The sequence below is a fragment of the Coloeus monedula genome (assembly GCF_965178545.1).
Source record: "Coloeus monedula genome assembly, chromosome: 3".
Classification (NCBI taxonomy): Eukaryota; Metazoa; Chordata; class Aves; order Passeriformes; family Corvidae; genus Coloeus; species Coloeus monedula.
The window spans coordinates 119,068,022-119,344,331 of NC_138783.1; the positions used below are offsets into that span (position 1 = coordinate 119,068,022).

Genomic DNA, 276,310 nt, shown 5'->3' on the forward strand with positions numbered 1-276,310 from the left:
TTTTGACAGGTTTGGGATCAGAACTCTCCCCCCACAGCTGCCCGTGTGGGACACATTGATTATTCCTGAAGATCCACCACTTGGAAGGGAATTTAGATCTAAAAGCACTGCTCCAGTCCCTGCTCTTTGCAGGAACAATTAAATTCTGTCGTGCTGTGCCGGGGCACTGCCAAGAAAAGCCTAAATCTGGTGGCAGAGCCGAGTTGTGGCTTTCAGAGTCCCTCTCCACCAGACCTGCCCTTTGCTGCTCTCCCTGGCTGTGCCCGTGGCCACCTTCCGAGTACATATTTGGAATTTAATGATTCAGGGCCCAAAAGAAGCCAAATTGCCACGTGCTTTGTTTGCAGATGAAAACACCGGGCTGGTGGCACTGCTGGTGTTTGGTGACACTGCTGGTGTTTGGTGACACAGGAAGTCAGGCCTGCTTTGAAACTCCATTTCTTGTCATTTTTTACTTTTGCTGTTTCTTTGAAGGAAACATTTCATTTTGTGGAAAGCATTTTGCCCATCTGGTTGAATATTTGATGCAATAAAATGTCTTTATTAGAAACTGGAGATCTTAAGATTTCTGGCCCTGGTAGTTATTTTGTTTTGGTCTCCAGATCTCCCAAAGTGATCATTCCCAATAAAAGTCACTCCAGCACTGGCCAGGCCAGATAATGCTGATTATCCCAGGGTTGTCCTGGGGTTCTTGGTTAAAAAGGAAAACCTCCAGCGTGTCCAGAATTCCATCCCTTGCTGAGCCAGCCTGGGAAGTGGCTCTGGTGCTGGAATTCTGGGCTCCACCAGAGGATAAAACCACCAAATCCAGGGATGCTGAGGGGAGCACAGGCACATCCAACTCTCCAGTTTGCAGCCATCCAGGCCACTCAGTTAAGGCCAGTGGTTGCCTCCAAGAGATCCTTTGCAGAGACTCCAGGTTATCTGGAGCCATTCCAGAGGGAGGGAGCACAGAGAGGTTTCCAGAGGCTGAAATCCAACCATGAACCGAGGGGAGAGGAAGGGAATCCAGGTTTCTCTGTGGCTGCTGTTCAGTGCCACAGCCAGGGGATTTATTGCCCCCAGAGCTCAGGTTTGGGACCCTGTTGCCCACCCCCTGCAGCCACCCTTTGGCCAACACCCCTTGCAGGGCCTAAAGGGGCTCCAGGAGAGCTGCAGAGGGACTGGGGCCAAGGCATGGAGGGCCAGGAGCCAGGGAATGGCTTCCCAGTGCCAGAGGGCAGGGCTGGATGGGAGATTGGGCAGGAATTGTTCCCTGGGAGGGTGGGCAGGCCCTGGCACAGGGTGCCCAGAGCAGCTGGGGCTGCCCCTGGATCCCTGGCAGTGCCCAAGGCCAGGCTGGACATTGGGGCTGGAGCAGCCTGGGACAGTGGGAGGTGTCCCTGCCATGGCAGGGGTGGCACTGGGTGGGCTTTGAGGTCCCTCCCAACCCAAACCAATCTGGGATTCCCTGATTTCATGGACAGCTCCGGGTAAGGATTTACCTCAGGCCGTTTTCTTCCTCCCTTCTCCGTTTCCTCTGCCCTCCCCAGGCACTTGCAGACAGGAAGAGTTTGTGGATGTTGTCCGATCTTCCCATGCGACTTTCCAGATCCATCACTGGGGAGGTGACCCAAAAATACCACGGGTGGTACCTCAGTGCTCTTCCTTCATCCCTGGGGATGGGGCCTGGCCATGGCAGTTCCAAGGGTGACAAAGCCCCCGTCCCAGCTGGTCTGGCCATGGGCAGCTCCAAAGGATCAATGTCAATTGCCTTCCCCTTCCCTGGGTGTTGGAGGGGCAGAGACACTGAAAAGCAGCACAGGAGGGCTTTTCCTCAGGGATCCCCTTGCTCCTGGGAGGGGGGTGAGGATGAGGTGGGGCCATTGCTGACTCAGGGATGGTGCTGGACCCTCAAACACCTCAGGCTGAAGGGTGAGCCCCCTGCACGTGAGACCAAAGCAGACATTAAATCCACCAGGATGTGAGGCTTCAACGCTGGCAGGGGCTGCCCAGGGAGGTTTGGAGTGCCCATGCCTGGAGGTGTCCCAGGAAGGGCTGGAGGTGGCACTCAGTGCTCTGGGCTGGGGACAAGGTGGGCATGGGGCACAGCTGGGCCTGGCTGGGCTGGGAGGGCTTTTCCAGCCTCAGGGATCCTGGGATTCTGTGCTCTAAACTCAGCTCCATGCATGCCCAGCTTGTGGAGAGAGGGGGGATCCTTCAGGGCAGTACTCAGGGCTGCCTGGGGGACTCAGAGGGGCACTTTGCAGGTAACCCAGGTGCCTGTGCCAGGCTCCTGCCAGGTGTCCCCGTGGAGACCGAGGTGCTGCTGCCCCGCAGCCCCTCCTGCCCCTTCCTCTGCAGTCCCTGCTGGGCTGCGGGGGCTCCCTGCGGGAACGGGGGGTGGAGAGCAGCCCTGGAGGGGGGCACGGCACGGGGGCTGCGGGTGACACTGGCCACAGGCTCCCAGAGAGCTTTTCCCGGTGGGATCAGCCTCCCCAGCAGCACAGCGGGGCCCAGCCCACCCGAAGGAGCCCTGCCGGCCCTGGGTGGCTGCCGAGCCCTCCCCGCTCCAGTTAGGAATCCCTTTCCGCAGACGGACCAGGAGGTGCCTGTCGGGTGGGAATGCCGCGAGCTGAGCACAAAACCCCCCGTGAGGCTCTTCTGGGGCTCCGAGGGCAGCCTGGAGGCAAGCTGGGCTCCCTGGGCATCCCCCGGGCGGTCCCCGTGGCCGCCCGTGCCCGGCTGGATCCCGGCTGGATCCCGGCCGGAGCCCAGGGGAGCACAGCCCCCATCCAGCCCTGAGAGGGGAGAGCCACAGCTCCGGCTCGGCTGCCGGGAGCCCCTGGGCCCGCAGAGGAACGAGGGGGATGCAGGAACACGGGGTCCCTCCCCACTCCCCTCCCCGAGGCGGGCAGGAGTCCCAAACCTGCCCCGGGCATCCCAGCGGCGTCCCACCCCAAAGCACCGCTCCGGGACCATCATCTCCCAACTCCCCCGCTCTGACAATTAGTCCCTATCATTCACACTGTGCAATCAGCTGTTAAATCCTCATTTATGCTAATTGGAATGGGAATGTGCTGCTCAGCAAAATGTTAGATTGCCATGTTTACAAATATACTCCAGGTATTTGGAAATTCAGATGATCCAAACCATACTGCTTAAGCTACTCGTGCTGCCAGTTTAAAGAACTTAAGCCTATTTATCAGTTATTTAACAATTCCTTGCACATTCCGCTGTTTATTTCGTGCAGCCCCTTGTCACACGAGCAGAACCAAGCTCGCTGCTTTAAAAAATCCATATATAATCTAATAATTGGTAATCTCAATGGCAGGATTTAATTGCCTGCAGCCTCGACGTGGGTAGCACGATTTACCCAAAACATGTTTTCCTAATCCGTGAAAGCGTCCTTTAAAGCTGCTGCATTTGGAAATAAAGAGGAAAATCACCTCTTTGGCTTAGCCGTACCTCAGAGCCTGCAATATGTCCGTGGAAAGTGATTTTCCCAAAGCTATTACAGCATAATAAGCTCAAGAATTAGTTTCAAGTGAAAGTTTATCTCATTACGAGCTCTGACCTGTGTGCAGCTCACACTCCCCATCAAAGCCTGGGCTCTTCTAATGGTTCTGCGTCAGTGCAGTGGGAAAGGTGAGGCCACTCAGAGACACAGACCTGCTCTGAGGCAGGGGCTCCTCCCCTGGGCCCTGCTGGCACTTCAGAGGAGCTCCTGAGCCGGGGAGGCAGGACAGCTCTGCTCCTGCTGAGGGGTCAAGGCCCCCTGAGCTCCTGGCCAAGGGGATGTGGGGGATGCAAAGTACATCCCTGATTGTATTGCACCAAAACAGGAATCCCAGGATCCCTGAGGCTGGAAAAGCCCTCCCAGCCCAGCCAGGCCCAGCTGTGCCCCATGCCCACCTTGTCCCCAGCCCAGAGCACTGAGTGCCACCTCCAGCCCTTCCTGGGACACCTCCAGGCATGGGCACTCCAAACCTCCCTGGGCAGCCCCTGCCAGCGTTGAAGCCTCACATCCTGGTGGATTTAATGTCTGCTTTGGTCTCACGTGCAGGGGGCTCACCCTTCAGCCTGAGGTGTTTGAGGGTCCAGCACCATCCCTGAGTCAGCAATGGCCCCACCTCATCCTCACCCCCCTCCCAGGAGCAAGGGGATCCCTGAGGAAAAGCCCTCCTGTGCTGCTTTTCAGTGTCTCTGCCCCTCCAACACCCAGGGAAGGGGAAGGCAATTGACATTGATCCTTTGGAGCTGCCCATGGCCAGACCAGCTGGGACAGGGGCTTTGTCACCCTTGGAACTGCCATGGCCAGGCCCCATCCCCAGGGATGAAGGAAGAGCACTGAGGTACCACCCGTGGTATTTTTGGGTCACCTCCCCAGTGATGGATCTGGAAAGTCGCATGGGAAGATCGGACAACATCCACAAACTCTTCCTGTCTGCAAGTGCCTGGGGAGGGCAGAGGAAACGGAGAAGGGAGGAAGAAAACGGCCTGAGGTAAATCCTTACCCGGAGCTGTCCATGAAATCAGGGAATCCCAGATTGGTTTGGGTTGGGAGGGACCTCAAAGCCCACCCAGTGCCACCCCTGCCATGGCAGGGACACCTCCCACTGTCCCAGGCTGCTCCAAGCCCCAATGTCCAGCCTGGCCTTGGGCACTGCCAGGGATCCAGGGGCAGCCCCAGCTGCTCTGGGCACCCTGTGCCAGGGCCTGCCCACCCTCCCAGGGAAGGATTTCTTCCTGATCTCCAATCTGAGCCCAGCCATAAATTCCTTCCTGTTGTGTGAAGCACAGGTGTTTTTGGGATCAGGGGAAGCAGTTTTGGGGCTGGCTCTAGCACTGCTTGTGTCAACACACACATGGGGACAGCAGGACACTGCCTGCAGCACAGGGGAGTTAATTGGCAAACACAGCACGTGGAGCTGTCCTACATCCCTTCTACCCAAACTGCTCCTCACCTGGAAGAAAAGGAAGCATTCCCGGTGGAGACAGGCTGAGGAATCAGGGCTGGAGACCCCAGCACCTGCCTGGAGGGGCTCCAGGAGAGCTGCAGAGGGACTGGGGACAAGGCATGGAGGGCCAGGAGCCAGAGAATGGCTTCCCAGTGCTAGAGGGCAGGGCTGGATGGGAGATTGGGCAGGAATTGTTCCCTGGCAGGGTGGGCAGGCCCTGGCACAGGGTGCCCAGAGCAGCTGGGGCTGCCCCTGGATCCCTGGCAGTGCCCAAGGCCAGGCTGGACATTGGGGCTTGGAGCAGCCTGGCACAGTGGGAGGTGTCCCTGCCATGGCAGGGGTGGCACTGGGTGGGCTTTGAGGTCCCTCCCCACCCAAACCCTTCTGGGATTTCATAATCTTAAAAGGAAGATGCTGAGCAGGAGAAGCACACACAGGGAGCTGGATCTGGGAACACATTCCATGGCCCAAGACCGAGATCCTGAGGCAAAGGAACTCTGCAGGAGCTGCAGGGAGCACAGGGGAGGTGCTGGGGCAGTTCCAGGGGAGCAGATCACGGCATCCACAGCTCTGGCACAACAGGATCCCCAGTGGATGTGGGGCAACAGCAGAGCACATTCACAGAATCCCAGGATCCCTGAGGCTGGAAAAGCCCTCCCAGCCCAGCGAGGCCCAGCTGTGCCCAATGCCCACCTTGTCCCCAGCCCAGAGCACTGAGTGCCACGTCCCCTCACACAGGGACAGTTTGCTCTGCCAGTCTCTGCCCCCATTTGGAGGTGGCTGTGTCTCTTTTTTCATCTGCAAACAGAGAAAATCCAAAGTCAGGTCATTCTTGAGGGGTGTAACTGAGCAGTGTAGGGAGGTTTGGGCTTCCCTGGAGCTTCCCACAGGATCCCATCTCCATTCACACCCCCGGGGTCTCTGCAGACACCAGCACTGCAGGAAGGACCCGGGCCCAGCAGAGGAGGGGAATGGGATGGAAGAGCTGCCATCCCCAGGAACGAGGAGGATGAAGATAAAAACCACCTCAGGACTTCAGGCCGGAGCCCCTGGGAGCAGAGCAGGGAGGTGGGATCCCTGTGGGTGGTCTGGGACTGTGCTTTCCGTCGGGAGTTTTCCCCACAACCAACTTCTTTTTGCCTTTCCCACCTGTCCCACAGCGGGACTGTCACCTAAAACCGAGAGTGACCACTGCTTATTCCCAGAGCCTGGGATCATCCCGTGCCTGGGCCTTTGGGAGGGCACAGAGGTTGAAGGTCCAGCGGAGCAGGGTGGAGGCTGCTGTCACCTGCTGCTGTCACCTGCTGCTGTCACCTGCTGTCCCAGCCCTCTGACCCCCAGGTGAGTAACCATGGAACCACAGAACGGCCTGGCTTGGAGAGGCTTAAAGATCATCACATTCCAGCAATATTCCAGAGGCTCCAGTGCCCAGCAGAGCAGGAAAGCTGCACATTTCCTGCTGTCCCAGCACCCCCAAACCCCTGGGCTGCAGAGACCTTCCTGTAATGCACATTGGCTTTGATTTTTGATATTTCGGATCCATTTCATGCCCTTCCATTTGTCCTCAGTGAGAGCCGGCATCATCAGCTCAACTCAGCAGCTGAAGTTACTCTCTGTCAGTGAATCCTCCACCAGATTCCCAGCCCAGCAATTGGCACTTCTGGTGAAAGTACTGGAAAAGAATACATTTATTATATGTATTTGAAAGTGGAACCAAGGGAAAAAAACCCAACAACTTTTTTTTTTTTTTTTAAAACACCTTTTTTTTAAGGATGAAAAGTCAGTCATTCAGAAAACCTTCAAAGTGCTCGACTTAATCCGCGGGGGGACTCGATCTCGCTTTTCTCAGCCCAGATTTTTCCCCCTTGTTCACACACCTTGAGACAAAGGCTGCAGGAAAGAGGCGGAGGGGGAGGGCAGGGGGGTGTTTTTTGTGCGGGATGCGGAGCAAATTTATTCCGGAGAGCGCCTGAAACGGCCTTCAGAAAATGGAGAGAGTGTCTTCTGCGAGAAAAGGCCCCTAAGTAAACTCCAGCGCCATTCAGGAGATTTGCTCTGGCACTTAACAAGTGGGGCAGGAAGAAAGGAAAAGCTGTTGTCAGGTTTGGGGTGTTTATCAGCTCCCCTCGAGACACTTGACCCGGAGTGGGACCCCCTAATCCCTGCTCTGCATGCGCGGCCGGGCTGGGCCCGGGGCACTTGTCCCGGTGCCCATTGTGTGCCACTCACCTCCTGCCGCCCCCCCAGTGGCATTCTGCTCACAAACGCTCAAATAAGTTGTTTGGGCTGGATTTGGCGAGGGAATTGTGCTCCTAATGAAACAGTCTGGTCATTATACAGCGCCGGGAGGAGCTCCCAGCGGCCGGGCCGGGCCGGCCGCGCTGGGGACGGGGACAAAGGGCTGAATGGTCCCGGGGCCAGGCTGGCACGCAAACAGGCACCGCAGTTTGCCGGCCAGGGGCTCTCCCCACAGCCACACTCGGAAGGACCAATGGCCCCGGCGCTCAGCTGTTTGCCGAGGGGGGAAACCACCCCCAATTAGTTTGTTTTAGGAGTTGCTTCCTTCCGAAATAAAAGGTGGAGGGGGGAAGCGCATCCACTGGCGAAGGCTGCCCCAAAGGTTTGGCCAGAACCCCCGAGGTGCTTCTCCCCGCTCTCTTGCCAGAGCACTGGAATACGGTGACTGAGTTAATTCCCGGATCTCGGGGATTTGCAGCATTCGTTTCAATGATTTTTAATACCTGCTGATTAAAACTGTTCGCAATATTTTTTACATTTTTAATTGCATTAATCATTAACTGTAATTATTTAGATTTAGGAACTCCTTTGTTCAGCAGCTAAGCGCGAACTCGATGGAAACAGCTTGATTTTCATAAGGCAGAGTGACTTATTTCACTTAATGAGTTGAACTAAGCAGAAATCCCAGAGCAAGAGTGGGCTGGGAAATTTTTACCAGGTGATTTATCACCAGAGGGACACTTTAAATCTGGATCAGTTTTATTAAATCTGCCAGGCATTTATTAAAGCTGGAGCAGGAATAATAGCTGGCTGCAATATCACATAATGACCATCATTCCACAAAGCCCCAGAATAGCAGCTGAATATGGTTTGGAAGTAACAAACAAGGATAATCCCGGGACGTGTTTGAAATAACTTGTGAGCTCCGGCCCCACCCGAGTCGGGTTGGACTCCCAAGGACAGGGGCTGAAAAGCCCCTTCCCCACACAAGGGCAGGGACAAGGCTGGACCTTGTGCTCAGCCTCCCCAGCACGGCTCCTCATTCCATGGAAATCCCCACCACACCTCCTCATTCCCTCAAAACTGGGAGAGCTCCATGTGTGGAGAGAGCAGTGCCTGGGCTCTTCCCCATCAGCGCCCACGGGAGCTGGGAAAGGGCTGGAGCCCCAGGAGAGGCTGAGGGAGCTGGGAAAGGGGCTCAGGCTGGAGCAAAGGAGGCTCAGGGGGGACCTTGTGGCTCTGCACAAGTCCCTGACAGGAGGGGGCAGCCGGGGGGGTCGGGCTCTGCTGCCAGGGAACAGGGCCAGGAGGAGAGGGAACGGCCCCTGTGTCTGAGGAGGGAATTCACACCCCTCACGAATAAACCCCTTGTCAAGGTGCGAATCCTGCCAGTGGCCCTGGCATCCCAACCCAGTTTGGGCATTGTGGGAGTGGGGCAGAGTCCCCAGGGGTCGGGGATGGGGAGATGTTTGGTACCAACCCCGCCAGGATTTCACAGCAATTCCCAGGGCTGCTGGAAAAAGCCGTCCCTGTTCTCCCTGCTGTCCCAGAATGTGAGGGGACCACACTGCACAGAATCCCAGGATCCCTGAGGCTGGAAAAGCCCTCCCAGCCCAGCCAGGCCCAGCTGTGCCCCATGCCCACCTTGTCCCCAGCCCAGAGCACTGAGTGCCACCTCCAGCCCTTCCTGGGACACCTCCAGGCATGGGCACTCCAAACCTCCCTGGGCAGCCCCTGCCAAGGCCTGAGCTCCCTTTCCATGGGGAAATTCCTGCTGCTGTCCACCCTGAGCCTGCCCTGGCCCAGCCTGAGGCCGTTCCCTCTCCTCCTGTCCCTGTTCCCTGGCAGCAGAGCCCGACCCCCCCGGCTGCCCCCTCCTGTCAGGGACTTGTGCAGAGCCACAAGGTCCCCCCTGAGCCTCCTTTGCTCCAGCCTGAGCCCCTTTCCCAGCTCCCTCAGCCGCTCCTGGGGCTCCAGCCCCTTCCCAGCTCCCTTCCCTGTCCTGGACACGCTCCAGCCCCTCCAGGGCTCTCCTGCAGGAGCCAGAACTGGGCACAGCCCTGGAGGGGTCTCAGCACAGGGGGACCCCCAGCCTTGGTCACCACAACATTTTGGGATCATTTTCCATGCCAGTGCTGTTGAGCTTTTCACCTTTTAATTTAAGGCATTCAGCCCCTCTCGATATAAATTTACCTTCTTGTTTGTAGCTCTCCAGGACCCCCAGGCAGCACCACCCAGGCCTGGAATGTTTCTGTGGTGCTCAACCAGTCTGGAACCCTGTCCCCATTAAAAATGGAAAGACAACACAGCCCAGGGATGTTTATTAGTGTGAGGAAGAAGTGAAATAGGGATTTTTATTCAGCTGCAGCTAAAGGTCCCTGCACAGGAGTTCAACAGTAAGATTTTTAAAATTCAAAACATAAGAATGAGCAGCACTTCATTGCAGAGTTGAAAGATAATTGTGCAATTAACGGTATGAGGTCAATAATGCCAGAGCTGGATGCTTCTGACAGATAGGGATAATCAATCCAGCCTCCAAATGAAAGGCTCAGAGGTAGCAGCGGAAAAATAACACAGTGCCAGTGTTTCCGTGCCCTAATGAACACCAGACAAGTCATTATTGACTGGTTTTTACTTATTTTAAGTGCCAGAGCACAAGTATCTGCTTTGATTAAATGGAACTTTAGAATTTTGCCTGAACTTAAGTTAAGTTCAGATTCTGCCCTGATCTAAGCAAGGACATTAATTTGGGAATGCAGCAAAGTCTCCTCGTGGCAGCTGCAGTGTCTGCTCAGGGAACTGCCAGGAAAATCCCCAGGAAAACGTCCTGTCCTGGCTTGTTGTGAAGGGAAAAGGGATCATCCGAGCTCTCCTCGTGTTGGGCAACACCCAGACTTGGCTGCATCAAAATTCCCTTAAACTGTGGCTCCGTGACTGGGATCAGCTGTGGCACCAGAGGGAGAATGAATCCAGAGCAGGGATCAGCAACCACAGATCCAGGGAGAGAAACGTGGAGCCCTGAGGTGCTGAATGTTGGCTGAGACATCCCTTCCCTGCTCTGTTTGTCCTGTGGAATCAGGAAAAGCCTCATGCCAGCATTTCAGCTGGAGTGTTCAGCTGGGGAAGTGAAGGATCCAGGGAGAGCTCCGAGCCCCTTGCAGGGCCTAAAGGGGCTCCAGGAGAGCTGCAGAGGGACTGGGGACAAGGCATGGAGGGCCAGGAGCCAGGGAATGGCTTCCCAGTGCCAGAGGGCAGGGCTGGATGGGATCTTGGGCAGGAATTGTTCCCTGGGAGGGTGGGCAGGCCCTGGCACAGGGTGCCCAGAGCAGCTGGGGCTGCCCCTGGATCCCTGGCAGTGCCCAAGGCCAGGCTGGACATTGGGGCTTGGAGCAGCCTGGCACAGTGGGAGGTGTCCCTGCCATGGCAGGGCTGGCACTGGATGGGCTCTAAGGTCCCTCCAACCCAAACCATTCCATGGTTCCATGATGAGCACGGACAGTGATCACAGTGATGAGCTGACACCGGGGGAGAAGGAATCCCTTTCCACCGCCGCAGCTAAAGGCCGATCCCGAAGGCCTTGCTGAGCCTCTTCCACGCGTTTCCCGTGGCCAGGAAAAGCGGAGCAGCCGCTCCACCTGCGGCGCCGGGACTCGGCCGCTGCACCCGAGCGGGCAGCGCCGAGCGATTAACGGGATTAATGCGGGGATGCCGCAATCAGCGCGAGCACGTGACTCATTAGTCATCAATTAGGGGGCTCATCCGCACACGGCTGATTAGGGACCATCAGTGCCTCAAATTAAGCACGGAAAAGATGTTTTAACGCAACCATATGGTTGTGCTTCAGAAGCAGTTAGAGCACAAATGGAGCGCATTGACGGCTCCTAACTGGCGATGAATGAGGGGAGAGTGGCCCAAATTTGTTTAGAGAGTTCCCCCTCCACTTTTGCTGCGGTTTTTAATGTGATCTAATGAATAAGCAGAGTCAGCTTTAATTGCCGACTCGCTCTCCGATGAAAAAGAGCTTCCAAAAGACCCTTTTCCTCCTCCTTCCTTGCTGGAAAAAAAGACCAGGGGAGATGATTTTTCCCCTGGACTGAAGGTAGGGCTTTGGTTTTCCCTTTCCTTTACTCCGTGGTGCAATTCCGAGTTGCCCCATCCAAGTAGGAGCGAGGCTTTGCACGCTTGTCCAGGAAAGAGGTGGGCATTTGGCTGTGCTGGGGGGATTTTGGAGACGGGAGGGGTGGCAGGAGGGGATGTGTGGGGTGGGCACCTGCAGTGGGCCCATGGCTATGGGAGGAGATGGAAAAGCTTCCTGGAGGAGGGGGTGGGACCGCTGTGGTGGGACGGTCACAGTGTCCTCCAGTTACCACAGAATCCCAGGATTTAGGCTGGAAAAGCCCTCCCAGCCCAGCCAGGCCCAGCTGTGCCCCATGCCCACCTTGTCCCCAGCCCAGAGCACTGAGTGCCACCTCCAGCCCTTCCTGGGACACCTCCAGGCATGGGCACTCCAAACCTCCCTGGGCAGCTCTTGCCAAGGCCTGAGCTCCCTTTCCATGGGGAAATTCCTGCTGCTGTCCACCCTGAATGCCGAGAGAGAGAGAATTGTACTGGCCCAGGAGAGCCCAGAGCGTCCCCACTGTGGGAATGTTTGTGAGCTGGGGCAACCACTCACAGCCAGCTCAAGTCAAAGGGGAGATCCTGGCTCTGCTCTCCAGGTGCTGCTGGCACTGAGGGGGAATGACAAAAAAAGAGATGAGGCTCCTACCCAGCTTTATTGTCAGCCTGTGGAGCAGAGGGGGTTTGCAAATTATAAATACAGACACTGCCTTCTTTGGGGGGTGGTTCGTTGTTTTCAGTGAAATCACAGAAACAGGGAAAGGTTTGGGGTGGGAGGGACCTTAGAGCCCATCCAGTGCCACCCCTGCCATGGGCAGGGACACCTCCCACTGTCCCAGGCTGCTCCAAACCTGGCCTTGGACACTGCCAGGGATGGGACAATCTTTCCTTCTGTCCTGGAGTGAGGAGGGGACAATCACTGAGTGCCGGGTTTGACCCCCTGGGGATGAGTGAGGAGGAGGAACCAGAGAGATTTGGGGGAACCCTCTGGGATTCGCTGGGGCTGATCCCTGGCTGGGAAATGATCCCACTCCCAGCAGAAGGAAGGGAACCAACTGCTGATGTTCAGTTCCACCTGACAAATACCCCAGTGCCACCCCCGGGCTGAGGGAATTGGTGACACTGGGGACTCTGCTCTTCCTGCCATGGTGGCCTTTGGGAAGTGTCACTGCTGGATCCTTTCCATTACCTGATTTTAATTAACCCCTGGAGCCCTTTGTGTGGCCGGTGGTGTCAGTGAGGCCCTCAATAGAAGCCCCCTTGTCACAAAATTTGGGAACAAGCTCCTCTTGAATGGGCCCAATGAGCAGGGGGGCTGCTCCCTCCCTAATCCCACGTTTCAGAGCACGAGCGGGGGACAAAAGGCAGCTCCTGCAGCTTTCTGTGCCTTGATTCCGTGTGACACGTCCAGCCCGCCTTTGTCCCGCCGGGAGGACGCTCCAGCTCCGCGCGGGACACGCTCCTGGAATGTCATGGAGCTGAACCGGCCCTGGAGCCCCAGGAGAGGCTGGGGCCATCCCACTGGAAAACCCGGATGCACCGAGTTTGGTTGGTCTCTTTTTCCTCCTTGTACTCCTGTAAGGATGTGATTCCACCCAAGAAGTCCAGGATTATCAGGTTTTGCCATGGCAACGCATTATTATAAATGCAAATGGAAAAGGGGGAAGCCTTTGGTGCTCCTAATGAGATGACAAACGGGAATAACACTGAAATATTCCATGTACTTTGAAACTGGAAAAATCCTCCTCTCCTCTGCCATCTTTTTTTCTGGAGAGCTGCTCAAGAGGTTTTGGCTGGAGCCCGGGGACAAATTAATGTAGTTTAATTTCATTTTTATTTAGAGAGTGGTGGGGTTGACACTTCACCTGCACCACTGGAAGGGCGGAGTGGCTGCTGCTGGTTTGGGAATCTGCTCTCCAGAAGGGCAAGGAAAAGACCAGTGGGAACATCACTCCTTTTAAACGAGGATTTCATAAGCAGAAGCTGTTCTCCCCTGACCTTGCATTTGTATTTACAGCACCTGAGCCAATCGCACTTTCATTATTTTCTGTGTGTGGAATAAGGAACTAATTGGGTTTAATTCTGACAAAGAGAAGCCTCAGCCTGTGTGGAGTTGATTAAGAGTAAAATGCTCTGCAGGACCTTGTACAGAGAGCACCTGCAGCATCTTTTTCTAAAATTATCCATCAGTATTTCCCTTCTTTGCTTGTGCAGAAAACTTTAGAGAGTACCATGAAAAGCAGCACTGAGCAGCCCCAGTGCCAGCTCACTCCCACCTCAGGGGAAGAGGAGAAGTTTGAATTGCTGCACGTGCCAATCCCAGCTACTTTTCATGCAAAAGAAAGAAAAAGCCCCAAAACCACTCTGAGGGCACCGGTCTGGTGCCATCCCGGATTTCCACATGTAAACAGCAGCGTGTGGGGACACCTCCCCTTTTGGGACTCTCCAGCAGATCCTGTTTGCACAGTAAGGAGCCTTTCCAGGGATTCCCAGTGGTTTCGGGCTGGTTACCAAAGCTGAAAGCAGCTGCTCCTCACTCCCCTGGTTTGTCTGCAAACCCCAGTCAGGCGTCCCCTCCATTCACGGAGCCTCTTTCAAGGTCCTTTAAAAATCCATTTCTTTAATGCTCCTACAAACTCCCCCCTGCCCGCCCAGCATTTTTTTTTTTGCTAATTTGATGAAGACCACACACATAAAATCAAATGCTTTTGTCATTTGCTTCTCATTGTCCCCTTTTGGTGAAAGGAAGCATCGCCTGCGTCGTGTGATCATAAACATCGGAGTTCAGAGCTGGCACCTCTCCAAATGTTCATTTTTCAGGGCAGCATTTGGGATAATTGTGGGGCTTCATGGTAACTATCAATTATGGGACTGGCTGGAAGCATCAGGACAGTTCTTGAGTGCTGAGAGTGTCCAGGGCAGGGAAGGGAGCTGGGAAGGGGCTGGAGCCCCAGGAGCGGCTGAGGGAGCTGGGAAAGGGGCTCAGGCTGGAGCAAAGGAGGCTCAGGGGGGACCTTGTGGCTCTGCACAAGTCCCTGACAGGAGGGGGCAGCCGGGGGGGTCGGGCTCTGCTGCCAGGGAACAGGGACAGGAGGAGAGGGAACGGCCTCAGGCTGGGCCAGGGCAGGCTCAGGGTGGACAGCAGCAGGAATTTCCCCATGGAAAGGGAGCTCAGGCCTTGGAAAGAGCTGCCCAGGGAGGTTTGGAGTGCCCATGCCTGGAGGTGTCCCAGGAAGGGCTGGAGGTGGCACTCAGTGCTCTGGGCTGGGGACAAGGTGGGCTTGGGGCACAGCTGGGCTGGGTGTAACTCCCAGGGAATGATTTGAACGAATAACAAATGTGAAAACCATCCTGACTGAAATCTCACACACTTCTTCCCAAATCCTCGCAATTCACTGGCCCTGAGACAATCCCTACTACTGGACTGGGATCTATCCAGGCAAATAGGGGATAGATGGGATTTCATCTTAGAAAGAAAAAAGTCTTCAAAAAACCACCAAATGAATCTGATGGAATGAAAAGGAGATGTTGTGTCCAAATGAGCAGCTGAGCTGATAAAGGCTGGATGAGGTCCAAAGAGCTGATAAGAGATTGCAGTGGTGACAGCACCAGGACCCACGTGTGTCTCACCACTGCAGGAGTTGTAGCAAAGTCGGGATCATGGTCAGTCCTGAGGTTTTTTCCCAGGGCTTTTGAGTGATGTTACTCCTGCCAGACTCTGTGAATAACCCCCCATGTCTGTACAGTGTTTGTATTCATTTACTCTGTTTATTCATTCTGCAGAAGGAATTGTCTCCAGAACTGTTCCCTCTAACTTCCAGGAATGACACACACAGGTGAGGCCCTTCCAGCTGGGAACATTCCTGCTCTCTGAAGATCCACCTGCTCCATGAAACATGGAGATTTTCCCATTCTCAATCTGTGTTTCAGCTCCTCCCTTTTGTGCCAGGTGAACTGGTACCAGAAGCCTGGTGGGTGGGTTTGCTCTTTGGTTGGGAATGCTGCTGGAAGCACATTTGGGATCCAATAAACTGTAACAAACCTGAGTCTGCTCCTCTAAGTGCTTAAAAATGGTCACATCCAAAAAAAAATTGCACTTAAACTAAGAACTTCAAGCCTTTCCCTCCAGTGTTTGCTGCTGGATATGTCATAGGAACAGAGAGAGATCCCAGGATCCCTGAGGCTGGAAAAGCCCTCCCAGCCCAGCCAGGCCCAGCTGTGCCCCATGCCCACCTTGTCCCCAGCCCAGAGCACTGAGTGCCACCTCCAGCCCTTCCTGGGACACCTCCAGGGATGGGCACTCCAAACCTCCCTGGGCAGCTCTTGCCAAGGCCTGAGCTCCCTTTCCATGGGGAAATTCCTGCTGCTGTCCACCCTGAGCCTCCCCTGGCCCAGCCTGAGGCCGTTCCCTCTCCTCCTGTCCCTGTTCCCTGGCAGCAGAGCCCGACCCCCCCGGCTGCCCCCGCCTGTCAGGGACTTGTGCAGAGCCACAAGGTCCCCCCTGAGCCTCCTTTGCTCCAGCCTGAGCCCCTTTCCCAGCTCCCTCAGCCGCTCCTGGGGCTCCAGCCCCTTTCCCAGCTCCCTTCCCTGCCCTGGACATGCTCCAGCCCCTCCAGGTTTCTCCTGAAGACACTGAAGAAACGTCTTCATTAAATCCTACCTTTATTTTAAATTTATTTTCCTTCCCTGTTGCTTCTGAGCACAGAAACCCAAGCCAGCATCTTCCCCGAGCCAGTAATTCCAAAGGCTCAGCCAGGGAGACAGGTAACAGGATTCCCTCCCTTTGTGCTCCCCCGCTAAAAACTCCCCTTGCCCTGGCTGTGGGCTCTTCCCAGCTTCCCAAACCTCGTCGCATGGGGAGAAAAAGCAAGCGGAGAGAAGGAGAGGATTCGTGAGCAGCAGTGCAGCCTAACGGCCACCACGGCGCACACCCTGGGAAGCTGGAGACAGCCGGCTGCGGGAATGACCGCTGGGCACCTGGACAGTGGGCCCTGGGGGGCACCTGGGGAGTTCCTGGGGGGCACCTGCAAGACGCTCCTGGCTCAGGAATTCCTCAGCATTTAGCCCAAGCCAGGCACAGCGAATCCCGGGCCAGGAAGCCCTGCCCGAGCCAGGACAGACCCAGCGGCTCCAGAGCCTGGGCACAAAGCTGCCAGGAATGCACCACAAAGACCCCAGTGCCCTGTCCCGTCCCCCAGTGCCTTGTCCTGCCCCCCAGTGCCCATCCTCCCTGGCCTGAGCGGTCCCCGCAGTGCCCTGTCCCATTCCCACATCCCGCTGTTCCCATGCCAGGCAGCTCCGATGAGGATCTGCCATGCTTGCCCAGCAGCTGTTCCGGGTCCGTCCCCTCCAGTGCCTCACAATTTGCGGTGACAGAGCCGTGCCCCAGTGGCAACCGGAGCTGCCCGGGGACGCCAGCGGGGGCTTAAGAGAAATTCCAAGCACGAAGAAAACTCGAGCCATCTCCGTGTTCCGCCGGCTGTGTCCCGGCCTGGCCAGGGAAGCCGAACTGGAGAAGGGCAGCGCTGCCGGAGCTTCCCCTGGGAAGCAGCGGGAGATTTGGGGCGGTGGCTCGGGACTGGCACGACCCGAATTGCAGAGCCCTCGAGAGGAAACCTGGGACTGAGCCACAGCGAGCCCTGGGAGGTTTGGGGAGGTCTGAGAAGGTCGGAGAGGTTTGGGAAGGGCTGGGGAGCTCAGGGGAGCTCAGGGCAGGGCTGGGACAGGACCAAACCGGGACACCCGGCAGGGCCGGGCCGCGCTCCCCACGGCCCCGGTCCCGCTGCGCTGCGGCCGCGCCACCAGCGCCCCCCGGCGGCCACGCGCGGAGCTGCAGGAGCCGCGCCACCCCCGGGACCGGACCGGGACAGAACCGGGACCAAACCGGGCCAGGATCGGGACCGGGGTTCATGTGCTCGGGCCAGAACCGGGACCAAACCGGGCCAGGATCGGGACCGGGGTTCGTGTGCTCGGGACAGAACCGGGACCAAACCGGGCCAGGATCGGGACTGGGGTTCGTGTGCTCAGGACAGAACCGGGACCAAACCGGGCCAGGATCGGGACCGGGGTTCGTGTGCTCGGGACAGAACCGGGACCAAACCGGGCCAGGATCGGGACCGGGGTTCGTGTGCTCGGGACAGAACCAGGACAGGATCGGGGTTTGTATGCTCGGGACAGAACCGGGACCAAACCGGCACTGGGGCTGGTGTGGCTTGAGGCCGTTTCCTCTCCTCCTGTCCCTGGTCCCAGGGAGCAGAGCCCAATGCCGCCCAGCTGCCCTCTCCTGTCAGGGAGCTGTGCAGAAGGACAGTGTCTCAATGTCCCTGTGGAAAGCAGCACAGGAGCAAAAACACAAACCTGTTACCACAGATGCTCATTTTTCATCAAAAAAAAAAGTGTTCCCAAGATAGCACCACCCCTTCCTTCAACATTCCACGTTTTATTGAGTTTGGCTGGATTCAGGGTTGGTTGTGGTTCATGAGTTCAATAAATATTGCAGAACTGCCTGAAGCCCTGTTGAGCTCGAGCATGGAGTGGGTACAGGAGCAGTAAATTGATAAGAGGTGTAAAAGATCTAAGATCTACCTGGGGTGGAGAAATGGAGCTCCCTGAAAAGAGATAGCATGGCAGGTGACCTTCACCGATGGCATGTGCCCCTCACAAGATGGCACACAAGGACAGCACTGGCCCCCCTGCCAGGAAACTGCCTGAGCAGTTAGACTGAATCAGTGACTTTAATGCAGAATAAAATGCAGGGCAGCAGCTCTGCCTTTCCTGGCCCCACTGCAGAGGGATGTTCAGCCAGTGCCACGCTCTGCCCTGGCAGCTGAGGGAAGAGGAGCAACGGCCCAGGAAGAAACACCCCTTCCACCTGTCAGCTCCTCCCAAAGGCTTTCTGGGAAGACCAGAGGAGGGGACAAGGAGAGGGAGCAGCAGTGGGAGGAGGCTCTGGCAGGGTGGGAACACTCCAGGTGTGTCAGCTGGACACAGGTGCTCCTGTGCCCTGGCAGACACTGAACACACCTACCCCGGGGGGGTTCCCAGCCAAGGAAAAGGGACCAGCCAGGGGTGCTGCCTCCTCTGGGCCACGAGGAACAGTCTTTGGTGACTGCAAGGCACAGTCTGGAGTGCCCAGCACAGAGCTGTAAGTGGCACCAGCACCTCCCTGTCGTGGTTCTGCAGGGTTCCATGGAAGGCCACGCCAGAGCACGGAAATCCCTGGGAAGCCCAGCTACTGAAGCGATGCTCACCCTATCCCTGTGCCCCATCCCTGCGGATGGGGAAGCTACACTACCCCCCTCCCAGCCCCAGCCCTCTGCATCCTCACGTGACTCCGGACGCTCCCATCCCAGCAGCTCCGGCCAGACGGAATGGCTCTGCCGGAGCCGTGGGCGATCCCTTAGGAGCCACACATCAGGCACTCCTCCCTGTTCTCCAGGGAGCACACCATGGCTGCCTTGTTCCTCTCCTTCTCCTCCTCCTCCCTGGAGGCCTTCTCCCGCTCCCGCAGCTTCTCCTTGTTGAGGGTGAACTGGATGGGGTTGGCAGCCGGCTTTGTCCGGAGATAGTACATCCCGGTCTTGAGGCCCTGGGCACACAGCGGGAGCCTCAGGGCTGGGAGCAGCAGTGCAGGCACCCCCAGCTCTGCTGCTCTGGAGATACTCCAGGGGAAAACCGCATTCTTGGAAGGAAACAGCCATTTGCCTTTCCCAGAATCAGTGAGACCAACTTGCTGTGCCACAACTTACCAGTCCCTGTGTGCCAAATTTACCGGCCCCAGTTGTTGGGAACGAGCCCCCCCCGTCCCAGGTAGTGCCCCATTTGTCAGGAACAAGCCCCCAGCCCAGCTAATGCCCCGTTTGTGGGGAGGAAGCCCCCTGCTGTACCTGCTTCCAGCCATAGAAGTGCATGCTGGTGAGCTTCCCGTAGTTGGGCTCGGCGATGTGGATGTTCAGGGACTGGCTCTGGTCAATGAAGGCCCCTCTGTCTGCAGCCATCTTCAGGATGGTTTTTTGGGAGATCTCCCACACGGTCTTGTAGAGCTGCTTCAGGTCATTGGGAATCTCAGGGATGTTCTGGAAGGAACAGGAGGAGTTTCCCAGTGTGGAAAGCACTGACTGCACAAATATCCCTATTTATAACATGGAATTCTTCAGTGATTGCTGGGGCTCCAGCAGTCCTGACTGGAACTGAGGCTTGCACAGCTGAGCTCTATCCCTGAATCCAAACACAGAATCCCAGAATGGTTTGGGTCTAGAGGGAGCCTAAAGCTCACCTCATTCCACCCCTGCCATGGCAGGGACACCTCCCACTGTCCCAGGCTGCTCCAAGCCCCAATGTCCAGCCTGGCCTTGGGCACTGCCAGGGATCCAGGGGCAGCCCCAGCTGCTCTGGGCACCCTGTGCCAGGGCCTGCCCACCCTGCCAGGGAACAATTCCTGCCCAATCTCCCATCCAGCCCTGCCCTTTGGCACTGGGAAGCCATTCCCTGGCTCCTGGCCCTCCAGCCCTTGGAAATAGTCTCTCTCCATGTTTCCTGTTGGCTCCTTTAGGTCCTGGAAGGCCACAGTTAGGTCACCCTGGAGCCTTCTCTTCTCCAGACTGAACAATCCCAATTCTCTCAGCCCTTCCTTGCATGAGAGGTGCTCCATTCCTCTGATAACCTGGTGGCCTCCTCGTGACATCCTCTGTCTGCAAGCACCAAGCACACATGCAAACACCCTCAGCTCCCCCTCAGCAGTTCCATGTGGATAGGCTGGAGAGCAGGGAAAGGTTCTTCCCCCAGAGGCTGCTGGGCACTGCCCAGGCTCCCCAGGGATGCCCAGGCTGGGATTGTTGGGGTGTCCGTGCAGGGCCAGGGGTGGGACTGGCTGATCCCTGTGGGTCCCTTCCAGCACAGCAGATTCCATGACACCCCCTGCTACGAAATCACCCCTTTATCATCTTTCTGGTAGAGTGGGAATCCAGAATGAGCAGCACCTGCCTGGCAGGAATCCCTGCCCTGCTCCCCCTATACCTGGATGGAGCCATTGTGGGCGATGATCTGGTTCTTCATCTCCTCGTTCCACAGGCCCCTCTCCGTGAGATCCTTCAGCAAGTGGGGATTCACAACCTGGGAGGGGCAGAAGGCAAAAGTTTTTAAATGGTTGAACAAGATCCTGCACATTCCTGACAGACTCTCACCCCTGGAAGTGCTCCAGGCCAGGCTGGACAGGGCTTGGAGCAACCTGGTGTAGTGGAAGGTGTCCGTGCCCATGGCAGGGGCTGGAACTACATGATCTTTAAGGTCCCTCCAAACCAGTTTGGGATTCTACTGGACATGGCAAATTAGAAAGGGGAGTGTATGGAACTGCCCTGCATGAGGAACTCCAAAAGATGGGAAAAGGAGAGATCTTGCTGTGCCAGGGCCACTGGGCACAACCTGAGTTCCTAAAGAAGGGTGTAAACAAGAAGACTGATGTCAGGAGGGGAAAGAACAGAATAGGGGCAGGCTGAGTATTGGGAAGAAAACACAGCCACCTTTTCCTGCTGGGACTGGGGTCCCTGTCCCACAGCCCCTCCCTGCCCTACACAGGGAGGCAGGGCAACAATCCTGCTGTTCCACCTCCCCACTCCTGTCTGGGGTGATCCTGCAGCCAGGAGAAATGGAGAACACTGAGGGGATGGACACATCTCCCAACAGGGACAGACTCCCCTTGTCACCAGAGGGGTCTTTGCTAACTCCAGTCTCCTGAACTCAACTTGAACTCAACTCCCTTCCCTAACCAACAGACCCCTCTGGGCCTGTGGAGCTCTGCCATGGCCCCTTCAGACTTTTGAGTGCTTCACAGCTCGGTCTCAGCTGCTCTTCCCATGTCCCTTCCGTCACATCACCAGCTCCCCCCGAGCAGTTACTCCTGCAGCCCATCTTGAGGCCCCACAAAGGTTTTTCCCAGACAAAAGCAGCACTTGCTTATAATTTCACCTATTCCACGGTGACTGTGGAACACACAAAGCTGGACTCATGCAGCACCCAGTGCTCCAGGTCCCCTTGGTGCTTGGACACAAACATCCAGCTGAACTGAGCCCCCATGTGTGAGGCCTCCCCTTGTCTTCCTTTGTCATAACAAATAAAGAAACAGCAAAGCTCTTCCCAGAGCTTACCTGGAACTCCCCCGAGAGGACCCTGCGTGTGTAGATGTTGCTGGTGTAGGGCTCGATGGACTCATTGTTGCCCAGGATCTGGGCAGTGGAAGCCGTTGGCATGGGGGAAATGAGGAGGCTGTTCCTGACACCGTACCTGGGGGCAACGGGCAAAGTTAGGGAGCTGCAGCCAAGGGAGACAGGACAGAGCCAGGAACAGCACGGACTGGGAAATCCAGGATAACCTGCAAAGCCTTACATCACTCACAGGGAAAAGGGAAGCACCACTGAACTGGCACTGTGGGTCAAGTGGAAGTGGAATTAAGGGCTTTGCTATTTTCATAAATGACTCAGTCACAGGATGGGGTGCAGGGAAGACAATCTGCCAGGCACTGCTCAACCCACAGCCCTGAGGCAGAACTGAACCAGCAGCCCATGAAGAGGCTGAAACCTCTCCACACACAGGACAGGGGACAGATTTACCACATTTAAAAATAAGAGCCAAACAGAATTAGTCCATGACAGGCACTTCACACTTCAGTGATTCCTGTCTTCAGGATGTTCAAGGCTCAGCTTTTCCCTGGCAGCAGCAGGGGAGAGCCCCTAAGCCCAGCTCATGGCTCACTCCTCACTATGCTTGTTTGCTGATCCACTTGAGATGGAATTAGAGCTCAGCTAAAGCAGAGCAGTGAGGGTGGGCTCCTCTGCCTTGGAAGGACAAAAGTGAAAGAAAGCCACCCAAAAAACAGCTCTGAGGAAAGATCTGCTGGGGTGGAGGGAACACATGGGGCTGTTTTTACACTTGGACCCTACCTTTAGTTCTCAGTAGACAGAACATACCAAATTCATAACCAAGGCCAGGCTGGACATTGGGGCTTGGAGCAGCCTGGCACAGTGGGAGGTGTCCCTGCCCATGGCAGGGGTGGCACTGGATGGGCTTTGAGGTCCCTTCCAACCCAAACCATTCTGGATTTTATCTCACATCTACTACAAACCGTGCAGGGTTACTCACTTGGCAATCTTCTCCTTCAAAGCCTTCCAGTCCCAAAGGTCAGAGGGGGTGACGTTCCACATGTCATACTGAAGGATCTGAGGAACACAGTTTGGTCCAAATTAGAGAAGGCACTCTTTTCTCCATGTTTTATAAACCCCATTGGAAATGGATCTGCTATTCCTATTAACTCTTCTCTCCAACTAGATCTCAGTGAAGCTCCTGTGTGACCCAACAAATGCTTGATCTTGTGACTGCTCCAGGGCTTGTCTTTTCAAATCAGAGAATCACAGAAAGTATTCTGAGTGGGAAAGGACCCCCAGGATCACCCAGTCCCATCCCTGGCCCTGCCCGGACCCCCCACCAATCCCAGCCTGGGCATCCCTGGCAGCGCTGTCCAAACGCTCCTGGAGCTCTGGCAGCCTCGGGGCCGTGCCCATTCCCTGGGGAGCCTGGGCAGTGCCCAGCAGCCTCTGGGGGAAGAACCTTTCCCTGCTCTCAGCCTGAGCCTGCCCTGGCCCAGCTCCAGCCGCTCCCTGGCTGCTGTCCTTGGCCCAGGAGCAGAGATCGGAGCTGTCCCTGCGCTGCCCCTCGGGAGGAGCTGCAGCCCCGGGGAGCTCTGCCCTCAGGCTCCTCCAGGCTGAGTTGACCTCGGGTGGCCCCTGCAGACCCTTCCCCATCCTCCTGTCCCTCCTTTGGACACTCTCTTGGATCTTTCTTACACTGAGACACCCAGAGCTGTCCCCAGCACTGGAGGTGAGGCTGCCCCAGCCCAGAGCAGAGTGGGACAATCCCCTCCCTAGCCAGGCTGGTGATGCCGGCCCTGGTGTTCCCCAGGACAGGGATGGCCCTCCTGGCTGCAGGGCACTGCTGACTCAGATCCCACTTGCCATCAGCCAGATCCCTGCAGCAGCCCAGGCACAGGATCAGCCTTCCAGAGCTTTTCCCTGCCCCAGTCCCTAGCACTCACCCCCTTGCTGACCGGAGAGCCCTCGTAGGTGTCGTAGGGGCCCTGCTCCCTGGCCAGCTCACAGCTGGCCTCCAGGGCCCCGTAGTAAATGGTCTCGAAGATGTGCTGGTTGAGGCGCTGCGCCTCGGCGCTCTCGAAGGGGAACCTCATGAGGATGAAGGCGTCGGCCAGGCCCTGCACGCCGATGCCGATGGGGCGGTGCCGGCGGTTGGAGCGCTCGGCCTGCAAGGACAGCACAGACAGGGTTAACTCCAGCACAGCTGTGGGGGAAACCAGGCTGGGATGGGCCTCTGGGAGCAGAACCTCCTGCTGCAACGTGCCATGAGCTCTGCATCAGCACACCTTCCATCCTGCCCAGGGCCCCCCTGTCTGCTGTTTGCTGAGACCCAGACTGAGTTTCTTAGAACTCAGCATACATTGTGATTGTTTAACCCAGCCAGGATTTAGCAGTAAACACTCAGCACATTCTGATAAATGAAGACATTTAACAGAGCAGAATCGCAGAGTCACAGAACCACTGAGGTTGGGAAATCCCTCTGAGCCCACCAAGTCCAACTGTTCCCCAGCGGTGCCAAGGCCACCACTGACCACGTCCCCAGGTGCCACATCCACATGGATATTAAACCCCTCCTAGGGATGAGGACTTCACACTGCCCTGAGCAGCCTGTGCCATTTTCCATTATGAAATTTTTTCTAATGTTCAACTTAAACCTCCCCTGGCACAGGTTGAGGCCATTTTTTCTTGTCCTGTCCCTTGTTCTCTGGGAGCAGAGCTTGACCCCCACTTGGCTGCCCCCTCCTGCCAGGGAGCTGTAAAACCAACCAAAATGAGTTACACCCTCTCAGGATCTTTCCAGGATCCTTCTCTCTGTTCCACTTCCCACTCTGTTCCTAGTGCTGGTCTGTGCTTTATGGAAATTCTCACACATGAAAAAATTCCAATGGCAGAACCAGAGTGGGAGGCTTTTCCTACAACTGCTTCACTATGGAACTGCTCTGGGTTGAAGCTCAGGCAGGCACTGACAGGTCCCACCTGGGAACAGGTGGCTAACAGAGCTCCCAACAGATCTGTGGAGTTCCCCTGTGATTCCTTGTGTCCCACACTGCTCTGGGATTGCTCTGGGCAGGATTCAGCCTGCCCCAGCCCAGCACTCACCTCTGGCACAGGGTAGTAGTTGATATCAATGATTTTGTTGAGGTTTCGGACTATGACCTTGGTGACCTCAGCCAGCTTCTTGAAGTCGTAGGTGTGCTCAGGGGTCACGTACATGTTTAGGGCGATGGAGGCCAGGTTACACACAGCCACCTGCAGGCACAGACAGGGAACCATTGGGAATGGGCCAAGAACACACAGCTCAGCTCCACAGCAGCTCCCTGTCCAGACTACACAGAAACAACCCACCAGGGAACCTGCCAGGCTGGGAAAGTGCACCCTTTGATCCTCTGGCACCTCAGAAGTTGTGCAAAAGGTAACAACAATTCAGGAAAGTTCAGTAGAAATTGGTATGACTAGAAAAATCCTGCCCTGATCAGTTCTACTGCCTGGAAACCAGCCTTACACAGAATCCCAGAAGGGTCTGGGTTGGAAGGAACTTTCAAGCCCATCTTGTTCCTTGTCACTTTCCCTTTGAAGGGTGTCTTGTGTCATCCCAAATCCTCCACAGGAGCGGGAAGGGAACCCACAGTCAGTGGAAGAGCTGTGAGTACTCAGGTCAGAACTTTCTCAGCTGCCTGCTCCCTTCCCCAAGCAACAGTCAGCCACATCCCAGAGAGCTGTCACAGGAGCAGCCCCAGCTTTCCCCAACGCTCCCAGCTCCCGTTCTGCACCCACCTCCTCCTTGCTGGTGTATTCCACGATCTCGGTGCACAGGTTGCTGCACTTGATGGTGCCCAGGTTCTGCTGGTTGCTCTTCCTGTTGCAGGAGTCCTTGTAGAGCATGTAGGGGGTGCCAGTCTCAGTCTGGGACTCGATGATGGCGTACCAGAGCTGCTGGGCCTTCACCACCCTGCGCACGCGGCCCTGCCGCTCGTAACTGCAACACACACGGAGCCCTGTCAGCCCCAGAGCCCCCCCAAACCAGGGAAAGAGTCCTTTTAACTCCTCGGGGTCTGGGGCAGCCAAGGGCCTCCTCACTGCTGGGCTCTGAACTAGCACGGGGAGCCCTCACAGCAGGGCAGCAGCACTATCCTTGTTGAAGGGAAACAAATCTGTCACTACAGCAGTCACACAGCAATTCCACACAAAGCCACGGAGTGCTTTGAGTGGGGATCGCTCCAGGATGTCCCTCTAACAGGCTGAAATGGTCACTCACACACAGCTCCACCCTGACAGGTCACAGTGTGAAGGACACATCCCCATCCTCACATATTTATCAATCTGACAATGAGCCCAGTGGCCACTTCTGAGCCCCCTCCAAACCTGTGCCACAGCCCCAGATCCTGCGGGCAGCTCTGGGAGAGGATGGCACCACTTACAGGTCTGCTCACTCTTCCTACCTCTCATAGAGCTTCTCAAATTCCTCTCCCCAGACATCATCGAGGCCAGGACACTCATTTGGGCACATTAAGGACCAGTCCTGTAAGGAGGAAAAATATTCAGAGGAAATCTTCAGGCACTCTGTTAATTAAAGCTGTGGCTGCCCCTGGATCCCTGGCAGTGCCCAAAGCCAGGCTGGACATTGGGGCTTGGAGCAGCCTGGGACAGTGGGAGGTGTCCCTGCCCATGGCAGGGGTGGCACTGGATGGGCTTTAAGGTCCCTCCCAAGCCAAACCAGTCTGGGATCCTGTGAAATACAAGCAGGCATAGGAAGAACAGTGTACTGAAGAAATGCTGATGCTTTAAGGAAACCCCAGAGTCAAAACAGCCCAACAGTCCAAGAACATGTCATTGGCTGTAAGATTAAGCAAAGTATCCCACTGGAGTTGTCCAGCTCCATTCTCTGCCTGCACAGCCAAGTTCCCAAACAAGGTGCAGAAGCTCTTCCAGGAAGGTCCTGGAAGGAACAAGGGGCAAAGCAGCTCTGCAGCCCTTCCTGAGGTCCTTCCAGGGCTGCTCACCTGCTCCTCCACTACCAGACCTTTTCTGTGCCGGCCAAGTTCTCACCTGGTTGGTTTCCACTCGCTTCATGAAGAGATCAGGGATCCAGAGGGCAAAGAACAGGTCCCTGGCTCGCTGCTCTTCTTTCCCAGTGTTCTTCTTCAAGTCCAGGAACTCAAAGATGTCCAGGTGCCATGGCTCCAGGTAGATGGCAAAAGCCCCAGGTCTCTGGGACATGGAACACAACCTGGATCAGAACAAACCGTCCTTGGAAAGAAACCTCCTGCCCTGCTCCTGAGCGCACACAACACCCCAAACTAGCTGGGAACTGGGGGGCAACACCAGGGGAACACCAGACACCAACACAAGGGGAAAAATGCCCTTTTCTGATTATGTGTCACCCACAACCACTCCATCAGCTCCCTGATGTTCATGGGACAACCCTTCCCAGTGTGGAAGCTCTCCCATTACCCGAGGCTCCCTTCTGGACCCTCCTGAGAGGTACCTTGTTTCCACCTTGATCCACGTAACGGGCGGTGTTGTTGTAGACCCTCAGCATGGGAACGAGCCCGTTGGAATTCCCGTTTGTCTGCAGAGGCACAGGACAACCATCAGCACTGAAAAGCAACTCCCTGCAGGGGCTGGCCTGCATTTCCTGTGGGTCTTTCCTTGCTCTGCAGAGCTCTTATACTGATCAATGTCAATTATTTCCACTCCCATCCCCACGCTTTTTCTGACAAAAATGTATTTATCAGCTACGTGTCACAGAGCTAATAAAATGTCCCTTCTAACTTCTTGCCCCTACATTATGTCACCTAAAGGCTTGCAGGGTCTGCACACACTGTGACAAGAAACCCCAAACACACATCCACAGACAGTCTGGGGCAGCTAGAGACACAGACAGGCAAAGGGCTAGTGCACGAGTCTCTGGGCATATTGCTAGGGTGCCAATAGATAAACATTGGAATTGCCTGACCAAACAGTGGAGTAAGATGCTCTTTCTGGAAGGATTTCTATCAGGAAGCCAAACACCGAGGAAAACCAACCTTCCTGCCTTTGGCCAAGGGACTACTGAGGGAGGCTCACTGCTGTGTGAGCTGAGTGAGGAGCAGCACTGCTTTGGCAGCCAGAGGGAAGGCATTTCCTGGGAGCAGCAGGAGCGGCCCTGTGCTGGACACTCACCCCAGCAATGTAGCTGCCCGTGGCGCGGATGCAGCTCACAGCAAGGCCAATGCCCCCAGCAGACTTGGAGATGAGGGCACACTGCTTCAGGGTGTCGTAGATGCCCTCGATGCTGTCGTCCTTCATGCACAGCAGGAAGCAGCTGAAGGAAACAAATGGTGTCAGTGGACAAAGATGGGAAGGAAAAGTCACAAGTGTTTCACCAGGCTGCAACAACCAGGGCAAACATGGGACCTTTAATGTGCTCCACAAAGCAACCCCACAGGTGTGGAATAAAGGACAGCTTCAGAAAACAGCACGAGCAATACTCGTACTGCTGATACCTCTGCTACCAAACATGTTTAATCATAGGATCATGGAATACTTTGAGTTGGAAGGGACCTACAAGGATCAGAGTCCAATTTCTGGTCCTGCACAATCCCAGCCTGGGCATCCCTGGCAGCGCTGTCCAAACGCTCCTGGAGCTCTGGCAGCCTCGGGGCCGTGCCCATTCCCTGGGGAGCCTGGGCAGTGCCCAGCACCCTCTGGGGGAAGAACCTTTCCCAATACATTGATACAAACCTTTCTAAAAGATAATCCTCCCTCTGATATATATGATCTCAGAAGTCTGTTATGCTTGCTGCTTTTAGAAAAGAATTACCAGGATTTATTTGGTAACCTGCAGCAGACCATGCACATCAGGAACTTTCCAATATAATACAGCCATGGAAAGGTTTCCATTACCTCTAGAGTTTACAGAAACATGGGTATTTTTCCCCAAAGACAGCTAAAACTTGACAGCAGCTGCTCAGAACTTCATAAAAACACGCACAGAAATTCAGCTGCTCATTTCAGAGGCTGTGCAAGTGTCTCACTCGAGCAGATGTGATTCCTAAGCCTTTCCCCGTGCCCAGGAATGCATTAAGGAGAGGGAGAGCACCTGGAGAGCTGGGGGCGGTTGGTGCCCGCGTTGAAGAGCGTGGGCGAGGCGTGGGTGAACCAGCGCTCCGAGAGCAGGTTGTAGGTCTCAATGGCGGCGTCGATGTTGGCCTTGTGGATGCCCACAGACACCCTCATCAGCATGTGCTGGGGACGCTCGGCAACTGCAGTGGAACGGAATCAGGGAATTCCACAGGTTGGGGTGGGAAGGAGCCCAAAGCCCATCCAGTGCCATGGCAGGGACACCTCCCACTGTGCCAGGCTGCTCCAAGCCCCAATGTCCAGCCTGGCCTTGGCCACTGCCAGGGATCCAGGGGCAGCCCCAGCTGCTCTGGGCACCCTGTGCCAGGGCCTGCCCACCCTGCCAGGGAACAATTCCTGCCCAATCTCCCATCCAGCCCTGCCCTCTGGCACTGGGAAGCCATTCCCTGGCTCCTGGCCCTCCATGCCTTGGGAATTGTCTCTCTCCAGGTTTCCTGCAGCTCCTTCAGGCCCTGCAAGGCCACCCTGAGCTCAGCCCAAAGCTTCTCCTCTCCAGGCTGAACAATCCCAGCTCTTGCAGCCTTTCCTCCCAGCAGAGCTGCTCCATCCCTCTGCTCATCCTGGTGCCTCCTCTGGCCTCTCTCCAGCAGCTCCACGGCCTCCCTGTGCTGGGCCCAGGGCTGGGGCAGCTCTGCAGGTGGGCTCTCACCTGAGTGGGGCAGAATCCCCCTTTTCCTGCTATCCACACTGGGGATCAGCACAGGGATTTTGGGATGCCATGGCATGTGGCTGGGGCATGTCCAGCTTCTCACCCACCAACTCAACCCAGAGAGCCAGGGAGAAAGAAGACTCCATGTGACAGTCACAGACAGACACAGAGGTCACAGCAACAAGCTCCAAACACTGTGCAGTGGGACACTGGAGAGCCAGAGTTTTCAGGGAATCACACAGTGATTCTGGTTGGAAGGAACTTGAGCTCTCCAGCCCAGCTCCTGCTTGAAGAGCACCAGGCCTGTTTATTCAGGACTTTATCCCATCAGGCATTGAAAAATGCAAGGAACAACCTGCTCCAATGCTCAACGGCTCTCACGGAGGAGGGAAAAAACCCCACCTGTACTAACAGTTAAATCCAATCAAATGTCCAGTCAAGAATCCAATCATGTTTCAGCTTTATGATATTATAATTAATCTCTGACTCTTCTGGTGTCACAGGATTTCCAAGCCAAGGGCCTGCAGTGACAGCACAGTACCTAAACTTAGCTTCAATTTAATTTAAATTAACTCAAATTTCTTAAGAAGTGCTCAGCACTAGGAACAGCTCTTACCTTTGGAGTTGATTTTCAGCAAGTAGGAGCGTTCCAGAGTCTTTAAAAGAGAGGATGGATTTAGCAGACAGGCAGATATGGATTTTCTAAAAAACCCTGTTAACTCCAAACTCAACCATCTTCACACCCCTCATCCCAGGCTTCACCACCCCTGCACTCTGCTCCTCCTCTCTTTATTAGCTTAATTAGGTGATTAACGACTGAAAATACACAAGTCCACTGGAAGATTCCAACAGTGCTTTGGATTATACAGTGTGGAGCATGGGCAGGAGGTTCCACACCGCCCTGAACCCACAAGAGCTCTCTGGAGTCCCTGGAGCTATGGAATAGTGGAGCCCTCCCGAGAGCCCTAAACTCGAGTCAGGCCCAAAACATAGCAGCACAGATGAGCTGGTGTGAGGGCAGCACAGCAGCCCCTGGGGTGGTGTGGGGAGAGGCTCCAGCAGCAGGGGAGAGGATAAATGTGTGGCATGACACACTGAGAGAACTGCTCCACTAAACAGTGGGAAAAGCAGAAATCCCTTCTTTGCCTTATTAAGGATTAGATTATTTCCTTTAGGAAGGCATTTGACAACATTCAGTGTGATCTGCTGTGACTGCCCAACAGCTAAAATATTCCAACTGCAAGAAAACTCCACGATTTATGCCACTGGGCAGCTGCTCTGTGCCGGTCCCCCTCACCTTCACAGCCCCACTGATGTCCCACCTCCTCCTGTGCCCCCCTTTGCCCCAATCCAGACGATTCCACGAGCATTCCCACCCTTCCCACAGACCCAGGACAATGTGCTCTTTACCTTGAAGCCAAAGTAGTTGTAGGAGAAGTCTCTGTCATAGATGATGGCAGAGTTGAGGCGCTGGCAGGAAATAACAAAACTGACCTTTACAAGGTGTAACTGTTATCCCTGCCGGCACTCCTGGCCCCAAAGCTCTGGTGTGTAAGGGGCACAGAGCACAGGAATGAAGCACCAACAGCACTTCCCTCAAAACAACAAAAGCACAGCTTCAACAACCTTTTTTCACTCAGTTTTTGGCTGAATGTTCTGAAATCTAATTGGACAATGAGAAACGAAACACAGAACCAAAGGACAACTGGAACTTCCCAGCAGGAATGCAGACCTGGAATGAACCCAAATCTCTTCTGTCCCTCCTTGTGCTGCCTCACTTTGCTACAGCACAAGGTACTTTTTCTCAAGTAAATTACTTGTGCTGATTGTGGCAATGGGAACGTCCAAGAAAACAAATTCTACTAGAAAAACATCCTCACAGGAAGAAAATGCCTCCATCCCCTCTTACACGTTCCACTCATACCCTGCACTGGTTTCTGTGTTGGCTTTTTGCCCTAAAACAAACATGGCTTGCTTAAAAAATATGAAAAGTGAATTATTTAAGTATTTAAAATTGAGTGCGATCATTCAGAAGTGAAACAAACCCACTACTTACATCTTTGTTGGCCAAAACTATGTCGAGAGTTTCTTTGGAGATCATTGGGGAGTGCTTCCCGTTGTGAGGGTTGATGTAGGTGTAGAGATCCTCCATCACATCTGCAAGGGAAAGGGACATGAACAGGGCATGTCCAGGCCTGTACCTGCAGCACCTGGCACTGGGATTCAGGGATAGAAGAGGCAGGAATGCCTGTCCTCAGACACAACCCCCTCCAGCCCCTCAAACACACAACTGCTCTTCTACTGCTCAGCACTGTGAACGTTAACGATGCACTTCTCTTATAAATTCTGTTAAACCCCAGTGTAAGAAGCAACAAATGGGGAGTTAAGTGGGTACAACCTGATCTCAATCCATGACATTTTTCACCATTCCATTTCTACGGCTGCTTTTCACAAACCAGGCAATTCCATTTGCCTTGGGAAACTCGTGGGTTTCATCTCCATGGCATTTTCAGCCAGTCTGGGTCCTCAGGAACTCCCACTCGGGAGATTTCCATATTTCTGTGCTCCAAGCCTCCCACTCTGTCTCTCCCCCAGCCGCTGGAGACGTTCACCCACCACTGAAGACTTTCTTGGTCTCCTTGTGCAGGTTGGACACGGCGATGCGGGCGGCCAGGATGGCATAGTCAGGGTGCTTGGTGGTCAGTGTGGCCGCGGTCTCTGCGGCCAGAGTGTCCAGCTCCACCGTGGTGACCCCGCTGTACAGCCCCTGAATCACCTTCATGGTGATCTGTGCCTGCAAGAGGGAAATGCCCCAGCTCAGGGACCGCCAAGCCCCCTGGTTCAGATGGATCTCAGCGCCTGCAGCACGGCCTGCCGCGTGGGAAGCGGAAAGCAAACTGGGAGAGCTGGGAATGCTCACCTAGAGAGGGACTGGGGACAAGGGATGGGGGGCAGGAGCCAGGGAATGGCTTCCCAGTGCCAGAGGGCAGGGCTGGATGGGAGCTTGGGCAGGAATTGTTCCCTGGCAGGGTGGGCAGGCCCTGGCACAGGGTGCCCAGAGCAGCTGGGGCTGCCCCTGGATCCCTGGCAGTGCCCAAGGCCAGGCTGGACATTGGGGCTTGGAGGTGTCCCTGCCATGGCAGGGGTGGGGCTGGACGGGCTTGAAAGCTTCTTCTATCCCAAATCCTTCGAGGATTCTTTGTAAGGACGGTTTCCAGGCAATAGGATTGACCAGGCCAGAATTTTTCTGGCCACACCGATCTCTACTGAACCTTTGTGAACTGTTGTTACTTTTGCACAACTCATGAGATTTACAGCCTCACTGGGAACATTATCACAAAGTTTAGGAGGGTTACTGTTGGCCTGGGAAGCCTCTGGCACCAGCAGATCCAAGTCCCAAAGGAGAAACTGAGCCCCAGGAAGAGAGGTCACACACGACTGCAGAATAAATAAGAATTCAGAGGCATGAGGAGGCAGGAGGACTCAGAATTTCATTTCTGTCCTCAGCATCAACTTCCAGTCACTGAGGGCAAGTCAGGACACTTTGTGCTGTGGCCACCAAGTCACCAGTGTCCTCCTCCTGCTCTCCATCCCAGAGACTTTTGGGTACAGGACCAATGGCAGCTGTTTGATGGGTGGAATTTCAGAGAGGAGAATGGATCATGAGAACTTGGGAGATGGGAAGAGCCTCAACTGGTGACTCCACATGGCCAGACTGGGTCTGAGACATGCATAAAAATCTCACAGACATCAGTGGATCCAAGGGGGAGTCATCCTGGGCACAGGCTTTGGAAGGAGAAGCTTCCATGAGTTGGAGCAATGCCCACCCCAAATCCTGCACAGGGCAGAAAACCAAGCAGGGGTGTTGCAATGACAGGGAGTTCTGTCCTGGTGTTTGACCAGGAGGGGATCCAGAGCTACTTCCATATGGCATTGCTAACCTGCCAAATCCAAAATATGGGAACTGGAGCAACAAACCCCCTTTTTTTAAGTACCAGGGGCTCAACAGCTTCCCCAAGGTTTGAGGGGAAAGGGGATTTTCTCCTCCGCAGTCTCTGCACCTGGGAAGAAAACCCCTCAGAACACAAACACCTGGAACAAACACATTCTGGATGCGTTTGCCAAGAGTTCATGGAACTACAGAATATCCCGAGCGGGAAGGGACCCACAGGGATCCTCGAATCCAACACAGGGCACCCCAGGAATGCCTGCCCAGGCTTCCACCTGGCTTTTGCCCAGGAGAAGCTGGGGTCAGGATGGGAAGGCAGAGGAGTGGCACTCACGGGATCCACGAAGTCGGCGTTGAGGCCGTAGCAGAGCTTCTGGATGCGCGACGTGATCTTGTCAAACATGACCCGCTCCTGGCGCCCATCTGGGGACAGAGCCCACGGCACACCAGTGCCACACCAGTAAGGACCAGTTCAGCACAGAATGCTCCGGCCCAGCCCATCCCATGGGGGAATTTGGCGTGGGAATCACCAGGGACAGCCTGCTCGGGTGGGGTACAAGGAAAGGGGAGGCTCTCCCTCACCCCAAGAACTCCCACCTAAAACTGCACAAACCCAATTCCCCGGGGTGGGGACCCAGCTGAGGGTCACCCCCCACCTCAGCCTGGGGACCCCTCCCCTGGCCCAGCACCCCTGGGACCAAAGGGGTGGGGACCAAGCCCAAAGCTCCTGCCATGGGACCCAAAACAAACTGAGGGGTCTCATCCCTCACTCTTGGTGTCCTGGGGGGAGCTCTCTCACTCTGGGCTCCCCCCAAAGCCGAGGGGAGCCCATCTCCTTGCACCAGATACCATGAGGGACCTTCAGAGCTGAGGGGATCCCATCCATCCTCCCACTCTGCTAAAAAGAGGGGGGGGGGACCCTATCTGCTCTCTATGGGTGCCATGAGGGGAACCCCCAAAGCAAAAGGGCGTCTCATCCCCTCACACCATGTGCCATAAGGGAACCCCAAAGCTGAAGAGGTCCCATCCCTCACGTGCCATGAGGGACCCTTCCAAAATGGGGCGATTCCCATCTGCTTACCTTGGGTGCCATGCAAGGGACCCCCAAAGCAGAGGCAACCCCATCCTTCCATGTGCCACGAGGAAACCCCAGAATGGGGGAGGGATTCCCCTCCAGGTGCCACGAGGGACCCCCAAAGCCGAGGGGTCCCATGCCCACACACTGGGTGCCCTGGACAGGACAGTGCCCCCCATCCCCGACACTCGGTACCGTGAGGGACACCCCGAGGAGCAGGGGGACCCCCCCCCAGAGCAGCGGGGCGCCCCCGGGGCGGGGGGAGCGCTCACCCCGCTTCACGACGTGCATGGCGGCGGCGGCGGCGGGTCCCTCTCGGCGCCTCCCGCTCCCTCCGGGCAGCTCCGCGCCCGCCGCTTCCCGCGCCCGCCGCGCGCGCCCCGCCCCTCTGAGGCCGCCGCCGCCGCCATCTTGCCTCCGGGCACGGCCCCCTGCTTCGCCCCCTCCCCGCACCGCCACGCTCCCGGCGCTGTCTGTCGCCGCTGGCGGACACTAATCCCGTCCCTCATCCCGGTATTTCCCCCGCTTTCTCCCCGGGAATCGCCGCCCCGCCGGGGAACACGGCGAATCCTGCCCGCTTCAAAGATGGCGGCGCCAGCGCTGCTCCCCCCCATAGGGGAGGAGACGGAGGGACAGGACAGGGCCGAGGGCGCCAAAGACAGAGCCCGCGAAGGGACAAAATACCCCCGTCCTAAAACGCCAAAACAATAACTATGTTAATTCTAATTACCCTAAATCAAGGGTCAGGCGTGGAATGTGCGATTAAACTTTGGATCCCACTGCCCAGGGAGGTGGTGGAGTCCCCGTCCCTAGAGGTGTCCAAGGAACAACTGGACAGGAACAATCTGAGGCTCCGCTGTGGAACGGCCGCGGTGCCGTCGGTCTCTGGCCCAGGGTGAGAGGAGCAGCAGGGAAAGAGCTGAAATGACACAAAGTTCTCTCCCAAGGTCAAAAGCAGCAAAGCTGCAGCTGCAGAGCCTCCAGCCCTGAGACACCAACATCAGGAGGATGTGGAGCTGCTGGAGAGAGCCCAGAGGAGGCCCCGGAGCTGCTCCAGGGCTGGAGCCCCTCTGCTCTGGAGCCAGGCTGGGAGAGCTGGGGGTGCTCACCTGGAGAGAAGGATCCAGGGAGAGCTCAGAGCCCCTTGCAGGGCCTAAAGGGGCTCCAGGAGAGCTGCAGAGGGACTGGGGACAAGGCATGGAGGGCCAGGAGCCAGGGAATGGCTTCCCAGTGCCAGAGGGCAGGGCTGGATGGGAGATTGGGCAGGAATTGTTCCCTGGCAGGGTGGGCAGGCCCTGGCACAGGGTGCCCAGAGCAGCTGGGGCTGCCCCTGGATCCCTGGTAGTGCCCAAGGCCAGGCTGGACATTGGGGCTTGGAGCAGCCTGGCACAGTGGGAGGTGTCCCTGCCATGGCAGGGGTGGAACAAGATAATCCTTAAGGTCTCCAACCCAAACCATTCCATGGTTCTGCAAGTCCTGTGAGGGCTCAGAGGCAGCAGCACCAAAGCACTGCTGAGGTTCCTGTGCACAGTCCAACCCTGAACACCGTCAGTTCCTCTCCAATCCCAGTCTGAATGGCTCAGGAACCAGGAGCTGTGGCACTTGGGAGCCCAAACTGGCTGGAGAACATCTCCTGTTTATGGTTTGCAGCCTGTGAGGTGCCTCTTTCCCCGGATCTTGCCTGCCCGCAGGGTCGGGCTGAGCTGCTCCCACTTTGGGGGGAACAGGAAGCGGAGCCAAAAGCAGCACCACACCGGAACTGCTGGGGTTTGCTCCACGAGAGAACAATTAACCAGCAACGTGCAAGTTACCCTTGGGCTGAGGCTGATCCTGAGAGGCTCAGAGAGAGAACCCAGGGCTCAAAGGGGCTGGAAATTCAGGTTCTTATTGCTTGTGGATGGGGCACTGTCCCTTCCCAGGTGAGGGCGCTGGTTCCGTTCAGATTCCAAGCCAAAATGCCACTGCGGGTTCCTCGGCCCCCAGGTTGGTTGGGAAGGTGCCCAAAGCACCGGGTGAGTCTGGTCCTGCTCAGAGAGAGCCCAGAGAGCCCTCCCCTCAAAGATGGTTCACGGGGAATGTTTGGGACTGATCAGGAAATGGGAATAAAGTTGGGGCGGTGTCTCTGTTTCATCGGAAAAGGTCCTGCAGAAGGAAAACAATCCCAAATAGCATTTTGGTCTGTCTGGAGCCTGAGCTGCACTCACAGATGTCTGCCCCTAAGTTCTTCTCCACTGACTTTTACTCACCCTTTTCTGAAACCAGGAGCAGGCAGAGCAGTGCTTTCATTTGTGAGGCCGAGGGTGCAGAGGAAAACCACGGTGCTGCCCCGGCACAGCTTCCACGGGGTCCGGCCCAAGCACGGCACCAGCGCTGCGGAGAGGGGCCCTGGGCAGGGAACGGAGCCATTTCACCAACTCCTGAGGCCCTGCAAGGTTTCACCTCCGCCCAGCGGTGCTGGAGAGCAGCCTCTGCACCCCCAGGGAAATGGAGATGTTATCCCTGTCCACAGCTGGCAGGAGGGCTGGGGACAGAGCAGGTGTCCTGAGCCCTGCCGCGCTGCCAGAGCCGCCTGGAGATTCCCTGGATGCACACGTGGAGGCAGCCGGCCCTAATGAGTGTTAATGAGCGCTAACGAGCGCCAGGCTAAGGAGGAGCCAGCCCCAGGGAATGTGGGGTTTGAAGGAACCGCGAGGGCTGGAGTTCCGCCGGAGAGGCCGGGCTTGGGAAGTGCCGATTTCTCCCCTGGAAAATGGGCTTTTCCAGAGCAAATGTGGCCAGGTTGAGGCTGCAGGGAGCAGATCTCCGAGAGGGCTGTTGGTGGGACAAGGTGTGTGAAGGTGGAGATGTCAGTGCTGGAGGGAAACACCGGGATCTGCTGGGGGCACGTCCCAGGGGATGGCTGCTGGCTCCCCTTGTGCCATCACCATCCCCCGTCCCGGCAGGTGCCGATCACCGACCCCAGTGCGTATTTCATTCTTATTCCTGGAAATGTCCTCCACCTCAGAGGTGTTTCTGGGGGGCTCTGTGAGCAGGACCCGCTGCCCATGGAGTTGTCACATCTCTTGAAGCAGTCTGGGGGTGGCTGTGTGTCCCTGTCCCAGCTGCCAGCAGTGTCCCCATGGCAATGGCAATGACAGGATGACCCCGGGGTGGATCCCACCAGTGCCTCCCAGATCAGCTTGAGGCCAGCTCCAGCTGCTGCCAGTAAGCTCCATTTTCTATTTTCCATGGCTGTGGGCTGGGCTGGTGCCCACTGTGCCTGTGGAACTGTGATCCAATTCCCATGGGAGAGGACTCTGCTCACGGCTCAGGAATCGCAGGGCCCTGGTGCAGGCGGGAGCTGGAGTGTCCCTCTGTCCCCACTGACCTGGCCGGGAGCACATCCCCAGCAGGCCCCCAGTGCCCTGATCCCACTGTGCTGGAAGCCTGGAAGGGCTGGAAGAAGAGAGCAGCAGCCAGCAGCTCGTAAAATAGACTACATGCTTTATTGGATTGAAAAGTTTTATGAAATGACAAAAAAAAAAAAAAAAAAACAACCTTAAATCAAGAGTTGGCAGATGCGTCAACAGTTGCCGTTTGGTGGATCCCCAACCCCTTCTCCAGAAACATCCACAGGTCTCTGCCACCACAAGCAGCTCCAGCCCCGGCCCCGCTGGCCCCGCTCCCGGGGGGCCCTGCCCGTGACAGCGGGGTGCCCAGGGAATCAGGGTGCCAAGCCAGCGGCCATGGGGCCAAGCGCATCCCCCCGTCCCCAGGGAAATGCAGGCACTTAAGTCATTGAGAGGAATTTTTCACTTATCCCAAAGCAACAGTGAAATTGTTTAACTCCCACCTACGGAACAAAAAACACCTTTGTAGCCCTTCCTGAATTGTCAAGACACAAATATATTACTCTGGCATAAAGCAAGGCCCCGGGGGCTCTCGGCATCCAGCCTGGCCTCCTCTTCCTCCCCCTGTGCATCCTCCTCTGCCTCGGCAGGAGCAGCCCCCTCCCCACGCTTGGGGACGTGTGGGACAGTGGTTTGGGGGCTGGGGATGGAGAGAGTGGTGAGGATAGGGACCCTGGGCTCGAGGGTCATGTGGTGCCAGGGAGCCGCCTCGAGTGGGGCAGGAGGAGGTCTGGGGGTTCCCCTGGCAGCCCCAGTGCTGGGGGATGCTCCTGGAGGGAGCTGGGAGAGGGGAGCAAGGGGATGGAGCAAGGCTCAGCCCTGGGGATGGAATGGTGCTCAGCCCTGGGGATGGGGCAGGGCTCATCCCTAGGGACAGCCTCAGCCCTCAGAGGGAGGAGGACTCAGCCACAGTTGCTGCCCTGAGTGGGGACCCCCTCAGAGGCCAGGGCTGTGATGGGGACACACCGAGCCGGGGGCTGTGAGCAGCAGGACGTGACCCACAATGTGCTGAGGGAGCACGGGAGAGCCCCTGTGAGCGGCTCAGGACGGACTGAGACCCGGGTCAGGCTGTGCTGGCACGGGCTGGCACAGCCAAGGATGCTGCGGCATGTGGCCTCAGGGCAAGGGGGACACTCCCTGTGTGAGCCTCCTGCGTCCCTCGGGAGGGCACAGAGCCCCCGGCACCCGGCCTGCTCCAGGGGGTGGAGCCAGGACAGCGGGAGGACACTGTCACGGTCCGGCCACCCAGGCACAGCCTGTCCCCTGCCCTGGAGAGCCCTGCTGTGTCCTGGTCCCTCCCTCTGGCCCTGCCCAGCCAGGACAGGGGACACGCGACGGGTCTGCTCCCGAGAGCCCCCCCTCTTCGTGTGGATGTGGTGGCTGGACCTCGCCCTGCACCAGCACCCCTCGGGATGGCCCTTCCCTCACTGTCCCTTGTCACCAGGGTCCTCGGCCGGGTCCCTGGGGCACGGCGGGTTCGGAGGAGTCCAGGGGACTGGGGAGGGTGCCCGGGGAAGTAAAGCCGGGGACAGGCGTGGGCTCCTCCCCCGCGGCATCCCAACCTTCCCCAGCCACCGGGCAGAGCAGTGCGGGGACAGCCCCGTCCCCGCGAGCCCCCAGGCGGGACGTGGGGACCGGGAGCACACAAGTACCGGCAAGGGCAGAGTCCTCCCCTGCTCCTGCGTAGCGAGAGCTGCTCAGGAGGGGATCCCCCTCCCAGGGGCGTAGCCATGGGGGCCGGGGTGGAAAAGTGACTCGGAGAAATGAGGGAGAACCGCTGCGACCTGAGTCACCCCGGGCGGGAGCGCGGAGCAGCCGGCGCCGCCCCGACCCTCCATCAGCCTGTGCAAAAGTTGGAGGAGGCAGGAAAACAAATTAATAACAACAACAATAAAAAATAAAATAAAAAAATAAAACCACATTGAAACCAAACCCAAAGGCCGCGTGGCTGAGCAGAGCAGGAGTAACTGGAAGCCATGCACAGCAAAGCCGGGACCGCAGCGGTCGGAGGGGAGGGCAGGGGCGGCTCTTCTCCCGGGGTAGCCGGCGGCGTCGCGGTTTTTCGTCTCGGAGATCAGGAAATAAATAAGTTTAAATAGCTCCTCCCGTGCCGGCGCTGGGGGTGACTCGGGGTGTGGAGGGTGCCGGGGCCGCGCTGCGATCCCGGTGCACGGCCGGCCCCGGGCCCGGCGGGACGCGTCCGGGGGTGTCCTCCCCCTACTTCTTGGGCTTCTTGAAGATCTTTAGGGGGAACTTTTTCTTGCTCTGGCCGAGGTCAACCTCGTCGCCCGTCAGGCTGCTGTCCTCGTCCCCCGGACTCTTCTTGGCGGCCAGCTGCGGGATGCGGGTGTTCCTGGCGCCGCTGGGCCGGCAGTCAGAGATGGGGGAGGGGGTGTCGGGGTCGGTGGAGCTGGGGCTGTGCGACCGGGACGAATCCGAGTGGCTGGGCTTGCCGGCCGTCGGGTGGCTGATCTCCCCCAGGCTGGAGGACTTCTCCATGCCGTGGTTCACCATCATCATCTTCTTCATCACCATGGGGCTCTCGGGCAGCCGCTCCTGCAAGGCCACCAGGGCGGAGGGCTCCCCGTGCCGGCTGCCGCCGTTGGGGGTGGGCGCGCCGGGGGCCGGGGGCCCGGGGACAGCCTCCTCCATGGACCTGGTCAGCAGCGTGGGCCGGGCAGCCAGCAGCTTGGGCGCCGAGCTGGGGATACGCTGGTGGTCGCTCAGGTGCGGGATGGAGGAGTCGGAGTCGCAGCGAGTTAAATCTCTGCGGTGAGAGGGCGGAGAGAGAGGGGCATCAGTGCCGGCCCCGCACACACGGATGGAAGCAGCGGCCGAGGGGGGCGTGGGGACCCCCCAGTGACCCCGGGGAGGGGGCTGGCAGTGAGCCCCTGCCCACCCCCGGCTGCCGCCCTGCCCCTGGCTCTGCCATCCCCGTGTGCCCCCAGGGGATCCCGGGACAGGGGCTCACCGCCAGCACCCCGAGCAGCTGGGAGGGAGCGGGGACGGGGGAAGCCGGATGGAGGCTCATTCCGCCCCGATGGATCCCAGCGGGACCCGAGAGTGCTCCCAGCTCGCCCCAACCCCGGTGTCCCGCAGGTTCCCGGGAGGGCCCCTCAGCCCTCGCCACATCCGTGTGTGGGCCCGCGCCCCCCGCCCCTGCCCCTTTCCCGGCTCAGCCGGTGCCAACCTCTAATCCCGGCGGGAGGAATTAGAGGTTGGGCGCTCCCACACGAAGCCATGCCCAGCCCCGCCGCTGCACGTGGTTTGTGCCCAGCCTGTGCCTACCGGTGACGGCCAACGGGGCGAGAGGAGCTCCCGGAGCCCCTCTGGAGACTGGGAGGCAGGAGGACGGGGGAAATGACAAGTCACAGCTCGCTCCTCCCGGCTGGATGGGTGCTGGCCCCGCATCCCCGGGGCCCCTGCCCAGGTGCCACCGTGCCCGGGCAGCCGGGCCGGGAGCTCCGGTGCTTCCCCCTGATGCCACGGCAACGCCGGAGGCTGCCCGGACAGAGGGATGGGGTGAGGGGCCCCGGCCCTGCCCCACGCACAGGAGGGTGGTGCAGAATGGGAGGCAAATGGAGAGGAAAGGAGCGAGGGGGAAGAGAAGCGAAAGGCGGTGAGAAGAGATGGGAGGTGCTGACCTGTCCCTCACCCCAGAGCCCCTTGATCTCTGCTCCTGGCACAGACCCCTGGACATGGGTCACCAAACCTTGCCTGGCACTGCACGAGGAGCCCCAGATCATCTCCTGTGGTACCACCATCAACATCAGCCTGGAGGCAGCTAAAGAGACTGGCGAGACAAGGGAAAACCTCCTCAACAGAGCTGGCACCTGTGGAGACGTCCAGGCACAACTGGGGAGATGCTCAGGAATCCCAGACTGGTTTGGGTTGGAAGAGACCTTAAAGCCCATCCAGTGCCACCCCTGCCATGGCAGGGACACCTCCCACTGTCCCAGGCTGCTCCAGCCCCAATGTCCAGCCTGGCCTTGGGCACTGCCAGGGATCCAGGGGCAGCCCCAGCTGCTCTGCTCTCACCTGAGCACAGGGACACAATCCCAATCCCTTCCCTGCTGCCCGCACTGGGGGATCAGCCCAGGGCACGGTGATTTAAGGTCCCAGTGCTTGTGGCCAGGGCCTGGGGAGCTTCTCCCCACCAATCCCCAGCTCCTTCTCCCCAGGGCTGCTCCCAATCCATCCTCCCCAGCCTCTGTTTGTGCTGGGATTGCCCTGAGCCAGGCACAGGACCTTGCCCTTGGCCCTGCTGAGCTTCATGAGGCTGGCACGGTGCCACCTCTCCAGCCTGTCCAGGTGCCTCTGGATGCCCCATCCCTTCCTCCAGCGTGTGACCACAGCACCCAGCTCCATGTCCATGGCAAATGTGTAGGGCTGCCCCGGATCCCGGTGTTCCTGCTGCTGCTGAAGACGTTTCCCAGCGCTGGTCCCAATCCTGGCCTCTGAGGAAGCCACTCCTCACTGCTCTCCACAAAAAGTGATGGCACACACCGGAGTCCTGGCTGTCCCAGCATGGGGAGGTTGGACAGGCCCGGAACACTCTCCTTGTACTGGAAAAAGTCTATTTCTTCTACAAAACCCATGGAATAAAGTTGGGCCCTCATTCAGCAGCTCCACAGGAATACACGGAGGAAAATGGCTGGGATTTGGCCATGGATCTACTGGGGGAGCCCAGCTGTGGAGAACACCTCAGCTCTTCTTTTCCCCAGCAGCAAAGAGCCCTGGGCACTGCTGGCATTGTCCTTGTCCTCGCTGAGCCCGGCCCATGTCCGAGCGCTGGAGCCGCATCCCAGGAGAGCAGCCGGGAGAACGGAACAATCCGGATGGTGTGAAATCCCTGGCTATTCTGAGGGAGCAGCTGGAGCCTCTCCAAGGGAGACAACTGCCACAGATCACACATGTGGAGCCACTGAGCTCCCAAGGCCACCAGCAGATACTGCGGAAGGTCACCGTGACGGCTGGTGGCCCATGGCTGCCATGGGGTAACTGGGATAACTGGGCCTTGGGAACAGCAGCAGCCATGGAATGTGGTGGGGCCGAACACGGGCTGCTGGAGCTGACTCCCAAAACACGGACACATCACACACCTGGGCTGGGAGGCCTCGGGATGCTGCCAGTGCCTGCACATGGAATGTCACTGCCATCACAACCTCCAACTCCTTTAAGGAATTCAGGAGTCTCCTGCTTTTACTGAATGTTTCTGGCTCATGGCTTACCACACCTGCAAAGGGGGAAAATTCACCTGGGAATTCCTGCTTGGACACTCCTCTCCCACCACCTGCACATGCTGAGCTGCTGCTGAGATGCCACCAGGGTTGAACCCCCACTTCCAGAGGTTTGTTTTCTCCACAAATCCCTGGAAAGTGCCCCCTTTCCAGGAAAACACAGCAGACTTTGGCTGCAGGGGTTGGCACCAGCCCGATGCCAGCGGCAGGTCTCAGCAGAGCGGGGAGAAGGAGCGAGGCTGTGGGGCAGAATCATGGCACAGGAATGGTGCTGGCTGGATCCAGGAGCAGGAGCAGGCGGGATCGTATCCTGGCAGGAACGCAGCGCTTCCTTGGGACTCAGGTCATGGAGGAGGTGGGAGAGCCCCACGGGACCCAGCGTGCTCTGGCTGGGGACAGAGGTACAGCAACACCCGCTCCCTTCACAGTCCACGTCCCAACTCCACTGAAGAATCTTCTTTTCCAGGAAATCCAACCCAACCCTTCAGGCTGCCACAATCCCACCGGGATCTGGGTGAGGGTCAGTGAAATAAATCCTTTAAAACAGCAAGAGAGCAGCAAATACAGCAAAAAAAGGATTCTTTTCAACTGAGTGGACTTCAAGGATGTGTGAAGAGGGTGAGCGTTCCTTGCTGGGCTCTGGGCAGCCGTTCCCTCTCCTCTAAGTCCTGCAGTTTTCAATCCAGAAGGGACCAAAGTGACCCAGCAGCGCTGGCAGCGTGTGGAGAAAATGACGACAGCAGATGGAGAGCCATGCTCTGCTCCGGGAGGATTTTCTTCCCGGAGCAGACGCTGGGAACCCGATCCCAGGACAGCTGGTCCCGCGCCGCGGGAGGTGGAACAGGGCCTTGGTGACACCACAGCCATGGTGTCACCTCCTGGGACTGCCCTCACTGCAGCACAGGGCCAGGGGGGCTGGGGGTCCCTGTCCCCATTCCTGGTGTGGCTGTTCCCTGGGATCCTCTGCCCTGGAGCGGATGCTGGCACCGCAGGGGTCCCACCTCGCTGGAGCCCCAGTTCATCCCCCGGGCTCATCCGGGGGAACTGAAGGAGCTGATGCCCAAGAGCACACAATTCCCAAATATTCCAACGGTCTAAGCTAACCCTCCTCAAACACAATCTCTCCAGCTGTAACTCAGGAATATATTCCTGAAGGATACAGGGAAGACCTGGTGACACCAGCACCCACCAGAGCAGCAGCAGTGCCCACCCTACTGTGCCAGGCTCCAGGGACATCCTGGCACACAGGACACCCCCACCACGCCAGGGACAATCCAAGGGACACCCGACAGACCAGGACACCTGGCACAGGGACCTCCTGCTTTCCTACTGTGGCACCCATGGGCTGATTTTGGGAGCTGAACACCAGTGGCTGGGAACTTCGGCTGGGATTTTCTTCAGCCCCAAATGAACCTTTCCCTGGTGGCTCCCACAAGGAAGTGCACGACAAGGGGGACAGGATTCCTGGGATCACGCTGGCTGGGTAGGAGACAGCAAGAGGAGTGGACACTCCTGAGTCCATGCCAGGACAAGAGGGAGGAAAGAGCATTCCCAGGATACTTCCAACATCCCAGATGAGGCTCAGCCAAGGCCTGGCCTATATCCCACTGATTTCCATGAGGATTATGCTCCTGAACTGCTGCAGCACATTTTCAAGAGGAAAAGCTATCCCAGGACACCACTGGCCTCGACGGGATCCCAGGAAGGGATCAGAGGAAGTGTTTCTACAGAGCACTGTAGGCTCAGCCCTCCTGGAAACCACGGAGCAGCAACTGGACAGGGAAATACCTGGGAGCCTGAGCCTTCCTCCAGCCCAGCAGTGCTCACTGCTCTTTTCCACGGATCCAGGCACTCCTAAGACCTCCAGAGACCAACCCTGCCAGCACTCACCTGCCTGAGGCAGGATGGATCTGCTTTCTCCTGTGCTTCCTCCCGCCCCACCAGGATCCACCCCAGCCCTGAGGGAGGGAGGGTGAGGAGATGGGGATGGCAAACAAAAGAAGCAGAGAGCAAAGCATGGAGTAAGGAAAGCCTGGGAGTGGAGGAGGAGCAGGGGAGGAGCAGGAGGAGGATGGAGAACAAACACCTATTTTTCCCCGGCCCTGCAGCCCATGAGGGACTTCTCCGGAGGTTCCCGCTCGGGTACAGCCTGGCATGGCCCAGGAGCTGCCCTGGAGTGCTCCAGCAGCCAGGGAGCCCTCGCTGCCTCATCCCTCCGTGCCCTGGGAGCACCCTCGTCTGCTGGGCTCTGTGCATATGGCACCAGGGACCAAGGCTTTTCTTATGGCAAATTCCCAAATTTGCTGTGGGGCTGAGCTTGGCTCTGCCTCAATGCAAACCCAACAGCAGCTTCCTCCCTTCCACCCTGCAAGAGCTGTGAATTACTCATTTCCCTGGATTCCTGACTCTCTCCCCTCCCTGTGCTTTGGCTGCCACCTCCCTTCCTGGTCGGAGAAGGGCCTGGGCGTGCGGATTTGGTCCTACACTCCCATCTCCATCAGTTTTATCCACCTGAGGCAGGCACTGGCAGCAGAAACCTCTGTGCACACACAGCCCCCTCCAGCCCCTCTCCCCCCGGGGACCCCCCGATCCCGCAGCCGCCTCCGGCCCGGAACCGCTCTGACCTTATTGGCGCCGGATCCTCTGAAGCCAATTGCAAAAGAGAAGCAAAGAGTGAGGAGTTGAGGGAAGCGGCTCCCTGCAGGGATAACCCCAGCAGGATTCCAGAGACAGCGATCCCCAGCCTTGCTCGGGGGGCAGCTCCTTGGAGATGGTTTCTCCTGTGAGCTCTCCCCAGCCTTGGCATCTGCTGGATGTGGCAGAGGCTAAAGAGCTCCAGCAGCCCCCACAATCAGGGTGGCACATTCTTTCTACCAAGGGAGCCAGGAAGCTTTGGGATTCTGCTCTGGTCCTTGCAGTGACTCCCTGGAAGGCCTTTCTGAGCCTCCCCAGCCGTCCTGCCTGCCTCCCCAGGAGGCTGTGGAGCTCGAGGGATGCATGGAAAAGCCTCCAGGACTGAGGATATCAAGGAGGAGCAGCAATCCATCAGCCTGGCAGCGGCGCTTTTGGGGATGCATCAAAGCAGGATCTGCTAATGATGCAGTTGGATAAAACAATTAACAGCGACAAACCCACATCTTTGGGCACCCAGCTCCTCATTTCCGCTGCCTGGGGTGAGCAGGGATGGATGGGGGGGGGAGTCGCCTGCTCTGCTGTAGCTGCAGCAAATCCCAGGTGGGTGGGAGGTTCTGACTCCATCGCTTCTGCTGCATCACCGGCTGGGTTTGGCCACAGGAGCAGGGTGAGGACAGTCCTGCTGTCACCCAGTGGTGACCAGCTGGGCTCTGACCAGGGGGAGCCCCCACTTATCCCCTCCTAACGACCTCTGGCACTGTCCCCTTTCCTTCCTGGGGGCCCCGTGCCAGATCCCGTTTCCCTCTGCTACTCTCGGGGAGTCTGCAGGGACTCAGGCTTTGTCCTGGGCAGGAATTCTGTGTGTCACGGGCCTCAGGTGGGAGTAAATCACATTTAAACAGCGGTTTTGCACACAGGACATGAGCCCCGGGCTGCCAGGATGAGCCCTCCCTCCTGCAGAGTCAGGGAGGCAATGGAAGCAGGGAGCAGCAGCATTCCCAGCTTTTACCAGTCCAACTGGGACAGCTGCAGTTGAGCTCCCACTGGGAGGAGTTAATTAATTACGCTGCTTCTCATCATCCCCAAACAACCATTACTGAATGAACTGAGATGCTACTCTTTAGTTCTCCATTGTGGAGCAGGTGCAGGAATTTCCCCCTCAATATTCCAGATTCCAGAAAGTGCCTGGGGCTGCTCAGCTTTGAGACACACGGGGCAGGGAGGGGGTGGAACATCCAAACCAGAGACATGAACAAGGCCAGGAGAGATCCCAGCACCTGAGGGCAGAGGGACCCACAGGTAAGGGAATAATGGGACAGCGTCCTGGGATGGGTGAAGATGTGGTGACTGGGAATGTTTCCCTGCCTGGAGAAATAATGGTGGAAGGACATTTCCCCTATCCTCTGCCTCACCCACAGACTTCCAGCCTTCTCCCAGGAGTCTGCTCCCCAATAGTGAGCATTAGGAGACTGTTTTTAATTTGGCATTGGAGAAAGCACGGAACAGAGATGGAATGACCTGTCTGGGGCCACAGGCAGCACCTGGCAGGGACAGGACTCCCTGCTCCATCACAGCCCTCCCACCACCCTGATCGCAGGGGGTCCCACACCCGCAGGGACACAACACCTTGGGACTGGCTGCACCCATGACCCCGTGGGACAGGGATGTCCGGGATCTCGCTCGGATGAAAGCCACCCGAGGAACCTGATCCTGTGCCTGGGACACACAACATTCCTGCCAGGGCCCCCTCGGAGCACCCCGGCAGGATTCCTGCTCCTCCCTATCACCAGCGCGCTGAACTGGGACAGCTCCGGGATTTAGGGGTGGAGGATAACCAGTCCCAGGGATGCGCCAGGTCTCCAAAGAGCCAACGGAAAGGGACCAAGCTAAAGCCAACAACAGAAGCTCCAACCCCCTCCTCAGACATTCCTTAGCCAGAACACCCCCATTCCTCATCGCTGCCAGATCAGTCACTCTGAAACACATTCCTGAACTGCCGCTCCAGCACCTCTGAAAACCATCCCAAAATTCTCCCACTGCTACCTCGTGGTCCCCACCCATCATGTTCCCTTTGCAATTCATTTGTGAGGAGCCCAAGGAAGCCCAGGCTTCAAATCAGGTCAGGTTTGGTGATCAGTTCTGTTACCTCCTCACATCCCCTTGTTCAGGGAATAACAAGCACCTGGGAATTCTCCTTTGCTCAGCTACAGTGAAACAACAGCACAGCACCTTGGGAATGCCCCACTGAGCTGGCGGGCATGGGGATGGCCATGGAATCCTCCTTAGAGGCTCCAGTGGCAGGGGAGAGCAGTGGAAGGAACAAACGTGGATAAATCATGGAATAAAGGCCCGAAAGAAAAGGGCAGGAGGAATGTGGGAGAACGAGCACCCGAGCAAGCGCCAGCTCTGAGGCACAGCAGGCAGGAGGCAGCTAGAAAAGAAACAGCAATATACCCAAAGCTCCCAGTGCGACAGCGAACTCCAGAGGTGACATCAGGAGGGGGCAGGTCGGGGATGGAATCCATCTGGAGGAAATAAGAGGTGGTGTGATGGTAATAGATAGGGTGGACATGGCAAGCAGGAGCAGGTGCAGTGGTGGTGGATGAGGAGCAGGAGGTGGAGGAGGTGGAGGCAGGCGATGGGCTGGAGCCGGGCAGGTCGGAGCTGAAGGACTGTCCGGAGGTGAGGCTGTGCATTCGGCGCAGGGACACTCGGCCCGCCCGGAACGGGGCCGCGGGGCCCGGCTCGGGCTGCCCCGGCACGTGACTCTCTACCAACCTCTGCGATCCGTGGCCGTGCTGCGGCTCCACCAGGCGCTGCCGGACTGTGCTGGGCAAGGCCGGAGCTGCAACGAGACACAGCAGAGCGCTGAGGCACGGCCCGGCCCACGGAGCGCTGGCACCGTCCCCATCCCACCGCTCCTGTCCCATGGGCATCATCCCACCAGCACCATCCCACCGCTCCTGTCCCATGGGCATCATCCCACCAGCACCATCCCACTGCTCCTGTCCAATGGGCATCATCCCACCAGCACCATCCCACCGCTCCTGTCCCACCAGCACCATCCCACCGCTCCTGTCCCACTGGCACCATCCCACCAGCACCATCCCACCGCTCCTGTCCCACTGGCACCATCCCACCGTCCCCATCCCACTGCTCCTGTCCCACCGGCACCATCCCACCAGCACCACCCCACTGCCCCTGTGCCACCAGCACTGTCCCACCTCGTGCCAGCAGTTAAGGGCTGTTTAATGCAGAAGCAGCTTTAAGCTGATGCTGAACATGCTGGATTAATGCCCAGCCCATGGAAAACTTCAACATTCCTGAGGTAGGTGCCTCTGAACACCTTATCTGAGCATCTTGCCTGATGCAGAGAGTGGCTGTGTGATTCATCCCACCTGGAGCCACCATCCGGCTCCTGGAGAGCCAAGGACTGGGCACTTCCAGGGCACGGGCCATTCCAGCCTCACAGACATCTCATGGCCACAGTGCTGCTGCCTGGGTGGGACCTTCACAGCCCAAAGCAGAGCCCCAGGTGAGCAGGTCAGTGATGACACCCAAAGCTCCACTCACAGAGCTCAGCTCTGCTCCGCTTCCGGCATCGCTGTGCCGGGGCAGCACTGGGAGCATGGAATCATACAGGGGATTGGGCTGGGAGGGACCCCAAAGGGCATCTCTTCCCACCCCTGCCATGGCAGGGACACCTTCCACTGTCCCAGGTGGCTCCGAGCCCCAATGTCCAACCTGGCCTGGGACACTGCCAGGGATCCAGGGGCAGTTCCCTGGTTGGTTGAAAATACTGGAGTCGAGGACATTGGGCAGGAATTGTTCCCTGGGAGGGTGGGCAGGCCCTGGCACAGGGTGCCCAGAGCAGCTGGGGCTGCCCCTGGATCCCTGGCAGTGCCCAAGGCCAGGCTGGACATTGGGGCTTGGAGCAGCCTGGACAGTGGAAGGTGTCCCTGCCATGGCAGGGCTGGAATGGGATGAGCTGTAAGGTCCTTCCAACCCAGACTTTCTGGGATTCATGCCTGATTCCTGCGTGTGTGAACTGGTGACTCTGGCCCCAGAGTGGCCTCACCTGCTCCCAGCCTGTTCCATGACCACTGTGACTGATCAGAGACCCTCCATCTGAAATATTCTCCTCTGGTTGCCAATTCCCCTTGGTTTGGGGAACCACATGGGAATGTCCTTTGGAGCCCCAGCACCAGCTCCTGAACTGCCTTTGAAGTTCCTTGGGATCTCTCCAGCCCCATGGTCACGCCTGGCTGGAACTGGAGCTCAACAATCCCTGAGCAGCTGCCTGTGCCCCACACCTGCCCCCGGGCTCACCCCCAGAGCCAGGGGAGGCCCCTTCACCTGCCCGGAGCCTTGGGAACGCTCCCCTCCATCATGGAAAACGGGATCCCAGGGCTGCAGCCCCATCCCGAGCCAACCAGGCTGGCTTTATCTCATCCCCTTGCTGCCATTCCGTACAAGATGTTCCTCCTTTGGCAGGAGATAAGGTGTTCAGGAGTGTTCAGGACTTCTTATGTGCATAAGAAATTAATGTACAAATGGGTTAAAAAGATGCAGACAGGAAAGCTCAGAAATGGAGGAGGAGGAGAGCTCCTTTGGGAATGGAAGAACCAGCAATCCCTGTTCTGGAAACTCCCAGCTGGGCACACAGGGCTCCTCTGGCAGAATGACTCAGGACTGAAGGATCCACAGGGACATACTTCCAGTGGAAGGAGGAGTAAGGAGTAATTCTGGCAACTTGGCTGCTTCCACACCCCCAAGGTGAATCCCAGTCCTTCCCACTGCTCAGGTTTGCTGCTCCTTGTTTCCTACACTGCCCATCCGTGAGCCTGGAATTTTACACCATCCACCTTCTATTGCAAGATTCTATTTTTCAGCTCCAGAGCTGCAATTTCAGTTTGGGAATCTCATTGTGGAGGGTTCACAGGGACCTGACTCCAGAGTAACTCACTGGGGTGATGGCTTTCTGCTCCAGGTTTCTCTTTCCCTTGGGCCATGCTTTTTTCCCTACAGATTCCCTGGATTTTCCTGGTGTTCCACCCCTCATTTACCAACTCAGGACTTCCCACTTCTCTCCTTCTCCAAGACTTATCCTGCAATGAGCTCTGGAGCACAGGCTGGGGCCTCGCTTCCCAGAGCCACCACGTCCCTCCAGACACACGTTTTACCAACACTCCCCAAATTATCTGCCCAGCATCCCAAGGAAAAGCCCTCCCTGCACTAGGCTGGACGCCCTCCTCCTCCCCCATCCCACGACAGCCAGGGCTCGGCTGTGCTGCCAAAGGGAAGGCTTCCAAAGGCAGCCAAGGCCAGCAGGCTGTGTGCCATCCCCGTGGCACTGGGGCACCAGGGGACAGGTGTCCCTAAGGGGTGGCACTGCTCGGTTTATTGAAGAAGTCTGAGGGAACCCAGCACCAGCAGCACCTGCGGGGAGGGACGGGGAAGGAGGTGGGATGGGACAGGGAATGCTGTCACCTCCTCCCGGCCTCACTGGGTCCTTCATCTCCACCTCAGGGGTAAAATGGAGAGAGTCCAAGTCTCCAGATTCCCTAAGTGCACCCGGGAGCACACAGGAGCTGCAGCTGAGATTCTTCTTCATCCCACCAGACTCTTCCTGGGTTAGTACAGGTGGTGATGGCTCAGAGAGGAGAGATACGCTCATTAGTTCCCGTGCCAGAAAGATGGAAAATTGGTGGATGTATTTTAGTCCAGAAAGAGGCCAGAGGGCAGAATAAAAAAATGAAAATATAACTGAAGAGAACCAAACCAGGGTATTTCCAGAGGGACTGATCCTCCGAGGACAGCGAGGAGCGGTCGCTGAACCTGCGCCCGAAAAGCCAGGCTGCATCTGGGGAGGGCAGCCAGGTGGGAACAGGAGAGAGAGAGATGGGATTTACTGGGAGAAGACACAGGTCCTTAGCAACACGTCTGGGCAGGAGAAACTCGGCACTGCTCTCCTGAGGCAGGGTTTGTACACAAAGGACAAAAATCCTACAGGGAAAGGCTCCCTTGCTTTGAGACCTTGAATGCCCAGTGCTTGTTGCAGGGTGCATCACCTGCAGGAGGTGGGTGGGCAGGAGGGTGGGCAGGCTCTCTGCCCAGCTCTGGGGTGATGGAACTGGAAGTGCTCCCTGGAAATGTCGCACTCAAGTGCAAAGAAGCCAAGGCTGAAATCGGGGCTGAAGGCTCACACCTGGCCCAGCTCAGGTTCTCAGGTGTCACCTGGGACTGTCCCAAGTGTCCCTGCCATCAGTGCCCAGCTGGGGCTGTGCCAGGGCTTTATCAGAGCTGTCCATCTTGATTCTGGTGGTGACTGGTAATGATAAAGAGCTGGAGGTCTCCATTCCTTGAGGCTTTAATGGCCCCAAGCACACCTGATCCCACAAACTCTGGCTCCAGCCCCCGTGTCTGCTGAGCCCCAGAACACACAGAACACCCGTTCCTCCTGCCCTACCCAAACCCTTCAACTCTGCCTCTCCCTGGCCCCTGGCCTGAGGCCCCCTCAGCACCTGCCCCCAGACCTTCCCAGCACCACAGCCAAGCCCCAGGCTGAGGGGACGTGGCCATGGCACACAGGGCGTCTCCTGCAGCACACGGAGCCAGCCCTGAGACCCTTCTGCTCCTCCCTCCTCCTCCTCCTCCTCCTGCTGCCCTGAACAGCCCTGGCTTGGATTAAATCGTGCAGAGTTGCCCAGAGCAGCTGTGGCTGCCCCATCCCTGGAAGTGTCAAAGGCCAGGGGCTTGGAGCAACGTGGGACAGTGGAAAGTGTCCCTGCCCATGGCAGGGGATAGAACTGGATGAGCTTTAAGGTCCTTCCAACCCAATCCACTCTGTGATTCCATGGAAGTGCCCAGGTCAGGGTGCTGTGCCCTGGCCAGGTGCTGCTCCTGTGCCCCCAGATCCCTGTCACTGCTCTTCAGCTCTCCCAGTCTCTGGTGCAATAGCCCGAGATGGGAAACTATCTGGAAAATGCCCTTTTGAGAGAAGCAAGGCAGGATCCGGGCCAGCTAAAGGCAGGAACAGCAGCCAGGGCTGACTCACAGCTGCTGCAGAGAAGGTGGCAGTGCCACCCAGCCTGGGAGCTCAGCAACTGGGGGGTCACAGGCACGGGGTGATCCATGCTCAGCCCTTCCTCCGTGCGATCTGGGCTCGGCGGAGCAGGGACAGCCACCCGGGGAGCTGATGCTCTCTGTCACCAACACAGAGGGACCGGAGCTCCCTGTGGGTGACCCCGAGCCCTGCACAGAGCTGGGGATTGGGGGTTCAGCCTCTGCTCCAGGAAATGTTTAACAGGGCCCTGAGGTTGGCACTGCTGCTCCCACCTGGAATGGTGCAGGAAGCAGGTCCAGCTGTGCCTCAAGAGGAGGCAGCTTTGAGTCCTTTAAATCCCAGAAAAGTGCTCAGGCCAAAGGGACATCAGGATGATCCCTTTTCCTGTCTCACTACCATGTCTACCCGTGCCTTTGGTTGGGGTTTTTTGGTAAATGCTTAAACAGTGAGTTGACCAGAACAGCACAGATAGAATGAAGCAATAATTAACAGTTTCTAAATTACCAGTTCTGCTGAAATTTACAGGCTCCAAGCAAGCCCAGCAGTGGGGCCTGGCCCGTAGGGATGTTCCTGACCCTGACAGATCAACTGTGGTCTCAGGGCACGGAAACCCCTACTTGGATCAATCAATCCCTCCTGATGCAGGTGAACTATGGATCCAGGTCTGCTCTGTGTCACAGCCCCCAACCCCAGCAGGCACAGCCCCCCTTCCCAGAGAGCCCCCAGAGCCCCATTCCCAGGGAGCCCCTGGAGCCCCATTCCCAGGGCTCACGTACATTGGATGGACATGGGCGACACGAGCTCCTCGTCCAGGTCGTCCACGTCGTCAGTCATGATGAAGTGCGAGGGGTTGGGCCGGGGGGTGCCCATCCAGCCGGGGTCGATGTTGAGGGCCGAGGCCAGGGAGTGGATGCCGGGGTTGTTGACGATCTGGAAGCCGCAGAGGAGCTCGATCTGCTGCCAGCGGTGCAGCCGCTCCCGCAGCGCCGCCGTCACCTCGCTCAGCGCTTGCCTGGGGACAGGGACAGACAGGGACAACGGAGGCAATGAAGGGAAAACACCCCCTGAATCACCTGGAATAGACTCCATGGGGTCAGCTGTGTGTCCTGAAATTTGAGACACTTTTCATTCTAATTCCAGGAATATGGGAATTAAAAAACGCAGCAGCAGCTGAAGTACCCAGGGATAATAACAAGGGGGAATGGCTTCCCAGAGCCAGAGGGCAGGGCTGGATGGGAGATTGAGCAGGAATTGTTCCCTGGGAGGGTGGGCAGGCCCTGGCACAGGGTGCCCAGAGCAGCTGGGGCTGCCCCTGGATCCCTGGCAGTGCCCAAGGCCAGGCTGGACATTGGGGCTTGGAGCAGCCTGGCACAGTGGGAGGTGTCCCTGCCATGGCAGGGGTAGCACTGGATGAGCTTTAAAATCCCTCCCAACCCAAACCATTCCATTACAATCCCTTAGCATCCTGCAGCCTCCTGAAACCTTGTTTTGACAGGACTTTTAACTGCTCCACATAACTGTGACCCCTTGTTTCTCACAGGTAAAACTAGAAGGTTATTGATGAAGAGGAGGGAGTCCAAGCCCAGGTCATGGAGGACAACAGAAGTTCAGCAAAGTGAGCCCCACAGCCCCTGTGCAGGTGAGGACACTCCTGCCTGGGACAGGAGAGGGGTGAGGAGGGAGGCAGGGACAAGGGAGCTGCTGAGCAGACACTCACTTTGCAGTTAAGATTTTATGGTCAACATCGTCCAGAGAGGAACTGTGAGCAACATGGAACGTCCCAAAAAGGGTGTTTCGCTTCTTTTTGATCTTTTCAGCCTGGAATATCAACAGAGAAAGTCACAGGAAGAAGACAACCTGATGTTTCCTCCAGGCCATGAACATCCAGGATGGGCTGAGACAGGAACAGTCCCTACAGCTGCCTGCGCACGTGGGAGTAGTGGGAATGGTGGTGTCACTGAGGAATGCTGCTCTCCCTGACACTGGGGTGAGGAATTCACCTGCAGCAAGTAGCAGGTTGGGGATTTCATGCTCCCTTCTCCCAGTTTCCCAAAAAGCAGAGGGAACTGAACTGAAGAGGCTGAACTTTCAGGGCAGAGTTGGAGTCCCCATTCCTGGAGGGATTTCACAGCCCTGTGGATGTGTCACCCGGGGACATGGGTCAGTGGTGGCCTTGAAGGTTTCCAAGGGTTCCTCCAATCCAAACCATTCCATGATTCCATGACCCAGGTACCTCACACAGTGAAGGGCTCTCACACATTGGCTTGTCTCTCCCATGAATGACCACCAAACACAGCCCAGGAGTGCCCAAGGGATCTTGGGTTGGGGAAGATTTTTGGTTTGAGGTTGGGTTTGTGTCACTGTATCTCAAATTAAAGTCTCTGCCCACAGCTCTGCCATTCCCAGCTCCACTGGCATGAACCTGGGACTGGGAAGGCCAAGGATGTGGGTGCAAGAACTGACACAGCCAAAGGAAAACTGCTGGACTGTTAAAATGTTCCCAATAAAAGCAGATTAAGGCAGACAGAGTTCTCCCTCCTGCCAGCTCTGCTGGCTCCATATGGCCACAGAGACAAGGATGTGTCACAACAGCTCCCCGGGCTCATCCCTCAGGGCTGGCACACAACATCCCATATTGGGAATGCGGCAATGATTCATCCAGATCTCGGGATTCCATTGCCTGGGCACGCTCATCACCTGGAGTGGGATTGTGCTGGAGAGGTGCAAAGCCTCTGCTCACTGAGCACCCAGGGCAGCAGTCCCTGTCCCTGATTCCCAGGGCTCCAGGCTCTGACAATGCCCAGGGCGGGACCTGCCTGCCCCAAGAGCCCATGGGAGCATCATCCTCATCCTCATGCTCATGCTCATGCTCATCCTCAGCCCCTGCTCACACCTCGCTTGTGGTGCACAAGACGCAAATTTAAGGCATGAAAAGAGAAACTGCCCTTGAGCTGAGGGAGGGCAGGGCTGGATGGGATACTGGGCAGGAATTGTTCCCTGGGAGGGTGGGCAGGCCCTGGCACAGGGTGCCCAGAGCAGCTGGGGCTGCCCCTGGATCCCTGGCAGTGTCCAAGGCCAGGCTGGACATTGGGGCTTGGAGCAGCCTGGGACAGTGGAAGGTGTCCCTGCCCATGGAATGAGATTAAGGTTCCTCCCAACCCAAACCATTCTGGGATTCCATGATTCCAGGAAACAAAGAAGGTGCAGAGAATCCAAACTCTCCAGGCTTCACTCCCCAAACCTCCCCACAGACCCAGCACGAGGCCGCTCCACCTCTCACCCCTTCCTTGGCCACCAGCAGCTGTTTCTCTGCGTTCTGCTTCTTGATGTTGTAGTACTGCACCTCCACCTCGTGGGTCAGCTGCAGCCACTTCTGCAGTGCCTCGGGGGCGGCCCAGCTGCAGTGGGACTCCAGCTCCTTCTCCGCGTTCTTCAGCGCCATCCGCACCTGGGGAGAACGCCCGGGACACCGTGGAGCGGCCGTGGGGACACAGCCCTCCCGCAGCTCATCCCCCCTCTGCTGCCAGCCCCGCTTCCTGGGCGCTGGGAAACGGGAAAACACTTCCCAGGCAGCTTCATCTTAGTCCTGGCAGCAGGAAAAGTCCTCTGGAGGAGCGGTGGCACCCTGGGCACTGCGGGAGAGGAGCCACCCACACGCCAGGCTGCTGCTCCGAGCACCAGAACCACCCACGGACGATTCCTGTCATCTTACAGCTGAGCTCCTTTCTCAGAAATTCCCACCAGCACCATGCTGTGCTCCCTCTCGACCCCTCCACATCAGGTCCTCTGCCACGAGCCACAGGAAAACCCTCTGGAGCCGATGGCAGGGTGCACGAGGTTGTTAAAAGGGAATTAGGTTTGCAGTGAGAACGCTCGGGGTTTTTTGCAGCCTCTAGAAACCTCTGCAGAGCTTCCTGCCTGTCTGTAAATCCCACAGATCCTCCTGCGGAGGCAGAATCCCTGACAGGACCATGCAGGCGATCCCTGTCTCACCACAGCTCCGAGCCAAGCCCAGGGAGCTTGTCAGGAGACAACTTCCACACTGGAGCGAGGGAGAAAAATATTTAGACACAAAACATGTGCTGCTGGTCAGGAAAAGAAACAGCCTGGCTGGATCAGCCATTCCTGGGGTCTCTCCTTCCACCCCAGCCCAGGCTCCTGCGCAGCCTGACATCCCAGAGATACAGGATTAGAAGGGAGTGGGTGAGAAGCCAGCTGAGGACACTCCGACCTCACAGAAAAGCCTTTAGTGGCAGAACCCATCAAGAATTAACTCCTCTCTGGCAGTGCCCACCCTGGGGAGAGGCTCTGACAGCGCTGGGGCCTGACAAGCCCTGCAGGAAGGGAACGTGTCCCGCCCGGAGCAGCAGAAGGATGGGCAGCGCAGTCCCGGGACTCGCCCCAGGGATGGGGCCCCTGTGCCAGCCCAGCAGCGCCGGGCGCGGGGGCTGCGGTTCCGCACGGCACAGCAGCTCTGCCTCCCACCCAGAGCAGCTCCCGCAGCCTTCCCTGCTCCTGCACAGCCCAGCCCACGGCCGCAGCCTTTCCCTCCCAGCGGTGGGCGGACGAGGAGCAGCGTTTCTGTGAAGGATTGCTCACACCCGGAGCTCTGCCCTGGGTGTGTTCTGTAACTCGGTCGTGTCTCACCGAGCCCAGCCTGGCGGGCTGCAGCAGAAACTCTGGAATTCCGTATTTTATCGGGAAGGACCATCCATCCAGGAGCAGCCCCGAGGCACCACGCACAAGAGGTCAAACAGTTCTACCACTTGTGTGTGATTTAGGGTTGTCCAGTGTAAAATTGCCTAAATCAGTCCCAGAGTGCCAAATTCAGAGTCACAGACCTCGGGTTTTTCCTGGCTTTTCCCGTCGGACACCAGCAGCATCCGGTGCTGCTCCCACCTCAGCAGAACTCTGACCATCACCCACAAGTATCTGGGATTTGGGAATATGGAGAAAGAGCGGGTAGGGAATCTGTCACTGGTTGGTTGGGGTAGAGGAGTGCTCACAACACTTACAGGAACAATGTTTTTAGGGAATAGTGGGAAAGGGAAGTGGTGGTGAACAGGCAGAGACCAGTGGCTAAAATGAGTGTCCACGACCCAAACCCTTGTGGTTCTGCAGGGAATCCGTGCAAACAGGAGTTATTTTGTGTCTCCATTCTCCTGGGAAGATCTTTAAGATCCCAGTTGCATCACTAAGAGCAACAATTTATAATGAAATTTATAAAAAAGTTATACTTTGCCCTGGGGTGAGACTCCCCCAGGGTGCCGGGTCCAGCCCTGGGACACCAACATCAGGAGGATGTGGAGCTGCTGGAGCCAGTCCAGAGGAGCCACAGAGCTGCTCCAGGGCTGGAGCCCCTCTGCTCTGGAGCCAGGCTGGGACAGCTGGGGGTGCTCACCTGGAGAAAGAAAGGCTCCAGGGAGAGCTCAGAGCCCCTTGCAGGACCTAAAGGGGCTCCAGGAGAGCTGCAGAGGGACTGGGGACAAGGCATGGAGGGCCAGGAGCCAGGGAATGGCTTCCCAGTGCCAGAGGGCAGGGCTGGATGGGAGATTGGGCAGGAATTGTTCCCTGGCAGGGTGGGCAGGCCCTGGCCCAGGGTGCCCAGAGCAGCTGGGGCTGCCCCTGGATCCCTGGCAGTGCCCAAGGCCAGGCTGGACACCGGGGCTTGGAGCAGCCTGGGAGAGTGGAAGGTGTGGAATGGGATGGGGTTTAAGGTCCCTCCCAACCCAAACCAGTCTGGGATTCTATTCCACAATTCTCTCAGTGTTCTCCAGGCCCGTGGCCCCACTGGGGTCATGGTCTGGGGAGGGTGACCCAGTGAGGAGAGAGGGATGGAAGAACAGCCTGAGAACAGGACCCTTCTCCATCCCATACACCCAACTCCAGCAGGATCATCCAAATCCCCCAGTGTGGCTTTAGTGATAAGAATCAACTGGTGCAGAAGGAGGTCTTGGTTAATATTCCCTGGGAGCAGGGAGTATGTTGAACTGGGAAGAGTTGTGGGGTCAGAGGGGGTGACTGGTTAATGTCACAAGTGTCCTCGAGCTGCTGGGACAGTGCTGGGGTTACAGTCACACAGTGTCAGGTGGGACACTCCAGTACTCACCTCCCGACAGACTGAGGAACCACAGAGGCCACGGCAGCTCCAGCTTCCCAGGCTCCTTACAGATGGGAATGCAGGGGAAGTGGAAGGGATGAGAGCTGGGCTGGCTGCCCCGGAGCCGGGAGGGCCGGGGACACCTGAGGCCACCCAGCCCGATCTGGTGGCCCAAAGCACACCAGCCCAAAGTCTGTGTCAGGATGGACATCCCAGGGCGTGTCCGTGGAGAGGCTGGGTGGCCCCAGGAGGGAGGCTGGAGAAGAGCACTCCTGGGAACAGGCACCATGGGGCTGGGGGCTGCTGCTGCTCCAGGCAGGAGGGGAATTTGCTGTTTGCACCCCTGCACTGCCCCGGGGCTCCCAGGACACTTGGTCCTGCCTTGCCAGGGGAAACCCTGGATTCCTGCCTTATTTTCCTCCCGGTCCTCCATGGTGGCAGCAAAGACTGGACACAGCTGGGAGGATACACCCATGGCCTTGGGATATCCAAGGAACGTGCCCAGCTCATGCAGTTCTGGCTCCCAGTTTGAGTTTAAATTGATCTGCAACGTAGAGTCAGGTGAGAATGGTCCCTCAGGTGAGACAGGAAGCAGCTACTGGAATTGAGGGTTTGGACTTTCTTGTAGGTGTGTGGAGGTTAAGGTTGGACAATGGGGAAATTTCTTTATGGAAAGGGTTGTCCAGCCCTGGCACAGGCTGCCCGGGGCAATGCTGGAGTTACATCCCTGGAGGGATTTAACAGGATGTGACAACTGGGGACACAGTCAGTGGTGGCCTTGGCAGTGCTGGGGATGGCTGGACTTGACAGTCTCAGAGGGCTTTCCCAGCCCAACCCTTACACACCCCTCTGATCCACGAGAAAACATGGGAAGCACAACTGAACTCATGCTAAAACTGTCCTAAAACCATGAATACAAACAAAGACAGACTGTATGGCTTGGAGAGGGAGTCAGAAATCCCAGAGCGTGCAGCTCCAGGGCAAGTCCAACCCCTCTGCTCCTGCTGGGACCTCACAAGGTGCCAGCACCTGCCCTGTCTGGCAACAGCGACCGGGACGTGTAATGGACACCTTGGAAAAGAGACTTGGGGCTTCTCCTCCACCAAGGGCAGTGGGAAAGCAAAGGCAGAAGAGCAGCAGCATCAGCGGGTTCAGGGGTGGTGAAGAGCAGTGAGGACTGGTGTTCCTCGGGAGCCAGGGCTGGCACTGGCGCTGGGAAATGTCTTTGTTGGTGACACAGACACCGGGATCCAGGGCAGCCCTACACATTTGCCATGGACATGGAGCTGGGTGCTGTGGTCACACGCTGGAGGAAGGGATGGGGCATCCAGAGGCACCTGGACAGGCTGGAGAGGTGGCACCGTGCCAGCCTCATGAAGCTCAGCAGGGCCAAGGGCAAGGTCCTGCGCCTGGCTCAGGGCAATCCCAGCACAAACAGAGGCTGGGGAGGATGGATTGGGAGCAGCCCTGGGGAGAAGGAGCTGGGGATTGGTGGGGAGAAGCTCCCCAGGCCCTGGCCACAAGCACTGGGACCTTAAATCGCCGTGCCCTGGGCTGATCCCCCAGTGCGGGCAGCAAGGAAGGGATTGGGATTGTGTCCCTGTGCTCAGGTGAGAGCAGAGCAGCTGGGGCTGCCCCTGGATCCCTGGCAGTGCCCAAGGCCAGGCTGGACATTGGGGCTGGGAGCAGCCTGGCACAGTGGGAGGTGTCCCTGCCATGGCAGGGGTGGCACTGGATGGGCTTTGAGGTCCCTCCCAACGCAGACATCCAGTGCTCCCGTGGGTTCCCAGAGGGATGGAGCAGCGCTGCCCTCAGTCTCTGTGGAGGTGCATCCCCCAGGCGAGCCCTTACCTGCTCCAGCTCCTGCTCTGCGTATTTCTGCCGGCTGAGCTCGTTCTCGGTGCCCTCGCGGAGCTCCCGCAGCCTGTGTGCCTCCTGCTTGGCAATGCTGATCTCGTCCTGCAGCTTCTTCTCCAGGTGCACCTTCTCCACCTCCACAGAGCGGTGCTCCTCCTGCGCCTTCTGCAGCCTGCAGCACACAGAGAGCCAGAGCCAGTGCCGGGCCGGCTCCCCAGACACCACAGGGAGCCCAGGCACCTGGGTGCCCACCACGGCCCAGCCCTGCTCCTGCCTGTCCGTGGGGACACCAGGGAGAAAGTTCACCTGGCCAGGAAGAAAGGAAATTGTCAACTGCTCGGGGTCAGCTCTATTCATTCACCGAATACTCAGGATGCATTTTCTTCATTTTCTGAAACACATCTGGATTTCCTCTAATGAGCCTCAAATTAAGCTGAATTTTTGGGGTTTTCACCAAAGTGAAGACTTTGATAAAACAAAGCAGGGGAAGATCTGCCAGAGCACATCAGACCACGCAGTCAGGATGGCTCCATGTTCCCTCCCCAAAATCATGCAAATTCAGACATGTCTTAATCTTGCCTGGATGTTCCTATTTTTCCTCATGACAGAATTAAATCAGTAGGAATATATGGCAACAACTGAGAAATGGTGGCAACAACGAAACCCTGGATCTCCATGGATCTGTGGGATCTTACATGAGGAGCTGACCTGCACTGAGGCTCCCAGCAAGGCCCCTGCTGCACGTGGGTTGGGGCAATGCCTGAGTCACCGACTCTTCCAGGTCAGAGGAGACCACTCCCAGCACCAGGAACCAGCAGGTGAGACCACCCCTGCCATGGCAGGGACACCTCCCACTGTCCCAGGCTGCTCCAAGCCCCAATGTCCAGCCTGGCCTTGGGCACTGCCAGGGATCCAGGGGCAGCCCCAGCTGCTCTGGGCAACCCAGGGGCTTCCACACAATCAGTTCTTCCATACAACCCATACATCTCCAAAACAGAGCTGCCCACTCCTTTCAGGCATCAGTAGGATGTGCCAAGACTTGATGATCTTGATGAGTCACTTAATGGACTGGAAAGTGTCACTGCTGAAGGATGTTCTCAAAGGTGCTTTGAAGATGAATAAAAGCTGGGGTTTTGTATGAACATTCCCAACTCCTCAGGAGCGTGTCTGAGCTGCTCAGCAAATTCCAGCAGCAGTGGCACTGGAGAGGCATCCCGTGCCTTCCAGAGGTCTGTTCAGCACTGAGCTTCACCCAGCCAGCACAGCAGGGTCCTTCAAGCTCTGGAAAAGAAGTCTCTGAGCAGAACTTCAGCACAGCTTCTCCACAAGTCCGGGAGCACTGGGGCTGTCCGGAGGTGGGGCTGAGGAGCCCAGCTGAACCCCGCTGGGGAAGCACGAGGAAGGGAAGGAGTATTTCCCCTCAAGAGGCCTCTCAAGGTCCCCAGTTCCCCTCACAGTCCTTGAGCTCCTGCTCGGTGCCCTGTGTGGAGGACGGGCCCTCCCGAGCTGCTCCGGCTTAAGGCTGCGCCGAGCACAAGCGGTTTTGTGTTTCTTCCTGAGGGGCTTTAGAGCATTAGTTGAACTTCCCAGGAACATCCACTTGTTTACGTGGCTCTGCCCTCGGCAGCAGGGCCAAGGTCACTCCCCACAGGCACATTCCCAGTTCAGAGCTCAGAGGTGAGCCCAGCTGAGCCCTCCTGCCCCAGACACTGCTGCTGCAGGGGATGGACACAGAGAAGGGATTCCTGCCTCCTCCAGATGCAGAAAAAATAAATCAAACTTTCATTGGGAGTATTTCCAAGCTGTAACAAAACTCCACGAGGCTATGTGGAGCCAGCTGTGGATTGCAGCTGGCAGAGGGGAGTGGACTTTGTGCCAGGGGAATGTGCCCAGTGCAGCTCCATCACCTGGGAGCTCCCTCGGGTGCTCGCTCTCCTCAGACCCCAACTGGTCCCATCCCACTGGGGAACAGGAGGAGCCTTTCCAGCACCACTCAGGGGCAGGATGAATCCCTGAAGGCTGTAACGAGCACGTAGGCAAGGAATGGGGCTGCAGACCTGCAGATACATCACACAGATCCCCAAAACCTGGCTGCCTGCAGGTCTCCTGACATCCCCGGGATCCTGGTGCTTGCACAGGGCACTCACTGCACCCCTGTGATCGGCCAGGACGAGCACCTGGGATTGAACCCTCTGTTCAGAGAAGTCACTGGGAATGCAGCCCCCAGCTCACAGGGCAGCCTAGCTGAGGTTTACCCTCCCAGACTCCACTGAAACCTCACAGAAAATCGTTCTAGCCCCAGACTATCCTGCTCTGTTATTTGCTAAATCTGCCCTTAAAATATTCCATTGCCAGAGCACCCCATGGGTTTGGCATCACCAGGGCTGAAGGCTCTTCCCTGTCCCAGAAGATCCCTGTGTCTAGAGGGTCTCTTGCAGCACGTTCTCCCATCAGTAGCTTTACTGGAACCATTGCAGTAATTCCTGGGAGCAGAGACCCCATTCCCGAGGCTGCAGGATTTGATCCATATGCCAAAAGCCCAGATATTCCTACTTAATACTTCAAAATGATGTATTTTTTTCACTTTCCAAGCAACACTCTTTGATTTAGGTATTGCTTCCCCACACAGTGGCAAGAACTCAAGTGGGGATGTGTAAATCCTCTGATTGCTCTGCTGTTCCAACATGCTTTTTCCCCATGAAAAGCCAAGGTGAAACAACCTTGGATGACAAATTCCACGTGAGCTGGATTGCACGGCAGGAGGTGGGACTGGATGAGTTCTGAGCGCCCTTTGAACCCAAAGCATTCCCTGGCTCTGTGACTGTGAAAGAACACACAGTTCTTTACACACGGCCACTCCACGCATCCCTGCAGGAGCCAGGCCCCCACACCAGCTCCAGAGTCCCTCAGGAAGGGGCTGACTCTGGTGTGAGGCACCAGGACAGCTAAAATAAAGTATTTCCTGAAATCTAAAGGAATAGGGACCGTGCAGGAAGAACTGAGTGCTCCAGCTGGATGGACAGTGGAAACCTACCTCTCCTGTAGGTCATGGAGAGACTGCTCAGCCCTGTGGAGACCCTCCAGGTCCTTCATCATCTTCTTCATGTGCTCCTTGGAGTAGCGGTTCTGGATGTAGGCGAACCAGCAGCCGCCCACGCCGATGACGATGGACACCACCAGCATGAAGTCCTTGAGGTGGTTGTGACGGGTCACTGCGAGAGACCAGAGACACTGCTGGATTCAGAGGATCACAATGATTAACCCCAAAGTGCTTTGCCTGCACCACAGTGGGACAGGAGAACTCAGGGGAGTCTTACAAGGAATTGTGGAACAGGATTCACCAAGGGAAAAGTTGAGCTATGCTGACAATTAAAGAGAAAACCAGAAGCTTGAAAACATTTATTCAATTTGGAGACAACAACAACAACAACAACAACAAGATGAAATTCCAAGTCTTCCAGCTCCAATTTGCCTGGCAGTAAGTGGTACAGGGGCAACTCCACATAGGAACCCCTCCAGAACAGCTGTGATCTCACAGGGCAGCACAGGAAACTAAGAACAAAATAATTACTTGAAAAAACCCTGCTGAGATCACAGAGCTGGGGCAGCTCAAGTGTCCAACTGTCAAGTTGCCAAACTTCCCATGAGAATCACAACTCCATGTGGAAACTCCCTTTTTCAACAGTTAGTTCAAAGAAAGGTGTTGATGCATGTGAGAGGATGAAGGTAATTAAGTGGGGGCTTAAGTGCAAAACAAAACCCAAGAAGATGAGTCAAGCAGAATTTTTTTCCTGTAACTCAACCAAGTGTGTGCTGAAAGAGCCACAAATGAAAGAGCAGCTCAGTCCAGAGAGCTGGGACTCAACGATCAGGATGCACTGGTTTTGAACCAAAAAACAGGTGATTCACACCAGATACAGGAAAAAAATACCTGTACTGAGAGGGGGAGGCCCTGGCACAGGGTGCCCAGAGCAGCTGGGGCTGCCCCTGGATCCCTGGCAGTGTCCAAGGCCAGGCTGGACATTGGGGCTTGGAGCAGCCTGGGACAGTGGAACAGGGTGGATTAGACAGGATTTAAGGTCCCTCCCAAGCCAAGCTGTTCTCTGATCACAGCTAAACCACGTCTGCCACACTGGCAGAGCTGGGGGCACACGGGAGAGGACCTGGGAGGTGGAAACTCGAATTGGAAAGGCAGAGCACAGCCCAGAAGGACCCGGCTCGAGGGCTGCCCAGCAGCCCCACACCAGCCGGACACGCGGGGACAGTGATGCTGCTCCTCTGCCCACCACGGAGGGGCTTTGCCGCAGAGGGAGAGGGCCAGGACCTCTCCCCAAAGGCCCAGGAGGCACCCAAGCACCACCTCCCCACCACATGTGATCCATCACTCCCTGGAAACGCCCAGTGTAAATTCAACACTTGGAATTAAACAAGGTGAGCGCTGGCGCCGCTTCCCCTCCCGGATGGATGATCACAACATCCTCTTCCGAGGGAGCAGATCCTGGCAAGTGGCTGCACATCTCTCAGTCTGAATCCTCTCAGCTCCCATCTGGAGAGCAGCGGGGCTGAGAGCTCAGGTGGTTTGTGTTCCACCCTCCCACAGCCACCACAGCTTTGTTCTCCTGCCCCAGCCAGAGCTCAGGCACGTCCAGGAGCTGCCTGGAGCAATCCCCACCAGCCCCACCCTGCCCTGACCCCTCTCCTGCTGCCAGTGCCAGCCGTGCTCAGCTCCAGCACAGCAGCACTTGGACACACCCTTCCTCTTCACCAGCACTTCCAAAGACACGTGGATCAGGAAACTGAAAACTCAGCTTGGATGTGAACGTAGAAGCACAGAATCCCAGACTGGTTTGGGTTGGAAGGGACCTTATGGCCCATCCAGTGCCACCCCTGCCATGGCAGGGACACCTCCCACTGTGCCAGGCTGCTCCAAGCCCCAATGTCCAGCCTGGCCTTGGGCACTGCCAGGGATCCAGGGGCAGCCCCAGCTGCTCTGGGCACCCTGTGCCAGGGCCTGCCCACCCTGCCAGGGAACAATTCCTGCCCAATCTCCCATCCAGCCCTGCCCTCTGGCACTGGGAAGCCATTCCCTGGCTCCTGGCACTCCAGAGCAGAGGAGCTCCAGCCCTGGGAGCATCTCCATTTTCCCACCTTCATTGTAAAAGCTTTTTTCTGGTATCTCATCCAAATCAGCTCTCCTGCAGTTCCTTCTCCCTTGTTGAATCATTTCATCTTCTTTCAAACACAAAGCCCAGGCAGAGCTGCAAACCCAACAGGACATCAAGTCCTGCAGTTGAGCAGAACAATCACTGATAAAACCGTGCCTGTTCTCCCTCCTTTCCCCAAAAAAAGGAAATAAGAAAGGGAGAGAAGTCAGTTTGCTGTGGTGTACGTGGCTTTTCCTGCAGTCTTTGCAGGTACAACGTGTGCTCAGGTCTGCCTGGTGCTGAGAGCAGCCAAGGCCACACGGGTGCAGGACAGGCTGTGCCAGCCCCACTGCAGGCCAGGGACAAATCCAGAGGGTTGAAATCCCAATAAACTGGACAGGAACAATCTGAGGCTCCGCTGTGGAACGGCCGCGGTGCCGTCGGTCTCTGGCCCAGGGCGAGAGGAGCAGCAGGGAAAGAGCTGAAATGACACAAAGTTCTCTCCCAAGGTCAAAAGCAGCAAAGCTGCAGCTGCAGAGCCTCCAGCCCTGAGACACCAACATCAGGAGGATGTGGAGCTGCTGGAGAGAGCCCAGAGGAGGCCCCGGAGCTGCTCCAGGGCTGGAGCCCCTCTGCTCTGGAGCCAGGCTGGGAGAGCTGGGGGTGCTCACCTGGAGAAAGAAAGGCTCCAGGGAGAGCTCCGAGCCCCTTGCAGGACCTAAAGGGGCTCCAGGAGAGCTGCAGAGGGACTGGGGACAAGGCATGGAGGGCCAGGAGCCAGGGAATGGCTTCCCAGTGCCAGAGGGCAGGGCTGGATGGGAGATTGGGCAGGAATTGTTCCCTGGCAGGGTGGGCAGGCCCTGGCACAGGGTGCCCAGAGCAGCTGGGGCTGCCCCTGGATCCCTGGCAGTGCCCAAGGCCAGGCTGGACATTGGGGCTGGAGCAGCCTGGGACAGTGGGAGGTGTCCCTGCCATGGCAGGGGTGGCACTGGATGGGCTTTAATGCCCTTTTCAACCCAAACCACTCTGGAATTCCATGTTTCACCTCAAGTTGTGCTATTTTGTGCCAGATAAATTCCTGAACCACAGGACAGGACCCCAAAGGGACAGACACAGAAGAAGGAATCACCTCACCTTGTTTAGATTACAATTGTATCACACTCCCTCGCACTTGGATAATTTCAGAGCTGAAGTGGTCAGACCTGTTTGCTGTAGGAAATGGCAGGGCTGGAGTCTGGCAGCAGGAACCAGACCTGGAGGGATGGCAGGAGCCTGCAGATCCACATAGCAACTGGCCATGGAAACTGGCTGAAACCTCTGCCACGAGAGCCCTGGAGCGGCGGGTTGGGAAAAGCTTCACGCAGCAGCAGGAACAGCACCATGCCCACCTGCTGTGATCCCCGCAGACAGCGGCATGGCTCTGGATTCAGGAGCCTGCAGGAGCACTGGGGCTCCAATCTAGGCTGCTTTGATTCAATGCTTTTATACCTGTGGTGAACAGAGCTTCAAGAGAGGAGACAAACCCTTGAAACTCTGTACCTGGGCACCACATCGCCCTGCCAGCAGCTCAGAGACCCCCAGAGCCCAGATCCCCCCCAGAGCCCACTTTACCCCCAGAGTCCACCTCCCCTGACCACAGGAAAGGAGCTGGAGCAGGAACACATCTGAGACCACCACAACACCACGGTGTAAAAGCAGCCTCTGCACCTTAGAAGGTCACCGAGCACTTCCCGAAGCTGCTGATTGCTGCTGGCTCCTGAAAGGTGTTTTGCAATCCACTCCCGAAGGAACTGGTTTAGATAAACAACCCCTCCCCATGACTGGAGACAAAGCCATGCAGATGACCAGAAACCAGCAAATTTTACCTTCTGAAAAGGGATAAATCTCTCCCGCAGGTGCAGATTTAAAGTGCATTTCCTCTCCTCACATAGCCTGTATACAGTCATAGAATCACAGAATGGTTTGGGTTGGGAGGGACCTTAAAGCTCATCCCATTCCACCTCCTGCTGCGGTCAGAACACCTTTCACTCGCCCAGGCTGCTCCAAGCCCTATCCAGCCTGGCCTGAAAAGCTTCCAGGCACAGAGATCAGAGGGGTGTGAGCAGCCCTTGACCCGGAGCAGCCTGACCGCCGCGGTTCCCTGCACTCTTTGATCTCCGTGACCCAGGGAGGCTCAGATTCCAGAGCCAAGGGAGCCGCAGGGCAGAACGGAACAGCTCCAGAACAGCCATTAATTCCAGCCAGTACAAGCCATTCACTTTGCCATTTACACAGCACTAAGAACTCCAGAGAAATTCCACCCCCAGCAAGGAGTCGCTGGGCTGGAGCCACTGTTGGAGGAACTCCCCCAGGACAGCTCCACCAGCCACCTCCACAGCCACCAACTCACCAAAAAACTTCACTTTTAACATGGCTAACAAATAGAAACCAAACTGTGCCTGCACAAAAAGAGGCTTTTCAATAACTGTGAGCAAAAATGGCTGATGGTACAACCCAGGCTTGTGATTCCTTTGCTATGGCTCTGCCAAGCCTCACACTGGGGTTCACACTGTGCAGGCAGTTTTCCCAGGATTGGGTGGGAATGGCTGGAGAGCAGCCCTGGGGAGAAGGACCTGGGGGTGCTGGAGTGGGAGAGGCCAGACATGCCCCAGCCACGAGCACTGGGACCCCGAAATTTCCGTGCTGATTCCCCGGGATGGGCAGCAGGAAAGGGGGAATTCTACCCCTCTGTACCCAAAACCCAGGAGAAAGCCATGGCAGAGAGGGAGAGAGCCAAAAGCACCTTTAATAGGGAGCAGACAGGAGCCAGAGGGAACAGATGCAAAGGGAGCACCTGGATCGTGGAGATAGGCATCAGAGAGCTTGAGATGCTGCTAAAGCATCAAAGGAGCCCACGCCTCCATATCAGCCATCCTAAACTCCTTCTGATCCAGCCTGCTGCTCCTTCCCTCCTCCAGAGGTGGGAAATTCACAGCCTGAGTCACCAGCAGAGCCTCAGGACATAAGAGTGGAGCCCCAGGAAAGCCCAGGACACAGTGACAGAGCTCCAGGACACGGTGACAGAGCTCCAGGACACAGTGACAGAGCTCCAGAACATGGTGACAGAGCTCCAGAGCTCCAGGACTCAGTGACAGAGCTCCAGGACACAGTGACAGAGCTCCAGGACACAGTGACAGAGCTCCAGAGCTCCAGGACTCAGTGACAGAGCTCCAGGACACAGTGACAGAGCTCCAGGACACAGTGACAGAGCTCCAGAGCTCCAGGACTCAGTGACAGAGCTCCAGGACACAGTGACAGAGCTCCAGAGCTCCAGGACACGGTGACAGAGCTCCAGGACACGGTGACAGAGCTCCAGGACACAGTGACAGAGCTCCAGAGCTCCAGGACACGGTGACAGAGCTCCAGGACACGGTGACAGAGCTCCAGGACACAGCAGCAGCTTCCCTGGGAGCAGGCAGGATCACTGCCCTCCAGCAGCTCACCCCCCACCCTCAGCAGCACAGAAGGCCAGCAGGCTTTACCCTGTGCACACAGGAGATCCCAGCAGGACAGGATGGTGGGTCTGCACCTCTAGGAGCAGCCCTGTGACATGGGAATGCCAGCCCAGCATGCCTCCAGCCTACAGAGCTGCTCCCATAAGCCCAGAGACAACCTGCTCCTGCTCCAGGGGAACTGTGCTGGGATGAGCTCCCTGGGTGAGGCTGCACTGGGCACTTTGGGTCCTCCAGGCCTGGCTCTGGTGTCCAGTGTGAGCAGACACAGATCCTCATGGCCAAGGCCTTGCTGGCCTTGGGGGTCTTTCCCAACGCTGGCAATGGGAACCTGGGTACTCACACAGGGGAGGCCCGAAGAGCACCGTGTCCAGGGCCTTGAGCTGCAGCTTCTGCCGGTGGCTGCGGTCGGTCATTTTCAGCACTGTCCCCATCATGGTGGCGTTGTTTACTGCCAGCCTGCACAACAGGGGAAAACAACGAGCTGTGGGCACGTCCACCAGGACCAGGAACACACCAGGGATTAGGGAGATATGGGAGCAGGGCCTGGCAGCTCCCTGCTACCAGAACAAAGCCCTCACTGTTGTTGTCTCTGAGCCAGGGTGTCTCTAGGACACTTTGCAGCAGCATTTTTAGGACTGGGAGAGAGCAGGAGAAACCAAGGCCAGGCCTAATTCATTAACCTGACAGCATGAGGGACTGCTTTCCCATCAAAACCCATCTTTTGGTGTCCTACCAATCACTTATAACTATTTTTAAACCAAATCTCCATTGCCTTTACATCCTGTGACACAGACCATGAACCACAGTTCTCCCTCGGAAGAAATCTGGGCACACATGGTGCTGCCTCAAAACCATCCTCATTTTATCTCCAGTAATCCCTCCTCCCCAGTCAGTTTAAAAGCCCCTTTTTCAGTGACAGGAACCTTTATCCAAAGAGCTGCACCGAGATTCTTCAAACCTGTTACAAGTTTAGGTCAACTCCCAGCCAGTGTTTCTCTTACACGGAATCCTGGAATGGTTTTGATGGGAGGGACCTTAAAGACCTCAAAGCCCACCCAGTGCCACCCCTGCCATGGCAGGGACACCTCCCACTGTCCCAGGCTGCTCCAAGCCCCAATGTCCAGCCTGGCCTTGGACACTGCCAGGGATCCAGGGGCAGCCCCAGCTGCTCTGGGCACCCTGTGGTGGCTCTGGGCACCAGGGCCACCTTCCCAAGGAGCAATTCTTTCCCTGTATCTAACCCAAATTTCCCCTCTTTTCACTCACAACTGGAGCAGAACAGGAATCAGGCTGGGCACTGCACATGCCAAGGAACTTAAGGTGATGAGAGAAGCTGACCCCTGCCAGGCCCTGGTTCTCTCCCTGAACATGTCCCATAGGAACACTGGGCACTGACCCGGGCACTGCACTGACCTGGGCACTGCACTGACCCAGGCATGGCACTGACCCTGGCTCTGCACTGACCCGGGCATGGCACTGACCCAGGCATGGCACTGACCCGGGCATGGCACTGACCCTGGCTCTGCACTGACCTGGGCATGGCACTGACCCTGGCTCTGCACTGACCTGGGCATGGCGTGGCCGCTCAGCTGCAGCTTCCGGAAGGTCTCCTCGTACTGGGGCAGCTCCACGTAGGAAATGAGCCACTGAACCACCTCATCGACCGTCCAGTTGTACACTGAGGAGAGCACAAACAGCTCGTTAGGGGTACTGAGCCACTGGAATCGTCATCAAACATCAGAGTCACAGGTTTGGGTTGGAAGGGCCCTTAGAGCCCACCCAGTGCCACCCCTGCCATGGCAGGGACACCTCCCACTGTCCCAGGCTGCTCCAAGCCCCAGTGTCCAGCCTGGTCTGGGACACAGCAGATGTTTTTACTGGACAGAGGGGGCTTTGTTACACCTTAATTTATCATCCTCTGTCCCTGCTCAGCTCCAGCCGCTCCTCCCCAGCTCCAGCAAGCCCTGGAGCTGCCCTGGGAATCAGCCAGTGGTGACAGTCCCCTCCCGACACCCCTGTGCCCACAGCCCTGGAGCCCCGCTCCCCGGGCAGCAGCTGGGTGAGGAAAAGGCCCCTTTTGGCCAGCTGTGGGCACGGCTGCAATGCCAGCACCGACTGGGCCCACGAGGATGAGAAACGAGGGCTCCAGGGAGCCCAACGCCTCCCACAGGGAGCTGAGGGATGAGGGATCTGGGAGAGATGAGGGATGTGAGAAAGATGAGGGAGCTGAGGGAGATGAGGGATCCAGGGGACATGAGGGAGCTCAGAGAGATGATTGAGCTGATGAAGCTGAGGGAGCTGATGAAGCTGAGAAAGATGAGGGAGTTCACAGAGCTGAGAGGGATGAGGGAGATGCAGCTCAGAGAAATGAGATGAAAGAGATGAGAGAGCTCAGAGATGGGTTACTTTCCACACGTGACCAGGAACAGCAGCAATGGAAGGGAGGAAAGGCAGCGGCTGGAAAATAAATGCAACAGGCCCAGCCACCCCATCCCTGTGGGATGTCAGTGCCCTTCACAGCTGCTTTTCACACCCAGAGCGAGGAGCAGACCTTTCCTACCAGCCTGGTTCCAGCTTCATTACTTCAGTTCAAGCTCCAAAATTAGGCTTCAAATATCCCTGGAAGTGTTCCAGGCCAGGTTGGACCGGGCTTGGAGCAACCTGGGACAGTGGAAGGTTCCCTGCCGGGCAGGGGATGTGACTGGATGGGCTTTAAGGTCCCTCTCATCCCAAACTCTCCATGATTCCATGACATCAGACCACCCTTTAGAAACCAGTAACTCATTCTATCAGCCAGATCTACAAGATGATGAAAGGGAAAACAAGAGCAGGAACTAAATCCAGCACTGGGACACCCACTGTGCCACGGCAGCTCTGCCAGAGACGTGGCAGGTCCTGCATGTGCCAGAGGCAGGGCCAGAGCCAAGGCAGCTCAGTAATTAAGGCGCCTGGGGAGTATCAAGAGATGTTCTCCTCCATCCCTTAACGATTTCTACCCTTTCCCAGCTGACATTAAGATACATGCCAGGCAAATCCATCTGTAAACAGCCCTGTAACGAGATAAATATTTCTTACACAAGGCGTTCCTTGGACACAGGACACACAGGGACTCGTTAAGAGTCATGGAATCACAGGATCCTGGAGGCTGGAAAAGCCCTCTGAGCCCAGCAAGTCCAACCATCCCCAGCACTGCCAGGGCCACCACTGACCATGTCACCAAGTGCCACATCCACAGGGCTGCGAAATCTCCCTGGGATGTGCTTCCATCCCTGTCCTGGGAAATTGTGCCACTCCTAAGTGACTTGGACAAGAATTTTCAACACATCCCTGTCCAACTCCATGGGGGAGAGAGTCTGGTCTGGGACACACAGCTCTGGAATCATCACAGAGAGTATCACAGACTGCTTGGGATTGGGAGGGACCTCAAAGCCCATCCAGTGCCACCCCTGCCATGGCAGGGACACCTCCCACTGTCCCAGGCTGCTCCAAGCCCCAATGTCCAGCCTGGCCTTGGGCACTGCCAGGCATCCAGGGGCAGCCCCAGCTGCTCTGGGCACCCTGTGCCAGGGCCTGCCCACCCTGCCAGGGAACAATTCCTGCCCAATCTCCCATCCAGCCCTGCCCTCTGGCACTGGGAAGCCATTCCCTGGCTCCTGGCCCTCCATGCCTTGTCCCCAGTCCCTCTGCAGCTCTCCTGGAGCCCCTTTAGGCCCTGCAAGGGGCTCTGAGCTCTCCCTGGAGCTCCTCCTCTTCTCATGCACAGCCCCGTTGTGTTTTCAATCCACCCTGCAAAGGCTGCACCTCAGTGTCCATTGAGTCACCCTGGGAATGGGAAGGATTGCTGCACTCCCTACAGCTGCATCCACAGAGCTCTGGAAACACAGAGCACATCCCACCCAGAGCAATTAAAGGGCTAAGACAGAAAAATCAAACACAAACAGGACACAAACAAGAAACTGAAACTGATGAACTGATTAGAAGACTAAAACCCAGTATTTCAAGGAATGGACATTGACAGAACTCTTTTAGAGATGAGAGCATTGAAAAAAAAAAGGATTAAATTCTGTGGAATTCTGTGTGACAGCACTGGGGAAGCACCTGCCAACCTTCAAAGTTTGTTCCAAGATTCCCAGGAAGTTTCTCACCAGAGGCTGAACTCCCACCACGTCCCTGGGTGCTGGGATGAGTAACAGCATTTTGGAACAGCCTAAAGTTATTTCTGCATGGACTGTAGTTACGACACTCCCTGGATTTTATCCTCCCTTCTTTTCACTGTGTGAAGGAGCTTTTCAGGTTCAGAGAGTTTCTCCTCAGGAAACACAATCTGCAGGAAAGCTCCTATGCAGCTCTACTGAATATTTAGGATGTTAGCATCCCATTAAAATTCCATCTGACACTGGGTGCTTGAAGGAGAACCTGGAACTGGGCAGATTTGGCTCTGTTGAACACACACGTCTAGGGCAGAGGAACAAAACAATCCCTGATACTTTGGTGGCCACGCTCAGGTGCAGCACTGACAGTTTGGAAGCACAACCCCGAGGAAATCCTGGAAACCCACACCTGACAAAGGGAGCTGGAAGAGTACAAGGACTGGTACAAGGCAGGAAAAGCAGCACATTCCTCCTGAGAGCTGCACACTCTGCCCAGGGCAGCAGAAATCCAAACTCTTTGGCACTCTTGGGAAAGGATTTCTTGGCTTTTTGCCCTTTTTTTTTACCTTCAGATGTTTTCCAGGCCTTCCAGAGATCCTCCACACTGATGAGTTTGTCTTCTCCATGGAACGTGCTGTGCTTGACTGCGGGGTCATGGTAATTCAAGTCTTCCCTCAAGAACTAGGAGAGGAATTAACAGAAGGATTAGGCTTTGGCTCATCTTCCAGGGACATGAGGAGCATTAAAAAAAATTCTGAATAGTAGTAATTTTGATGGGAAAGTCCTAATAAATCTGAATTTTAAAAAAAATGTATTAATTTATTATTATTTCTTAAAAAATAAATATAAAGGATATATTTGATATATAAGATACACACATCTGTATTTTATATAGATATAAGTATATTCCCTGCTGTACCTCTGAATATTTCTGTTCTTGGGAAGACCAGCCAGGAAATACCCAGTAAGTAAATATGTTAAATTAATTTCAATACAGAGAAGGGATAATTAATTAGAACCCTGGGACTTGGGATTCCAGACTTTTCTTTGAATTATAGTATCACCAAAAATTCACCTAAATGGCACAAAGGAGCCAGCTTTATGTCAATGGAGTAAGAACCCAAAAATTATTATTGGATTTGATCTGCACCTTCAAATCCAAGCTGGAACAAATGCCACAGGCAGGAGGGGAGGCAGTTCCACTGCAAAATATAGATAAATATCTGTATCATAGCTCAGTGGGTGCCCAGAGCAGCTGGGGCTGCCCCTGGATCCCTGGCAGTGCCCAAGGCCAGGCTGGACATTGGGGCTTGGAGCAGCCTGGGACAGTGGAAGGTGTCCCTGCCATGGCAGGAGTGGCACTGGATGGGCTTTGAGGTCCCTCCCATCCCAAACCAGTCTGTGAAATCCCCCAGCAGACTCACATTCCAGTGCCCAACAGGGGGAACCAAAGGGTGATTCCCCATTCCTGCCCCTCAGGACATGATCCCCATGCAGGCAGCTTCATCCCCGGGCTCCTCCACGTGCACCAGGATTATATCCACACCCAATGAACCTCTCTGGATCTGGACACGGTGCTTTAACATCAGACAGGGCAGGACAAAGATCTGGGCAGCTTTGAATTCCAGGCTCCCTGTAAATCCACCGCAGGTGCTGCCGAGGCCACCGAAGGTCCCGGCAGCTCCAGCTGGGGCTCTCTGCTCTGCTGCCCAAAAGCTGCCACGGCTCTTCCCGCCCGGGAAAAACAGGGAAGATGGGAGAATTTGGGAGACTTGTGGTTTCAGCAGGTGACTCAGGGCTCCAGCTGTGCCAGTCCCTGGCCGAGAGGCGATGTTGACCCCCGGTGGGTGACGCCGTGACCCAGCGGGAACGCGGCAATGTCACCGACGGCAGCGGCCCTGCTCCAGCTCCGGCCCGCAGCAGGATCAGCTGCTGCTCTGTATATTTAGCTCGGGGAGCACAGAAAGGAAAAGTGATCCCTCTGCTTTCCCTGGGCTCCCCATCGCCACAACAAACGCCAAGGACTCGGCAGAGGGGACGGAGCTGGGCTGGGGGGGCGTCCCAAAAAACGAGCAGGGAAAGGATGCGGGATAGGGCTGTGGGAGCTGGGCTGTGCCCACCAAAGCCCAAAGAGACCTTAAAGCAGATTATCCATCACTGCTTTCTGGGGAAAAGACAAAATCATGGAATCCCAGACTGGTCTGGGTTGGAAGGGACCTTACAGCCCACCCAGTGCCATCCCTGCCATGGCAGGGACACCTCCCACTGTCACCAGATACTCCAAACCCCAGGCAGAAGAACCACTGTGCAAAGTATTGACCTACTTGCAAACCACTAAGAAGCAGCACTTCCAAGTGTTAAAGATCCCACTGATCCCAGGCCTGGAGTCACCCAAAGCTCTGAGCCCTGGGCAGGGGCTGGACCGGACCATTTGCAAGGTCCCACATGGACCATCTCCAAGATCCCATCCAGATCACCCCAGCCTCAGCCAAGCTGTGAATCCATAAGGACAGAAGGAAACTGAGTCAATCCCAAGTCACCGCACCAAGTTCAGGGAGAGGCAAACCATGGTCAAACCAGCCAGAAGCAGCAGGACCAGAACCACTGCTTCCAACACCAGGATGAGCTGGGGTGGCAGTGGGAAGACTTGGCCTGGGAATGCTGATGCTGGTGCTCTGGGGCCTCCAACATCAGGAAAGACATGGAGCTGCTGGAGAGAGTCCAGAGGAGGGCCTGGAGCTGCTCCAGGGCTGGAGCCTCTCTGCTCTGGAGCCAGGCTGGGAGAGCTGGGGGTGCTCACCTGGAGAAGGGAAGGCTCCAGGGAGAGCTCAGAGCCCCTTGCAGGGCCTAAAGGGGCTCCAGGAGAGCTGCAGAGGGACTGGGGACAAACTCGTGAAGGCACACTCAGAAATGAGCAGATCCACAAAATGGGATTTTTGGGAGGGCTTTTTTCCACAGAATCACAGAATCTCCTGAGCTGGAGGGAACCCAAAAGGATCATCAAGCCCGAGCCCTGGCCCTGCACAGCCCCGACAATCCCACCCTGTGCCTGAGAGCATTGTCAAAACTCTCCTTGAACTCTGTTTTGTGGGCCTTTTTATCTGCAGAAATTCCAACTACTGAAGCGATTTTTCAGACCTTCCCATCCCTCCCACATCCCTGGATCTGTGCCACCCTCCCTCCCGAGCACCAGCTCCCGCTGTGCCGGAGCCAAGGGCCAGAGCCAGCCACGTGTCGGGAGCTCGCTGTGCTCCCCAGCCTCAGCAGCTTTTCTGCACTACCAACTCCATCAGAATTACAGACAGCTCCTGTGTCCAAGGCCTCTTCCCACTCAGTGACCCCAGGCAGCAGGACCAGGGCTTGGGAGGAGCCAGAGAAAGACTGAGCAGCAACACAAACCTTGTTTCCTGAGGAAACCAGGCTGGCAGCATCCGAGAGCCTTGGCACCGGGAGCCCACATCCCAAACAGCCGGAGCGGCCTTTGGTGTGAGCATGGAGACAGGAATAGATCCCTAATTAGAAGATTTCCCCATAAGGGACAGTTCTTTCACTGTAATCGAGGCCACTGATGTCATCTGAAACTTCATTGAAAATTAACTTCCCAACAGGAAAACTGCAAGGATGATTTATGGACAGCGTGAAATTGTGGGACAAAACTCCACCCACAATTTATTTTAAAAATACCATTGTCTGTCTGTCCCCTTCTGCCCAGGCAGGGGTTTCATTTCAAACAAAATATTCCCATGACTTACCCCCAAAGGGCAGGGGCCAAAACAGTAAATGAAAATACGAAGTTCTCAACCAACCAGAAAAATGCCCGTCCCTGGAAGTGTTCAAGGCCAGGCTGGACATTGGGGCTTGAAGCAGCCTGGCACAGTGGGAGGTGTCCCTGCCATGGCATGGGGTGGCACTGGATGGGCTTTAATGTCCCTCCCAACACAAACCATCCCGGGATTCCATGAACCCCGTAAAAGGTTTAAATTTGAGCCTCCTGCATTCTTCCCAATAATCCCCCAGCAGCTGTCCCACCGTGGCCCGGAGTTAAACCTGACTGCAGGGTCCATGTGGGGGGAGAGTGATAACCTTGACAGGGAGAACCCAGCAGGAGCCAGCTCAGAGAGGGAAATTCCTGGAATGCCTCATTCAGTGGCTCCAGAGCTTATTGAAAGGTGAACTTAATGCAACTTCAGTAAAAGCTGAGCAGAGGTAAAGCAGCAACTGCATGTACGGAATCCCAGGGACAGGAACCACTGAGGGTGGAAAAGACCTCCAAAATCACTGAGTCCAGCTGTAAATGCAACACCCCAAGTGCAGGTGCCTCTGGCTCTGGGCAATCCCAGCACAAACAGAGGCTGGGAAGGATGGATTGGGAGCAGCTCTGGGGAGAAGGAGCTTGGGATTGGTGGGGAGAAGCTCCACAAGCCCAGCCACAAGTGCTGGGACCCGAAATCCCAATGGATCCTAGGCTGATCCCCCAGTGCAGGCAGCAGGAAAGGACTGGGTTCTGCCTGTCTGCCCCGCTCAGGCTGGACAGTCCTTTCCATGGGGAAATTTTCCCAATATCCACCCTGAGCCTCCCCTGGCCCAGCCTGAGGCCGTTCCCTCTCCTCCTGTCCCTGTTCCCTGGCAGCACAGCCCGACCCCCCCGGCTGCCCCCTCCTGTCAGGGACTTGTGCAGAGCCACAAGGTCCCCCCTGAGCCTCCTTTGCTCCAGCCTGAGCCCCCTCAGCCTCTCCTGGTGCTCCAGCCCCTTTTTCCCAGCCCTGCTGCCCTCCTAAAAGCTGAGGAGAGGAGCTGGGAGCAGGAGCAGGAGCAGCCCTGCAAGGGCTCAGCACTGCTCAGATCCAGCTCGGAGGGGCTTGAGGAGCAGCTGTAACAGCACCAAGGCAGCGATTCTGGAGCCTCTTAGGAAACCCCATTGAATCCCTCCCACCCTGGCTGTGTCTCTGTGCCAAGGCTCTGAGCACACATTCCCAGTAGTGTTGTGTACCAGGAGCTCCCAACAACTCCGGTGGGAGTGAGGGCAAGACTTGCTCAGAGACATAAAACTGCCAGTTCTGCCCAACCCTAAGGACACGAGGCTTATTCGAATGTAATGCCAAGGAGCAGCACACATGGGCTGAACTGGGCTGCCCGAGGCTGCCCCAGTCCCTGGGAGAGGCTGAGTTGCAGCTCCAGCCACTCAGTGCAGGGAACTGCCTCCAGGGAAAACACCTCATGTGGTGGAGGAAATGCAACTGGAAGCTTTTCAACTGTTTTCATTACTCAGTCAAGTGGGATTGAGGCAGAGGGAACAGCCCTCCAAGCTGGGAACAGCCACCCAAAACCAGCAGCTCCTGGCACCAGGGGCCTGTGCCATGTCCCTGGGGACTGTCACCGCTCCAGAGAAACATTGTGATGGCTGGAGTTGCCCAGAGCAGCTGTGGCTGCCCCTGGATCCCTGGCAGTGCCCAAGGCCAGGCTGGACATTGGGGCTTGGAGCAGCCTGGGACAGTGGGAGGTGTCCCTGCCATGGCAGGGGTGGCACTGGATGGGCTTTAAGGTCCTTCCAGCTCAAACCAGTCTGGGATTCTGTGACCTGGGACTGCAGAATTACCTGTGAGTGCCAGCAGATCCCTGCACCTACGTGCTTCCTTTCAGCCTCCAACACTTTGATTTTCCTGTTTGGCTGCCAGCTCTCCCTGGAAGACAGAATTCCTCACCTCCAACGAGCACCCACCACAACTGAGGCAACACTACAAAGAGCTTTCCCTTTTCCAGCAGACTCTTATTTCCATCGGTGCTCATGTAAACAAAGAACAACAACTTCCTTTCTCTTCAATCCCCTATCAGCTAAAATGTCCAAGGCTGACACAACAAAAAGCTGCTCCTTTTTTCGCAGTGAGCACACACAGACTGGAACTGTTTTAGCTGGGTGCTGGAAGAATGTAGTAAACATAAAATCATGGAATGGTTTGGGTTGGGAGGGACATTTAAGCTTGTTTCATTCCACCCCTGCCATGGGCAGCGACACCTTCCACTATCCCAGGCTGCTCCAAGCACCAATGTCTAGCCTGGCCTTGAACACTTCCAGGGATGGGGCAGCCACAGCTTCTGTGGGCAACAATAAAGTGGCTACAAACCCCCAGCAGTGAGGAAAAGCCCCAGCCAGCACTGATGACAGTGTTGAGACCACTTGGATCATCTCGAGGTGACATGTGGCCTCTGTGATGAGGAGGAGGTACCAAGCCCAACTCCAGGCCCTGGCCACACCAGGCTGACCATGAGAGCTGCCTCCAGCACTGGCCTGGCCAGGGCACTGGGCCCAGCCCGGCCCCAGACTGACCTCGTCGCTCTCCTCCACGTCCACGTTGCCGTTGGCGTCATCGTCCATCTGTTTGTGGATGTTGCGCACGGCCTCGAAGCTGAGCTGCTCATCCTCGTCGTGGCACAGGGCCTTGTCAATGCGGCAGAACTCTGCTGGGAGCAAAGAGCAGCAGTCAGGCAGTGAGTGGGACAGAGCACAGACACCACGGGCACTTCCCAGGGAACGGGGCCGCTGCGGGAGCCACGGCGGGCTGGGGCAGCAGCACAGCCCACGGCCCGCAGGGGCAGGGCAGGGCAGGGCAGGGCAGGGCTGCTCCTCTCGCCCCAATCCCGCTGCCTTCCCACCCGGGACAGCTCCCCCAGCAGGGGCTGGCTCCTGCCCACGCCCCCAGCTCCACGTCTCCCTTGGAGGTTGTTGGTGTTGGCACTGCTGCAGCCGGGATGTGTGCGGAGGATGAGCTGTGTGTTTGTAAAACACGGCAATTAAAAACCCTTCCCTCCTTCCTGATTAGGGAACGGGCTTTTCTGGCTGCTTTTCACATTGTTTTCTACTTTCCAAGGCTAACACTTTAAGTTTTGCTGCGTGCCCGAGTCCATGCAAGCACCCACGGGGGCCGATCCAGCCCTCCCAGGGCACTGCCAGGTGGTGACCTAGGGATGGGGAATCCTGAGGGACCTGGCTGGGTTGGAGAGCCAGGACCATGCCAAGGCCATGGAGTTCACCAGGGCCAAGTGCAAGGTGCTGCACATGCTGGGAGAGCAGGGGGTGTTCACCTGGAGAAGAGAAGAGAGACCTCAGAGCCCCTTGCAGTGCCTCAAGAATCTCCAGGAGAGCTGGAGAGGGACTGGGACAAGGGAATGGCTTCCCACTGGACAATGATGAAGCCTCCTGCAGAGGCAGGGCTGGTGTCCTGCTGCTTCCCAAACCTCGGAAGTTTATTCCATGCTAATTCACAGCTGTCCATGTGGCCAGGGGAGTCCAGCAGCCCTGTGAACTGGTGGTCAAAACCAGTGAGTGAACTGGGAACCTTTCCCAGGGCTCTCCTCTCCCCCAGGCCACTCCTGGCCAGCTGCTGAAGGATGCTAGCAGCAATAAGGCACGCCGGGAATCACATGGACCTCAGAAGAACACTGGAGGCCCTGAGGTTGATGTGGAGAGATTTGGGTTCCTCTCCTACCCTGCAAGAGTTTTCTCCGCAGTCACTGCAAGAAGAGCTCAGAACTTTGGGCTGAGCCTTGCTGTGCTGGCTCCTCCTGTTATCTCCGAGGCAGTGAGCAGGGACACAAGTTGGTCTCTGTGTTTATGCTGCCCTTGGACCTGACTCCAGAAGGAAAAATGAAGCCAGGCTAAAAGATATCTCCCAAAATATTCCACGGTTATCTTGTTCCGAGCCTGTGCTTGTTGTTACAGGGAAGAGCGTGGCAACGCTGTAGCAAAGTTTGGATTCTAGGAAGGGAAGGTCGTGTTATTATAAGAAAGGGTTTATTCAGATTAACACCCTCCTGACCATGCAACTCCTGAGCCCTGGCTCACGTCTGTCCAAGGGGTTCAACGGGCAAGAGACCTGAAGGGATGAAGTATGGAAGGGATGAAGGACTGGGGGAGTCAAGGATTGAGGGGATCCTGCCCAGATTTCCTGCCACCCCAAGGACAGCCCTTGGGCATTTCCAGCAAAAATGCCAGCAGTGAAGATTGACTGAGAGCAGCAGCAAGAGCAATAAAACAAGGCCTAAGAGCTGCCAGGTGCTGATAACCAACTACACCATCAAAAGCAATCAAACCAAAACCAGGGAGGAATTTGGTGCTTTCATCAAGACTAGAAAGAGCCTGAATATGGGGCACAAGTGATTTAATCAGCAGATGACTCTGAACTGGTAACAGAATGGTCCCAAAATTGCAGCAGCCAGGATGGGCTATTCCCCTCCCTGTTATCTCCACAGGCTGCAGCTGCAGTAATACCCAAATGAAGGAACAAAGACCAGCACCAGCCACTTTGCCTAAGACTGACACAAGATTAAGCCTAAAGATCATAGCACAAAATCATCCTTGGGTGGGAAGGGACCTTAAAGCTCATCCACACCTTCCACTATCCCAGGCTGCTCCAAGCCCTGTCCAACCGGGCCTGGAATACTGCTATCAGGCTATTCCAGCACACCTTCAGCAAAAAACGCCTCAAAATTAGTGTGAAATTGGCTTTGTTTAAGTAAACCTCCCTCTCCAGCAGGCCCAGCCCTGATTTTTGCTCCTACAGCTTTTCCCCAAGAGACACTTGCTGCCTGGTCCTCTCCAGGGCTGGGACTCCAGGCGCCCTTAGGAACACCACCATCATCTTCACTGCCAGCCCGCCTCTCTGGGTCATCGGCAACCTTTTGTCTCGCTGTTTGGTGCCTCCAGGCCTGGTCTTTATCGCCCCACTATCAACTCAATGGCTGCATCTGCCCGGCCTTGCAGAACAAAGAGTCCCTTGTCCCTCCCAAGGGGTGTCCTTGATGGGCCATTAACCTGGGCACATCAACACCGGCCGGCCCCCCATCCCTCCTGCCGGCCCCCTGTTCCTCCTGCCAGCCCCACATCCCTCCTGCCGGCCCCCCATCCCTCCTGCCGGCCCCCTGTTCCTCCTGCCAGCCCCACATCCCTCCTGCCAGCCCCACATCCCTCCTGCCGGCCCCACATCCCTCCTGCCGGCCCCCTGTTCCTCCTGCCGGCCCCCCATCCCTCCTGCCGGCCCCCCATCCCTCCTGCCGGCCCCCCGTTCCTCCTGCCAGCCCCACATCCCTCCTGCCACCCTCCTGTCCCTCCTGCCGGCCCCCCATCCCTCCTGCTGGCCCCCCATCCCTCCTGCCGGCCCCACATCCCTCCTGCCGGCCCCCTGTCCCTCCTGCTGGCCCCCCATCCCTCCTGCCGGCCCCCTGTCCCTCCTGCTGGCCCCCCATCCCTCCTGCCGGCCCCACATCCCTCCTGCCGGCCCCACATCCCTCCTGCTGGCCCCCCATCCCTCCTGCCGGCCCCACATCCCTCCTGCTGGCCCCACATCCCTCTTTCCAGCCCCACATCCCTCTCACCAGCCTCACATCCCTCCTGCCGGCCCCCCATCCCTCCTGCCGGCCCCCTGTCCCTCCTGCCAACCCCACATCCCTCCTGCCGGCCCTCCTGTCCCTCCTGCCGGCTCCACATCCCTCCTGTCCCTCCTGCCAGCCCCACATCCCTCCTGCCGACCCCACATCCACCCTTCCCTCGGGGCTCGTTGTCCCCACCAAAGGCACTTTGCAAGGAGCAGCCTCAAAGGTGCCACTACCCAGATCTTCAAGGGACACTGAGGCCTAAGTGCTAAAGTAGAGCTGGAATTTCATGGAATCATCGAGGCTGGAAAAGCCCTTGGACACCACGGAGTCCAACTGTTCCCCTGTGCCCACGTCCCCAGGTGCCACATCCACAGGGCTGCGAAATCCATCCAAGGAGGTGACACTCCCACTGCCCTGGGCAGCTGTGCCAGGGCTGGACAACATTTTCCATTAAGGAATTCTCCCCAGTATCCAACCTGAACCTCCCCAGTGCAATTTGAAGCCATTTCCATCCAGCATGGAAGGCAGTTTGGGGTGGTTTTACAGCAGCTGACAAAGGTGTGTCTTATGGTGGTCCCGGCTGGCACAAGCTGCCCAGAGAAGCTGCAGAGGCTCCAGCCATGGAGACACCCAGAACTCAACGGGACACGGCCCTGGACCAGCAGCTCTGGGCAGCTCTGCCTGGGCAGGGCTGGAGAGGATGAACTCCAGAGCTGCCCTGTAACACCATTTCATTCCAGACCTTTCCTTTCTCATGGGAGATTCCCTCTGACGAGAATTTTGTTTGTTTAATTTCCCCTAATTTCCTTCTGCGAGGTCCCATTATCTTCAATAACGCCCCAAGCTCGTTAACTGCAGCAGCAGCAGCAGCAGCAGCCGCTGTGGGGACAGCACTAAACAGCAGCTTAATTATTACAGTTGTCATTTACATAACTGGCTTTTATAAACACCGGGAGGGCAGCCAAGGAAAAAAGCCCTAAATTTGGGGAAAAAGGACTGTTTACATATTTCACCCGTGTAAACAAGGGCTCGGATGAACTTCCGTGCTCAGGGTTCCTCCCCTGGAACTCCGGGTTTCAATTAAAAAATGCCAAGGACAACTTCAGGAATTTTAATGAAAGCATTACACTGGGAGGGATGTATCCAGAGATTTCCATTCCCTCTGGAGGGGTAAGGAATAGCAAGGGGAACCCTGGGAACCCTGACATCTTGCAAAGCTGCAGAGCAGCAGCACAGAGAACAAGGCTAAAAGGGCACAGTAATAATCCTGGGCTTCCAGCTCTAATTCCCAAACAGCAGAGCCTGATGGAGCTACGAGAGTATCCAGGCATTCCCACTGTCAGGAAAGTACTCAGAGTGTTTTTATACTTCAAGCTGACACCGTACAGCTGGAAATTGTTTACTACAGAGAGAACTGTCAGACTCCAGGTCTAACACACCACACTTGGCCACACGCACATGTAAAATTCACATATAAATCCTTGGGGGTTTTTTTAAAAAAATGGATTTATTGAACAGAATTGGGATTTTAGCACATGCTCATTTTCCTATTCCTTTTGACCTACTTTCTCTGGCAAACTCCTTCCCTGGGAGGTGCAGAGTCAGGGCACCAAGTCTTGCCCTGGAAGGCAGCAACCCAGAGGGCAGGGCTGGATGGGATCTTGGGCAGGAATTGTTCCCTGAGAGGGTGGGCAGGCCCTGGCACAGGGTGCCCAGAGCAGCTGGGGCTGCCCCTGGATCCCTGGCAGTGCCCAAGGCCAGGCTGGACATTGGGGCTTGGAGCAGCCTGGCACAGTGGGAGGTGTCCCTGCCATGGCAGGGGTGGCACTGGATGGGCTTTAAGGTCCCTCCCAACGCAAATCAACCTGGGATTCCAGACCAACATGGATCTCATCCATGTCCCCATCCCCCTTAGAGCCTGGGAAGTCCCACAGTGATTCTCCCAGCAGTTTTGAGATATAGAACCTGGCAGCTGAAGGGAGTTTGCTCACTGCAGACAAAGGAGAGCATTCAAGCATCTGCTCAACAAGGAACTACTCCTGTGCTCTTGCTCCTGTGTTCCCATCGCCCCCGGGACAGTGGGGTCTGGAGCAGTTCAACAGGAATTCACTGCACTCCATTTTTTCACTTCACGGAATCCCACATTGGTTTGGGTTGGGAGGGACCTTAAAGCCCATCCAGTGCCACCCCAGCCAGTCCCAGGTTGCTCCAACCTTCAGTGACTACGGAAGTTTTAGCAGGAGTTCAAAGAGGCTTTTTTCCTCTAAGGGAGCACCTTGCACGACACAAAAAACCAAACCCTTGTACCCAACTCAGATTAAACAGTCTGGAAAAAATGTAAATCCAAGCAGAGGTTGGACTGTTTGATCTCTGAGAGAGTTTTAAAGAAGTACCAACGCCCTCGGGTGTCTCTGCTGGAAGGTCCAACCCTAAACGTTCACAAACCATTTAATAACAGTGCCCAGGGAAACAGGCTGTACCCAGTTCCCGGGGCCAAATCTGTCTCCTTTGTTCTGGAAGTCCCCTGATGTCTCAGGATCAGCATGACAAAGCCACACAGGGTCACACAGATGCAGGAGGAAGCCCTGTGTGATCTGGGGAGCCTCCGGCACCACCGCAGCTGAACAGAGCCACAGGAAGGAATTAAGCAGCAAAGTGAGGTTATTGTACAGTCATGAACTTACACTCAATTAGAACCCTAAAATTCCTTCCCCAAATGGGCTCCTCTCCTTGGCACATGCTCAGCATTTACTTACTACCATCCATTCTCTCATCACCGAGTGCAATCAGCCTTTTTCATCCTCTCCACGCACCAATCTACTGATTTAATGCCAGCCCATTGCTTCCCAGCACCCTCCCCCCTTCCCCGCAGCAGCACAGCCCTTTGATCCCCGGCTTCCACCCAGTCCCCTCCACTGGAACTTTGTCACCCTCCTGTTCTTCAAGTGCTTCACTCCTTTCACCCCACTGAAACAACACACCCCCCCCAAATCAGACACAACTCCCAAAAAACAAGGCTGTTTTCTGTTGGAGTGGGAAGCACATGCCACCATCCCATGCCATCCCAACCCATCCCAGGATCTGCCTGTCCTGGCAGTGCCCACCCCTCCTCCCGCCCATGCTGTCCCAGAACACGATCCACTTTATCTGTGAACAACCACCCCATCTCCAGCAGAGGTTTTGGGAATGACTCCACCTTCCCCGTGGCTCCCAAACCTCCCCAGAGCAGATCTGGGCACCCTGGCTTGGGTGCTCTGGCCTCCAAGTGCCAACTTCACCCATTTCCTTCCGGAGGGATCTTTGTTTGCTTTCCTCAGGCCCAAGGACTGTGGGTATTTCTCCTGGGCTGAACAAATAAGATAGTAGAGGCTGTTTTGGTACCACCCTGTCAGGCACAGCGGCTCTGCCCACAAGCAGCTCCAAAATACGTCAGGGCCTCTCTGGAGAAGCAGCAGAAGCCAAAATATCCCGTGGGCAGGGAAGTTCTAAGGAGCTGAAATAACTGGAGATTGGGTTACTTCATAACCATAAACCAAGTAATCTGACTGCTGCTGACACATTCCTGCCCTGCTGTGCAGAACAAAACTGAATCACTCAAACTGCAGCCACAGCCAGGGCCATCCAAAACTGATGGGAGAGGGACTCCTCAGAGGGACAGACAGTGACAGGACACAGGGGAATGGTTTTAAACTAAGAGAGGAGAGAGTTAGATTGGAGACTGGGGGGAAGTTCTTCCCTGTGAGGGGGGGGAGGCCCTGGCCCAGAGAAGCTGTGGCTGCCCCATCCCTGGAAGTGTCCAAGGATGGGATCTGGAGCCACCTGGGACAGTGGAAGGTGTCCCTGCCCATGGCAGGTGATGGCACCAGAGGAGCTTTGTGGTTCCTCCCAACTCAAACCACTGCAGGATTCTGTGATTCTGTGAGTTGGGAATGCTCTGCAGAACCCTGGCAGTGCTGGGGGCAGGGGGGGGCACAGACAGAGCTGTGCACCAGAGGAATCCACGGGACTGGACAATCCTGAGGCACCTGCTCCAGTTCCCAGGGACCCAGGATCAACATTCCTGCCCTGCTAAGAGACACGATTATCCCATGGCCCACACCAGCTTTCCAGTGATTTTCACACAATCCCAAAATGGTTTGGGTTGGGAAGAACTTCAAAGATCATCGAGTCTCACCCCTGCCATGGGGAGGGACACTTCACACTGTCCCAGGCTGCTCCAAGCCCCAATGTCCAGCCTGGCCTTGGGCACTGCCAGGGATCCAGGGGCAGCCACAGCTTCTGTTCTATGTACTCTGAAAGATTCCCAGTGAGGGGTGGGAAGAAATCCAAGTGCCTCTGAGCCCCCGTCCCAGCCGTGAGTCACCGCTCCAGGCAGCCCCAGCCCACGGCACCGAGCGCCGGCTGCCACACACCGGGATCCAAGCTCATAATCACTGAGTGAAAGAGAAACTGCCAAAGTCAGGAAACCACAGAATGGACGAGTGAGTCATCCCTGCCTGAAAAATTGAAGGCACCAGAGAAAGCTTAGAAGAAGTCAAAGACAAACCCACAACATTCCTGCAGTTCCATCCCGCCACCCCTGAGCCAGGAGATCCATTGCTGTGGCACCGCCCGCCCAAAGCCAGGGATTCCCAGCGCCAGCTCTGGGCACGGGGTGTGTGATACCCACGGCAAAAAACACCCAGAGCAGGAAGAGCTTGAGATACAGAAGCAAAAATTTTGGTAGCTCTGACAAGGTGACAGAAATACAGAATTCCCCTCTTGCTGTCAGAATTTATTGAGAAATCATAGAATGGCTGAAAGGCTCATACTGGGAGGGACCTCAAAGCCCATCCAGTCCCACCCCCTGCCATGGTCAGGGACACCTTCCACTGTCCCAGGAAGCTCCAAGCCCCATCTAACCTGGCCTCTGGCACTGGGAAGCCATTCCCTGGCTCCTGGCCCTCCATGCCTTGTCCCCAGTCCCTCTGCAGCTCTCCTGGAGCCCCTTCAGGCCCTGCAAGGGGCTCGGAGCTCTCCCTGGAGCCCTCTCTTCTCCAGGTGAGCACCCCCAGCTCTCCCAGCCTGGCTCCAGCTCTCAGAGCATCTTTGCAGCCTCCTCTGGACTCTCTCCAGCAGCTCCATGTCCATTCCAAGCTGGAGGCCTGGGATGGAGAGCTCAGAGCTGATCCAAAATCCAGGCTCACAGCCCAGTTCTGTCTCACCTTCACAGCCTCACAGGATGGCTGATGGAGCCCAGTGCCACACAAGCAATGTGGACATCCAGGAGGGCTCTTCCCTGCATTTCCTGGCCTCTTCCTGCTCCTCCCCAGCAGCTCAGGCTCTGAGGACTCCCATGGTCCCTTCCCAGACACGCTGCTGCATAATTAACCCAAGGGAAGAGGCACCATTCCCACACTGCCATACAAGGACAGCTTCTCCCAGTTTTAGCCTTATTTATCCCTCGTGTCTCACCAAGAACTGATGATTTCCATGTTCACAGGAACCCTGGAGAGCAGGAAACAGGGTGACAACAGCCGCTGCCTTGAACATGGCACATGCTGCACAATCTGCCTTTCCTACAGCCAGAAGGAATGAGCTGCTCCCAAACCACCCACGCTGCGGGATAGGGCCCTGCTGCAGCCAGCTCGTGGCTTTCCCACCAAAGTCTTTCCCTTCCACTGAAGAACAGGACTCCAAGAGGGCAAGGCCCTGCCAAGGAGAGGTGCTGCCTGTTCCCAGATTCCTACAGCTGATCCCACAGGAAATCCCTAACTCTAACCTCAATTACCCAACCTCAACAACAGCCTGTGACCATCAGCTTGACTTCTTTGGGAATAAAAACACTTCCCAGCGATCCCGTTATCCTTTACTTCCCCAAACTCAAGCAAAGCCACTCTCCTGTAAAATTCCCTTCCCACAAGGATCAGGACAGCAGCAAAGGGGGACCCGAGGCAGATGTGGATCCTGGCACACGGTGGAGGAGAAAGCCAAAGGCATGGGAAGAAAGGGAAGGAAAGAAGCAGGAGGAGGAAGGAGCTTGTGAATAAGGAACACGAGTCTGCAGAAAAGCCAAGTTTTGTTATTCTTGGTGCTCAGAGACCTGCTCGGTTCCAGGCACAAAACGGCAACAGTCGGGAATCCCGGAACAAGAACGGGATCCTGGATGTGCCAGGCACTGCCTGGGCAGTGCCCTCAGCAATGGAATGCTACCAGCTCCCACCTGTGACAAGCTCCTGACATGGCAGGACAAGGAATTAGAGGTAAATGAGGAGGGAAGCGACATCTCTCAGCAGGACAGGCTGCAGGAGAGTGGTCCCACTGCTCCCGAGGGAGAATCCCAACCTCCACTTGTCCATGAGGAGGAAAAAGGCTCTTCCCAGAAAACCCCACTTTTTTCCACTGAGTGTCACTATAAAAGAGGACACCGAGCCCCAGGTACTTCCTTTCCCCACGACCAGTCCATGCCAGGGGACACCACAGAGTACAGAGCGTGACAAGCAGCAATTCAGGGGCAGCACCAGTGGCACAAATGAAAATAAATCCCTGTAGTAGCAGGCAAAGATCATCCACATTAGGAAAACAGCAGTTTTAAAATATTTTTCCTTCCCTGCCAACCAAACATGAGCACTTTGGGTTACATCAGGGCCAGGAGAATGAGAGAATCACAAAATATCCTGAGCTGGAAGGCACCCACAGGGATCACCCAGTCCCACCCCTGGCCCTGCCCAGACCCCCCAGCAATCCCAGCCTGGGCATCCCTGGCAGCGCTGTCCAAACGCTCCTGGAGCTCTGGCAGCCTCGGGGCCGTGCCCATTCCCTGGGGAGCCTGGGCAGTGCCCAGCAGCCTCTGGGGGAAGAACCTTTCCCTGCTCTCAGCCTGAGCCTGCCCTGGCCCAGCTCCAGCCACTCCCTCAGGTAGAAAAAAACATCTGTGGATAGGACGGGCAAACAGCAATGATCCCAAAGGTGCTGGCACAAGGCAGGTGTTCCTGAATTCTAATCCTTTCACCCCAAAGTGAGAGCTGCTGTTCTTTAATCCAGTGGAAAAATGAGAAGCCCCCCCCTCTGAGCAGCACCGTGCTGGCAGCGAACGAGCCCTGCCTGCCTGCCTGGAGCTGAGCTGGTGCCGCCTCACTGAAAAGGTTGTTACTAAAAAAACAATTGAAAAAGAAAGACTTGAAATGAGTCACTGTGGAACCACGGTTAAATTGGGAATTTTATGGTTTGCTACACTGGAAGATGGAAATGCTGCTTTTGGAGGAGAGAGCGGGGAGATTCACCCCTCAGATAAGAAACACCTCTCCTCAAGTGGCTGTTTCCTGAGGGTGACCAGGAAAGAGGAACTTGCTAGAACAGATACAGACCAAGAGCAGCACTGCAGCCCTGAGGCTCCTCATCCCAGCAGGGTCCCAGCAGTGCTGGGGCAGCAGAAGGTGACACAATACACGAGGTGTCAGCTCTAGGCCATGAAACCTGAGGGGTGGGAGAAGGAGCTGCCAAAACCAGAAGGGAATCCCAGGATCCCTGAGGCTGGAAAAGCCCTCCCAGCCCAGCCAGGCCCAGCTGTGCCCCATGCCCACCTTGTCCCCAGCCCAGAGCACTGAGTGCCACCTCCAGCCCTTCCTGGGACACCTCCAGGCATGGGCACTCCAAACCTCCCTGGGCAGCCCCTGCCAAGGCCTGAGCTCCCTTTCCATGGGGAAATTCCTGCTGCTGTCCACCCTGAGCCTGCCCTGGCCCAGCCTGAGGCCGTTCCCTCTTGTCTTGTCAAGGGGGAAGGAGAGAAGGAAGGGAAGAGGGAAGGAGGGAATGCTTTCCAGTGATGACAAATGTGATTCCATCAGCTCAGCAGCTCCTGAAACCTCACCCTTGGCCTGAAAAATCCACATTGAGAGGCAGCTCCCACAGCTGGCTTCCCTGAGGACCAGGAGACACACGGCCACTTGTGCTTTAGGAACAGTAGGGATTTCAGAGTGATCCCAAAACTCAGATGCTCCTTCCCTGAACACAGACTTTCCAAAATCCTCCAGGCTCTTTGCAGTAATAAAGAGGCTTTAAAAGACAAGCTGGGAACTCCTTGGACAACATACTCTTCACCCTCAGCACTCAGGGAAGAGCTCTGGCGTGATGCAATCCCTGCTGCAGTTCAGCACTTTAAACTGATGTTGTGTAAGCAAAAACCCAAGGAAGGAAACCCTCAAACCCTTCCTGAGCCCAGCTCCAGTGCCACCACAGCTGCTGCTCCACTGCCTGTGCTAAACCCAGCTTAACCCTCCCTGAGCCTGCCCAGAGTCACCTGGGAACATAGAGTGTAGAATGTGCAGAAAAGCCTCAATTTGAGCAGATTTGGGGTTCCCTTCCAGAAGGGCAGCTCACCTTTTCCCCATCATTCCTAAGCCATGATTTAGCTGTGGCTTCCCCCCGGCAGCTGGAGAGGCGCTGCAGGGTTTGGAACATGCCCTTGTCCCGAGCCCTGTGTGGAGAGGAGTCAGTTTTAGGGAAGCTGAGGCAGGAAAGGGGCAATTTTCCAAACCCCCTGTGGCTGGCAGTCAGACTATGACAGCCCAACCATGGAATTCCAGACTGGTTTGGGTTGGGAAGGACATTAAGGTCCATCCAGTGCCACCCCTGCCATGGCAGGGACACCTCCCACTGTCCCAGGCTGCTCCAAGCCCCAATGTCCAGCCTGGCCTTGGACACTGCCAGGGATCCAGGGGCAGCCCCAGCTGCTCTGGGCACCCTGTGCCAGGGCCTGCCCACCCTCCCAGGGAAGAACTTCTTCCCAAGAACTCCTAATCTATCCCTGCCCTCTGTCCCTTGTACCTGCACATGCACCTTTTACTGTCCCAAGTGCCCCCTGAGGCCCCAGGGCTGTGGGATGGGGGTTCCAGGTGCTATTTCCACCTGCCCCACGGCTCACTGCATGCCCAGACCCCACCCTCCCTGCTGCCTGCCCCACAGAGCTCCGTGATCCGTGTCCCCCCGTTATTCCCAAGCGCCGAGGAGCCATTTGGAGCACCCTGGGCACGGAGCCAGGTGAGCAGGGTTGGGCCTGACCCCGTCACCACTGGAGCTGAACAAACAGATCCTTCCCACAGCCAGTAAGTCGGTAAGAAAATGCCCCACAGAGGTTCAATGAGAGGATAAATCACTCGGGAAGGGGATGGCAGAGGCTGCTGTGAGGGGCCCGAGCCGCAGTCCCGAAGCCGGTGGCCCCGGCACGAATCCACGGCACAGCCAGTGCTTGGAGCAGAGCAAACAAATAAATTCCTCAGGCACCTTCCTCAGCACTCCATAAATCCTGCAGGCACACGGAGGCAGAAGGTGGGAGCTGTGTGCACGGCTGAGCCCCGAGCAGCTGCTGCTCACGGAGCCATTCCCAGCACAGCTTCAGGCCTGGTTTGGGATTACAATGGCTCTCCCCTCACACTCCTGGCAGAGCCTGGGATCACAAAGCACAAATGGAAGAGCTGTGAGTGCTCAGAGGGGGCTCAGGGCCATGGAGGGGGGCTCAGGGAACGGGATCCCACTCCTTGTTCCCATCCCATCCAGAGGGCTGGACATGCTGCACTGGGAATATTCCCTGTGGGAACAGTGCCCTTGGAGTAACAGCTCTCTCTCAAGGAGCTCTCTTGGAACTTGCAAGCCCCTCAGCAAAGCAGTCTGAGTGTGGAACACACAGACTGCAGGACAGAAAGCCCAAGTTGGATCAAACAGCAGCCTGGGAGAGTCTGGGACCAGGCCGGGAACCAAGCGCAGCGTCCGTGGCTGCCATGAACACAGAGCCCTTCATTTACTGGAGATTAATTAGAGACCAGCACAGCTTCCAGAGAGCTGAGGCTGCCTCGGAGATGTGCTGCAAATCAGAGAAAGCAGCCTTGACTTATTAAAAGAGATTCTTATCCTCAAACAAGTGGGAGGGACCAAGACTTTCTGCACGACATCAAACACCAAACTTGAGAAAACAGCAGCTTTCCATGTGCAAATTAAAAGTAAAATATTGTCATTACTGCACAAGAAAAAGAGACTTAACAGAATGTTATTAGTGACACGAACAGCTTAAAAGTTAAATTCTAAAAAATTCTGCACCTGGTCTCTTCTTGAAAGAGGCACAGAAATCCACCCAGTGCCACCCCTGCCATGGCAGGGACACCTCCCACTGTCCCAGGCTGCTCCAAGCCCCAATGTCCAGCCTGGCCTTGGGCACTGCCAGGGATCCAGGGGCAGCCCCAGCTGCTCTGGGCACCCTGTGCCAGGGCCTGCCCACCCTCCCAGGGAACAATTCCTGCTCAATCTCCCATCCAGCCCTGCCCTCTGGCACTGGGAAGCCATTCCCTGGCTCCTGGCCCTCCATGCCTTGGCCCCAGTCCCTCTGCAGCTCTCCTGGAGCCCCTTTAGGCCCTGCAAGGGGCTCTGAGCTCTCCCTGGATCCTTCCCTTCTCCAGCTGAACACCCCCAGCTCTCCCAGCCTGGCTGCAGCTCTGTGGCCTCTCTGGGCTCTCTCCAGCAGCTCCAGGTCCTTCCTGTCCTGAGAGCCCCAGTCTGGAGCAACTCTGCTGTTGGGTCAGCCCAGGGCAAGGGGACTCTGGGGCTGGAGCTGCTGTTCCTGCTGGAGGAGAGCAGAGCCCATCCCAGCCAATCCCACTCCCCAGATCACCTCACTGGAAGCTCTATTTGCAAGAGTTTTGGCAACTTCACTTGGAGGGAAAAAAGCATTTGTGGGGAAAAATGAATGTTACTTTTTCAGTCTTATATTTTCAGGCAACATCAGCTGATCAGCAGATCAGCTGATCTGAAAAAAATCCCCAAAACCCATAAAAGGAAGTTGAGTTTCTCTCTATCAGCTCTCCTGACCAGCACCAGCACAGGATACAGCCACTGGCTGTACTGGTGATACTTCTTTCCCAAGAGCAGAAGTGTCACTCACCTCTGCAGCATTTCCCCCCCAGCCAGAACACACAGGACTAAGCTTAGCCATCGTTAGGCCACTGATAAATCCCTCCTAACCCCTGTCCTTTCCCAGGGCCAAGGAGGCACCAGCAAACCAAACCTACAAAGAGCTCTGCATTCATCCAAATCTGACTCCTTTAAACTCATTATTCAGAGCTAATTCCTTGCAGCTCTTCCAAGACGGGAGGAGCAGCAGCCCTGGGATCTGAGGAGCAACACTTGAGTACGCTGGGCTGTAGAAATCCTGTCAGTGTGTGAAATTCTGGGTTATTTCTGTGCTGACTCAGTGTTCAGCACCAGCCACAGCCACGTTTAAGGACTGTGTTTACCAAAGGGATAACTCTGGCTACCAGGGAAGCTGCCTGCCAAATCCTAACACAAACACACAGGTGACTCAGGAAGACGAGCCCGAACTCCTCTGGATCTTTTTTAATACCTCATTAATCAGGAAAAAAACCACTCTATACCCTCCAGGCAGAAAATATTATTCCTTCCAGCAGCAGCATGAAGGGGAAAAGGAGCCACGAGCTTTCTTCCCTCCTCTGCTGCAAAAAAAGGCAACTTCCCTGCAGCTTCCCTGAAAATTCTTGTCCAAACCACTTACAAGCAGCACAGGCTGCCAGGGCAGGGATTGAAACACATCCCTGGACAGATTTAACAGCCCTGTGGATGTGGCACTTGGGGACATGGGTTAGCTGAACTCTGCAAGGGCTTTTCCAACCTAAATAATTCCATGATCCTCTCCACTAAACTCAGCCCTTTCTCACCTTGTGCACCAAAGCCTTCACGAGTATTTCTACCAACACTCACACAAAGACTCTGCTGAACAATAAAACCTTTTTCCTCCTTCTTTCCAACACAAATTCCCTTGTTTCTTTAGGACAGTTGTGTCCTGGTGCAATGTCTGAGAAACCCCAGCAGTGCAGGTGCAACCAACCTGGTCTGCCGTGAGCAGGCACAAGTGACTTTCCTTAAGGATTGGGTCATTTCAGAGGAATTCAGCCGCAGAATCATTTCGATTGCAAAGCCCTCCTAGATCATCAAGTCCAACCTCGCTCCAGCAGCTCCATGTCCTTCTGATGTTGGACCAGGCCTGGGGCAGCTCTGCAGGAGGGGTCTCACCCAAGCAGGGCAGAGGGGCAGAATCCCAATCCCTTTCCTGCTGCCCATGCTTGGGATCTGTGGACTACAGCACACAGGGCTGGGATGAGTTGAAGTATCACAGATCCCCCCTCTTGACTCTAAAGGATCAAACACTGAACTCCTGTTCTCTTCCCTCCCTGGCACACACACGGCAGGTCCGAGGTGCCTGATCCCACCAGTGGCAGATTCCAGGCAGATCCACGTGTCCCAGCCCCGCTGGGAGCCCAGAGTGAGCAGCAGAGCTTAGCCTGGGAAATGCTGATTCCCAACCCCTGCCTGCTGCTCCGTCTGGGCACATCTCCGGAGGGATGGGAGGACTCTGGCCCAGGGGAAGAGGGGACGCACACCAAGGTGCTCAATTAACTCCCAGAGCCAGGGCAGGTCTCAGCGAACCCCCAGCCCTCCTGGGAATGCTGGATGTGCCACAGGCTGGGCCACCATGCTGCCCTTGAGAGGGTCCCAAGTCCCTGCTCTGCCAGGTGACTTCCAGCACAGCAGTGACATCTCTGCACTTTAATCCTGCCTTGGGAACAGGAAGCCTGGTGCTCCCACATCCCACAGCACCGCGAGGTTAAACATCCCAGAGCCGTGAGGAACCCCGAGGAGCTGGATGTGACATTCCCACCGCGGGTGTTTGGCAGACGCTGGAGAAGCCACCTGAGTTTGAACCACGGAGCAAGACTTGGGTGTGGTTTAGCAATTCCTGTTCCCTGAGTGAACAGTAGCTGGAGTTTCCCCCAAAACCGAAGGGATCATGAGAATGAACCCATTTTCAGTGGGAATAAGGATGAGGTGGGGTGAAATGTCCCCCTTTTCCCACATCTCAGGCAACCTCCATCCCAGTTCCAATGCTCCTGGCAGGATCCAAGAGCAGCACATCCCACACCCCTGCGGGCACAGCAGGGCTGTGCTGATCCCTGCCTTTCCTGCTGCTTTTCCCATGTAGAGCTCGGCTGTGTCCTGGATCCTCCCCACGTTCCCAGTCTCAGCCCCTTGGGAGGGCACCAGGGCCATCACAATACTGGGATTTGGGGCTCCCTGTGCTCAGGGTGCCTGTGCAGAGCCCAAATTGCTCTTCCAAAACCCTGAGTGGTGCCAACACAGCAAAGAGCCAAAGGTACTGCACAGATCCCAGCTGGGATAAGGTGGGACAGCAGGATACCTACTCCCAGCAGAGTCCCAGGGAGCGGGAAAGCATCTCAGCCATTTCACCTTGTTAGGCTGAGCAGCTGAAAATAGCCCAGGGATGAAAAACAAACCAGCTGGACAAGTTCTCCAAAGCAGGAGGCTCTGGCCAGCAGCGACCTGAGCCTTGTCCTGCCCAGAGCTCTGTCCTGCCCTGAGCTCAAGGAGTCACTGCCGAAGGAGCATCCCCCCAGGCCAGCCTGCAGGAAGGGAGGGGTGGCAGGGAGAGCACTGCTCCATCCAACACCTCTGAAGATATCCATCTCGCAGGATGGCACAGGAATGCCAGACATTGCAGTTATGGGCTCTGACACGACAAACTCCAAGGGCTGAGCCTCACCCTTTGGAGCATGAAATATTTTTTCTCCTTTCCCAAGAGGAAAAATAAAAGATGGGAGAAAAAATAACCAGCAACTCCACTTGTCACACCAAGTGCTGTCAGGAAAACTTCTCTAGGAATCATCCTGCAGTGTGGGAGAACAGCACCAAGTGCCCCCCGTATCCCTTTCCACCCTTTTTTTTGTGTTAATTATACGGCAAATGAAATGAGGAACAGGAAAACCTGTTTATCTCCAAAACGCAGAGTGCAAATCTCCAGGAAACAGCGTGGTCCACGAGAAACCTCTGAGAGCAGCAGGAGCAGAGGCCAGGAGGACAGTGCTTGGGGTGGGACAGGGACAGCCCCCACGGTGAGATGAGAACAGCCTTGGGATGAGATGGGATGAGGACAGCCCCCTCTGCCAGGTGTGCTGCCATCACCACTCCCACAAAACCACCAGCATCTCCAAGTTAGTTTCCACACTTCCCGGTTTCAGAGTTTTGGAGCGTGTCCTCTTTCATCCAGAGGCCCTCCAGGACACAGCTTAATTAACTGACTGTCCCCTCAGCAGGCCAGGCTGCAGGAGTGCCACCTCCATCTGCCATCCCTGAGGGAAGCTGAGGAACCTCCTCATCTTGCCAGCACTGCAGCAGGGTGTCCCACTCACACCTCTCGGGACACCCACAGCCAGAGCCAGCCTGGGCCCCGGGAGGGAGCTGGGAAGCTAAAAAGTCTGAGACACTGGGCATGAGAACAGAGCAGAGATGGGGCTGCCCTGGCAGAGCCTGGCACAGTGCAACCCCCCAGATCCCCTGGGAGCATCACCGGCTGTGCTGGGTTTGTGCCCCAGTCCCGGCTGGGGACAAACTGACCTGAACCTCCAGGCAGAGTCACCTGGATCCACATATCCCACAGACAAGAGCACGGCATGGACAAGAACTTCCTTCCTGATGCTTTCCACAGGTTTGACAAGCAAACAAAACCTCCTCCTGATTCTGTGGTTTGCAGGCCAGACCCACCGTGAAACCCCGGGAACATGGAACCGCTCCGAGATGCTCAGACCCTTCATCAGCCCTTGCCCCACCAACACTCCATCCCTGGTTGCTTTCCTTTCACCTCCCACAAGCACTGCCACTGCTGAGGGGCCCGACTCGGATCCAGCTCCAGGAATGCCAGCCAGAGGAGGAGGCTGGGAGGCTCCAGGAGGATCTGCCCCGCTGGAGATGGGATCACTTCCCTCAGCAGCAACCCCTGAGTGCAGCCCCATCAGGTGGGAGAAGCCATCACACATGGGATTAAGAGGGAATAACCCTTCACAGCCTGCCTGGCCTGCAGGTCTCCTCACCTCACATGCAGTCCTGGAGCTGCTCTGTGACAAGCACGAGGCCTCCAGGCCAGCACAAGATGCCAAACCTGGATTTTTGCCTTCCAAGGGCCAAGCAGCCGGAACAAACCCACCCGGGCACCCTTAACAACAGCAGCTGCTTGGAGCAGAATACTTCCAGAATTATTTCTATCCCCCCAAAAAATTAGTTTCTATCCTCCATCCATCTCTATCTAGTTAAAAAATAACTTTTTTTCCCTTTGGCTTACTCACCCATTAATTATGTCCTGGCACTCTTACAGATCTAAACACAAGCATTGCTTAGCAGCTTTAATCCTGAATTATTCCTCCCTTCCCTGCAATCCAAAGTCTCCCTTGCCTGGGAAGGGGCAGGCTGTTCCAACCAGCAAGCTGTTCCTTTGTAACTCGGAGAGGAACATTCCTCAAGTTCTCCTGTTTATTGTGTTTTTATCCTCCCAGAACAGCCGAATTTACGGCACCAGAGCTCCAAACCTGCAGAGAAGAATTAAACTGACCTTAAAACTCTGTCCTTCAGGGAAAAACAAACGCTTGGCTATAAAAATAGTGTCTTGCCCTGCAAAACGTGTGTGTGTGTTACCAAACATCCCCGTTTCCAACTGCATTGCTGCTGCTTCCACTTTCTGAGAGCCGCTGGGATCAGCAGTTCCCAAATCCCAGAGGAGGTGAAGGGATGGTGGAACTGAGAGCATGCAGAGCTCCTCAGTGGGATAAAGTGCACTTCCAGGGAAGGGCTGTATTTGCCTCTGTGGGTCCTGCAAATGTTTCTTACAGCAAACCTCAGCAAGGTGTAGAGATAGATAGATAGATAGATAGATAGATAGATAGATAGATAGATACATAGATATAAGGTAGATAGATAGATACATAGATATAGATATCTACACCAGCCAGAGGCAACCACTCAGGCTGGTGAGAGACTTCCAAGGAGCACTTGGTGGTTCCCAAAGTCAGACTCCACAGATGTCTGTGACACACAGTGGGTTAATGCATTTTCCAAAGTGGAAAAAATAGGTTACTTAAAAATAGGTCCATAATCCAAACAAACAAGCACCCCGGTACTATTTCATGGAGGGAAAACAAGCAGGCAGGGACAATCCAGGGGCAGAACCACGTGTGGCTCCCTAATGACTTCCTTATGCTCCTCTGAAGGTTTTCCATCAATTGCAGGGCCAGGGACTTCGGCCAGGACTGCTAGGAAAAACTCCTGTGCCATCACTCCTTACCATTAGTTGTATTATTAGGATTATTGCAGAGACCTCAGAGCCCTTAAAGGGCCTAAAGGGGCTCCAGGAGAGCTGGAGAGGGGATTTCACAAGGGCTGGAGGGACAGGACACAGGGAATGGCTTCCCACTGCCAGAGGGCAGGGCTGGATGGGATATTGGGAAGGAATTGTTCCCTGGGAGGGTGGGCAGGCCCTGGCACAGGCACAGCATGAGGCAGGAGCTCCTCAAGGCCCCCATGTGCTGCAGGAGTGGCAGAGCAATGGCTTTAATTAAAGAGTCCTTCATCCCCACCAGCACCAGCTCCTAAAGCTGAACCGGAGCTCTGGAGGTGCCAGAAAATTAATCAGGCACGGCTGCAGGGGCTGAGGAAACGAAGGTGAGGGAAAATTAAAGTGTTCCAGAGAGCCCAGCTTGGATCAGCCATGGGAGCAGAGCAGACGACTCAGCACGACAGCACTGCCTCTGTGGGAAACATCCCCAGATTCCAGCAGCAAACAGAGTCTGGAGGGCGGCAGGGGGAAGCAGCAGGGTCCAGGGCTGCACCTGCTAACAGCAGAACGCAGAAAAGAGGCCAAAACCCCCCATTATTCACAGCACCCCACACTGGTTTGGGCTTGGAGGGATCTCAAAGCCCATCCAGTGCCACCCCTGCCATGGCAGGGACACCTCCCACTGTGCCAGGCTGCTCCGAGCCCCAGTGTCCAGCCTGGCCTTGGGCACTGCCAGGGATCCAGGGGCTGCTCTGGGCACCCTGTGCCAGGGCCTGCCCACCCTCCCAGGGAAGGATTTCTCCCCAGTAGCACTTGACTGACACAAGGAGGGGTGATGGAATCTCCTTCTCCAGCTGGGGGCAGGGGGCATTCCCAGACCTTCAGCCAAGAGCAGTTAAGGTCCCATCTCCCCTTTCCAGCACGTTCCTGCCCCTCCAGTTACCCACAGCAGGGCTCCACACAGCTGGACCACCGGGAAAAGGAACCCCCAGGTCCCAAAGGGCCTTTCCAGTGGGAACCCCAGAGCTGCCCCGTGAGAGCTGCAACTCTCCCGCTTGCTCTGCCTGCTCAGGAGTTTTTCTCTCTCTCTCTGGATTTAAAGGAAAGCTAATTAATGAAGGAAACAGCTTTCTTAACACTAATAAGTTTGTGCAATTAGGGCTCTGGGGAGCAGAATGCCAGGCTGGGCACAGTCCAGCACCAAAGGGTGCCCAGGCCTGGCACCGACCCTGGGCTTGGAACCACCAGGGACACGAGCCACTGCCAGCGTCTTTTCCATCGGCACAGCCTCCAAGTGGGACAAGCAGCAGGTGAGGGATAACCTCAGGGAAAAGTGCTGCTTTTCAACCACCTGCTCATAGAAAGGGATTTCCAACTAACAAACCACAGAACCCCAGAATCCCTGAGGCTGGAAAAGCCCTCCCAGCCCAGCCAGGCCCAGCTGTGCCCCATGCCCACCTTGTCCCCAGCCCAGAGCACTGAGTGCCACCTCCAGCCCTTCCTGGGACACCTCCAGGGATGGGCACTCCAAACCTCCCTGGGCAGCCCCTCCAATGCTAAATCCCTGTGGAATTATACCAGGATGGCCTTTTAGGTCCCTTCACTCCCCAAAGCCCAGGCAAATCATGAACTACCCCTCACTGGAGGGTGACTCAGCCCCCCTGGGCTGTCCCCAGACACTGACCCGTCCCTCCATCCCCTGCCCAGAGGAGGAGAGAGCTCTCACAGGGAACTGTGATGCACCAACACACGCAGGCAGCCACGAGCCAAAGGCCAACTGAGCAGGCCAGAGGAAAGCAAAGTGCTTTTCCTCCTTGCTCCCTTTGGGATAAGGCTCCGCTCCAGGACCACCAACGCACCCCAGACCCTGCAGCCACAGCGCAAGGGCTGTCAGGAGGCTCCTTCCTCACACATTTACTGCTCCATCCCCTCCTGAGAGCAAAGGACAGAAAGGAGAGAAGGATTGCTGCCCTGGACTTCCCACGTGGATATGTGCCTCCCTGCCCCACTGTGGGCAAGGCCAACCCCAAAAGGCCACTCTGGAGCAGGAGATCCAGCTCCCTCCAGGCCAGGCAGAGTCCCAGCAGCTCCCCTTGCACCGCTCCCCTGGGAAAGGACCACCCGAGGGGCACAGGAGACATGGAGAGAGCCGCTTTCCAAGGCAGTAAATAAATAAATCTAACAAGAAATTAAATTAAGATCCTCTCTCTGATCCAGCTGAGCATTACTCCAAGTTTCTGGGCCAAGCAGGGAAGGGAATGAGCTGGAGGGAGCCAGGAGCTCCCCAGCAGCCCCAGTGCTGCCCAGCTGGCCCTGCTGCTCCTCCTCCTCCTCCACATGAGGCCAGTCTGCTGCCAAAACACAATTTTTCCACCTCTCAGAATGGCAATTCCTCAAGATGAGTTTCATTCCCGAAGGAAGCCAAGGCTGTGCAATCCACTGGGGCTTCCAACCGAGCTGGGGAAGAACATGGACTATTTCCTGGCAGAGTCTTCCAAGTATTCTCACAACTGCCTTTGTCTCCCTTGCCCAACCCAAAGCTGCTACTCACAGGTGCAGCTTCTACTGAAATGAATTAACTGAACAGCAAAACCTCCTTAAAGGGCACCTTAGCAAAGCAAGGAGAGCACAGCAGGTTGCTGTGTCCCATGAGCTCTGCCAGGCCCGTGGAAGGACGGGCTGCAGGAGTTACTCCAGGGCAGGTGTGTTCAGACCAGGCAGGCACCTCCTGGGGGCTGGGGTCCAGGGCAGGGCCTGCAGGTTTTCAGCACAACAATATTGGGATGAAACCCTGCCCTGGTTCTGCTCCCACAGCCCTGGGAGGGTACCAAGTGTCAGAGAGCAGCTGGATCACAGAATGCTGGAAGAGATCTCCAAGATCACGGAGCGCACCCGTCTGCAGCACCTGGATCCCCATCACAGCTCCTGCCTGACCGCCTGCCTCCACGCACCCAGGCCTCTCCAGGGCAGCTCCCGTGGCACCCTGCTCGCTGCAGCCCTGGAATCAGTGGCTCTGGAAAGGGACAGAGCCCGGACGTGGCTCCCAGTGACGCAAACTCAGCAGTGCCAGGGAGCTGCACCGACCTCGCGTTTCGCTCCCTCAGCGACGGAAGGGTTTAACTGGGCAGATCAAGGAGAGCCATCCCTGTTCCCAGCCTGCAGGATGAGCCATCACTGAGCTTCTAAAAGCTCCACTGAGGCCATGTCCTGCTCAGATGCCAAAAGCTTTCACTGCAAGTTTCAAGTCCAAACCCATCAACTCCCAAGACAGAGGCTTTGCAGTGAACGATTCACTCCCAGTGAACTTCCAGTGATGGCAAGGACAGACAGGGCTTGGGCACAGCCCCTCACACTGAAATTTGTGCTCTCTCCCTCTGGAATTGGTAGTGACAGTTACAAGCCTGTGGCTGCAGCCCCCTTTCCTCACACTGACCTTTGTCCCACGGGACGTTCCCTGGGTTCAAGGTGTTCCAGGCAAACACAGAAATAGCCCTGGGCACAGCCCTCCAGCTTTGGACACGACACTATCAGGATATTTTTTTAACTTGTTTCTTAAACCAGTTAGACAAGAGCAAAGATGACTCGAAAGATGACTTGTGATCAAGGAACCACGACAGGGAAGCAGGAGACAGGGCAGGAGAAGGAGAAAGGAAGAGAAGGAGGAGCTGCTGACCTGTGCCAGCCCTGCACCAGAGTCCAGCCCTCGCCACCCCCTGACACACGAGCTCCACATCACCCAAAAACACCTCAATCCCAACAATCCAGAGCCCACCCCTGAACTGCTGCAGGGAAGAGAGCCAGGGACGATCCCTGACTTGCCTCAAGGATGCCAGAACGGGGACCCACACGAGGCCCCAGATATGGAGACACGGCCCCACATCCCTGTGGATGCCAGACCACAGGAAGGAATTCCAAATAAAATGAAACAAGGCTCAGGGCAATGCAGACTCACACCACTTCCATATTATTGCAGGGAGATGGGGCAGGTCTGGATCTGTAGGTGAAAGGGGGAACCATGAAGGGAACCAGGGATGAACCCCAGTCATCCAAATCCCTGCCTCTTCACGGTCAGTTTTCCTTGGATCTCCTACAAACACACCTGAAAGTGCCCACCTGTGCTGGGCTGTACAGAGGACAAACAATTAAAATAACAGTAATAATCCTGAATCCCATAGACTGGTTCCAGGTGATGTGATTTAAGGAGGAAGAGCCAACTGAGCAAGGTTAGTATTTTAAGTAAGATGAAATTTCAGATTTTTGACCCAAACAGTGGGTCACATTTTTGATGGCTCACATAAAACTTGTGTAAAATATTGGCCACAGCTCTGGAGGATGTTCTGATAAGGACCAGAAAAAGGACCAAAACCTGGCTGATGGGAACAACAGCCAGACTACAGCAAATGAGCAGAAAGAAGGGGGGGAAAAATCCCTGAAAGTCCAGTTTGTTCCTGAGGAGACTCGTTTGCCCCTTTTAGGGGGTGTGAAAAGGTCCTGGGGTCGGGCTGCAGCCTGACAAATTCGGGCTAAAAATAACCAGGGCGGGTGCAAACAATAACGTGGGGCCGGTCACACATCCTGTGACAGCGGCACCGGCAGGATCCCAAAGCTGGGCTCAGGGCACAGCCAGGGAGCTGCGAGGGGCCCCTTCTGCCTGGCCTGGGCTCCAAACCCCCCACACCTTGTGAAATGGCTCCTGTGCTGCCGAGAGGAACCAAGCTTCAATCTGAACCCGGCAGGAAAAGATTAGAGATCAAAGATTAAGGCCTCAATTCGCCTCTGAGTGAGTCAAAGCCAGGAGAAAATTTGTTTTTCCCCGGGGTTCAGTCACCAACTCTGATTTTCCTGCGGATGAACTCACCCGTTTCAAACTCCTGCTTAAAAAAAAAAAAATCCCAGGAATCGGGATCATTCACTAATCCTCTATAAAACCTGCTGATGCATCCCCTGAGTGTGCAGAGGAATCGCAGCAGCCCGAGAAGTGCTGCAGCTCAGGCTTCTGCTCTCTGCAAACACCTCCCTGCATCGCCTGAAAAACTTCCCCGTTGATGACATTTCATCATTAAAATTCTGCCATCCTAATTAAAGAATTAAAAAAAAGCACCTTTGCACCTCCGAAAATGTGTCAAAAACGAGCACTTTCACTTTCAAAACGGCGTCCAACACTCACCTCTGCCTCACACCGAGCAGCCAACACAGCCGGCACCTTCTGCTTCCAGGGAAAACATCAGGAAAAGTGTCTCCTGTGCCGGCTGAGGACATCCCTGCTGTGAACTGGGAGCAACAGCTCAAAGAGCTCAAAACCAAATGCCAAGAGACCTCGGAGGACGCCCTGAGCTGTGGTGGGAGAGGGCCAGGAGCGCTCCCGACCCGCCTGGCTGCCCCAGAGAGGGACAGGGATCCCTCCCTGACCACGCTCCCGCACGTTTGGGGCCCCAACCTGTAGCCAGTTATTAATCCCTTGCAGGTTTGGGAAGCCAGCAGTAACCCAAACAGGGCCCGGAGTGACCCAAAGCACTCGTCCTGCAGGAACAGCCGTGCCGGGGGGAATTGATGGGAGCCCACGGCTGGGGCTGCTCCCGGCCCGGTGCCGGCGCTGCCTCCGCTCGCCGCCGAGAGCAAAGCCAGCAGCTGAATCACCCAGGCTGCCACACTTCTGCAGGGCCTCCAAAAATAACTCCGCTGGAAATTCCTTGGAGGCACAAACCTTGCTTCACAAGGACTGCAGAGATCCAGTTTCCTCAGTGGAGCAGACTGGATGCGAACCGGCCCGAGGGCTTGGGAGCACAAGGGAAGGGGATGAGGAGCCGCTTCTCCCGGAGACAGAAAACAGCGAGCCACAGAACCCATCCCTGGCCAGGACGGAGCAACCCCCCTGCCCAGGGCTCACACACCGAGCTCCCGACGGTTCTGCCGATCCCACAGCTCTAGGGCCTGCTCCTTGCCCCGTTCCCACCAGCAAGCCCCGTGCACAAAGCCGATCCCTTCCCAGAACGCCGCTGCGGCGCCTTTCATCCAGATACCCACCATCCGAACACCCTCCGAACACCCTCCCGGCACCCAAACCCGCCGAGCTGCAGCCCGGCCCCGCTCCCACAGCCCCGCAGGGAAGCTTCTTCCCTGTCCTCAAGCAGGGCGCGGTGCAGGCGGGACCCCGGCGCGGCCCGGGGGAGGCTGCGGGGGCTCGGGGGTCCCAGGGGCGGAGCAGCAAGCGGGGCTCAGCACTGCCCTTCCCGGGAGCTGCTCCCGGCTCCGGGCACCCTGTGCCCCTCGGGGGCCAGACCCCAACACGGCCCCGCTGCGGGCTGGGGGTCCCGGCCCGCTCCTAAAGTTCCCAGCGGGATTTATGGACCGGCTCCAGCGCTGACCTCGGGCACTGTCACAAGGACACAGAGCCCACGGAGGCGGCACCGGCTCCCAGCGGCGGCCACAGCCGGGCTCGGGGGGCAGTCCGGGGGGCTCGGCTTCTCCTGCCTTCTCGGCTGGGGGTTGGATTTTGGGGTGGAGGGGATGGAAATGGAGGGAAGCAGAGTGGCTGGGCCTTAGGGCTTTGCTGCCTGTGCTCCTCAGGTGGGACGCGCTCGTCCCTGGAGCGGAGGGGAAGCAAGTCTGGGGGTCCCACAGCCGGGAATGTCCTTAAAAAGCAACTAAACACCGGAATTTTCGGCACGATCCCGAAGTTCCTGCCAGACTCTCATTACCAGAGGGCAAACAAGTAAAATAACACGAATAATCTTAAATCCCGCGAACTGGTCCCAGACGATGCGATTTAACGAAGAAGAGCGCAATATTCTAAATGAGCTGAAATTTAAAACTTTTGACCCAAACAGCCGGAGCCCGCTGCAATAATAAACACGGATTATTTCGGTCCTTGCGAGGCCCCGAACCAGGGCCGGGTCGGAGATCATTGCAGCTCTTGCCCGAAACCCGGAGGAATGGCCCCAAAACAGGGGGGGGGGGGGGGGGGGGGGGGCTGGCAGGGCCCTCCCCGGGCAGCGCCCGAGCCCGGCGGGGCGGGCAGGGGAACACCGGGGGTGTCGGGCGGGGGCTCACCTGCGATGGCCGAGTCGTCCAGGTGGGAGCCGGGGGCCCGCTCGGCGCGGCCGGGATGCTGCAGCAGCAGGAGAAGGAGGAGGAAGAGGCCGCACAGCGCCCGCACGGCCCGGCCCGGCCGCGGCTCCATTTCCGCGTCCCCGCCGCCGTCAGCTGCTCCTCGGCATCGGCACCGGCTGCGGGCCCGCGGGGTGTCCCGGTTGTCCCGGTTATCCCGGTTATCCCGGCTATCCCGGTACTGCCGCGAGCTGCGGCCGCGCACCGGCTACCGGAACCCTCTGCCCCCCCCTGCCCGCAGTGGTCTCTCCCAGGACAGCTTCCCCCCCCGCCGCAGTGGTCTCTCCCGGGACAGCCCCAGTCCCCCCGCCCTCAGTGGTCTCTTCCCGGGATCACCCCACCGGTCCCTCGCCTCTCTGCCGGGATAACCCTTCTCCCCGCCACCTCCGTTAGGGTCTCCCCGGCCCGCTCCGTCCCTCCGTCGCCTTCTCACAGCGGTGCTCCCCGCAAAACCCCGCTTTGTCTGTGCCGGGACAGCCCCGCACCCCCCCCCCTCCCCGCTGCGGTGGTCTCGCCCGCCGCCCTACGCACCGGGCCCTGGCGCCGCCGCGAGGGCGCTGACAGGGGGCGTGGCCTGATGCCGCGGGGCCACGCCCACGGGGGCGGGGCCCACGGGCGGGCACGTGCCCACGCCCCCACTACCGCCCGCGCGCGCGCGGCCCTGGCCCGCAGCGACCTCTGGCGGCGCAGCGGGGAACGGCGGGAGCTCAGCAGGGCCGGGACCCTGCCTGAGGGGGGACCCTGCCCGAGGGACCCTGCCCGGGACCCTGCCTGAGGGACCCTGCCCGAGGGACCCTGCCCGGGACCCTGCCTGAGGGGGGACCCTGCCCGAGGGACCCTGCCCGGGACCCTGCCTGAGGGACCCTGCCCGAGGGACCCTGCCCGGGACCCTGCCTGAGGGACCCTGCCCGAGGGACCCTGCCCGGGACCCTGCCTGAGGGGGGACCCTGCCCGAGGGACCCTGCCCGGGACCCTGCCTGAGGGGGGACCCTGCCCGGGGGACCCTGCCCGGGGGACCCTGCCCAAGGGACACCCACCGAGGGCACCCTGCCCGAGGGACCCTGCCCGAGGGACCCTGCCCGGGGGACCCTGCCCGGGACACCCTGCCCAGGGGACCCGCCTCTGGCCCCGGGGAGCGCGTGTCACACAGCCCGCCGCGTCAGAGAGAGCACCCCGACATGTCACAGCAGCACCCCCGCTCTGCGGGCAGAGACTTTCTGAGGTCCCAGCACGTGGTTCCTTGCTCGCAGTGCGGCCGAGGAAATTTCAACACCTCCTAGGGCTGTGACACCTCCAGGGCCACGTGCTCCCGGTGGCATCGCTGGACTTGGTGCCACCAATGGCCGGAGCCGCAGCCTACGGGGGGGACGGGAAGCTCATATCCTGTCCCACTCCGCACATCCTGTCCCACTCCGGCCGGGATGCTCCAAGGAGTGACACCCTTGTCCCTGGAGCAGGCTCCTCCCAGCCAGGTGCCCCACGCCCCCACTCTGGGATGTGTGTCCCAGGCTGGTCCCTCGGGGGTCCCGCCGAGGGGGTCGCGCCGGGCCAGTTTCTGTCCCCGCTCTGTCCCGGCAGTTGCCGGCCCTGCTCCCGCCCAAAACTCCGCTCCTCCGGGACCCCGTTATCCCCGCTGTCCCGTTATCCCCCGCTGGACCCCCGTTATCCCTGACGGTTCCGTTATCCCCGGCGGTCCCGTTATCCCCGGACCTGAGCTGATGTCCGGGCTGAGGGGTCTCTGTTGGGTGCCAGTTCTGGTCCCCGTGCTGGCATTGGGGAAGATGCCCGGTGTGTGCAGGGGGGTCCCACATCTGCAGAACCCAAGATGAGGATGGGGACAGGCCATTCGCTCCTGGGAATTGCCTCCCCTCCATCCCTGGGTGACCCCCACAAGCCCGTCCTGCCCCAGGGACGCTCATGGGCTGCAGGTGCTCTTGGGGGGGACCTGGCCCTTATGGGGACTCCCAGCTTGGGGGACCCGGCCCTTGGGGGAACTCTCCCAGCACCCGGGCTCCTCTGGCCCTGACCCAGCAGAACAACGCCATGCTCGGCGCGGGGGGGCGGCACTCCCGCAGTAGCCCCGGGACCCCCCTGTTCCCCCCTGGGATGCAGCAGGGTAGCCCCAGTTCCCCCAGGAGCAGCTGGTCCCCACTGTGCTGTCACCCCATCCCCACCTACACCCCGAGGGAGCCCGAGGGCAGGGGGTATCACCCCCCGCCATCACCCCCGAGTCCCCAGGGAGCCCCGAGTGGGGTGGGCTGCCCTCCCTCGTCACCCCCTGCACCCCTCAGAGCTCTGGACCCCCTGGGCTGGCAGTGGCCGTTCCAGCGCGTCCCTGTCCCCAGCGGTCGGGGTGAGTGGTGGGGGGCCGAGGGGGCTGTCAGGGGTGGGGCGTTGACAGGTGGGGGTCAGGGGCGAGTGCCAGGGCTGGGGGGCTCAGAGGTGGCGTCAAGGGTGGGGGGTGGGGGCGAAGGAGGAGGGTCCCTGCTCCCAACCCGGCCACGGGAGCTGCGGGTCCCCGCTCGGGGCCGTCCCAGGGGGCGCAGGGGGACGCGGGGGTCCTGCCCCGGGGTCCTGCCCCAAACCCGCCGCAGCCTCAGCCAGCAGCCCCGTCCCGGTGCCCGCAGCCCGGGGCGATGGCGGAGGGCGCAGGGGCTGCGCTGCCCCGGTCCCGGTCCCGGGACCGGCCCGGGCCGAGGAAGGAAGCGGCGGGCGCGGGGGGCCGGGCGCGGCGAGGGAAGTTTCTCCGCGGGACCGCCCGGGGCGGCGGAGGAGGCGGCCGCAGACTTCCTCCTCCTCCTCCTCCTCTTCGTCCTGCTCTTCGTCCTGCCGCTGCCGCTGCCGCCCCGGCCCCGCGCCCGCCGCCGCGCCATGCCCCGGGGTGAGTACGGGCCGGGGGCAGAGCAAGGGTCGGGGGTCCCCGCCCGCCCGGGGTCCGGGTCGGGGGGCGGGAGGAGCCGTCCGTCGGGGCCGGGGCGGGGCCGGCGGCAGCGGGACCCGCCCGGAACGGGACAACGGGGGATAACGGGACCGCCTGGGGTAACGGAGCCGCCGGGGAGAACGGGGCTGGGATAACGGAGGTCCGGGGATAACGGGACCGCCGGGGATAACGGAACCGTCAGGGATAACGGGGGTCCAGCGGGGGATAACGGGACAGCGGGGATAACGGGGTCCCGGAGGAGCGGAGTTTTGGGCGGGAGCGGGGCCGGCAACTGCCGGGACAGAGCGGGGACAGAAACTGGCCCGGCGCGACCCCCTCGGCGGGACCCCCGCTCTCACCGCCCCCGGCCCCGCACCCGCCGAATCGGCAGCCGCGCCCCCGCCCCGCTCCCGGGCCCGGCGCTGCAGGGGCTGCGCTGACACCGGGGGGCGCTGCACGGCCCGCGGGACCCCCGGCCCCCGCACGGACCCGCGGACCCCCTGCACTGACCCACGGACCCCCTGCACTGACCCCCCCTTGGCCCCCTGCACTGACCCACGGGACCCCCTGCACTGACCCCCCCCTTGGCCCCCTGCACTGACCCACGGGACCCCCTGTACTGACCCCCCCTTGGCCCCCCTGCACTGACCCACGGACCCCCTGCACTGCTCCCTACTGCTCTGACCCCCAATCCCCGTGCAATGACCCACTGAGCCCCCTGCACTGACCACCGCTGCACTGACCCCACTGACCTCCCCAGCACTGCTCACTGCACTGACCCTCACTGGCTCACTGGCCCCCCTAACCTGACCCCTGCACTGACCCCACTGACACCTCCAGCACTATTCCACTGCACTGACCCCACTGATCTCCTGCACTGCCTGCCCCATGCACTGTCCCCACTGCAAGGACCCACTGACCCCCTCTGTACTGACACCCCTGCTCTGGCACCACACTGCCCACTGCCCCCATTGCTCTCCCCCCCTCACCACTGCTCTTCCTCCGCCTGCACTGATCCCCCTGCAGTGACCCCGCACATCCCTTGCAGGTGCTGTCACAGGTGTGCAGCAGCCAGGACACACCAGGGCTGTCCCCGGGGGGGGTGCCTGCAGTGGGTGCTTGTCATGGGCCCCCCGGGGTCTCCTCCAGGGTCACTGGGTCACTCAGTCAGCGTGGGTCCCCTGGAGCCTGGGGGGGTGTGGATGGGTGCCAGGGATGGGGGCTGCTGGGCTTCCTCTGCTTGGCTTGGGGGAAGCAGAAGCCACTGAGGTACCATTGGTGGCCTGTGGGGACAAGCTGTGGTGGGACTGTGGTGGAGGGGGCCCACGGGGACGGGCTGTGGTGGGTGTGTGGTGGGAGGGGGCTGGCACTGGGACCGTGGGTGCCGGGAGCCTCTGTGGGCAGTTGAGGTGGTGCCAGGAGGTGCTGGCTGCAGGTGCAGGTGTGGCTGTGTGCTCGCACGTGGCAGCAGGTTTGGTTTGGTTTGGTTTGGCCATGACACAGAGAGGTGCTGGGGCAGCGCCGTGCTGCTGCCCAGCACTGGGACCTGGCGATTGGTGGCAGGGGGGTCAGGAGGCCATGGAGCCTGGCCTGGCTGGCTCCATCCATCCATCCATCCATCCCTCCATCCATCCCTCCATCCATCCCTCCATCCCTCCATCCATCCATCCATCCATCCATCCATCCATCCATCCATCCCTCCATCCATCCCTCCATCCCTCCATCCCTCCATCCCTCCATCCCTCCATCCATCCATGGATCCATCCATCCATCATCCATCCACCCATCCATCCATCCATCCATCCTTCCACCCACCCATCCATCCATCCATCCATCCATCCATCCATCCATCCATCCCTCCATCCATCCCTCCATCCATCCATGGATCCATCCATCCCTCCATGGATCCATCCATCCATGGATCCATCCATCCATCCATCCATCCATCCTTCCACCCATCCATCCATCCATCCTTCCATCCATCCATCCATCCATCCATCCATCCATCCATCCATCCATCCATCCATCCATCCCTCCATCATCCATCCATCCATCCATCCATCATCCATCCCTCCATCATCCATCCATCCTTCCATCCATCCATCCATCCATCCATCCATCATCCATCCATCCATCCATCCATCCATCCATCCATCCATCCATCCCTCCACCCCAGGATCCCCCTGATGCTGGCTGGCACTGTGGCTGCTGGGAACAGTGGCCGGGTTGAGGAGGGGGTCACCACATCTCCTCGAGGGGCCTGGATCTGGCTCCTGCCCTGGAGCTGCAGAGCTTTGGTAGCGCCTGGAGCAGAGGCCAAGGGCCGGGAGTGCCTGTGGCCATGGTGAGGGGCAGAGTGGGACCCGGCCTGGGGGGAAATAAAAAGAGGAAATTAGTCACGACAGCTGGAAAATGAGGGAAATCAAAATCCTCCGACTCAGCATGGAAGTTATTTTAGCTGCCACGGCAGAGCCTGGGGCAGAGCTGGGGGGCCCCTGGGTCCCCACCACGGCCATGGACCCCTGTGGGGTCCCTGGTTGGGATTTAGAGATTTTCGTAATTTTAGTAATTTCCTTTTTGTGCTGCTGAGCTGGCGGCAGGGCTGGGGGGCAGCGCTGTCCGCGGAGCAGGAGTGACCCCAGTGACTGGGGCTGGTGACCCCCGGCCGTGGGGGAGCCTGGGCACGTCCCTCGGGCCGGGATGGACGCGGCGGCTGGGGAGGGGTGTCTGGGTTCGGGCGCCCGGGGCAGGGTGCGGTGCACAGGGTGGGGTACGGTGGGGTGTGAGGTGCCCGAAGTGGGGTGTGCCGGCGATTGTGGTGCGGGCAGGGGGTGCCTGGGGTTGTAGGGTCGGTTTAGGGAGCTCGGGTCAGGCTTGGGGGCCGTGGGACAGGGAGCTCACGGGGGCGGCTGCTGCACTTCCCCGGCGGAAAACCCCCGGGGGCTGCCCCGGCCGGGAGTGCTGGCAAAGGGTTTTGCTTCCCTTTTCTGCTGAAGAGATGAGTCGCTTTTCCCGTGCCGGGAGGTGGCGATGGGAGGGGGGCACCTCTGTGTGCCACCCACAGCCCCCCTTGCCCCAGCCGCCCTCTCCCCAGCACCCCAAAACCACCCGAGTGTCACCGCAGTGAGGAGCGGGACCGGGTCCCGCCGGGGCCGGTGTGCCGAGCCCTGGGCTGGACACGGTGCAGCCCCCCCGTGCTCCCATCCGTCCTTCCCCGGGTCCCCTCCGCGGGGCCGGGAAGGGGCGGGTGCCCCCATGGGCTGTGTCCCCCGCGGGCTGTGCCCTCAGCCCCACGAGGCCACTTCGCCGCCGGCATCCTGGGGCCCAGAAGGGGTTAAAGGCGCTGCCGGGCGCGGATTTCCTGGGAGAACAGAGCTGGCCTTGTGCCGGCAGCGGAGCTGGCAGCAGGCGAGGGGGCACACCAGAGCCAAGGCACCCCCCAGTGTCCCCTGGCTGGCCCAGCCAGGCCCCCAGGGCAGCAGCACCCTCGGAGCCCCAGCGGGGCTGCAGGGACACGGGCGATCTCCAGCCCCTGCCCGGCACCACGGGGATGCCGCCGGGCAGCCCCCAGCCCTGTCCTGGAATGGGGTCCCCTTGGCAGGGCTCCTGCCTCCCCTGCTGTCCCGTGCTGGGGGACACAGGGGCCCAGGGCACAGGTTCCTCCTCATTGTCCTTGGGAAGATGAGTGTGGGCCGGGGGCTTGGCTGGGGCCGTGGGGACCGGTTGGGACTGTGATGTGGTGGCTGTGGCTGCCAAGTCTTGGTTGTGACAGAGCTGGAGCCCCTCTGGCACCCACATCCCCCTCTCTGGCACCCAGACGGACTTGGAGCTGCTGTGGGGGCTCTGCCCTACACAAAGCTCCCTCTTCCATGAGACATTTGCCCTGTGAGTGTAGGCCGTGCCCGTGGGTCCCCTCATAGTGCCACCAGCATCTTGTACCTGGTGCTGGCAGTGCCAGGGCTGGTGGGAGCCAAAACGCTCCTGTGTGAGCCCTCGGGTCCTGCCGTGGCCCCTCCACGGGCACCATGAGTGCCCACATTTGCTGTGTGCTGGTGACAAACCTGGGGCTGCTCTGGGCTTCCACACCCCCAGGGGTACTGGGTGATGGAGAAGTGACTCCTGGCCTCTGTCCCCTCCTTCTCCTCCTTTTCCTCCTCCTCTCCATGTCCCAGGGGTGATGCTCTCGTGGGCACGAGTGTTTCCTCTCAGATTTCCTCTGCGCCAGGATGAGGATGGGAATGGTTCCTGCCGGGTGCTAGCTCATCCCAGGGTGCCCACGGCCAGTTTGGGGTGCAGGGTTTGGGCTCAGCATGACCAATGTGTGCCATGTCCCACTGTGGGATGGACACAGGGGCAGGCTGCTGCTCAGGGCTGCTTCAGGTCCTGACTGAATCAGATGGGCCAAATGGGGCCTTGGGATGACAGGGGCAGCCGTGTCCCGCTCCAGGGGCTGCCCTGGGGGCCCTGGGCAAATAGATAGGGTGGCTGCAGGACAGAAGAGGCACAGGGGACATGGGTGGCAGTTACAGCCCCTGTGGAACGTGCTCGTCCCTGAGGGTGGCCCTGTGCAGCCACAGAGGGACCTTGGTCTCCCATAGTCCTCATCCTGGTCCCATGACCCTGAGCCTGTTCCTCCCACTGTCCTACTGGTCCACTTCCTTTCCCCACTGTCCTGCTCCAGCTTCTCCTGATCCAGTTCCTTCTCCCACTGTCCTGCTCTCCTTGATCTTGATCCCACTCTTGATTCTGGTCCCATCCCCATCACTCTCCTGCTCCCCTGCTCCTGCTCCTGCTCCTGCTCCCACCCCTGTGTCCCTTCTCCCACTGCCCCGGCTCTCTCATGCGCCTCTGAGCCCCGCAGCCCCTGGGGGTCCCACTGCCTACGCTGCCCCGGGCTGAGCAACTGGTGCAAAGTGGTGTGAGAAAACCTCTGGGCTGTTCTTGCTCCCGAACTGGAGGCCAAAGGCCGGGACTGTTCGTGGCCCCCTGGGACCCTGCAAGCGGCTTCCTGCGGGGGTGGGGATGGGGGGCCGCCTGTGCTGCTCCCCGTTCACACGCCAAGGAGCCGGGGATCCCCTGCCCGGGGAAGCAGGTTTGCAGTGGGGAAGCTGAGGCACAGCAGTGCCGTGTTCCTGGCAGCCCCCTGTGCCTGTCTGGGGGTCATGGCGCAGCCAGGCAGGGCGGGGGTCAGGGCACAGCCTCAGCCGCAGGAAGCCGCGTGTCAGGGCGGGAAGAGGAAGAGCGACTTCCCCATCCGAGGGGGCAGGGACCGGCAGGGGCTCGGGGCGGGGGCTCGGTCCCTTCCCCCTTCCCCAGCCCTGCAGACCCAGGGGGCTACGGGGAACGGGGACCCCCAGCCCAGGACACTCCAGGACACTGCGGCATCTCTGCCCGGCACCTCTGCTCCCTGCCTGTCACTGGCACAGGAGCGGTGCTCCCATCCTGCCGGTGGGATCCATGGGTGGGCACCAGCTGCCCATGGCCGGGTCCCGGTGGGAACGGGGCTGCTGGCCCCAGGGTGGGCACCTCCCGCCCCAGCACTGTGGGGTGCCCCTGCCTCGGCCGGGCAGGGCTCTTGGCAGCGCCGGGCTCCGGCCAGCAGCAGGAAGGGGAGCAGGATGCAGCCCTTAATGGGAATTGCAGAGGGAACCTGAGGAAGGAAAACGCGCGCCGGGACTGGGGATAAACACAGCTGCTGGAGCGGACGTTGGCTCCGGGGCCAGCCCAGTGGCCACACTCCAGCCACAGCATCAGCCCGGCCTCTGCCTGCTGGGACCAGCACTGGCCCTGCTTGGTGTGGGCAGGATCAGGGTTGGGACAAATGGTGACGGCCCACAGGCTGCCACAGCGCAGATATGGCCCTGCTCCTTGCCCTGGTCCCGTCTGGAGGCGCAGCTCCCGTGCTGGAGGCACAGCATGGCATGGCACAGCACGGCATGGCACAGCACGGCATGGCACAGCACAGCATGGGATGCTGCCCAGCCTGGCTGCCATGGATGCAGCACCCTGGGGACGATGCAGTCCCCGTGCACATGGGACGTGGTGGCCCACGCGTTGTCCCTGGGTCATGGCAGGCAGATCCCCTTTGGGGTCTCTGCTGGGGGGATGTGCCTGCCTGGGAAGCTCATGGGGCGGTGGGTTGGCTGGTGAACCAAGGGGGTGTGACCCCTGTGCAGCCACCGGCCTCGGGGTGTCAGAGCGGGGGGACCACGATGACCCAGCCCTGGAATGTCCCCCCTGAGCCTCTCCCCTTCCCACAGGCTGCTGAAGGGGACGCCAGGGCCGCCGGGATGCAGAGCATCAAGTGTGTGGTGGTGGGTGACGGGGCAGTGGGCAAGACCTGCCTGCTCATCTGCTACACCACCAACGCCTTCCCCAAGGAGTACATCCCCACCGTGTTCGACAACTACAGCGCCCAGAACACGGTGGACGGCAGGACTATTAACTTAAACCTGTGGGACACGGCCGGCCAGGAGGAGTACGACCGCCTGCGGACGCTTTCCTACCCCCAGACCAACGTCTTCATCATCTGCTTCTCCATCGCCAGCCCACCCTCCTACGAGAATGTCAAGCATAAATGGTACCCTGAGGTGTGCCACCACTGCCCCAGTGTGCCCATCCTCCTTGTCGGCACCAAGAAGGATCTGAGGAACAACCCCGAGACCATGAAGCGGCTCAAGGAGCAGAACCAGGCGCCCATCACCACCCAGCAGGGCATCAGCCTCTCCAAGCAGATCCGCGCCGTCAAGTACCTGGAGTGCTCGGCGCTCAACCAGGAGGGCATCAAGGATGTGTTCACTGAGGCCGTGAGGGCCGTGCTCAACCCCGTCCCGGCCAAGCCCAAGAAGCCCTGTGTGCTCTTGTGACGGGGCTGGCGAGAGACGATCCTGCCCCTGCCCCGGCCCCGCCGCCCCCAAACACCTCCTGCCCCCCACCCACCCACCCCAGTGCCTCCCCGAGCCTCGGTGGGCCTGGGGCCGCCAGCCCGAAGCCTCCAGCTTTAATAATACAGACCTTGTTTGCACTAACTGGCCGCCCGCCCTGGGGGCAGCGGGGCTCCCCTGCCCCGGCTGTCAGTGGTCGCTTTTGGTGATGCCTCTCTGGTCCCAGCACAACAACACTTCCTGAGAAGGGGATGCCTGGGGTGGGCAAACCCCACTCCAGCCCTGAGCACCCCACAGAGACCTGCCACTCCACCCCGAGTCGTCCGTGGGGACCTGCCACCTCCACCCTCTCCACCAGCTGGGGCACAGGGGTCTCCGTCCCCTCTGTGCCAGCCCTGGCGCTCACCCAGCCTGGAGCATCTCACTGGCACTGCCCCGTCCTGCCCCGGGATCCCAGTGGCAGTGCTGGGGCCTCCTGGGGGGTGTTTGGGGTGAGCCCCACACCAGGGACCTCCAGCCCTGCCGAGAGCGGAGCTGGTTTGGCCAGAGTAGAGTTTCTGGTGCTGGTGCTGGAGCTCCCCAGGGCAGTAGGACTTGCCTGTAACCAGCTGCCCCCAGAGCTGCTTGTCCTTAAATAAAAACCTGCGCAGGCCCCCCGTGTCCTGTGCTCTCCTGTGCGCATCCACCTTTCCTGGGCATGGGGACACTCCTTGGAGGGACATGGGTGTCACTGGCCCGAGCTGGGCTGGGACCCCTCACCCGGCCAGGGCCAGGGCCAAGGCGAGGGTGCTCATGGTGCCTGCCAGGACTCTGTTCCAGGGGGAACTGCAGCCAGGGGAAGCTTGGGGTGTCCCTGCCATGGCCAGTCCTGACCCCACCATCCCTGTGCCCAGCTGAGCTCCCACCCAGGGGCTTGGGACATTGTAAAGGACAGGAATGGGGACATTGCACTGGGTGGAAATGGGAACACTGGGGATGGGGACATTGCAGGAATTGGCACACGAGTGGGGTCCCCACCTGAGGAGCCCCCGGCCACCCCAACCCCAGTGCTGCCTCTAGAGTGGCAGGTGGGGGGCAGAGCCCCGTGTGCCCATGCTCAGGGGTGTCCTGGGGGTCCCTGTGTCCTGTGACTGGTGATGGCAGCAGCGAGGGACTGGCAAGGGCCCGGTGGCATTCGCAGCCGCTCTCGCCACCCCCTCACCACCCCCCGGCACGTGCTGGCGGGTGGCCGGATCCGGACACGGGCCCCTTGTCCGGCCCCGGGGCCTTCCTGCAGGAAGGGCAGAGACCCGGCGCCCGCCACAAGCCGCCTTTGTTCCCTGCTCCCGCTTCCCGGCCAGAGCCGGGGGCAGGCGTGGGCGGCGGGGCCGGGGGGCTCCGGCCACAGCCCCTCCCAGGGCCGCGCCTCGTGGAGCCTCCCGGGGCCGCTGCAAAGCGTGGCCCCTCCAGACCCCACCCTGGGAGCCCGCGGCAAGGAGACACGGCTCCAGGGGGCTGCACAGCCACGGGCTCACGGGGGCTGGCTGCACCAAATCCTGCTCCCACCGTGGGCATCCAACAGCCCTGTCCTGCTCTGTCCGTGGGAGGATCTCCACAGCCCTGTCCTGCTCCCCCTGTGATGGATCCCCATGACCGTGTCCTGCTCCCCCTGTGATGGATCCCCATGGCCATGTCCTGGTCCCGCTGTAGTGGATCCCCATGGCCATGTCCTGGTCCCACTGTGATGGATCCCCATGGCCATGTCCTGCTCCCCCTGTGATGGATCCCCACAGCCCTGTCCTGCTCCCCATGTGATGGATCCCCATGGCCATGTCCTGTCCCACTGTGGGACTGGCAAGGTGCCATCTCCATGTCCTGGTCCTGCTGTAGTGGATCCCCATGGCCATGTCCTGGTCCTGCTGTGATGGATCCCCATGGCCATGTCCTGTCCCACTGTGGGGCTGGTGAGGTGCCGCCCCGGTGGGGCTGGGTGGAGAAGGGGGTGCTGGGATGAGGAGGGGACCCTGTGCTGCTGCGAGCGGGACACAGCCCTGCCCTGGCCCAGCACAGCAGGATGAGCTCATGGCTCTTCCCCTCCCAGCTGCTCCCAGGGCGGCTGCAGCGAGGGCAGGGCCCCACCATGGCCCGGGAGAGGGGGAACGGAGCCCCCAGCAGCTCCCCTGCCCCTGCCCCCGCCTAGCCCCGGCAGTGCCAGCCCCAGCCCTCCTGGCTCCAGGCTCTGTCCCCGGGGCTGTGCCAGCCCCCGGCCCCGCAGCAGATCCACAGGATCCGAAGGCAAGGCCCCCGGGGCTGGGTGGGGAGCGGGGCCGCCAGCTGCAGGGTGGGCTCAGTCCCACGCCTCCAGCCCGGCTCCTGGCTACTTCCCAGCCTCGCTCAACCTCCCCAGGCTTCATCCGGCACCCAGGGGCCATGTCCCACACTCCAGCCCCAACAACCAGGATCCAGAACCTGCATTCCAGAGATCCACATCCTGCACCCCAGCACCCAGGATTCGCATTCCACACCCCAGAGATCCACATCCTGCAGGGATCTGCATCCTGAGGCCCAGCTCCAGGGATCCACACCCCACACCCCAGTGCATGTTCTGCACCCCACCTTCAACACCCAGGATCTGCATCCCACATTCCAGCTCTACACCTCAGGATCCACATTCCACACCGAGCAATCCACATCCTGTGCCCCAGGGATGCCCATCCCACACCCCAGTGCCCAGGGTCCACATCCTGCACGCCAGCCCAAATACCCAGGATCTGCACCCCACACCCCAAGCCCCAGTGCCAGGATCCCACCTCCTGGGATCCCCACCTCACACCCCAGAACCCAGGGTCCACGTCCTGCACCCCAGCTCCAACACCCAGGATCCACATCCCACAGTCCAGCCCCAGTGCCCGGGGTCCATGTCCTGCACCCCATTCCACCCCCCACCCTGCCCAGGGTGCTGGGCTGGCCCCGCTGGTTGTGCCAGGGCTCTTCCAGGGCCGTGCCGGGCTGTGCCAGGTGGAAATGCTGTGGAGTTTGCCGAGAGCTCACAAAAATACTCAGAGCTTTATTTCCACCTCAAAGCCAAGGCGCCGCGGGGCAGCGCGTCACACGCATGCAGGGACGAGGATGGAGCCCATGGATGGGGACACTGACGATGGACACGTGCGGCAGGACCCGCTCAAAGCCAGCCCGGCCCCAGCTCTGCCAGAGCCCCACAGCTCCTGCTGGAGGAGGCTCTGCCCAGCCCTGGGAACACAGGGATGAGCACTGGGACATCCCAGGGGACTCTCGGTGCTGGCTGTGCTCAGGTGAAGGGCAGGGAGGGACCCACGCTGGTCCTTCCTGGCCAAGTGTGGGGTGGGATGAGCCCTGGCAAATGCAGAGCTCCCCAAAATCAGGACAGCTCCAGGTGCCCCTCCCAGCAGCACTGCAGGAGGAGCTTGGGGACACTGTCAGACCCGAGCTGCCACCCAGCCATGTCCTCCATGCCCTGGCAGCCAGAGCTACACACTGGGGGCACTGCTGGGCCCCAGCAGTTCCCAGCTCCACCCCACAGCACAGGGGAATCCATGGGAACATTGGAACAAAGACCTCCAGCACCAGCACACTCACCCTTCCTCCCCAAACTGGGCTGGAACAGGCACAGCACCCCTGGGAGCAGCCTGTGCTGCTGGGGGCGCTTCTGGGAAAGGCAGGAGGGAGATGTGGATGCTCCCAGCACCTGCCCTGCCCCAGGTGCTCCCACACTGCTCTGGGCAGTCCCTGTATGGCCCAGCATGCTCCTCCTGCCCCCCTCCTGGGAACTCAGGCAGGGACGGGCCAGGACCTTGCCCCAGTCCAATGGGAGACCAGTGCCTGAAGCCAGTCCAAAAGGCCACCAGCCCTTTTTGAAGACTTGCCCCAGGACGCCCAGCCTGGAGGAGGAAGCATGAGACCCCCCCCCCCCCAGGCCAAGAAAGGACAGGGCAGGGCCGGACCCATGCCCTGATACCAGGAGCAGCATCCTGCCTTGCCTGGAGCATCCTCCCAAGAAACAGGCAGCAGGTCCCTGTCCCTCCTGTCCTGCCCTCCTGGAGCTGGCAGGGAGCAGGGCAGGGGGGCCCTGGGAAGAGCCTGCAGCTCCCCTGGACGAGAGCTGCAGGTGCAGCCAGGGACAGACACTCCTGGGATCTCTGATGATCCTCGCAGTGGCTCCACAGCAAACACCCCGGCCCCAGCAGGACAGGGAAGGGGCTCTCTGCCTCCCCCAGGGAAGAGGAGCCCCCAGCAGTGGGGCTGGCTAGAAGTGCTTGTCCTCCAGCAGTGAGCTCACCACCAGCTCCTTGTTGCCGAAGTCCCAGAAGGCAGTCATGTGGAAGGCCATGTTGGAGAGGACAACCAGGTACTCCAGGAAGGCGAAGACGGTGTACACTGGGGGAGGAAACACAGCAGGTGAGGGGGACCCACAGCTGCATCTGCCCAGGGGCTGGGGGGGTCTCTGGGCCACCTGCTTGGGGCAGCAGGGCACGGGCTGGGGGCCTTAACCCCCACCAGAGAAGAAGCATGGCCAGGCACCATGACCAGGAGCTGCCCTAGGCTGGGATTTGGAAGGCAAGGCATCACATTAGGAGGACATTGGACATCAGGGAGAATTTTTGGACATCAGAAGGAATTTTTTCACAGAAGGGGTGGTCAGGCATTGGAAGGGGCTGCCCAGGGAGGTTTGGAGTGCCCATCCCTGGAGGTGTCCCAGGAAGGCCCTCAGTGGATATGGCACTCAGTGCTCTGGGCTGGGTGACAAGGTGGGCATCAGGCACAGCTGGGACTTGCTGATCCCGGGCATCTCTTCCAACCTTAACGATCCTGGGATTCAGTGATTCAGTGACCACCCAGCTCCCTCCCCACACGCACCCCAAGGCAGCCCCCTCACCTCCGGGGCCGCAGTACCAGTTGTGGTGGAAGTAAACACACACGGCGAACGCGAACGTGATGAAGGTGAAGAAGAAGAGCAGCTGCTTCCACTTGTATGACTTGCGTTCCTGGAAGAGGCCAAGGTCTGAGTGATGCTGGAGTAGCCATCCCCATCCCAGGGAAGCTCTGCCCTGGCCCCACACAGCCCCGGGGGTCTCTGCACCCTGGCTCCTTGTGCAGAGCCCCCCAGCCCAGGCCCAGGGGTGGCTTTGGCAGGGCTGTGCCCAGGGGCACACGAGGCTCACACCTACATGGAGATACAGGGAGTGAGGGAGCCACAGGGTCCCAGCAAATGGAGGGGCCCTGGGGCAGGAGCCCCCGGTGCTGGGGTGCACAGGGGATTCCCTGAGGATGGGCCAACGGCTCTACCAGAGGCAGAGGCCATGGCCCGGGTGGCTGCAGGTGGCCCCGGGACATGGGGAATTCACCGGGTGCTGCACCCCCCACCCACAACAGCACCAGGGAAGAGGAAACCACATGAAGGGGTGGCAGACAGGGAGGGTGCTGCGCTGGAGACCTCGCCCAACACGCTCTGGCACGGAGGGGCCCCATCCTGCCTCCCAGCACCACCTCTTAGGGGGCAGGAACAGAGCATGGGGATGCTGCCAGCGGCCCCACACCCTCAGCTCACTGCTTCTGTGCCCCAGAGCTCAACCTCCACAAAGGGGACAACCCAGGGACCAGGCCTGTCCCCCACAATGGGCTCCCCCGACCCACCACCCAGCACCCCAAATCTGGGGGCTGTGGGTGCAGTGACTCCCGGGAGGTACTGGCTCCAGTTCCCTTCCTCTATTTCTCCCATCACACTGAGGGTCATGGATAAGGATCCTATAGCCCTGGGGGCAGAGGAAGCCCAAACCATGCCTGGAGGAGGGGGGCTGCAAGGGGGGGGGGGGGTGTCAGCCCTACACAAGGGGCCTGAGGATGCCACAGACAGCCCAGGCTGTTACAGGTGGGAGGGGAATTTCCCCCTTGTCTGACACTTCACGTGAGACAAAAATTCCATTCCGAGGGAGTGCTGATAATAAGGAAAATTTAAATTGCCCCATCACACTTTCCATTACCCCCGGAACGCGTGCCAGGGGCCCGGCCAGGAAGGAAAACCCAGAGAGGAAGGACGGATTCACGGGCGCCTCACCATGCGGGGACACGCGGGTGACGCCACCTCCAGCCCACGGGGCCTGGGCAGGTCCTTCCCGCTGGCACTGACAGGGTCCCTCTCGACAGCAGGAGCTGGGGTGTGAGGAGCAGCGGTGCCACCGGCTGTGGCAGAGCCCGGAGCAGGGCCGGGGCGCGATGCCGAGTTTCACACCGGAAAAGCGGCTCGCAAACACCTCGCTGTCACCGCGCTGTCACCGCGCTCCCACGGCAGCGCCAACGGCTGCGCTGAGCCCCGGCACGGCCCCGCCGCACCCCACAGCCCTCCCGGGGGCTCCAGGGACCTGCCGGGATCACCGAGGCAGAGAATAGCTCGGGGCGGAGGGGACCTTAAAGCTCATCCAGTGCCAACCCCCAGTGCTGCTGCAGGACACTGAGTTGTCTCTGCAGGAGCGGCCACCCCGGGCTCACCACAGTGACCCTGCACCTCTGGGTGCCCTCTGAGCTCCCCCTCTCCCAGTCTGGGCAGAGGATTATCACACGGGTAATTACGTGTTAATCCCTAATGCCAGGGCACGGCTGGCTCAGCCCAGTGCCAGGGGATCACAGGGCAGGGTCCGCAGGGGGGTCCAGGAGGTGGCACATGGTGACATGCCACGACGCTGAGCAGCGCTGGCTTGGAAGGTGGCACCTCGGGGCAGGTCGCTGCAGGAGCACGGGTAGGATGCCCAGGCACGGCAGGGGGACTGGGGCGCATGGGGACCACAGTGGGATGTGGGAGCTGGAGTGCTACCCCTGTCCTGCTGCAGGAGGAGGAGGGAAGGGCCAGCCTGGACTTCGGGCAGCATGGTGGGAGCTCCAGGACTGCTGCATGGAGAGGAGCTGCCCATCCCCTCACTGGTGTGGGCTGGACGCACTGCTCTGCTCACGGCTCAGCCAGTGCCAGGCACTGTCCCTGCTTCCCCTGGCCCCAGCTTTGTGGGGAACCCCGACCTGGGGACAGCCCAGGGAGCCAGACGGTGGCCAGAGGAGGGCACCAAGATTAGAGAGATGAAGCGCCTCTGCTGTGAGGAAAGACTGGGAGAATTGGGATTGCTCAGCCTGGACAGGACCAGGAGCCCTCCAGGTCAGAGCCCTGGAGAGGAGCTGGCAGCTCCAGGCAGCCTGGCAGGAGGCCACCACGCTCCGGTTGCCTGTGAGGAAAAAGGGGGTAAGAAAATCCCAAGGACACGGTGCTCCAAGCTGAGTTGGTGCCAGGCTCCCCTGTAGCCTGGCTGGGGCTGCCGGGCTGGCACAGCTGGGCTGCCAAGCCTGGCTGTGCAATTTCCTCCTGGCAGGACAGAGCGGGGCACCCGCGGCCCCTTCGAGCCCGCCCAGTGTCACACAGCCACCCAGCCCTCCGTGGCTGCACGTGTGTCTGGCCCAGAAAACCACAAGGGGATTATATTTAGTGCCCAGCTGATATTTAGTGCCCAGCTGGCGGCCGAGAGCTGAGGCACATTCCCTGGCACACCGAGATGAGTCAGGAGCAGGGGCCGGACAATGGGGGGAGGAGAGAGTGGCTGCAGCAGCCAGCCCGGAGGGCACACTCGGGGATGGTGCTCCCAGCTCACGGGAGGCACTGGGGGTCTCCTTCCCCCACCCTGGGAGAGCCCCAAGCCCTGCAAATGCAGCTCCGAGGGCTGAGGGGTGGCTGCTGTGAGCCACCAGCAAGAAGGCACAGGAGCCTCCTGCTTCTTCCACCGCCTCCAGAGAAGGAGAAGGACTCTGCCCACACCCCAGTTCCTGGTGGGGACAGGGATGACAGTGCTCCTAACTCAAAAGGCAACAGCTCACTCTGCAGGGACCTCCCAAGCACTCGTTCTGCCCTAGAGCCACCATCCCTTTCTGGGGGACAAGTGGCACCTGCAGGGCTCTGTGTCACACACCAGTCCCAGCTCCCCTCGAGGGTTTCCGGGTCTGTGCAGAGAGCCCGGAGCCAAAGGGCCCCACAGAGAGCTCAGCTATTTATAGAGGGCTTGTCTGAGGCACCGCCAGCGCTCCCAGGGGCGCTGCGAGGAGCTGGGGTGAAACCACGCGTGGTCACCAAGGCGCTTGTGGTCCCTGCTGCTCACACGGCTCTGCCGCGGCGGGGACACAGCTCAGCCACCCTGCTCCAGCTCTGGGGGCTCAGCTGCGCCCAGCGGGGCTGTGCCCCAGCAGCTCCTGTGCCTCTGCACTGGCTGCAGCCTGGGCTGGGCTCAGCCTGTGTGCCCTGCGGGTGCCGGGGGAGCGGGATGTTGTGGGATAGAGCCCAGGGACTGGTGGCAGAGCAGGACCCAGCTCCACTGGCCACAGCATGGATTGGACTGCAAGCTTGTCCCATTCCACCATCCCGGGCTGCTCCAAGCCCCAGTGTCCAGCCTGGCCTTGGACACTGCCAGGGATCCAGGGGCAGCCCCAGCTGCTCTGGGCACCCTGTGCCAGGGCCTGCCCACCCTGCCAGGGAACAATTCCTGCCCAATCTCCCATCCAGCCCTGCCCTCTGGCACTGGGAAGCCATTCCCTGGCTCCTGGCCCTCCATGCCTTGTCCCCAGTCCCTCTCCAGCTCTCCTGGAGCCCCTTTAGGCCCTGCAAGGGGCTCGGAGCTCTCCCTGGAGCTTCTCCTCTCCAGCTGAACACCACCAGCTGTCCCAGCCTGGCTCCAGAGCTCCAGCCCTGGGAGCACCTCCGTGGCCTCCTCTGATGGGCCTGAGCCAGCCAGCCCGGTGGCCACCACATGCACACACTGGTGTCTGCTGGGGCCACTAGCCCTGAGCTAGGGGGAAAAAAATGTGTTTGCAAACAAGAAGTGAAACCGCTCTGCCCCACTGCGTGGCTCTGAGCCTCAGGGCTGGGGGAGAGTTTTAAGGGTGAGCAGCCAGCCAGGAATAGCAGAACTGCCAGCCCAGGTGGGCACTGCCACACCACAGCCAAGCACCAAGCACGGGGCGCAGTGATCAGCCACAGCTGGAGGATCCCAGGCTCCATTTCCCTTTTCCACACGATCTCTCTCTCTGCTTTGCCCCTTCCCCTCTGTTTCTCTCTCCTGCTTTCTGTTTTCTCCCCCCCTGTAGAGCTTTATTTTCCTTTCTCTCACCACTTGCCACCTCGTAACTGGAAACCGCCTGTACTTCCCCATTGCAAACCAGTTCCTCTGCACCTTCCTGCCCTCGCAGAACAGCAGTTGCAACAGGAGCCCCACCGGACGACAAGCTTTTGCAAGACCAATTCCCGTCCCTCCTAGGCTGCCAGACCTGGGGAACTTCACCCCCCCCAGCAGCGCCAACAGCAGTGCCAGCCATGGGGCTGGGAAAGCTCAGCCCCCCTGTTCTCTCCTCCAGACGGATCCAGCTTGCCAGCTCCTCACGCGGAGTTTGTCCTGGAGATGGTCCCAGGTCTGGCCCTGGAGAACCTGAACACCCGTGGGGACCCTCTGCTGAGGAGGAGGGAAGGATGGAACATGGTGGGATGGGAGCCATTCCTCACCTGTCCCCTCCTGCCACCGCCGGCTCCAGGGCTGGGGGAGCAAATGTGAACAAAGGCCCCCACAAGGGACACAAACAGAGCCAGAACCTGTCCCCAAGGTGCCGTGATGCACACGGAGGGATCAGCTGTGCCCCGGCCTAAAGCAGCCCCACGAGTGTGGCTGGGCAGCTCACTGGCACTGCCCAAGCCCTTGGATGGGGCCAGGCTGTGGCAGCGGCACCTCCTGTGTCCCGCTGTCCTGCCCAGCCAAGCCAAGCAAGCTGCAGGTGTCACACGAGCTGCACCAAGCCTGCCAGGGGCCACCAGCCATGAGCAGAGGGCTTGCAGCCTGAGGAATACAGACAGAGAGTGGGACAAGCCCCAGGAGACCCCGCTCGGCTCGGAGGATCCATGGGAATGACTGGCGCAGGAGCCCAACGCACATCACCGGACACGGAGACACGGCAGCTGCAGAGTCACCAGAAGTGCCTTGGCCAAAGATGACGCCTGGTGGTGTGACAAGCGTTGTGCCCTCTTCACCCCGACACAGCTGGTCTGGGAGCTGTGTCACCCCGTAGCGCCTTCCTCCTCCTCCCTCACCCGTCACCCTCATGCTCTGGGCGACAGCTCCATCCTGCGGCCCCACACGAAGCTGGCGGGGACACTGGAGCTGGCACAGGGACACTGCACCTCTGGTGGCCTCAGGGCTGGCCCTGGAGGGCTCCTCTCCCCTTGGGGAAGCCCCCAGCTTTGGGGGGACCACACACCCCCGAGGGCAGCTCTCCTCCACCAGCAGGGCTGTTCCAGGATGGGAGGAGGAGGTGGGTGGTGTCACTGTGCCAGGCAATGGCACGTTCAGCCAAGGTGTCACCATGTCCCCTGCCCTTCCCCCCAGGGATGTGCAGATTCCTCCAGTCCTCGGGGAGAACAAAACCCATGAGGCTGGAAAATCCCTCTGAGACCAGAGTCCAACTGCTCCCCAGCAGTGCCAAGACCACTAACCCATGTCCCCAAGTGCCACATCCACAGGGCTGTGAAATCTCCCCAGGAATGGGGACTCCCCCTAGCCCTGGGCAGCTGTGCCAGGGCTGGACAGCCCTATCTAGGAAGGAATTTTCCCAATATCCATTCTGAGCCTGCCCTGGCCCAGCCTGAGGCCGTTCCCTCTCCTCCTGTCCCTGTTCCCTGGCAGCAGAGCCCGACCCCCCCGGCTGCCCCCTCCTGTCAGGGACTTGTGCAGAGCCACAAGGTCCCCCCTGAGCCTCCTTTGCTCCAGCCTGAGCCCCTTTCCCAGCTCCCTTCCCTCTCCTGGGGCTCCAGCCCCTTCCCAGCTCCCTTCCCTGCCCTGGACACGCTCCAGCCCCTCAAAGTCTCTCTTGCTCTGAGGGGCCCAAAGCTGAGCCCAGGATTTGGGATGCCTCACCCCTGCCCGCTGCAGGGGAGAGGAACCAGCCCCAGCAGGTGACGTGGCAGGGGATGAGATCCGGGGCTTTGGAGGTCTCACCCAGGAACAAGACAAGCCAAAACAATATGACATAAATAAAGGAAGCCGTGGGAAAGCTGCCAAGGAATGACTGTGAGCTCTCGCTATTCCTGTATCACTTCCAGTGAGCAAGGAGAACCCCAGCATCTCCAGAAGGCCCTTTCCTAAGGAATCTTACAGCCAAACAACTGCTGGAAGCTTCCTCTCCAGGTCTCTGGAGTAAGGCAGCAGGGGACAGGCTCGGTGAATTGGCGGAAGGGGAGGATCAGCAGCGGTGATGGAGCAGGAGCTGCTCTGGGTCTGCTGGAGCTGGGCCCCCCAGCACTCATCCTGCTGGGACACGGACCCCAAGCACAGCACCCGCCCTGCAGCCCCGCACACTGTGCCTTGGGAGAGGCTTGTCCAGCCCTTGGAGCTTCCCAGCCCTGGGACACAGGCACACGCCTCCAAAGGGCTCTGATTTGCACACTGTCACCCTCCTGGGGCAACACAGCCCCGGGAACCCTCCCCATTTAACACTGGGACCACAAGGGCTGGACTGGGAGCGGCTGGGGAGACGTATCCCAAGGGGAAAGGACAGAGAGATCCAGGCAGCCCAGACCCACAGGTGAAGCCAAGCATGCAGGAGCCACGTGGGCACAGAAGCAGCTCTCACACAGCCTCAAACCTGGATGTCCTGTCCTGCCCGTGGCTGTCAGTGCCCACAGCCCAGGACAAACCTGGATGTCCTGTCCTGCCCCTGGCTGTCAGTGCCCACAGCCCAGGACAAACCTGGATGTCCTGTCCTGCCCCTGGCTGTCAGTGCCCACAGCCCAGGACAAACCTGGATGTCCTGCCCACCTGCCCCATAATCCAGGACCAACCTGGATGTCCTGCCCACGGTCCAGGACTCACACCACAAACCAGCACAGCACGGAAGCTGCATCCAGGCAATGGAGCCAGGAGCAGCAGTGGATCCTCCACTAGACCCGCTGCCCCCCCAGCCACTCCCTGCACCCCCTGACCCCTCCAGAGAAAGAGCCAGAGCCAGCCTGCTCCACAGAGTCATTCTGGAGGAAAGAGAGAACAACTCCTGCTGCCCACTGCTACCAGCTTGCAGGACCAGCAATTCCCAGCACAGGGAAGCCAACTTCAGCTTAGGAACAGGCACGGAGAAGGGATGAGCAATCCCAACCCACAGGGATGCCAATAGTGGTTTTCAGTATGATCTCTCAGTGAAAGCTTAATCAGATACTGGGAAGAAATCCTTCCCTGGGAGGGTGGGCAGGCCCTGGCACAGGGTGCCCAGAGCAGCTGGGGCTGCCTCTGGATCCCTGGCAGTGCCCAAGGCCAGGCTGGACATTGGGGCTTGGAGCAGCCTGGGACAGTGGGAGGTGTCCCTGCCATGGCAGGGCTGGCACTGGATGGGCCATAAGGTCCCTTCCAACCAAAACCATTCTGTGATTCTATGGCAGAACCAGAAAATAGGAAACTTTGCTTTGGTAAATAATGGGTTTTGTTGACTTCCTCCATTTCACCTGCTGCTGTTGGCCCCTTTAGCATGTGCTCAGGGCTATTTCACAAGCAAAGGCAGCCAAAGCCCTTCACTGCCGGCCCAGAGCCCCCTGCCAACTCCCGGCATGGCCCCAGAGCCCTGTCCCAGCTGTGGCACAGCCCCAGAGCCCCCTCCCAGCTCCCAGCACAGAGAGAAGAAAGGAAAGTGTCTGTACCTCAGGACTTACTGTGTGTTTCTTAGTCATTCTCCAGAGGATGCAGGTGAGCAGCATGTGGCCCAGGGCCGATGTGATGAACACAATGAAGGCATTTTCGTGGATTGCTGGATTGACAAACAACAGGTTTCCTGTTCAGTCCAAGCCAGGAGCACCAGGGGAACGTGGGGCAGGATTTAGGGGGGCTTTGTGCATCCCGGTGATGCTGGGACTCCAGTGGGGTCCTTGCAGAAGACAAGCAAGGCTCCACAGCATGGCACAGCACGGCTCCACAACCTGCTCGTGGTGCCTCAGGGCCCCCTGGAAGCAGATACAAGTGCCTGGAAGACTTATCCCAAAGTGCCAGGAGGGTGTTTATGTGCTCTGGGACCATCGCTTCACACGGCTGTAAACTCAGGGACCCTTGGGAGCAGCTCAGCATCGCCACTGTTGTTCTAGGGATGGGGAAACTGAGGCACAGGGAGGGGGGGGTGCAGAGTTAGCCAGTCCAAAATCCAGAGGAGTCCATCTTCTGGTCCCTGTATTACCTGCCTGCCCATTAGCACCATCAGCAGCCTCATCTCCGGCACAGAGGTTGCCTCGTGCACACCTGGACTAGTCCAGGTACAGTATCAGGCTGGGAAAGCAGCTGGAGCTAAACCAGAGCTGCTCCCCAGGCCCCAAACCCCACACAACCCCTGCACCTTCAGGTGAGAGATTTTTGTAAGTGCTGCTCTGAAAAGGATTTCCCAGCCCCTTCTCCAGAAACTGAACCTCAGGCTGAATTCCCAAACACCTGAACATCAGAAATGCCCATCCCTGTTTCCCTTCTCCGTCCCAGGGGAAGGGAAGCACACGAGGTATCAGCAGGTGGGAGAGGTCAGGCCGGGGTGTCCCGCAGGGATGATTAACCTGAGCACGGCAGCTCAGGGCTGAAACTTTCCCCACAGCCGTGGGATTAGTCTGGGATGAGGATCCCAGGAAGTGGGTCAGCCTCGGCTTCTGGGTGGCTCTGCCCGGCCACACCTCGGGCTCCCCCTCCCAGGGCTCCACACAGGGCCAGGCCAGGCTGGACGAGTACCCAGAGCTCGAAGGAGCACCTGGCTTTCCAAGGGCAGGGGCCCAGCCCAGACAAGCTGGAGAAGCCCGTGAGGCAGGTCAGGCTGCTGACCCTGCCACGAGGGGACACTGCCAGGAGGGAGGCACTGGGACACCTCACCATGGGGACAGGGAATGCTGGCAGGAGACAAGGAGGGTAAGCCGGGCAGGGACACGGCCCAGACCACAGACCTCCATCAGCAGGAGGTTCCTGTCCTGCCATCCCAGTTACTGGGCTCCACCATGGATCATCCTCACCCCAAAGGCTGGGGGAGATCCTGGGACTCTGTTCACAGCACCACAACCCGGAATCCCAGAATGGGTTGGGAGGGACCTTAAAGATCATTTAATTCTCACCCCTGCCATGGGCAGGGACACCTCCCACTGTGCCAGGCTGCTCCAAGCCCCAATGTCCAGCCTGGCCTTGGGCACTGCCAGGGATCCAGGGGCAGCCCCAGCTGCTCTGGGCACCCTGTGCCAGGGCCTGCCCACCCTCCCAGGGAACAATTCCTGCCCAATCTCCCATCCAGCCCTGCCCTCTGGCACTGGGAAGCCATTCCCCTTGTCCTGGCCCTCCATTCTTTGTTCAAAGTCCCTCTCCAGCCCACAGCTGGACACAATATCCATCATCAGCATCCAGCTGTGCAGGCAAAGCCAACACATTACTTCCCTGCTGATACATGCCAGCACGGGGTTTGTTCCACTGCAACAGCACCACCTCGCTGGCTCCTGGATTTCAGTGCTCTCCAACTAATCCCTGGTGCCTCCTCCAGATTTTAGGATGAAACAGCAGCTGGAGATCAGCATTGGCACTTAGGTTCTTCTGAGCTGAGACCATGAGAGGGAAGAGAATTTCCCAGCCTGACCAGGTTTTGGACACATGGATTTAACCTGAAAAACTCTGATTCTGTTCCCAGGAACTATTAGAAGGCAGGAGCCCCTCTGCTCTGGAGCCAGGCTGGCAGAGCTGGGGGTGCTCACCAGGAGAAGGGAAGGCTCCAGGGAGAGCTCAGAGCCTCTTGCAGGGCCTAAAGGGGCTCCAGGAGAGCTGCAGAGGGACTGGGGACAAGGCATGGAGGGACAGGACAAGGGGAATGGCTTCCCAGTGCCAGAGGGCAGGGCTGGATGGGAGATTGGGCAGGAATTGTTCCCTGGCAGGGTGGGCAGGCCCTGGCACAGGGTGCCCAGAGCAGCTGGGGCTGCCCCTGGATCCCTGGCAGTGCCCAAGGCCAGGCTGGACATTGGGGCTGGGAACAGCCTGGGACAGGGGAAGGGATGGCACTGGATGGGCTTTGTGGTCCTATGACATTTTCCCCAGAAATTCCAGGGGAAGGTATCCAAAGACAGCTGGAGCAGAGCCAGCTCCGAGCCCAGCCCAGCTGTGGGGATGGAGGGGAAGCAGGATGAGCTCTCACCCACCTCACTCCCCCGCCCTCACCCCCTGAAGCAGGGCCTTGCACACGGGTGGAACCAAGGGCCGAGGCCTGGTCCTGGCCCCATCCCCAAACTGAACCCGTGGCTTCAACCAAGTACCAGCGACCCAGAACTGTGGGAAGAGCACGGCTGTTTGCACGTTCTGAACATATCATTCCTCTACAACTATGAACTTTAATAGAGTCTCTAGGGGTTTTAAACTGTTTTTTCTCCCCAAACTTCCTCATTCCAAAGCAGTGGTCCAAGGAAGGGCTCAGGAGGGCAGGGCCCCAGGCAGGGGGTGACACCTACCATAGTTTTCGGTGGAGGACACGTAGGTGAGGATGAGGAGGGCGAAGTTCTCGAGCAGGTTGAGCAGCAGGGTGATGTGGCACAGGCGCAGGTAGCGGGGGTGGGGGCAGTGGCAGCTCTGGTAGTGGTTCCAGTAGGCCACGGCCACGAGGACGCGCGGGGCCGAGTGCAGGCCGATGCACAGGCGCCACACGTAGCGCTGCGGGGTCTCGCCCCCGATGGCCGCGCTGATGGACGGCAGGTAGTTGGGCACCTGCAGGGACACGGGCTCGTGGGGACAGGCACATGGCACAGCCTCACAGTCATCCTCTTCCAGACACTGAAACTGTCCTCTTTTTAAATCCTAAATGAGTTTATTCCTATTCCCAAAGCCAGGGAATGTATCGTGGCAGCGCCGCCCCTGGTCCATCCCACGGGGTCATGGACCCCACAGCCCTGCTGGGACAGTCCCGGCGTGCCTGGGGCCCTGCTTGGGTTTCTTGCCTTTACACTTTTGATCATCCATAGAATCCCTGGATGACTTGGGTTGGAAGGACCTTAAAGCCCAGGGGCACCTTCCACTATCCCAGGCTGCTCCAAGCCCCAATGTCCAGCCTGGCCTTGGACACTGCCAGGGATCCAGGGGCAGCCCCAGCTGCTCTGGGCACCCTGTGCCAGGGGCTGCCCACCCTCCCAGGGAACAATTCCTGCCCAGTATCCCATGGAGCCCTGCCCTCTGACACTGGGAAGCCATTCCCTGTGTCCTGTCCCTCCAGGCCCCACTAAAGTTTTCCTGCTGGTGTGAGATGACTCCTGGCCTCCATTCCCAGCTCATATCCAGCTGCTCATCCAGCAGCCTGAAAGCCCTGGGGAGGAGCCCAATCTCACCCCATATGGAACTCCAGGCCCTCCCTCCCTCCCTCCCTCCCTTCCCAGACACCTGTGACTCCTCTGAACTCCAGCAGACCCAGGGGCAGCAGCTCTGGACCAACCCCTCCAAGGACAATGTATTTCCCTTCAGCTTCCCCACCTTTGTTCCTCACTGCAGTAACCCCCAACATGCCCAGTCCAGACACCAGCCTGACCAGTCTCTACTTCCCTCAGTCCCAGTACAAAGCCAAACCTGCTGCTGCCAGCCCTGAGGTGTCACAAGGACAACAAAATAATGCAGCTTGTTCTGGATTCTGTAACACTTCTGATGGGAAAGCCCAAGAGAGGAGCCCGGAAGGACAGAGAAAAGGAGAGAGGAATCCAGAAGGTGGATAGGAGCCCAAGAGGAGAAAGGAGCCCAGAAGGACAGAGAAAAGGAGAGAGGAATCCAGCAAGTGGATAGGAGCCCAAGAGGAGAAAGGAGCCCAGAAGGACAGAGAAAAGGAGAGAGGAATCCAGAAGGTGGATAGGAGCCCAAGAGGAGAAAGGCGCCCAGAAGGAGGGAGCTCTGTCACGCCCCCAGCTGCCCCAGCCCTGCAGCAGTGTGGGTTTTTCCTACAGCACTCTCTCACCCCACAGTGGGTCGCAGTCGTCTCACGGAAGTGGAAAAGCAGAGACCAGATCACACAGAAGAGGAACCCAAAGAGAGGGCAGAACACAGTCCCGAGGGCCAGCGTGGTGAAACGCAGCCGGAACAGGATCCCGTCCCGATCCAGCGGCAGCGGGACCTGCAACATCTTGGAAAGCTGGAAATGAACAAACAAATGTTTGACCTGGGTGCTCTGTCCTCCCGCTCTGGGCTGGTTGGTAAGGTGGGGATCAGTCACAGGCTGGGCTCGATGACGCTGGGGGGCTTCTCAAAACTCAGTGATTCTGGGATTCTGTCCACAGCCCTGGGCAGGGAGGGACACACGGCTCAGCCCCTCAGACCCTGCATGACCCCACACACACCGCTCAGCCCTTCACACCTGGGGCAGGCCGTATCACCCCTCTCCCCACCACAGGCGGCTGGTGCAGACAGGAGAGACAACCCAGGCGGGCAAGGCCCAGCGGGTATCATCTCCTGGCACCAAAAGGTCTGCCAGCTTAAGAGATGTGGGGAGAGATAAACAGAGGTACCAAAAGGCCTGGTTTCACACTATAAAAAGTACTACAGATTATCACAGAGGCAGAAGTCTCTTACAAACTCCCTGGGAATGCGTGAGACAATTTCTCCCCAAAGCTTGGACGCAACTTTGCAGTTACTTTTACGGAAATTGAGGGAAAGGATTTCGATGTGTGCCCCTTCAACAGCTTGGTGGTAAGATACATTGGATCCTAATCTATGCTATTTCGTCACTAGCCATATTAAAAATGGTTACCTTATCATGCACAGTGTATTTAGCTAGAAATAGCTTCTTTTGTCTTTTTTCCTGAGTGGTAATAGTCGGTTTAAAGTCTTATGTCTGTTAGTTTTGTGTTTATTAAAGAAATAATTCATTCTATAATAGACTGAATCAGCCATTACTAAAGAACTTGTGAGCAAGAGTGGGTCTTGGGGTGCTGGCCACCTCAACAAAGCTACTGCCTGCTGCCAGAGGCCTGGGCAAAAGGCAAGGACTTATCTAAACCCCTCATATCTAATTCAGAACAACACCCTGCGTGACCCCACACGGACACACGGCTCAGCCCCTCACACCCCATCACCCCACACGGACACACGGCTCAGCCCCTCACACCCCTGTGTGACCCCACACGGACACACGGCTCAGCCCCTCACACCCCTGCGTGACCCCACACAGACACACGGCTCAGCCCCTCACACCCCATCACCCCACAGCCCCAGGGTGGGCAGCATGGAGAGGCGATCAAAGCAAATCCCCTTGTGGGGACGCAGGAATCTGGAGACTCACGGCCAACAGGGAGCAGGGGCAGCGCAGGGCCGTTCCCCGCAGGGCTCCAGAGGGATCTGGCAGGAGGGGCACGTGAATCTGTCCCGCGGGATCCATCCAGACCATTCCCTGCGCTCGGGGCAGCGCTGACGCAGCCGGGCCTTTGCTGCTGGTGCCGCCGGGAGCCGCGGCTCCCCCGGCACATCCCAGCTCCCACAGCCCGCCCTCGCCCCGCCGCTCCCGGCCCGGCCGGCAGCACCGCCCGGAGCTGGGCCAGGGCAGGGTTAGGTTGGATTTTAGGGAAAGGTTCTTCCCCCCGAGGCTGCTGGGCACTGCCCAGGCTCCCCAGGGAATGGGCACGGCCCCGAGGCTGCCAGAGCTCCAGGAGCGTTTGGACAGCGCTGCCAGGGATGCCCAGGCTGGGATTGCTGGGGGGTCTGGGCAGGGCCAGGGGTGGGACTGGGTGATCCCTGTGGGTGCCTTCCAGCTCAGACATTCCATGATTCCATAAAGCCCCGGCTGCAGGATCAGGGCAGCACAAGCCCCACACACCAACGAAGCCGGGGCTTGTCAGGTCGGGAACTTCTGGAACTTGGCAGGTGCCCAGAATAGGGGTCCCCGCAGCCCAGGGCTCCCCTCAGCCCCCCCAGCCCAGGCTCCCCGTCATGCCCCAAGGGATCAGGCTGGGATGGATCCCACCTCGCCACCCCCCGGCTGCGGGACAAATCCGATTTGCGGTCAATCCCTGAGCCGTCTGGGCAGTGCCCCAAGGCAGCACGGCCACTCTCTGCCAGCACCAAAAGACCCCCACAATGGGGGACCAAGCCCCCAGGGAAGGGACCGACCCCAATCACCGAGGGGCCACAGAAACCAGAGCTCAGCCCCATCCAGGCTGCTGGGGAGGGAGGGAGGGAATTATTTCCCGGACAAAAGCAAAGAGAAAGGGAAGCTCCAAAGGGCCGGGACTGGCTGTGGAGGGGGATCCCCGGCCGGCCCAGGCTCCCCTCCCCGGGACCCCGAGGGGCTGGGTGGAGCCCCCCAAACCTTGGCCAAACCCTCGGGGGGTTCGGCCGTGTGGCGACAGCTCCCTGTGCCGTGGGGACACGCCGGGGATCCCACAGAAGGGACCCCGCAGCCTCTGCGCTCCCTCTCCCAGAGGGTCTTGCCCAAAGGGGGCAAATAAAAGGCGAATATTTTGTATCACGTGTTGAATGGCCCCGACCTATCCTGCAGAAGCAGGGCTGCGCCACCCCGAGACCTCCCCCGGGTACGCCACAGACCCTTAGAGACCCCCCTGAGGCCCCCCCGGGTACCCCACACCCCCTTAGAGACCCCCCTGAGACCCTCCCGGGTACCCCACAGACCCTTAGAGACCCCCCTGAGACCCCCCCGGGTACCCCACACCCCCTTAGAGACCTCCCTGAGAACCCCCCGAGTACCCTACACCCCCTTAGAGACCCCCCTGAGGCCCCCCCGGTTACCCCACAGACCTTTAGAGACCCCCCTGAGACCCCCCCGGGTACCCCACAGACCTTTAGAGACACCCCTGGGACCCCTCCCCGGCCACCCCCCATTCCCCCGAGATCCCCGCAGGTGTCCCCCCTGCCCAGGCCCGCAGGGTCTCGCAGTGAGTGACCCCTCGGGGCACCCCACATGCCCCAGGGACCCCTCCCCAAAACCCGCGTGTCCCACGCTGACGGACCCCCGACACGACCCTCACCGCTCAGCCCCCTTCGTGCTGCTCCATGTCCCGGCCCGGCAATACCACCACACCTCCTCCGCCTTTTCCTTTTCCGCCTCCTCCTCTTCCTCCCTTTCTTCCACCTCTTCCTCTTCTTCCCCCGCCCCCCCCAACCGCGCAGCGGCCCCTTTAAGAGGCGGGGCCCAGCTCCCGCGCGCCGCGACACACGATTGGTCCTGGCGGCAGAAGCCCCGCCCCCTCAAACGCCCCGGATGTCGGGGCGGTGCCGCGCCACGGGCCGTTCTGGACCCTTCCGCGGCTCCCTGCCCGGCCCCCGCCCGCCCGGCCAATGGGCGCTCGGAGCGCGGCGCCGTTCCGCCCAATCAGCGCTGAGGGAAGGCGGAGCGCGGGGGGGAGTGGCCAATGGAAGGCGGAAGCGCGGCGGGCGGGGCGGGGCTGGGGCGGCGCGCGGTGGTGGCCGGGAGTGCGCGCGCGGGCTGTGACGCAGCTGCGGCCCCGTGAGGCGGCGGCGGCGGCACCGCGGGCCCGACCCGGCCCGGCCGCTCCGAGCGGCGCTTCCCGGCACCTGCGGTGAGCACCGGGACCTGGGGCGTCTGCCCTGTCCGGCACCTGCGGTGAGCACCGGGGCCTGCTCACCCTGCCGTGCTTAGCATGGTTGTGGCGCCGCCGCCAGGCCTTTTGTGCCGGGAGACCGGGTGGTCCCGAGGGGGAGGGCCGCGGGGAGGCCCCGGGACGGAGGAAGGGCCGGAGGGGAGGCGGAAAGACCGTGAGCGGGTGGGATTTCTCGGGGGGGGGACCAGCTCGTCCTGCCCCGGCAGTCTCCGGAGTACTTGCCGGCTTTGGGGTTTTTTTAGGCCTTTTTGGTGGTACCGGTGCGGTTGGAGATTCCGGATGTTTTCCACGGGGGATACGCGGCTTTTGATGCGGGTAACGGCCCGGCTGTTCCCGGGGCCGGGAGTTATTTACTGTCGTGTTAATTAGTTGTAGTTTAAAGTTAGGTTGGTTATACGGGATTTAAAGTTATGTTGATGACTTGTGGTTCTTTGGGTGGTTTTACGGGGATTTTGTGTTGTTGCTCTTACAGTTCAATTAGAGCCCTTTGGCGCGGGGGTGCAGCGAGTGGGAGAGAAATGTTGTGTAAACCCTCGAGTTTTACTAATTCTGCTCCACCTCTTGAGTTCACAGAACCCCTGAGGCTGGAAAAGCCCTCCCAGCCCATCCAGTCCCAACTGTGCCCGATGCCCACCTTGTCCCCAGCCCAGAGCACTGAGTGCCACCTCCAGCCCTTCCTGGGACACCTCCAGGCATGGGCACTCCAAACCTCCCTGGGCAGCTCTTTCCAAGGCCTGAGCTCCCTTTCCATGGGGAAATTCCTGCTGCTGTCCACCCTGAGCCTGCCCTGGCCCAGCCTGAGGCCGTTCCCTCTCCTCCTGTCCCTGTTCCCTGGCAGCAGAGCCCGACCCCCCCGGCTGCCCCCTCCTGTCAGGGACTTGTGCAGAGCCACAAGGTCCCCCCTGAGCCTCCTTTGCTCCAGCCTGAGCCCCTTTCCCAGCTCCCTCAGCTGCTCCTGGGGCTCCAGCCCCTTCCCAGCTCCCTTCCCTGCCCTGGACATGCTCCAGCCCCTCCAGGGCTCTCTTTCTCTGGGGGCCCAGAACTGGACACAGCCCTCGAGTTGCCGGGAAGGAGGGGTGGGTGCGAAGTACAACGAAATGCACACTGTGCGAGGGAGAAATCTTTCCATAACTCTTTTTTCCCTAGAAAATGATATTTCAGGTTTCTTCTTAGGTAGGTTTTGGTGTTTAATGATCTCAGGACAATGTGAGAGCAGTGACTTAAAAAAGAGGAACCACGGAAAATGAGGGACTTGTGAATTTGCAGATAAGGCTGAGAGTCACAACATCGGACAACTGGAACGTGCAGGTGATTTTTATGTTGCCTGAAAGAGAGACTTGCACTGGGGCAAGGGGAGATGGCTGAAAATATTCTATAGGAGTGGAGAGGTGTGTTTGGGAGCAGGTCCTGGTGGAGAGGGAGCTGGGGGGTCAGCCTGGAGAGAAGAATGCTCAGGGGGGACCTTTCCACTCTCATAACTCCCTGACAGGAGGCTCAGGGTGGACAGCAGCAGGAATTTCCCCATGGAAAGGGAGCTCAGGCCTTGGCAGGGGCTGCCCAGGGAGGTTTGGAGTGCCCATGCCTGGAGGTGTCCCAGGAAGGGCTGGAGGTGGCACTCAGTGCTCTGGGCTGGGGACAAGGTGGGCATGGGGCACAGCTGGGCCTGGCTGGGCTGGGAGGGCTTTTCCAGCCTCAGGGATTCCATGGGAGAAGGTGAGGAGGGCTCAGGATGCAATGTTACCCTGTGCCAGAGGAGCTCTCCCAGGAGCTCCTCTCAGCTTGGGGAGCGCCGAGAGTTTGTCAGAGCAGCTTTTTCTGGCATTTACTGGGATCATTTCACTGACATTCCTCTTTGTGTGACAAATGAAATCCATAAGGATTTGCCTGTGGAAGTGTGGAGACCCTTAACACTCCAAAATTGTGGTGTGTGTCTGTTGGAGTAGTTGGAGGTGACACAAATAATCTTTTTAGTTCTTCGGTCAGGGAAGTGTGGGATGCTGGTTGCTCTGGGCTGATTTAGTCTCCAGCTGTTCAGGGATGGTGGAAGGCTGTGGCTGCTCCCAGTCTGGATTTGGCCATTCCCAGAAAGTGCTGTTGGTTTTAGGGAAACAAACACCTGAACTTCAAGGATGGGCAGATGGATGTAGTGATCTCCCTGCCAGGAGGCTGTGCTGGGCAGTGCCCAGTCCCCGTGTGCTTCCCTTGGCTGGGAGGAGGTAAAGAGGGCTGAGAAGGGGCAGCTGCCAAACCTGGGCACAGGGAAAGGGCAGCTTTGGCTTTAACTGGAATTGTTGGCTTTGGGCATATTCCTGGTGTGGGCCGTTCTTGAACTGCACTGCTGTGTGTCAGCTACTGCTGCCAGGGAGTACCTGGGAATGTGGGGGAATTCCTTCATTTCCTGCTGAATATGGAGGAGGGTTGGGTAATACTGGCATTTTTCTGGTTAATAAAGCATTGTTTTAGTAATACCTGTTTTTTCTGGTCAATATTGTCAGTTTCTTTTGGCTGATAAGAGTTTTCTCGGATCGTTACGCCCATTATTTTTGGTTAACATGGCATTTTGGGGGTAATACTGTTTTTAACACTGGAATTTTTTGGGTTAATATGGCATTTTGGTTTTGCTAGTTCTAGCTTTTTTTTTGCTAGTATTGCCATTTTGGGGGTACTATGTACATTTTTTGGGGGGTAGTACTGGCTTTTTTTGTTAATCTGGCGCGTTTTTGGCTAATCTGGAATTTTTCAATGGTGGAGCTGCAGGAAAACACCACACAATTCCCTGACAGTGTGCCCAAGGAGCCGTGGGGATTGTGCTGGATTTGTTGCCAAACTCAGGGAGTTGGAACAGAGTTTGTACCTGTTTGTGCTCGGGGAGGAGATTGAGGAGAGGCAGCAGGGAATGTGCTGTAAATAAACCATGGGGGGGGGAAGGGAATTGGGCCCGGCAAAACTCCCCTGGAACAGCAACTGCTGGGAAGTGCTGAAGTGGGAAGCAGAAGGAGGGTGGATTCCTGTAATCCCTGTGCAGTGCATTCCCCTTTGTCGTATTTGAAGCAGTTGGCAAATAGGGTTGAACAGGAAAATCAGTCCTGGAAACCCCCGGGATTGCTGTGGGATCGCCAGAGCCCAGGCCACAGGCTGAGATGGGCAGGAACTCCAGCCATAATTGGGGGTGACACCATAATTTTAGGAACACCGATGTTTAGTGCCACCTCCTTACCTGTGGTGTCACTGGAATGTTGGTGTCCTTGACCCCACAGGGCTCTGGCGGGGTTTGGAATCGCACAGTGCCATGGGGCTTGTGCTGAAAGATTCCGGTGGGATTGCTGCCCTCGGCAACGAGGGAGATGGAAAATGAGTTTAAATGATGAGCTTTCAATAAAACCTGCATTCTGCTTTCCAGGTCTAGGGAGAAAACCTGATATATCCCAAAAATGTTTAACAAATCCTTTGGAGCTCCGTTCGGAGGCAGCACTGGCTTTGGGACGACTTCAACCTTTGGGCAAAGTAAGTAAAATATCTAAGGTGGTGTTAAGGTGGTTTTTAATGAAGTGTCTTTTCCTGGAGTGCAGCTCAGAAAATCCCATGGAGGTGGTGATCCCTCATGGGATGGAATTAGGGAGCTGCTGGGTGCTCCAGCTGGCTTGGATGAAGTTCAGGAGCCTGAGCTTTTAGTTTGGGCAGACACCAGGATTCCACGGCTGCTGTGGAAGCTTCCTTCTGTAGGAAGAGTGGAGAATGCAGTGCTTAGGGAAGGTGGTGTCGCTGGGGTTTTTTGGGGTTGCAGTCAGTACTGGGTTTGTTGGGAAGGCTCGGAAGGAAGAGCTCTGTTGTGAGGGGTGCTCGTGGCGCTCCAGCCGTGCTCCCAGCGCGGCCCTTGGGAAGGGGCTCACTGGGCTCTGCTTCGCAGATGCCGGCTTTGGTACCACCAGCGGAGGGGCCTTCGGAACATCGGCCTTCGGCTCCAACAGCAGCACCGGGGGCCTCTTCGGGAGCACGCAGACAAAGCCAGGTACTGCCCCAGGGGAGGGGAGCGGGGCCTGCAGGGGGAATGTTGGTGAAAAAGGGAGGGAGGGAGAGAAAGGGAAAAACCCCCAAACCAAGGAATCCTCAGCAAAAAATAACCTAGTGCCCTCCCAAGCCCAGAACAAGAACCCATCAAAGCCCCCAAGCAAAGGAGGTTGTGAAGGATTAATAGCCTGTTTCTGTCTGCAGGAGGGTTGTTTGGGTCAACCACATTCAACCAACCAGCCACCTCCTCCACCAGCACTGGCTTTGGGTTTGGAACATCCACTGGGACATCAAACAGCCTTTTCGGAACCACCAGCACTGGCCTCTTCTCATCCCAGAACAATGCCTTTGCACAGAACAAGCCAGCTGGCTTTGGAAGTGAGTGAAACTGGTGCCCCTCTGCTGTTTGATGGGAGAGCAGGGGGAGCTGGATCTACCTGGGGGCTGGGACAGGGGTCAGGGTGGGGCTGGGGGGTTTCTCCTGGAGGATACAGTGACATCCTTGGGCCCACAGCAGCCAAGGGACAGCCCATGTGCTCCTGAATCTGTAGCTGTGATGCCAGCCCTAAATTTGAAAATAAATTGCCAGAGGTGGTTGGCTGGAATTTTTTTATTCTGAAGTCTCTTTTGGTGCTGCTTGATTTTAGGTTTTTATCCTGTGGCAGAGCATTTACAGTTGGGTTTATCTGTGCCAGGAGAAGACAGGGAATGCTGTTAAACTCTTCTGTAATTCCATGAAGCAAAAGCAACTGCTTGCAGCCCCTTCTGAGAAGAGACAGGGAGCCCTGCTGATTCCCTTTATTAAAGATTTACTGTATTATTTTCTTCCTACTTGTCAGGAATAGAAGGAAACTGGCTGCTGTGGTTTGGTGTTTCTGGAGTTCTCTTCACAGCAGAGAACTGGATTAGCAGCACCATCAGTTTCCAGTTCTGCTGTCAAATTCTTTCTCTCAGCTGTTTTTTCCATTTTCAAACCAGTTTCTAATTTGAATAAAATATTAGGGTTTAAGTTTTAAACTTCAGGTTTGTTTTAGTGCTGATGATGTTATTTTTTTATGCTTTATTCAGACTTTGGTACGAGCACCAGCAGCGGAGGGCTCTTTGGCACCACCAACACCACTTCCAACCCCTTTGGGAGCACATCTGGCTCTCTCTTTGGCCCAACCAGCTTTACTGCCGCTCCAACTGGCACGACTATTAAATTTAATGTAAGTTCTGCTTTTTCTTCTTAATCCAGCCCCTTCACTGTGGGAAGCATTCAGTTTTGCAGTTGTTCGTGTGATGTCTTGGTCACTGAGATGAAAAAATGAGTTTATATGCAGGTGTTCTGAAATGATTTGAAAACATCCCTTTAGAGGGACTGTTGCAGTGGAAATAGGTGTCATTAACTCCAGGTTTTATCCTGAATTTGAAAAGCTTCTCAAACACCATAGGATTTCAGACTTGCGGGATTTAGAGCTGTGCTAATGCTGAAGGGGTAGAGGAGCTCCCAAAGCTGAGCCTTCCCAGGAAGTGCCATGGAATTGAAGGTGATCCATGGCAAATGCTGGCAGCAGTAATGGTTACAGACATCTTGGGATGGGTCAGGATCAGGGCAGCTCTCCTGAGCCAGCCTGGCTTTGGGAATGGGACCTGGAAGGAGAGGAGTGGTGTCCTGCCTCCTCTGGACGAGTCCCCTTTAAGACAGGATTCAGTAACTGCTACTAAGTTCTGTGGCAGTTGGACCTGGAGGGAGGCCCAGCAGAGAGGCCTTGAGGAACTGGGCTAACTGGGGCCTGCTGGAAGAGGGACTCCTTTCCCCAAAAACTTGTTCATGCAGATCTCGTCTCTCTTCATTTCTGGATTGAGCTAGTGTAAGACTGAGGCTGTGGGGGCAGAGCTGTGGTGCTGCTTGGGCTCTTGCAGTGCTGCTGGTTTGTACTTTCATAGCACTGTTAAAAAAGGGGGGATAGTGAAATTCATGCAGAGCTTCAGGATTTGTGTCAGTAACTGAGGTAAACTGCTTTTAAAGTGAAACCAAAAGCAGAATTGCTGGGAGTTGTTTTGAGTGCTCCTGGGGTAAATTCCACTGTTGATTGTCATTGAACACACCTGGGTGAGGCCTCAGCTGTACAAATAATGATGGCATCATAAAACCATGAAATCACACAAGGTTTGGGTTGGGACCTTAAAGCCCATCCAGTGCCACCCCTGCCATGGCAGGAACACCTCCCACTGTCCCAGGCTGCTCCAAGCCCCAATGTCCAGCCTGGCCTTGGGCACTGCCAGGGATCCAGGGGCAGCCCCAGCTGCTCTGGGCACCCTGTGCCAGGGCCTGCTCACCCTGCCAGGGAACAATTCCTGCCCAATCTCCCATCCAGCCCTGCCCTCTGGCACTGGGAAGCCATTCCCTGGCTCCTGGCCCTCCATGCCTTGTCCCCAGTCCCTCTGCTTCTTCTCCTGAAGCCCCTTTAGGCCCTGCAAGGGGGCTAAACCTGGAGCTTCCCTTCTCCAGGTGAGCACCCCCAGCTCTCCCAGCCTGGCTCCAGAGCAGAGGGGCTCCAGCTGTTGGAGCATCTCTGTGGCTTCCTCTGGACTCGCTCCTACAGCTCCGTGTCCTCCTTATCCTGGGGCCCCAGGGCTGGGGCAGCTCTGCAGGTGGGGTTTTGCCTGAGCAGAGCAGAGGAGTCACACAGAGCCTCAGATCTGTGCTAGGTGTAGGATTTCCCAGGTCTGCAGGGAGTTCTCTTTGTGTTCCCTCAAATTCATCTGGATTTTAACCTGGCCCTTCCTCCCTGCCCGGCAGCCCCCAACTGGCACTGACACCATGGTGAAATCCGGCGTCAGCACCAACATCAACACCAAGCACCAGTGCATCACTGCCATGAAGGAGTACGAGAGCAAGTCCCTTGAGGTCAGTGCAGGGGGGGACACAGCCTTACCCTGGGTCTTTCTGGGCCATCATTACAGTCTCTGCTCATTAATGGAAGAATGTTAATGAACCTTCAATATCTGCATCAAACACAAGAGATGTTGTCAAGTAAAGCAATTAATGCAATGCCACGTTAAGTGCAGTTGGGTTTAAATGCTTAATGCAGGTCTGGAAGAGCTGAAATTCCATCTTGTCAGAAGGACACAAGATCCTGTTGGGAACAGATCCTGCTCTGCAGGATCCCAGGCAGAACTCATTTGTTTATAATAAACTGATGTTCCCAAGGATTTAACCTGAGGCCTTCCCATTCCAGTTGGTTTGTTTGACCCTTCAAAACAGATCTTTTATGAAAAGATCTGAAAAACCTCTGGGAAGTCAAATTGAAGCCTGAACATGGATCTAGGTTCAGGTCTTGTTTTTGGTGTCCTTATTTTTAAAAACATAGATGTTGCAGCTTTTCTTGAGCCTTCACCTTGGGGAAGGTTGGGTGCTGTGTGCCTGTGGTAAGGACACTTGTCTGCCCTTGTCCTGTGTAAAAAGAGCTGGATTTTCCTCTAGGAACTCCGTTTGGAAGACTACCAGGCAAATAGGAAAGGACCCACGAATCCTGTAGGAGCAGGAGCAACTGCTGGCTTGTTTGGCTCTTCCACTGCCACGTCCAGCACAGCCACGGGACTTTTTGGCTCTTCCACTACCAATACAGGCTTTTCTTATGGGCAGAATAAAACTGCTTTTGGAACCAGTAAGTACTGCCTGGCCCTGCCCTTGCTGGGAGTGCACGTGCAAATATTCTGTTAAACCATTTAAAATTCGGTGGTGCAAAATGCTGAAACACTGCTGTGAGCTCAGAGTTGTGCTGCTTGTATTGCCAGTATTCACTGGTGGGGCTCTTTGCCATAGAAATCTGTTTTCTTATGTTTCCTTGGAAAAATTGAAACAACAATTGGATTTTTATTAGTTTTTGGTGCAAACAGAAAGGTAAGTAGATCATAGAATCCCAGAGTGGTTCAAGTTGGAAGGGACCTTGAAGCTCGTGCAGTGCCACCCCTGCCATGGCAGGGACACCTCCCACTGTCCCAGGCTGCTCCCAGCCCCAATGTCCAGCCTGGCCTTGGGCACTGCCAGGGATCCAGGGGCAGCCCCAGCTGCTCTGGGCACCCTGTGCCAGGGCCTGCCCACCCTCCCAGGGAAGGATTTTTTCCTAATAATGGGTATCTGTGTTTGTGGAATTTGACTGTAAACAGATCCAGATCCTCCAGGCTGTAGGAATGGAGGTGGTTGTTGGATGAGCAGAGACAGCACCCGGGGAGCGGCTGGAGCTGGGCCAGGGCAGGGTTAGGTTGGATTTTAGGGAAAGGTTCTTCCCCCAGAGGGTGCTGGGCACTGCCCAGGCTCCCCAGGGAATGGGCACGGCCCCGAGGCTGCCAGAGCTCCAGGAGCGTTTGGACAGCGCTGCCAGGGATGCCCAGGCTGGGATTGCTGGGGGGTCTGGGCAGGGCCAGGGGTGGGACTGGGTGATCCCTGTGGGTGCCTTCCAGCTCAGGAGCTTCCATGACCTTTCTCCCTGTTTGAATGCCGGAGTGTGGGATCTGCTGGCTTTGGTCTCTAATCCCTGTGTGGTGTCCCAGGTACGACCGGCTTTGGCACCGGCACCACGGGCGGGCTCTTTGGGCAGCAGTCCCAGACCACGAGTCTGTTCAACAAACCCTTCGGCCAGGCCACCACCACGCAGAACACCGGCTTCTCCTTCGGGGGCACCAGCACCCTGGGCCAGCCCAACACCAACACCATGGTAAGAGGGGCTGCAAGCTGGGAATAGGGCTGCAGCTGCTCCTGTGGGACATGGGAGGCTGCGGGATTGGGATGTTCCTCACATTCCAGTACAGTGTGGTAAAAGCAGGATGCTGGGCTCTGAAGGCTGCGGTGGAGAGAGGAACCTGCTGCCAGTCAGCTTTGTTCCTGACAATTGGAGAACAGTCAGCTGTTCACCAATCATGTACCCACTCACCTCCTCAAGCAGCTGCTCTCTAGCAACTCATGTGCTTCCAATCATCTTCACACAGATGATGTCATTCCGTGATTAACCCTCTGTGGGAATTCAAATCCTGGGCTTTCTGGTGACAAATGAGCAGCATTTGTGGGCTTTTGTGACAGATTCTACATAGCTGTAACTTGTTGCATAACTAGAGGCTTTGGCTCCAAATATCCTGTGTTCTTTGTGAATTTGTTGAGAGTTCTTCCAGAAAACCCTGTGAAATGTTTCTTTTCCATCTCCCCTGCTCAAAGCAGTGATGAAATTCCAATATCCTTTAAAGCTTGGAGCATACCTTTTTTGGGGTTTTTTTAATTTCCTTTTTGTAACTAATGTCTTGGAGGAGAACTAAAGCTTCTGGAATGCTCTTCACCCCTCCTCTTCCCCCAGCACGAAGGCAAATGTAGCATTGTTTTATTGCCTGATTTTGTGTGTTGGATCTGTTGTTGTCAGTGCTGGACTTGGACAAGCCTGGGAGCATTACCTTAACCTGGTTCCTGTTTGTAGGGTCTCTTTGGGGTCACCCAGCCCTCTCAGCCTGGAGGCCTTTTTGGGACAGCTGCCAATACAAATGCTGGGACTGGATTTGGAACGGGAACTGGCCTTTTTGGACAAGCCAACACAGGATTTGGTGTTGGTGGTTCGGTATGTCTGTGCCTTCGTAATACTGAGAGAAAAGCAAGCAGAGCCCTGCTCTGGAGTGCTGACCTTCACGGAAGTCCTGTTAGTGTAGGAATTAAGATGTCTGAGATGCAAAAGTCAGGTGGTTTGTTGTAAACTGGAGGATAAACAGGTGTGGTAGAGTCCTTTTTTTAACAAGTGATGTGTGCAGTGGTGAAAGCAGCAGGACAGACTGAGGTTCTCAGTGCCTGGGGGTGCCTCAGCATAGGATTGGAAATACAGGTTGTAAGGTGTGATGGACCAAAACCAACCTTGGTTTTTGGTATTCAGTCATTTTGGTTCTGCTGGAGCAAAAATCACAGGATCACTGAGATTGGAGAAGTCCCTTAAGCCCCTCGAGTCTGACCCTAACAGCTGCTTTTGGGGGGTCTTGCCCACAGCTTGGGATAACCCCATTCATGGGAAGGTGGGCTGGGGGGGCTCAGTTGTGCTTGCCTTTGGTTCTGCATCCTTGCCTGCAGCCTAACACTGTTATGATTCCTGTGGTATCAGCCTCTCAGGTTTCCAAATTCCTGTTGTTTCCTTTCAGACCCTGTTTGGGAACAAGCCTGCTGGATTTGGAGCCACCACGACCAGCGCTCCCTCATTCGGTACCACCACGGGCGGTGGCCTCTTCGGTAACAAACCAGCTCTGAGTCTAGGAGCCCCTGCAAACCCTCCCAGTTTGGGGACAGGGGAAAAAAAATGGGGTTTCAATCATTTAAAGCTGTACTGTGTGTACCACACACTGCTGAGAGCAGGTGCTAAGTATTGCAGTGTTGGATTTGTCACGTGAGCCACGGCCCTGCCGCAGGGAAATGTGCTGGGCGCTGGGTTGTGCCTTTGCTCTTGGTGGGACTCCCTGACTCCGGAAGTAGATGGTCAAGTGCCACTGTGTTGGTGGGTCCTTAAGGGAAGGTTCAGCCTGTGATGGCCAGGAGAGCCCCTGGGATCCTGGGGAGCGTTGGGAAGAGCATTCCCAGCAAGTCAGGGAGGGGATCCTGCCCCTCTGCTTGGCCCCAGGGAGACTCATCTGGAGTGTCCTGTTCAGTTCTGGGCTCCACAGTTCAGGAAGGAGCAGGAGAGGGTCCAGTAAAGGCCACAGAGATGATTTGGGGTCTGGAGCATCTTTGATGAGGAGAGGCTGTGGGAGCTGGGCCTGGTCAGTCTGCAGAAGGGAAAAGGCTGAGAGGGGATCCATCAATCCATCCAAATCTCTCCAGGGGCTGTCAGGTGGTGCCAGACTCTGCTCAGTGGTGCCAGTGGCAGGATGAGGAGCAATGGCCAGGAACTAAACCCCAACAGTTCCAGCCCAGCCTGAGGAAGAACTTCCTCCCATGGAGGGGCAGAGCCCTGGAACAGCTGCCCAGGGAGGGCCTGGAGTCTCCCTCTCTGGAGACATCCCAAACCCCCCTGGACACGCTGCTGGGTCACCTGCTCCAGGGGACCCTGCCTGGGCAGGGCTTGGACTGGGTGATCTCCAGAGGTTCCTTCCAACCCCAACCATTCTGTTGTTCTGTTGTTGAAAACTCCTGAAATCAAAGATTTGGGGAGCAGAGGGGTTTGTTAGGAGGCTGTGAACACCCTGTGTTGCCACAGCAGCACTGGGGGAATTGAGGTAAAACCAGGGATCCCTGGGCTTGGACAGGTGTCAGGAGATCCTGCAGTGAAGGTGAAGTCAGTCAGCTCCAGTTTAGCTGGTGGCTGTTGTTCTCCTTGGTGGTGTGAAGGACCAGAGTCCTGAGGAACTGGGTGTTGTGTTCCTGGTGGCCTCTGACCCTGATGTGAGAACTGGTGTCTGGTGAGTGTGTGACTGAGCAGGAGGAATGTGTAGGGATGGCTGAAGGGAGTGGCAGCTTCTTTTCACGGGACTCTGAAATGTCTTCTGCCTTTTTAATCCTGGATTTCGGAGCAACAAAACTGTCTCTAAAAGTGACTAGGCTGGGGTTGGATCCTGACATCCCTTTCCTGGGGTGCTGTTTTGTGTTGGTTATTTAAAGACAGTGGGGCCTGCCATGCCTTTAGCCTGCTGTGCCAGCCTGCCAGGATAGACAGGGAAGAGCTTTTGGGAACTGGATCCTTCCCAAACTGAGCTCTGTGCAGTTCTCAGTGCTCTGAACCAGGGCAGCACCTTGGCAAGCAGGGTTTGACTGTAGTGACCAGTCCTGGGCAAACTTCCCAGGGGTGTGAAAGGTGCTTCCAAGTTCTGGTTCTGCTGGTCAGGGTCTCCATAGCCCCACCAGTGTGTTGGCACTGTTTGGTGGAGACCAGCCTTTGCAGTGTGTGGTTTTGGTTTGCCTGTGTAGCAGTTTGTAGGAGGAATGGAGTCCAAGGGGTTGGTGCACACCTGCTGTTTTTCAGGTTAATCCTGGCTTTGTGTTCTAACCAAGCATGGGATGGGGTCAGCATCTGCAGTAGAACTGAGCTCATGGTAGATTTGGGGTGGCCTTGTTGCAGCTACAGCTGTGTCCTTGGACTGTGCAGATTGGAGTTCCCACCTGCTCTGCGGTGAGGGTCAGAGAAATGAGTGTGTGGTATAAACAGGATGAAATGAGGTGTGTTCCCTTCAGGCACTTAAAAAAAGCCAGCACATTTTACTCTGTTGCCAGATACAGCAGCATTGTGTCAGCTCTGCCTTTCAGGGAAACTTGGAAGTTTGTAACAAACTGAAAAGCTTAAGAAGGCAGACAGCATTTTTCTGTGCTGCTTTAATGCTGTATTTATAACTAAAATATGTTTATTACCAGTGAAGTCCCTTCTTACTGACTGTCAGTTTAACCTGCACTGCTGGAAACAGTGAGAAGTTTGACCTTGACTGTGGCAGGGCTTTTCGACCCTGTGATGCTTATTTATTTCAGTTTTAATTTCATCTCTAATGAGCTGCTCGTTCTGTTGAAGGTTTTGGTGCCAACACTGCTGGAAATAGCTTGTTTGGAAATAAGCCTGCGACTGGGACTCTGGGAACTGGACTTGGGACAGGGTTTGGAACAGGTAAGCAGTTTCCCAGCTCACTTTTTGGCTGCAGTGCTGGTCCAGCCTGGGTATTGCCTGTAACTGTTGCAGTGGGGACACTGCAACATACATATATCAAACCCTGAAAAGATACCTTCCACATGTAACTGAGTTGGGAAAGGCTGGGAAAGTTGTAGCTTCAAGCCAGGATGTCTCGGGGCAGCTCCAAGGGGAGCTTCTTAGCACAGTGCCAAGTGACCTGATAGAAATTGGGCAGCACTGGTCACACTGGTGGGACTGGTGAGGTTCTCTGTGCTCAGAGCCTCTGGTCTGATCACGAGGCTTCAGTGTCTGCAGCATCCATGGGCATGGAGAGTGTTTCCTGCAGTTTAATAAGGAATTGATTGTTGTGCTTGTGAACTTGTCACAGTCTTGTAGTAAATGACAGTCACCTCTCGTGTCACAGCTCTGGGGGCAGGACAGACGTCCTTGTTCGGGAACACCCAGCCAAAGCTGGGGGGAACGCTGGGAACGGGAGCTTTCGGAGCCCCAGGATTCAACACCTCCACAGCTACCCTGGGCTTTGGGGCCCCTCAGCCTGCTGTAGGTGAGTGTCCATGAAGCTGCTGCTTGCTGCCTTGTTCCCATGTGCCTGAACACAGGAGCACACCTCTCCCAAAGGGTTTGGAATGTCAGAACATCTCCTTGAGGCCACTGCTGTTCTCAGATGCAGTGCAGACCATGTTAATGACCCTTTTATGTTAGTTATATGTGTATTTTTAAAGGAATTCAAAGTTGTTTTACACGCTCAATAATTGCACCTATTTTAGAGTGTTGTTTTCAAGATTGGTAGCATTTCCCATCGTTGAATTTGGGGCAGCAAGAATAGATGTTCACAAGGAAAGTAAGGGAAGTGCAGCATTGGCTTTTTCAGTACTTCCAGATAGGAGAGGCCTAGAGGCCCTTTATTATCAGGAATACTGTGCCATTGGGACAAAAATAAGACCCAGTTGTCTCCAGCTCTCCTCATGACTTCCTGCAGACCCAGACAGTAAGCTGCTGTTCTGAGAGTGGTTTTGTTGTTCTTTGGGAATGCCCACATTCACCCTGGTTTTGTTGGAATTAGAATTAAGCTGCTTTTGGTGGCTGGAATGTTTCATGGTGTGAACTCTTAGAGCATTTTGATAGGAATTAAAATTAGATGGTATAAGATGGAAAGATTTAGAATCCATTGTAGAGGGCACTCTAGACCTGTATGTTTGGTTGTGGTAGCAGGAATGTCAAAATTCTGCATGAAATATTTTCCCTGCACACCCTTCAGAAGCCAGCTGGATTCACTGAATATTCTGGCAAGCCAGGCTCTCTCCACTGCTCTGTAGCTCTCTGTGCCCTCAGCTTTTCACCCCTGAGAGCTCAGTGAATATGGTTGCTCTCTCTGATGGAGGAAGGAGATGCTGTGAGAGCTGTTGTGTTTCTGCCTGCCCTGGTTCTGTTCCCAAAGCTCTAAAACTAAAATGCTGCTCCTTTTGTAGCTCTGACAGACCCCAATGCGTCTGCAGCCCAGCAAGCTGTCCTCCAGCAGCACCTCAACAGCCTGACCTACTCACCCTTTGGAGACTCCCCACTCTTCAGAAACCCCATGTCAGACCCAAAGAAGAAAGAAGAGGTGAGTGCGCATCTGCACTGAGCTCATTTATGGGTGACACTTGAAATTACCTTGGTCTGTGTGCAGCCTTCACCTAAATGCACAGCGAGCAGCCAAGCAAGTTGCCCTCTGTGCTCTCCCAGTGGTGCAGTGGCTTTTTACCCTCCAGGACACAAAGTGCTTGATTTATTCCAGTGGGAAGTGTTCCCTGCCCATGGCAGGAGGGTTGGAACTGTGTGGTCTTTGAGGTCCTTTCCAACCCAAACTGTTCCTTGATTTCCTTCTTTTGCCTGCATCACAACCTTGGCTGTGGAGTTCCTGTGCTCACTGCTGCTGATTGGGAATAAAGATGGATCACTGTTAATGCTTGGAATAATTGCAGTGCTTTGCTTAGGACGTCTCTGAGAGTCTCTGATAAATCTTTCCCTGTTGCTTTGTTCAAAAGATGACAAACACTTCCCAGTCTTTTGAAGCGTTAGGGGAGGTTCTAAGTGGCTGCTGCCCCCGGCAGGTTCGGGGGCTGGACGTGAGCCCTGCCTGGCAGCTGGAGCCTGGAGGGGCACGTGGATCCGGGCTGACGGATGGGGCTGTGCATGGAGCCCTCTAACCTGGCTGCAATTACTGCTTCCCCTTCACCTTCCAGGGCCCTGGGTGGGAGCACCCTAAAGCTCTGTCCCCATGCCCTGAGGGTTCCAACTGTCCATCTTTCTATTCCAGAGGCTGAAGCCAACCAACCCAGCAGCCCAGAAGGCCTTGACAACCCCCACCCACTACAAGCTGACCCCACGCCCCGCGACCAGAGTGCGGCCCAAGGCCCTGCAGTCGGCGGGCTCGGCCAAGTCCCAGCTCTTCGATGGGCTGGATGATGATGAGCCCTCCCTGTCCAATGGAGCCTTCATGCCAAAGTGAGCTTCCCCTTTGTCTCTGTGTGAGAATCTTCTGTAAACTCCTGTATATTACCCTCAATCCCGTGGGTTTGTGCCCTGGTTCAGATAGGAAGAACAAGCAAGTTGTCTGTAAGAATTCACTAGAACTGTTTTCTGTAGAGGAGGTAAAAAGGTTCGGCTCAAACTCTTAAGGCCAAATAAGCTGTAAAATGAGGTCAGGCCACAATGGGAGCAAAGCTCCTATAAAGTCATTTAGGAATTCTTACAAGGAAAGCTTGCACAGGGTAATACTTCCTGCTCCTGAACTGGGAGTGTCACCAGGCTTGCTCATGCCCTTACTGTGGAGGCAGATTTCTGGTGATTTTACCCCAGCCCTGGTTCTGTTTCAGATCCACAGGTGTTTCTGTGAGAAATAAATTGTGGATCTGCCTGAGTGAAGCTTTGGGTTCAGTTTTTAGGTGCATCAGTGGCAATCAAATAGAAAAGGGGTTTGGAAAGGGTTGGAGTTGAGTGAAAACAAAGAGCAAAAGACTGAAGTGACCCTGCAGTAAAATGAGCCTGCACCTGTGGGCCAGACCTTTTGTACTTCTAGACGAGCTGATTTGGGAAACAGAGAACACTGTGGTTTGCTGAACTTGGCCTTTGAGCCTTTCATTGGCTTGTGCTTTTTACACCTCCACATAAGCCAGAGCCTTAAATGGAATTCCCCAAAAAGTTTTATGATCTCTGACAGGAGACTTGATATGTCCTGGGTGTGGGAACAGGTCTCAGAGCTGGGTCCTGGTCCCTGGAGCATCTGAATAAGTACGAAATATATATTTATGCACTGGACAGGTCCAAATTTCCCTTCCTTGGTGTGTTTTGCTTTTAGGAAGAGCATCAAGAAGCTGGTTCTGAAGAACCTCAGCAGCAGCAACCTGTTCTCTCCCGTGAGCCGAGAGAACGAGGACCTGGCGTCGCCGTCGGAGTACCCTGAGAACGGGGACAGGTGAGGAGTCACCCTGCAGGGGTTTGTCCTCAGCAACGCAAACTGGTTCTGCCTGTCCCTAAATACTGCTGTACTGCAGCCACTTCTTCTCAGGGATGTCACTTCACTGTTCGTTGAAAGCAATTGACCTGCTGGCAGATTAATTTCCCCCTGGAGCAACCATGGGTTCTTCCTGTGTGGGCACTGCCAGGTCACCCCAGCCAAGATCCGGGTCAGAGAGCAGGGACTTGTTTTCTGGATGAGTCTCTCTACGTGCCCTGTAGCAGGAAACAAGGACATTCCTTGAGGGAAGTGCTAAACCTGACTCTGAGGGGAGAAGACCCTCCCCTGGTCAGTCCTCAGTGATGTGGGAATTGCAAGGAGGTTCCACTGATCCTCATGCCTCATATTTCTATTTTCTATATGTGTATTTTGTACAGATTACAATGAGGAACCTGTAAAGCTACATCTTTGCCCCCAAAAGCCAGAATTCCAACCTGCTCTAAAAAACCTGTGGCTGTATTTCAGTTGAGCTCTGATTTTGCCTTGGTTTTCTTTTAATCAGGGTCTGGAAAGAACCTCCTGCTCAGCTCACCATGTTGGTTTTATTGAAAGCTACTAAAATAAGAGCTGTTGTGGGAGTGAGGTCACCCTGGCGCTGTGGGCAGAGGGTTTGGAGCTGTGGGGTTGCTGTTACAGCCCCTTTTGAGGCTCCTCTCCAGCCTGAGCTCCCTGTTCCGCTCAGCTCTGCAGAGGGCACGTGTTTCAGTCTCCAGCACCGTGGGGACTGTCCCAGTCTCTCACTGTCCTTGCTGTAGTGGGAGCCTCAGTGGCAGAGGTGGTCAAGCAGGAGCAGAGAGAAGGGGAATAATCACTGACACTGACCAGTTCATGTGGTCCTGTTGGCTCTTTGTGTGGAAAGAGCAGAATTTTAATCATTGAATCACAGAGTCTCCTGAGCAGTGAGGGACCCACAGGAGTCGTCCAGGTCCAGCTCCTGGCCCTGCACAGGAATGTTGGTGTAGGTCTCTTAGAATGTAATAATTGACATTGTCCTTCCTCTGCCCAGGTTCTTCCTGTCAGTGCCTCCCGAGGAGAACCACAGGCAGGATGGGGAGCAGGAGGAGGAGGAGGAGGCCCATGAGGTGACCAGGTTTTACACCAATCCCATTGCCAAGCCCATCCCCCAGACCCTGGAGGGCAGCGGGCACAAGCCCCACTCGAGCGTGGACGACACCATCGTGGCGCTGAACATGCGCGCGGCCCTGCGCAACGGGCTGGAGGGCAGCAGCGAGGACGCCTCCTTCCAGGAGGATTCCCTGCAGGATGAGCAGGACAAGGAGGTGGAGGCCGTGCACCAGCTGCATCCTGCAGGTGAGGCTGGCGGGGGCAGTGTTTCATGCAAGTTTTCTGCTCTTTGACACCCTCAGCTTTTGCTTTTTCCCCTCCTCCTTTCACCAGAATACAAATCTTGCATTCCTTACCTACTGCAGAAATCTTATCTGCTGAGTCAATGAGGATTTAAATTTTATCCCCCAATTTTATATCATGTGTGTTGGAGTTTTTTAAACTTGAGAAGGGAAAAGATCTGTTAATCGTTCCAGATACTACTTACGTGGCATGTAATGAAACTGGCAGGTGGCATGTGCAAAAGAAATGTCTCTAGACATTTTGTAGATGCAGAATGCTTTTGGAAAATAGGAAGATCATTAGACAACTTAATAGATGAAGAGGAATTGGAGCCTGTTAAATGTAGAAGAAGCTGCAGCTTGGTCAGCAGCACCTGAGGCCCCAGGCTGCTAAAGCTGGGAGAGCGTTTCCTTCAAGTGTTGATGCATTTGCAATTTTTCTTTTCCCTGTGCACCATCTTCCCTTGCTGTTTGCACACCTGCTGCTCTCTGGCAGGTGCCTGGGCTGGAAGAACCTGCCAGAGCAGTTGGTTTAAATGTACTCTGGAGGCTGTGGAATGAAGGTGTTCTGCTGTCTGTTGGCTTTGGGTGCGCTGATCCTCAGTTCCTCTGAGGCTTCCAGCTGTTCAGGCTGGCAAAAGAAATGGGATGGGATGACAGTCTGGGAATGTTGATGCATTGCTGCCAGCCCTGTGCTCAGGGAATGTTGTGTTGCAGGGATTGTTCTGACACGAGCTGGGTACTACACCATCCCGTCCCTGGAGGAGCTGGCCCGGCTGACCAACGACAGGAACGAATGTATTGTGACAGACTTCACCATCGGCCGCAAGGGTGAGACCCCCCAGCCTTCCCAGGGGCTTCACCCTGATCCAGGGATCTCTGGAACCCGAGTTCCAGACCCTCAGTCTGACTGTAACCGGTGCCCTTGCTTTGGGAGCAGCTTGCATCAAAGTCTTGTAGGATTTTGGGATACTGTGATTTATTCTATCACAGACTGGTTTGGTTTGGGAGGGGCATTAAAGCTCATCTCATTCCATGGGCAGGGACACCGTTCCCTTTCCCAGCTTGCTCCAAGCCTTGTCCAACCTGGCCTTGGAGACTTCCAGGGATCCAGGGGCAGCCACAGCTGCTCTGGGGCCTGCCCACCCTCCCAGGGAACAATTCCTTCCCAATATCCCATCCAGCCCTGCCCTCTGGTACTGGGAAGCCATTCCCTGGGGCCTGTCCCTCCATGCCTTGTCCCTAGTCCCTCTCCAGCTCTCCTGGAGGCCCTGGAAGTGGCTCTGAGCTCTCCCTGGATCCTTTTGTTCTCTGGGTGAACACCCCCAGCTCTCCCAGCATTTTGATATCAATGTCAAAGTTGATACTGCTCCTCCAGGGGTTTCCTGGGGAAGGAGGTGTCACTTTGCTCGGGAGACAGGACGGGGCTGGGTGGGGCAGGAGGAGCACAGCAGGAATGTGGGCTCTCTGGCACATGACTTTTCACAGACAATTGTGACCTTTTGGGTTGTTTTGCAGGTTATGGATCGATTTACTTTGAAGGAGAAGTAAATCTAACAAACTTAAACCTGGATGAGATCGTACACATCCGGAGAAAAGAGGTTATTGTTTACCCTGACGACGAAAGAAAACCACCCATTGGGGAAGGGTTAAACAGGTAAGCGTTAGATAAAGATGATTTTTAAAATCCTGACAGTCTGCTATGTTTGCAGGCAGCAACCAAGAGACAAATCCAAATGTGCGTTCAGTTTGCGGCATTAATGAGTTACTTGCGAATTTCTGAACCACAAATTGGGTTTAAAAGCTGATATGAGTTCCCCGGCCCAGCTTCCCCATCCCTGTTCCCGGGCAGCTCTGCCTCAGCCCCTTGTCTCTGAGCCTGTTCCGTGCCCTCCCAGGCGAGCTGAGGTCACCCTGGACGGGGTGTGGCCCACGGACAAAACGTCGCGGTGCCTGATCAAGAGCCCCGAGCGCCTGGCCGAGATGAACTACGAGGGCCGGCTGGAGGCCGTGTCCCGCAAGCAGGGCGCCCGCTTCAAGGAGTACCGCCCGGAGACCGGCTCCTGGGTCTTCAAGGTGAGGGCATCACACGCACCCTGAAGCTGGAATCGCCTGAGAATTTGTAATTCAAGTGGTTTGCTAACTTGGGACAGCTGTGCCAAGTGCCTTGGCTCTGGTGAGAACTGTCCTCACCAAAGCAGCTCCTTGTTCCTGGGAGTGTTCAGGGTTGGGTTGGACAAGGCTTGGAGCAACTTGGACTAATGGGAGGTGCCCCTGCCTGTGGAATGAATGAGCTTTAGGGTCCCTCCCAGTCCAAACCAGACTGCAGTTCTGTGCTGAAACCTGTGGCCCCAGACCTGCCTAGTGTGGGTGGTTTTTGTCTGTGGAGAGGCTGAATTTGTTGCAGGTGTCCCAAGACCCTGTGTGTTTTAGGACACCTGTATAGGGCACAGTTACACCTGCCCAGTGTTCAGGCCTTCCAGAAATTTCACTTCCAAGCTGTGACATGTTTGTCCTTCTCCTTAACACAGGTAGCACACTTTTCCAAGTATGGCTTGCAAGATTCAGATGAGGAAGAGGAAGATCATCCTTTAAAAGTGGACACCAAGAAGTTAAAGACCACACCTGTGCCACCCCCAGGGCACCTGCCTCCCCAGCAGATGGCCCTGAACGGCAAACCAGCGCCCCCAGCTCAGGTAGAAGGAGAACAGTGACTAAAGGGGGTTGATGACATGGAATTTGGAGAGTATTTGGTGCCTGGGAAGGGGGTGGTTGGAGTAACCTGGAATCTGGAGAGTGAAGCCATACAGAAACTCTTCTGAACTCTGGCTGAGTGGCTGCATGTTGTTTTCCTTTGAGACACTTGACATTGCAGACTGAGGATGGGGCGGGGAGGCTTTCAACCCTTGTTTCTTGTTTGAATTCTAGTCTGAGTTTGGCAGATTTGCACCTCTTCTGGAAGAACCCTTGTTTTTGTGACTATTAAATGCACGCCCGTAATGCCAACGCTGTGTGCTGCCTGCCTGGACAGTGATGCTGTGCACTCAGTTGCCTTTACCACCATTAGTGTGCAAGACTGTCTGCTTTCTATTTTAAGAATGTGCTCTATTTTTATTAAAATAATACTTTTTGTAAGGCTGGCTATATGCTGGCTTTGTAAACATATTTGTGTTGGATGTGACTGCTTTAAACCTTTGCAAAACATCCTCAGTGCTGGGCCCATTTTACACAGGAATGTTCAATCCACAGGCAGTGTTTGATCCAATTCACTGGGAATACCAGGAGCCCAGGTGGGCAAGAGGCCAATGGCCCTGGGCTGTCCCAGCCGTTGTGTGACCACAGCCCCAGGGCAGGGATTGTCCCCCAGGGCAGGGATTGTCCCCTGTGCTGGGCACTGTGAGACTCCTCCAGGGCTGTGTCCAGTTCTGGGCCCTCAGGGCAGGAGAGCCCTGGAGGGGCTGGAGTGCGTCCAGGGCAGGGAAGGGAGCTGGGGAGGGGCTGGAGCCCCAGGAGCGGCTGAGGGAGCTGGGAAAGGGGCTCAGGCTGGAGCAAAGGAGGCTCAGGGGGGACCTTGTGGCTCTGCACAAGTCCCTGACAGGAGGGTGGAGCAGGAAATGGCCTCAGGTTGTGCCTGGGGAGGCTCAGGTTGGATATTGGGAAAATTCCTTCCTGGAAAGGGCTGTCCAGCCCTGGCACAGCTGCCCAAGGCAGTGGTGAAGTCACGTCCCTGGAGGGATTCCACAGCCCTGTGGATGTGACAGTTGGGAATGTTGTTAGTGGTGGCCCTGGCAGTGCTGGGGAATGGTTGGACTTGGTGGGCTCAGAGGTTCTCCCAACCTCAAACAGTTCTGTGTTTCTAACATCAAAGAACTTTCCCCTGGCATTCAGTGTGAGTCTCTGCTGGCCACTTGTGTGGCAGGAGAGCAGAGCTCTCCAGGCAGGTGAGAGGGGCCTGATCCTTGTCCAGCAATTCCAGAAGCACCGTCTGCTCCCTGGGCAGGACATCCTGCTGCTGGGGCAGGCAGGGGGGCTGCTAGCTCTGCTGGATTCTGCATGGAGAGTCCCAGAGTAATGGCCAGCTGCTGCTCCAGCTCTCCCAGTTCCTGGGCTAATTAACACCCACTCCTTCATCCCTCTGCTGGAGCAGATCCCTAATTATTTGCATGTTGAGCTGCACACGTGGCTGCCCAACAGCACCACTTCAGCTCCTCTTCCTGCTTCATGTTGAGATTGGGGGGACCAGAGCTGAGGTTTTAAACCTGCAGGAATACTGGGAATATCTCTGGTATTTTCAAACATTCTTACGCATTCCAGTGTACTTAGCAAAAACCCCTCCAGCTTCATTAACCTCTCTGACTTGCATAACATTAACTCAGGTTTTAATTTCTGAAATAAGGGAAAACATCATCTGGTTTCCCAAAACCCTAAGAAACATCATAGCATTGCTTAAAACTTTCCAAAACTTAAAACTTTGGTGCGGAACACACCTGACAATATTATTATTTGGGCTGTAAGAAGCATTTCGTATCTAGACTTGGTTTTTGTTTTGTCTTCCCTCACTAACTTAAATATTAATGAATTTATTAATGTTGCAAGGGAACCTGCTGCATTAAAGCCCAATGAAGGGAGCAGTGCAACTTGTGTGTTTGTAACCATATTTTGACTTGTAAATCTGTTCCACATGCGGGGCCAGGCTCAGATTCTACATCTGCTACTCAGTTCTGTCCTCACAGATCCCCAGGGTGATTTTATCTGCCTCACCTGAGAACCTTCACCCCATCCTGGCTGATTCTACAGGGCTAAGCACAGCTTTGTGAGTGTGCTCCTTAATTCCTGAGCAGGATTCCCAGGACACTCCCTGCCTGGGTTTCCTCACTCCTGTTTTTCTTCAGTGGTCTGTGCTGTGTTTTTTCTGGGAAGTTGGAAGCATGAGGCTTTCACAGGACACGAAGCTGAGTCATGGGTTGGTTAAACTGGAGCCAAACCAGTACGTGGGAGCTCAGGTCCCACAGAGGGAGCTGGGCAAAAGTACAGCCCATGACAGTGAGCAGAGTTAGCCATGGAATCATGGAATGGTTTGGGATGCAAGGACCTAAAAGCCCATTCAGTCCCACCCTCTGCCAAGGGCAAGGACCTATCCCAGGCTGCTCCAAGCCTCAATGTCCAGCCTGGCCTTGGACACTGCCAGGGATCCAGGGGCAGCCCCAGCTGCTCTGGGCACCCTGTGCCAGGGCCTGCCCACCCTCCCAGTAACCATGTAAAATGCAGTTCTTTGTGGAAAGCAGGCTCTGTGATTGGAATTTGTGCCACATGGGATGGATTTGGGAGGAGGGGAGGGAGGCAGGACACACAGAGCTCTCCATTCGCTGGGCACGTGAGAACTGGAAAGCTGAAGAACAGTTTCCTAAACTGAGTGGCGGAACTGGGAAAGCTCCAGGAAGGCACCGCTAATCTGGGACTGCTCCTTCCCTGGTATGGCACACCCTGAAGGTTCTGTGTGCCCATCCCTGACCTTGGTGTGGAACCTTGGCAGAGCCGGGAATGCTCCGCAGCACCCACAGGTGATGGTTGCGGCTGTGGCTGTCCTGGCAAAGCTGTGCTCTGGGTGTGACGTGGCCTCTGTATCCGCAGCCCCCGGAGCTGGAGCAGCTGGGCAGGGTGGTGGAGCTGGACAGTGACATGGCCGACATCACCCAGGAGCCAGCCCAGGAGCCCTTGGCAGAGGACGCCCTGGCAGAGGAGCAGGAGGCAGTGCCGGCATCCACCCACATCGCATCCACCCAGGGCATCAACCCCTACGTCCTGCAGGTCAGTGTCCTCCGGCCCCTTGACCTCCCCAGGAGAGGGCTTGGGAAGTGGGGCACTTCTCAAGGATGGATTTGCCTCCCCAAGGGTATTCACACACCAGCTTGTAATGATCCCGTGGTGTGGGATTGAGCTCACACAGCCCATTTCTCTGTTCTGGGGGAAGCCTCGCACGTGGGAGGCTCAGTGCTGATGTGAAACACCTTAAAGCCAGAACTCGAGTGTGGGCACTGCAATAAGCTGAACTAATACCAGAGCAGCTGCCTTGGGCCCCTTCTCCCTTGGTGGAGAAAAAGGTGTTGGGATAACTGGTCTTGGTTTGGGGCTTGGTGTTGATGCTTTTATTTCACAATACCACAGAAGGTTAAGGTTGGGGGAAAAACATAAATCCCATCCAGTGCCAGCCCTGCCATGGCAGGGACACCTCCCACTGTCCCAGGCTGCTCCAAGCCCCAATGTCCAGCCTGGCCTTGGGCACTGCCAGGGATCCAGGGGCAGCCCCAGCTGCTCTGGGCACCCTGTGCCAGGGCCTGCCCACCCTGCCAGGGAACAATTCCTGCCCAATCTCCCATCCAGCCCTGCCCTCTGGCACTGGGAAGCCATTGCCCTTGTCCTGTCCCTCCATGCCTTTGTAATTTTTGTGGAAGGACAGTACCTTGAACACTCTTAGGCTTCTGTGTGTAATAACAAATAGACAGAAGTTATTCCTTAAGATGACAAACAGCAGACAGAGCTAAGATCTAAGAAATCAGGATTATTTTGGGATGTCACCCCCATCCCCAGCAAGTCCTGTGCACTGATTTAACCAGTAGTTGTAAAACCTCATCCATCAGGTGACGAGCCTGAGCTGTGCCTCCACCGTTCCTTGGAATGTTTGCAGCATGGCTGTGTTGTTTGGTCATGAGCTGCACGTAGGAGTTTTTTTGGGTGGGAAGAGCTATTTTGATGAGCTTAGTGAGCTGCTGCTGTGGGAGGGATTGCTGATGTTCTGGCTTGGCTTCCCACATGCTCAGATCATGAAAGCTTCCTTGCTTGCTGATGATGACGACCTGGATTTGATCCTGGATTATCCTGGGAAGCAACCTGTCAAGATGGACACTTCCCAAGAGATCTGCTCCCCGAGGCTTCCCATTTCAAAATCACAAGGACAGAAAAGACACACAGGTATGGTGAGAAACCACAGATTGTGTGAAGAAAGTTGCATTTTAACATGAACAGGCAAAATCCTGGCGTGTGCAGCAGTTCCTTCCTGCCACTCCTTCCTCCTCTGTTCACCCCTGCCCTGAGGGCTGCAAGTGCTCTGGTGCCTGGAGCACCTCCTCACCTCCTCCTCTGATGCTTGCACTGCTCTTTTGGCTATTTTTTTTTTTTTTTTTTTTTTTTAAGATCTCCCAGAGGCACCAACTTTGCAGCTTGGTTTGGAGGTGGCCTGTGGTGGGTCTGCTGTGGGCACCAGCTGTGCCCAGCACAGGGTAGCCCCTGCCAGATTCCCCCAGTGCCCAAACCTTGCCCCTTACACCCAGTGCTGCACCTACTAAATGGTGCTTTCCTTAGGGATATTGAGGAATACCTCTGGGAACAAGCAGGAGGATGCTCCCTGATTGAGAAAACCCATTAATTCATATCTGTTAATCAATTCCAAGCCCACGTGATTGACAGGAACAGACCTGAGGCGTGTGTGGGGCCAGCGTGAGCCCTGCTGATCTGTGTCTGACACCCCACTTCTGGTCTGATGTCCCTATTCCAATATTAAATTAGGGACTGCTTTGGGAACGGCCCAGTTTGGGGTGGGGCTGTGCCTTTCCCGTTCCTGGGAACACCCCATGTGTTCCTTTGGGCAGTGCTGGAGGGTCAGCAGGACTCAGCACTGCAGACAGTCACACTTAGCTCCATGTTCCCGTCACACCATCCAAATGTTTGCCACTGGCTGCTCTGGGAATTCCAGGCATTCCTGAAATCCCTTTCAACGTCCCAGTGTGCCAGAATCTCCCCTGAAATCCGTGTGCCCTTCCACTGAAACGTTCCTCCTGCTTCTCCCCACCAGTTGCTGGGCTGCTGCAATCCAAGTTTGCCAATGTCCTTTTCCAAGCACCGAGTGCTGCTGTGGCAGATGCCAAGGGCCCGAGGACTTTGGGCAGCCCCCCCTCTGCTGCCCTGTGGTCGGCGGCGTCCCCGCTGGCCTCGGCGTTCGCCGTGCCCCCGGCAGTGCCCGAGGTGCAGGTGAAGGCAGTCGGGGTCCGCAGGCAGCGCGGGCTCGTCCCTCTGGAGAGGTCCATCACCTATGGAAAAGGGAAGCTCCTGATGGATATGGGACTCTTCATGGGGCGCTCGTTCCGTGTTGGTTGGGGACCCAACTGGACACTGGTCAATTGTGGAGATCAGTTGAGTGGCTTGAGTGAAGTGGAAGATGCTCAGCTGGAGTCCGTGGAATATGGATTCCTGCCGACTCCCGTGGCTCCCAAATCGTGAGTAGTGGCTTCCTTCGGGGTGGGTGTGGCATGCTCGCTCTTGGTGGCTGACAGGATCCTGCCTGCGGCTCACTGTCCTTCTGACGTGCAGGAGTGGTGCAGGATGGTGTTAGCCGTGGAGATCTCCTCCATGGCTCTTCTCCACAACAGCACCTCTGTCAGATCCTGCAATAGCATAGTAAGAGGATTTCTTTTTTTAACCAAATAGCACTGTCACCCAGCACAAGGTTACAGAGAAAGTTCAGAGTTGTTGTCCAGAAAGCTTCCAGTCTCTTGTTTCTCCCTGAGGACATCTGCCCTACCTGAGGAAGTTCTTGTTCAGCTTCTCAGTTCCCAGACACCTTCAATTCTGCCTGTGCATCCAGTGGCACACAGGCTTTAGGGTCTCCATACCTGAACTTGACTGGAATATAGCCCAGTCCCACCATTTAAGTGCAGCCAAAAGCTTGTCTGGATGTTCTGCAGCATATCTGAAGTGCTGAGGAATGAGCTGGGGTGAAGGTGTGCTCGCTGCCTTTGGAGAGCTCAGTGAGTCACGGTTTATTCGCCACATCACAGAAGGTTTGGGCTGGGAGGGACCTTAAAGACCATCTTGATCCAACCCCCTGCTGTGGGCAGGGACACCTTCCACTACCCCAGGTTGTTCAGGGTCCCAAAGCCTGGCTCCAAATCCCAGTATCTCACCAGGATCTTCGTGCCTTGGGTCATGTTTTACTGTCATGTTAATTAGGACAAGCTGCAGGATGAGCTGCTCCACTTGCATGGGGAACATGCAGGACATTTGCTACCTGGTCTATCTTCTCTTTTCCTCCAGACTCACAGAATCCCCTTTCAAGGTTCATGTGGAAAAGTTGAGCTTGGAGCAATGGAAGATGGACAGAGACAAGGAGCTGTATCTCACCCCTCTGGAGATAAAGCTGAAGCACAGCACTGTCCATATGGATGAGCCCTGTCCCCTCCTGGCCCCCAACCCCGGGGTCTCTGCTATCCATGACTATGCTGACTGGGCCAGGAAAGCATCTGAGGATCCCACTGTGGCAGAGAGTGAGTATGAAATGATTCTTTTCACAGAGTGGTTTAGGCTGGAAAAGCCCTCCCAGCCCAGCCAGGCCCAGCTGTGCCCCATGCCCACCTTGTCCCCAGCCCAGAGCACTGAGTGCCACCTCCAGCCCTTCCTGGGACACCTCCAGGGATGGGCACTCCAAACCTCCCTGGCAGCCCCTTCCAAACACACTGGGGACAGTGAACCCTCCAGGGTGGGGCAATGAACCTGCCAGGGTTACCATCACACGAGCCCCTCTGAGTTCTGTGCTTTCACTCCTGATGCTGGGTGTGTGTCCCCACAGCCGTTGTGAAGCACTGGTGCTTGGCCTGGACGTTATGTGAAGCCATTTGGGGCAACCTGAAGGAGCTGGAGGCCAGCCTGGAGGAGCCCAGTGAGTACGTGCTGGCCCTGGAGCGCCGCAGGGCCTTCTCGCGCTGGCTTTCGGAGACGGCGGCCGGGCGCATCGAGGACGAGGTGTCCCTGTCCCGGCACGGCAGCCACGTCGAGGCCGTGTTCAGCTGCCTCACCGGGAAGAGGATCGGCGAGGCCTGCAGGCTGGCACAGCAGGCAGGTGAGCACCCCAGGCTGCTGGGCACTGCCCAGGCTCCCCAGGGAATGGGCACGGCCCCGAGGCTGCCAGAGCTCCAGGAGCGTTTGGACAGCGCTGCCAGGGATGCCCAGGCTGGGATTGCTGGGGGGGCTGGGCAGGGACAGAGCTTGGACTGGGTGATCCATGTGGGTCCTTCCTACTCAGGATATTCCCTGATTCTTTAAATCTCAGCTTTTGTGTAGAGGAGGAAGGAGATGCACAAAGAGAGTTTAAACTCTGAGAGCTCATAGTCACTGGCTGCTCTGCATGTGGAATGTTCCCTTGTCAGTGACCACAAAATCATGGCATGGGCTGGGTTGGAAGGGACTTTAAAGATTATCCAGCCCACCCCCTGCCATGGGCAGGGACTCCTTTCACTATCCCAGGTTGCTCCAAGCCCCGTTCCACCTGGCCTTGAAGATTGGGTAGGGGCTGCTGGAGTCCCCAGTCCCCCTCACTCTGGCTCTGTCAGCTACCCCCAGTTAGGAAGTGCTGCTGGATTGCATTTGGAACTGGGAGTGTTTGTAGTCACTCCTTTGAATTTTTAATGAATCTTCTTTTTAATTGAGCTTCTGTTCAGATGTTTTACATTTGGGTTAAAAACATGTATTTTCAGAGCCTTATGGCAGGTTTTATCCCTGTCTGTTATACCAGCTCACATTAAACTTCATTTGTCTCCCTTGAGGACACTGCTCTACCCCTTCCTCTGTCTCCTCCTCCTGGTCCTGTTTTCCCAGGCGTTTATGGAGTGGTTTATTTTGTAAGAAATAGTGGAGTTGTGGCCTCCTCATCCCTGAAAGTGTTCCATCCCCCAGTGGATGGAGCTTGGAGCAGCCTGGTCTAGTGGAACATGTTCCTGTCCATGGCAGGGGCTGGAACGGGATGAGTTTCAGGATCCCTCCCAACCCAAAGCCTCCTGGGCTCTAAGCTGTGCCCGCAGCCCGGGTGTGCAGCCGTGTCCCAGGCTCACAGCGTGTCCCTGCAGGTGACCACCGCCTGGCCCTGCTGCTGTCGCAGCTGGCCGGGAGCCAGCCCGTGCGGGACCTGCTGACCCTGCAGCTCGTGGACTGGCACCGCCTGCACAGCGACCGCTTCATCCAGGAGGAGCGGCTGCGCCTCTTCGCGCTGCTGGCGGGGAAGCCGGTAAGGATGGAGCCCCTCAGAGCCCTCCCACACAGCCACGGGCAGTGCAGGGAGGGGGCTGCTCGCCCAGGGCCACCTCCTGCTGCTGCACACCCGGTGATGTACCCACATATGAATATCGATCTCATATCGATACCCAACTGAGACAGACAAAAACTCTCTAACACTTCAGAGTTAGAAAGTGCATGTTTGATTTGGCACCGGGCACTGCGTGGGATAGCTCCCTAAGACGCAGGGCCCCAATCCAAGCAAACATGATACCTTTTATTTCCAAATATTATGAGTATCCAAAATACAAATGCATATTCGTAACATTAACACCTCCCATTCTCCGCTTCGTATGGAAATGAGCTTAAATGTCATTAAGCATGCATAGTGTGTGTCCTGAATGGAGTCGGTGGTCTTGAATTGGGTCAGTGGTCCTAAAAAAAGACGAAGTAACTCATCTTCCTCATTTTTACCTTTTTGCCTTTCTGAGCTTTAACAATCCTAATTACTTTAGTGACCTCTAAGTTCCTTTTTGCGTGGCTTTTGAACGGGTTCCCACCAAGGGAGGAAATTGGTAATTGTCCTTGTTCCCTACACCAACTTAGCAATGTTTCTATTCCTCATTCTAAGCACAGCTAAACAAACATGCAAATGACAGATGATCAGTTATTTGGCAATCAGTTACTAACATCTAAAACCCTATTTCAGGTCCAGCTCTCCTAACTATTTTAATTAACTCTCACTGGGCTTAAATTCTTTCCTGTTCCACCCATTCCAACACAGCTAGCCTATAACTAAAATCTTTATGTTTCTTCTAAATCTGTGTTTCACCGGCACGTGAGGCAGGCCTGTGGCTGAGCAGGGTTTGTGTCCCCAGGTGTGGCGGCTCTCCGAGAGGATCAGCGTCAACGTGTGCTCGCTGCTGGACTGGAAGCGCTGCGTGGCCGTGCACCTCTGGTACCTGCTGCCCCCCACGGCATCCATCTCCAAGGCCCTGGCCATGTACGAGTCGGCCTTTCAGGTGGGTCACTCCCTCCTGCCCAAAAGGAGCCCTTCAAGCTGCTCCTGCCTGTCTGGTGGGGCACAGAGGCTCCTATGAGCAGCCAGGAATCGCTGAATGTGGGATTGAGTATAGGACAAGGGGGAATGGCTTCCCAGTGCCAGAGGGCAGGGCTGGATGGGAGATTGGGCAGGAATTGTTCCCTGGCAGGGTGGGCAGGCCCTGGCACAGGGTGCCCAGAGCAGCTTGGGCTGCCCCTGGATCCCTGGCAGTGCCCAAGGCCAGGCTGGACATTGGGGCTTGGAGCAGCCTGGCACAGTGGGAGGTGTCCCTGCCATGGCAGGGCTGGCACTGGATGAGCTTTAAGGTCCTTTCCAACCTGAACCATTCTGTGATTCTATAGAATCATAAATTCTGTGGAGAAAACTCATTTATGGAGTGTTTCCAGGTTTTGTCTAGCTGTTTGACAGCTGGAGAAAATTAGGAAGAGGGACAGTGGCCAGCAGCAGGAAGGCCCTTTTGAGCCAGGCAGCCTGTTTTCCCACTGGGATCATTGATCCTCAGCTGCCTTGTCCAGCAGCCTGTGGTGCCCCACACCCCGTGTGTGCCCCCCCCAGCCCCGGTCCCACACCCCGTGTGGCTCCATGCATTATGCAGAGCCCTGAGTGCTGCTGCAGAGCTCTCAGCTCTCTGTGCAGCAGGACAAAGGGTTCTGCTGAAAAACATGTTTAATGATTTAACTAAAGCCAGCTCAGCCCTCCATCCTCAAGGCAGCCTAAGCACAGCAGCAAGTCTGGAATCTTGTCACTGATGTTTGCTTCAATATTTAGTGTTCTCTGTGTACAGTGTCCAGCACTTCTAAATACTCACCTCTGGTGAAAGTTCTCTTTTAAGAGAGAAAGTTAAACTGTTCTACTGACTCAGTGAGTTCAGTGCTGCTCTTGGCTGCCCAGACCCTGCTTAGCTACAGAGAGAAGGCTCACTGGGATGCACCTGCTTCATTTCATCAAGCCCTATGTGGTTTTCCAGCTATAAAATCCTTCAGGAATACAGGCTGTGTGTGAGAGCTGGCTGTACCTCCAGGCAGGGGTTTGTAAGAGTTCAGTGTGAGACATGAACCTGCCAGAGCATTTTGGGTTCAGGTTTTTCATGTTGGTCCATAGTTCTGGGGAGGTTCCAACTGCAGGTGCAGTTGGTTGCACCTTCTTTGGAGCAGAAAGATTCTCCTGAGCCTGCTGAGCTGTGGAATTCAGTTTTGGTCAGAATATTATCCTTAAACTTACTGTTAAAACTGTGTCCCTAGAACACCTCAGAGTGTGAAAAATACGCCTGCTGTCCTCTGCCTCCTTACCTGGAAGATTCTGGGTGTGTCATTGAAGAAGATGACAATGCAGGAAGGCCCCTGAGAGATGTCTGCTTCCATTTGTTAAAGCTCTACAGTGACAGGTAAGTGGGCAAAGAGTTCAATGAGTATTTAGAAAAACCATGATCAGTCAGTGACTTCCTGAGTTCACAAAGCAGGGCTATGAAATCAGCCTGAACCGCTTAGAGCAGTCCAAAATCAGCCCCACATGTACCCCCTGACAGAAGGTGGTGTCACACCTGGGGATGGTAGACATGGGGAACCTTTGGGGCACATCTCTGGGCTTTTTAGGTCCTTTCTGTGTCTGAAGAGTGCAGGAAGGCTTCTCTGTAGCTGCCTGTTTTGAAGGCAGTGAGAAATCTGCAGGGGAGCACCTACAGAGGAAAAGGGGTGATAGTCTGGGTGCAGACTCAAAGGAATTTTAGTAGTAAATACTGTTATTTTTTCTTCTTACAAAACAAAAACCAAACACCCACACCGATATAAATCACACACATGGCGATGGATGAAGGGAAGGGATTGGATTTGATTTTGTGGGCACAATCAGCTCTTGGAGTTACCACTGTTTTCCTCTCCAGGTCCTATGAGCTTGACCAGCTGCTGGATCCCAGGAGTGTCACCTCTGACCCGCTGGATTTCCGCCTCAGCTGGCACCTGTGGGAGGTGCTCCGGGCCCTGAACTACTCCCACCTGTCCCAGCAGAGCTGGGGGGTGCTGAACACCAGCTATGCTGCCCAGCTGGAGAGTGAGGGGCTGTGGGAATGGGCCGTGTTCGTGATGCTGCATGAGCCTGACACGCAGTAAGTGACCCTGTGTGACTGCTCTGGGCCTTGGCACGGTGTGAGTGACCCTGTGTGACTGCTCTGGGCCTTGGCACACTGTGAGTGACCCTGTGTGACTGCTTTGGGCCTTGGCACACCATGAGTGACCCTGTGTGACTGCTCTGGGCCTTGGCACACTGTGAGTGACCCTGTGTGACTGCTTTGGGCCTTGGCACACCATGAGTGACCCTGTGTGACTGCTCTGGGCCTTGGCACACTGTGAGTGACCCTGTGTGATTGTTCTGGGCCTTGGCACACTGTGAGTGACCCTGTGTGACTGCTCAGGGCCTTGGCATGGTGTGAGTGACCCTGTGTGATTGTTCTGGGCCTTGGCACACCGTGAGTGACCCTGTGTGACTGCTCTGGGCCTTGGCACACCGTGAGTGACCCTGTGTGATTGTTCTGGGCCTTGGCACACCGTGAGTGACCCTGTGTGACTGTTCTGGGCCTTGACACACTGTGAGTGACCCTGTGTGACTGCTCTGGGCCTTGGCACACCGTGAGTGACCCTGTGTGACTGTTCTGGGCCTTGACACACTGTGAGTGACCCTGTGTGACTGCTCTGGGCCTTGGCACACCGTGAGTGACCCTGTGTGACTGCTCTGGGCCTTGACACACTGTGAGTGACCCTGTGTGACTGCTCTGGGCCTTGGCACACCGTGAGTGACCCTGTGTGACTGCTCTGGGCCTTGGCACACTGTGAGTGACCCTGTGTGACTGCTCTGGGCCTTGGCATGGTGTGAGTGACCCTGTGTGACTGTTCTGGGCCTTGGCACACCGTGAGTGACCCTGTGTGACTGCTCTGGGCCTTGAAATAACATGGGCTCAGTTCTAAAGACCTGTGGCTGTCGTGGCTTCTCCCACATGGAACTGTGCACCCGGAGGGCTCTGTGCCACTTGGGAAATCCCCAGAATCCCAGACTGGGTTGAGGTGGGAGGGGCCTTGAAGCCCATCTCGTTCCAATGTCCTGCTCCTTGTGGTGAAGTGACCTTGTGGTGGGTGACAGGAAGGGGCTCGTTGCAGCTCAGGCTGCTCTCTCTCCCCAGCATCCGGGAGAAGGCCGTGCGGGAGCTGCTGAGCCGGCACTGCGCCCTCGCCGAGACCCCCGAGTCCTGGGCCAAGGAGACCTTCCTGACACAGAGGCTCTGCGTCCCCCCTCACTGGATTCACGAGGCCAAGGCAGTTCGGGCGAGGATGGAGGGTGACAAGCACAAAGAGGCCCTTTTCCTGTTCAAGGCTGAGCACTGGAACCAGTGCCACAAGCTGGTTGTCAGGCACTTGGCCTCAGGTGGGTCTGTGCTGCTCCTCTTGCATCCTGCTCTCTGAGCAGCACACACAGGCACATGGCAGGAGTAGGAGTGGATTGCCAAGGCTGGAGCCCCTCTGCTCTGGAGCCAGGCTGGGAGAGCTGGGGGTGCTCAGCTGGAGAAGAGAAGGCTCCAGGGAGAGCTCTCAGAGCCACTTCCAGGGCCTAAAGGGGCTCCAGGAGAGCTGCAGAGAGACTGGGGACAAGTGGAAGGGGGTGGGACTGGCTGATATTTAAGGTCCCTCCCAACCCAAACCAGTGAGTGACTCCATGATTCCAAGGCATGGTGGGGGGGGACAGTGAAGAGATCAGGCTGGGTTTGGAGCAGCAGGATTAGCACAGAGGGCCTGACAGTTCCAAACCAACTCTCCCTGGGCACCTGGTGTGGTGCTTTTCCTGGGCAGACAGGGAAGCAGGGTGGTGCTTTCCCTCTGCACAGCCCCACCTTCCTGGAGCACAGGGGCAGCAGTGACCTTCCTGTTCCCTGATCCTGTGGGTGTCCCTGCTGTGGGAGACGGATGGCCTCTGTTCCTAACTCCTGTTCTCTCCAGATGCAATTATCAACGAGAACTACAAGTACCTGAAAGGATTCCTGGAAGACCTGGCGCCTCCAGAGCGCAGCGCGCTCATCCAGGACTGGGAGCTGGCGGGGCTGGTCTACCTCGACTACATCCGTGTGAATGAGATGCTGGACAGGATTCAGCAGGTAACAGGCAGCTGCTTTGCCTGGGCTTTGGAAGCTCACACAGAGTCTGGATTAAAGCTGTTTCTGACTGCTGAGGGGGGCAGTTGGTGCTTGTCTTTGGCAGGCACTTCAAACAGAACATGGGCATCTCTAAAACCAGGGCTTTGCTATCTGCTGTCACAAGGGGTGGCTGTGCCCTGCACATGTGCTCTGTGGGTGTGTGACAAATGAAAGGGACAGGACAAACCCAGCAGTCTCCATGTCTGGTCTAGGCTCCCCCTTTGCCTGCTCTGGTGTTAATTCAGGCAGGTTTTTGGTGTAGTGTCACCTGGTAGGTGAGTTTGGCTCTGGCTGTGCTGCCTCGGAGCTGACTCCTGTTTGCTTGCAGCTGGATTGTTCCACCTACGAGCTGGAGCGGTTACACACCAAAGTGACGTCCCTGTGCAACAGGATAGAGCAGCTGCAGTGCCACAACGCCAAGGACCGCCTGGCTCAGTCGGGTATGGTGACATCCCTGTCCAGCAGCTGCCTGGGACAGCCTGGCTGACACCTGGGCTGCAGCTGTATCCCAAATCCACAGAATCATTTAGGTTGGAAAAGACCTTTCAGGCTCAGTCCAGCCATTCCCCAGTACTGCCAAGGCCACCACTGACCCATGTCCCCAAGTGCCACATCCACAGGGCTTTGAAATCCCTCAAGGGATTGGGGCTCCACCCCCTCCCTGGGCAGCTGTGCCAGGGCTGGACAGCCCTTCTGGGAAGGAATTCTCCCAATATCCACCCTGAGCCTCCCCTGGCCCAGCCTGAGGCCGTTCCCTCTCCTCCTGTCCCTGTTCCCTGGCAGCAGAGCCCGACCCCCCCGGCTGCCCCCTCCTGTCAGGGAGTTGAGGAGAGTGAGAATGTTCCCCCCCGAGCCTCCTCTTCTCCAGGCTGAGCCCCCTCAGCCCTTTGGGGGAAATAATTCTCCCCAATATCCAAGGAACCAGCTGTTTCCTCTCCCCCTGTGGCTTCAGTGCCTGTGCTGAGGGAGGGGATGGGGAAAGGACAGCATGATCCACGTGCCTTCACTCCCCAGTTGCTGCCCACCCCGTCAGTCCCTCCTCAGGGGTTCGCTGTGCAGCGCTCCCGCAGCTCAGCCCACGCAGAGCCCGCTGTCCCTCTCTTGCAGACATGGCAAAGCGCGTGGCCAACGTGCTGCGGGTGGTGCTGAGCCTGCAGCAGGGCCCGGAGCCGGGCCCGGAGCCGGCGGAGCCGCGCGTGCCCCTGCGGCTGCTGGCCCCGCACATCGGCCGCCTGCCCATGCCCGAGGACTACGCGCTGGAGGAGCTGCGCGGCCTCACCCAGGCCTACCTGCGGGAGCTGGCCCTGGCCGCGCACTGACCGCCGGCGGCCGGCCGGGCCTCAGCCTGGCCAGGACTGAACCAGGACTAGTTCTGGGACGAGCAGAGAATGCAAAGCCGCTCGCTCAGAAATTGCTCCGCTCGGGTCCCGGGGTCCTGCCCCAGCGGCCTCGGCCCTGGCACTGCCCCGTGCTCACGGAAGGTCTTTATGCATGAGGAGTATCGAAAGGTTTTTATCAAAAAAATATAAATAAATGCTCTAGATTATTTTCCTGTCTTTTTGAAAACAATAAATAAAATGTTTATAGTACTCCCCTGGGTTCCTTTGCTTTTTAAGGCAGGGCTTGGGTTTGTAGGTGTGTGTCCCTTGCTCTGTCACCCTGGGGTGGTGGGGCTGATTGGGTGGGGGCACAGCACAGCCCCAGGAATGTCTGACACAATCCCACCTGCCTTTGGTGGGGATCAGGGAAGGCTCCTTCAGCATCTTGGGAGGATCTATCATCTATAGATGATGATAGATCATCTATCTCGAGGATGGGGTGTGGGGAACCCAGATAAACCAGCTTGTGGCCTTTTGGTCCTGAAAGGGGCTCGTGTAAAAGCTGGAGAGGGACTGGGGCCAAGGGCTGGAGGGCCAGGAGCTAGGGAATGGCTTCCCAGTGCCAGAGGGCAGGGCTGGATGGGAGATTGGGCAGGAATTGTTCCCTGGCAGGGTGGGCAGGCCCTGGCACAGGGTGCCCAGAGCAGCTGGGGCTGCCCCTGGATCCCTGGCAGTGTCCAAGGCCAGGCTGGACACTGGGGCTTGGAGGCCCCTGCTGTGGTGGAAGGTGTCCCTGTCCCTGGCCGCGGTGGCACGTTCAGGTCACACTGGCTGCGTGCAGGGGCCGGGTCACTCCGGCTTCGCCTCCTTCCATTACTGTAATTGGGCCTGAGCGGCCCCAGCGGCCCCGGCGGCTCCGGCCCGGGCGGGACGGGCTGGGATGAATAATTCACCGCCTGGAAACAAAACCTCCGGCCTCAAAACCGCTCGGCATCTGCCGCCGGGGCTCGGCGTGGGAAGGGTGCCAGGAGGCGCCGGGAGAGCGGAGCCGGCGGATTCCCCGGGGCTGGAGCTGGGGATGCTCCGGCACCCCTGGGCCAGACGCCGCTGCCCCTCGCCGCTTTGTCTCCTGACTCGTGTCCCTCCCTCAACCTCCCGGGATTTTCTCCTCACCGAATGGGAATAATCTGCCTCTTCCCTTCCCCTGCTCTTTTGTAAGACCAGAGAGCGGGATGCCCCTTGCTGCGCACGGGGGTCACTCCACGCCAGGGCCGCAGCGCCTGCCCCCGGCTCCCGCCCCGCCCCGGTGTCCCCGAGCGGCTGGTCCGGTGTCCCCGGGGCTGGGGCAGGAGCTGGGCAGCCCACGGGCACAGCGCGGCTGCGGCCAGAGCCTCCCAAAGCCCTGCCAAACGGGGCTCGGCTGCACCCGGAGGCGTCCCGGCCGCTGCCGCCTCCCAGCCGGGACCCCCGGGGGTCACCCCCGTCACCCCTCGCCGTGGGTGCCTGGGGGGCCGTGCCCCCCCGCCCTGTCCCCGCCCTGACGTCACCCGCCCCCCCCGTCCCCGCACCTGCGGCGGGATGGAGCCCGGAGCTCGCCTGTGCCTCGCCCTCTGCCTCGCCGGCGTCCTCCCGGCCCCGGGTGAGCAGGGGGGGCTCGAGGGGCGCGGACCCCCGCTCCGGCTGCGGGGGGGCCCTGGAGCAGCATCCCCCGCACACAGGGAATGCCGGGGGTGGGGGGCTCAGGGTGGCGGTGAGGAGGGGCGGGGGTCCCGCCGTGCTCCTGCCCCTCCCAGCTGCCGGAGAGTCCCCGCGGCCGCGTCCTGGGGATCCCTCGGGAGGGGTCCGGCTGCACCCCGGCCCCTCCAGCCCCCGCTCCGGCTCTCCCCAGGCTGCCGGGGGGCGCAGGGCAGGCTCGCCTACAAACTGCTCCACGACCTCTTCGCCAACTACTCCAGCGCCCTGCGCCCCGTGGAGGACACGGATCGGGCGCTCAACGTCACCCTCCAGGTCACCTTGTCCCAGATCATCGACATGGTGAGTGCCCGGGCACGGCACCGCCACCGCGCTCTGCTCCCCGCAGCGGCTCCTGCCCAGCCCCACGCTGACGCTCAGCCCTTGAAACCAGCCCGGATCCAGCCCCAAACCAGCACAGCTCAGACCATTTTGCAGACAACCCGGTTCCCCCCAAAACCAGCACGACCCCCTCGAATCCAGCTCAGCTTTGCGGGGCACTCGGAGAGGCCATTGGGCTGGGGGCTGAGGGGCGTGGGGGTGGCACCGGGGTCTATTCCCCACGCCCACCCTCTCCTCTCGGCAGGACGAGAGGAACCAGGTCCTCACCTCCTACCTGTGGGTCCGCCAGACCTGGCTGGACGCCCACCTCAGCTGGGACAAGGACGGGTACGGCGGCATCGACAGCATCCGCATCCCCAGCAGCTACGTCTGGCGACCTGACATCATCCTCTACAACAAGTGGGTTGTGCTTGGCCCCTCATCTGCTCCCGGAGCCAGGGGGGCCCCGGCTGGGGCTGGGGGGCTGCACGGGGCGGTGCAACCTTGGGGTGGGAGCAGGAAGGTCCTGCAGTGGGAATGCAGGGAGATGGGGGGCAGGGGGTGCTGGCAGCAGCCAGCTGTGCCTGGGACTGACCCCCACCACCGAGGGGACAGCTGGGGGCTGCAAGGGGCGCGGGCAGGGGACGTGGCACCACGGCCACCCCTCCCTGCCCAGTGCCGATGAGCACTTCGGCGGCTCCATGGAGACCAACGTGGTGCTGCGCTCCGACGGGCACATCATGTGGGACTCACCCGCCATCACCAAGAGCTCCTGCAAGGTGGACGTGTCCTACTTCCCCTTCGACGGGCAGCAGTGCCACCTCACCTTCGGCTCCTGGACCTACAACGGGAACCAGATCGACCTCCGCAACCAGCTGGACACCGGGGACCTGACGGACTTCGTGGAGAACGTGGAGTGGGAGGTGCTGGGCATGCCCGCCACGAGGAACGTCATCACCTACGGCTGCTGCTCCGAGCCCTACCCCGACGTCACCTACACCTTGCTCCTGCGCCGCCGCGCCTCCTTCTACATCTTCAACCTGCTCCTGCCCTGCATCATGGTCTCCTTCCTGGCACCCCTCGGCTTCTACCTGCCGGCCGACTCGGGGGAGAAGGTGTCGCTGGGGGTGACGGTGCTGCTGGCCCTCACCGTGTTCCAGCTGCTGGTGGCCGAGAGCATGCCCCCCTCGGAGAGCGTCCCGCTCATCGGTGAGCCCCGACGGCACCCAGGACCAGGGGGTCTGTGCTGGGGCCGGGCAGTGCCGGTGCCGGGGTCGGGGCTGTGGCACAGTGGGGGGGAGCAGGACCCCCTGTGGGGCACAGGACCCCCCGTGCCCCCTGTCAGTGCCCGCTGTCCCTGCAGGGAAGTACTACATCGCCACCATGACCATGATCACAGCCTCCACCGCACTCACCATCTTCATCATGAACGTGCACCACTGTGGGCCGGGGGCCCGGCCTGTGCCCCCCTGGGCGCGCCGGCTCATCCTGCACCACATGGCCCGGCTCTGCTGCGTCTACGAGGTGGGCGAGAGCTGCAAGAGCCCCCAGCGGGCGCTGGGTGGGCGGGCGGGTGTGGGGGACGCCGGGGGGCCAGCGGAGAGCCCCGGGGAGGGGCAGGTGGGCACCGAGGCGGGGGGCTGCCCCTGGGACCACTGCCTGTGCCACCACGATGCCCTGCTGAGGAACGTTGGGTACATCGCCGGCTGCTTCCGGCGCCACCGCGCCAACCAGCGCCGCACCGGCGAGTGGAAGAAGGTGGCCAGGGTGATGGACCGCTTCTTCATGTGGGTCTTCTTCCTTATGGTCTTCCTCATGAGCGTGCTGGTCCTGGGCAACGCTGCCTGATGGCTCTGCAGACCCAGCACTGCGACCCCTCCAGGGGGTGTGGCTGCGGGTGCCTCATGAGGGTGACACGTCCCAAAATGCCCCTGGACCCCCCAGAGCCGCAGGGTGGGAGCTGCACCATCACTGGGGAAGAGGTGCCCGACAGCAGGACCCCCGCCCAGCTGCAGGGCTGAGGGGTCCCAGCCCCTGTCCGACTGTACCAGAGTGGGCACCCACATCCCCCTGTGGCGTCCTGCTCCTGAGAAATCCATCACGCTGGAAATAAACCATGGAACGCGTCCTGCCTCCACTGCCTGGGACAGGGGTGCTGGCCAGGGTGAGGGTGGCCCTGGGAGGGATGGAGGGATCAGGCCCCAGAGCTTTCCCTGACAGATGGGGGACTCCCCACGGCAAGGAGTGCAGGGCCCAGCAGGAGCTCTGGAGCTGCTGTCCACCCTGGCCATGGCAGCTTGGTCCCATGGTCCATCAGTGCCTGCCCAGCCCAGCCTGTGGCAGCCACTGTCCCATGGCAGCCTGGCCCCTCGGGGAACCCTGCCCGGCCCCAGGGCAGTGGAGACCCCCCTGTCCCCACAGGGCGTGGGACCCCGGCCAGGGGAGGGACAGCAGCACCTCACACCTGCACCCCAACATCCCACACCTGCACCCCAACATCCCCACCTGCACCCCACACCTGCACCCAGGACCCTGGACACCCCATCAGCTGGATGGACGCTGGGACCAGGACTGGGGATGGCTGGAGAGTGCTGGGTCGGCTGGGGAGAGACAATTCCATTCCTTCCCATGGGGCTGTGGATTGGATTTGTGCTGCAGTGCTGATAGCCCAGAATGTTTCAGCCAATGCAGGCTCTGCTGCTCCTTGTGGGAAGGGGAAGGGGAAGGGGAAGGGGAAGGGGAAGGGGAAGGGGAAGGGGAAGGGGAAGCTCTCCAGGACTGGTGGGTCCTGTGATGGGGGGAGGCTCTCCTGGGCACAGCAACCACTGAAGGAGGAGATTTGGATTCCCAGGCAAGCAAGGAGGGAGGCAGCAGAAATGGAGAGGGACGGCCTTTGGAAGAAGGGGCAGCAAATCAGGAGGCGACAAGGATGTCCTGAGGTCCTGCAGGGGCAAAACAAGAAACGCCAAAGCCCCTCTAGAACTTCATGTGGCTGCTGCTGTGAAAGACAGTAAAAGTCACTTTTACAAATGACAGCTTCAGTTTGGGGTCTTTGGTATTGGTTTGTATGGATCAGGCCAGGCCAGCGTGGGTTTGGGAGGGCCAGGTGCTGCCTGACCAGGCCGCTCCCCGTGCAGGCCAGGCTGCCCGCGGGGCCGGGAGGGGCTGGGGACGCTGCTGGGGCAGGGACGGCCCTGGCTGGCCAGCTCGGGGACATTTCGCCCCTCTGCACCCCTGGCCACTGGGCCAGCTGGGCCTCCAGCTCCTTGCTGTGCTCCTTGAAGAGCACCTGGGAGTCCTGGCAGTTCCAGATAAAGCTTGGGAAACGCCTCCTGAAGCTCATGGAACTGCGTGGGGCGCTGCCATGGGGCGCTGCAGCTGCCCAGCACCCGCTGTGAGCTCCTGGGGGCCCCGCGGCTCCACTTCCATAGCCTGGCACGCGGGCATGTCCCCTTTGTCAAGTGGCACTCAGATGTCACACACGGGCTCTGTCTGTCCCGTGACGTCACACAGGGGGCCCTTGCTGTCCCACACTGTCACAAAGGGGGCTCTGCCCCCCGGCTGGGGTATAAAAGGGGCCATGGGACACTGTGACACCGCAGACTGGCATCACCATAGCCTCTGCCAGCCCAGTAGGTTTGGGGCCCCTTCACTGGGGCCCCTTCGCTGGGGCCCCCCAGGTCACTGGGGAACATCTTCACCAGCCTGTGCTGGTGACCTGGACTGCCAGGGACGGTGCCATGGGGTTCCTCAACATCTTCACCATGGGTGAGCTGGTGGCAATCACAATGGTGGTGCTGCAGCTCATCCTGGTCACTGCCATGCTACGGGACAAGTGTCTGTGGGTAGGCGGCCTCTGATCTGCTGTGTGGGCTGGGCTGGGCCATGTGGGTTTGGGGTTGGTGTGGCATGCGTGGCAGGACAGTGTGAAGCATCCTGGGGAGCTCCTCTTGTCTCACCCCTCTGTGGTTCTTGCAGAGGATCCGTCAGAACTCAGAGCATCCAAGCACAGCGAGAGGCCGGCTGGAGGGGCAGAGCAACGTGGACAGGGCACAGAGATCAGCAGACACTGAGTTGCCCCATGGCAGCGCCCCACGCAGTTCCATGAGCTCCAGGAGGCATTTCCCAAGGTTCATCCGAAGCTCTCGGGACTCCCAGGCACTCTTTGAGGAGCACCGCAAGGAGCTGGAGGCACAGCTGGCCCAGTGGCCAATGGTGCAGAGGGGCTGCGGGGCGACCCAGACTGAGGTGCCCGCGGAGCCGGGGCTGCTGGGGGGCAAAGAGTCGCCGCAGGGCCCTGGAGAGGAGCGGCCGAAGGCGGGCACGGACAACGCACCCAAGGAGGACAAAGCGAAGGCTGCGGGACGAAGCAACAGCAGCTCCCCGGAGCTGGACGGCGGCAGCTCCACGGCCGCGGCCTGGTTCATCCCCAGGGATGTGGTGATCGCCGAGGCCGCGGGCTCGGAGGGCAGCAGCAGCAGCAGCAGCTCCCTGGGGCTGGAATTCAGCATCCCGAGCTCCGACCCGTGGTGGGGCCCGGCACAGCCGCCCGCCCGCCCGCCGCTGCCCGCGGGCCGGGAGCCGGGCCGGGCCCTGGGGAAGCTCCGCGCCCGGCTCGGGGGCTGCCTGGGGGCCTGGTGGAGCCGCTGCTGCCGCCGCCGCTGAGCCGCTGCCGCCGGAGGAGCGAAATGTCCCCGAGCTGGGCAGCCGGGGCCGTCCCTGCCCCAGCAGCGTCCCCAGCCCCTCCCGGCCCCGCGGGCAGCCTGGCCTGCACGGGGAGCGGCCTGGTCAGGCAGCACCTGGCCCTCCCAAACCCTCCCTGAGCCCCTGGCTCCTCAGACTTCCCCTCATTCTTTGTCTCAATGTTTCCTCTCAGCAATGAAAAAAAACCCAAAAAGAACCCAGCCAAACCAAACCGAAGCCGTCATTTGTAAAAGTGACTTTTACTGTCTTTCACAGCAGCAGCCACATGAAGTTCTAGAGGGGCTTTGGCGTTTCTTGTTTTGCCCCTGCAGGACCTCAGGACATCCTTGTCGCCTCCTGATTTGCTGCCCCTTCTTCCAAAGGCCGTCCCTCTCCATTTCTGCTGCCTCCCTCCTTGCTTGCCTGGGAATCCAAATCTCCTCCTTCAGTGCTTGCTGTGTCCAGGAGAGCCTCCCCCCATCACAGCACTTTCTCTTCTTTTCTCCTTTCTTTGTATGCTTGTATTTCGCCTTCCAATTTTTTTGTAATTTGTTTCTGTTATCTCACAAGTTTCTTTCTCACCATCATGTGCCCAAGGCAGCGAGGGCTCTCCCTTGGGCTCCCGGGTGTCACAAAGGGATTTCTGTCTGCCCCACGCTGTCACAGAGAGGGTTCTGGCTGCCCCATGATGTCACACAGGGGACTCTGCCAGGCTATAAAAGGGGCCCCACAGGAACAGACAGTGGTTGCTGGGCACAGCAGTCTGGCAGTGGCTTGGCAGACAACAGCCTCAGCCTCTGCCTCCCCACCAGGGTTGGATTCCCATCACTGGGACCCTTTTTCCCCAGCCTGTGCTGGTGACCTGGAGCTCCAGGGATGGTGCCATGGAGTGCCCCAAGACCTTCACCCAAGGCTCATCCAAAGCCCCTGGGACTCCCAGGTGCTCTTCGAGGAGCACCACAAGGAGCTGGAGGCACAGCTGCCCCGGTGGCCAGGGATATGGATGGGCTGCAGGGTGGCCCAGACTGAGGTGCCCATGGACCCGGGGCTGCTGGGGGGCAAAGAGTCTGCCCAGGACCTTGGAGAGGAGTGGCCGAAGGCAGGCATGGACAATGCACCCAAAAAGGACAAAGCCAAGGCCAAAGGACAAGGCAGAAGCAGTTCCCAGGAGCTCCAACACAGCAGCTCCAGGGCCAAGACCTGGTTCATCCCCCCTGGAGAAGTGCAGACCTTTGGCTCCGTGGCACCAAGGGGCAGCATCAGCTCCCAGGGGCTGGGCAGGACCGTCACCATTGCTCAGGGCAGGAGATCCCTGTCACTGCCCAGGCCCCAGCAGCAGGTGCCTGAGGCCAGGGAGGGTGGCAGGAGGGCAGGATGTGGCCTCCTGGAGCTCTGCTCCTCCCTGAGGCAATTCGTGGTGGGCTGGTGGACACGTCACATCCAGCGCAGTCACATCCAGCGCCGCCACATCCAGCGCCGCCACAGCCGCCACGTGCACTTCGCCACCCCCCTGGTGACAGTGAGGTACATTGACTAGAGCAGGCAGGGACATTGCCCTCCAAGAGCCTTGGAATTTGTTTCTAACTAATGAATTATCAAAACCCATGAGCTTCTTACTTTTATCCTTTCAATTCTGCCCCTCCATTCCTACAGGGATGCAGGAAGGGGTTCCTACCCATGGCAGGGGGATCAGAATGAGATGATTTGTAAGGTCCCTCCCAACCCAAACCACTCTATGATTACACAGTGATACCACACTGCTTGAGAGGAACTCCCAAGAGGAGCTGTGCCATGATTTATGGCTACAGCTCTTGGTGTGGAGAGAGTCATCCCCTAACAGCTGGACTAAAACCTGTGGCCCATTTCCTGCATGGCACCATCCAGGAGCTGGGTGGCTGTGCCAAGAGCCCTGTGTCTCTGCTCATCATGGCTTTAAGGATGTCACTGCAGCTGAGCAGGTGCAGATCCCCAGTTGTCTTTTCGGCAACAGCAAAGCCCAGCTCTCCCCACCTCCCACTGAATGCAGGAGCTTAAAGGTCATGAAGGAAACCAGACTGGTGGTGTTGTGTGCATGCCAGGCAGGAGAACCACACTGCTGGGGTTCTGTGCGTGCCAGGACAGCGGGGCAGCTTCTCAGTGTTCTTTGACAGCAAGAAACTCTCGCCTGCCAGCTGGAGCTGCTGATCTCCAGGACAGGAGAGGGACTGGGGCCCAGACTGGTCACAGAATCATAGAACTGCTTGACTCAAAAAGGACCTTTGAAAGCCCATCCAGTGCCACCCCTGCCATGGCAGGGACGCCTTCCACTGTCCCAGGCTGCTCCAAGCCCCAATGTCCAGCCTGGCCTTGGGCACTGCCAGGCATCCAGGGGCAGCCCCAGCTGCTCTGGGCACCCTGTGCCAGGGCCTGTCCACCCTGCCAGGGAACAATTCCTGCCCAATCTCCCATCCAGCCCTGCCCTCTGGCACTGGGAAGCCATTCCCTGTGTCCTATCCCTCCAACCCTTGTCCAAAATCTCCAGCTCTCTTGCAGGCCCCTTCAAAATGCAGCCTGCAGCAGGTCGGTGAAGCTGAGCCCGTGCACAGTTGAGGTGGAGGCTGAATTTCCCATCCCATCAACTTCTCCTCTTTATTCCTTTTCTAACACACCAACCACCGCCTCAGGCAGCCTCTGAGGCAAGTCTACAACGATAAATACAGCTGATAACCAACCACATCCTCTAATCAACAACCCGTTTGACTTTTGGGGAAGCTGACTGCCGGCTTATCTTGTCAGTCCAAAAGCCCTGGAAGGGCAGGAGCAGCTCAGGCGCTGCAGGTGCATGTCTGTGTCCCCTCAGGCAGGAGAGCTGGCCCTGTGCTCCCGCCGGGCTGTGCAGGGCTGCGAGGTGCCAGGGGAAGGACAGAGGACAACGAGCTGCCAAATGTCCATCCACAGCTGGGTTTTGTTCAGGTGCCTCAGGGCCAGGGCAGTGAGAGCTCGGACCTGCCCTGGTGGGCACCTTGGGCTTTGAAAAGCCGGAGAAATGGAAAACGCCGTGGACACGGCAAGGATCTGTGGAGAACAGAAAGGAACTGGCATCAGCAGAGGGTTCCCAGTGCCGTGGGAGGGATCTATCTTTTATCTAAACAAAACAGATGCGAGAGCAGAGCTGGGGGTGGGGGAGCCGTCACAAGTTGTGCTTTGCCAAAACCCCCCTCCCTCAGAGCCCCGGTACGGGAGGACAACAGGCAATGACAGCCGAACGTCCCCGGTCCGAACTCACCTTTCCAGGGACACACGAACCCCGGGCCCGGTTCTGTCCCGAGCACACGAACCCCGGTCCCGATCCTGGCCCGGTTTGGTCCCGGTTCTGTCCCGAGCACACGAACCCCAGTCCCGATCCTGGCCCGGTTTGGTCCCGGTTCTGTCCCGAGCACACGAACCCCGGTCCCGATCCTGGCCCGGTTTGGTCCCGGTTCTGGCCCGAGCACATGAACCCCGGTCCCGATCCTGGCCCGGTTTGGTCCCGGTTCTGTCCCGGTCCGGTCCCGGGGGTGGCGCGGCTCCTGCAGCTCCGCGCGCGGCCGCCGGGGGGCGCTGGTGGCGCGGCCGCAGCGCAGCGGGACCGGGGCCGTGGGGAGCGCGGCCCGGCCCTGCCGGGTGTCCCGGTTTGGTCCTGTCCCAGCCCTGCCCTGAGCTCCCCTGAGCTCCCCAGCCCTGCCCTGAGCTCCCCTGAGCTCCCCAGACCTTCCCAGCCCTGCCCTGAGCTCCCCAGTCCTCCCCTAGGCTCCCCAACCCTCCCCATGGAATTTCCATGGGGAAATTCCTGCTGCTGTCCACCCTGAGCCTGCCCTGGCCCAGCCTGAGGCCGTTCCCTCTCCTCCTGTCCCTGTTCCCTGGCAGCAGAGCCCGACCCCCCCGGCTGCCCCCTCCTGTCAGGGACTTGTGCAGAGCCACAAGGTCCCCCCTGAGCCTCCTTTGCTCCAGCCTGAGCCCCTTTCCCAGCTCCCTCAGCCGCTCCTGGGGCTCCAGCCCCTTCCCAGCTCCCTTCCCTGCCCTGGACACGCTCCAGCCCCTCAAGGTCGCACACCACAGCTCCCATGGGATCCTCCGCTGCCATCTGTTCAGGCCGGGCTGGTCAGCAGGCAGAGGCGATGGGCTGGAGGCTTGGGGGTGGTGGGGAATCCAGGGAAGGGAAAGCTGGTGGGGTGTCAGAAGATGGGACCCTGTTCCTGCAGTCCCACGGACACCTGGCACGGGCAGGAGCCTCTGGCTCATGAGCCCCAGCTCAGCATGGCCTCGGGAATGTGTGCCTGGAGCCAGGATCCAGGTGTTTTTCCAAGAGCTGCCCACTGAACCTGCTCCTCTTTTCCTCTGAGGAGGGATGCTCCGTGGCTGCCTGCACAGGGACTTCTCCCTTTGGGATCTGTGCTTTTCCCGTGACGTCTGGAACTTCCCCTGCTTTTGGCTGGGTTTCACACGGTGGATTTTGGGCTCTGTCCCATTGTCAAGGTCACCTGAAATCCCTCCTGCTCCAGGATGAGAGCAGCCCTTGCCTGGCTCTTGGCCCCAGGTTTCGCCCCCTTGCTGAAGCTGTGGGCTCTGCCCGGGAATTCTCTCAGAGCCCTGCCTTGGAGCTCTAAGATTTCTGACTTTTTTCCCTGCCTTTTTGTCTCTGTGTGTTTGATGCTTCTTAATTTATGGCAGCAAAGCCTAACGGAGATCCTTAACTCCACAGCCGCAATGCAGCAGGAAAACAAGGAGCTCCCCCCCACTCTCAGGCCCTTTCCCATCTATTTTCCTATTTTAAAAATTACAATTTTTTATGCATCACTTCACAGTCCTCCCAACTTTCTGTAGACACTTAGAAATATCAGCTGGCAAATACAGCGAGGTGCTCCCAGACCTCCCTGTCTGCCCAGAACTCATTTGTGTTCCATAAAAAATGAGGCTTTTATGCTGGGGGAAGATGCTAATTCCCTGGAGTCCTTGCATTGCCCGGGATTTTTTTTTCCCACGAGCATTGAAGTCAAACTCAGTAAAAGCATAAAATATTGCTGAGCAGCTCTTTGGGTTTAATATTCATCTGGCAGCTCCTGCTCTCTCCTGCTTCCCTACAAACCTCGTCCCCACGCACAGCAACACCTTGTAGGTGTGGAGGCGTGGAACTGCTCATTAATTTCGGCCCAGGCTCAGATGCCTGGCAGAAATTAAGTGCTGGAAGGCTTGGAGAGGTTTTTAAGAGGCTGAGAGAGTTAGCTGGGGGAAGGGTTCTGTCCGGGGGCTGCTCCTGGGCTCTCATGGATGACCCTGCAAACCTGGCTGCTGTGTAAAGGGATAACAGCTGGGAAAGGTCTGAATTGCTTCAGCACCTGAGCTGAGAGAGACAGCCAAGGTCTCCCCAAGCTCCAGGGCCCCCCAAATCTGAGTCCAGTGGTCTGAAGAGGTGGAGGAGAGCCCCTCGCTGGGTCCCTGCTCACCCAAAGCTGTGCTGCAGTGAGGGGATGGGGGGAATTGCGGGGTTTGGATCCAGGACCTGCAGAAAACAGAACAGGATGGGCTGGAGACACCAACCAGCCCATCCCCTCCCAACCCAAACCCTCTGCCATTCTGTGATTTACTGGGTGAGTCACAGAGGAGCACGACTTGGGAAAAATCCAGCCCTGATTTGGCAGGGGGTTTATAAGCACAGACACACATTACACATACAGGGTGCTTAGGGTTAGTCAGGCTGAGAGATAATTATGATATTAATCTAATTAGAACAAAAGAGCCAAAGTCCCTAAGGAAAATTCCTGACTGCAGGGGGAGGGCTCAAGTAAAATAACCCAACCAAAGATATTGTGGAAATAATTGAATACTTAAAAATTGACGTAAAACAAAGCAAATACTCTGATTAAGGGATGGAAGAGGTGAAACTGCTGCAGAGGAAGGGAGGGTCTGGGTGTGGTTGAGAGGTTGGACATCCCAGCATGACCAGCATGTGCAGAAGCACCTGTAGGCTCTTTGGGGACAGTGGGACCAGCTGCTGTGGGCCTTGGCTTTGGACCAGCTGTCCACTTCTCTTAGTACTTGAATTGGATGAGAAGGAGCTGACCCAAAATCTGCAAACCGGGATGTGCCAGTGTTGTGCCAGCCCTGGGTGTCCAGGGTGCCCTCCCTGGCAAGCAAGTGCCACTGTGGCCACACTGCTGAGGCCAGAGGGACATCAGTGCCAGTCAGTGGCCGCACAGCGAGGATGTTGTGTCAAACAAGCCCCACGGTCGGGGAATTTGGGAAAGGTGCCTGTCCAAAGGCACATGGTCAGGTGTCCAGCACAGGGCTGGATCCCTGGGAGCTGCATCTGCCACTGGCAGCACATAGAGGGCCTCAAACCCCATTCACAAACTCCAGCGCTGTGAGTTTGTCCATTTGCTTTGCACTCCAGCCCCAAGCGCTGCAGTCAGCCCCTGAGGGGAAGCATCAACATGGAAAACAAGCAGAGGTTGTGCCCTCTTGCTGGATGCTCCTGGAGAGCTCTATCACCATCCGAGGATGTTCAGGTGAAGAGGTTTTTCCTGGCTGGTTTTCCCTCTGCTGGTTCATGTCGGGTTTGACAGTGTCTCCCAGGCTGGGTGCCAGGCTCGGGTGGTTTTTTACACCCTGTCACCTCCACTGGATTGTGGTTTTCCTCCACAGTCCTTGTGGCTTTCCCCTGCAATCTGTCTCTGCTTTTGCTCCCACCAGCACCTCTGAGCAGGTTGGGCCACTCTGCATTCCCAGCTCCCTCCATCTGATACCTTCAGGGAATGGCTCCTGACTGACACTTGGAATCTGAATTCCTGTGAGCTCACTCTGGGTTTCCATGGAAGCTGAGGCCGTTCCCGCAGCCTCTCCACAGCTTCCTCTGCTGCTTGGGGAGCACACAGGATCTGTGAGAGCCTCAGCAACGGGGCAGGTTGGAAAAGCACAACCTGAAGCATCTAATCCAGGTTTGGCTCTGGTCTTGGGGTCCCCTGTGATTATCGCCATAGGGTGGGAGGCTCCAAAGCCCCTCTTGCCACAGGCAGGGCCTGCTGGGGCTCATCCTGGCCAGGCCTGTGAACACCTGGGAGCAAAGGGAGTCAAACAGCACCAGAAGGCTCCTGGACACTGCTCCTGGCTGTTCCCATGCTATGAGTGTTCCTAAGCTGGTCCCAGCTGTGGACAGGAACCTGCCACAGCCCAGACCCCACCTGACTGAAGGCCAAGAGAGCTCAGAGCATCAGCTGAGGCTGGCAGAGCTGGGGGTGATCACCTGGAGAAGGGAAGGCTCCAGGGAGAGCTCCGAGCCCCTTGCAGGGCCTAAAGGGGCTCCAGGAGAGCTGCAGAGGGACTGGGGCCAAGGCATGGAGGGCCAGGAGCCAGGGAATGGCTTCCCAGTGCCAGAGGGCAGGGCTGGATGGGAGATTGGGCAGGAATTGTTCACTGGGAGGGTGGGCAGGCCCTGGCACAGGGTGCCCAGAGCAGCTGGGGCTGCCCCTGGATCCCTGGCAGTGTCCAAGGCCAGGCTGGACATTGGGGCTTGGAGCAGCCTGGGACAGTGGGAGGTGTCCCTGCCATGGCAGGGCTGGCACTGGATGGGCTTTGAGGTTCCTTCCAACCCAAACTGTTCTGTGATTCCATGATTCTGACTTGGGGCAGAGAAGGTCAGTCCCATGCTCAGGGCTGTTCCCAGAGCAGTGTCAGGGCTGTCCTCAGGCAAGTCCTGGCTGTAAAGTCCAGCCTGAAGCTGCTGTGCCGGTGCCCGGTGGGTGCCGGTGGCGCTGCCCATGCCCTGAGAGTGGGGACGTGGTGGCACTTCAGGGTGGTGACAGGGGTGGCAAGGGGGTGGCACAGGGAGACAGGGGATGGCAATGCGGGGAAGTGGCAGGGGGTGACAGTGAGGTGGTGACAGTGTAGGGAGGTGACAGGAGGGGGCAAGGAAGTGGCCGGGGTGGCAGGGAGGTGCCAGTGAGGTGGTGACAGTGCAGCGAGGTGGCAGTGCTGCCTTCTGGCCAGGAGGGGCCTCCTGCGATCCACACTTAGGGCCATGCCCGGTGTCACTGCCGCGTTCCCGGGCGGCCCGGCCCGGCCCGGCCCGGCTGCTGCTCGCCCTCGGCACAGGGAAGAGGTTGGGAGAGACATCCATTCATTTTGTTCCTTCCCCGACAGCCTGGCAGTGCGAGCGTCATCATCATCATCATCATCACCATCATCACCAGCAGCAGCAGCGGCAGTGGGGCAGGGTGACCGCCTGAGCTCTGTGGTCACTCGTCAGCAGAGCAGTGACACCCCCCGTCCCCCCCAGCCCCCCTTGCAGAGGCACCGGCAGCCCCGAAGGGCCAGAGTCCTGCTGGAGAGGCGTTCATGGAATTGCGGAATGGTTTGGGTTGGATGCGACCCCAGAGCTCATCCAGCCCCACGCCCTGCCATGGGTCACTCCAGGGTGCGGAGCCGGGCACGCTGCTGTGCGAGAGAGCATCGCTGGGCCGGCCTGGACGGAGCTCAGCCGGCCCCGGGGAGCTGCTCCTGCCCCAGGAGGGCAGGGCCATCGGCCTCGTCCCCTGTCCCTGCTCACAGGTTTGGGGGGTGTGACGGTGGCGGGGGGCAGCAGCGTCCCTCTGACTCACTTCCCTCCCTGGGCTTTCCAAGGAGTCGAAGTTAAAAGCAATTGAACTTTGTTTATTATGTTTTTTCCGTCATGTTCCCTTCCTGGGAGAGTTCAATTAGCGCTAACGAGCGGGCTGGTAATTACAGCTCTGGCCCCAGGAGCATTGAGTGCTGCTGGCCGGGCGGCTGCGGCCGGGCCCCCCCGCCGCTGCCCAGGGCCCAATTAACGCGTTTGTCACCGGTGCCGCTCCCCGGGGACTTTCCGTCAGCGTCCTGGCTGGAGCTGGGCTGCTGGCGCTGGGGGGACTGTCCAGCACCCGCGGGGCATCGCAGGGACAGACGCGGCTGCAGGAGCCGCTGCCCCGTGCCAGACGAGCCTCCCGCGGCAATCGGCTCCTCTGCGAGCCCGCAGCCCGGGGAGGGCACCGGGACACCGCTGCTCTGAGCCGCCTGTGCCCGCTCCAGAGGGAGGGATGTTTGTGCCTCGCTGGCCCTCGGTGCCCGTCGTGGCCAGGCAGGGACTGTCCCGGGGTGTCCCCTGGGGACCCCAGCCCTTCCTGCTGCCGGAGGTGGCTCCATCCCGCGGGAGCGGGTCCGGGCAGCTCCCGCTGCCGAGAGCAGGAGCCGAGCAGAAGCTTTCCTGTAAAAGTCAGAGTCGCCCTCCCCAACCCAGCCCAGGGCTGAGGCAGTTTTAGGGGCTAAAAATGCCACGGTAAAATGGGAAAACCTGTACCGGTGGCAGCTCCAGCCCCCAGCACCAGAGCCGGAGTTTGGGTGGTACCGAACAGGACTGTTTGTGCTGTTGTGTGTACAACAAGAAGGTTGTACACTACAAGCATGCAGGGAAATGCTGCTGGACAGTGAAAAATTAGCTGGAATTAAATAAACATTAATTCTGAGTGACCTGAGGCCGGGGTACGGGCTGTGGTGGAGCGATGGTGCAGGTTCTGGGCTGGTCCAGGCAGGGGGGGACAGGCAGGAGGATGGGTGGGAGCTGGGGTCTGTGCCCAGCCTGGGCCCCAAGCAGCCAGTGCTGCACTTGCTGAAACCCTGGAATTTGCTCCTGCTCCCGCAGCTCTTTGCTGCCCTCCCACAGCTGGCTCTGTGTATGGTCACTGTGCCTCGGGGGTCTGTCCCAGCACTGCCCAGGGAGCTGCAGCCAAACCAGTGTCCCCAGCCAAGGGGCTTGGAGCAAACTGGGACAGTGGAAGGTGTCCCTGCCCATGGCAGGGGTGGCACTGGATGGACCTTAAGGTCCCTTCCATCCCAAACCTTCTGTGATTCCATGATCTTGAGGTGCTGTGGTGGTTCAGGGCTGCTGGCGTTTCAAAGGCTTTGCAACTCTGCAACCAGCTGTGGAGGGAGCAGAGACCCTTCCACGCATGGCCGGGACTGGGGTCAGTGCCCAAAGCCACCGGTGCCCCACGCCCCGCCCTGGCAGGGACTGCGTGTGCCCCCGCTCATCTCCGAACGGACAGCGGGCACCCGGCCCCGCCCAGCACCTGCAGGGGCGAGCTGTTGTTTGCTTTGAACACTTCACCCAAAGGAGAGATTCAAAACTAGCAAGTGAGCCCTGGCTCAGAGCTGGAATCACCCTGAGGCCCAGCTGGAATCATCCTGAGGCTTGTTACTCTGCTGTCCCTGTTGGGCTCGGCTCTTCTGCAGGTAAACAAGGAAGGACCTCTTTCCTTGGGGCTCCTTCATGGAAGAACCTGGGGTGGATGAACCCGGATCCAGGAGCTGCCCCGTGTCACCACTGCCCCATGTCACCCCTGTCCCAAGCACCTGCACAATGGGGCTCCTGTCCACCTTCCCACAGTGCTGGGGAAAATACTGTCCCCCAAAATTCCCAAAAGCCAGCACTCCCCAGCTACTTGGGACTTGCTCCAGCACTGGTTTGTCCTTGGTGTTCTGTCTGCAGGGAGCCCAGCCCTCACTTCACAGAGCGCAGTCCTGCCCTGGCCCGGGCAGGGGGAGCTCTCCCAGTGAAGTCACAGGTACTGGGGACACATCCTGACCGCCACTGGTGGGGTGCCTCAGCCAGGACCAGCCCTGCTAAGCATACAGAGAAGCAGCAGGTTCACCTGGTGGCTGTGCTGGTGTCCAGAAGGACCTCGATGGGATGGAGAAATGGGCCAACAGGAACCTCCTGAGTTCAACCAGGACAAGTGGAAAGTCTTGCCAGGGCTGGGGAATGGCCCCAGCACCAGCACAGGCTGGGGCCACCCGGCTGGACAAACAGCTTGGCAGAGAAGGGACACCAGGCTGACCAGGAGCAAAGGTGTCCAGCAGTGCATCAGGAGGAGCTTTGCCAGCACGGAGAGGGGGATGATCCTTCCCTTCTGCTCACCACTGGAGAGGCCACACCTGGAGTAGAGGGTCCAGTGCTGGGCTCTCCAGTACCAGAGAGACTGGGGCATAGTGGGCATTACATGGACAGAGAGTGACAGGACAAGGGGGAATGGCTTTAAACCAAGGGAGGAGAGGCTTTGATTACATCTTGGGAAGAGATCCCTCCCTGGGAGGGTGGGCAGGCCCTGGCACAGGGTGCCCAGAGCAGCTGGGGCTGCCCCTGGATCCCTGGCAGTGCCCAAGGCCAGGCTGGACATTGGGGCTTGGAGCAGCCTGGGACAGTGGGAGGTGTCCCTGCCATGGCAGGGGTGGCACTGGATGGGCTTTAAGGTCACTCCCAACACAAACCATCCTGGAATTCCATGATTCCCAAGTGGTGTCTTGGAAGGGAGGAGTGCACTGGCCAAAGGGACAGTTGCCCAAACCCATCTGCACTGGCCCACTGGTTTCCTGTCGATCGGCTGTTGCCGTGTCAGCGTCAGGCATCTGGTCAAGGTTCCCCTTTCTGGAGAGAGAGATGGACCTTTCTGGGGGACAATTCATTGCACTCAACTTCACACCTCTCCTGGCATGGGAGAAATGTTTTTCTGTCTCTCTGAACCTGAGCCACCTTTAGCAGCTTGTGAGCTCCTGGGTCCTGCCAGCTGCCCCAGCAGTTTGCGGATTCCTTCCTGGATCTGCTTCACCTTTATGCCATAAACGAGGGCGTTGAGCATGGGAGGGACTGTCAGATAGGAATCAGCCACCAGCACCTGGACGTGAGGTGCCAAGCTGTGAGTGAACATCTGCAGGTACATGGAGAGGAGCCCACCTGTGTAAAAGATCAGGATGACGAAAACATGGGACCTGCAGATTCCGAGGGCCTTGAGCCGAGCCCTGTGGGATGGCAGCCTCAGCACAGCCTCAGCACAGCCCTGAGGATCATGCAGTAGGAGAAGGTGATGAAGGCAGGGTCTGTCCCCACGAGCAGCGTGGCCACGCCGAGGCTGTAGCGGTGGCTGGTGGCCGTGTCGGCGCAGGCCAGCCCCAGCACAGCCATGTGCTCGCAGTAGCAGTGCGGGATCACCCTGCTGCTGCAGTAGGGTGGCTGGTGAGGAGCCACATCAAGGGGATCGTGATACCAACTCCCCTGGCCAGGGACAGCAGTCCTGCCTGGATGGCCCTCGGGCTGGTCAGGATGCTGCTGTACCTCAGAGGGTGGCAGATGACCACGTACCGGTCCAGGGACATGGCCAGGAGCACCCCCAACTCCACTGCGGAGAATGTGTGGATGAAGAACATCTGGATGAAGCAGGCCTCAAAGCCAATCTCCCTTGAATCCAACCAGAACATACCCAGCATCTTGGGAACAACAGCAGTGGAGAAGATGAGGTGGATGAGGGCCAATGTAGCAGTGAAACAGGACATGGGCTTGTGCAAGCTCCTGTCCAGGCCCACGGCCAGGAGCACCAGGGTGTTTCCCAGCAAGGCCATGATGTCGGTGATGCAGAACGGGATGGAAATCCACGCGTGGAAAACCTCCAGGTCAGGGACGCCCCTCAGCAGAAAGGGCAGAGGGTTGGTGTTGGATTGGCTGGGGGCTGCCATGGCACAAACAGCCCAAGCTGCATCCTTGTCCCCTGCTGCAGCTCCCTGTAACAGGGACAGACAGGCTGGGACTGGAGCTGCCAGTGGTGTGACCACAGTGCCCGTGGCATCAGGGAACTTTGTTCTGTTCCTTTGGGGAAAAGCTTTCAGAACCTCTTCTCTGCAGTCAGCCTTTGAACTGGTGCTGTGATCAGCACATCCCAGAGGATCACAGAGTCACAGAATATCCTGAGCTGGAAGGGACCCACAGGGATCACCCAGTCCCACCCCTGGCCTTGCACGGACCCCCCAACAATCCCAGCCTGGGCATCCCTGGCAGCGCTGTCCAAACGCTCCTGGAGCTCTGGCAGCCTCGGGGCCGTGCCCATTCCCTGGGGAGCCTGGGCAGTGCCCAGCAGCCTCTGGGGGAAGAACCTTTCCCTGCTCTCAGCCTGAGCCTGCCCTGGCCCAGCTCCAGCTGCTCCAGTCCCAGGGAGCAGAGAATGGAGCTGTCCCTGCGCTGCCCCTCAGGAGGAGGTTGAAGACCCCAGTGAGGTCTCCCCTCGGTCTCCTCTTCCCCAGCCTTTGCCATATCCATGTCTGTCTGCAGGCTGGCACCACGGTGTCCTGCCCTGCTGTGGCTTCCTGCCACTATTGCCACTCTCAGTGGGCAGAAATGGGGCATAATCCCAGAATTACATAATTATTTAGGTTGGAAAAGACCTTTAAGATCATCAAGTCCAACCCATAACCCAGAACTTCTGGGGCCACCAAGGACCCCAGGCTCTTTGGCCCCTGCCCAACCTTCAGAAGCGTTTCTGTGGCAGAGCTCAAGCGAGTCCTTCCTCCCTGTGTCCTGCTCAGAGAGGAGCGGGCATGTCCAGGTCATACAGGTTCATCCTGATGTTCCTTTGGGTCATGCAGAAGCTGCACCATGTCTGTGGTGAAACTGGGCTGAGAGAAAGTGCAGCCAGAGAAATGGTGCTCCCTGCTGTGGCCCAGCCCTGAGGGACACAGGCACCACTGGCAGCTCTGGCTGCGAGTCCCAGTCATGGAGAGCTCACTGAAAATGGTGCTGCCCCTGCTCCACACTCACCCACCTGTGGGCTGAAGGCCAAACCATGAAGAGCAGGTTTGTGTCAAACCCTCTGCGCCAGAGCTCACAGGATTTACCAAATTATGCTTGCCTGGAAGAAATTGGACTGTCCAGGCTTGTGGGCATCCAGAGGTGGAGGAGAATCTCCAACCCTTGACTGGCACACAAGTGCGAATCACCCTCAGGGTTCTAGCCCCCTGCTTTTCCTCCTCTTTAACCCTGTCTGTCTGCTCCTCCCAGCCATGGCATCCTTCTCCTGCCTTCTCTTGGCTGGAGAGCCCTCATGGCAGAGCCCCTGATAAACTAAAAGATATAAAATTAACACAGACTAAAGGCCCAGAGTCCTGCATTTTCTCATCTCCACCTGCCAGTTCCAGTATCTCTCTTACTGAGGCTTTTTTGCACATTGTCAAGATTTAAACACCTTTTAATGAAATAATCTGACTTTTTCCATTTCCCTCTTACACCCCCAAACTGCTCTGGCCCCTTTGGCTGCCAGCATTACCCTCCCAGGTGCTGGCAGCTGCTCCAGAGCCTCTGCTCTCCAGGACATGGTGCTCCACTGGGAAAACTTCATTTGAGACATTATTTGTGCTGGTTTGGGACAACTGGTGAAAGTCACATAGAACAGCTTCCAGTCCTGAGCCAGACACTGTGAAACCTCTGCAGAGACAAGTCTGGACTTCTGACCAAACCATTCTATGATCCCAATATTCTTCAATTCTCTGAGTCAGAGATTCAAAGATTCTCTTACTCAATGATTTTCTGATTCTCTGCTTTGATGATTCTCTGACCTGATGAGAGTTGGAAGCTGTTAAGTGGAGAAGCCAGATAAAAGCAGACAAAGGCAGCTGTCCTCCGCGTGGAGGAGGGAGGTGCCGGCCGCCCCGAGAGAAACACAATCAGAGAACTTTATTTCTTAATGTCATTTATTTGACTGGCAGCTTTGAAGGACGTTAAACACCCTCTGCTAAGATAGAAAACAAACCCAGCAGCTGGCTTGGATCATTTCCATGACAGGAAAAGCATCTCCAGAGGTCTTTGGTGGGTCCTGCTCAACTTCCAGGAGCCCTGGTACGCTGGGGGCTGCAGGCACTTCCTGGGATGTTCCCTGGGGAGCAGGGACACTGAAGTGATGAGCTGAGAGTGTCACCCTGACGTCAGAGCCCAGCAGAAAGCCAGAGAACTTAACAGGTGATTTGGTCAATAAAGAATGACAGGATTGGAATCAAATTAAATTATGGCAATCAAGCGGGCTGCAGGAAACAGCTGCTGCCAAACAAACCCGATTCCATTTTCTGCCGAGTGAAAGGTTTTGTTAATGGGGTGTGAGCACAGAGGGATCTCAGAGAGAGGTGCCTCTGCCCCACTGCTCACAGGTGAGGAGGTGGCACAGGGACACTCCTGGGAAATACCAGAACCAGATGATTCAGAGACCTCAAAATGAAGCTGTCGGAACCATCATAAAATCACAGAACACACTGGTTTGGGTTGGGAGGGACCCTACAGGTCCTCCAGTGCCAGCCCTGCCATGGCAGGGACACCTCCCACTGTCCCAGGCTGCTCCAAGCCCCAATGTCCAGCCTGGCCTTGGGCACTGCCAGGGATCCAGGGGCAGCCCCAGCTGCTTTGGGCACCCAGTTCTTCCTAACACCTAACCGGGATGCCAGTGCCCTGCCTGCCTCCTCCTCCTCTCCCCCAGTCCCACTGGTGCCCCCCATGACATAATCCAGCCTATATATATATATATATATATATATATATATTTATATATATAATTCTGCCTGCTGGTGAGCTCCCAGCCCTGTAGCTTTCCATCCCAACACCTGCTCTTGTGTCAAGGCGTTAAGAACATTATCCATGGTTGAAAATCTAGTTTGTATTACAGAAAATGTGTATTCAGCTAAGTATGGATTGATTATACAATCAGAAACAAGTCAACTCCTTTGCAGGAGTTTCTGGGTTTAGTTGAAAGGTTTAATGTTTATTTGTTTACTTCTTTACACTCTAGTCCTATTTTTAACTTAAAAAATACTTAGAGAATCAGAAATCTGCAGCGTTAGAATGGCGGTTTGGTTTGATAAGAAAGTATGAAAAACTACTTTTAGAAGAAATTTCCAGCTACTGCCATTTTCCTGGCTCTCTCACACTGTGCAGGCTCCAGGCTGGATGCTGAAGTCCCCCCAGCCCCTGGCCTGGGGCACCTGCCATGCCCGAGCTGCCACCAGCACCCACCTGGCTCTCTCTGTGCTCAGCTCCACCTTGGGGACGGCCACACCAGAAACAACTCGTGTGCTCCAGGGCTGTGCATGAATCACCCCAGGAAGTGCCAGTGGGAGTACCTGGGATGGGGACTCCCAAAGGCACGAGTCCTCTCCAGGCTCCTCTGTAACAACCTCGGCGGGGCTGGCGGGGAGCAGCCTTAGCCCCACGTCAGTTCTGTCTCATCTCATTTCTTTAATGAATGGCACATGCTAGGAGATCACGGAATCATGGAATGATTGGGCTGGGTTGGAAAGGACTGTAAAGCTCATCTCATTCCACCCCGGCCATGGGCAGGGACACCTTCCTCAGACCAGGTTGCTCCAAGCCCCGTCCAACCTGGCCTTGGTGGCCGAGCCAGACAGGAATGTGCTGCACAAGTTGCCTCCAGCAGAATTAAAAGCCATTTTCGTGTTTGCCTGGAGAATGCCGGAGCAGTTTCATTCCCAGTTCTGCTGCACTGTTGGCTGGAAGCCTCTGCTGGCTTTCAGTACCAAGGATCATGCCATGGAATGGGCTGTCTGTGCCCCCACCAGGCCCTCCCGAGCCCCAGGCAGTGTAAACCCAAAATGTGCAAATTCAGCCTAGAAAAAAAGTGCAAATTTAGGGCAGCAGAAACATTCTGTCAAGTGGTTTTTGAGATGTCAGGGAAGGTGCAGCAGAAAGTCAGATAAACACCACAAAGACAGGAACAACATATTTGAGGTGAAGAATGACAGATTCAAACCAGTTTTGAAAGCAATCCACTGAGCTTTAATTTTAATGTAGAAGTGAAGACTAAAGAAGGTGTTTTGGGTGGGATTTGTGGCAGTTGTAGACATGGTGTTGGGCTGTGGCTGGAACCAGTCCTTCAGATGTCCTTCGTAGCTGTGGACACAAACAGTCATTTTAGGGCACAATTCATAGAATGATGGGATGGTTGGGGCTGGGAAGGACCTCATAGCTCATCCAGTGCCACCCCCTGCCATGGGCAGGGACACCTTCCATAGACCAGGTTGCTCCAAGGCCCATCCAGCCCAGCCTTGGGCACTGCCAGGGATCCAGGGGCAGCCACAGCTGCTCTGGGCAGGGTTGTTGCATCGTGGTAGCTCTCTGACATCACCAGGTTGCTCCAAGACATCCAGAAGAGGTCAGAGGAATTATGCTGCAGCCAACTCTTCCATCGCCATGACTTTGAGGGTGACCCTGTGGAGCTCTGCCCCAGATGTGTCTGGGCAGGATGGGCCTTGTCCCCCTGCTTTGCTTCAGAGGAAAAACCCCGTGTCTGATGATTTCCTGGGGAATCCTTGCATTAACCACAGAGTCATTAAGTGTGGAAAAGCCCTCTCAGACCATCAACACAACCATTCCCCCAGCACTGCCAAGCCCGCCACTAACACGTCCCCACGTGCCACATGCACACGCTGTTGGAACTTCCAGGCACGGTAATCCCACCACTTCCCTGGGCAGCCTGTGCCAGTGCCTTACCACCCAGTGGACACAGCCCCCAGCCTCATCCCTCTGCTCCTCTTCCACCCTCACACCCAGCTGGGCTGTCCTCCAACCTTGGTGATTCTGGGATTCTGTCACTCCGCAGGGACAGAGTGCTTTGAAGAGCTCAGTTTTGAATATGCTCAGTTTCCATCAACATCCAGAAACCTGGAAAAGCTGGTCAGGGCTCAGCCATGATCCATGATCCTCTCAGCCTCTTATGCAAGAGGGGCCCAGAGAAGAGCACCTCTGGGATGGTCCAAGGGGATTAAGAAGAAAACGCAGAAGAAATCTCCCCATTTGGATCGGGATCTGTGTATTGACTGACACAAATGCACCTGGAGTCCTGAAATTATCGCAGGGATGTTCCCGGCACCGGGAACATCTCTGAACTCAAAGGTGGGTCCTTGCTGCTGCGTCTCACCTGCAGAGGAGGAAGGGAAAGAGGACCCGGTGTGTGCTCTGCTCCCAGTCCCAGATAACTCTCATCATGGAGTAGGGCTTCCTTAAAGCCAACGAGTCCTCCCTGCTCCCTGCTCACCCCGTGCACTCCCTGGGAGGGCAGCTGGAGCTGCCAGTGCAGAGATGAACACGCCTGGAAAATCACGGACTCCTGCACCAGGCACAAACCTTCCTGGGAAAGAGCATTTTGAGCAGAGCCTGGCGGATCTGCCTGGTCCTCATGCTGTACACCAGGGGGTTGAGCGTGGTGGGCAGGGTCAGGTACAGATCGGCCAGCAGGACCCGCGTGCGCTCGGACACGGCGCCGCCGAACTGCTGGGAATAGATGGACACGATCCCAAGGATGTAAAACAGCAGCACCACGCAGAGATGGCACCCGCAGGTGCTCAGGGCCTTCCAGCAGGACTCCTTCCCCAGGACAGCTTTCAGGATCATCCCATAGGACACAGCAATGAAAGCCATGTCCATCCCCACTATCAGGGAGGACCCGGCCACGCTGTAGAGGCTGCTGGGCCAGGGGTCAGCACAGGCCAGGTTGGCCACGGCCATGTGCTCGCAGTACGAGTGGGGCACCACGCGGGAGCCGCAGTAGGGCAGGGACGTCACCAGCCCCATCAGGGGCACCATGAGAAGGACAGCTCTCAGCACGATGGCCAGGCCCATCTGGGCAATGGTTCGGCCATTCAGGATGGCATGGTACCTGAGAGGGTGACAGATGGCAATGTAGCGGTCAACAGCCATGGCCAGGAGCACTCCCGACTCCTCAGCTGTTGTGGAGTGAACAAGGAACATCTGCACAAAACAGGCCACGTAGCCAATCTCAGCAGAGTCCAGCCAGAACACGCTCAGCATCTTGGGGACCACAGATGTTGCCATGACCACATCGATGACCGCCAGCATGCCCAGGAAGCGATGGATGGGTGCCTGCAGGGCCTTGTCCAGCTCAAGGACCAGCAAAACTGCCCCATTTCCTACCACAGCGAGGACATAGGCGGAGCAGAAAAGGATGCCCAGGCAGGTGGGGAAAGCTTCCAGGCCTGGGACACCCACCAGGATGAAGGTGGAGGAGCTGCTGTTGAAGGGATCAGAAGCCATGAAGGAGAATCTTGATTTGTGTTTACATAAATACACCCAATTCTGAGTCCTGAGCTGCCAGAGGGATAAGATGGGGACCCTGCCTCAGTGCAAGAGCCAGACCAGAAATCCACAAAATTATGACAATGTGAAACAGCGTATCACCATTTCCCCGTGGAAAGGGAGGTCAGGCCTTGGAAAGAGCTGTTCAGGGAGGTTTGGAGTGCCCATCCCTGGAGGTGTCCCAGGAAGGGCTGGAGGTGGCACTCAGTGCTCTGGGCTGGGGACAAGGTGGGCATGGGGCACAGCTGGGCCTGGCTGGGCTGGGAGGGCTTTTCCAGCCTCAGGGATCCTGGGATCCTGGGATTCTGTGATCACCAACTAGGGGCAATGGGTCAGAAATGCAGAATAAATGGGCTTGTTGTGGCTAGAAAGTTCCTATGAGGTGATGAAGTTGATGTTTCTGGTTGTGCCACCAGGGCTAACCAAGGGACTTCTAGTCTGTTGCTTGTGAAGGGCTTATTCCTTTGTTGGCTGCTTGCCAGGGCTCAGCTGACATCCTGAAATGAGCTGCAAGAGGAGAGAACAAGGAGAGCAAGGTCAGCTGCCAGCCCTGGCTTCCCTCAATGGGCCCAACACAGGAAATTCCTCCAAATTTGTGGAGCAAAACAGGGCTCTGGGACATTAAATGTGATCATGAAATTCCCTTTTGCTGCTCTGTCTTCCTTCTGTCATCTGCCCATGACAGAAGCCTGCACAGGCAGGCAGGCAGGCAGAGGAAAATACCAATTTCTGAGGGCTTATTCTGATGGGAGAAGCTTGAAGGTAACATAGAAACTCCAGAGAACTGTCCTGGAGGGACGAGTCTGAGTGTGGTGGGCAGGATCTACGCCTTCATTTGTGCTGAAAATTCTTCTGCCGCTTCTCCCCAGAAAGCAGCAAAGACCAGGCAGTGCTGACACACCAGATCCTGCTGACACACCAGACTCAGCTGGAGAAATTGCCTGGAGGATCATCCACCAGCAGCTTTCCAGTGCAGAGCAAGCTGTCCTTGGCAAGGCACAAACTCACCTGATCTTAGCCCGAACGCTTGGGAGTTGTCCCACCTCTCCTCCCATCCCAGGCTGGCCCCTGGCTGCTGCCTCCATCCCTCCCCTCCGTATTCTGGGAGTTGCAGACTCAAAGTTGAGCACATTTATTTTCCATTGGTATAAAAACTTAAGGTGGGAGAAGGAAACCCAGAGCACTGGGAGGATGGAGCTCAGCAGGACTCTGGTCACCCACACACCTCTGCAGGTGGAAACCACACTGTGTTCTGGGCTGCTACGTCCCGTCTGACTCCTGCCTGGGGAAACGGGATGTTCCTCGGCACCATCAGCACGTGCTACCTGGAGGGTTTCTGCTGTGAGAGCTGAGGCTCCTGCGCACGGGCTGAGGTTTTCCCTGACCTGGAGCTCTGAATGAAACAGCACTGTCAGCTGTGGGGCTGTTCCTGCTGGAGCCTAAATCCGCATCACCTTGCTGGAGCCCCTCTCTGGATGGGCATCCCACCCACGGGTTCCCCGTGCCTGTGTTAGAAAGGAAAACCAGTGTCATGTCCCCTCCAGCACCCCCTTCCACGGCACGTGCACCTCCCTCCCCTCCAGCCCTTGGCAAAAGCAAGAAGTGCTGTGACTTGTCCTGTTGTACAGGGAACACAGACATGGAAGGGTTAAACCGGGCTGTTGGCAGTTTGGGAATGGGATGCAAGTTTCTCAGGCACTTGTATCCTCTGCTTCAGCCAAAATACCAAAGGGCCAGACCACATCCCCTCAGCTTTCCAGGCATTTGACTTCCTTGACCCTGAAATAGTTTAATGTCTCCTCCAAGTCACTTTGAGTCCTCCCCATGCCACAAACCAAGAGGCTTTTCAGCCTGGCTCAGTCATCGCCCTTGGCCATGTGAGGCCAAACACTGCAAAGCCAATATTGTGACAGCGCTGCCCAGACGATGGTGTTGATGATGGTTTATTGCTCAGAGGACTCTGTTCCCAGCCTGGCAGCTGTGTACCCGCAGCTGACACAAGCCACTCCAGCAGGAAACATGTCTCGTGCAGGAATTGTTTGTTTGGAAAGGGCAAACATGTCTGAGATCCTGTAATCCTGAGCTTGGGAAAAAACAGCTCCTCCCTCCCTCCTCCCTGTCTGATCCTCTGGGCAGCAGTTTCTGCCCTTCATCCTGGGTAACAAAGCCCTCCAGGTTATTAAATAATGCTGCTCACACAGTAGCAGGCTCAGATTTACTGGGTCCTTCTGGTTCACAGTGCTGCTCCAGCCCTATTTCCTTGTCACAGAATCCCCGACTGGTTTGGGTTGGAAAGGACCTCAAAGCCCATCCAGTGCCACCCCTGCCATGGCAGGGACACCTCCCACTGTCCCAGGCTGCTCCAAGCCCCAATGTCCAGCCTGGCCTTGGGCACTGCCAGGGATCCAGGGGCAGCCCCAGCTGCTCTGGGCACCCTGTGCCAGGGCCTGCCCACCCTGCCAGGGAACAATTCCTGCCCAATATCCCATCTAAATCGAGGCTCCTTCAGGGAGGGTCACACACACAGAGGTGTCCAGTACCAGGTCCCAGCCCTGTGTGAAGCATCACACCTGGACTAGCTGCTCCTTCCAGCTCAGGGGGGACCTTCTGGCTCTCCACAACTCCCTGGCAGGAGGGTGCAGCCAGGTGGGGGTTAGGCTCTCCCACTGCTCTAACTCTGTACTTTCCCCAAATCACCCATCCCAGTGTTTTTTCCTTGCTTCAAGCCTGTATCTCAGCAGAACTCATGACTTTTCCCAACCACCCGTTCCCTTCCGTGTTTGCCATTCCCGGGTGTGTGCAAGCATGAGGAATGGACCGGAGCTGGGAGCAGGGAACCGCAGGTCACGCCAGGTGACAGGATTGGCAGATGTCACACCTGTGTGTCTGCAGCTTGTTTGAGGTTGCTTTAACCGAGGAAGAGCCAGGTAATTAGCACTGTTGTAATTAACCTAAATGAGGCAGCCAGTGGTGGTTCAGGTATGTGACTGGCAGGTCACAAAATTCACTAAATCTGGGGTGTCTGGAAGTGCTGAAGCAGCTCATTAACTCCATCAGAGACAAAGCCCACTTAGATGTACTGGCACTGCTGCCCAGCAGCTTTTCTGGGTGGTTTCTTTAATCTTCCACCTAGATTTGGCTAAAGTTTGAACCTGGCTCAGAGCGTGGCACTGTGCTTAAAAATACTGCCCCAACAGCAGGTTAAAAGTAAAAAAATACATACCCAGGATGATATATGACCTGCTCCCGCCTGTACCTACAACACCTGCAAGCACTGGTTCTCTCCTCAGCCTGCAAAAGGACCTGCATGGAAATATTAAGTGTCTTAAGAAAGCTGATCTGCCTAATCACTCATTGCTGGGACTTCAGGGACTGAATCATCACAGGGGAGAAGCTGCTGCCTGGGAATAGCCAGGGAGAGAAATGATAAACAAATGCACTGCTCCCAGTGCGTGGGTGATGTCTGTCCCAGCACCAGGATGCCAAACAGATCCTGGGTCCACAGAGGGGGAATATTTTAACACTGGGTGGACATGGAAGTGCTGGAGCAAGTCCAGAGGAGGCCCCGGCACTGCTCCAGGGCTGGAGCCCCTCTGAAGCCAGGCTGGGAGAGCTGGGGGTGCTCACCTGGAGAGGAGAAGGCTCCAGGGAGAGCTCAGAGCCCCTTGCAGGACCTAAAGGGGCTCCAGGAGAGCTGCAGAGGGACTGGGGACAAGGCCTGGAGGGCCAGGAGCCAGGGAATGGCTTCCCAGTGCCAGAGGGCAGGGCTGGATGGGAGATTGGGCAGGAATTGTTCCCTGGGAGGGTGGGCAGGCCCTGGCACAGGGTGCCCAGAGCAGCTGGGGCTGCCCCTGGATCCCTGGCAGTGCCCAAGGCCAGGCTGGACATTGGGGCTTGGAGCAGCCTGGCACAGTGGGAGGTGTCCCTGCCCATGGCAGGGGTGGCACTGGGTGGGCTTCAAGGTCCCTCCCAGCACAAATAATTTTGGAATTCTGTGATCTGAACATGCAAATTGCACCACATGATGGACTGCAAAAATCCACCCCAGACACATCAGTTCTGCAGCAGGTACATGACCCCCTTTAAATGTCTCCCATCTCTTTCCCAGGTAACGAACTGAGTGATTTGTGTACATTTGCAATGAGAACAGTGACATTTCAGAAACCTGCTGGGCAGCCTGGGGGTGCTCAGTCCCACGGTCAGCCCATGCAGAACTGGGACACTTCAGAGTATTCAGCTGACAGGGAGCTGGAGGTAAATGACCCCCGTGTTTGAGCTCCACAGGCTGCATTTCTGCTCGTTGTGATCCTGAGGAGCTGCTGAGGGCCTGCAGGTCCCCCCAGAGAGAGCGGTGGGTGCTGCTGGAACATTTAATGAAGGTAGGGGGGCAAGAGGGGCCAAACCATCCTGTGTTGGCCTGCTCAGGGGCTGACCCTTCCCACGGGGACAGGGGTGGATGGTGGGCGATGCCCCTTCCTCGGCTGCATGGCCCTGGCACAGACACCCAGGCCTGGCCCCAGCCCTTGGATCGTGGCATCTCCTGGAGGAGGGGGCTCCCATTTCCCAGCACGAGCTCTGGGAACAGCCTCGGTGGGTGCAAGTTAAACCTGGGGCCATCCCTGATCCCCCAGACAGCGAGGGCAGAGCACTGTCCCCTTCCTCTGGCCCTGAGTGCACTGCAGGCCTTGGCCTCCAACAGGGGCAGGTGCCAGGTCCTGCCCTTGGGTCGCCACAACCTCCTGCAGTGCTCCAGGTTGGGGCAAGAGCGGCTGGAAAGCCGGGAAAGGCCTTGGGAGTGCTGCGGACAGCGGCTGGACACGAGCCCAGGTGTGCCCAGGTGTGCCCAGGTGTGCCCAGGTGTGCCCAGGTGGGCAAGAGGCCAATGGCCCCTGGGCTGTCCCAGCCCTTGTGTGGCCACAGCCCCAGGGCAGGGATTGTCCCCTGTGCTGGGCACTGTGATACTCCTCCAGGGCTGTGTCCAGTTCTGGGCCCTCAGGGCAGGAGAGCCCTGGAGGGGCTGGAGCGTGTCCAGGGCAGGGAAGGGAGCTGGGGAGGGGCTGGAGCCCCAGGAGCGGCTGAGGGAGCTGGGAAAGGGGCTCAGGCTGGAGCAGAGGAGGCTCAGGGGGGACCTTGTGGCTCTGCACAAGTCCCTGACAGGAGGGGGCAGCCGGGGGGGTCGGGCTCTGCTGCCAGGGAACAGGGACAGGAGGAGAGGGAACGGCCTCAGGCTGGGCCAGGGCAGGCTCAGGGTGGACAGCAGCAGGAATTTCCCCATGGAAAGGGAGCTCAGGCCTTGGGAAGAGCTGCCCAGGGAGGTTTGGAGTGCCCATGCCTGGAGGTGTCCCAGGAAGGGCTGGAGGTGGCACTCAGTGCTCTGGGCTGGGGACAAGGTGGGCATTGGGCACAGGTCGGACTGGCTGGGCTGGGAGGGCTTTTCCAGCCTCAGGGATCCTGGGGTTCTGAGGGAGACCAGCTCCCAGCTCATGGGGAAGAACACAAACATGAGAACATGGATTTTTTATCTGTCTTTTCAGTTGTGTTTGTCCTCCTATGACTTAGACATAATTTCTGTTGCCTGAATTAGTTATCGATGTGTGCGGCTGCTGCAGAGCTGATTCACAGATCAAATACAAATCAGCAGCACTGAGAGATGCTGAAGATAATGAAATCCATAATATTTCCACTGATTTAATGTACCCACTTCCTTTATTTCCCCCAAGTCTCAGAACAAGAACCTGCAGAACTGGAATATTTATAAATCTGTACTGATACAAAAGGCGGTTCTTCATAAGGCACAAGAGCAAATCTGGCCTGTTTTACTGTTGAATCCCTGATCCAGCTCTTGCCATCCCAGCCCAGCAGGTCAGAAATCCCCACACCCAGGTGGCCCATGCTGCCCTGAGGGTCACAGGGTTTTGTAGGGTCTCTGTTTGCTTCCCCCAAGGTGTCCTCATCAGCTCTCTCTCCAGCACAGAGCCCATGGCCAAGGAGAAGGAAAAAAATACAAATATCATATTTAAATGTATATATGAAATATATAAATAAATTATATAAATAGTCATTTTTCACACCTGTGGGAGGTTCCCAATTTAGTTCTACAGGAATTGAGCTTTGCACATACAGGAAAGGATGGAATTGGGTTGTTTTGAAGCTTTTTATGACCCTCCCTATGATGCCTTAAGAAGCCTGCTAGAAACAGAGACTGGGCAGAAGTAAGGGAATAAAAGTAGGTGTTTATTTGAAAGGCCTTCCAAGGTACCCCTGGGGACCAGAGGCCACTGCCGAGATGGACCCCAAGGTGGACGGCAGGGCACGAGTTCCTCACCCTTTTATAGGTTGGGTTCATTTGCACAGCAGGGTTAATTCTCCAATTAAAGCTTCAGTTCAATGATGTAATTCCCCTCAGTTTAGCTCCCCGTTAGAGGCTTTTTGGTTTATACTTTTTGGGCCTAGGATGGTCTGGGTGTCCTTGGAGAGCAGACCTGGAGAGGCTTTGTTATGTGTGCCTGGCACAGAGAGCAGAAATTAACAGGCTCCAAGGAACTTTCAGAGTGACACATCAGGCAGTGCGGGATTTGAAAAATATCAAAGTTAAAACCTAAGGCATCACCTATACCCAGAGTATGTGAGGGATATGAGGGATCATGGGAAAACTTTGGGGTGCTGAGAGATGAAATGATAAACTGGACAGTCATATTCAGTGTGGATTCATTCCTCTGAGGGTGTACCTGCTCTGGTGGGGGTCCCCCAGGGGTGCAGACCCTTCAGGGATGTACCTGCTCTGTTTGATATTTTCTGCCCTTTATAATAAATATGTTTACACAAAGGCACCACAGTTCCGCATCCCTGACAGTGCCCAAGGCCAGGCTGGACATTGGGGCTTGGAGCAGCCTGGGACAGTGGGAGGTGTCCCTGCCATGGCAGGGGTGGGATGGGATGAGCTTTAAGGTCCCTTGCATCCCAAACCGGTCTGGGACTCCATGATTCCATGATTTTGTGATGGGTCTGTTACCGATCTGTGTGGAACCACCTGTGCCTGGCACAGGGCAGCCCAGAGCTCTCTCCTGGGCACCCTGCACCCCACCCACTGCTAAAACCCACCCCAAAACACCTCCCCACAAACATCTAGAGCTGCTGTTTGCAAACAGGATTTTGCTGTGTGGATAATGAGTTAATTTGTTCCTAATTCAGGAAATGAAGCTCTTAATTTGGTTTGTGCTAGAACTTTCTGCTTCCACAAAGTATTATTGATTTGCTTCTTTCAAAAATAATTCTCTAAATTATAGGCAGTGATTAAATGCAGGAAAAAGATGGCACAATGTGCCCCTGCCACATGTTTTGTGAATGTTTTGTGCTGTCTGTCTGAGTGGCACTCAGGGATGCACTGGGATGTGCTGCAAGGGAAGGAACATGTCCCAGCTAAGGGGTGACTCCTGGCAGGCTCTGAGTGCACCCGTGAACCCATCAGCTGCCGGGCTGCTGCAGCCCTTTATTGCAGCCCCAGTGCTGCTTTGCAGCATGGCTTTGCTCCACGATGAGCAACCACAAATCACAGTTCTTTGTGCCGAGAGCCAGCCCGGGGACAGCTGAGGAGCTCCTTCCCATCCCCAAACCTTCCCAGTGAGCTCAAGGGCTGGGCGTGGCCCAACGGGAAGTTCTGCCTTGAAAACTTTAATTGCAATCAGGATCCTTGTCTGTATCTGCTTGGTTCTCACCCCACAGATGATGGGGGTGGGCACACTGGGCACCAGGATGTAGATGCTGCCCGTGGTGATGTGGGCAAGTGAAGCCAGGACCTTCCCACACCTGTGCAAAATGCCAGATTCTGGAATCATTAAGGATGGAAAAGCCCTCCCAGCCCAGCCAGGCCCAGCTGTGCCCCATGCCCACCTTGTCCCCAGCCCAGAGCACTGAGTGCCACCTCCAGCCCTTCCTGGGACACCTCCAGGCATGGGCACTCCAAACCTCCCTGGGCAGCTCTTTCCAAGGCCTGAGCTCCCTTTCCATGGGGAAATTCCTGCTGCTGTCCACCCTGAGCCTGCCCTGGCCCAGCCTGAGGCCGTCTCCTCTTGTTCTGGTTTTATCATAGAATCACAGAATGGTTTGGGTTTAGAGGGACCTCAGAGCCCATCCAGTGCCACTCCTGCCATGGCAGGGACACCTCCCACTGTCCCAGGCTGCTCCAAGCCCCAATGTCCAGCCTGGCCTTGGGCACTGCCAGGGATCCAGGGGCAGCCCCAGCTGCTCTGGGCACCCTGTGCCAGGGCCTGCCCACCCTCCCAGGGAACAATTCCTGCCCAAGCTCCCATCCAGCCCTGCCCTCTGGCACTGGGAAGCCATTCCCTGGCTCCTGGCCCTCCATGCCTTGTCCCCAGTCCCTCTGCAGCTCTCCTGGAGCCCCTTTAGGCAGTGGAACACTCACAGCCCTGGGCTGTGCCCTGTCAAAGGTGTGGAACAGGCAGCTGGAGGGTCCCCCACAGCTGTGGACAATGGGAGCACCACACCACCCTCCATCTCTGTACCCCATCTGTGTGTGAAATTCATCACATTATAAAAAAAAAGAAAATATCAAAATACCATTTCTGATTAGGAATCAGAAGGTGTGGACCATGGTGAGGTGGGATGGAAGGAAATGAGCTTTGAGGTCCCTTCCAACCCACACCATTCTGTGATTCTGTGGTGGTTCTATGAATCCTCTGACAGGTTTCTTGGTCTGTGCTCTTCTTTTAGGAACCTTTTGGGGATTTTCTTCTTGTCCTTGTTTCCTGGTATTTAATCCCTCTCTCTCTCTGTATCTCTCTCTCTCTCTGTCTAAATGTGATATACACACAGGCGTGCAAATGTAGAGATATAAAATCTACCTTGGTACAAATCAGGGAGCTGCACGGGGGCAGCCAGGGAAGGAGGGCACCAGGGCTGGATCGCTTCACTTTCCCAAATGCAAAATTTTCAGAGAGCAGGGTGAAAATGTGTGAATTTTCTGTGTATGTCACTTCTGCTATTTTTTTCTCCATCTACTGTCCCAAATCTCCCTTTCCTCCCATTTTTGCACGGTGCTGTTTTTTCAGAGAAAACAAGGAAAAGCGTGTAGGCATTCCTGTGGTGCTCACACGCCCTGAAGGACAAAGACATGAGCTGTGTGTCCCTGGGGGAGCCCCGCGGGGTTTGTGGCTGCTTAAATGCAGCTTCCCAGCCCTGTGAGCAGCGTGAGCGGCCAGGGCTGGCCCTGGTCCCCTCCCCGTGTCCTCTGCTGTCACCTGGGTAAGTACAGCTGGGCTGCCTGAAGGAAACAGGGATGTTGTTCCTCTGAAAGGGCAATTTCTGTCAGAGCTTGATTCAAACCAGAATTTACAGAGGTCTCTGGCAGAAGCAACAAACAGCGTGTAAGGAAAGTGCTGGGAGCAAATTGCTTTGCTAAATATTCCTTTTGATGTCATATCTACAGGTGGGCTTGGGGCAGGGGGTGGAGCTGGGCAATGTTTATGCTCCCTTCAAACCTTTCTGTGCTGATTCTGTGCTGATGAAAAGGCACCCTAGAAGTCCACCTTGGTCAATAATTACGAATTCCCTTCATTCTCTCAAGTGGTTCATGAATAGGTGTTGGCTGCCCCTGGATCCCTGGCAGTGCCCAAGGCCAGGCTGGACATTGGGGCTTGGAGCAGCCTGGGAGGTGTCCCTGCCATGGCAGGGTTGGCACTGGATGGGCTTTAAGGTCCCTTGCATCCCAAACCACTCTGGGATTCTGTGAAGAGTCTGAGACAAATTTTAATCAATCTGTGCTCCTGGCACAAGTGTTAATTCCCAGCTGATAAGAGACCCAGAGCTTTTCTCTGGCCAGCCGTGGTGAGGGCTGAGCTGAGCTGCTGCCACCATCAGCTACTCAGCTGGAGTTTGTAACAGGCACTAAATGCACCTGCATTTGCAGAGAGCCTGCTCTGGAAATCCCTCCCGGCTGCCCCCACCTCCTCTTGCTGAGCGCCGCAGCTCCTGCCCCCTGCTCGGGCTCTGAGGATGCCCAGGAGAGCAGGCGGCTGCTGGGATCCTACAGAGAGACCTGGAATCCACTGGTGAGTTTTCTGACGGCCTCAGGGCAGGTGAAACATCATTTCATCTTCAGTGTCCAACGTCCCTCAGGGCAGGAGAGACATTGAGCGTGTCCAGAGAAGGGAAAGGAGCTGGGGAAGGGGCTCAGCCTGGAGAAAAGGAGGCTCAACATGGGGAAATTCCCAGGGAACAGGGAGAGGACAAATGGAAATGGCCTCAAGCTGTGCCAGGGAAGGCTCAGGGTGGACAGCAGCAGGAATTTCCCCATGGAAAGGGAGCTCAGGCCTTGGAAAGAGCTGCCCAGGGAGGTTTGGAGTGCCCATGCCTGGAGGTGTCCCAGGAAGGGCTGGAGGTGGCACTCAGTGCTCTGGGCTGGGGACAAGGTGGGCATGGGGCACAGCTGGGCCTGGCTGGGCTGGGAGGGCTTTTCCAGCCTCAGGGATCCTGGGATTATGTGATTCAGGTTTTCTCTCTTATTTGAGCCTCTGAATTTCTCCCTTTCCATTTAATCTTGTTGGAGCTGAGAAGTACAAATGGCATTTCCTTCCCTCGGGGCTGGTTTGGATAATTGACCGGCAGATCTTGCTGATAAAGCTCCCTAAAACATCACACACTCTGCCAAGCTGAAGCCAAAGGGGAAGGAATCAACACAGACTCACACGTAATGGGGCTGCTTCTCCTCTCTGAGGGAGATGTTCTCTCTCGTGGTCCCACCGCATTCAGTTCAGCACAAACAGTGGCTTTTCCCTGCCTTCATCTCCCGCCCCCTCCATCCTCCCTTCCCTCTCCTGCCGGCTGCCTCATCCCTGCAGGAACCAGCACGGCCAAGGCTGCTCCATCACTGCCATGGGGAGCAGCCAGCCCCGTTCCCAGGGTGACCGCCAGGGCTCCATCCCACCTCTCCTCCTACCCCGGGCAGGAACACACAGCCTGTTCTTGTCTGTGCTGCTGAGAAGCTTTGGGGCACCTGCCAAAGGGCTGAGCACCAAATCTCCTGAAAATTTTTGCATTTAAAAGGGACTGCAACAGGGGGAAACACTTACATGTCCTACTTCTGTCCCTCGTTGTCTGCTGCTGTACACAGCCCTGGCGATGGTGATCCCGAGGCTGGTCCACTGTGGCTTTTCCTTCATTGATCACAGAGTCATGGAATCCCAGTTTGGGTTGGGAGGGACCCCAAAGCCCACCCAGTGCCACCCCTGCCATGGCAGGGACACCTCCCACTGTGCCAGGCTGCTCCAAGCCCCAATGTCCAGCCTGGCCTTGGGCACTGCCAGGCATCCAGGGGCAGCCCCAGCTGCTCTGGGCACCCTGTGCCAGGGCCTGCCCACCCTCCCAGGGAACAATCCCTTCCTAATATCTATTTAGAAATTAGGAAGAAATGATCTAATATCTTTCTCATATCTGATCGATAGGATAGTCTCGAATGAGTGCAGCTGCTCAGGACTTTTTGGCTCCCAGGAGCCTGCCCTCCCCACCCTGTGCCAGCTGGGATGTCTCCTAGCAGGGCTTTTATTCCAAGACACTTTAATTTCCAGACCCTTGGACCACTGGAGCAGTGAGATGTCCTCTTCCAACAGGACTGGGTCCAGCCCCCTGGCCTTCATCCTCACGGGCATTCCCGGGGTGGCAGTGAGCAGCCCCTGGGTGGCACTGCCCCTGTGCTGCCTGTACCTGCTCATGCTGCTGGGGAACTGCTGCCTGCTCTGGGCCATCAGGGCAGAGCACGCCCTGCACGCCCCCATGTACCAGCTCCTGTCCATGCTGGCCCTGGCAGACCTGGGGCTGTCCCTCTGCACCCTGCCCACCGTGCTGGCCGTGTTCTGCGTCCCGGCCACCTCGCTCCCCTTCCAGGCCTGCCTTGCCCAGATGTACTTCATCCACACCTTCTCGGCCATCGAGTCCGGGGTCCTGGTGGCCATGGCCTTCGACCGCTTCGTGGCCATCTGCCACCCCCTGCGCTACGGCTCGGTGCTGAGCGGCTCCCTGGTGGCCAGGGCAGGGGTGCTGATCGTCCTGCGGGGCACCTGCCTGGTGCTGCCCGTCGCTGCCCTCATGGCGAGGATGCCGTTCTGCAGGGCCCGCGTGCTGTCCCACTCCTTCTGCCTGCACCAGGACATGCTGAGGCTGGCGTGCGGGGACGTGCGGCCCAGCAGCTGGTACGGGCTGAGCGCCGTGATCCTCACCAAGGGCCTGGACTCGCTGGCCATCCTCCTGTCCTACGTGCTCATCCTCAGGGCCATCCTGGGCACCATCTCGCCAGGGGCGCGAGCCAAAGCCTTCAGCACCTGCATCTGCCACCTCTGCGCCGTCCTGCTCTTCTACATCCCGCTCATCGGCCTGTCCGTCATCCACAGGTTTGGGAAGCACCTGCCCCCCCTCGCCCCCACGCTCCTGGCTGATGCCTGCCTGCTGGTCCCCCCTGTCCTGAACCCCCTCGTGTACAGCTGGAAAACAAAGCAGATCCGCAGGCGGATCCTCCTGCTGCTCTGCTGGAGAGGGACCCAGCAGCAGGGCTAGCCCCAGTGTGCCCCAAAGCTGGACTCCTCCCTCTTTCCTCTCCACACTGGAGTCCCAGAGTGGCAATTTCCTAATGCCAGTCTCCTCCTTCTGTTCCTCTCCAGACTGGTTGCTCATGGGCAATATCTCTCCTGGAGAAAATCCCTTGTGTTCCTTCCATCCCTGTCACCTCTCTGCAGCACAGCTCTGCTCCTCTCCACAGAGGGATGGGTTATGACAATCCACACTATCCCCCTCCCATTTTGGGATGCTCCACTCTCCGAAGGGCTGCGAGAGGCCAGAGCTGGTGTGGCCTTGTGCAAAGCTGCCCTCCCTGCAGGCAGAGGAGAGACAAGGCTGCTGGGAGCAGGCTTTCAGTGGAATTCACTGCCAAGAGGGGGTTTGGTCTCTGCAGAAATACAGACAGTGTTACCAGACTTGTGTTTTTATTTGCAATATCCCTGTTCAGTCCAGGATATGAGACTGTCAGTTCCCAGAGTTGTGTGACCCTCTGAGACTCCTTAGCCTTCATTGTACAGCCAATGTGAGCCACATCTTTGCAGTTAGGGAGACAAGAACTCACCTGTGGACACAAACCCAGAAATCTGAGTATCTGGGACACAAATCCAGAAACGTGACTGTGGTGTCCTTGAGGGGTCTGCAAGGGGAGTGTGTGTTTTTTCCTGACTCATGATACCATCTCAGCCTATAACCCTTCTGGGAACATCAGGAAAATCCCTCCCGCCTCCCAGATTACGATCCCAATGAGGACAGGCTGCTCTGAATGGAGCTCCAGGGTACCCTGGGTGTGCAGTGCCATCCAAAGGCGTCCTGTGATGTGTGGGGTGGTTGTGCACAGCCACAGTCCCTTAGGCACACTCGAGATGCACAGGTGACATGTTTCACACCTGGGCTGCCGGGCTGCCCCTCTCAGAGCACCCAGTGGTCACTGAGGAGCCTCCACGCCATCCCCAGGCAATCCCTCCTGACTAACCACACCTGGAATTGTGTAAAATAATCCTCCCTGCAAGGAAAATCCCCGTGACTTTGTCCTGTCTGCAGGGTCCTGCCAGGCCCTTTCCTCCTTTCTGCCTCCACAGCAGTGCCTTGAGTCTTCCCTGGGGCTGCTCTCCTCCTCTGGGATATCTCAGCCCAACCTGCTCCTCATCCCTGTAGCTGAGTGGACAAGGAGGAGAAAAGGAAAGGGAAACCACAGAATCCCAGACTGGCTTGGGTTGGGAGGGACCCTAAAGCTCATCCCATCCCACCCCTGCCATGACAGGGACACCTTCCACTGTCCCAGGCTGCTCCAAGCCCCAATGTCCAGCCTGGCCTTGGCCACTGCCAGGGATCCAGGGGCAGCCCCAGCTGCTCTGGGCACCCTGTGCCAGGGCCTGCCCACCCTCCCAGGGAACAATTCCTGCCCAATCTCCCATCCAGCCCTGCCCTCTGGCACTGGGAAGCCATTCCCTGGCTCCTGGCCCTCCATGCCTTGTCCCCAGTCCCTCGGCAGCTCTCCTGGAGCCCCTTTAGGCCCTGCAAGGGGCTCTGAGCTCTCCCTGGAGCCTTCCCTTCTCCAGGTGAGCACCCCCAGCTCTGCCAGCCTGGCTTCAGAGCAGACGGGCTCCACCCCTGGAGCAGCACCAGGGCCTCCTCTGGGCTCTGTTCAGCAGCTCCATGTCCCTGTTTTGGGGCCCCAGAGCTGGACACACTCCAGGCGGGGTCTCATGAGAGCAGAGAAGAGGGGCAGAATCCCCTCCCTCGCCCTGCTGCCCTCGTGTGGGATGACCCAGGGTATGGCTCATGCCCTGTGCTCCCTCGTAGCTCTCCCTCACTCCCATCCTGACAGCTCCCCCCAAACCCGGCTGTTCTCCAGCTGTTCCCAACTCACAGCAATTCGCTGTCTCCATTTAATCATTGACAGCACCTCGACTCTTCCCAGCATTCGCTGTTTGCTTTGCTCTGTTTGACTTTCCATAGCATCGCCCAAAGCAATAATGGACAGACCAATTTTTCTACAAGTGCTTTCCAGCTGTCACCGCCTTTCCCCACCTGAACTTCCTCAGCCCTGGACCTGCACACTGTATTTGCCACCCCAAAATTCCATTTTGCCAGCAGACAGTAGGAGCTGTCAGCCTCCCCTCCACACCAGCACCGACACACAGGGGGTGGTTCAGGGGCTCCAGGATGCTCACAGGAATGTGAAGCTTCTGCTCTGGAGCCAGGCTGGGAGAGCTGGGGGTGCTCACCTGGAGAGGAGAAGCTCCAGGGAGAGCTCAGAGCCCCTTGCAGGGCCTAAAGGGGCTCCAGGAGAGCTGCAGAGGGACTGGGGACAAGGGCCGTACCTTGGTTTGAGACAAATTTGGAGGAAAAGGTCCGAAATGAACGTCCCCCTGTTAGAAGGCAGATTTCAGCAGCTCCTCCCCCACCAGGTTCGGAAAGAAATTCCTCCGAGGAAAGTGAAAAAACGCTATTTATTTAACAAGCAAAGTGCATGCAGGCACGGAAAAGAGAATGAACAGTGTTAAATAATAAAACCTCTCGCTGTGGAGAAGAAACCTGGGTAGATTTCGGAGTCCTTTCTGTGGGTGTGGCTCTGCTCTCTCCGGAGCCGGGGCTCGGCGCGGGCTTCCCGGTGATGGTGACCCGGACCGCAGCAGAACAGTCCCAAGAGAAGTTCTTGCCTCAGCTAGCAGGCTAGCTACAAAGCAAAGAGTTTTAACTCTCCGTCTCCCGCCTGAGAAAAGGAGCCGAGAGCTGGGAAAAAGCAGGAAGGTGCTTTCCTCGGCTCTGTAGCAGCAGCAGCAGCAGCGCAGGGGACCGTGTGTGTCCTTGAGCACAAACCGCTCTGAAAAATTCGCCTGGCTGCTCTCCCCCCTCTCCTGAGAAACAGCTTAAAGACACAGGAAGGCACAGGATTCATGTCTGGCACAGGATTCATGGCTGGCACAGGATTCATGGCTGGCACAGGGCAGATCATAGGGAACACAGCATCATACAGTCACCCCCGGACAGGCTGGAGGGCCAGGAGCCAGGGAATGGCTTCCCAGTGCCAGAGGGCAGGGCTGGATGGGAGATTGGGCAGGAATTGTTCCCTGGCAGGGTGGGCAGGCCCTGGCACAGGGTGCCCAGAGCAGCTGGGGCTGCCCCTGGATCCCTGGCAGTGTCCAAGGCCAGGCTGGACATTGGGGCTTGGAGCAGCCTGGCACAGTGGGAGGTGTCCCTGCCCATGGCAGGGGTGGCACTGGATGGGCTCTGAGGTCCTTTCCAACCCACACATTTTTATGATGATGAAGAAACGACACTGCCTCACTTCATTCTTATTCTGATCAACTTTTGTGTTTTGTACCCATCTCACAGTTCAGTCCCATGTCTGACATTCCTTTAGTATCAGCTGACCCCACACAGCCCCCCCAGAGATTCAGCTGGGTTTGTGTTAATGGATTTGAAAGAGTTTTTCTTCCCAGCAAGGGAGAAGTGTCTCTGCAGCAGCACAACTTTCTTACTGGTAAAGCTTCATCTGCTCTGCAAGACATCAAAAATGGGTCCTAAGGAGTTAAATGGGTTAAGGAGACCAGCTCTGAAATGGAGTCGGATCTGGGATACTCTGATGCATTCCACTGAGATGTTTTTCCTTTTTATTGTCTTTAGGAGCAGCCACTGAAGCCCTCTGCTTCTGCATCTTGGGATTTCACTGTCCTTTGAAAGTCCAGGGAACTTTCTTGTAAACCAGCATGACTGGTGTGGTCCTGAGGGCAGTCACACATTCATTGGGAAAGTTTGTTCTGTCTTGGGAATTGGACATGGACTAATGTTCTGACCTAGTCTGAGAACACAAAATCCTCTGTTTACGCCTCCATATCCACATCACCAGACAGAGCAGCCCTGGGCTCCGGGTGAACAGATTCCATGTGTTAATCTCAGCCCTGAGAACGCAGCAGGTCATCAGTAAGGCCAGAATGAAATGGGATGTAGGACACTATAGAGGGATATAGGGCTTTTCAAATGATGAGGAAAACCTCCCAAAATGCAGCTTCGGAGTTTCCCCAGATCTGCACTGAGTGTCTCAAACATGGGGCTACCTGTGAAGTCCAGGTTCCCATGGCAGGAGGGGATGGCTCGATGTGGTCCCTGGAGCTGTGGAGCTCATCTGCTCTAAGGTGAGCTGAGATGCTCTGCCAGTTCAAACAAGGAAACTTCAAACCAAATCCTAACCCTAAACCCACATCCCAGATCCCAAACGCTTCGTCTCAGGTTTCCCCTGGTGCGTGGGACCATGGGAAGTGTTTATAGCTCCGTAGGTCATGCAGAAATAAACCCTCAGCTTTTGCCCTGGGCAGCTGTGCCAGGGCTGGACAATCCTTCCCATGACGGAATTTCCCCAATATCCACCCTGAGCCTGCCCTGGCCCAGCCTGAGGCCGTTCCCTCTCCTCCTGTCCCTGTTCCCTGGCAGCAGACGCCGACCCCCCCGGCTGCCCCCTCCTGTCAGGGACTTGTGCAGAGCCACAAGGTCCTCCCTGAGAGATAAAACTGGTCTGTGATAAGAACACAAACCCATCTCTCCATGAGCAGCTCAAGGTTCTGAGATCACTCAGCATCACAGTTGCTCATGTACCAGCTACAAATTCCCCTGGATCTTTCTCCCGTCCCTTCTGGAAGCAGAATCATCTGCTAATGTTTTGCCAGATTGAATTTTGACCAGTTTGATGACATCCCAGTGATTTATTTTGAAGAAATCATTGCAGAATTGCAGCATAATCTCATTACTGCCTCTCCTCACAGCTCTGCCCTCATTTCCTTGCGCTGTTAGTGAGATGCCTGGTGCAGTATTTTCCAAAAATCCCATTATATCAGAGTGATAAAGGACAATGGACACATTTGGCCTTATGAGAATGAAACTACTTCAAACTAAAGAACATAAGATCTGTTGAGGAGATCAAAACAAAGAGTCTTTTAAACCTTTTCAGACTTATATCCCTGGCAGTGTTCAAGGCCAGGCTGGACAGGCCTTGGAGCAACCTGGTCTAGTGGAAGGTGTCCCTGCCCATGGCAGGGGCTGGAACAGGGTGAGCTTTAAGGTCCCTCCCAACCCAAACTGGTCTGGGATTCTATGATTCTATATTGTGGAATTTCGGTATCTTTAAACCTTGTGAAACAGGGTGAAGAAAAATGTGAAATTCATGCAGCACTCATGCACCTCAACCCTGCCTCCTTGATCCAAACATGGCTAGGCAACCTGGAAACCCTTAAATTAATTCTTTCTAGGAAGGAAATCCTCCTGCAGAGCAGACCATAGCTGTCTGGCAATCACTGGATCCATGTGGCCCATTTTGGGCACCTGGGAATGCACTGGAAATCAAAGGGGGCTTTTCAGTGACAAGTTTTGTTGCTTTGGCGGAGCAGCGGTCTCTCCGCAGGCAATGCCGTGCCCTCTCCCCTGCCAGCCGTCCCTGGTGGAGCTGTGCTGGGCATGGGGAGCTCGGGGAGGTACCAGCCACAGCTGTGAGGAAGCCCCTCAGGAACAACGTTTGTCCAAGAGTCCCCACACGTGGTGCCGAGTTTGGGGATTGGGCACTGCTCTCCTTGGGACCATCCAGCAGCAGGAGATTCACAGCTTTGCCTGACATTCCTTCCCCATCAGGGTAAATTTATTGCATTCCAGTTGTTTGTTAGAATCACAGAATATCCTGAGTGGGAATGGACCCACAGGGATCACCCAGTCCCACCCCTGGCCCTGCCCAGCCCCCCCAGCAATCCCAGCCTGGGCATCCCTGGCAGCGCTGTCCAAACGCTCCTGGAGCTCTGGCAGCCTCGGGGCCGTGCCCATTCCCTGGGGAGCCTGGGCAGTGCCCAGCAGCCTCTGGGGAAGAACCTTTCCCTGCTCTCAGCCTGAGCCTGCCCTGGCCCAGCTCCAGCCGCTCCCTGGCTGCTGTCCCTGGCCCAGGAGCAGAGATCGGAGCTGTCCCTGCGCTGCCCCTCGGGAGGAGCTGCAGCCCCGGGGAGCTCTGCCCTCAGGCTCCTCCAGGCTGAGCTGACCTCGGGTGGCCCCTGCAGACCCTTCCCATCCTCGTGTCCCTCCTTTGGACACTCTCTAAGAGCTTTAGATCTCCTTCCTTTGCAGCTCTCAGCCAGCACTTTCCTGCCTGGTGGAGGTTTGGGACATGCTGGACGTGTCTGCTCTGAGTCTGCATTTCAGCCCATGGCACCCGGGCTGTGCCTCTGAACCTCTCTGCCATCTCTGTTTGATACGGGCAAGCAAAACCCAGTGTTTGCAGATGTCTCTGGGACTGTTTGATTTTCCATCCCACACACTAAAAGTGGAGTCTGCTGCCCATACAGTCTCACTGCCTGTGCCCTCTGCATTTTCTGAACCTCCCGTTGGGTTATTTCCCTGATGGACCAATTCAGGCATTAACTGTGTCAATGTTTGCCCCTGAAGAGCTCATTCACTTGATCAGGATAGGGCATGGGGGCCGTGGGGCTCTTCTGTGTCGCTCAGGGCAGCACAGGAAATTGGCTGATTCCACTTGGCTTTACCTGGGGTTTGTGGTGATTTCAATTAAAGTCACCATTTCTCTCCCAGAACTGCCCCAGCGCCCTCACCTCTGCATGAGCTGCAGCTGTGCAGGCGGAAAGAAGGAGCCTGGGCTGGAGTGGAAGCATCTCCCTCTGTAATTTCTTCCATGGTCAGTGTTGAGGTCACCCTGTTGTTCATAAGATGATGAATCCCAGAATCCCAGGATCCCTGAGGCTGGAAAAGCCCTCCCAGCCCAGCCAGGCCCAGCTGTGCCCCATGCCCACCTTGTCCCCAGCCCAGAGCACTGAGTGCCACCTCCAGCCCTTCCTGGGACACCTCCAGGCATGGGCACTCCAAACCTCCCTGGGCAGCCCCTGCCAAGGCCTGAGCTCCCTTTCCATGGGGAAATTCCTGCTGCTGTCCACCCTGAGCCTGCCCTGGCCCAGCCTGAGGCCATTCCCTCTCCTCCTGTCCCTGTTCCCTGTGAGCAGAGCCCGACCCCCCCGGCTGCCCCCTCCTGTCAGGGACTTGTGCAGAGAGAGAAAATGGAAAGGGAAAGGGAAAGATTTGTTTGGAAGGAACCTACAACAATCCAATCTATCAGCCTGACCACTCCAAGGAAGCTCCTGTAGAAATGGAGATTGTCAGAAAAAGAACTTTCAGCCCTGAGCAGAGACAATAAAGCAATACAGGAAAGGTCTGTAAGACAAAAAATGGGAAGGAGACGATCCATATGGAATTATTATTCAGCTTTACTCACACTATGTGGACCAGAAAGGGGAGAACACACACTGAAAACGTCAGCATGTTAAAGATATATTAAAGAATATTTATAAATAGATATTTGAGGTCCCCACCAGCCCCAATCTTCCTGTGATTTTAATCAAGTAAAAAAATACTTTTTAAAATGAGCTTATAATGGAATTATGGAACTCTCCGCTGCTGGATGCTGTGGGATCCCAAAGGATATGTAAAATTATCAGACAAGTTCATAGGTGAGAGATTCTTTGTTTTCTATATAACACGGTGGCTGAGGTGCTGCCTCCTGCTCAGGAAACCTCTGAAGTGATTGCCAAGTGCTGGGACATGTGCCAAGGGAATGATAAACTGCAAATGACCTTCCTAAATGGCCATTAATAGCCACTCTTGCCGCAGGATGGCAAGATGTAGGATCCTTTCATTTGCTCAGTAGAGTAGAACCCCAGACTGGTTTGGGTGGGGAGGAACCTTAAAGCCCATCCCGTTTCACCCCCTGCCATGGGCAGGAACACCTTTCACTAGAGCAGGTTGCTCCTACCTGGCCTTGAACCCTTCCAGAGATGGGGCAGCCACAGCTTGCTTGAATCACCCACACACGTATTGCACAGTGTGAGATTATTTCATCTTACCAGATATGCTCCAAGTCTTACAATTCCTCTGATTTGTGCCTCAAGAGTTGCCCACACCGAGCTTCCCACAGGGGTGGCTCCACACTGTGCCCCCACCAAGCCACTCTTGCTGGTTTTCTGCTTCATTCCCTTTTCCAGACACGTGGGTATTGCTGTGAGTGGGGAGGGGTGTGAGGAGCTTTCATCTATTTTCCCATCTTTAGGAAAATAACAAGAGCTCTCCCAGGAGCCCAGCTGGGGGTGGGCACAGCCACCACTTGGCACCCGGCAGTCTGTGCTGGAAGTGTTCATGATTTGAGGCTGAGCCAGTCCTCATAAATTGACTCTGTAGGGCAGAGTTCAGGGGGTCAGTGCTCAGAGGAGTGTGGGAAGGGATGGCGAGGAGGGAAGGAAAAGGGGTGGAGGCTTGGTCATGGAATCCCAGAATCCCAGGATCCCTGAGGCTGGAAAAGCCCTCCCAGCCCAGCCAGGCCCAGCTGTGCCCCATGCCCACCTTGTCCCCAGCCCAGAGCACTGAGTGCCACCTCCAGCCCTTCCTGGGACACCTCCAGGCATGGGCACTCCAAACCTCCCTGGGCAGCCCCTGCCAAGGCCTGAGCTCCCTTTCCATGGGGAAATTCCTGCTGCTGTCCACCCTGAGCCTCCCCTGGCACAGCTTGAGGACGATCCTCAGGTCTGTTCTGTCCTCCCATGTGAAAACCTTTACAAGACCCCATCCCTGGAGGTGGTCAAGGAAGGCCTGGATGTGGCACTTGGTGCTCTGGGCTGGGGACAAGGTGGGGTTTGGACACAGGTTGGACTTTGTAGTCTAGTACAGCTTTTCCAATCTCAGTGATCCTGGGATTCTGTGAATTTCCTGGTGTCCATGGAGGGCAGTGCCCCAGCACAGATGGGTTTACAACTGCACAAGTGTCTTTTAGGGCCGGAGGCTGCATTTTCTACAGACACCGCACATGAGACAAACCGATTTGCTCCCCCTGGCCTGGTTCAGGTGCAGAAGTAGTGGTTAGATTCAGTTTCCATTCCACAGCTGAGGGGGAAAAGATAAACTTATTGCCACAACACATCTTGACACAGACGGCTCCTGGGCCGCCCGAGGGGACACCCACCCCTGGGGCTGTGTTTGCCTTTGTAATATCCAGTTTGTTTTACTGTGCAGTATATTATGATTTTAATTAAACATGTGGTGTCTCACCGGTCAGAGGGAGACAGCCAGAACTTCCCCTCTGTCATTTCCTCGGAGCAATGCTGCAAGCACTCCTCTTGCAAAATTTATTATTTCCACTACAGATTTATCCTCCCTATAAAAATTATGTGTATTGCCAGCACCGTGGCTGCAGCACTGCCAGCCATAAATCGCCGGGAGCCATAAACATGTCACCAATAAACTATCAGGAGAAAATCCTGCCTGCTGGGAGAGCAGCATAAATGGAAACGCTCATTTAGTGCACGCACTCCTCCCGCTGTTTGCGCACGGGAGCCGGGGCTGCGCGGCTCCCGGGTGATTGGGCAGGGTCAGCGTTATAAGCGCTGCCCTCCGGACACGGACACGGACACGGACGGGACACGGGATCTCCCTCTGCTCCTCGACAGGGCCGAGCCGCCTGCGCTGGCCCGAGAGCCCCCGGCACCCTCGGTGAGTGCGGTCAGCCCCTCTGGGGACAGGGGCAGGGCCGGGCGGGGGCCCCAGCGCCGCTCGGGCGGTGCCCGCGGTGCCCGCGGCTGGGATGGGCCGGAGGGACGGGGCCGGTGCATCTCGGGTGCCGCCGGGGAAGCCGCAGCCACCGCGGGGCTGTCGCTGGGCTGTGGCTTTGCGTGGGATCCAGCTGCTCTCCCACTCCTGGGGGACCGTCCCGGCTCTGGGAATGGCCCGTCCCTGTCCTGGCCCCCAAAGTCACCAGGCAATTGGGCTCTCTGGGTGCTGCATCGCCAGGGTCCCTCTGCTGACCCTGCTCCCTTCGCCGAGTCCTCACTTGGTTGCCTGAGTTGGCAGCGATGCCATTGTGCAAACAGCAACGTCTCCTCTTCGGGAAGAAGCAGATTTCTGAGCCTCATCCGGCCCCAGCCCCAGCTCCCAAGGCCCTGCTCCTGCCCTGGCTGACAAGAACTCTTACAACTCCAGCATTTTGCGTTATTGGTGAACATCAAAGCTGGAGAAAGGCAAAAATCAGGAGGCGGCTTTAAGGGCAGGAGAACGGACGGCACTGTGTCCTCGTGAGGCTTCTACTCTGGTGCCTGGCCGCTTCTCCCAGCGCTGGGCTGCTCCTGGGGAGCAGGAACACCTTGGGCACCAAGCAGGAGACACCCTCTCTGGGGCTGGATGGCTCAGCAGCCACCTGCCATGAATCTTTAACTTGGTATCCTCCAGGAATGGGAGGTTTGCTTCCTCCTCAGGGCTTGGCTGCGCAAGAAAGGTGCAATTGCCATCCCATGATAGTCAGCCAGGAGATCTTTTCTGACCTGGTTTTGTGATTCTGTGGTCCTGTGACAGACACATGCGTGCTGTAAGTTGAGCTGTCTGTTACCTACACACACAAATGCACCTAAACATGAACAAACAGGCCTGGTTGTTGATACATTTCATACATTGGGTGTGTATATATTTATATACATCCCTTACAGACACACACATAAAACAAGCAGGGGTAAAACCGTCTAGGAGAGGAATCTCTATCTGTAGTGTGTTGGGGCACATAACAAACCAGAGAGCTCAGAGGGGAACAGAGTGAATAAATCATATTTCTGAGCCATTTCTGTGGTGGGAGTTGATGGTGGTTTTGTCAGGTTTGAGGGAAGGTTTTTGCTATAAGTGAAGCATCTCCTACAGACCCAGGGGGTTCTCGCCAGTCCCTTCTTTCCTTGGTGCTCTCTTTATCCACCTCCATATTCCTGGAAAACTGTTGGATCTCCATGTCTTTGAGAGTTCTGGATATCTGCCAGAAGCTGCGCTCAGGGACGCAGGCCTGCGCACACTCGGAATTTTTAAGGTTTTTACCCAGGCCCCAGATGTGACTGAATTGCAGGAGTCAGCAGATGGATTTCACTGCTCAGATCACAGAATTGTGGAATAATCTGGGTAGCAAGGGACCTTAAAGCTCATCCAGTGCCAGCCCTGCCAGGCACAGGGACACCTTCCACCAGACGAGGTTCCTCCGAGCCCTGTCCAACCTGGCCTTGGGCACTGCCAGGGATCCAGGGGCAGCCCCAGCTGCTGTGGGCACCCTGTGCCAGGGCCTGCCCACCTGCAGATGCTGTTGCATTGGCAGAAAGGGGCAGCTCTTACCTTTGGGGAGCTCTGAGCCAGCAGCGAGGACCAGAGGTACCTGTGGGCCGGTCCCTTTGGTGCCATCAGGCTCTGTGGAACCAGCAGGAGATGCACCAGCTGCCCACCCCTGCCCAAGCCCCCCACGGGCTGCCCAGGCTCTCCTGAGGAAGGGCTGAGATTGTCCTTTCAGCACCTGACACAGCAGGGCTGCAGGTCAGGGTGATTCTGATACCAGCACGGGACTCTGCCTTGCCTGGAGAAAATCAAATGATTTTGGGTTTTCCCCAGGTCCCATCAGTTATGTGTTGCTTTTGCCCTGGAGCAGGAAGATGTTTGTCCTTGCTGAGCTTCAGGATTTATTGTCACATTGGACTCTCAAGCTGAGAATCTAATGAAGAAAGTTGTATTAGGAACCTAAGAAATACGTCATGGAAGAATGTGTGTTATTCAAACATGAGCTGTGTTACAGCAAACCCTCTGGCTCATAATGCAGGCACTCTGTGGCCTGAGTTTTGTATCCTGTGGAAGGTGCAGGAAGACTGAAGTCGCAAATATTTTTTTGCTTTAATTAGCTCTTGTCTTGCACATTTGCTGCTTTCCCCCACCCACCCAGTGGGTCATTCTGTCACTGAGGGGCTCAGGGACCCTGTCAGCCTCTCCAGCATTGTCACAGGAAATGAAGGAACCTGGATTGTGCCAAGGCTTGGAGGTTCAGTGGATAATTCACGTTGGAGAGACTTCTGAAGATCTCTAGTCCAACATTGCCTCAAGGCAGGGCCGGCTGGGAGGTCTCATGGCTTTGTCCAGCTGGGTCTTGAAAACTTCTGTGGATGGAGATGTGCAACCTCTGGGCAACCTGCTCTGATGCCTGATGGGGAAATATTTCTCATTTTATTCAGTCTAAACCTCCCTCCTTTCAACTTACACCTGTTGCCTCCCCTCCTTCTTCCGTGCTCTGCTGTGAAGATCCCGGTCCAGCCTCCTCGATGCCTGCTTGGAGTTAGGGGAAGGCTGCTGCCGGATGCCTGCAAACCTCTCTTCTCCAGGCTGAACAAGCCTCTTTCCTGGATCTCTTATTCCAGGGCATTCTCCACCCCCACCTGTCTCAGTGACATCCCACTGAGCTCGCTGGAGCAGGCACTGCTTGGCAGATTTCTGCCAAGGCCTCACTCCCCTCCTGCCCTTGATCCCTCTCTGAAACACCCACCATATCCCATGTGCCCCTCGCCTCCAGCTGGGACCCGGAGGCTTTCCCAGGATCCTCCCCAGGGCTCTGAACCTGGAACATCTTGTGCTTTGCCTGGTGTGTGCCTGTTACCAACACCGCACAGAGCCTGTGCCCACGTGGGGTTTGGCTCATTTATTCCCCTCCACCTGGCAGTGAGATTGTGAAATGAGCAGGGCTTGGGTGTGAGAACTGCTGAAATTCCACCTTGCCCTGGGAACCATCTTCTGAGCTGAGAGCAGGAGGGTCTGAGTGGCTGATTCTCTGTTCTGCTGGAAATCGTGGAATCCCAGACTGGTTTGGATTGGGAGGGGCCTTAAAGCCCATCCTGTTCCAACAACTGCTGCGGGCAGGGACACCTTCCATTAAACCAGGCTGCTCCAACCTGGCGTTAAACACTCGCAGGGATGGGGTAGCCACAGCTTCTCTGGGCAGCCTGTGCCAGTGCCAACAAATTTTGCATTTGTTTCCAGTGTTGATTTCCTAAAGAAGAAGTGTCAGGGTTAAACTTTCACAATTTTCACGCCTTTTGATCTCCAGCTGGCATAAAAAAGAAGCTTTGGCTTAGCAGCTTGGTCGTGGTTGGGATGATCATAGAAAAGGCGTTTGCTCACTCCACAGAGCATCTCAAACTCTGGAGTTTGGGGACGACTGTGAAATAGTAGCACTCCCCAGGAATGTTTTCCTTTTCATTCTAAAGTCTTTCTTTTTTTTCTCTTTTTCAAGAAGAAATGTCCATCCTTTTCCTTCATTTTGGTAAACAAGAGTGTAGCCATATGTGACACTGTTCCCAAACATCACGGGGATCCCTGCAGAGGCTGGTGGGGAGGTGGAGGGATGTGCAGCTCCTCTGTTAGTGGAGGGTCCCGCTATGTGGAGTTTGTGTTCTTGGTTTGTTTTAGGTCTAGGCCATGTGAGAGCCGAGCTGGGATGGAGCATGACTCACACAGCCCTTGGGAATTCAATGGCTCCTTCTATCAGCCTTCAGCTTTCCTCATGATGGGCATCCCGGGCCTGGAAGCCCTTCACCCCTGGATCTCCATCCCTTTCTGTGCCCTCTACCTCACTGCTCTCTTGGGGAACTGCGTCATCCTGTTCATCATCAGGAAGACCCAAAGTCTGCATGAGCCCATGTACTACTTCCTGTCCATGCTGGCGGTCACTGACCTGGGCCTGGCTCTCTGCACCCTGCCCACCACCCTGGGCCTCTTTTGGTTCAACGTGCGCAGGATTGGCTTCGACGCCTGCCTCACCCAGATGTATTTCATCCACATCCTGTCCTTCATCGAGTCCTCCGTGCTCCTGGCCATGGCCTTTGACCGCTTCATTGCCATCTCCCACCCCCTGAGACACCCATCCATCCTGACCAAAACCACTGTCCTAAAGATAGGCCTGGCCATTGTGCTGAGAGGGATGGTCTCGCTCCTTCCCATTCCTTTCCTGCTCAAGAGACTGACCTACTGTGGCAAGACGGAGCTTTCCCACTCCTTCTGCTTCCATCCTGACATCATGAACCTGGCATGTGCGGATATAAAGGTCAATGTCTTCTACGGGATGATCATTCTCTTATCCACGGTGGGGATGGACTTCATCTTCATCGTGCTGTCCTACATCCTCATCATCAGAACCGTCGTCAGCCTCACCACCAAGGAGGAGTGTCTGAAGGCTTTGAACACCTGTGTCTCCCACATCTGTGCTGTCCTCGTCTTCTTCATCCCCATGATCGGACTGTCCATGATCCATCGCTTTGGAAAGAACGTTCCTCCCCTCGTTAACACCTTGGTGGCCTACACCTACCTCATCATTCCCCCTGCTCTCAACCCCGTTATCTACAGCATAAAATCCACCCACATGCGGGAGGCCTTGCTCAGGGCCCTGCGCAGGAAGCGTGGATCTGACCGGTAGTTTCCTCCACCAGTTCTGCCAGAAAGTGCTGATGGACTGGGTTGTGTGTCAGACCTCTGGGGCTGGGTTCTCTGTCACAGCTCTGGGGCTGGTTTCTCGGTCAGAGCTCTTGGCCTGGTTTCCCAGTCAGAGCTGGTGGACTGGCCTCTTGGTGCTCCATCCATGCAGGTCACTGCCAGAGGAAAGAACGGCAGATCCACTGGGATGCTGTCCCCCAACCCAGAGCTGTGAACTCTCATGTTCTGTCCTAGCATGGTGCTTTCCTGCCTTCCTGCAGACACCCCCAGATTAAGGATCCATCCAGGCTGGGCACAGAGCATTCCTCACTGGGTCCTGTTGAGGGGCCCAGGGTGCTCTCAGCCCTTCTCAGCCATCATCCATGTGTCTGGAGTGCTGTGTCCATCCCCAGTCAGAAAACAGCTGCTTTTGCATCTCTTGTGGATGTTTTTGAGTCTTACCAGCTTGCCAAGTCTAATTAATGTCCCAGTCATTGCTCTGCATTGAATGTCACATATGTGCAGCATCCGCAATAAAATCCATCTATTCATTGTGAAAGGTCGTGAGATTTGACGAAGCCTTTTTTCTGTCTCTATGATGCAGAAGTATTAGGTTGGAGTTGCCTAAAACCTTCAGGGTGTGCTGCAGATGGGCAGGACTGTATGGGTCAGGTGTGTCTGGATGGGCTTGGGGGTCTGGTGGGGTGGAAGCTCTCTTGCAAAAAAAAAGGGGGGTTCAAAAACATTGTAGGAATGGCTAAACTTCCTGACACCCAGGACCATGTGCTGCTACCTTCCATCTGAGGCCTGCTAGTGTTGGCTGTGCCCCTCAGAGGGGTGGGAGGAGATCTCCAGGGGCATCCCCAGGTGGGAGATGACAGCATGTCCCAGCATCTCCTTGCTCTGCTGGAGGCTGGCTCTCAGCCAGGCACGCAGAAAGGCTTCGTGGTTCTCCTGGCCCGTGTCCTCCCACAGACAGAATAAAATGTCCCCAAATCATAGAATAGAATCACAGAACCACTAGGGTTGGAAAAGCCCTCCCAGACCTGCGACTGATGCCCACCTTGTCACTCAGACCAGAGCAGCGAGTGCCACGTCCAGTTGTAAATTCCTCCAAATTGCAGAGCTGTAGTTCTGTTCATCTCAAACCATATTTAGGCCAGTCTTGAGCACAGTGGAGAATAAGAAGCAACCGTCAGTGTTTATCTTGGAAGGATGAAGCAGCAAAGGCACTGGGACAGGATCCCATCCCTGAACTGGCCTGGTTTTGCCTGACACTGAGCACTTCACCAGCCCAGATCAGTTTCTTTCTATTCTGCTCCACATGTGCAGGAGCTGGAGAGAAAAAAATGGAGAGAAAAAATAATGCAGAAACAGCTTCATAAAAAACCAGAAAGAGGGCAGGGAAGATTCCAAAGGGGAGGATTCCCAGGCCACTGTTTGCTCTGTGTTGTGCTCATTATCTCAGTGTGTCCCCAGGGGCCCTTGCCCAGGGTGAAACGCCAACAGCCCCCAGGAGCTCAGCCTGGGGAGCAGCTCCCACTGGCACTGGGGACTGGCTCTGCTCAAATATCTCTGATCTGAACTGCAGCTTGCAGGGAAAATTAACATAAGGGAACAACATCTAGGAGAAAAGAGCTGGAGGGAGGCCTGGCTTGCAGCATCCTCACACAGGATTCTGAAATTGATGATTGAGAACTCTGAGAAGATTCTGAGTCTGCTCCCACTCTGAAAACTTCCAGAGTTCATCCCTGGATGTCTGTGCTTCCCAGCTGCAGCTGTTCTCCAAAATGGCTCTGAAACAAAAAGCCTGAGACGCCTCTGCCACAGTAAGAAAGTGTTTGGGGGGGAGTTGGAGGGCAAAGTGTGAGGGATTTATCAGCACATCTGTGAGCACCGCTGGAGAGCAGGGTGGAGGGGGAATGAGAGGGAGAGATAAAGGCTGAGGGGAGAGGAAGAGGAAGGGAAAGAGGGAGAAGGCAGAGAAGGAGAAAGAAGAAAGGTGAGAGAGCTGAGATCATTCAGCCTGGAGAAGAGAAGGCTCCAGGAAGACCTCAGAGCCCCTTCCAGGGCCTAAAGGGGCTCCAGGAGAGCTGGAGAGGGACTTTGGAAAACAGCCTGGAGTGCTAGGACAAGGGGGAATGTCTTCCCAGTGCCAGAGGGCAGGGCTGGATGGGAGCTTGGACAGGAATTGTTCCCTGGGAGGGTGGGCAGGCCCTGGCACAGGGTGCCCAGAGCAGCTGGGGCTGCCCCTGGATCCCTGGCAGTGCCCAAGGCCAGGCTGGACACTGGGGCTTGGAGCAGCCTGGGACAGTGGGAGGTGTCCCTGCCATGGCAGGGCTGGCACTGGATGGGCTCTGAGATCCCTCCCAACCCAAACCATTCCATGGTTCTTTGATGAGGTGGGGATTGGTCAAAGGTTGGACTCCATGATCCTGGATTTCCAACCTCAGTGATTCTCTGATTCTGTGAGTTTGTGATTTACTGCTGGGGCTGCTGCTTGGATCCTCCTAGGAAAATAAATCTGTGTTTACTGGTGTTTCAAAGACGTGGATCCAGTTTGAATCTCTGCAGAAACCCAGGCCCTCACAGCACCCGCTCTGCCCACCAGCAGTGCCAGATCCTGAGCCACTTTTGAGAACCTGGGTACATTTATTGGTGCCAGAGAATCAGAGATGAACTGAAGCATCAGGGACTGTTTCAGTGCCTGTCTCACAACCCCATTCCCTCAGGGAAATGATCAGAGGGACAGAGATTTTCCAGTGAGACACCGGTGATTCCCTCAGGGCTGGCAGCTGAGGTGTCTCAGTACCTGTTGGTGATTACTGAGGCTCCGTGTTCATTCCATTTGTGTCTTAATTCAAGTGCTTGGCTGCCAGCGTCATCCCTGGAATAGATTTTGGGCACAGTGACAGCAACAGCCCTCCCACGCTGTGTGTAAATCGGGTATAAAAAGCCACAATGTGAGTCCTCTGTGTTATACATCCGAGATGGAAAAGCCCCACATCAGGAGAATAAACCTGATGGTATTTTAAGCCTTCACCACAGATGTGCAATAAAACCCCCCATGTTTCACAACCCAACATTACTTATAAAATAATTCCATTAATAACCTGCAGAGATTGCCATAAAACCACTTTGCATCATTGATTTGCATGGAATAACCAGAAAGTTCAGGTTATGTGCTTGACCTTGTGCTGTCCATCCAGGGCTGGAGGGATGGTGGGTTTATTGCAGCACAGGTACAGCCAGGTACTGGCTTGGTGCCTGAAATTAGACAGGTGCCTAAAATGTACCTCCAGGTATGTAGCCTTTTATGTACCTCCAGGCCATTATCCTTGGATCACAGCACTCCTGGAAAATCCACAGATACAGAATAAGGTGAATAATCTGATTCTTTTTTTCCACAGATATTCTGGTTTTTCCCTACATGTTTTTCATAAGATGAAAATCCAATTTGTATGTGCAAAAGAAGATTGAAAGATCCATGTCTGCCTGTGCCTCTGTGCCTGTGCCTGTTCTGGGGAGGGCTGGGCCGTGGGAGGCAGCACCGCCAGCTTCAGCCTCACTGAGCACATTTCTGACAGGGCACCACGGCACATACGGAAAACATCAAGCAGCACTGAAGTTTTACAGAAAGCACTGAAAATCTGCTGGGTTTTTTGTTATTATTTTTAATTTTGTCCTGTAAAAAGAAAAGCAAACAAGTTCAGATGATGGGTTTATTCTTCAACAGGCTGATTTTACGGTTTTCTGCCTTTTAGAGAATTCAGGCAATTCCTGTTCAAACTCAAATGTCAGCATTTTGTCACTGCATATGTTGTTGCATAGAGCCATAATGGGGTAAAAAACTGTGAGACGAGCTCTCTGCATCAGTGTGGCAGCTCTGAGAATCCCAGGAATGGCCCTGTGGGATCCCAAGCCGTGGGAAAGGGTTTATAAAAAATCCCGTTTGTGTTTCCCTTGCAGCAGGAAGTGCCCTGGCATAGCATGAGTGCCCCTGGCCCTGTGGGCCATGCCCTTCTCCAACAGCTCTGACCTCAGCCCGTCCTTCATCCTGGCCAGCATCCCGGGGCTGGAGGCCGCGCAGTCCTGGATGGCCATCCCGCTGTGCTCTGCCTACATCCTGGCGGTGACGGGCAACTGCGCGGTGCTGCTGGTGGTGCGGATGGAGCCCAGCCTGCACGCGCCCATGTACTTCTTCCTCTGCATGCTGGCTGCCATCGACCTGGCCTTGGCCACGGCCACTGTGCCGCGCATCCTCTCCTTCTACTGGTTCGACAGCAGGGAGATCGGCTTCGGCGCCTGCCTGCTCCAGATGTTCCTCATCCACACGCTCTCGGCCATCGAGTCCACCGTGCTGCTGGCCATGGCCGTGGACCGCTATGTGGCCATCTGCCACCCGCTGCGGCACGCTGCCATCCTCACCAACGCCGCCACGGCCAAAATCGGGCTGCTGGCCATGGCCAGAGGAGTGCTCTTCTTCCTGCCTCTGCCTCTGCTGCTCCTGCCCCTTCCCTTCTGCGGCTCCCGGGTGCTGTCCCACTCCTTCTGCCTGCACCAGGACGTGATGAACCTGGCCTGCGCCAACACCACCCCCAGTGTGGTGTACGGGCTCACTGCCATCCTGCTGGTCATGGGGCTGGACGCCGTCCTCATCTGCCTCTCCTACATCCTCATCCTCAAGGCCGTCCTGCGCCTCGCGGCGTGGAGGGAGAGGCTCAAAGTGTTCAGCACCTGCATCGCCCACATCTGCGTGGTGCTGGCCTTCTACGTGCCCCTGATCGGGCTGTCTGTGGTGCACAGGTTTGGGAAGGACCTGGCTCCGCTGGTCCACATCATCATGGGCAACATCTACATCCTGGTGCCCGCTGTGCTCAACCCTATAATCTACGGGGTGAGGACCAAGCAGATCCAGAGGAGGATCCTGAGTTTGATTCATGTTAGTGACAGAACTCCCCAGTGACCTGGGCTCGGCCGCTGTCCCCTGTGTCCTCACACCGGCTCATCTTGTTTCACACTCAGAGTCTGTGGTGCAGGACTGTCCTGTCCGTGTGCTCTGAGGTGCTGCCACCAGACAAAAGCTGATTGTAAACTCCTGATTGTAAACTCCTTCCAAGAGTGTTTGCCCTCACCAAACTTAGAGAGAAATGACTGCAATGATCTAAATCCAAGCCCAACCTGGCAGGTTCTGCAAGGAAGGAAAAGTGACTCAGCAAACTTATCAAGATGGCCCAGCATTGCACCTCTTGGTTCCCATCCCACCTCTAACAGTGGGAAAGCAGAGCAAATGCTGGATGGTTTGGGATGATTTAGTTAATTCATTGTTTTCACATGTGGCACATTCACATTCAAAAATTTTTGCCAGAAAATTTGCATGTAGCAGCATTCTCTAAGTAAAATAATTACAGGAAGCCTGTCCAAAGTGACATTACAGATGCAGAAATGCATTTCAGAAGAAGAACTTCCATCTCTGAGGTCTTGTTCTGACCTCTTGTGTGCTCTGTCAAGACCCCTCAACATCCTCATAGCAGATGCTGTGGAAAAACTTTGGACTCAGAGTTACTGGTAGCAACTGTAAAAATAATTTAAATTAATAATTGTATTCAATAAAATGACAACATCTCAAGGGAAAAAAATAAGCAAGTTATAAATGTCAGTGATGATTCCACGCTGAAGGAAGTCTCATTTCCAAGCCAAGGGTGTTTCATACCTTTGATTCCACACTGGGAATTCTTAAAGTCCTGTCACTGTCACCACTGAACAGAGTTTGGCACCATCCTCTGGCACCCCTTGGAGAGATTTGTGTGGATTGATGGGAACCTCTCTCACTGTTCTCGTTATCATGAATTGTGGTTCCACTCTCGAGGTGAAACCAGGGATGTGCTCTCAGTTCCCACTGCAGCAGCCACTGAGATCCCTCCAGGAGAGGTGCCCGGGGTGAGTTCCCATTTGATCAGGGTGCTTTTGCTGCACAAGGGGGTGGCACAAAGCCCTGCCCAGACCTTTCTCAGGGAACTACAGCAGCACTGGTTTGATCTGCACTCCCTCAGGAGACCCAGGTGCTCTCAAACACCAGTGTCTTCCTTAGTATCCCAGAACTCCAGGATCCCTGAGGCTGGAAAAGCCCTCCCAGCCCAGCCAGGCCCAGCTGTGCCCCATGCCCACCTTGTCCCCAGCCCAGAGCACTGAGTGCCACCTCCAGCCCTTCCTGGGACACCTCCAGGGATGGGCACTCCAAACCTCCCTGGGCAGCTCTTTCCAAGGCCTGAGCTCCCTTTCCATGGGGAAATTCCTGCTGCTGTCCACCCTGAGCCTGCCCTGGCCCAGCCTGAGGCCGTTCCCTCTCCTCCTGTCCCTGTTCCCTGGCAGCAGAGCCCGACCCCCCCGGCTGCCCCCTCCTGTCAGGGACTTGTGCAGAGCCACAAGGTCCCCCCTGAGCCTCCTTTGCTCCAGCCTGAGCCCCTTCCCAGCTCCCTCAGCCGCTCCTGGGGCTCCAGGACAGAGGACAGGTCCAAGTGCTGCACTCTGTGGCTCTTGTCCATGGTTTTAGATGAGGGATCTCACCAAAGACTGTCAGGGCCTCCAGTGGCTGCAGTGTTTGCTGGAGTTTGGTGCAGTTTCTTCCAAGTGCCAACTAACGCTGAGAGTAAAATGGGCTTCGTTTTTGTAGTCTGTGCTGGTACAGCTTCAGTCTTGGTATAGCCTTTTCTGCTAAATTCAACCTCAATTTATTTCAAAATAAATACTTTCATTTAGGCGAGTTACAAACAGTTCTCATCTGGGACTTTGAGGCAATTCTGTCCCCTGTCACTTTTGACATATTCTGGTTTAATAGAGCTTAGAAGGGTAAAAAAAAATCTCATAAAAATGAAAACAATCTGTACCTGCCTAATATGATTTGGGAAATGTGAATGAATTTTTCAGAGGCATTATGGGTCTAAACCCTTTTCAGGTAGCCATGGCACTGAGAAACGGCTCCTGCTCATTCCCCATATGTTCCTTTTTTTCCTCTTGTGCTGAGAAAAAAATTAATAAAGAAAAATGAATGAACCAGCCTGGAAATGCTGTATTGTATTTCCTACTAATTTTTTTCTCAGGGAGTAATAGAGCCTCGGAGCAGGAAGGCATGATGGATTTCTCCTGGTTGCAGATAAAAACTCGGTCACATCTTGTTTTCCAAAGTTTCATCATGGAGTGTTGCTTTTTTGGGGAACAGAACATGGCTGCTTCCTTGGCACATGGCTTTGCCAATGAGTATAGCAACCACTTTCCTTCTGGAATGCCCAATGCTGAGGCCCCAGGCCACCTCTCCTGCTGCAGAAGGAAAACCTCAACCAGAACATGGGGACACCCAACCCACATCTCCTCCATGAGCAGCACCAGAGCCAGAGGTGGAGATGGTCCAGCTTAGCTGGAAAGAGTTGGGCTCACTTGACTGAAAAGGGAAGGGTTGAGACAAGGAGAGGGAGGAAAAAGCAGGATGGGAGAGGTGGGAAGAGGACTGGGAGTCACAGGAGCCTGGAGGTGGCAATAGAGGCAACAGGGACACACAGGGGCTGAGGCACTGAGGGGGTTAAAGACTGCTGCCTTCTCTTACTTCAGTCGCTAATTAATCCTGAAGGAGCGGGGGAGAAGCAGAGCTCCCTGCTGGGATTGATGTGCCAGGCAGAAAAACATCCCTGGTCTCTGCGGAGCAGAGTCCCCCCTCGGGACCTGCGGAGGCGGGTTAGTATTTAGGGTTGGGGCAGCAGATTGTTGCTGTGCACAAAGGGTTTGGTGCCATCGCTCCTCCGGGCAGCCCCGCTCCCGTCCCCCATCGCCTTTGCCTGGGAGCTCTGTTCCCTGCCCCTGTGTTCTCCACAGAAGAATGAAGTTTTAGGTAGAGCACCATCAACAGAGGCAGCTGCCAGGAAGGAGGCGAAGAAGAAAATGGTCAGGACTTTCAATTCCCAGGATGTTTAAAGCCACATGGAAAAGATGGGGAATGTCCCCAGAGTGCAGGTGACCCCCAGCCCAAAGTATCTGTGAGGTTTCCAGCGTGGCCCTGACAGCCCAGCTCCAGCTGGTGACTGGTGGCCGTGCTGGGCCGGGCTGGGACGGTCACAGTGTGACATCTGTCTCCACATGCAGCAGGAGCAGAGCCCAGCTCGGCTACATCGGAGCCTCGGGGAGGAAAAGCCTGGTTCTGTTCTGGGACACTGCTCATCCCTCTGCTACCTGCAGGTCTCCATCAGCTCCAGGAAGGCTTCCAAAGGCTCCTGGCAGGCCGGGGACATCAGCCTGATCTGCTCTGCAGGGCTCTTCAAGGCATCCTTTCTCCCAGGTATCGGGGAAAAACGAGCTGAGCAATGTGCAGGGTCTGCGTGAGTCCCACTCCTCTGGGGGGGAACGGGCAGCACTGGAGCACGGGCTTGTGGGGCAGGGGGTGGGGGCTGTCACACACTGTGACACTGGCACGTTTTGCCCTGAAATTGGTGTTTCTTGACCAAGACGAGCACTTGGCACCTCAGTTTACACTGATGAGCAGCACGGTGCTGTCAAATGTCCTTAGAGCTCCGGGGCTGGTGACAAGGATTCGTCTTCCCACTGACCACACTTCAGGAAGGTTTGCTGCAGACCAGCTTTCCTCTGGTCTACTGGGCTGGACACCCTGTGGACACTGGGCAGCAGCAAGTGTGCACCTCGGGCATCTTCCTGTTCAATTTATCCAGGAGTCCAGTGTGCTCCAGCAGAACCCCACAGCAGGGACAGGACAGTTCCAGTGGAAGCTGCCAGGACATTTATTTCACAGGGGCTCTCCTGGCCCAGTGCAAGCAGCTGCCAAAGGCTGAGGCAGAGATCTGAGCTTGCAGACCCACTGTCACACCAGTCTCTGCCACTGGCCAGGTCAGGTCGAGAGGGTTTGATGCTTTTTTTTTTCCACAGGACAGAAAGCCCTCTGCATAGGCTACAGCCAAGAAGGGTTCATGTCTCTGAACTCTACTGCCTTCTCCCACCCTCCCTATTTCCTCCTCATTGGCATCCCTGGGCTGGAGGAGGAGCAGTTCTGGATTGCCTTCCCCTTCTGCATCATGTATGGTGTCGCCCTGCTGGGGAACATCACCCTTCTCCTCATCATCAAGGCAGAGCCCAGCCTGCATGAGCCCATGTTCCTCTTCCTGGCCATGCTGGCCTTCACTGACCTGGTCCTGTCCACCTCCACACTACCCAAAATGCTCAGCATCTTCTGGCTGGGCTTTGGGGAGATTGGGTTTCCCTCCTGCCTCACTCAGATGTTCTTCATCCACACCTTCTCCACGGTGGAGTCGGGCGTGCTCACAGCCATGGCCTTGGATCGCTTTGTGGCCATTTGCTGCCCGCTGAGGCACTCCACCATCCTCTCGGGGCCCGTGGTGGTGGCCCTGGTGAGCCTGGTGCTGGTGCGGGGGGTGCTCCTGGTGAGCCCCACGTGCTTCCTGGTCCACCAGAGACACTTCTGCCAGCACCACGTCATCGCCCACTCCTACTGCAAGCACATGGCCGTGGTGAAGTTGGCCTGCGGGGACACCAGGGCCAATGTCACTTACGGGCTCTTCGTGGCTCTGCTGGTGACAGGGACTGACCTGGTGCTGATCTCTGTGTCCTACACCATGATCCTGCGTGTGGTGGCGAGGCTGCCGTCCAGAGAGGCCCGGCTGAAAGCCTTCAGCACTTGCACGTCCCACGTCTGCGTCATCCTGGCCTTTTACACCCCTGCCCTCTTCACGGTCCTCGCCCACCGCTTTGGGCAGGGCATCCCTCCCCCCGTCCACATTGTGGTGGCCAATCTGTACCTGCTCATGCCCCCCACACTGAACCCCATTGTGTATGGGGTGAGAACAAAGAAGCTCTGGGACAGGGTGGTCAGACTCTTCCAGCACAAGGGAACCTGACCCAGATGGGCTCCACTCGATCATCCTAAAGGTCTTTTCCAACCTTTATGATTCTGTGTGTGACTCAGACTGTGCTCATAATTTACTGCAGCTGCAGGGAAACTGAATGAGAGATAACACTGGGACCATTCAGGGAGGAGCCTCCCTCCCTACCTGGAGTTTAAGAGATCCATTCTTGCAGAAATCACTTGATTCTCTCCTCTGTTATCACTGTCCAGGAGGTTTCACCCATTGTGTGATGAAACTTGGCATAAGAACATTCAGTCTGACTTCTACGCCACTGGGAATGCAGTGTTCACCCCTCCCAGGAGTTAAACTCCTCACTGCTAAAATCCTTTCACTACTAAAAAAAAATACTCTCCTGACTAATTATTTTCACTGTAAGGCTGAGTAGGTCTGAAAGACCTTCCTGCAGCAGATTTCATCTTATGAAGTGTTCTGGGCTGTGTGATGGCATTTAAAAGCCCTGTAGAAGTGGCACTTGGGGATATGGGTTTGTGGTGGCCTTGGCAGTCTTATGTTTATGGCTGGACTCAATTACTTTAAAGCTCTTTTCCAACCTAAATGACTCTGTTATTCCATGGGAAGGTGCTCAGATGGGAATGGGGACCATCCTTGTAGAAGGACACGGGTAGAATTCTATTTAAGCATTAACCTTGTTTTTGTAAAGAATGCAAAAACTGCAACAATCCTGTGCTAACAGATTCCAAATGTGCTGTGCAGACACAAAGCCTTCCCAAGAGATCAGGAATCCTCACTGCTGCAATCCTTTGGAGTGACCTGTCATGGGGAGGTCACAGGGCTGGGCTGCACACACTCCACCCCGCTCAGGTGAGACCCCTCCTGCAGAGCTGCCCCAGCCCTGGGAGGACGTGGAGCTGCTGGAGAGAGGCCAGAGGAGGCAGTGCCCACCCAGTGCCACCCCTGCTGTGGCAGGGACACCTTCCACTGTCCCAGGCTGCTCCAAGCCCCAATGTCCAGCCTGGCCTTGGCCACTGCCAGGGATCCAGGGGCAGCCCCAGCTGCTCTGGGCACCCTGTGCCAGGGCCTGCCCACCCTCCCAGGGAACAATTCCTGCCCAATCTCCCATCCAGCCCTGCCCTCTGGCACTGGGAAGCCATTCCCTGGGTCCTGGCCCTCCAGCCCTTGGCCCCAGTGCAGCTCTCCCCCATCTTGCACCATCGCTCTCTCCTCTTGGTACATTCACATCTCTCCTTGTCCCCACAGAGGGTCTCCCAGCAAAGGTTCCTCCTGCCTGAACTCCCTTGCTGAGGCAATAAACCAACACCACGTTCCCATCCTGCTTTGACACCATTCCCAGTCCTATTTAGCTGCTGGTGCCAGCCCAAGGCACCCCCACAGCAGCTCCCGCTGGACAGTGGGATTCCCTCTCAGGAGCATGTTTGCATCATCCCCTTTGACACTGCAAAGCAGCCAAAAAAAAAGAAGAAGAAGCACTGAGTGAGCCTGGGAGTCCTGGGGGACGTTGTGGAGAGGGATATGAAGACATTCACTGGCAGCCTGGAGGGAAGATGCTCAGGCAGCTCCTATTTGGGCATGAATACAGAAATATCCATTTCAATATTCACATTTAAGGCAAAGTGATCTGGGCTTTTCTGGGCTGCTTTTTACATGTTAGCTCTAAATATCAGATCTCTTTGACAGTGCTGCTGCAGTTGCAGTGATGATCAGTTTTAAGGGGAGGGTGCCCATGCCATGAAGAGCTTGTTGCCCTCAGACCCTTTTTCTTGCTGATGAGAGCTCTACACACCATTTATCCAGCCAGGACATACCAGGGGTGACACAAACTGCCTTTGGCAGTGCCAGATGTGCCGTGTTGGGATCGATGGGTCCTGACAACCGAGATTCTTCTTCCTGCAGACCAGGGACCTGCACCCAGGTGAGGGGCCGGAAACCTGTAAAGAAGGACAATTCTTGCCCATGTTTCAGCTTGGCCAGGTGGGTAAGCTGGACTGAAATCTCCTCTTCCCAGCATGCTGAAGTAGTTCCTGGGCAGCACAGGGAGCTCTCCCCTCCAGGAGAGGGTGATGTGGTTATTGTTGACTTCATTCATGCTGGAAAACAGCACCCGAGTTTGTACATACAGGCATATCCAAGTCCAACATCTGCCACCCTTGGGCTGGCAGATGTTCACAGTGCTGCTTTTTGGCATCCACAAGCTGCTGGGTGCTTGGCAAAGCATTGCTGCACTGCCCGGGTTCTCAGCTGTGCTCAGCTCTGAGATGCAGAAACTGCCTGGCACAAAGGCACTTCTCTCAGGCCTCTGCTGCCAAGGTTATTTTTAGAGAAGGAAAAGATCATCAAGCCTGAGATTTATTCACATAAAGAAGGAAAATAGAGGTGCAAATGATTTAAGATAATAATAATAATAGTGACAAAAACAGATCTAAAATGAGGATGGGGCTCCCAGCGAGCAGAGATGTGCTCTGTAGCACCCGCACAGAAGGGAGTCAGGAATCTCCTCCACAAAGCACTGAATCCATGCTCAGATCTCCAGGTGAAGGGGTCACCTGGCAATGTCAGAGCCCAGGTCCTGGTGATGCCTTTTCCTGGTCTTAAAATCAAGAGTGAGACACGGTTAGAAGGGAAAAAGGGATTTTACCTTGGTATCTCTTTTAAGGATCCTTAGGTGCACTACGTGCAGTTTGAATGCACCTCCATGCGCACCGCAAGGCCCACCCCAAAAGATCTGGTGTAACATTATAGGTCTTACTAATTACTAATCTATCAAAAATTCCCCAAGGAGAGGCTCGAATGAGCCCCCGCTCCCCAAGGAACCTTCCCCTAGATGGTTCTATCTTAGTTTGCAAAATGTGTTCTGGAGAGGACCTTGGCACCTGGGGCACACTGACCCCTAACTACGAAGCTTCTAAAATGTTTCATCTCCCAGCTTAACGAACAAGGCCAAGAATGTAGGCAAAAAGCACTGAGAATACAGGAGCTGTAAAAAGGTATAAAAGAAAAGGCCAAAAATCATCATGGCATCACTGGTACACACATGGGACTCCTCCTCTGGCGCTGCTACCGGGCCTGGAAAAGCCAGAGCAAGGACCAGTGAGCTCCCTCCCGACTCCCAAGCCCAGAGGCCTGAGGGAAGTGCCTTTGTGCAGAATTACACCCAAAACGGGGTCAGGGACTCTCGAAATGAGCGGCCTTCGTGTGTGCTGGGTGTTTAAGCTGCTGTCAGCCAGGAGATCTATTCCAGCCAGAGCCTGGAGCAGTGGCTCAGGTCACCCTAAAGCAGGGAGCTGGGGTTGGTTTTATAGAACCACAGAACAGTTTGACTTAGAAAGGACAGGGACACCTCCCACCAGACCAGGTGGCTCCAAGCCCCGTCCAACCTGGCCTTGGACACTTCCACGGATGGGTGCTCTGGATTTCACCCTAGAATACCCTGTCTTCTCCCCACACCTCCCTCTGCTTTGATTTCCATGTATTTGAATGGGATTGCTTTGGCACGAGGTTAGAAAACAGAGTCAAAGCAGTGCTGTGCCCTGAAAAGAGACCAAAATTACTGCTGGCAGTGCTGGGTGCAGCCAAGGCCGGCGCCTTCCTCACTGTGCAGCATCCACCCCCAGCAGGGGCTAGGAACAGCCAAAATAAATCCTGGTGTCTTCTTTTCCTTACATAAAGCTGTCACTGCTGAGAACAACCCCGGCAGCCTAAAGGGGCACATCAACACCCAAGGGGTATTTGCTGAGAATACACAGAAAAATAACAAAATGTACCTTGAATGTTCCTGGTCAGACCAAGCACTGACTGCTCCTCAGTGCTTGACCTGATTGGATTTCGCTGATGTGACCCAAAAACCAGACACCGTCTTCCTCAGGCTGAGACCCTTCTGAGGGTTTTGGGGCTAACACTGGGTATGACAAATTTTTGTGAGGTTTCCCACATCAACAGATGTGTTACACACACCCACCACCACCCAACAAGAGTGGTAAGAGGGCAAGAGTGGGACTGGCTTGTGTAGGACTCGTGATCCCAGCGATGAGCTGTCACAGCCGGCTGTCACCAGGCCTCGGGGGGGCTCTGGGTGTGTAGGGGCTCTACAGAGCTTGCTGCAGCAGAAGGAAGCACATCTTCTATATGGAAGTGGGGTTTTAGCAGCCCTATAAAACCACAGAGGACAGTTGTTATCAGTCCAGTGCCTGCCCTGCTGTCCTGGGCGAGCTCTGGGAGTTCCCTGTGCCCTCCATGCACTCACTGGTGACAATGCAGAGCAAAACGAGTCCTATAGCAATCCCAGTTTCCTCCATTCCCCCTACAAAGTGATTTCATTAGAAGCATTTAGCCATGGGATTTGGGACATCCATGACTGTGGGGGTGCCTCCAGCTGGAGCCACTGTCCCACAGAACCTGTCCCTGCCCATGGCAGGGGGGTGGAACAAGAGGAGCTTTAAGGTCCCTCCCAACCCAAACCATTCCATGGTTCTACCGGCCCTCCTGTCCCCCACCTGCACCCTTTGCTCTCTCTTATCACACCCTTCAGTGGAAGGAAAAGGGGAAAGGCTGCAGTTGTCTCCCTGCTTTGTGTCTGTGCAGCACCTGGCACTGTGGAACTGTGCTCCCAGGAGCTACAGAAACAGCAGCAATTACCAGAAGTTACCTGTCACCCACGCTGGCCCCCGAGGGCACAGGTCACTCCTACAGGTCTACGGCACTGGCAAATCCAGAACCTTTTGTTTCCCTCCATTTCCGAGTTTATTCACTGTTCCAGTTGCTGCTGCCATTGCTGTAACCCCAGCGGCTCCCAGTACCAGGCACTTCAGTCGATATTTATTAGGGAAATACACAGCAACAATAATTCTTATCAGGAATGTTGTTGTTGCAGCTACGGCTGTGAGGAAAATTAGGCAACACGTGCACAAATCCAGCGCTCGTCTCTCCTACAGAACTGTCAGCCCAGGGCTTCCCACCCAGCCCACAGACTCCTCAGGGAAATGCTGTGCTCTGTGGAGCACAAATCGTAACAGAAAAGAGATGCTTCAAGGGCTCAAGCTTTGAAGGCAGAATGGTGCCCTAGGGGTTGTGAGGAAAAAATTAAAAACAAGTTATAAAATGCCCCTCAAGCTGACACTAATGAGTTCCTGACTTGCCCACTGCTCTTCTTAGGGGCTGATGTGGGAGAAGTTAAATTTTTGCAGCCCCCAGCATTCAAGGAATTCACACTCAATCTGTCTATGTAAACAGGGAACTTGGCATTGTTTAATTGAGGATTAAACTCATCAGCATGCCATGAGAAATGGAATTGGTGTATTTTCAACTGCCCCACATCTCAGACAAAGCTCCAGACATCTGTGCCTCCGCTCTTCACTTCAGCAGCTCAATAATTAGCCTGGTAAGTTAAATTAGCAGGCAGCTTTCCAGGGTGCTCTATGGCCCTCAACGTGAAAATCCAGATTTAAGTGTTTGAATCTGGGTGTGCCAACTCGGACGTGCACCACATCCTCATCCTCTGCAACATCCCGCAAAAACAAGTGGATGGATTGATTCACTCTGCATCACCCACTGTTCTGGTCTTGGTAAAAATGGGAAAAAGTGGGACAAGTCACATCCTCCCACCTTGGGGCTGCCCCAGAGGGCGGACATCCTGCCTCCATGCCCATCCATGAAGCTCTTCACCTGGACTGCTGCACGGCGAGACACGGGCAGGAATATTCCTCACCTGCTCCTCCCATGGTCCTTTTGTTGTGTCCCTGTGGGACACATCAGCGCTGAGTGTGGGCAGGGACAGGGTGAATTCCCACAGCCCAGGCGCTGCTGTGCTGAGTGGGAGCAGCGGCCGCTCCGTGCCCAAGGATGCCGAGCTCCTGCCCGATGGAAGAGCCTGTGGAGCGTCCCAGCACCACCTGCCAGGCTCCCAGTGAGTCCAGAGGAGCTGGGTCACCACCTCCAGTCATGTTCAGCACGGCTGACCAGGTGGGATCATCGCAGGTTGGACTTGATCATCTTGGAGGGCTTTTCCAACTTCAGTGATTCTGGGACTCTGGTCAGTCTTTCAGTGCAAAAGCCTCACGCTGCCTTCTCCGTGGGCTTGACAAGATTCAAGTTTTCCCATGGCAAAACTTTGGGGAGAGAGGGCTGGGAAAGGGTTGAGGAGAAAGAGGAGCAGCCATCACCTGAGCTGGGCAAGGAGAGATTGAGGGAGACAAGGTGAAAACGCTGCCAACCAAGTCAAACAGCAGAAGGGTCTGGTCTCTGAGGTCACTCTGTGCCAGGCAGTCAGAACTCCTGCACTTCAGGTAAGACTTTGGGGTAGGAAAGAGAAACTCAGCAGCAGCTCAGAAATGTGATTCCTGCACGTGTCTGGTTTTCTGCTGCAGAGAATTTGGGCTCGAAGGGCACTGACAGAGGGGGGAGGAGGCAAGGGGGCGGAACAAAGGAAAGATGAGGCAGATCAGCTCTGACAAGTCCCTCTGGGGTTTCCAACCTTCCTTTCTCCAAAGTCACCAAGGGATCAAACACCTTTTAACATCCACATGCTATTTCTGAGGGGCTTTGCAGCACTGCTGCAGTTGCCATGACATCAGATCATGGCAGTGACACAGGAAAAAGTTGTGATCCTGTTCCCAGCCAGCCCTTGCACAAGGGGCCCATGGAAGAGAGCCAGGAAGGCTGGTCCCATCCCTCCAGTCTCACCTGTTGCTTTGGCCATATGGATTAAACCCATCCTAGGAAATCTGCAAGGATCCCTTTGTGCCGCAGGCAGAGAGATTTTCTGTCTAAATATCCCTGTGATGTAACACACAGCATCACAAACTGCCTGAAACAGTCACTGCAGGAGCACGGATCCTTCGGGCAAGTTGGGAATTTCCACTCTGGTTCCTGGAGAAAACAACATCTTTATTTACCTCTCAAAAGCGATGAAGCATCTTCTAAGCATCAGAGCAAGGACACTGTCAGTCCCCCTCCTTCCAGCAGTGTCAAACACAGCAGCCACGTCCCAGGGGCAGCTGATTTGGTGATTGCATTCCCACCCCACCAGCTCGGGCTCCTGAAATGCTCTGTGATGCTGCCACTCCTGACAGAATTCCCTCGAGAGGTGTAAAATCGTGCCTATAAATACACGATAAATAACCCTGGCAGGGGCAGCACAGAGCTGCCTAAAGAGTATTTTTGGCTTGTGCTGAGAAGTGAACTGGGGACTTTTTCTGCTCCTGCAATGTTGATAAGTGTGGGAATAAGGGATAAGCAGCAGATAAAAATAATTACACCTGATAGTCTCCTGGTTCCCCTACTCCTGACTAACATTTGAATAAGAATTTCTTAAAAGGTGCTGGGAGTTGGAATCAGCACAGATTTGGTTCAGGTGTGGTTTAGACAAGATGGAAAACTCCTGAGTCCCTCTGAATTACATCATGCAGCTCTGGAATGGTGGGAAGTTCACCCCAGCAGGATGATTGATTGTTCTCTTCTCTCACAGCATCACAAAACTTTGATGAATGAGCTGCACATGGTGCTGCTTGGGAAACAAAGGAAGGGAATGTCCACAACAACAGCAGAGAGTAATGACTGAGCAGATTTCAGGAGAGGAGGATTGCTCTTCGGCAAAATGGGTAGGAAAAGGCATTGGGCAATAGTGTCAAATTATAGAAATCAGTCGTGATTTGTGCTTGTGATTCCTCAGCCACTGGGAGATGGCACCTCTCCTCCTGGAGACCACCATGAAAATCTCAGACTGCTTTGGGTGGGGAAAGGACCTCAAAGCCCATCCAGTGCCACCCCTGCCATGGCAGGGACACCTCCCACTGTGCCAGGCTGCTCCAAGCCCCAATGTCCAGCCTGGCCTTGGGCACTGCCAGGGATCCAGGGGCAGCCCCAGCTGCTCTGGGCACCCTGTGCCAGGCCCTGCCCACCCTGCCAGGGAACAATTCCTGCCCAATCTCCCATCCAGCCCTGCCCTCTGGCACTGGGAAGCCATTCCCTGGCTCCTGGCCCTCCATGCCTTGTCCCCAGTCCCTCTCCAACATCTTCTGAACCTCCCAGGGGTCTGAGTTCAGACTATCCTGGATCAGATGCTCTCACAGGAGACGGTGCATCCCCGGGCCTAGGGATGGGCACAGCAGGTACCAGTTCCCTGAGGGCAGCAGCACCTTGATTAGGGAATTCTGTGCTCTGGATACGGCTGGCTTCACCTTAGCCCACATTACTGCAGAGCTGGGAGAACAGATTTGGGCAACGCTCTCAGGCGTGTGGTGGGATTTTGGGGTCGTTCTGTGCAGGGCCAGCAGTTGGACTCGATGATTCTCGTGGGTCCATCCCGCTCAGGATATTCTGTGATTCCAGGATTCTCTTTGCAGCCCCCCTGTTCCCACGGCCCTCCCGGCTGCAGCGATCTCACATCAGAGAGCACTGCGGAGTTAGGGAATCTCCGTCTGCCCAGCCCCGGAGTTAGGGAATCTCCGTCTGCCCAGCCCCCGGAGACCGGGAATCACCCACGGGGATGGCCCCGCGCCCCGGGACAGCCCCCGGCCCCCCTCCCCAGCACAGACACAGGGACACGTCGCAGGTGAGCTGCTGGAGGGTTTATTTGTGGTCAGGGGCTCCCAGCGGGCCGCTCCCCGTGCCCAGGGGCTGGCAGTGCACCGGGGCTCCTGCTCTTCCCGGGCTGTTCAGTGGTACTTGCGGGCCAGAGCGTGAGCCACGACACTGACGAGCTTCTGCCAGGCGAACTGGCACACAGGGGTGAAATCCTTGCCGAAGTGGGAAGCCAGGACGATGATGAGGATGTCTCCAAGGAGCTGGAGGAGACAGGAGCACAGGCAGGGTCAGGGTCAGTGCTGCTGGGAGCTGCTGGTCAGTCAGAGCTGATCAGGGAGCTCGGGACATCCCGGCCGGACCCGCTGCCACCAAGGCTCTGCTGTCACTGGAGGCCCCTCCACCACCCTCCTGTGTCCTGCCGTGCCTTTGGCTCCAAACAGCTTCTCCTTTACTTCTCCCCACTTTTGCTGCTGCAGATTTTCCCCCTCCCCAGTCCCTCTCCTTCCTGTCCACCCCCCAGACACCACCTGCAGCCTACAGGTTTCCTTCCCTGGCTTCTCCCTGAGGCAGAATTGCCCTCCTGAAAGGACCTCACACACTGCACACTCCTCCTTTTCCTCCTCAGCCCCTGGTCCATGAGTGGGCATGGCTCACTCCCTGTTCCCTGAGGCAACAGAATCCCCAGTCTTTCCACAGAAAGCTCTGGGTTTTAGGAAAACACTATTTGTAAAATAAAATGAAATAAAATAAAATGAAATAAAATAAAATGAAACCAGAAAGAACCTTCAACTATTTCCCCATTTTTGCAATGCTAAAACATTTGGATTTGGCCTGAGACCCACCCTGAAAAACACTGGGTTTTTTTCTTTTTGTCTTGAGACATAAATGAAGACAATGATCCATTTTTAAATAAAAGTGCTGGAGAAGGGGGGAGTGTCCCACGCCCGGTGCCGGGGAAGGCAGGACCCTGCTCCTTGGTTCTATCTTTCTGTGGGAGCTTGGAGTTCCTGAAATGCTCTGCTGAGCTTCCCTCTGCTCTGACTCCTCCAGCCCAGGCTGCACCTTCCCCTGGGGTCGTTCCACAGCCAGATCTCCTCCAGGTAACCAACTCTCCATACCTTCCCTCCCTGGTGCTGTGCTGGCACCAAAAATGGGACTTTTTAGGGAGAAAGTCACAGACATTGTTGCAAAAACCCTTGTACAAACCATCACCCCTCTTGGGTATTACACAGGGATTCTTCCCCCACCAGCGCAAGAAAATGTCCCTGGACAGAGCAACAGCAAAGTCTGGCTCTCCCCACACAGTCCAGGGAAGGGCTGGGACTGCACACACAGCTCACCCTGAAGTTCTCGGGGTCCACGTGCAGCTTGTCGCAGTGCAGCTCAGACAGCTTGGAGTAGGTGCCCTTGATGTTGTCCAGGTTCTTGATGGCTTCCCCGAAGGAGGTGAGCACCTTCTTGCCGTGGGCACGCACCTTGGGGTTGCCGATGATGGCCGTGGGGCTGGACAGGTTCCCGAAGTTAGAGAAGAACCTCTGGGTCCAGGGGTAGACGATCAGCAGCCTGGGGAGAGACACAACAGAAGCACAGCCGCGTGAAGGCTCCCGTGGCTGCAGAGTTTCCCTGTCCAGCTGCAGCCGGGCAGGTTCCCGGCAGCTGGGCCTACCTGGCCAGGGCCTCGGCGCCGCATTCCTCCACGCTGACCTTGCCCCAGATGCTGGCGATGAGCTGCTTCTCCTCGGCTGACCAGTGCACCATGGTGGCGGCGGCTGGGCTGGGCTGCAGGAGGACACAGACCCCGTAGCTGAGCCCAGGCCCCGCCGGGGCTTTTATCCCCTGCCCGCAGCCCCTCCCCGGGCCCTGCAGCGGGGCCATTGGCTGGCACAGGCGGGGGTCCCCAGCGGGGAGCAGGGGGGCATGGCCAGGGCGTGGCACCCGAGAAGGGGCCTCTGGTTATCCTGAGCTCCAGAGCTTTATCCCTTCCCGTCTGTGAGGGCAGTTCTTTCACCTTCCAGCACGAGCCCCCTGCGGGTAAAGGGCTGCAGGAGCCCCAGCAATGGTCCATCACCACTGACCATGGGCAGGGGCTCAGGGCTGTGACCTGTGGGCCAGTGAGCCTTGTGCTTCAGCTCTTTGAATGCTGGGCTCTGCCTGGCACCAGTGAAGTGATGAGTGTTCAGGCTGACATACAGCCTGTGGCAGAGCCACACAGAGGGGTCTGCCCCCAGCAAACCCTGCAGCCCCTGCCCTGCCCAGCGGCTTGGGTGTCCTTGCACCATGGGAGCTGTGCTGGAGCTGCTCAGAGGATGCTCAGGCTCTGCAGCCAACATCTGCATTAACCCCATTATTGTCCTCCTGTAACAGAACTTGACCTCTTTGATTTATTTGTGCCTTGCGGAGCAGAAGGAATCATAGTTGGACTTTGGAGTCCAGCTTCTGAGCTGGACTTCAACTATTGTGGTTGGTTGGTCCTTTCCTATTCAAGATATTCTAGGACAGAATCTCAGAATGGTTTGCTCTGGAAGGACCCTAAAGCTCATCCATGCCGTGTGAGGCCCACCCAGGTGTTGTCCCCTCAGACATGACAGGACCAGCCCGATGCAGTGCTGTGGGTGGGGAGCGGGGGCCAAACAGGATCAGCCCGTTCCTGCTTTCAGCCACGTCCATAAAGAGCAGTGAAACGGGCTTGGAACACAACATTTGTTGCTGCAGGTTCTGCTGTGGGCTTTAAAAACAACAAAAGCCCAGCTCAAGGATGTCCAGATTGTGGGGGAGCCTAGGGCCTGCCCCTTCTGAATCTGCCAAGTTCCACATTCCCCTGCCACATTCAGCCAAGCCAGGCTCTCCTGGAGGGATGTTTGGATTCCCCTGACACACCCTGGAGCATTCCCTGGGTGAAGCACTCTGACCAGGAGCAGTGCCCTGGGGAGATTTGCTCTTTTGTTTTCTGCATAAACCCCAAGAAATGCCGTTCTTGCTAAAATCAGCACAGGGGTTTTGATCCTGATCCCAAGGTGCCAGGGCCAGTGCACTGTTTTCCTGTTGTTTTCCAGAGGATTTGGACTGGGCTAAGGAAGAGCTGCTGGGTCCTGTCAGGCTGGGGACAGGTGAGGGGGTGACCAGGCTGCAGCAGAGCCGCAGGGCTAACCCAGCTCCTCTCAGACTTCGGCACTTCCTCCAGGGGCCATCTCCTGCTAAGTGTCTTCTGCGCTGAAAATATGGCAGGAAAAGCAATCAAAAGAAAGAAAGTAGCAAGGGAGGTCTCTAGCCTAACAATATCTTTTTCCCACTCCAGCTGTAGATTTTTTTTTAGTGGAATAGGAATGAATAATCTTCATTAGATTCGTTCACATTTGCCTTTTCTCCAGTAAATCCAGTCCCCACAGCTGGGGGCTGGACCACAATGACGAATCAAGCTGAGCTCAGACTGGCACAGGCAGGAAGGGGGAATATGCAGGGAAAAGGCTGCCAGGCTACCACCAGTGCCCACCCTCCTGCACCCCCTTATCAGCCCCACCAGGACCTGGGTGCTGCCAGTGCTGCACAAAGCACCACCCAAGGGGTGCTGGCACCTACAGGGATGTTCTGACATCATGGAATGGGAGCAGGAAAAGCAGCATGGGGAGAGGACATCCCACAGGATGTGTGTGCTGGGGGCACCTGGAGCAGGGTGTCATCCCCAGCTGGGAATGGAGATGGGAATGAAGCCACAAGGCAGCACCAGCGAGGGCTGTTCCCACCAAGCCGTGTCTCACCAGGTGCAGGGAGTGCCCGAAGCCTGGAGGTCTGCTCGGGTTGTAGGATCATGGAAGGATAGAATGGGTTGGGATGGAGGGACCTCAGAGCCCATCCAGTGCCACCCCTGCCATGGCAGGGACACCTCCCACTGTGCCAGGCTGCTCCAAGCCCCAATGTCCAGCCTGGCCTTGGGCACTGCCAGGGATCCAGGGGCAGCCCCAGCTGCTCTGGGCACCCTGTGCCAGGGCCTGCCCACCCTCCCAGGGAACAATTCCTGCCCAGTCTCCCATCCAGCCCTGCCCTCTGGCACTGGGAAGCCATTCCCTGGCTCCTGGCCCTCCTGCCCTTGTCCCCAGTCCCTCTCTAACCGTGCTGTCCTTCCTATCCCCAGACACCTCGCTTGCAGGAGGAGACCTACTTATTCAAGCAGTTCACTCATTTCTGCCTGAAGAACAATCATGTTCATAGGAAACTATTAATATCTGTCACAAAGCCTATGAAATCACGTAGAATTTGGGGGTTTGGTGACTCTGTGACTGCCCAGTCTCCCTGCAGGGAGAAAAACCCTTTGGGACTTGCTGCGAGTCATCTTCTCTCCTTCTCAGTGTGTGCCTTGATGCCAGGAACAGAATGCCTCTTTCTTCGGGTGACATGACTGAGAAATGGCATTTATAGATCACAGGGGGCTTCTAACACCTTCCTGTGGGTCAGGGGCAGAAAGTGGAGTGCCCAGAGATGTGGGTGAGGCAGAGACAGAACACAGTGCAAACTGGATGTCAGAAATCCTGGGATAAATAGCTTTGCCCAGGTTTTCCCTTAGAAATGACCACATCCTTTCGGCCAAGCATTGCTTTTGCTGCATCATGCTCTGTTCAGATGTGCTTCCCATGCCAAGAACAAACCCTACCTGAAGGAGTCCTGCTCTGCAGACACCTAAACCCACCCAAAACGCGCATCCAGGAAATTAAGTCGCTGCTCTTGGCAGGATCGGGCCCCCTCCAAATTGCAGAGTGGGCGGCTCAGGGTGGGAGGGATGTGAATAAACAAAGTCTGGACAGGCCTCGATAGCAAAATGTTTATCTAAAACCTGCCCCCACCCAGCTGGCTGCTGGGCCTGTGTGACTCAGCTGATTTCGGGTAGGTTTTATGCCAGGGATGAGCCAGGGTAGATTAAAGTCTTCAATTTGTTTATCCTCCCCCCAGAAAAATATGAATCCTCTCAATTTCCCTTGTCTAGGAGAGACATGCAGGTTTTACAGTAAAATTCTGAGTAGCTCCGCCGTGCAAAGTCCCCGGTGTGTGACCCCGGGGGTGGCAGGACTTTATCAACCCGATGTCCTGAAAGCACAATTTCCAGAGGCAAATCCCACACAAACCACCAAAACCACCCAGAACAAAGGCAGGGGGTATTTTCTGGAACCCTGCTCAAGCTGACAGCCCAGCCCAGCTGCCCCCCCAAGCCCTCCAGGCCCTCAGGAACACACAGACGCAGTGGAGACTTCACAGGATGAGCTTTATTTGGCTGTTAGAAGCTGTTGGCTCCAGCACAGCAGCGGGTGCAGGACACCGAGGGCGCTGCCGGGGCGTTCCTGCGGCTCTTTAGTGGTACTTGCGGGCCAGAGCGTGGGCAACCACACGCACCAGCTTCTGCCAGGCAGCCTGGCAGTCGGGAGAGAAATCCTTGCCGAAGTGGGCGGCCAGGACGATGATCAGGATGTCACCCAGGAGCTGTGGGGACAAGAGCACCCTCAGGTTAGCAATGCCCGGTACATCCCCACACAAGCACTCACATTACACGCAGGGAAGCCCCCAGGAAATCTGCAGTCTTAAAAACCTCCCCCAAGTGCTTTTTAAGAGTCACCTTAAATTTGGTCTCTGCTCTTTTTCTAAAGGTTCAGGTTCTGCTACCATATGGAAGGAGCAACGAAAAATTCTCCACAATTTTTTTGGATTACATTTTTCTTTGTCCCTTCTGGCTTTGTTTTGGGGTTTCTCCCAGGCAGAAGACCCAGACGAGCTCCCAGAGCAGCAGGAGCCAGCGCTTGGCCCCGCACAGCACCCTGGCACAAACAACGAGCTCATGCTGATGTAGGGGGATCTCTGCCAGCCCCAGCCCGGGGACAAATATTGGGGTTAATTCCCCACTGAGACACTCTCAGCCAAAGTTTTCTCTCTGTAGCTCCTCTTGGTTTTGGCATCCAGCTGCCATCTCCTGCTCCTCACTCATCTCTCTGTTCTCCTCTGTGCCAAGCTTTGCTCTGTTCCTTCTCTTCCCCCTCAGCTCAAACCTCTTCCTGGTTTTGCTTTGTTCTCCCCCTCCAATCCCGCACTGAAACCACATCCTCCCCTTCCCGTCCCCCGTCTGCCCTCGCTCAGCCCCTCCACACAGCCCCTGTCACCTCTCGGGCTGTGCGGTGCCTTCTCACCAGGCTGCACTGGGTCCCTTCCCTCTCCGTCCCTCTGCATCTCCCCCTCACGCCAACCACCACCCCCTCTTCCTCCCGCACTGCCCTGTCCGGGGTAAATCCCTCTCCTGGTGGGGATCAGGGTTAGGGGAGACACTGCAGTGGGGAGGGCACGTCAGGGGCACAACTCACCCTGAAGTTCTCGGGGTCCACGTGCAGTTTGTCGCAGTGCAGCTCGGACAGCTGGGAAAAGGTGTTCTTGATGTTGTCCAGGTTCTTGACAGCTTCCCCAAAGGAGGTAAGCACCTTCTTGCCATGGGCCTGCACCTTGGGGTTGCCAATGATGGCAGTGGGGCTGGACAGGTTCCCGAAGGAGGCGAAGAACCTCTGGGTCCAGGGGTAGACGATCAGCAGCCTGGGGAGAGACACAAACAGACACAGTCACACTGATGTTCCCATGACTGGAGTGGTTCCTCTCTCCAGGTGCAGCCAAGCAGGTTCCCAGGAGCTGGACCTACCTGGCCAGGGCCTCGGCACCGCACTCGGCGACGTTGACCTTGCCCCAGAGGCCGGTGATGAGCTGCTTCTCCTCGGCTGTCCACTGCACCATGGTGTTGGCAGGAGGGTTGCGTGTGGCAGGTACGGAGGAAGGCTGGGCTCTTGCTCCCGAAGGATCGCACGCTGGTGAGCTGCTCTCCCCGTCCCCGCTTTTATACACTGCTCTGGGCCCCTCCTCTCCCCTGTGCACCCCTCCATTGGCTGGGCCCCCGGGGGGGCCCCGCAGCCCTGGCACCCCAGGGGAGGGGACCCAACCTCAGGGTGGGGCCCCAGGGCAAGATGCCCAGATCCAGCGCAGGGCTTGGCTGGCCACCCGCCCTCCCCCGTCTCTGATTTCCAGCCCTGCTGGATGATGGCATTATCTCCACGCAAAGTCCCAGCACGGCTCCCTGCAAGTTCTGCAGCAGCTCCCCAGGGAAGGTGACAGGCCTGGTGCCCCTTGGATGATGCCAGCCCCTGAGGCAGGAGACTCAGACCTGGGCCTCTTGGGTTCTCCCTCTGAATGCACCAGTTTCTCCTTCTCCTCTTCTTGCAGGACCTGTCAGGCTTTGGGTTCTCCCTTTTTCTTTCCCATCAGCTCTTTAAGAGTTTGATAACTTCAGGATGACACTGCTAAAACCACGGCAAAGCCTTGCAGCCAAGAGGGAGCTCCTTCCTCAAAGAACCTCTGGGCAAAGCTCAGGCAAGGCTGGAAGGGAGATGTTATAGCCCAGGGCAAACCAACTACCTGCAGGGTGTTGGCTCACAGGGCATGAGGAGAGGTGCAAAGACTGGGCATACTGGAATCACAGGATCCCAGGATCCCTGAGGCTGGAAAAGCCCTCCCAGCCCAGCCAGGCCCAGCTGTGCCCCATGCCCACCTTGTCCCCAGCCCAGAGCACTGAGTGCCACCTCCAGCCCTTCCTGGGACACCTCCAGGCATGGGCACTCCAAACCTCCCTGGGCAGCCCCTGCCAAGGCCTGACCTCCCTTTCCATGAGGAAAAAACCTCTGCGCAGCTCTGCAGCCTGAGACAGTGCCCGACGCAGGGGTTCCAGCAGCCGGATGGTCAGTGGTGCTCCTGAGAGGTGGGAGAGGCAGCTGGGTCACCTGGGGCTGCTCTTCTGCTCCTGTGCCCAGCTGAAGGTGGTGAGGTGGGATGCAGGGGACAGGGATGGAGCTCATGGGGCTCAGGAATGCCCTGCTGGGGTCTGGGTGACCTTGGAGCAAAGCATTTGTGTTTGTTCCTGCTCACTGCAGGAGGGGGCTTGGCCAAAGGACCCTGGGCCAGGCCTGGTGGTGACGCAGTTCCCCAGTCCTCTGCAATCAACACTGGGGTGTTTCATGGAATCACAGAATCCCAGACTGGCTTGGCCTGGAAGGGACCTTAAATCTCATCCAGTCCCATCCCCTGCCATGGGCAGGGACACCTTCCACTAGCCCAGGTTTTTTCCAAGTCCCATCCAATCCAGTCTTGATGGTTGTGTCTGTTACATTCTGCCTTTGCTAACCTAAGAATTACAACAACTTTAAAAAAAACCCCAAACTGACAAAACCCCACATGCAGGAAGTTACAAGTGATGGCTCCAGTCTCCCTGACACTTCTCCCACTGCACATTTTCGTACAGTTCTACTCCACTCACTCTGTGAAAGTCTTAAAACATTAAACAGTGTTACCTGATGTCTCCAAAAAAAGTGCCAGAGTGTTTCTGTTTGGTTTTTGTGGTGTTTATTTGGGTTTTGTCCTGAACACTCGCCTGGGCTCTCCATCTTAGACAAGTTTCACTTGCATGAACGAGATCATGGCTCATGTTATCCCATGTTTGTGAGCATTTGCTTCCCCAGGCCCCCGTGTCCCCCCCCTCCCCATTCCCACAAAGAACCAGACATCTCCTCATGGCTGGAGCAGTTGGTGTTTATTTGGTGAGTAGAGCCCAGCAGAACCCAAGGAGGATTCCCCAGGAGCATCTCCAGGCAGGAAGGATCCCAGGAGGCTCAGTTGTACTTGTGGGCCAGCGCGTGGGCCACCACACAGACCATCTTCTGCCAGGCGGCCTGGCAGGCAGGGGAGAATTCCTTGCCGTGGTTGGCAGCCAGGACAGTGATGAGGATGTCACCCAGGAGCAGGCAGTGGAGGGGGAAGAAGCCGTCAGCTGGCGCTGCCCCCACCTCCCTCCCCACCGTCCCACTCTGGTCACTGGGGAGTTCACAGCAAGCAAGGAGCAGATTTATCCCAGCCCCGTGCAGGGCACCAGGCTCCTGGCACAGCTGGCATGCACCAGGATCCCTGGGTGTGCTGGATCCTCCCCCCAGCACCTTCCTTTGCCTGCTGTGCAGTGTCCTCCCTTGGCTTCTACTGAGTTTACCCCTTCCCTTCTCCATCCCTACCCACCCTGGCTGTCCCTGGGCTCAGAACCCTCCTGCCAAAGTGGCTGTGCTTGTTTTCCTTTCTGGTTTACCCACTCCATCACAGCCAAGCTCAGCTCTTCCCTCTAAACCCCGTCTCAGTTCCTTCCCTTCTGGCTGCCCCAGGATGTTTCTTCTGACCAGGACACATTTGTCTCTGCATTTCTCCGCATTCGCCTCGCCTGCCTGGCTCCCTCCTCTCACAGATCCCAGCCCTCCTGTTCCCCCCAAATATGACTCTCCTTTCCCCTCCACTGCCCCTCCCCTCAGCAGGCTCTCAGGCAGCCCCAGGGTTTCTCTCAAGGTCTCACTGACTGTCAGACCCCTCCGAGGCCCTGAAACACCTCCAGAGCCTGGGAGCCTCTGCCCACGGCTCACCCTGAAGTTCTCGGGGTCCACGTGCAACTTGTCACAGTGGAGTTTGCTCAGCTGAGCAAAATATTTCTTCATGTTGTCCAGGTTCTTGACAGCTTCCCCGAAGGAGGTGAGCACCTTCTTGCCATGGGCCTGCACCTTGGGGTTGCCAATGATGGCAGTGGGGCTGGACAGGTTCCCGAAGGAGGCGAAGAACCTCTGGGTCCAGGGGTAGACGATCAGCAGCCTGGGGAGAGACACAAACAGACACAGTCACACTGATGTTCCCATGACTGGAGTGGTTCCTCTCTCCAGGTGCAGCCAAGCAGGTTCCCAGGAGCTGGACCTACCTGGCCAGGGCCTCGGCACCGCACTCGGTGACGCTGACCTTGCCCCAGAGGCCGGTGATGAGCTGCTTCTCCTCGGCTGTCCACTGCACCATGGTGTCAGCACAGGGGCTGCCCAGGACTTCCCTAAACAATGCCGAGGATGTGGCTCCAGAGGCTGCCCCAGGGATTTTTATACATGGCTTGGCCTAATCTCAGTTCACTGAGCCCCTGCTTGGGGCTGGGGAGGGAGCAGGGCTGCACAGGGAAAGACAGTGGGTTTGGATGCTGTCCAAGGGGAAAAGAGGCCCTTTCTCCCTCTGTCTTTGAGTGGACAACCATCACCTCACCCCCATGTGCAGCCCCGAGCACAGGTGGAGCTGCCAGCACGGCTCCAGCCCGGCTCTGGGACTGCAGGGTGGCACAGGCCATGTGTCCCTCCTGGGGAACATCATCCCATCCTGCCAAGTGAATCCTCCAAAGTGCTTTGCACATGGAATCATGGAATCCCAGACTGGTCTGGGTTGGGAGGGACCTTAAAGCCCATCCAGTGCCACCCCCTGCCACGGGCAGGGACACCTTCCACTGTCCCAGGCTGCTCCAGCCTGGCCTTGGACACTTCCAGGGCAGCCAGAGCTTCCCTGGGCATCCAGAGAGCCTCTCCAGCAGCTGCATCGGTGCCACGGGGCACTTACCAGCTGACATAAACTAAAAACATAACTCCCTGAGAAAGAATTCTGAGGGCTTCTAAATTTGAAGATTAGCGAGCCATGGAAAAATTTTAAGGGAGTCTGCAGTGCTGGGCTGGCCCAGAGGCTGTGTGCAGCAGCGGGCACTGGGCCATGACACTGTCAGTGAAACAAGCTCCCAGTGAGGCAGATACAGCCCCAAGTGCCTGCGAGGGGCAGGGTGAGCCTGGCCAGGACAGCACCAGCTCTGAGCAGTCCTGGACCCTGTGAGACCTGGCAAAAACCAAAGGCAGCACAGCCCAGAGAGTCCCAGCCTTGGGCTCACCCTGGCGCTCTCGAGAGGGTCCCTCCACCTCACCCATTTTTACAAGAAAGAGTTAATTTTAGGTGGGTTTTAAATACCCTGCTTTCTGCCTTGGGGGCAGCAGCCTGGCTGGGAGGTTTTGGGAGCTCCTGGCACAGGGACTGCCTGCTGAGGGAGCTCTCTGGGGACACAGGCTGGGAGGGGAAATGTTCCTCACAATGTGCTGAGCAGGGGCAATTTCTGTAGCTCTTTTTGAGTCTGCAGAGTCAAAGGGAAATCTCCTTTCCCCCAGTGCAACCCCAGCAACACCTGACAGCTTATTGCCAGCTGGTCCCCAGGCAGAAAACTGGGCCCTGCTGTCAGCCTGTGATGGATTTCACTGCGCTCAGGACCCTTCCCTCAAGTATCCTTCCAGTTGGCTGTTCCCTTTGCTGTGAGAGGAAGATCTCCGAACTCAGGGAATCATAGGATCATGGAATGGTTTGGGCTGGAAGGGATCTTCAAGATCATCTCGTTCCACCCCCCTCCCCCACCATAGGTGGGGGACCTTCTACTAGACCAGGTTGCAAAAGTCTTGGCCACACACTTGCCCCCTTCCATGGACAAGACCCTTCCCTTTTGGAGACAAACCATTCCAACAAGGGCCAAAGGCAGCTCCAGTGAGGGCCTTTCTGCCCCAAGCAGAACTTATTGGTCCCTGATTGCAGCAGGGTCCCCGCCAAGCTTTACAGAGCCCTTATCAGCAGCAGTGGCATCTGTGCCCAGGCTCTGCTCTGGAGCCAGGCCAGCCTCCACTCTCCTCCAGAATATGCAGGGCCTTGTGTCCTGAGCCAGCAGGTCTTGAGGGTGCCTTTGTTCCTATTTTAAAATCCCAGAAGGTTTGGGTTGGAAGGGGCCTTAGAGCCCATCCAGTGCCACCCCTGCCATGGCAGGGACACCTCCCACTGTGCCAGGCTGCTCCCAGCCCCAGTGTCCAACCTGGCCTTGGACACTGCCAGGGATCCAGGGGCATCCTGCATCCAGGGCTCTCCTCTACTCTCCTGACCTGGTTTTGGGTCAGGTGGGCTGGTGGTAGTTGTAACTTTGCTCTGTCACACCAGAGAGGGATGACTGTCACTGGGACAGTGGGACACTCTGGCTCTGCAGCACGAGCACCACACCCGTGTCACTATCCCTAATCCAGGAAAACAGGACCATACAGGTGCTGGCCAGAGAGCAGGACATGCTCCACACCACCGCTGGAACATGTCCAGAGGAGAGCAGCAACAGAATGATCAAGATATGGACACTGAGATGAAAAGTCCCAGCCACTGCACACCTCTGCCCCGGGTGCTGGTTTGGGACCCAGCTCTGGACACCCCAGCAGGCCTGGGGGTGCTGCTGGTGCACCCACCATCAGCTGCTTTGTGTGTGCTGGAAAATTCCAAGGCTTTGGACTGGAACAAGGTGTTGAGGATGGCTCACCTCCTGCAGTCCTGCTGAAATGCCCATTTGCTGGGTGAAAGGAGAAGCTGTGCTGCAGGGAAGCTGGATCCAGATTTTGGGCTTTTTTCCTAATTTTTTTCCCCCAGCCCTTCGGTGCTGCTGGCAGGGCTGGACCTTTGCCCACCCGGCTGTGCAGGATAGAGGGGTTAAGTGCAAATCCTTGCTTTATCATGGGAAAGGCAGAATATTTATTCATAAATCATGCAAAACAAGGGTTTCATCATCTTGGGACACCAACATGTCTCTCCTTGTTGCCTTTTAGGCTATTCCTGGAAAAGCATTGCTGAAACTGACATGCTTACATAGAATCCTTCTATTCCACTGAAAAATGTGCTTCCATTAAGCCAAAATGAGTAAAAAAAGCTCTAACCCATCCTGTCTGAAAGCTGCCCTCATCCCTCATCCCCTGCTCCTGGGATCTTACACATTTCAGATATCAAACTCTGATCAGGATGCACTAGTTTTCATTGCTGATGCAGAAAATGCTTTTGATCGGCTTCTTAAAAATACATCAGTAGCAAACTATAGAGGGGTAAACTTCTGCCTAATTAGTGAATCTCTGTAAAGTTATGTCCTTGCAAACATCCCAGGAGGAGAGGCCCAGGGCCCACAGGCAGACGCAGAGACACACAACACAAAGAATTCCAGAAAATGTGGTTTTTATTGCCTGTTACAGACACAGCCGCCTCCTGAGGCTTTAGTGGTACTTGTGGGCCAGGGCATGGGCCACCACCCCGACCAGCTTCTGCCATGCGGCCTGGCAGGCAGGGGTGAAGTCCTTGGTGAAGTGCGCGGCCAGGACGATGATCAGGATGTCACCCAGGAGCTGGAGAGGGGAAGGCAGGAGGGAAATCAGGTCAGCAGGGTGCTGGGCACCCCTTCGCCCTGCACAGCACCCCGGCACCAGAGGACCCCAGCTCCCAGTGGGTCCTGGGGCTGTGCCCCGGGGAAGGCCTGCCAGCTGGGTCCTCATGCAGGACAAGAGCCCTGTGCTGGCCGTGGGCACGAGCATCCACCTGCTCCATCTCTGCTTCCTCTCACGCCTTCCAGCCTCTGGACATTTTTCTGCCTTTTCTTTTTCTGCTGTGAAACCCCATACCTACTTCAGCTAAGGGTCAGTGTGAGGTCCACCTGCTACATCCCCAAAGCCAGGCTTAAACAGAGGCTGAAACAGAGGCCAGCATCCTGCTCCTTTGCTCCAGCCATGCCTGCACAAGCCCCCAGACTTTTACAGAATCTCCCTATGTTTGTCACCAAATTTGTCCTTGCAGCCCAGAGCCTAGTATTACCCTGCATCATTAAATTCCCAACCTTCCCCTCACCCCCAGTTCCCACTCCAGTCAGCCATGTCCTGTTTGGTAACTAAAATACAAGTTATTTATGCCTGTTTGAGATCCCCCAGGCACTGAGGTGCTCTGAGGAAGGAAGGACAGAGGATCAAGCTCCAAGGACAACTCACCCTGAAGTTCTCGGGGTCCACGTGCAGCTTGTCGCAGTGCAGCTCAGACAGCTTGGAGTAGGTGCCCTTGATGTTGTCCAGGTTCTTGATGGCTTCCCCGAAGGAGGTGAGCACCTTCTTGCCGTGGGCACGCACCTTGGGGTTGCCGATGATGGCCGTGGGGCTGGACAGGTTCCCGAAGTTAGAGAAGAACCTCTGGGTCCAGGGGTAGACGATCAGCAGCCTGGGGAGAGACACAACAGAAGCACAGCCGCGTGAAGGCTCCCGTGGCTGCAGAGTTTCCCTGTCCAGCTGCAGCCGGGCAGGTTCCCGGCAGCTGGGCCTACCTGGCCAGGGCCTCGGCGCCGCATTCCTCCACGCTGACCTTGCCCCAGACGCTGGCAATGAGCTGCTTCTCCTCGGCTGACCAGTGCACCATGGTGGCGGCGGCTGGGCTGGGCTGCAGGAGGACACAGACCCCGTAGCTGAGCCCAGGCCCCGCCGGGGCTTTTATCCCCTGCCCGCAGCCCCTCCCCGGGCCCTGCAGCGGGGCCATTGGCTGGCACAGGCGGGGGTCCCCAGCGGGCGGTCAGGCTGTCCGTGCAGTGGTCACTCTGCAGTGAGGTGTGGAAAGCCCTGTGAGTCGCTTAACAGGCTGGCTCAGGACACAGGACCCTCTTATCTCCCTCTCCTTCACCCCTGGCTCTCTGTTCACCACAGGCATGGACATTCCACCCATCCCTGCAGCAGGCACAGACCCCTCAGAGAGGTCCTTTAGAATCATGGAATTGCCTGGGTTGGAAAGGACTTTAAAGGTCCTCTTGTTCCACCCCCTGCCATGGACAGGGGATCTTCCACTAGACCAGGTTGCTCCAAGCCCTGTCCAGCCTGGCCTTGGACACTTGCAGGGATGGTGTCAGGGAAGCAGAGGTCGCCTCCTCAGCTCCAGGTTTCCAGGAATACCTGTGTGGGATGAAAGGGTGGGCTGCAGCTGTGAACAGGCTCCTCTGCTCTTTCCATGTGTGTCCAGAGTGAGCCCCTCAGTGGTGTCTCCCTGCTGAGAAAAGTCTTGCACAAGGCCAGCAGGACCCTGCCATGTCAAAGCCATTTCCACCATCCAACAGCCATTTCCACCAGGGTGAGGTCTGGCTAAAGGCTTATGTTGGACTCTGGCTGTCACCTGCACAGGTGTTTTCCTGGTTTCCAGGCCTCGAGTGAAGCTGTGCTCCCATGCTCAGAAAGGCAAAGCCAGGATGCTTGAGGTGTCAGGCATCCAGACAAAACCACGGACACTGGAATCATTGCAGGCCAGGTTGGACAGGACTTGGAGCCACCTGGTCCAGTAGAAGGTGTCCCTGCCCTCAGCAGGGAGCTGGAACTGGGTGATCTTCATGGTCTCTTCCAACCCAAACCATTCCATGATTCTTTGCATCTGTGACTTTGGGTCTGTGTGTGGGCAGTTTAGGAAGTCTCATCCAGACCTCTGAGATACTCCAATTACAGACTGATATTGGTCCATTGATCTGAGAAGGCTGGAGAGGGACTTTTTACATGGGCAGGCAGAAACAGGACCCAGGGAATGGCTTCCCAGTGCCAGAGGGCAGGGCTGGATGGGAGATTGGGCAGGAATTGTTCCCTGGGAGGGTGGGCAGGCCCTGGCACAGGGTGTCCAGAGCAGCTGGGGCTGCCCCTGGATCCCTGGCAGTGCCCAAGGCCAGGCTGGACATTGGGGCTTGGAGCAGCCTGGCACAGTGGGAGGTGTCCCTGCCATGGCAGGGGTGGCACTGGGTGGGCTTTGAGGTCCCTCCAACCCAAACCAGTCTGGGATCCTGTGATCTCACTGGAGACACAGTGGCACAAGCCCATCACTGTGATCCCGTTGGGGGAGTCACGTCTGTAGTCACATTTTAGTTCCTCAGCACAGGGTTTGATGAGACATTATTAATTTTTCCCATTTCTGGATGGTGGGAGAGGCCCAGGCCCTCTCAGCAGCCCCAGGCAGGCTCTGATAGCCCGGGGAGTGGGGCTGTGTGGAGCAGATAAAGGTATCGTCAGGTGCCCAGCACTGGCTGAGCTCCTCACCTACAGAGCAGGGACACGACACACCCTGGCTTCTAAAGAGATCTGAAGACTCCAGAAGTTGTCCAAATTCATCAAACAGACCTACAAAGAGTGGAATGGAATACATGCAGCCCTAAATTCCCAAGCAGACATTCCCACCACGTGAGGCCAGCAGCGCTGGCTGGCAGCTGCTCGCCCAGCTGGGGATGACAATAAATGGCCTTGGTGGCCTCTGCATTTATTACTTCTCTGCAGCCTGAATTCCCTGGCATTGAAATTAAAACCCAGGCTGCATCTGGGGCTGTTCTTAGCCTTGTCTCTGATAGAAGATTCATTTTCAGCTCTGCAAGGCTGAACTTTGAAAGGGAAAAGATAATGATGCTTTTCTGCTGCATCTGAACCAGCAGCAGGGAAAAGCTCAGGGAAGGGCAGCAGGAGGGTGAACCTGGGACAGGCAGGACAACATCAAACACAGAGGCTGGAGAAGAGTGTTAACTGCAGCATTAATATTATTTTTAAAATGTGGTTAATAAATGTTGGGTTTCTGGATCCTGTGGAAAACAGGCAGAGACGTGGCTTGTGGTGAGAAGCCTGCAGGCCTGGCCCCACGCTGTGACCCATCAGGGTCTGGTTTTACTGGTGTGGGAGCAGGGTGACTTTTCATGGGATGGTTAATGATGGCCATAAAGAGCTGAGGGGGGAAGGAGGAAGGCAGAGGAAACAGGAGGAAGAGAGGCTGAAGTAATTTTTGTTCACGGAGGCCCATTCCATGCTGCTCTCCTGTATTGATCCCTTTAATGCTTTATCCCCACAGCGGCTCTTTAACCTCTAAGTCCCTTCAGATGGGCACAGTAGAAAAGGGATAACAGCAGGTGAATCAGCCACTTAATCGGATTAGGGTCTTGTGGCCTCTGCATGGGGAGAGTCTGTCATGGCAATGGCCTTTTGCAGCCACTCTGGGCTGTAAATTTCTGTATCAGCTCCAGCTAATCCACTGGCCCATTTGGCTGTGGCCAGGCTGGGACTGGTGCCTTGGACTGGCCTGGAGGCCAGAGCTAATTTCCCACCACCCCACTGCTACTGCAGATACCCAGCAAGGGGTGGCTTCAGAATGGTGCCCGGGACAACAGGGATATCAGGAAGCCCTGGAAAAACTGGAGAGGGACTGGGGATAAGGGCTGCAGAGGGCTGGACACAGGGAATGGCTTCCCAGTGCCAGAGGGCAGGGCTGGATGGGAGATTGGGCAGGAATTGTTCCCTGGCAGGGTGGGCAGGCCCTGGCACAGGGTGCCCAGAGCAGCTGGGGCTGCCCCTGGATCCCTGGCAGTGCCCAAGGCCAGGCTGGACATTGGGGCTTGGAGCAGCCTGGGACAGTGGAAGGTGTCCCTGCCATGGCAGGGGTGGCACTGGATGGGCTCTGAGGTCCCCTCCCAACTCAAACTGTTCTGGGATTCTAGGTTGCCCCAAATTCAGGAGCAGAGCAAAGACAGATGCTCCAAGACTTTAGGGAAAGGGGCAGAGCAGCTGCTCTAAACCCATTCAGGTTGTGGCCAATGATGAATCCAGGGAAATGCAGCAACAAGTGTGTCTGAATCACCACAATTTGTACAACTTTGCCTGGCTGGGACTTGTTGTTGCCTGAACATGGAAGAAAAGAATTTCTGGAAATGCAGGTTTTTTTCCTTTGAAGGGACAGGGATACTGGGAGACAACAGAGACAGCAGAGGTGTGGGGGCTCCACAGTGGAGGTTGGAATTTCAGAGAAGGGAGCTGGATGTCATCCCCACAAGGAGAGTTGTCTCCTGCAGCCCCAGGCACTCTGCTCTCAGCACAAACACATTCCCATTTGTTTCCCTGCTGTAACAATAAGGGAAAATGCAGTGGGGGTTAAATTAACTCCTCTCTGCCCCTAACAAAGTTCTCTCATTTTGGGATGCAGATTTAACCCTTGGTATCTTTTAGGTCTGACTCCCAGAGGTGTGGAGCACTCCTTGATCTGACTGCTCCAGCCTGACCTTCATGCCATGTAATCATAGAAACATGGAATACCCTGAGTTGGAAGGGACAGAATCCCAGGATCCCTGAGGCTGGAAAAGCCCTCCCAGCCCAGCCAGGCCCAGCTGTGCCCCATGCCCACCTTGTCCCCAGCCCAGAGCACTGAGTGCCACCTCCAGCCCTTCCTGGGACACCTCCAGGCATGGGCACTCCAAACCTCCCTGGGCAGCCCCTGCCAAGGCCTGAGCTCCCTTTCCATGGGGAAATTCCTCCTGAAAAAGGACCTACAAGGACTATTGTGTCCAGCTTCTGGCCCTGCACAGGACCACCCCTAGAATCCCAACATGTGCCTCACTTTTCACACAAACATGTTTTAACCAGAACCTTTCACTGTATTGCTTTAATTTTATCGGAAATCTCCCGGGTCTGGAATGTGGGTCCCAGGTGACAGTGCTGGGGCTTGGGACTGGATGCAGCAGAAATACACCAAGAACCTCCTGGGCACAGCAGGAGACCTGCCCTGCCCCTGTGGGTCCATCCCTGTCCCTGTGCCCCTGCAAAGGGACCCACTCCAGTGCCACAGGCTCTGGGGTCCGGGGCTGAGTGTGGAGGAGGGATGAGAGGCACAAGGTGAGGCATAAGGGCCAGGATGTCTGGGGAAAGCTAAATTTTACGGAAGCAGTTCTGAATTATCCCTCACCACAAGAACTCAGGCAAAACCATCCAGAAATGGGGAAAAGCAGGATTTTTATTCCAGGCAAGCTGCCTGCAGGACATGCTCACTTAGAGCAGAGGTTTTCCTCGATGGTTTGCTCTCCCCCCTGCCCTTGCTGGGATTCCATCTCTCAGCACAGGAGGGACTTAGGCTGTGGCTGCCACCGGACCCTCAGCCCTGGGCTGGAGGGGACACTGGAGTGGGACAGCTCGACGGAGGGACACGGTCGGCGGGGGTAGGAAGGGAGGGCAAGGACGATGGGGCTGAGGGGTTTTCCACTGAGCCCAGCCCAGTGCCCGCTGTGGAGCTGTCCTGGCCCCACTCGGGCTGGTGTCACACCCCCGGCACACACCGAGCTATCAGCCTGGCCGTGCCCAGCTCCCCCCTATCGCTCGCGGCAGCCCCGACCCCTCCCCAGAGCCCCTCCCCAGAACCCCTCCCCAGAGCCCCTCGCTGCAGCCCGAGATAAGGCCGGGCCGGGTGGCACAGGCTGTGTGCTGTGGGGGCCAGAGGGATGGGGAGGTCACTGCAGGGGCTGGGGTCTGGCTGCGCTGGCACGGGACGGACGGATGGACAGATCCCCATCCACACATCAGTCACACCAGTGGGCAGTTCTGCTGTGGAATCGTGGAATCCCAGTTTGGGTTGGAAGAGACCTCAGAACTCCCCCAGTGCCACCCCTGCCATGGCAGGGACACCTCCCACTGTCCCAGGCTGCTCCAAGCCCCAATGTCCAGCCTGGCCTTGGGCACTGCCAGGGATCCAGGGGCAGCCCCAGCTGCTCTGGGCACCCTGTGCCAGGGCCTGCCCACCCTGCCAGGGAACAATTCCTGCCCAATCTCCCATCCAGCCCTGCCCTCTGGCACTGGGAAGCCATTCCCTGGCTCCTGGCCCTCCATGCCTTGTCCCCAGTCCCTCTGCAGCTCTCCTGGAGCCCCTTTAGGCCCTGGAAGTGACTCTGAGCTCTCCCTGGAGCCTTCTTTTCTCTGTCCATGGGGCACACTGGGTTTTCCTCTCATTTTTCTCTCAGAGCAGGTGAGAGCTGTGACAGGATGGGGGCTCAGGGTCTCCTCCATCCCTGCCTGGTGCCCACAGGCAGCATTCACACCAGGACAAAATGCGTACCAACACACGGACCAGAAGGATGGCAGTGGACTCTCCTCAGCGAGCCCTTCCCTCTGCCCCTGTAGCCATGAGGCTGCTCTCCCCCTCCCCAGAGCTCCCCTCCCCTGTGGCCTCTGAGGGAGCTTGGGGTTCCGTGGACAGACTGAGCTGAGTGGTGCTGCAGGGAAAGCACCTGAACGATGCTTGGTTGTGCCTGTGCTGGCAGCAGAGAGGGGAGAGCAGGTAAGGGAGCAGGTAACCCTCACCCAGGTAAACCCCAGGCACCTCGGAGTAAGGGCCTGGCTCTCCCTCAGCAAGGCTCCAGCATCCTTTCTCCCAGGCCAGGTGTCTTGGGGTGACCTTATGATGTGTATCCCATATCACTGCCCTATGCCCAGAAATTAATTCTTGTGACTTTCTATGCCTTTAAACTGAGCCTGAGAGGGTGAAGGCAAAACTGAGCAAAAGTTTTTCAAAGCAGTTTGCAGCTTGTCCAAGGTCACACAGAGATAGCGACATTTTTTTTCCCCTCAGCTGCTGCAGGGGAGTGAGGAGGCACCTGGCTTGCTGCTTTCCGGTCAGATTATGGCCAGTTGTTCAGCTTCTTTTTCTCCAGAGAGAGACTGAGAGTTGAACTTTTTTTACTTCCCTGGAATTTCAGAGTTTCTCTCTTTTCTGCTGGACTGTTTCAATATCAGAGCACATCGGGAGGACTTTCCACCGGGCACAGAGGGCCTGGCTCTGGGCCAAGCCCCAGCTCCAAGGAGACCAAAGGGAGGACTCTGACACTTTCCCAGGTTTTTTCTCCACAGCGAGAGATTTTATTATTTAGCATTATTATCCTTTTCCCTTGTGTTTGTTAAATAAATAGTTTTTATCTCCTTCACTTTCCTTCGAGGAAAATTTATTTTTCCCAAACCTGGTGGGGGAGGGGTGGTTGTGACCTGCCTTCTCTCTGAGGATATATTTCTAAATTTGGCCAAACCAGCACACCAGGTTAGCTCCCAGAGACATCACCAGTCCTCCCAGCACTGCACCTGCCACTGGCTGAGCTGGCCCTGCCTGTCACTGCTTTGCAGGAGGTTCCCTTAATCACAGACCACCACAAAAAATCCCAGCGTTGTCTGGGATCCACGAGAGCTGTCCCAGAGCTCACAGTCCTGGGGCCCTTGCTAACCAAAGGTTTTCTGTGTGCGAGGATGGCTCCAGGGGCATCAAGAGCTTTGCTGAGCTCAGGCAAGGACTTTCCTCCTCCTGCTCATGGCATGGGACCAGCTGGGTCAGGAACATGTCTTATGGGTCCTGTTCTGCCTTTACAGCCTTTACAGCTGGCAGGGGATAGAGCCAGACCTGTTCCTGTGTTGGGACTGGTTTTGGGAGGGCAGACCTGACCTGACTCCAGACCTGACCCAACCTGGCAGCTGCCACTTACTCTAGTAGCAAAAGTGGCTCTGAAAATGGGGTGGAACCTGAGGAGATCCCTCTGCAGAGGCTGAGGGGCTGTTTGGGGGCTGGAGAGAAGCCCCCCCTGCCCCGAGTGAGGCACTGAACCTGGTCCTTGGGGCAGCCCTTGTCAGAGCCTCTCCCACTGCCTGGACAGAGACCATGGGGCTCATCCCAGCACCTCCACGGTCCCAGGGCTTGTGGATGAATCAGGGACTGGCCTGAAGTTCGTCACTCATTGTGCTCAGCTCTGCCCAGCACTGAGCACTGGGCAGAACCAGGGCGTCCTAAACAACAGCTTCTCTGCTGGGCTGAGCTGGGATGGGGTCAGGGCACATCCCACAGACCCTGTTACACCCCAGCCCAGGGCACACTTGGGTTTGAGGCTGCTTTTCACACACCCAGGCAGAAAGGGAGCTCTGAGACCAGGCTCAGGGTCAGGACCAGGGTCAGGCTCAGGTTTAGGGTTAGGGTCAGGGTCAGGACCAGGGTCGGGGCCAGGATTAGGGTCAAGGCGAGGGGTCTCACTCCCATGCCCAGGAATCAAGCCCATTCTCTGCAGTTTATGGGATGTTTGTGGGCTCTCCCATCACACACTGGTGGGATGAGTTTGCACAGGCTCAGGGTGCTGAGTCACGGTGCCGGCCCCAGCCTGGCCATGGTCAGGGGCTGCCTGGGGGTGATAACTGGGATGGCACAAACAGGAGCCTTATGGGCAGTGATAAGGCAGCTCCTGGCCCCAGGGCAGGGTCCCCTTTCCGCTGAGTCAGACTCTGACACAGCAGAAAATATTTGCTGAGCCAGAGTGGCAGCCAGGGGAAAACAGCCACCTTTTAAAATTTATTATTTATTTGTCTTAGCAGAACCAGGAGGGCGGCTCTGGACTACCCAGCACGGGCTGCTCACTCTGTGCCAGTGAGGGGCTCAGGATCCCCCTGGGTCTGTGGGGCAGAGCCCATGGCAGGCTCAGGAGATGCCCATTCCCAAAGGGACGGTGGGACACGTCCTGATAGCCAGCCCCTCTTCTCCATCCTTCCTTCTGCTGCCCTGTTGCAAGTCTGGGGGGTAGGGTGTGTGGAATGTGCCAGCTGCTATCCAAACCTTTCCTGTTTCCACAGGAGAGGGAATTTCACACCTTGTCCTCCTCCCAGAGAACAGCTCCCAGGGGATCCTTTCTCCCTGGCTCCCCTGCTCCCCCCGTGCTGGCCACGGGCAGAGCTCCCTGTGGGGAAACTGAGGCACAAAGCAGAGTGGCTGCTCTCCAGAAATGCCATGAAGTGCTCATGGCAGGGGCAGATCCCCTTCAGGAAAGGGACATGTTTGCTGTCCCATGTCCTGCTCCTACCCAGGGGTACAGCAAGATAAACTCTTCCTCAGAATCAATTGAATTCCTTAGCATCTTTAGAATTCTATAATTAGAATCTTAGAATCATGGAATCCCAGACTGGGTTGGGTTGGAAGGGACCTTAAAGCTCATCCATTTCTATCCCCTGCCAAGGTAGACCAGGTTGCTCCAAGCCCCAGTGTCCAACCTGGCCTTAGCCAGGCTTTTACCCGCATTCCGACTGGGTGAGGATGCCCAGCCAGCTTGGGAGTGAGGGTGCAGTGTCTTGACCAACCCAGCCCGAGGCCAGGGAGGTGGGTGCTGAGCCGGGTGTGCTCCAGGCAAGCTCCTCCTGTGCTCCCAACCTGGCCTCTTCCACTGGGATTGAGGAGCTTTTGGGTCAGTGTGGCTTAGGGCGGTCCCCAGCACCGAAGGGATTGTGTGGGCAAGCGCGAAGCCCTCCAGACAGAGCTCCGTGCATTGTAAGGCACAAAATTCACCCAGGATCTCCTCTGACCCCAGGAGCTCGTGTTTTTCACAAGTGCCTTCCAAACAGGCCCTGGGGGAGGCTCTGACGGCACCAGCGCTGCCCCAGGAGTGCCTTCTCCTTTCTGTTTGCAATGGGGCAACTTCCTGGGCAGCCTCTGTGCTGGTTCATGCACGGGGGACCACAGAACTTTGGGGGATGCAAAAGGACCCACAGACCCTCGGGGTGAGGCAAAAGGACCGACAGACATTTTTTGTTGATGCAAACAGTAGCAAATCCACTTTTTTCAGGCAGGGAAACTGAGGCATGGATTAAAGAGGGGGGAAGAAAAGCAAGAGGGACTGGGGCAGACTGGGTTTGTTCTGCTGGGGACCCCCACCTGCCGTGAGACCCCACTGTTCCTGTGAGCTGGGGCAGTGGCACCAGACCCACCACTGCAGCCCCCTCACCCCCTGTGGCCCCGGGGCCAGCCGGGGGTTCCAGCTCCCTCCCGTCTCAGCAAAACCCCATGGCCAGGCCAGGCCAGGGCCACAGGGGAAACTGAGGCACGGTCAGTCCTCGAGAATGGGGCAGGTGCTCCCTCCAGACCATGATCCCATCAGTGACTGGGATTTCCAGGAGAAGTGCTGGGATTTAGCTGCTCCAAGCGCATCCCTAGCCTTGGATGTGGGTTTTCCAGCCAGGCAGGGTTTGGCGCTGAGCTCTGCTAGTCTGGGATTTATCCAAAACCGCCCTCAGAGGTAAAGGCTTGGCTGGGGTCCTGGTGTGATGAGAGGCAGAGGGAGCAGAGCAGAGCTGGAGATGAGCTGCCCCTGCAGTACAAGGCTCACTTTACCCCACTCAGTTCCAGACATGGCCCAAACACGAGGCTGGAACCACAAGGCAGCTGCTCCCCGGGGCTTTGCACTCACATTTGCCAGGTGTGGGAGCACCTGCACCCTCTCCCCAAAAATCCCTGCCCCCAGATTTCCTTATCCTGCACTGTCCCAGCCCCGCTGCTCTGGGAACCTCCTCCCTGCCCCATTCAGACCATCTCTGCCACCAAACCCAGTTAATGGCTCTGTGATTCTGTGATTGTGCCCACTGGCCCCAGCCTCGCTCTGCCTGTTCCAGCAGTGACGCTGCCCTGCCCCAGCCTGCGCTGCGGGGGAAACTGGAGAGCCGCTGGTTTGTGGCACAAAGGGTGGCTGAGATAAGGCACTTCCCCAGTTTCCCCTGCAGCATCCAGCACAGGCTGTGCAAAGCATGGGCAAGGCTCTCAAGGAAGAGATGGGGCACAGCAGAAGCTCAGGGCAATCAAAAATGACCTCTGACAGTTCCTGTCTCTCAGGATGGAGACTGAACTGGAGTTGTGCTGCTCTAAGTGGCCGTGTCAGATGCTGGTGCCTGAAGATGACTTCCTGCTCCTCCTGCTCTGTGGGATATGGGGAATGGCTGTTGAGAGCTTCTCGAGGATTAGAGAAACCCCCCACACGTTACCGTCAGCAGCTTTGCGCAGGCCCAGGTCAGTCCATGAACAGCTGGACTGACCGATGGCTGGGAGGAGACCAGAACCTGGAAAGCCCCAGTTCTGGAGCTGGAGAGTGGAGAAATGGGGCCCAGGGTCTGGGCATGGATCGGGACAGGCTTCTGGTCTGCCCTGGGGCTTGAGAGTCCCCCCAGTGAACCGAACCAAGTAGCAAGGGTCATGTCCTGTCCAGACCATCCACAGAGGAGGAACAGGGCTGGGGGTGCTGGTCATGCCCACGTGAGCACTGCTGGTGTGGGTGTGGGGACACTGCAGGCACAGCTCTCTTTGACCGTTCTTCTGCCACTTGGCACCGGGCCCCAGGAGTCCAAGCTGGTCGCTGGCCATCCAGGCTTGGTGCCGTGTATGTGAGGTGTTGGACGAGGGCCATCAGAGGTGAGGGGTCTGGGCCTGGCAGGGTCACCCTCCACATCTGGGCTGGTGTCCCAAACAGGAGCTGACAACGAGAGCAGCTCCTGGGTCTGCCGAGGGACCTTTATGGAACAGCCGCTTTTGGGCTCAGCCTGAAGTGCTGATTTCTCCTTAAACACAAGTTCTGTCCTCCTTGCTCTTGTCTCTGCTTCACCTGGAACGTTTTGCCTGGCTCAGGCTGCACCACCAGCCCGCTGGAAACAACTGCCATTCCAGAATTAGCAGGCACTAATTAGGCTGCTGGAGCTTCCAAAAGATGCTGCAGCTCAGCCTCCTCAACTGGCTCATTTAGACTTGGAATCACAGACAGGTTCGGGTTGGAAGGGACCTTAAAGACCATCTCATTCCAACCCCTGCACTGCCAATGCCATGTCCTCAAGTGCCACATCTCAGACAATCTCTGCCTAGGAGGTCCTGGCAGAGCCTTGCCCACAGGTGAGACCCCCTGTCCTCTCCCTCAGAGCTGTCCTCAGACCCCGTCCCTTGGGAAGGAGCTCTGGGACGCACTGTGGGTGGCAGAGACCTCCACAGGCTCAAAAAGGAGTGAGACAAATCCACAGCAGAGCCCTTGGATCCCCTAACAGCCTCTGGCTGAGGAGCCCCTGGGTCTTTGGCATTGAGGAGCAACACTGTGGGTTTTCCTTGTGCCCAGACCCTTCCCCCAGGACCGGCAGGTGGCCAGGCTGGGGCAAGCAGGGCCGGGCCGAGCTTCTGGAGCAACATCTCCCGTGTTGGTGCTCAGGAGACTCGGCTGAGCCTCTCTGCCTCAGCGTGAGCTCTCCCAGTGCAACTGGGAGCCCCGAGGGTAACTGGGGAGCCCGGGGGCACCCGCACGGCCAGAGCCAGGTGCCGTCCTGCCCCCTGAGAGGGAAGGTGTGGAGCCGGGATCCTGCAAATCCCCCTTCCCTTTGCCGGGACCTGCCCCAGCGCGGGCCGGGCCCCGCAGGCTGCGAGCGGCCAGCGCGGCTCGATGCTTCCCTCTGCCGGGGCTGCGGGCCGGAGGCGGGGGCGGAGGGGGGAGGTGGATGCGGATGGGGGATGCGGGATGCAGGTGCGGGATGCAGGTGCGGGATGCAGATGTGGGATGCAGGTGCGGGATTTGGGATGCAGATGTGGGATGCAGATGCAGGATGTGGGATGCAGATGCGGGATGTGGGATGCAGACGTGGGATGCAGGTGTGGAATGTGGAATGCAGATGTGGGATGCAGATGTGGGATGCAGATGCGGGATGCGGGAAGCAGACGTAGAGGCAGGAGCTGGGATGCAGAATCCAGAGGCAGGAGGCAGATGCGGGATGCAGGATGAAGAGGCAGGGGCGGGACGTGGACAATGCAGATGCAGGATGTGGATGTGTGGTGCAGGATGAAGGAGCTGGGATGCAGATCAGATGCAGGAGGGGCCATGTGGATGTGGGATGCTCCAGTCTCTGCTGCCCCATCACCCTGTGGCCTCAGCCTGCGGCGGGGCTCCCCAGGTAACCAGGGAGGGGAACCATCTCCCCTTTGGAGACCACGAATCCATGGAGTCACACAGGCTGCCCCATGGCCAGATGCACCTGGAGGCTCTTGGTGCCACATCAGGACCTTCATGGAAAGGTTGTTTCTTCTGTTCTTCTTCCTTTTGTCATATTCCTCCTTTTCCTGGAGCAGCGAGGCAGCCCAGAAGCCAAGTCCCCATAAGAGGGTTCTCCTGAGCAGCTTCTGCAGGGGAGCTTCACCCCAAGGCTTTTGCAGAGGAGCCTCAGTGAAGGCTCTGTCAGAGACAGGATCTGTGTGCCTCGGGGAGGCCGGGGGGTATAAATATCACCACCTCCCTGCCCCAAGCATAATGGAATCATTAAAGTTGCAAAAGATCTCCAAGATGGACAGAAACTATTTACAAGAGCCTGGAGTGCCAGGAGCCAGGGAATGGCTTCCCAGTGCCAGAGGGCAGGGCTGGATGGGAGATTGGGCAGGAATTGTTCCCTGGCAGGGTGGGCAGGCCCTGGCACAGGGTGCCCAGAGCAGCTGGGGCTGCCCCTGGATCCCTGGCAGTGCCCAAGGCCAGGCTGGACATTGGGGCTTGGAGCAGCCTGGGACAGTGGGAGGTGTCCCTGCCATGGCAGGGGTGGAAGAAGATGATCCTTAAGGTCACTTGCCACCCAAACCACTTCATGATTCTATGATTCCATGATTCTATGATTCCATGATTCTATGATTCCATGATTCTATGATTCCATGATTCTCTGATGTGCCTTTACATCTGTGCCTGGGAACCCCAGGCAGACCTATGGCAAACCCATCTCGTGGTGGGTCTCACAGCTGTCTATCCAATCTGTCTGAGATGATCCATCAGGCAGGAATCCCACCTCGAGGTGGGACCTCCCTCCCTTTTCAGCTCCTCTGCAGACCCACAGACCTGGTCCTTAAAGCTGCCAATCTCCGGGAGCTGCATTTGCTCTGCTGGTTAATCTTTAACTCTCCTTTGTGCCCACAAGAATAGCTGTTCTCACTGATAACCCCTGCCTGGTCCCTGTGATCCCTGTGGGCTCTGCTCCCTAATTAACTGATGGAAATTGCTGATATCTCTGGCACAATAGCCGTGGATATCCACCACTCTGCTACAGCATTTTAGACTTTACTGAGGTATTTATTCATTCTTTTTTTAGCAAAGAAAGCAGGCACAGCCTCATTCTCCATCAGACATTTCTGTAGGAGGGAAATCAATAGAGGAAATTATGTTTGGTTCAAATATTTATGCGGTGACGTCACTCAGAGTATGGGCATTTCTCCAAATTAACCACATTAGGTGTGCAATGCACAAAGCCACATCTGACCATAAAAATGGCATGCACAGAGTCATGGAAGCATGGAATGGTTTGGATTGGAAGGGACCTAAAGATCACAGAATCAGAGAATTGTAGAATAGAATCCCTGAGGCTGGAAAAGCCCTCCCAGCCCAGCCAGGCCCAGCTGTGCCCGATGCCCACCTTGTCCCCAGCCCAGAGCACTGAGTGCCACCTCCAGCCCTTCCTGGGACACCTCCAGGCATGGGCACTCCAAACCTCCCTGGGCAGCCCCTGCCAAGGCCTGAGCTCCCTTTCCATGGGGAAATTCCTGCTGCTGTCCACCCTGAGCCTGCCCTGGCCCAGCCTGAGGCTCTGATCATCATGAGAATTCACAACTCTCCGGCGGAATTTTATCGTCCAGGTCTGTGCAGTTTTTCCAGTTGGCACCAGGTGATGTTTGCCCTTCAATTCTGAGCATAATTTCTGCTGTCTTTCTGAGCTGTGTGACCCCACCCCCCCGTGAGGCTCTGCCCACCCACTCGTGCCACCGTGGCAGACCCCCAGCTCCAGCCCAGCTCATACCACGACTGTGGGGTCACATTTGGCTTCTTGCAGCTTTCTGGTGGTCCAGGACCCACCAGGTTTTCGCTCACTACACAATGGGATTCATGGTGATGGGACCAGCAGCAGATGTCGGCCACGAGAATGTCAGCAGTGGGAGAAGCATTTTTCACAAATTTGTGACTCTTGGGCAGGCTGACCACTGCAATATTGGAGATTAGCACAGCACAGGTGTGCAAGGTGCAGGTGCTCAAGGCCCTGGTCCTCAGGGGTGAAGAAAGTGTGGATGGAATACATCTTGTCAAGGTTAAAGCAGGGGGATTGGAAATAAACACACACCTCCCCCCCAAGCCCATCCAGCATCTCCAGCCCATCACTGTCTGCCGTGCTGGGAGAGCCAGACTCAGTGCCTAGACATGGTCTCACCAGGGTGGAACTGCTGGGAAACCACTGTCCTGCACAGCCTGAGAGCCCCAGCTCCCCCAGAGATCCACCACCAGCCACCTTCACTGAGAGGTCTCCTAGTGACCTCAGGGTCACTGGTACCCACCAGGACCCCAGGCCCTTTTCCACCTCTCCTTTCTGGTCAGATAGGCCTCATCTGGAATAAAAGCACCAATTAAAATGAAATTTAACCCAAAATCTGTGGGACAAGTCTGCTCGGGCCCAAGGCAACAACACAGTCTGTCCTCAGGCACTGGTTTAATCCTGCTAATTATGGTTGATGATAACAACGAGCTGTTGTGACTCAGCTGAGTGTTTGAATTCTCTGGGATTGACTTTCTAAGCACCCTCACATCTTGCAGTTCACGAAGTGTTTCGATTGCAGGAAGATGATCTGTGCCCAGCCATCTCAGTCTGCAATCCCACCCCCTCAGCCCCCTCACACAGCCTTGAAGCCACTTCCAGCCTCCCCCAGGGAGCTTCGATCAGCAAAAACCTCAGGGAAACACCCTCCCCATGTCAGGTGGGAGTCCCTCTGATACAGAGACTGAAGTGATTTTTTGGCTTTTGTTTTCTGGAATTTGATTTTCTTCTAGGGGGAGGTGTCCCTGCCCATGGCAGGGGGGGAGCTGAATGTGTTTAAGGCCCCCCCCAACCCATACCCATCCATCTTTCCGTGATTTTGTGTCCCCAGCCTGGCTGAGAGCTGTGACACAGGTCCTGCACACTGAACCCATAGCCCACAGCACGGCCACTGCTGGCCATGGGCTTTGCACTGAGTTTACAAGGTCTCAGGGAACTGAGCCATGCCAGCTTTGCTCTCTGTGATCTCGTCCTATGGGTTTGTTTTTAGCAGAGAAGGCAGCTGATTCAGACTGTGGCAATGGCTCTTTTGCACCTCATTGCTTTGACTGTATGCAGAGAACAACAAAATCCTGTGCTGAGGGAGAGAAGTTCAAGACTTCAACACACCGAGGTAGTGCAGAGAAATATTCACCTGGCAGGATGGCAGGGCCTCCAGGAGGGGGGACTCAGGGTGTGGTACAGAGGGGCACAAGGCAGTGAGAGCTGGGCACGGGCTGGTACCGGGGACCTCATGGCTATAAACAACTCTGGGATGCTCAGCTGAGGAAATACAAACTCAGAGAGGGACAAAAATGGTTTGGAGGTGACAAAGAGAGCAAAGAATGAGCATCTGGTGTGGGAAAATGCAGCATATTTAGGTAGTGGGGGTGTACAGGGATACAGGCAGGACAACAGGGAGACATTCCCTGTGCTCTGCACCATCCCAGGCACAAGTTCCCCCTGCAGGGACAAGGTCTGCACATTCACGTGGGACAGCCTGGAAAGCTTTTTGGAGAGATGGGGAGACCTGCACACCCATGAACACGGTGTCTGTGCAGGAAAAGGTCACAGGAAATGTAGTACAGGGCTGAACCACGGGTAAATGGAGAAGCCCCATCCCTGAAGTTTTCCAGGCCAGGCTGGATGAGGCTTGGAGCAGCCTGGGACAGTGGAAGGTGTCCCTGCCCCTGCAGGGGGTCAGATTTGGATGAGCTTTAATGTCCCTCCCAACCAAACACTCCTTTGATTCTATCATTTCTGCTTTTCAACAAATTTTGTCTGGGAAAAGGAGGGGAAAACATCAAGTCAACCCAGTCTCTGATGGCACTGAATCGCTCCAGGACCAGCTGTAAAAATCTGCAGAAGTCCCTGGTGCAGAAGCCTGGGCAGGAAGGAATAAACGCGTTGCTGTGCCTCAAATTCCTGATGTCCACTGGAGCGAGAAGGTTAAACCAGGACTGGACCAGGATGTGCCCGGGAAGGGGCAGTCCGGGGATGGGGCAGCGCCTTTCTGGGGCAGCACCGCTCCGGGGCCAACTTCCCTGTTCTGGTCCGTGGTGACGAAACAACACAAAGACAGCTCCAATGCAGGAGTGGGGTCAAGGAGCTGGCACGAACTGCTGACTGACGGTTGAGCCAGTAGGGAGGGATCAAGACCACTAAAAGACCCCCAAAGCCCCTCTACCCATGTCCAGAAAGGTCCAGAAGAACAGACTGCACATGCTCCAATACCAGGGTGGGGAAAACTTACCTATGAAAAGTGCCCCCCCCAAGCCCAGGCAGTGTCCCAGGACCCCCCTGTTAGGATCGATGCAGGAGCCAGGACTTGTGATCTCCTTTCCCATCCAATCTCTCTTCCATACTCTTCTTCCTCCCTCTTTCCTTTTACTCTTTCATTTCTCTCACTACTACAAAGTAGGGGAAAAACATGCATCAATTTCCACACCAGGAGTGGAACTGGCCAATAAAACTTGGTGAGCTTTGTTTTTTTGGACCCTTCTAGTTTCTGGCTTTCTTTTGTGATCATGGACACCTACGACTCTTGGGTGCTCCCTTCTACATAGGAGTGGGATGTGACACGTGGTACGACTGAGTCACTGAACAATAAAACAACAGATTTCAAAGAAAAAGCAGTTGAGATGAACACACAGAGATACACTGGGGAGAACACGTCAGATGGAAGATGACAGGCTGGTGGCTGACAATTATCTCTCAGGAACAAGCTGTCACTGCTCTGACAATGTTACAACACAGTTCAGTGATCAGCAGTTCCAAAAACAAACCAGATATTAGAAATTCCCTGGCAAGGAGCAGGAAACATTGGCAGGACAGCACAGGGCATCTGAAATTGCCACAGTCCTGCGCCTCGAGGGGCAAAACTCTTCATGTGGAGGGAGCAGAGATGGCAAAGGGTCAGAATGGGTGGGGGAAGATCTGCTCAGTGACACCTCCACATGGGTTAGAAGCACAAGGTTGTTTCTACCTGACAGGAGGGGGCAGCCGGGGGGGTCGGGCTCTGCTGCCAGGGAACAGGGACAGGAGGAGAGGGAACGGCCTCAGGCTGGGCCAGGGCAGGCTCAGGGTGGACAGCAGCAGGAATTTCCCCATGGAAAGGGAGCTCAGGCCTTGGCAGGGGCTGCCCAGGGAGGTTTGGAGTGCCCATGCCTGGAGGTGTCCCAGGAAAGGCTGGAGGTGGCACTCAGTGCTCTGGGCTGGGGACAAGGTGGGGAGGTCTCTTCCAGCCCCAGTGATTCTGTCATCACCAAAGCAGGGTCTCCCAAAGCCTGAAGTGTTCACCAATGAAATTGAGAAAGATTTGCTCCTTAGGCAAGTGATTCATCACCAGAACATCAGTGATGTGAGTGAAGAAAAGAGCAAATCAGCCCCAAAACGTGCTCCAGGAGGAAGACTCTGCCCCCATGCTGAGGGCAAGGACTTTCCACAGGCTGTGGTGAAGCTTTTAGCACCGATGGATGTGCTCAGGCATTACAAGGAGGTGCACTGCTTCCCCTCAGTCCCTGCGTTTCTGCTTTGTGGTGGGAGCTGTTATTGCTCCTTCTGAGGCAGCAGCCTGTGTGTCATTCGCTGCCTTTTGCACTTATCCCATTATTTATTCCATACCCAGAGCCCTGGGTCAGTCTCTCCTGAGTTCTTCTGCCTCATGCAATGGTCCAAGCCCAAACTGCCTGACGCAGGGTCAGTAGAGGAAATAGGGCTTGTTATGACAGGCCAGGGCTCATAAGGCACCTGCTTTGGAAAGAAACGCTGGATTGATTCCCAGGCGAGAGGTGCTGCTTGTGCAAGAGGCTGGATGAGCTGGTTGCCACCAAAATATTGGCCCCTGTGATAACAAACACTGGCACGAGTCAAAGCTCGTTAAAAAGAGGGGGAATTCCTCCTCAGTGCCAGGAGCTCTCCTATTAAAGCTGCCCCAGGAAGCTGCTGAGCTGAGTGTTTGTAAGGTGGTGTGGAGAGTTTAGGGGCTTTTATGGCTGGTAAGGCTGGCAGTTGATTTGGGGGCATAAATGTAGTTATAATGTACTTATTAACTGCTTCCTAGTTCTCAGATTTCTGTGTCTGTCTCCTCAGGCCTGCAGCTGCTTTTTCTGGGGTGTTTTGTGCCATTTTAATGCTGTAAATGCTTTGTCTTGCTGCTGTGTTTTGCAAAACTCTTCTTAAAAGGTGTCTGGTTTAGACCCTTGTGCTGTGTAAACAAGGATTGGGAAGGAATTTTCTTGATTAAGTCTTGTTGTTGGTTGGTTGGTTTGGGGTTGAATTTTGGGTGTTTTTTTAGAAAATTAGTATAAAATTTGTGCCAGCCTCTGGGCAGGCAGAGGAGGCCAAGGCACAATGGTGTGAAGTGTCTTTTATTGCTCAAATCGGACCAGGCTGGACACTGGGGCTTGGAGCAGCCTGGGGCAGTGCAAGGTGTCCCTGCCCATGGGACTGGGTGGGCTTTGAGATTCCTTCCAACCCAAACCCCTCTGTGATTGTTTGATGATTCAGGTCTCTGCAGGAGACCTCAGGTGAGGGTTTCCAAGTCTCGGATGCAGATAAAGGAAATGTTCTCCTGTGTTAGCATTCTCCTGACAACAGCATGGGCCTCCTGCAGCTCGTGGTCCACACAAGGTGCTGGTGTTTTGCTGCATTCCCTGCCCCTCTGGACACTCACGAGAGAGATCCCTGGACTCCCCATGTCTTGGTGCAGAAGGTTTGGGGGCCGGAAACTTCTCTCTGAAGCAGTAGGGTGGCAAAAGGACCCCAAACTGAGTGGGTCTCACACAGCATCCCCTCTTCCCTCAGGGGAGGTGAATTGTTGGCCAGTCTGAGCTCTCCCAGGGCTGTTTGTCCCCGATGCAGTGCTGTCCTGATGATAACGTGCCGCTGACCTTGCAGCCTGGCTCAGGGGGGCTGCGCTTGTGTCCTTGGTGCCATGAGCCACCGGCAGGTGCTCAGCAGTGCCCGGCCTCCACAGCACCTCCCTCGCTGCCACCTGTGCCAAACCCTCTCCTGTGCTGTCCCCTCTCCGCAGAGCTCCCGTCCCCCAGGCTGGCTGTGGCCATGGCCGTGGCACTGGCGCTGCTGGTGCTGCTGGCTGCCGATGCTGCGGTGCCGGTGAAGAACCCACTGCTGAACATCTGCATGGATGCCAAACACCACAAGCACAAGCCTGGCCCTGAGGGGAAGCTGCATGACCAGGTAGGAGCTGCTGATGGGCTGGGTGGGACTGTCTGGGCCCCCTGTACCTGCCTCCCCACCGGGGACTGGTTTGGGCTTGGCCCCCACCTGCCTGAGGGAGAAAGCCTGTGCTAGGTGTGAGACCTGTTTGTTTGCTGCCTTCTTTCAGCAAATGGCCAGAGCGGGGGCAGTGGTGTGGGGATTTGTCAGCTCTGTGCCACCCTTCTTTAAGCCCCTCCTGAAGCTCAGGTACCCCAGAGCACAGCAAGGGAAAGGATGGTGAAGAGAAAGTCCTCTGCTCCCTCTCCGTGTTGGAGATTCTTGTTGCTCTACCCCAGGCTCCTGGTGGAGGAAAAGGGGGCTTGTTTCTGTTCCTGAGGATCTGATCTGCTGTCCCTCCAGTTCTGCCTTGCTGCAGTGCT

General features: G+C 56.9%; 15 protein-coding genes and 1 pseudogene across 26 annotated transcripts in view; 7 read left to right on the forward strand and 9 right to left on the reverse strand.

Moving 5' to 3' along the window:
* Positions 1 to 18,584: 18,584 nt before the first annotated feature.
* Positions 18,585 to 34,602, reverse strand: RRM1 (ribonucleotide reductase catalytic subunit M1). The gene is made up of 19 exons (XM_082279064.1): positions 34,501 to 34,602; positions 33,488 to 33,576; positions 31,821 to 31,998; positions 31,261 to 31,361; positions 30,615 to 30,674; positions 29,821 to 29,860; positions 28,515 to 28,677; positions 27,596 to 27,737; positions 26,919 to 27,002; positions 26,480 to 26,641; positions 25,873 to 25,952; positions 25,208 to 25,409; positions 24,533 to 24,682; positions 23,377 to 23,598; positions 22,428 to 22,504; positions 21,437 to 21,572; positions 20,310 to 20,405; positions 19,181 to 19,369; positions 18,585 to 18,882 (listed from the first exon to the last, which is right to left on the reverse strand). The coding sequence occupies exons 1-19, from the start codon at positions 34,517 to 34,519 to the stop codon at positions 18,694 to 18,696; spliced, it is 2,379 nt and encodes a 792-aa protein (XP_082135190.1). The 5' UTR covers positions 34,520 to 34,602; the 3' UTR covers positions 18,585 to 18,693.
* Positions 34,603 to 37,691: 3,089 nt separating this feature from the next.
* On the reverse strand, positions 37,692 to 106,161 carry STIM1 (stromal interaction molecule 1). 5 transcript variants are annotated; one of them, XM_082279244.1, is made up of 13 exons: positions 105,882 to 106,161; positions 79,629 to 79,762; positions 73,870 to 73,984; positions 70,719 to 70,830; positions 69,493 to 69,608; positions 63,549 to 63,726; positions 60,509 to 60,686; positions 55,838 to 56,005; positions 54,275 to 54,375; positions 53,334 to 53,569; positions 48,270 to 48,336; positions 47,946 to 48,016; positions 40,242 to 40,384 (listed from the first exon to the last, which is right to left on the reverse strand). In XM_082279244.1, the coding sequence occupies exons 1-13, from the start codon at positions 106,009 to 106,011 to the stop codon at positions 40,377 to 40,379; spliced, it is 1,614 nt and encodes a 537-aa protein (XP_082135370.1). In that variant the 5' UTR covers positions 106,012 to 106,161; the 3' UTR covers positions 40,242 to 40,376. The 5 variants fall into 5 exon arrangements, with proteins under 5 accessions (XP_082135369.1, XP_082135367.1, XP_082135368.1 ...); XM_082279243.1 differs by lacking the exon at positions 47,946 to 48,016 and having other exon boundaries at positions 37,692 to 40,384; positions 79,629 to 79,759; XM_082279241.1 differs by having other exon boundaries at positions 37,692 to 40,384; positions 47,946 to 48,336; positions 79,629 to 79,759.
* A 2,602-nt stretch (positions 106,162 to 108,763) lies between these two features.
* RHOG (ras homolog family member G) lies at positions 108,764 to 116,345 on the forward strand. Its single transcript, XM_082277984.1, has 2 exons — positions 108,764 to 108,819; positions 115,119 to 116,345. Exon 2 carries the CDS (start codon positions 115,149 to 115,151, stop codon positions 115,722 to 115,724), a length of 576 nt encoding a protein of 191 aa, XP_082134110.1. The 5' UTR covers positions 108,764 to 108,819; positions 115,119 to 115,148; the 3' UTR covers positions 115,725 to 116,345.
* A 2,423-nt stretch (positions 116,346 to 118,768) lies between these two features.
* PGAP2 (post-GPI attachment to proteins 2) lies at positions 118,769 to 135,871 on the reverse strand. The gene is made up of 6 exons (XM_082277983.1): positions 135,754 to 135,871; positions 132,735 to 132,908; positions 131,254 to 131,506; positions 128,452 to 128,558; positions 120,634 to 120,742; positions 118,769 to 120,134 (listed from the first exon to the last, which is right to left on the reverse strand). Exons 2-6 carry the CDS (start codon positions 132,897 to 132,899, stop codon positions 120,004 to 120,006), a joined length of 765 nt encoding a protein of 254 aa, XP_082134109.1. The 5' UTR covers positions 132,900 to 132,908; positions 135,754 to 135,871; the 3' UTR covers positions 118,769 to 120,003.
* Positions 135,872 to 136,165: 294 nt separating this feature from the next.
* On the forward strand, positions 136,166 to 171,681 carry NUP98 (nucleoporin 98 and 96 precursor). 7 transcript variants are annotated; one of them, XM_082278227.1, is made up of 35 exons: positions 136,245 to 136,305; positions 136,590 to 136,662; positions 137,521 to 137,655; positions 139,748 to 139,851; positions 140,255 to 140,356; positions 140,560 to 140,733; positions 141,424 to 141,563; positions 143,141 to 143,248; positions 143,825 to 144,008; positions 144,895 to 145,058; positions 145,806 to 145,943; positions 146,509 to 146,596; positions 148,857 to 148,949; positions 149,377 to 149,517; positions 150,443 to 150,576; positions 151,273 to 151,460; positions 152,314 to 152,430; positions 153,479 to 153,783; positions 154,536 to 154,649; positions 155,337 to 155,475; positions 155,717 to 155,894; positions 156,350 to 156,514; positions 159,450 to 159,626; positions 160,637 to 160,787; positions 161,668 to 162,088; positions 162,906 to 163,135; positions 163,438 to 163,707; positions 164,711 to 164,868; positions 165,734 to 165,877; positions 167,160 to 167,302; positions 167,798 to 168,019; positions 169,088 to 169,329; positions 169,899 to 170,053; positions 170,421 to 170,532; positions 171,200 to 171,681. In XM_082278227.1, exons 4-35 carry the CDS (start codon positions 139,779 to 139,781, stop codon positions 171,409 to 171,411), a joined length of 5,382 nt encoding a protein of 1,793 aa, XP_082134353.1. In that variant the 5' UTR covers positions 136,245 to 136,305; positions 136,590 to 136,662; positions 137,521 to 137,655; positions 139,748 to 139,778; the 3' UTR covers positions 171,412 to 171,681. The 7 variants fall into 7 exon arrangements, with proteins under 7 accessions (XP_082134352.1, XP_082134354.1, XP_082134351.1 ...); XM_082278228.1 differs by lacking the exon at positions 136,590 to 136,662 and having other exon boundaries at positions 136,197 to 136,349; positions 137,525 to 137,655; XM_082278226.1 differs by lacking the exons at positions 136,590 to 136,662; positions 137,521 to 137,655 and having other exon boundaries at positions 136,166 to 136,305.
* Positions 171,682 to 172,989: 1,308 nt separating this feature from the next.
* On the forward strand, positions 172,990 to 175,311 carry CHRNA10 (cholinergic receptor nicotinic alpha 10 subunit; the record flags this gene model as incomplete). Its single annotated transcript, XM_082279499.1, has 5 exons — positions 172,990 to 173,050; positions 173,300 to 173,445; positions 173,729 to 173,883; positions 174,140 to 174,672; positions 174,827 to 175,311. 5 exons carry the CDS (start codon positions 172,990 to 172,992, stop codon positions 175,309 to 175,311), a joined length of 1,380 nt encoding a protein of 459 aa, XP_082135625.1.
* Positions 175,312 to 189,644: 14,333 nt separating this feature from the next.
* On the reverse strand, positions 189,645 to 190,677 carry LOC309570854 (olfactory receptor 52K2-like; annotated as a pseudogene). The gene has a single exon. The product of its transcript is annotated as an olfactory receptor 52K2-like (transcript).
* Positions 190,678 to 196,087: 5,410 nt separating this feature from the next.
* LOC309570856 (olfactory receptor 52I2-like) lies at positions 196,088 to 197,041 on the reverse strand (the record flags this gene model as incomplete). Its single annotated transcript, XM_082277868.1, has 1 exon — positions 196,088 to 197,041. One exon carries the CDS (start codon positions 197,039 to 197,041, stop codon positions 196,088 to 196,090), a length of 954 nt encoding a protein of 317 aa, XP_082133994.1.
* An 11,649-nt stretch (positions 197,042 to 208,690) lies between these two features.
* On the forward strand, positions 208,691 to 209,647 carry LOC309570857 (olfactory receptor 51G2-like; the record flags this gene model as incomplete). The annotated part of the gene is made up of 1 exon (XM_082277869.1): positions 208,691 to 209,647. The coding sequence occupies one exon, from the start codon at positions 208,691 to 208,693 to the stop codon at positions 209,645 to 209,647; it is 957 nt and encodes a 318-aa protein (XP_082133995.1).
* Positions 209,648 to 222,953: 13,306 nt separating this feature from the next.
* LOC309570858 (olfactory receptor 51G2-like) lies at positions 222,954 to 223,928 on the forward strand (the record flags this gene model as incomplete). The annotated part of the gene is made up of 1 exon (XM_082277870.1): positions 222,954 to 223,928. The coding sequence occupies one exon, from the start codon at positions 222,954 to 222,956 to the stop codon at positions 223,926 to 223,928; it is 975 nt and encodes a 324-aa protein (XP_082133996.1).
* Positions 223,929 to 227,939: 4,011 nt separating this feature from the next.
* On the forward strand, positions 227,940 to 233,838 carry LOC309570859 (uncharacterized protein; the record flags this gene model as incomplete). Its single annotated transcript, XM_082277871.1, has 6 exons — positions 227,940 to 228,886; positions 229,436 to 229,463; positions 230,478 to 230,573; positions 231,791 to 231,859; positions 232,151 to 232,250; positions 232,853 to 233,838. The coding sequence occupies 6 exons, from the start codon at positions 227,940 to 227,942 to the stop codon at positions 233,836 to 233,838; spliced, it is 2,226 nt and encodes a 741-aa protein (XP_082133997.1).
* Positions 233,839 to 242,474: 8,636 nt separating this feature from the next.
* Positions 242,475 to 244,114, reverse strand: LOC309570899 (hemoglobin subunit epsilon; the record flags this gene model as incomplete). Its single annotated transcript, XM_082277947.1, has 3 exons — positions 244,010 to 244,114; positions 243,684 to 243,906; positions 242,475 to 242,603 (listed from the first exon to the last, which is right to left on the reverse strand). The coding sequence occupies exons 1-3, from the start codon at positions 244,099 to 244,101 to the stop codon at positions 242,475 to 242,477; spliced, it is 444 nt and encodes a 147-aa protein (XP_082134073.1). The 5' UTR covers positions 244,102 to 244,114.
* Positions 244,115 to 247,575: 3,461 nt separating this feature from the next.
* Positions 247,576 to 249,191, reverse strand: LOC309570897 (hemoglobin subunit beta). The gene is made up of 3 exons (XM_082277945.1): positions 249,005 to 249,191; positions 248,679 to 248,901; positions 247,576 to 247,809 (listed from the first exon to the last, which is right to left on the reverse strand). The coding sequence occupies exons 1-3, from the start codon at positions 249,094 to 249,096 to the stop codon at positions 247,681 to 247,683; spliced, it is 444 nt and encodes a 147-aa protein (XP_082134071.1). The 5' UTR covers positions 249,097 to 249,191; the 3' UTR covers positions 247,576 to 247,680.
* Positions 249,192 to 251,018: 1,827 nt separating this feature from the next.
* Positions 251,019 to 252,239, reverse strand: LOC309570860 (hemoglobin subunit beta-like; the record flags this gene model as incomplete). The annotated part of the gene is made up of 3 exons (XM_082277872.1): positions 252,134 to 252,239; positions 251,808 to 252,030; positions 251,019 to 251,147 (listed from the first exon to the last, which is right to left on the reverse strand). Exons 1-3 carry the CDS (start codon positions 252,223 to 252,225, stop codon positions 251,019 to 251,021), a joined length of 444 nt encoding a protein of 147 aa, XP_082133998.1. The 5' UTR covers positions 252,226 to 252,239.
* A 3,045-nt stretch (positions 252,240 to 255,284) lies between these two features.
* On the reverse strand, positions 255,285 to 256,498 carry LOC309570898 (hemoglobin subunit rho; the record flags this gene model as incomplete). Its single annotated transcript, XM_082277946.1, has 3 exons — positions 256,373 to 256,498; positions 256,047 to 256,269; positions 255,285 to 255,413 (listed from the first exon to the last, which is right to left on the reverse strand). Exons 1-3 carry the CDS (start codon positions 256,462 to 256,464, stop codon positions 255,285 to 255,287), a joined length of 444 nt encoding a protein of 147 aa, XP_082134072.1. The 5' UTR covers positions 256,465 to 256,498.
* Positions 256,499 to 275,774: 19,276 nt separating this feature from the next.
* Positions 275,775 to 276,310, forward strand: part of LOC309570861 (folate receptor gamma-like) — a gene marked incomplete at its 3' end in the record, with an annotated part of 2,179 nt that continues 1,643 nt past the window's right edge. Inside the window, 1 exon segment of the mRNA XM_082277873.1 lies at positions 275,775 to 275,909. Coding sequence (XP_082133999.1) covers positions 275,853 to 275,909 — 57 coding nt within the window. The 5' untranslated portion in view covers positions 275,775 to 275,852.

Bases quoted from the DNA above. Each gene is read 5' to 3' on its own strand.
- RRM1 (XM_082279064.1), bottom strand. The intron at 22,505-23,376 runs GTGAGTGCTAGG...TGTGTTCCTCAG, and splicing joins GCTCTCCGGTCAGCAAGGGG to ATCCTTCAGTATGACATGTG. The intron at 20,406-21,436 runs GTAAGCTCTGGG...TGCCCCTCCCAG, and splicing joins TCCTCTCGGGGGAGTTCCAG to GTTGTGAATCCCCACTTGCT.
- STIM1 (XM_082279240.1), bottom strand. From the start codon at position 106,011: ATGGAGCCGCGGCCGGGCCGGGCCGTGCGGGCGCTGTGCGGCCTCTTC. The intron at 70,831-73,869 runs GTAAAAAAAAAG...TGCTCTCCTCAG, and splicing joins GGCCTGGAAAACATCTGAAG to TGTACAACTGGACGGTCGAT. The intron at 60,687-63,548 runs GTAGGTTTCCAC...TGTGTGCTGCAG, and splicing joins CTCCATGACCTACAGGAGAG to GCTGCAGAAGGCGCAGGAGG.
- RHOG (XM_082277984.1), top strand. From the start codon at position 115,149: ATGCAGAGCATCAAGTGTGTGGTGGTGGGTGACGGGGCAGTGGGCAAG.
- PGAP2 (XM_082277983.1), bottom strand. From the start codon at position 132,899: ATGTTGCAGGTCCCGCTGCCGCTGGATCGGGACGGGATCCTGTTCCGG. The intron at 131,507-132,734 runs GTGAGAGAGTGC...GTGTCCCTGCAG, and splicing joins CGACTGCGACCCACTGTGGG to GTGCCCAACTACCTGCCGTC. The intron at 120,743-128,451 runs GTACAGACACTT...GGCCTCTTCCAG, and splicing joins AACACACAGTAAGTCCTGAG to GAACGCAAGTCATACAAGTG.
- NUP98 (XM_082278226.1), top strand. From the start codon at position 139,779: ATGTTTAACAAATCCTTTGGAGCTCCGTTCGGAGGCAGCACTGGCTTT. The intron at 152,431-153,478 runs GTGAGGAGTCAC...TCCTCTGCCCAG, and splicing joins TACCCTGAGAACGGGGACAG to GTTCTTCCTGTCAGTGCCTC. The intron at 167,303-167,797 runs GTAAGTGGGCAA...TTTCCTCTCCAG, and splicing joins TTAAAGCTCTACAGTGACAG to GTCCTATGAGCTTGACCAGC.
- LOC309570897 (XM_082277945.1), bottom strand. From the start codon at position 249,096: ATGGTGCAGTGGACAGCCGAGGAGAAGCAGCTCATCACCGGCCTCTGG. The intron at 248,902-249,004 runs GTAGGTCCAGCT...GTCTCTCCCCAG, and splicing joins GGTGCCGAGGCCCTGGCCAG to GCTGCTGATCGTCTACCCCT. The intron at 247,810-248,678 runs GTGAGTTGTGCC...TTGTCCCCACAG, and splicing joins TGGACCCCGAGAACTTCAGG to CTCCTGGGTGACATCCTGAT.